Raw genomic sequence first — 256,944 nt, forward strand, 5'->3', positions numbered from 1 at the left:
CCATGGAGAGTTTGCTACATTCATCTTCACGATATGTTGATGAAAAAAGGAGCAGAATGTCACAAAAATCTTGAATATGCCCGATCCCGTTTATGAAAACATTGGTTGCATGAATTTCTCTTGCAAAACTCGCCAATTATTTCTAACAATATCGAAAATGCAGAATAAGACGACTTCACAGATCCTCCAGATTTTCTGACGTAATTTTGTACTGGTCCGAAGAAGCAGCTCACTTTTATCCATGTTTAATCATCATAAACAAGGAAAATATCGTTTAGCAACACACACACTGCGCCCAGCGGCATTTGGATACAGAAAATTATTTGTACAAATCTCCCAAAGAAAAAAGTAAGGAGGAGGAACCCTATCTGATTTCTGCACTCTTGAAACTACTTCATGTTTAATGCGGAACATATCTGGGCATGCCTATTCATACATCTATTTTTCTGAATACATTTCGCGGATCTGATTAATGTAATATGAAGTTTGGCAAAATTATTGTTGCGAAAATTCTTTTGTCTATCAAATCAAAACCGCTAAGAACAAAGTAGCCGCAGCATAAAGCAGTAAGAAGCAAACATGAACCACACTAAATCTCAAATATGGATTGTAAATAAAAATGTAAGAATAGATAGCACAGCAAAATACTAAAACACTCATAAGAACGCAAACCATTCTGGAATCCATTTACGAACGGACGTCTTTCCTTGAGGCCATGTTCAGTCGTAAAGTCATTTGTTTAAAATTCCTTAAATTACCAACTTCTCTAAACATAGCGGCTACAAGAGGAGAATCGCCGTTTTCCAATTCGCTGAGCACATTTCTAAATTCATCCTATTATAAAACAGTAAAAAGGACATAAATGCACTATTCTCACCTGGTTTCGAGAGAAAATTCTTTTGCAAAAAAGAATAAAACCTCTGCCAAAGATTCAACTGTGGCACGAATAAGTTCGATTTGTATACGAGCAAATGTGGTCTGAATATACTGTTTCACAAATATATAAAGAGATACAGTATGTAACTTAAGGAAGTACTCACTACCTTGATTAGCTCGGGTCCATGTCTTGCAAGAATAAGCCTTGGTGCTTCGTCCCCGTAAGAAATGCACTGACTTGCAATTACAGCTAATACCTGCGATGCTAGTCGGACGACACATGGTTCTCGTGAATCCGCCAAAGTCTTAGAAATCATTGTCACACATAAACAAATAAACCGGATGTAACGTTGCATGACCTTTATCTCGACATTTCCACAGGCTCGAAGTTGACACAGGTCACGTGTCGAAGAGCCTTATGGGAATGTTGTTAAGGACAACTTCAAGATATTAAAAGCTGCATACCACGAAATTGACAATGTTGAAACCCTACAGAAGAAAACAGTATTCGTGGTGGACGAATATGTGCGTCATTACGCACAATCCCGCTGAATCGTCTTGAAAACTTTTTTTTACAAGACACGTAAGGAGGCTACCTTTGTATACCCGTCTGCCCTCAGCAACCAATTCACTGGTTTCTTGAACAGACCACTGAAGGAACCTCAATGATTCATTGATTGATTTTCCATTCGCTTGGGGCGCGCTTCAATATGCCTCGTAGGAGAACACGGTCGTTGCCCACGTCGTTTATCAGACGGATCAGGGGATTGAGCGTGATCACGCTGATAATCGTTATCTGCACTCCGAACCCTATCTTCTAGAGAAATCCCAACACGAAAGGTTTGCGGTATGCTGTCTTTAATAATGAAAACTTGCGTAGAACTCGTTTAAGTGCACTGGTCACGAAAGTGATAGGCTGAATTCTCTATGCAATGAATCTATTTTCGATCTTTTTCGACCTCTGCACGAAAATTCGGATAAAAAGATGATATCGATAACTCTCATGCAGAATACTGTCTTTAGGAAAAGAGCCAAGCTAAAAGCTCAAAAAAGCTCATACAAGCTATCAATTTCGAAGTATACTTAAAAAGCTAATTGTTCTTTCACTCAGTTGCTCGCTTTTTATGATTGGTTAGTTATTAAGGCTAGTGGCAGGCTATGCCCGAGCATAATCAATCGTCATGAAATTATCAATCTTCTACGTTTCTACTACGTAACGTTTGAAAAAGACAGGCAGAGCTTCCTGCGTCTTGCGAGGCTTACAAGACAGAAATGTTTTGCCCAAACTGATTATCGTATCCACAAATGGAATAGGAGAAAACCGTCAGAAAACTTTGGTGGATATAATAATCAACAAATCGACTAAATCCACAGCTTCGGAGAAAATCAACATCATATGCGTGGTTAACATATATCACAAGCTCAGCTGGGGAGACCAGGAGCACTACGAAACTGCGTTCAGAGTAAATCTAATTTAATGAAATCGACATATAGGACGAGAACTTTATTGATGCGCTCATAGTAGTTACAAAAAAAAAGCAAAAAAAAAAACAATCAGGAGCACTACGAAACTACAAGGACTAGCAAGCTGTTTAAGCTAAGAATACAAGACAATAAAAAAAAATCCTCCATTCCTTTCCCCCGCTCCCCTAATGAAAAGTGAGAATTAAAAATTGCGACGACGCTGCCTGCTCTTCTTTCCACTCATTCATGACCAACAATGGTTGTGCAGCTGTTGCCCGGTAGGCGTGTCTAGAGGCGGAGCCCAATCTACTTTCTCGCTTTCGGTCAAACGGTTGGGGAAAATGATGTAATAAGAGAAAAGTAGCCAGACTTGAGAAGAGAAATAATTCATTTACGAAGATTTGCAAAAGAAGGTTTGTAAGATGGATGAGAACGAAAAGTCGATTGATAATATTCAAATATTTTATAAATCAACTCTGTATGTTCCTTTTTACAACATCTACGAGGCTGGAGGATACAAAACAGAATTCCAGAAGAGTATTTCGATATTTCTATAAGTACTTTGTTGTGTACTGTTTGTTTACTAATAGAATCTGTTTCTATTCGATTCTAGCTGTTTTTCTCTTATTCTACCAGTCTGAGCGTTCAGCTAAAAAAGGACCTCATACCTTCTGTGGTCTTCTCTCGCTTCGTTCGCAATCAGTGATCAATGAAAATTGATAGTAGTGGCGTTTTCGATAAAATTAGAATTGTGTTTTCTAACAACGCCCTCTTCTTTTTTAAATGAATTCAGGCGAAAAATTTCATAGTATCCTTTCTAAAAGAGTCAGTTCTACATTTAGAGATCATTCGAACTTGAGCTTCAAACACTCCTTCGGTACCAATATAATATAGACACAATTCGAAGGCATTTCTGAAAGTATGGGCTTTCCTCCTAACTTCCCCCAACAGTTATCATGGCATATAATGAGCTTAGTCTGCGTGTATGTGTATGTGTTTTTGTGTGTCTGTGTGTCACGAAATTCGAAAAAGGGGTGCAACGGGGTCCACCTTGCGTCGGATTGGTGCGCAGGCGCCGGACAGCTATAAAATGGGGTGCGACGGGTCCCGAGACGTCGAAATGGTGCGCAACAACTTCATGTGCATGTCGCTAAAAGTAAATGGGACGTTGCAGCCGTTTCATACCCGTGGCCACTGGGCCCGTTGCTTTTCACCTTTGTGACCCCTCCTCGTCTCTATTTCCTTCTCCGTTCGCCTCAACTTGGTAGCATGATTTCCTCAGAAAATGGAAACATGCATGCAAACGGCTGCTTAAATAGTATCGAACAGTTTACATGGTCTGACGTAGAACGTTATCTTTATCAGTACGATGATGTTCACGTCATTTTATGCCAAAACATCACTCTCTGACATTTGTTGGGGAAAACAGGAGGAAAACTCATATTTCGAGTAATGCTGTTAAATTTTGTTTATAATATATTGATAAGGAGTGTTTGAAGCTGAAGTTTGAATGTTCTCCAAATGTAGAGCTGACCCGTTTAGAAAGAAGACTACGAAATCTTTCGCCTTCAATTATAATAAAAAATGAAGAAAGATTGTTAGAGATATACAAGTCTAATTTCACAGAAAATGGCACTCATATTAATTTTTGCTGATCAATGAAGACGAGCGAAGCAAACACACCAGAAAGTCTGAAGTCCGGTTTTAGCCGGACGATCAGACTGGTTACAGAATGATGTTTTAAGGTAAAACGACGTGAACGATCATCGTACTGATAAAGATAACGTTCCACTTCAGATCATGTAAACTGTTGGCTACCATTTAAACAGCCGTTTGCATACGTGTTTCCACTTCATGAAGAAGAAATGTTACCGACCTGAGGCGAACGTGCTAAGAAATAGACACGCGAAGGAGTCATAGAGTTATAACGCAACACGGGCCTAAGCCTAAAGCCACAGCTATGAAAATGTGGCAACGTCTCGTTTACCTTTTGCGACATGCACGCGAAGCTACTACACAATACTACAGCACTCGATGCCGTGGCCAAGTACCAACCCTTTTATATCTATTAGACGCGGCGCACCATTTCGACGTCATGGGACCCATCTTACTCCATTTTTGGAATTTCGTGACATACACACACGTGACAGAGTAAGCTCGTTATTATACAGCATGATCATGATTATCATGAATAATGATCATGATTTTACCAGAAGCTGTTTCCCAAAAACGGGCAGCAGTATGCGCGAAAGCCCACCAGTTTGTCCGAAAGCGTAGGGATCAGACTCCAACCACGCCCACCGGGAAAAAGGCTCACCATACAAACACTCATCCACCCCCTAGGAATAAAGGAATAGAGGGACCGAGGAATAGCAGTACTGATTTACAGAATTGTCGATTCTTCATCTTTTAATTTTCTTTTCAAATAGTGTATCAAATACCTGGCCAGCAATCAGTATAGCATTGGAGATGGAAGGTAGAGACTCTTCGCCATTAGCTCGCAACATCTTGTAATTTTTCTTCATGATCTAAAAATATGAGTAGATCCGACTTAAAAAAAAGAGATCACGAAAAGTGTTTCGTGCAGCAAACAAAAACAAGCAACACATCGACAAGCAGCAAATAAAAAACTACTAAACATCAGCAACACCTTAGTACTAACTTAAGTAATGGGTCAACAATCATTAAAGTCACTTTCAACAGTACAGGTGCAAAAATTGACAGTGAAGACTTTAAAGGTTCTTTATAACGCATCTCTCACGAAACTGTTAAAGGTTTAGCGGTCATGGATGTTATTCCACTGACATTTATTCGAAAATAAGAATAAAATCTTTGGATCCATGCCTGATAAATCAGTGACAACCATTCTTCGATCCACTGCGACGGCAAGCTTCGAGCAAAAGAGTCAAACCACTGTTGAATATATGCACATAATTGTGGTGTCGTTGAGGGATTGTGCCCAAATACCGAAAAAAAAAGAATCTGACTGTAAAAATGTTTTTGCAACTTTATGTCAGAACTTGTGGAATTCATAAATAAAACAGTTTACTTTATTTACGGGATAGGAGATTATAGAGGGGTGTGATTCCGTCCATTTCTTCTTAATTGCTATTTCCATTTCTTCCTAATTGTAAAAAACGGCCCGAAAGATGCGCGCGTGCACAAGGTTGGCGCGCTCCAATCGAACTCCTTGTGGAAAATAGTGCGCCGAAACGCTCGAAGCCGTATCTTCCGGCCCGTTTTCTACGGCAATTAGGAAGAAATGGACAGAATCACCTTTGTATCAATAATCTACGATCCCGTATACGAATAAAATACAATACGAAAATGGGGTGATGCCTTTAAACTATTTAGGTATTTATAGGAATATTTATGTGCAAACTGAAACGAACCAATACAGTAGTCTTCGCCAAGGCACATCCTGCTACAGGATTTGTAAAAAGTGCGGTCGAGAGGAGACGACAAACCAGAGGAAGCATTTCAGATAAACGTTCAGCAGGGAAGTTGGAGACTGCGCTGCGGACAGCATCACAAACCTGCGTAAAACACAGTCTCTCACGTATTCAAATGAAGAAAATCTGTAGGCGTCGTTGAGAACAAAGGAGGCTTGAAACTATTTGGATGGTTTTTCAAAGATTCCGAAAGACTAGAATTCCCGAATTTCCTGGTGATTTTAAATCGAAAAAATCAACCTTGAAAAAATCCGAAAAAAATGTATCACACAACTAATGATTAATCTGATAGCTTCAACAGTTCCTGATTAACAACATGACATACCTTGTCGCCAACTGCAGAGGGTAGCTGACCAACTTCCAGAAAATGTTGAAATACTGGGAAAACCTGTCGGAAAATTATGACAATCGGAGGCTCTTGAGAGCGCGAAGATTCTAAAAAAATAGAAAAAATCGCACCAACATCATTAGACTCCCCAAAAATTGGGATAATACAAGCTCTGGATAAACGCATGCTCACCTTTGCAAGTTAGACTACAAAAAAGGCACGTAAATATACTTATTTGGAATTTAATTTCTTCAATTTTCTGTTGAAGGAGCATGGCGTCCACGCTTTGCATGTCACGTAAATGATAAGCAACGACATTATTCAAAATATTCTAAAATTACGAAATTTGGACAAAAACAAGCCAAAAACAAAAAAAAAACTGCGCATACCATAACTTCATGGCTGGATTTTGTCGACAAAACGTAACCAATACATTTCAATGCTTCCAGCCTCAAAGCCTGAGTGTTTCCTTCATCCATGAAGAATGAGTAACAGCAATTCGATATCTCATCGCCAACAAGCTAAAACTCATTCTGTTTAGTATATAGGGGGAACGAAGGATCAATCGTGTCGTGAGTTCAAGACCAATACCTCTACTAGGAGTAACAATTTCTACAAAAAAAGGGTGCATTGAGGTGCTAGCATTTCTCGAAATGGGCGTCGAGCTTGTTATCTACCCCTACAAATTTGTTACTGCAACGGTGTGTTGTTAATAATTAATAATTATTAATAATTCCTAGATTTATGTTACAGAACATTCGGTGAGTGACCAGCCTTGGCGAGTAATAAAAAATTCAAAGCTTCCAGAACTGTCGCTGTGCAAATTGTCAGGGCAAAAATACCCCTATAACTAGTTCTGCAAAATTTTGATAATCACAATAAGCTCACAGTTCCCAACTGTTATATTTGGGTGGTCATGATGGCTTCGTCACAACGTATAGTAGGGTGAAAACGACATGAAGCACGAACAGTTGCGTAAGTGGCTGCGCTAAAGCGGTTCGGCGGAGCGTAGCTGTTAGAACACTTGCTGACACCATTCCTTACTGTAGTTCGCGATGGTCCCATCTCTATACCGAGCGCTATCTCTACTGCGCTGCTTTGAGCAGCATTTACACAAGTGTCGTTGTGACCGAACTATAAGCACTTCTGCTTTACACACTCCCTCTTCTATTTGTCTTATCACAATGTTGAGAATGGCTTAGAGGCCATCCTCAACAAGAAATCTACTACAACAAATATACTCTAACAATTGGAGTTTCACAACTTGCAATCAAGCTCCACATCTTTGCAGAAACTTCTATTTCGGACGGAAAATGAAGGATATAGTAGCATTTATCAATCGGTTAGCAAAGATTTTGAATCATTGATGGTCTACCATTCCGCTGCGCACAATTTCTTGTTATGGTTCTCGCATTAACGGTTCTAACCACAATGGAGAAGTGAAGTCATGTGCTGTTATTCTGGGGTTTCTGAGGCAGAAAGGGAGGATTCAAGAAATTACAACGAGCCGAAAAAACTGTCTAACCATTATTCCATTCGAACGTTCAGAAACAAATTTCTCAAGTGTGCGAAGAGCTTCCGTACTAACTCCTTTCCGTTGAACAAGTGGGAGAACCATTCGCACCACGTCACCTTCCAGCTCGGCAGCCTACAAACATGTCCCAATTAGTTTGAGAAGTAAAGAATTTGTGTGAACACAAGTCTGCTTCTACTTAAAGGCACCACAAATCTGGGGTGGTGCGGGCTCCAGGTGTGTTATGTCTATACGGGATTATAGATTATGGGGAGGAGGGTCATTCTGTCTATTGCTTCCTAATTGCCGTAAAAAACGACCGGAAGATACGGCTTCGAGCGTTCCGGCGCACTGTTTTCCACAAGGAGTTCGACTGTAGCGCTTACGGCCCGAAAGATGCGCGCGCGCACAAGGCTGGAACGCTCCAATCGAATTCGTTGTAGAAAATAGCGCTCCGGAACACTCGAAGCCACATCTTCCTGTTCGCTTTTTACGGCAATTAAGATGAAACGGACGAAATCACCCTCCTCCCCATAATCTCGACGGACATAACCTACTGAAACCCGCACCACCCCAGATTCGTGGGGTGATGCCTTCAACACTGGTACAAGAGCTACAACAGCTGACAATTAGAACTTTATGAAAACAAAGCCTACTGTTCTACTGTGCAATATATCTTATACTGTTTTTATAGTGGATAAGATAAGGATCAACTTATCAGCAATCCCTTTTATGAATACTTTAGTACGACCCAACGTTACAAGAGAGAAGACATGAGGGTGAAATCGTAATCGCTATGACAATAGCAAAAGTAATGATGACAAAAGAAATAGAATTGCTACTTTTGCAGAAAGAATAGGATAAAACAACATCAGCTGCAGCTCGTCCGATCCCTCTTTCAGTTGATGAACGTCATCCCCACTGACCATCAGTTGCTTGTAACAGGGCGCAAGTTCAAGCTACCCATCTTACCGGTGGTAAGGAGTGTTCATCACTAGTGATTTAATAAGGCTCCGATACTTGAAAAAAAAAAACAGACTGCATAAAGACAGCAAGGAGTTCTGAAGGACACCTTTGCCTAACTTTCAATTAAATTTCATGGAATGGACGTACACTTCCTATCTGCATGTTGCAAGCCTCTCAAGGTTATATATGAGAGCTAAAATTAGAAATTAAATTAAACTGATTTGAAGTAATTGATTTAGTCCCAAACCTGGAGGAGGAGGTCTGTGTCTAGGAACTTGGAACGGAGATTTGTGCCGCTTCATCAGCTTTGCTCAAATTGTTCGAGTGACATGTAATAAAATTACATGCCACTTAGATGGTTACATGCAAATTTGAAGAACTTCTGAAACGCTGTTTGCCTCATAGATTCTTAAGCATCCCGAACATCACATCTACCAGTTTTTTTTTTCTGTCCTTTCGTTTATTTTTAATGCATACGAGTCATCGTATTTTTTTCCTCGCTTTGTTCGACTAATCATGTCTCCTCAGAGTAGACAACAACAGATCTACAAAAGAGAAAGCCCTGATTTTTCAGGATTCTCGCCTTATCTATCCCAACTCATGGCACTAATTTGTGAAAAAGCAAAGGACCCAAAAGATTACGCACATTGTCCAGAAGCGCAATGTAATGCAGGGTATCGCGAAATTGATTATTTCTATTTCTATTGATTCTTGATTCTATTGATTCTAAACGAATAGAAAAAAAATGTAGCTGTAGTTCACGAATTTGTATGTGATCACCCTCCCCTGAAATCTCCATAACAATCTAGAAATGAGCGTGTGAAACAGCGGTTGGCTGCACCCGTGTATTCAACTACGCAGCTTATTACGCTGACCACCAACACCTGCATTATCAGCGCCCGCATTCGACAAAATTTAACTAGTTGAGCATAAATGCTCTGTACGAAAACACTTTTGTCTCCTTCTAATTACTCAATCCATTGGACTAGAGAGCAGCAGTCTCTCTAGCATTTATGAATAGAGAGCATAGAGCCTAGAGAGCAGGCATAAATGCTGTAAGTGTGAAACACTGATGCAAGCTCAGGAACCAGAGGATTGGGTTTACACAACGGAATTGAAGAAACGAAACCACGTAAAGCAGATTTCTTTACACAAAGGAATCAGTCGCGCTTTCGTTGTCACTCTTGAGAGCAACGATTTAATACAGATTTCGTTCTATCATTCACTCGAACATCACTTACTGATGCAGAAAACGCAGCCTCGAAAAGATCCAAAAGATTCAAATGCTCTCTTTAACGAAATTTATCTGGATTCAGTAAACAATGTTTCTCCAAATTTTAGGTTTACTTACTCCTTAAATTTAGTGCCATCCTGCATATATCAATAATTTTTTCTGTTAAAAGAGTCACTCACATTGTCGTGTTCGTGTATGAGATGTGAAAGGGCATAGAGATGACGCAAAACGGTGTTTGCTAGTCTATCGGAGTCCGCCCCTCTTTCGACCACAGATAAGCGAGTGCATAATTCCAAATTGTGACAAATTTCCGAGTAATCCGCTTCTGTGAGGTAATCTGCTACGTTCTCCCAAAGGAACATGATACATTCAATTCTAGAAGAAGAAAATCCGACAAAAAGCTTACGAAAATGGAGGGATAAGGAGCCAACATAAACCTGCGCGCATCTCCTTTCACTATGGCTCCTTCTAGTTCTTGATTTAAAAACTTAAGCGTATCTCTACCCATCATAAAGTACGCGTCCACCGACACCTCACTTCTAGCGAGACGATACCTGAAACTTAAGAAAATGAGAGAAAAAGATAATGAAGAAGAATTTGTCCATCATACACTGAATTGCCTTCCACATACAATAGCAGCACTCAGCGGTTAACACATGTTTGATGTTTTCTTAAACCATAACTACATGAAAAATAAATTATACAAATATTTTTGGTCGAAACAAACGAGCGAAGGTAGCGAAGTCTCAAAGATTTTGTAAAAGAGCTTCAACGATATTTCTGATGTTCCATACATAGTATAGTTGCATCAAAGCACCTTGCAGTTCTGTGTGGTTGCGTAAGCGGCTTTGCTCGACGCGGTGGATCGCAGCTGTTGGAGTCGGACCTTGCTAGCACCAATAAACGCTGAAGCTAGCGACAATCAACAACGACACTGATGACAGCCTAATGGAAATGTCGAGGTAAAGGTCGTGCAACGTTGCGTCATCTTTATTTGTTGATGTGTAACAATCACTTCTTAGCGGCGCGTGTAGAGGAGTCGGTAAGAGGTCAGCTCCGACCTCACGAGCGATATTTCGAAACCGCCCTGGGGCCAACTTAGCTTTTCATTCGTTCGGTGTCGATAAATTGGTACCAGATTATTCTGGGAGAATAGAAACACTTAGCCTTCTGCACATCGGCTGGCCTCCGCAAGTAATTGTATAGGCCAACACGCTTTCCAAAAAACATTAACGGTCACAAATTGCAATGAAAACGCGATGCCGCATCCCAAGTGGAGTGATATCAAAAAGATCACTTTATCCTTTCTTCAAATCAGATATGAAACCTATATAACATATAACAGAGATATAGTTAGCGAATCAACAATAAATTGACCTGCAGAACTGCTCCTTCTGCACTTTGTCATACTTTTTAAAACAGCTATCCGAGGGAAAAGACATCTTAGTGATCGCAGTCCGGCATATGTCCGCGTAGTAGGCGCTTACAGCAGTTGCAACCTCAAATGAACAATTGTCAGCATACTAACATCCAAAAATTGTAGTAAGAACTTACGCTGAAAGTATTGTCGCTTTTGCTACAGGAAGCTATTGATCCGATGTGTTCCCGAAGAGAAGTGAAGAAGGGAGCTGGTAAATCAGATATCATTTCATCTACAGGGTACAAGCCGTCGCAAGAACATATACTTGCAAGAAGTGAACAGAGATCGCTGAAAGCAATCCACCAGTAAATAAAACTCGATGGGAGTACGGTATTCACTACGGAATTGCAGAATGGAAATAAGGTAGAATTCCCTTGAAATATTCTGAAAAAAAAACAAGATGTGTTCAAATGTGTTGGTCAAGTAATCAAAGATCAAAAGTTTCAAAATTTCCTTCTACTGCTTAATAGACTGTTTAGACTATGTACCGTTGTATGAGAATGGGTGTCAAAAAAAAAACTTGGATATTTCGTTTAGAAAAGAAAGAAATGCAAGTGTTATATGTCAGCGACGAGCATTTTTGTTGGTTCTTCTAGCAGGTATTCACTGCTTCGACACTCATAGTGATATCGTATACTCGAAAAATATTCTGAGGTTTCTGAAGGTGACCATCTACTAATATAGACCATCGGAGTCTTACCACAGCAATCCAGGACCACTTTTTTTCGCGTTCCTGAGCAGTGTAGGGATCGCCGTAACTGCTACAGTACAAATGGCCGAAACAAGAGATACGACTTCGTCAGAATCAACGTTTTCCGTAAGATCTCTTAGAAGTTTCTGCAAAATATTTATACGAAGAAGTTCAATCTTTTAAAATGAAGAAAATCAAAAAACATTACCTGTGCGATGAGTGTAGTAATGTAATGGCACAAATCATGAACAAGTTGATCAGTTGATGCTAATTCATCATTCGCTGCGAGGATATTAAGGAGATTGGTAAGTGCAGCGCTAGAGAAACTCTTTGCGCCACGCTATAAATATAAAAAAAATAATTAAAAGCACTACCTGTCTTCGGCGACTGCTCCGAAAACCACAGAAAGAACTGGAGTCCACTGTTGTAATCCAACCCCAGGCAATTTCACCCATTGTTCGACACAATCGACAGCAGCTTGTCTTGTTGACGGGGAAGCATCTTCGGCACCCATTACTGTGAAGATTATTCGGATTATGTCCTGTAAGTTGTTATTCACTTGCAAGTTTATTTATATTGCAATATCTCATTTCGACTCAATTCGTTTACCGAACAAGTTGAATCGCTCAACTAATGAAATTTGGAATGGAAGATTTAAACATTTTTCTTTTGATGATAATCCATCATCTAGAAAGGAATTTCAAACCGAGATGAAGAAATCACGCACATGACATAACAAACGAGATCATACATTAATTTTAAGAGATTTGAATTTTCATTTATCAGCTGACAAATAACATACCTCAGACGTTCTGTGGAGTTCAGTTTTAAGCTTACTTCGCTGAGTAAGTGGCATTTTGATATTCGAGAACTCAGCAGCGATCTCAGCGAGAACTCTAGGGAAAAAAGAATAGATTAAAAGGAAAAATTATTCACGGAATGACGTGATAAGAAAAGAGAACCTTAGAAGAAGTTCTGGCTGAGCTGCCCAGATATTGGTTAGTGTTGCTACAGGATCAGGCCACACGTCAGGCATACAGTAGAGTGAAAGAATAGCAAGCGCGGAAGAAAGTTTGTTCGTGATGGATTGCAGCTGGACGTGGGCACTCGATGTTAGGTTCTCGATCAGGAACGATTTCAACACCTCCATCTGCCACAGTTTCTCTAGCAGGATATATCCGAGAAATGTAGATAAAATAAAATAAGCCGCACTGACCAGGGTAACATTAGCAACACATTCTTCATAACGCTGTCTGATGGTCTCGTACAATGAGATCGCTCCAAAGTATTGTACACTGGCAGGATACCGTGAGCCCATTAGAAGAATACATGCTGCTACAGTATCATCACAAGGGAATCCTGAACTTACCAGTAGCAATTACGAAGAGGAAGCGATTCAGCAGAAGAAAGCAAACGAACTACTCTTGAACTGGCACAAGTCTTCGTCAAGTTCTTTTCGACGTTCTGCGTTATTCGTGTAGTAAAACTCCTGCACACTGGCTGCAATCGCTGCCACGTCCACTTTAGACATTAACCGAGGTCTTCAATCTGAGGAATGATAATAGAAGAGAAAGACAAAAGTGTGACTTCCAGAAATAATTAATGGTGGCTATCCATCACAAACAAGTGTACTACACAAACAAAGCCAAACGTTATTTTTTTTTTTCAGATTTATTTGTACCAGTAAGGCAGAACAAGAATGTACATCACAATGTATTAACATCGAATACTTGTGGTTTCTTCTAAAACAGTACATTTTATGGCAGCTTTTAGTTCGTCCAAAGCTAGCTCTGCATGTAATCGCACCACGTGATCAGCATCAAAACGCCATAAGTGGACGAGCTTTCTGTGCAGATCTCGTAGACGGGGACCAACAATCTGAGTAGTTGCTTTCATGCATTTCAACACAAATTGAAGAAGTTGAATATAATAACACCTCTAATATTTTTGTGTCACAGGACTTGATGATTTGACGGAGAAGATTCACAACCGACCGCCTCAACAAAGCACTGAGATCGGAATTGAGAGTGTTTTCGACAATGAAAAAGATCTGCAATGACCTCACATTAATTTGACTTATGCCCCACATAATTCTGTAAATGTCTGACTTTACCTCATTCAAGTATTTCTCCACGTTTCGTCCGTGACAAGCTAAAATGATTTCAGCCAGACATTGCGAAGCACTAGCCCTTAAGATCTCATCCTCTTCCGAGAAGCAGCTTAAGAAAACGCCAGCACATTTATCGATCCAGACAGGACTCATATCTCCTAGAATGCCGCGCAGAGTTGACGCAACAAATAAAATGAAAATAATAGGAGGAAGCACCAACAAAAGGTAATTACAGAAATAAAATGAACATCATACAGACCAATAATTTATGGAAAATTGGAGAAAGAGGAAGTTGGGGGCCACCCCAAAAAGGTGGTTGTAATCTCCACCCAACCAGATTGCTAGAGGTCTGAGCCATTAAACAGTGTTGGTTGATTTAGTATTTGGTAGTAACGTTAACTAGCAAAATTACACCAATTGAGTAACTTTTCTGACAAAATTCGATGTAATGGCTTCCTAAGCATTTGGATGCTGCCAACTTCCTGAATCTTCACAACTTCACTTTGATTACTACTGGCTGGTGCCTGCATCGATGTCCAACGAATAATTTAACGAATGGATTACTGATAGTGGATTGCTAGCGACCGTGCCCCAACTACCGAAATCCCCGTAAAGTCACGAGGTAGGCGAACGATGAAGATGCGCGCTGCAAATACGAGCCCCAACGTAAACTAATTATATTATACTAATTAACGTAACTGCTGAATCAACTAGTCCCATTTAGTGGCTCAGACCTCGAGAAATCTACTTAGCTAGCCACTACAACTTTTTAGGTGGTCCCAAACTTCGTTTCTCCCGAGAGGTATATAAGCAACTTAAAGGCATTACCCAACGAATCTGAGGTGGTACGGATTTCAGGTGGAGTATTCGTATACGGGATAGTAGATTATGGAGAGGGGTGATTCCGTCCATTTCTTCCTAAATGCCGTAAAAACGGTCCGGAAGATACGGCTTCGAGCGTCCTGGCGCGCTATTTTCTACAATGAGTTCGATTGGAGCGCGCCAGTCTTGCGCACATCTTCCGGGCCGTTTTTTTACGGCAGCTAGGAAGAAATGGACGGAATCACCCTCCTCCTCATAATCTACAATCCCATATAGGCATAACCCACCTGGAATCCGCACCACCCCAGATTCGTGGTGATGCCTTTAAATCACCTTTTATTTTTAAGATCTGAACCTTATTAACAGCACATCGGAGGAATAAATTAACGCAAAACAGACCTAACTCACGGAAAACCTTCCCAATTACTTCACAGAGTCGAGAACGAACAGCAACATCAATGTGAACTGAGTCTCCTTTTTCTGGTTCATTTGCCACTGTTTCTTCAATTTCACTCTAGGGAATATCCAGTGAATAGATTGTGCAGAGGTTAGTTCTTCAGGTTATGTCATACCTTGGATTCTGATGAAGTGGAGATTTCAGCGAAGTTCTTAAATAATGAAATCATTTCGCTCAAATATTTCGTATTGTAACAAGCCGTCTCCGCTAGAGCGTTGATAGCAGCAAGATACACATACGAATCACTGTCAAAAAGAGCGCCTGAATATTGCAGAATGAAGCTATGTACCAAGGAATCTGAGTATATTATATTTTCGTTCGGTTGGTTTTTCAAATAACTCTTATTAGATGCCACGTGAAAACGTCGTTGAGCACACAAATGAAATTTCGAGACAATTTTACGGGAGAATAAGATCACTTTTTCAAGTCTGATACAATAAGCACTCGTTCTAGAAGTAAAAACCTTCGCAAAAGGTACTGTTTTGAGAAGATTTGCAGAGTAATTTTTTATTGGGGCTGCGTGAAAATCATTGAGTAGCCCAGCCATTTATTATCACGCCTGATAAGTTTCATTCATTTTTTGAAATGCAAAGAAGGAGAGAAGAAAAAATAGTAGTTTCAAAGTTAAAAATACACTAAAAGTGTGCGTCCACTGTTCCAACTTTTCATTGGATTTTTGATGGTTCAAAAGCCTTAAACAAACACTAGCATTGTTCTTTAACGCCGATGTGTTAAACATACAACAAGTTGCAATTGTAATTGTCACTTCAAAAATGTCACGACTTCCAAAATTAGGTAAGTGTGAAACACAGCACGTGTTGATCTGATGTTAGCACTTAGTAACAGAAAACGCAGATTAAAAATGCATGATTTCTATAGAATATAAATTTTCACTTACTTTCTAATAAATAATGCAACTGCCTAGGGCTGAACTCACAAATACTGCCAACATCCTAGGCATCTAAACTACTGAATAATCTATGCCGTATATTACATTACACAGGCTCTCGAATAGCCACTTTCAATTCTCTCTTTCAGATACTTCGGGTATAATCATATTTGAGTGCTAGCATACTCCATCAGTAAAGAAACCACAAAAAAAAAACCACAAGTTCTGAACAACCTTTCATCTCTTCAAAAAGCCACTCTTCAAGCTGCAATAAGACTGTAGCATTCCGAAGTCGTATGAGGCGCCCCACATCAAGAAGTGCTCCACCACGGTCAACAGGAGAGGCTTCAGCAAGGCGGTGACGGATAGAGTCGAGGACACTGATGGAATTCTCCCCAAAATAGTACAATCTTGAATCTCATACGGAAGCAATAAAAAACTTATATTAAAACAATTTTCACTTTTGAGGGAGTACTCCAGATTTCTGTAAGTGAATACCATAATTTCTTGAGAGAAATATCTACGTTATTTGCTATTGAAAATATGACTACTCACTTTTTTGGAGGAAGTGAATAGGTATTGAGAATTAAGCTAGGGGCAGAGTTGTCAAGAAGCAGCAAGCGCAGAACTAAATTTGAATTGAAAACAGCTCACGGTTGGTTCGTAGAGGGAGAGAGCACAATTATTGATTCACGATCCTTTTCGAATAAAGAGGCTAGCTTATGAGCATCTGCTGCCAACACCAGTAGATCATCATCTTTATGTTTCAGACCAGATACAAGATCGAAAAACGACAAAAGAACAATACACGTCTCCGAAAATGCCGAAGAGATCTAAACCCGTCACAAGGCTCTTTGTGTAGGACTGGCACACAAAATCAAACCTGTTTATCAGCCTGCGCTGCCATAACAACAGCTCCTGTAAGCCCAATTGCCATTTTCGCATTCTGTAATATGGTAGCATGTAAACGACAATCAGCTTCACTTTCTGCGGCGACAATATCCAAACAATCAAATGCTTTCTGGCGCTGCTCGAGATAGTGTATAACTGATCGCAAAATTTCCTGCAACATAATACATGAGCATAGATGGCACAAAAAAGATAGTTGCTGAGTAAACGGTAGTGTACCTGAATCAACTTCAGTAGTGATAATATCGTGTTTTTATCGTTACAATCAACGTCGCTATCTTGCAGTTGCTCAAAAATCACGCCAGCCACGAAGTGCCACGATGATTTAGGCAACACTGCAAAGCTTTATGACAAATTTTACTGGAGCTAAGAGTGATCCAGCGTTCCAAATAATGAACAACTACCGTTAGTTTCATCCACGCTAATAAAGCGGGGAGCGCTTCGTAAAGCATCATCGTTCCACTTCTCGACACTTTTACATGCTAATTCCAGTAGCAGTTTGCTGGAGAATGGTTTACCCAATTTCTAAAAAAGTAAATGTTTCAAGAACTACGACTCATAGAAAAACGCACATCAAAAGAAACCAGTAGAAAAAAAGATACTGAAAAAGAGTTTTAATAAACCTACCTTCAGAAATGTGATTAAAGAATCAATCCGCCTCCCAAGTAATTCATCTCTACTCAGAAATATCCGGGATAATGTCACTTTTCCATACATTGCTGCAGAAGGACTATGAAATTATTTCTGACAACAATATTCTGCTTTCTCCTGTCGCCCTACTCACAAGCTCTTCCACCAACTTCTTGAACAAGACTGCGTTGCTGCACAAGTTCAAAACAGGGAGAAGTATCGCATATGAAGGCAAGAAGGAAATCAGACTGAAAAATTCTAGGTATGAAAAGTCGACGCTCTATATGCTCAGAAAAAGTAGCTAGAACAGACCAAATTCTCAACGTCCTCTAACGCACATTTTAAAGTAGCGAAAATGTCGTCGAAAACACTAATGTTTGAGCATCCTTTACCAAAATCAGAAACTGAGAGCAGTGACAAAAGTGCAGACGCACACTGCAAGAAAAAGTGTAGCGGAACTGAAAATCAAAGGATACATGCACTTACAGGTAGGAAACGTGGATTCGCTTTCAAGAGACGAGAGCTAGATTTTCCATCGCTCCATAGTCTCAGCAAACAAAGAGAAATATCATGCTCATCTGACCACGAAGGATTTGTGGAAAAGGATAATGCCTGAGGTATTATAGAAAATAGAAAAACAACAGTTACGAATAATAATTGCAAAGCAAAGTTAAATGCTTTACTAGATGTCCCAACTAACTTCCCAGGGTTTGAATAACACATCATCAACAAAAATATCTGCAGCAACAGAATTTCTTCCACGCATTTCCTCGGTGAACATAGAAAAAAAGGTAGAAACTCTACTGCGAGAGAATGCTCCAATCTAAACTTGCGATATATCACTTGTCAAATTGACCATCTTGCAAACAAAAATCACAAATGAGGCACAAGATTGATATGATTCCGACCGAAAATATAGCTAAAGCAAAAGCATGATGCAGTCATTTTTACGTTATCCTCTGAAAGCATTATGAAAACAGCCCATTAAATAATATATTGAGAACTAAAACTTGCAGTAATGATGTGGGTGAACTGAGAAACGATGTTTCTGTAATACGACATCTTCATGCTGTTTCTCGGTGGTAGAGCGAGTTGTTTCGCCAATGCGGATAGAAGCGGGGTATTGTCCCAGAACTGCTCACCATCTTAAACAATGCGTTTAAGAAAATGTAACACCCTCCCTTCACTCACCGCAACGGCTCGATAATACTAACTAATCTCTTCATAAGATGATAGGGTGACGCTCAGTCCATTTTTACTTACGAGTATGGCAGACAACTGCGATCCAATTGATATCTTAAACAAACAGAGACTTCTCAACACACTAAAGATTATGATTTTCCGAAGAGAACATAAAGGATAATTGAACATTGGAATTACTGCAAACTGTTTTGGAGGATTCACTCCAGATCTCGGCTTCAACAGGCCTACAAATGTGCAGACCAATAGTTTGGGATCGGTTTTGCTTAAAATGTCCTTATAAGCTGGAATCAAGTTGTTGCACGGATCCAATAACATCAGCTGCAAATTGTATGAACAAAATATTAGTTGTCATTTGTTTAGTAGATTTTAGTAGATCGTATGCATGATCTTCACTACCATCGAGACCACCACTGCTAGAACGAGATTGAGCAGACATACCTGTTCAAAAATGCACACAATATCCGAGCAGTATTTGCTCATTAAGTTCACCCGGATAACGTCATTGCTGTCAAAGAGTGCAGAAATACATTCTCCAGCAAAAGAAAGCTTAAAGGGCGCAAATACGTAAATAAATTTGATGTTAATGAAGACAGAATAGTACTTCTTAGTGAAGAATGAAGGAGAAACCTGCGTTTTTCTGAAATCCCAATTATTAGTGCACCTCTCCCATGATTTAATAACACGAGATCGCAACTTCAAAGGGATACCAACTCCTATATACAGATAACTAGACAACCAAAAATAAAAGAAAGCGATATAATAAACAAATACTATACATAAGAACAGAAGAGCCAAACCTTGATCCAAATATGGAGAAACACATGCTAGGACAAAAAATTGGAATGCGGACGACACTGTGGCCAAATTCTTCAAAGAAATAAGGGAAGGCTCTGTGGATATTCTATTCTTGACAGCGCTTAGCTCGGCTGCAATCTAAAAATTGTCACTCATCATAAGAAGATTGAACTATACAAGGATCATATTGTCGACATGAAAATGCAAAACTTGTACCTCATGCATCACCGACGTAATCAGGTGACCATATCGAACCCTAGTGTCCGGACACTCGCTACTTGAGTTACTGAAATACATGGAAAAGTCTCATAAGTGCAAACAATGTCAGTAACAGAGCAAAAAGGACACCTGAGAATAAAAACATACGATTGAAACAGGGAACACACTTTTTCTTGATCTTCTAAACAGGAAAGAATGGAACCGAAAGGGTCACAATTCGGCGATGTCCACGGGAGATCTGTAATAACATACAGCTGAACGAAAACCATATCCACTAAATCCGCCTCCAACAACATCACCTTTATCAATGGACGTGAGTTTTCCCAAAAGATCAAACATCGATTCCAACTTTGATAGCGTCATGCTTACTTCACAGCGTTTAACAAACCAACAACACCATACTAGCGTGGGCTCAGCATTTTTTTTTCTGTAATAGCACGTAAGTGAAGTGATTACGGGATTTTACACCATGAAATTTGCAGGCACTGGGGTCAGAAGCAGGGAGATGTGGTAATTGCTTCTGATTACGTCGAACTTAGCTTGTAGATGTCGGTTATATGACTTTTGCAGTTAGAAAGTCCACTTCAAATGTTTCTTTTCTGTGTATAGATGAGCAAGACGCGCTTACACTTGTTCCTCCTTTAGCTCCAGATATCCAAACTGGGAATTATTGCGGCGGTCTCGATGTTTGTGCATGTGTCTTGTATTACAGCACTGTTCTTTTGGTTTCGCGGTTCGGTTGAAATTCAGTTCGATATTTCACTCACTATAATGCAAACGGATACGATTAATAACTCTTGACACGAGACATTTCCCTCCAGAAAAAGTGACAACGCTGGGCGGCGTTGTTTCTTGTCTCATTTTTTTCCATAGAATCTGGTGAGTCTTAGAACATGGGGTTGCTAATAACATGTTAGACCTTGTTGTAATCGTGCATTGGTGCCCCCATTGTACTCGACCTCTCGGTCTTTCAACAGCTTCTAGTAACTATGCGTTTCTTTTGCTGAATCTATTTTCATTCGCACCTTGGATCTCCGGATTCTCCGCATTTGAAATTATCAAGGATCTAACACTATTACTTCGCTAATTTAGACAACACTATACTCGTTTCGTCAGACGTCAGTCCAAACCATCAGCAGGTGTATTTGCGCCATTCAGGCTTCAAGCGTTCCACAGATGAATTGAAACAGCTATGTTTGCTGCACGTTAACCCCTAGTTTTCGCCCATAAAACAACATCTTCCGTCAGCCGTTTCGACCAGAAATGAAAAAATTGGAAGTATAAAGTTGAATTTCGGCAGAAATATGCAACATCTCGGTCGCGTGCTTGCGGGTTTACGAATTTGGTGAGCATCAAACGCGGAAATCTCCAGTAGTCACCAATTCGTAGGGTCGCAACATGATGCCTTTGCGGTTTAAAGACAGTGCATAACGATTATGACGTGATGTGGAAACCACAGCGAGAGCGTAGAGTGGCGGAACCCAATGTGGTTCCGCCCTTTTTTCCATAATCGTCGTAAAAGAAACGGCATGAAAACGGCTTTATTTCCTATGAGGTATGTTAAAATGCGCATCTACGTACACGTTCCTCCGCCTTCAGCAGCCTTTTCGTTGGTTTCACTTGAATAGGCCTGTATAACTAATCTTCGACGCCCGCAATTGGATGCGGCGCGCGCACAAGTGTGGCGTATTGCAGCTGAGATCGTCGTAAAAAAAACCGCACTTTCCACGTCAAAATCGAGATATAGTGTCTTTGAACTGCGCTGGCAACCTGAGACGTAGTAGCAGCGATGGGGCAATCTGATCGATAGGACGATGACGTTTACAAGCTCCTCGGAGCTTTTTTCTTACCTTATTTCTGTTTTTCACTACAGTTAAGACTTTTTCATTTTCCTCAGTTGGCATGATTCGAATCGCTTGACAGTCGTAGTAGCAGCAACCTTTCTCATGCGCTATTACACGGAAAAGATAGATTGAAATTCAGTCCCTAAATATTAAATTCACATATAATACCTAATGACAAAACAAAGGCTCTAAAAGCTCTACGCTCCAAAATAGCGGATTTCTGTCACGATTACATCTGCGAAGTAGTCCTACTAATGTAGAAATACACAAAAATAATATAACGGAGAACCACAAAGGCTGCCGCGCGCCTGCGCACCTCTGAACTCTGCGGGCAGCCTGAGGAGTAGTTGAAGAGGTTCTTAGAAGCCTACAAGCGGCGCCTACCTATCGATCAGATTATCCAATTCATTTGCTAATGCAGAGGAGCGGAGTAAGGGTTTCGGTGGACACCTACTCAGAGACAGAGTGTTATGTTAGGCGCGTTCGCGACTATGTATAATGAAGAATGAGGCTGAAGAATGAAGGATTTGGCTGTTTTCCACTCCTCTTGGGATGTGCTATCGCGTTCGACTTCGACTTAATCGGGAGGTTGGTGAATGCGAGTGGTGCCTGTGCAGTGAGCTATGGAGGCCAGTAGATCTGTCAAGCACGCTTCAGGGAAGTCATGTGAAGTACAAATTCTTTGTCTCCGGAGGTGACTTGCTATCTTGGGATGGTGTTGGACTAACTACAGGGTTACGGATTACTACATCTGTCCTATACATCTTTTTCTATATAAAGATTGACAAGTCCGTAGTGCGGAGAGGGAACAATAGGTTCAATCAGCCGCTTCCAAACACGTAGAAATTGAAAGCAGTGGTGTTTTGTGCGAAGCGATCTATTCCTCATGATATCCGAGTATAATAGCTACCAATTAGGAAATAATATGATTTTTCGGGCGTATACTCGGGTAAGAACGACATGAAGCAGTTAAGCGGTTGCGCTCAAACAGTCGCGGTGGAGATAGCGGTTGGAATCGAGGTGGGACCATCGCGAACAACAGCAATGAGCGGTGGTAGAAGAGGTCCCCACTCGATCCTAACCACTACGCTCCACAGCACCGTTTCGAGCGCAGCCACTTATGCAACTGCACTGGGCTTTACGTCGTTTTGACTATGCCTCTCCTATCATTACCATTGCAGCAAAGACGTGATTTCCTATGTCATTGATTCTGTTTTATTTCCTTTTAAATTCCACATCTGCAGATCCAGCAAAGCGTCCTATAAGTATTGGCAACTCTTATGTATCCGCACTGCTCGTGATGGTCGGAAGCACAAACTTCTACGCACAGCAAGAGTACGTCCCTCCGTAAGCGGATTTTCGCCTTCCTCTTTATATCTTTGTTTTCCTACAGCGTTCACCGCTTGTTGATGACACCGCCTGGTTTGTTATGCGCCCGATAGAAGATATAGCAGCTCCGAAGCTTTAGCTCTGGTGCAGTTGCTCAAGCGGTTGCAATTGAGGTGAGACCCATGCACACTGTCATCGGACTGCAGAGATGAGCAAAAGTACCACCTCATTCGCAGTCATTAGCTCAACCACACCTCTTCAAATGCAGCCGCTTGCGCAGCTACGCCAAGCTTCAAGTTGTTTCAACCCGATTATAAGTTAATATGCTTCCGAATCGCTGCTGTCATGCTAAGTGTGACATATTATAGTCGGGTCAAAACAACATAAATCACGAAAGTTGTTGCGGTACATTTGCGTACACGTTCGAAACGGCGCGGCGGATGCAGCAGTTGGGACCGGTGCAAACTGCAGCGATGGGCGGTGCCAACAAGGGTTTCACAACGCTCCTAGCCACTACGCCGTACCCAAGCGCTTCGAAAGAAGCCGCGTACGCAATTGCGTATGTGCTTCATCTCGTTTTGACCCTACTATAGGTAAGCGCGGTTCATTGACAATCACTCCATATTTGCCAAGAACAGTGACATCGTGTACAACAAATTTTCATCATGAATAAAATCGCCAATGATTATTGTTTGTCCTACATTACGACATCAACCTTCTTGAAAGTTTTTACGTATAGAATCTCCGGCATTCTCCGGCTTTCTGTCCCATGGATATATGCAAACACTTCTGATTAATCATTTTAACGTTTGTAGATCTCTGTACATGGAAATACGAGTAAAACATGTTTCTACTTTGTTTTTCGGTTTTTCTCCGGCGCTGCCGACCTGATTCCTCGTACCTCCTAGGTGTGTTCTTATCTTCGTGTCGTTTCGTTCAACGACGCTGTCTGTCACAGCCCTAAGGGCGTTTTCCCCCGTTTTTCCCGTAAGGTCTGAGATTGGATGTCAGTCTTTTAAACTCAGCGTAATTATACTTCGGTCACATTAACTTGAGCAATTGTACATATGGTATGTCTGGGTAACGCAGAACATTCACACTGATACTATAGGTTCACATCGCTTACCTTACCTGTTAAACAATGATATAAAATATGAAGCCAATTTCATAAATTTCTGCCACAGAACCAAAACTATTACTGATAAAGGAACGCTTCATTTATTGTTCAGAAATGCTCGCAGTTATTAATTATTTATCAGCTTATTCTCTAGAAATGTGAGTATTATAATTTACAAAGGTTATCCAGTTCTAACTCTGCATTTGTTTTGTACCAAAAGAAGTTCAGAACATAATTCGAAGTAAAGGATGAAGTCTTTCTTTTTCCAAATCATGCAAATACAGGATTATGTGGAGAGGTTTGTCGACAAACCCTTAGCGGTGCTGTTTGAGCATGTTTACGTAGCAGCAAATATTTAGCAGTGTCTGGTGGCATAGGATTGCAACGTATTAGCAGGAAAATGTGGGAATTGCTCAGTTCTTTCAATTATTCCTGTTTGTAAGTCTGCGAAGTATCCCTAAATTCCTTTCTTCTACGTTTCGATTTCCGATTTATTGATGATTTCGGCTATCCAATTTAGAATATAAGCGTAACCTCTCTTGAAAAGTATTTCGATGCACTTTACTAGTAAGAGGCCGAACAAGAGAAAATCAGCCATCTAAACAGGCAAACAAGAATTGGAGATGAGTTTAAACAAAATATAAGTCCAGATAATATTCATACAATAACGAATCAAAATGAGAACACAAAGTTTCTGCCAGAAATCCTCGAGAACTTTTTCAAGTAATTAATGGTAGGTAAAAACTGCAACTGTAGCTTTTGAATGTTGGAGTTATGAAAAAATATGCAAAAAATTGCAGCATGGACTTCAGTGACACCATGTCGTTGGTTCTGTACGATAGTACTTCTTCTATAAATGTCTGAGCATGATTTACTTATTATTAGTGCCTTTTTATGGGATACCTAGGCTGCGTTAAAGGCATCACCCCACGAATCTGAGGTGGTGCAAATTTCAGGCGGAGTATTCGTATACGGGAACTGTGACTATGGAGAGGGGGATGATTCCGTCCATTTCTTCCTAATTGCCGTAAAAAACAGCCCGGAATATGCGGCGCCGCACAAGGCTGGCGCGCTCCAGTCGAACTCGTTGTAGAAAATAGCGCTTCGGAACGCTCGAAGCCGTATATTCCGGGCCGCTTTCTACGGCAATTAGGAAAAAATGAACGGAATCACCCCCCCCCCCTCCTCCTCCTCCTCCTCCTCCTCCTCCTCCTCCTCCTCCTCCTTCTCCTCCTCCTCCTCCTCCATAGTCTCCCATCCCGTATACGAATACTCCACTTGAAATCCGTACCACCTCAGATTCGTGGAGTGATGCCTTTAACCTAGGCTGCGTATAAACCTCCAACGCCGCATCCCAAAGGGTTTGATCTATGTCAGTATTTTATCCTCTCAATCGCAATATTCTCAATTATGGCGCACATTTTTTAGACAATTAAAAAAATTACATACAAACATTCAATGAGAAGCAGTCTAAATTATTTGAACAGTGACATCTTGGAGACATGATGACATATACCTCATGAGTTCAAACTACTGTAGCAGATTCAAAACAACATGAAGCACGGCGCACTTGCGTAAGCGGCTGCGTTCGAAGCGGCGCGTTGGGAAAGCGGTTTGGATAGAGATGGGACCATCGCAAACTGTAAAGAAGAATGGTGTTAGCAAGGATCCTCCTTCTATCCTACACTCCACCGCACCGCTTCGACCGCTTAGGCCAGTACACTGTGCTTTATGTCGTTTTGACCCTACTATACCATGCGAGAATAACGAATGAATTTTACTGCGCTTCTAAGCTAGTGCATTCGTATTATCACTGAGAAGCTCAGCGCAGTGAAGCGCTGTCACAGTCTCTTTGGAATTAGAAAAAAAATGAGTGCAAATAGGCCAGATTTTCTGTTAAAGGGGCAACCACGTTCTTTCAAAGCAGCCGTTTCAGGCAGGTGCGTCTGTATCTTGATATTGAAGAGCTGTTAGCCATGGTGACACGCGAACTATCTGTGTCGAAAATGCAGTGATGAAAATGTGCGATCGGCGTTTTACAAGTTTCTGTTGGTTGCTCCACGACAAGACCAAGAATAACATCTGGCTTCCATTAGTTCAAACACTCCGAGTATTCTCAAACAAGTTGTCGTGAAGATAGTTCTTCCTGACTCATATCATGCTTTGTCAGCGTTGTACCAGGTCTGGACCTGACACAGATTCTCACATCAGCAAAGTTAAAAGCGGAAATCCACATATTGCAGAAAGAACATTTGAGAAAGTGTACCACACATAATAAAACAATTTTCTCATTCTTCATTTCAAAGCTGAAATAAATATTCCTAAGTTTCATTTTACTATCACAAAAGTGGTTTTTGGTTCGGCATCAACTTTCAAAGACTGTATACTGTTTGGAGAAACTTTACTCTGTTTTTTTAGCAGTTGCTACTATCAACGGAACAAAAAATTGATTCTAAAGACTATTAGTTTCTTATTCTTTTCAGACTTCATACCCCGATGACGCTTGTGAACCGACCTAGTGCCGTAGAAAGCGGAGCGACTGACTCCCACAAACAATTCACTTCCCATAATGCTCATGAGCTTCTCGGAAAGAGACATGGAGAGGTAGTCTGTTTGAAATGCTGCATTATTCATAATCCGTATGTTCCAATCTTATCGATATTCATTGCCTGGGTGACCGCATTCGAGGACCAAAATGTGTAATTTTTGAACGCTATACCGTCTTTAGTCGCTCACCCAATCCAGTCTACAGGAATTTTCGGGACTCATCTTAGATCTAACATCTAACAAACCCGATTATGGAGTAGAAAAGAAAAGTGTAGTTGGGCACTCAACACTGCTCTAATTGAATTGTACTTTTGAGCGCAAAAACGTCCATTGAACACAAAAACTGTTCTTAGGTGACAAGTGGCGTTCTCATTTGGGAAACATTCAAAAGAGCGACTGTTCATGAAACGACAGGTCATCACTGAAAGTGAGTAGTTGAGTCAGTTGAGACCCTGAAACCTAGGATTTAGCTTTCGAGGCTCCATGACCTCTGGGTTAAAGTTATTAAAGACAGCATACCACGAATCTGACATGGTGAGGAATCCGCATAAAAAGCTAGAGATGGTGTTATAGATTGCAGGATCCGAGGTATTCATAATCTCTCTCTCTAATCGTAAAAAATGAGGTGGGAACCGCTTTAGTTCCTACAAGGTGCTAAAAACGCTCCTCTGTGTACACGTCCTGGTCCCCTGGCAAGCCTATTCACTGATTTCACTTGGTTAGGCTGGAGTGAAAACATTACTGATCTTCGACCGCTTGCACTTGCGTGCAACACGCGCTCAAGGACGGCGTGTTGCAACTGAAATCTGACTAAGAGAGATGAGCGGAACAACACCGGATTCCACAATCCAATCCAAGCTCATTTCAAACTTTTCACCTTAGCACACTATTCCTAGGTTTCACTTGCAACTGGATGCGGCGTCTGTACAGTGGAGCGTTGCAACTGAAATCGTCGTGAAAAACGGAATCTATTAAGCCGTTTTTTTTTACAACGATTAGGGAGAGATGAGCGGAAACACCCCTGATCCCGCAATCTACGACCCCCCATAGAGTTTGTCCATCGGAAATCCATACCACGTCAGATTCGTGGGGTAATGCATTTAGGTCTACTTAGGAGCACATTGCATCATATGTGACTCAAGTGGATGAGTGGTTAGAACATCTTGGACATCTCACCTTAACGAGAATTTCCAAAGCTATTGTAAGAACACTCATAGTAAACATCTGTAACCGAACGCCTAAAGCTATTCTTCATTTTTCGTTACTCAACTTATTTCTTTCATTTCATTTCTCTTTTTCTCTGCATAACGCTGTAAAAATTCGAATATCTGTCAAAATTAACTCACTTCGTAAACAGTTTTGATATTTCGATACATACATATAGTCGGGTCAAAACGACATAAAGCACGGTGCAGTTGCGCAAGCGGTTGCGCTCTCGGAGCGGTGGAAATCGGGTGGAATCGAGGTGGAACTACAGCAAGGAACTGCGGGCGGTAGAAGAGGTCTTCTCTTGATCCCAACCTCTGCGCTCACCGCACTGTTTCGAGTGCACCCAGTTACGCAATTGCACCGGGCTTCATGTCCTTTTGACTCTACTATATGTCACAGTGAAATGAATAAAATGTCGTGAGAAAAAATCTGGTTGTTTGTTCATAGAAAATTATTGATTGCAGTAAGACTTACTAATCGGTTTTTCCTTCGGACAGCATTGGCTTTTTTCTAGCTCCTGGGGTTGCTACTAGCAGGATTTCTGAGGATAACAAGAAGTGAAATAGAGGCATATTTTTACAGGTTTATTGCAGTGAATTTTTAATAGCCGGTTCTGGGGAATCGGACTAAATGACGTTATTCTGTAGTTGTTGTTCAGGATGACACAGAGGCTCCCCGTGCAAAACGTAGATTCGAAAGGGTCAGCGCTCAGTTTGAAAGATTCAGCATCTCTGAACGAAACGGATCCAATGGAAGAGTGAGCATGTACGTGTGTTTGTCCATTAATGTGTTTACGCTACTTCGTCGCTTGATCATTATATTTTATTCCAATGTTATGACTTGCAAACTGAGCGCGGTTTCGAACACTTGTATTAACGCTCCTGTGAGTTGGTTTGTTCATAACAGCCTTCTGAAACGGGGAACGGTCAAGAGGTACCCGTATGATGTGCCGCCGCGTATCCAGGAGGCTGATGAGCGTCGTTAATTGCACCGCGCGTCTCCTGATACCGTCATGATCGCTACAGTAGCCTGGTTGCTCCTCTTGTGCTACGTCTTCAAGACGCCCCGCCCACGCCACCCTCCCCACCCATTTCGCCGCGTCTGCCACTCTTACGGCGATTTTTTTTCCGCCGCGCTTACAGCTCTTATGATGCGCTTTTAAAATCGAACGGAAAGGAAAGTACCTGGTGTTAGATGTTGTTCGAAGGTCTACATAAAATGTGCTTGTTAGTTAATATAAAAGAAGGAAAGAATGAAATAGGTTTGTACAAGTGACATGCCATTTAGAAATGCGAGTGAAAATGAAATTACCCAGTTTCGAGTTGTTAGATGGAAAGCACTCATTCATCTCTGGGAATGCAAGAGATGTTTCAAAAAATGTCCCACTGATCGGCGTTTTGCTATCTTCTTTACTTTTTTCGCCTTCTAAGGATTTCTTTTTGCTTATCTAGCTGGGTAAAACTGGCATCCAACGATTAAGGAGGCTCGAATAATGCCTCGCAGACATACACTGTACCTAAAGGTATATCTCGAAGATACAAAGGTCTCTGTTCGCCACTAATACACCTAACCTTTCATATTGATGTAATGCAGAAAACAGATAGAAATGAAGTGATGAAACGCTGTTGAAAGAAGTTTGAAGAACCATACAAAGTTTTATTATATAAAACTGTATAAAACGTACAAGCATGTATTGAAATATGTCAAATATTGGCATATTTCAATACTTGCTTTACATAAACATTATATCTATGTAAAATTTTGAAAAGGTAAAATGTAGAAAGGAGTTAAAGAATGTATACAAAGTAATAAGCGCATAATGTTGCTGTTATTATAACTGCCGCAGTTGAAAGTTGAACACGAATTCATTGAATGGCATCGTGACAAACACATACTTATGCACTGCTAGTTTATATAGAAAACTTAGGGCATGAAATGTGTTAAATTATGAGACGTTTGAAAATATATGCGTGTTATTCTTTTCTCTGGAGCATCTTTTTGAAATAATTTTTACTTATTCTTCTCCTTTATTCCCAATAATATGCGCTTAGTTTACTATATCCGTACATCAAAATTCGCCTCGGCAATTCGTTCTTCACTCCCTCCTTCAAAATTCGCACTATCCACCGCTTCGTCGCGGCACGAAAGTCGCGCACGGCGTTGATTAGAGAGCAATAGGGAGGCGGGGTGTAGGTGATCTCAGGCGGTCGTGGAGGATATCTAGCTGGTGGAGCGGCAGCCGCAATTACGCGGAGGCGCGCGGTGCCGAAGGGAGGACAGGAGCGGTCAGCCGGTTTTCACGGGTACCTCTTGTCCCGCACCCTTCTGAAACTAATGTTTCATGGATTCATCATTCTGGATAAGCCTGCTCGCAGAGTTCAGACCCGTTCAGCGCTTCGATGGTTATTGTGCGTTCACCGTTCACTCAATAACCATCAAACCGCAGAGCCGCTACCTACTGTTGACTTCTACATCATTCACGTTTGCGCACGATGCTGTACATACAGTAAAGTCAAATCGACATGAAGCACGGTGCAGTTACGTAAGCGGATTCGCTCGAAATGGTGCGTTGGAGCGTTAGGGTCGAGTGAGGACCCCTGCTGCCATTGTTCATTACTGTAGTTCGTGATGGTCCCACCTCGATTCGAACCGCTCTCTCCACCGCGCTGCTTTGAGCGCACCGCTTACACAACTGTACTGTGCTTTATGTCGTTTTGACGTACTATAGTTTTTTTTTACCATTGCTAATGAGCGTTGAATGTGTTCTATATGGACTTTGCTCGAGTTTTACGGTGGTTTTCAGGCCACGGAAAACTGCGACTGATTTTCTTACATTTAGAGGCATCACTCCACGAATCTGAGGTGGTACGGATTTCAGGTGGAGTAGAAATGAAATGTAAAGAAATGGACGGAATCACCTTCCTCTCCATAATCTACTATCCCTTATAAGAATACTCGACCTAAAATCTGCACCACCTCAGAGTCGTAGGGTGACGCCTTTAAGCATGGCATTTATATTCTCACCTACAAACTTCCTGAACGTGTAAATCTAGAAGCTAAGAATCCACCTTACAAACGGGAAAACCTCATTATGAAATGAAACCAAACTTTTTCGTATCTATTCTAGGAACGATGTGTGAGAAAGTCCGAACATAACTTCTGATTTCAAGACTTACTTTTTACTACAGCCATAGATCTAAGGTTAATGATCTAAGGTTCTTTGAGCTTACGTGCCTCGCCCTGCTCTACGCAATTTCGGATTGAAATAGGGAATCAGTGCCTTAGAGTCAGTGATTTGAAACGTTTCGAACACATTTACACTTTCGTTCTAACATAATAATAAGGAGCAATGGATACAGCAATTACAAACTTTACTATGTAAAGGTTTAGCTAACAAATAGAAATAGCCTTGCTGATTTAGAAAATGGGTTCAAACTTGCATACTTGTGAAATGTACTCACAGATTATTGTGAAAAACGAGAACTTTTTGCAATCATTCTTAACTGCGTTTATATTCGAAGAGAGACTTGCACACATCCATAGCATTCTAATGTAAACTCTTCAAGACATTCTAGTCGAACTTCTGAATAATTTAGCGCGAACTTGTCGGAAATGTAAAACTACTCGAATGTCAAAATTTCAGATACAGCATAATCTGCCGTACTAACTTATTTCACAAGCATACAGTTTTGAACTCACTCCGCAGGTAACTTATAAAGGCCAGATCAATTTAATACTGTTCTTGGTAGTGCAAACCCTGTTGCATCTAAGATAATTGGTTTCCTCCTTGTTGTACTCCAGAAAGCAGAGTGAGGCCAAAAAACAACTTTACAAAATGAAGACGCGACTTATCTTTTCACGTGTCTGAACGTGCGGCTAAAGCCGGACTTAAGACTTTCTGTGGTGTTCGCTTCGCTCTCCTTCACTGATCAATGAAAATTAATAGTACTGTATTATTCTCTGAAGTTAAATTTGTTTTGATCTGACAACACTTTCTTCCTCTTTTTTTATTATAAATAAGGGCGAAAGATTTCATAGTTTTCCTTCTAAACGCGTTAGTACTACACTTGGAGAATATTCAATTTCTAGCTTCATTCGATGCCAATATAATGTAGACAGAATTTGAAGGTATTACTCGAGATTTGGGTTTTCCTCCTGTTTCCTACAAGAGTTATCAATGAGTGATGTTTTAGCAGAAAATGACGTGAAAGACTTTATCCTACTGATAAGGATAACGTCCTATGTTAGACCATGTAAACTGATGGCTACTATTTAAGCGGCCGCTTGCATGCGTGTTTCCACTTTCTGAAGAAGTGATGTTGCCATCCCTATTGAAACGTGCAAAGAAGTACATCTGCGGAGATGTCGTGGAGGTGAAACGCAACACGGCTAGTGGCCACAGATATGAAACGGTTGCAACGTCACATTTACTTTTTGCAACATCCAAACGAAGTTATTGTTTGACACTACTGCACCAAGGAACACCAGTTCCCACCACTGGACCCGCTGGACCCGTCACACGCCTTTTTGTAGCTATCTGCCGTCGGCGCACCAATTCGACGTGGTTGCTCCGTCGCACCCCCCATTTCGAATTTCGTGACACGAAAATCGAAAAGAGGAGTGCGACGGGTCCCATGGTGTCGGGTTGGCGCGCCAGCGCCAGATACCTATAGAAGGGGTTGCGACGGCTCCACCGGCGTCGGATAGGTGCCCCGGCGCCAGATACCTATAGAAGTGGGTGCGACGGGTTCACCGGCGTCGGATTGGCGTGCCGGCGCCACATAGCTATAATATGGGGTGCGACGGGTCCCGCGGCATCGAAATGCTGCGCAATAACTTCGTGTGCATGTCGCAAAAGGTAAGTGGGATGTTTCATAGCCCTGGCTACTGTGCGCGTTGCTTTTCACTTTTATGACTCTTTCGCGTGTTTTTTCCTTCTCCGATCGCCTCAAGTTGGTAGCATGCCTTCCTCAGAAAGTTAGAACATGCACACAAACGGCTGCTTAAATAGTAGCGAACAGTTTATATGGTCTAACGTAGAACGTTATCTTTATCAGTAGGATAAAGTCTTTCATTTTCTGCTAAATCATCATTCATTGATAACTCTTGGAGGGAAACAGAAGGAAAACCCAAATTTCGAGTAATACCTTCAAATGGTGCCTACATTATATTGGTATCGACGGAGTGTTTGAAGCTGAAGTTTGAGTATTCTCCAAATGTAGAATTGGCGCGGTTAGAAAGAAAACTATGAAATCATTTTCCTTTATTTATAATTTAAAAAATATGAAGAAAGATTGCTAGAGATACACAAGTCTAACTTCACAGAAAAGGGCATTAATTTTGATTTTTGTTGATCAGTGAAGGGGAGCGAAGCGAATACCACAGAAAGTCTGGAGTCCGGCTAAAGCCGGACGATCAGACTTTCTGCGGCGTTTGCTTCGGTCTTGTTCACTGATCAATGAAAATTAATAGTTGCGGCATTTGCTGTGAAACTAGATTGGTGCCTTTCTAACAATACTTTCTGCTTTTTTGTACAAAATTAAATTAATTTTTTGTACAAAATTAGGGGAAAGATTTCTTAGATTTAGTTCTAAATGTTCTCCATTTGGAGATCATTCAAACGTCGTTTAAATACTCCTTCGATACCAACATATCAATATACAGACCCAATTTGAAAATATCACTCGAAGTATGGGTTTTCTTCCTATTTTCCCCTACAGTTATCACAGAATGTTTTATTTAAGCGGCGGGTTTCTTTCATGTTTCCACTTTCTGAAGAAGGCATGTTACCAAGTTGAGGCAAAGGTCAACGTCTCATTCACCTTTTGTGATATGCAGATCCAGTCGCACCGCCCGCCCCTTTTCGAATTTCGTGGCGCACACACACAAACACACACACACACACACACACACACACACACACACACACACACACACACACACACACACACACACACACACACACACACACACACACACACGTGACCGACTAAAGCCCATTATTACATAGCATGATCATGATTATTATGGGTAAATAAAAAGGGGTAGTCGAAGTGTTTTCGAAGCGCTTCACATCACTTTCTTCAACTGTTTTATTCAATATTAAACCCTTTGGGTGACGTCGTGCGTGAGCTGGCCAACTAGTCATACTTGCCGACCCGATCTGAACGACAAAATTGCGGTGCTTCCGAGAACGTCCATACCTCTCAACATAGTTGATGACACAAAAAAAAACATTTGTAAATGCTCTCGCAATTGTTGTTCGGTTGTTTCGACAATTACAGTTGTCTAGATGCAACTCTGTCAAATATTCGCAATTTTTATACTCTGAACCATCCTTACTTGAATCTACAAAAGTGTAGCGGACAATTCAATTCCGTTCTATTTTTTCAATGTTGAACCTCAACTATGATACACACGCATTCGAGAATCAAATAAAACTAGAAACCGATCCTGGTCGCTTTAATCAGACAAAAGTTGCGAATACGCATGCATTGATGCGATTCCTTTTTGTAGGTGATCTCTTAAACTACTACTACTACTCTACTTTAAACCATGAATTTAACTCTTTTGCCGAACTTTAACTGACGAATGGAACGAGTGGAAATAATTCCAACAAAACTCTAGTATTATTTCACCCATATTGTTACAATAATCCGTAAAAGAACAAGCTCAGGGATACTTCGGATTCTGAAGATGAAGCTGCCGGTTGTGGAAGTACAACCGATGAACAGATGGTGCAAGGAATTGTAGAAGAACCCGACGAATGTGGTTCTAATGGTCTTATGCTCGGTGAATACCTTAAAGGCTATCTTGAACGCATGAAGCACAATAACCTTACATTTCTTGTGAGGTGAGTGGTTTGTATTTCTCATTTTGTTATAGATGAATGTGATGATATGAGATAGAGCGCGATGCCTTAGGATACAACCTCGCTTTAACAAGTTGTGCATATTTTCCCGTATCCTGTTGTTACTTGGTGGGAAATCAGTGGTATAAGCAATGACTAAAGTGCACCATTTTAAACGGATAAATGATTGCGTTTGATAGCTCTAGATTTTACACCCCATTCACGGTGGACGTCAATGGTAGACGAACTGTTAATTTGGGGAGGGTTACACTAAAATTACTGCAAAAGCGCGCTTTGTAATATCGTAACGTTGGTGGTACAGTCGACTCAAAATGTTTCTTATTGGGGTAAAGCGTTGCGTCCTCAGTGACGACTTGCTGTGGTCTCCCTCTATTGAGCACGGGAAGTTTCAAGAAGTTTCTTTTCATCTTGCTTTCTATGGTTTTCGTTTTTTTTTTGTATATTACATGGACAAGGCTACATAGTCCTAGCAAAGTCTTTTCATTGGTGTTGCCTCCTGTTCTGCTGTGTGATCGTTTGCAATCTTCGAGTTTGTAGGAATTAAGTTTCTCTTCATTCCTCTGGGTAAGTGTAATGATTGACTTTTTTTGTAAACGCAGACGGAATAAAATCCGTCTTATCAAGGAGGTTTAAGGTCAGTATCTGATCCAGAGATGAGTCCGTAAGCACGTCAAAGCATATTTGCAAGGTACATGCAAAGCTAAGATTCACCACCGTCTTGGCAAAATGTCGCAAGGAGGCTCCCTGATCCTTATAGGTTGGGCGACGACCTGTGGTGAAAGCTAAGCTCGCCGTGGCATGGCTGCTTAGTTTGGGGAAAAGTCTCTTTGCCACTCCAGTATATTCACTACCTCAGTACCCTGCACACTGGGCCCTGCCGTTTCAGACGTCGGACGGTATGGCGACCGTGAGAGGCAACCAAATCTCAGGTTGCTCAGGATGTCATTGATTCTGGACCAAGGGGAACGGTAAAGAGGGTCCCGGCGGATTCTCCGCGAATGCCTCCGAGACATAAGGTGCCCAGTGGATATGCCGGCGGATACGCGAACATATCTCGACGAGGTCACGCTCCAGTCGTTCATGAAGACGCAGACAACCGTCATAGATGTCCTTCCTGCCACAGGGACGCAGAGAACTGAGCAGTTACAAGGAAATATGTAAAGAAGAGTGGTGTGAGCTGTCGAAATGACCGAATAAGTCAAAGAGTAATAGTGTTAGATAGAAGTACATGGGATTTCGTATGGTGTTCTAATAAAGAAAGGCAGTGAGTTTGTCTTTATATCACCTTCAGAAAGTCTAGAAATCTTACCAAATTTGAACTCTTTTTCGTCCTGTAAGTTCCCGGAAGTCAGAGATACAGAAGGCTCCTCTGTCCAGAAATAAGTTAGGTTACAAAAAAGCTTGGGAGTTACAGGATAACGTTAATTCTCATTACTTTTGAGAGCTGGAATGTTCCGTTTTAACGAAAATTTTTATGCACGTAATTTAAAGCTATTAGATACATCCTTAACTTAAACTTCACGTGAGGATTTCTCTTGCTTCTGGTGCGACTACTAAATTGAGATCACCTCACGTCAAAAAATTACAGTGAATCTGTCTGATTCTCCAGAACAATTTGGTAGATAGTGAAATATATCCTAGCCGTTGATGCGGCGTATGATTAGCGGTAGGTAAGCAGAGTCAGTTACTTAGGCGCCAACGAAAGTGAATCTCTTTAGGACACGCACCATCGCTATTTGCCCTGACGAGGCATGACCGGGGCATGCTGGAAATTCCGCCGGGACCCTCTTTACACGCACCCCTGGACCAAGGCGACGCAAGCACGACTCGTCATGGAGACTGTCTCAGACTGTGTACTTACAACGCGAGAACAGTTTCCACAGACGCTGACCTGCATGCCCTTCTCGGAGCTGCAGAGCGTATCAAATTTCACGTGATTGCTCTGCAGGAGACCAAGTGCAGAAGGAGCGACGTACGACAGATGAATTACAGTACACTCGTCATTCGTGGAGAGAAGTTTCCGTCGCGAAATGTAGGCGGTGTTGGTTTTGTTGTGCACCCATCTGTCGTCCATCTCGTCGATTCTCACGAGATCCTGTCACTTCGTCTGGCCATTCTTCGCCTCCGCCCTCTGCGCCAAAAATCCATCAGTATCATCAACTGCTACTCACCAACATCAGCAGCTGATGAATCCGAACTAGACGCGTTTTCAGAGGAGCCGGAGGAAGTAGTCCGCAACGAGAAGTCCTTCTACAAATTCCTTGTCGGAGACTTCAACACAAAACTAGGAAAGGCCACAGAAGAGGAATACAGGATTGGAAGATTTGGACTAGGGGACCGGAATGAAAATGGCAATCGTCTCACCGGGCTGTTGTCCGCCGCTCGCCTCTTTCATGGGAACTCTCTTTTCATGAAAAAAGATCATCGTCGGTGGACATGGAAGTCGCCCAATGGCGCGACTCGTGCGAAGATCGACCACATACTCACCAACCAGAGGTGGTGTCTACTTGACGTCTCAGTAGTACCATCCTTTTGTAGTGGTTCTGATCACCGTCTCCTTCGTGCGAAAATCGTCTTAGCCACACGATGGAAAAGAACATCTGCTATCGGCAACGAAGAAGAAAAGAAGTCGTATACGACGACTGCGTACTCGAGGACTCCTTGTCCCAAGCTGACTGACACATCGAGGAGGACGTGACGTGCCCAAACGTGGACTACGAGATGCTGCTCAGAGGATTACGAGCCTGTGTTGAACGTGCCTCGAAGCCGCGCACGACAAACTTGGATCGAATTTCGAAAGCCACCAGGGAATTGTTGGAAAGAAGAAGGGCTTTGAGGGATTATCCGAATGCATCGCACATTGAGCGGTTAGTAGCAGACACTAGCTGCAGAAAAGCGTTGCAGGAGGATCTTATGAAGTACAGGCAGAAGAAGATTCTGGAAGCAGCACAAAGAAGAACAAGTCTGAAGAAGTGCCGCAGGGATCTCCGCGAATATAATATTCCGCTAGCAACCTTGCTGAGCGAAGACGAGACTCGCACGTCTTCTCGTCGTGAGATGGAAATCATAACGGAGAGGTTCTACTCGAACCTTTTCCGTTCATCAACTCCTATGTCAAGCTCGATCATCCCCACTGGCGAAGCTCCCCCACGGATTCTCCCTTCGGAAGTACGAGTCGCTATCAAGAGCATGAAACCTGACACAGCCCCCGGACCTGATTTTATATCAGCAGACTTTCTTCGGGCTGGTGGCCATCCGCTTCATGTAATCTTAGCAGCGCACATGACATCCTACCTTCAGAAAGAAAGGATCCCAGACCAGTGGAAGACCTCGCGAACCGTTCTTATCCATAAGAAAGGTGACCGAGAGGACCTTCGGAACTACCGTCCGATATGCTTGCTGAGCGTGTTATACAAAGTATTCACCAAGCTCATCCTCACGCGCATATCTAGGACGCTGGATGAAGCCCAGCCTCAAGAACAAGCTGGATTCCGCCAGGGGTTCAGCTGCTTGGGCCACATCCAGACCGTGTCGAGGGTCATAGAGGTTTGTCGGGAATACCGCCTGCCCCTTGTTCTAACCTTCGTCGACTATGAGAAAGCCTTTGACAGCGTAGAAACGAATGCAGTACTGTCAGCGCTGGTCGATCAAGGTGTGGACTCGTCGTATGTGAGGACATTAGCCAATTGCTACGATCAATGCACGACTAGGATACAGCTTTTCCACCGCCTTCTCACCTACCCAGTGGAAAGGGGTGTGACAAGTTGATACTATATCGCCGAAGCTGTTCACAGCTGCATTGCAATGGATAATGAAATCACTTTCCTGGGAAGAAAGGGGCATACGTGTTGATGGAAGTTTTCTTTCGAACCTTCGTTTCACGGACGACATCGTTCTCTTTTCGAGCAGTACCAATGAAGCAGAAACGATGCTCAACGAATTGAACGAAGCAGGGAAGAGAATAGGACTACGAATAAACAGAAAGAAGACACAGTTCATGAAGAGCGCCTACTGCGAGGACGGTGGAGTACAATTTGAAGGCTCCTAAATCGTGGAAACTCCGTCATACGAGAGAGTCCGTTTTCCATGTTCTATGAACATGGAAAAAATGACTTGAAGGAAGAACTGAATAGAAGAATGAGAGCAGCGTGAGCAGCATTCGCAGCCGACAGGGAAGCTACGGACCAACTGACTGACCAGGATCTTCGTGCCCATCTGTTTGACTCGACAGTCCTTCCAGCGCTCTGTTACGCTGCGGTGACGTGGGCAGACACCGCGGCCACGTCTAGGAAGCTACTCACTATTCACAGAGCCCTTGAGAGATGTCTCCTGAAGTTTAACCGGCGCACACAACACCTTGCCGGTCTTCGCAGCTCCGGCTTAAGAAGCATGTCCCGTCTTCGCGACCCAGCGGAATATATATCGAAAGCAAAACATAGATGAGCCGGTCACATCATGAGAAGAATCGACGATAGATGGACTAAAGAGCGCTAGAGTGGATCCCAAGGGACGCTAAACGCCCCTGAGGGAGACCGCGAAAGAGATGAGGTGACGTGTTCGCTGCGCGGATAGACCAGCTGACGTTGACGTTGACGAGGTCCTTGAGCCGTATCCAGCTGAGAGCTCAGCTGGATACGGCTCAAGGACCTCGTCAACGTCACTCACGAAGCTTGAGAACATCTTGGATGACAATGGCGAGGGAACGAAACGAGTGGAAGAGATGCTGGAGCCCACACGTCCAGTGAAGACGGGCCATCTAAGTATCTAAGTATGCAAAACGTGTAAGCCACCTGCTCCAATGACATAACCTTCTTAATTAAGCGTGCGATCAAAAATAGTTGAAATAGCTGGTAGCATAGGGGAACCCGCTGGACTGGGGTGCAAACGTCTTGTGCTTCGGCTCCGCTGGATGCCGTTTTTCTTTCTACGTTTTTTTTTGCGCATTATGACCCGACATCGGCGTCGGATACGACATCTCACTACATCAATCCAACTTGTTGAAGATATGATCCAATCAGTGTCCAAAGATTGCGCCGTGAATCTATCGAGTGGTACTTTTCACGTAGCGAAGGAAAATAGCAAGCATCATCATACGTATGCTTTTGGATGTCCGAAAGGAGGAATAAAATGGAGCTGAAGATTTGGCTGGTGTGGATAGGGTAGAAGATGATTGGTGACTTACAAGACTTGGAAGAAAAGAAATGGAGGGGGAGGTGCAGAAGAAAATTGTCTTTTTTTTTTTTGAAGTCTGAATGACACCAAAAAAGAGGACAAGTTATTTTTATACTTAATATTTTGGATGTGTATTTTTGAAGTTTGTAAACTTTGCATCAGTGCTGCTAGTAGTGCTGCATTAACTACTTTAGTAACGTATATGTGAAGTTTACCAACAATATTTTACTCATCTTTATAAAGGGGAACTGTTTTTTCAGTCATTGTTTAAAGCTGAAGCTTCCATCAATGTTGGTTGCAACCCTAAATTGCATGTCTGGAGATTTCAAGCTTGTCGGTTTGTCTGCTGGTTTGTTTGTCGACTATAAGCATTGATTTTAGCTGAACGAGAGAATAAATGTTAGCAAATCATTAAAACCAGCACAAAAAGGGGAGCTAGAAGAAAGACAATGCAAGAGCAGAATTTACTTTCACAATCCAATATATTTGAAAGTTTGGTACATGTTTCGCAATCAATCAGTAAGAGTGCTAGTAACAAAATAAAAGCATATAAGGGTTAAGTACTGCTTACCTCAATTACTCAGTGAAAAGAGATCATTATCACATGATCACAATATACAACGTTTTGTTGTGCAACCATACAAATTTCTCTACTTAGGATATAAAAAACTTCCTGGTTCCTGTCAAAATACTTTTAGGGGAACTATTCAAGGGAATGAACTCGTTGTTTGGCGACCACTGGCTGAGTTTCGGGACCCCTTTCAAGATCCTACAATGAAAGGAAGGATCCAAGAAGTTGAAGGTTCTGAAAATACTACAGATGAAGGTAGGGTTTGATGACCCCAAGTAAATTATAGTTCTAAGCTATATTTTGAGGCTGCACCTCTCATCTTATTACCGAAGCTGGAGATAGTGAATCGGAGAACGAATCGTCACTTAATGTTAGTCCATCAACATCTAAACTTCGAATCGAAGAGCTGAACGACCAAAAAGGAAATGTCGAAGACATGGATTGCAGTTGGTGAACACGTGGTGATATCGCTCTGTTTTATGCAGAAGGATTAGCTATTCTGATCTCGCCTTTTTTTTATTCGTTAACTTCCCTGCTAGAAAGTGCCTCTTTTCGTACGTTTAGATAGTTTTATGTTTATCGTCTATACGAGTTTTATATTTATTGCAATGTACGATAATTCTCACCATTTGAAGCAAGCACTTATAATCTTCACAGTCAATGCAACATCAATGAAGAGTTTGTAAAGTGCATTTCTATCTTATTTACTTAGATACTTAGATGGCCCGTCTTCACTGGACGTGCGGGCCCCAGCATCTCTTCCACTCGTTTCGTTCCCTCGCCATTGTCATCCAAGATGTTCTCAAGCTTCGTGAGTGACGTTGACGAGGTCCTTGAGCCGTATCCAGCTGAGCTCTCAGCTGGTCCATCCGTGTAGCGAACACGTCACCCCATCTCGCTGGCGGTCTCCCTCGGGGGCGTTTAACGTCCCTTGGGATCCACTCTAGCGTTCTTTTAGTTCATCTATCGTCGATTTTTCTCATGATGTGAACGGCCCATCTATGTTTTGCTTTCGATACATATTCCGCTGGTTCGCGAAGACGGGACATTCCTCTTAAGTCGGAGCTACGAAGACCGGCTAAGTGTTGTGTGCGCCGGTTAAACTTCAGGAGACATCTCTCAAGGGCTCTGTGGGTAGTAAGTAGCTTCCTAGACGTGGCCGCGGTGTCTGCCCACGTCACCGCGGCGTAGCAGAGCGCTGGAAGGAATGTCGAGTCGAACAGATGGGCACGAAGATCTTGGTCCGTCAGTTGGTCCGTAGCTTCCCTGACGGCTGCGAATGCTGCCCATGCTGCTCTCATTCTTCTATTCAGTTCTTCCTTCAAGTCGTTTTCCATGTTCATTGAACGACCAAGGTATACGTATGACGGAGTTTCCACGATTTAGGAGCCTTCAAATTGTACTCCTCCGTCCTCGCAGTAGGCGCTCTTCATGAACTGTGTCTTCTTTCTGTTTATTCGTAGTCCTATTCTCTTCCCTGCTTCGTTCAATTCGTTGAGCATCGTTTCTGCTTCATTGGTACTGCTCGAAAAGAGAACGATGTCGTCCGTGAAACGAAGGTTCGAAAGAAAACTTCCATCAACACGTATGCCCCTTTCTTCCCAGGAAAGTGATTTCATTATCCATTGCAATGCAGCTGTGAACAGCTTCGGCGATATAGTATCGACTTGTCGCACCCCTTTCCACTGGGTAGGTGAGAAGGCGGTGGAAAAGCTGTATCCTAGTCGTGCATTGATCGTAGCAATTGGCTAATGTCCTCACATACGACGAGTCCACACCTTGGTCGACCAGCGCTGACAGTATTGCATTCGTTTCTACGCTGTCAAAAGCTTTCTCATAATCGACGAAGGTTAGAACAAGGGGCAGGCGGTATTCCCGACAAACCTCTATGACCCTCGACACGGTCTGGATGTGGTCCAAGCAGCTGAACCCCTGGCGGAATCCAGCTTGTTCTTGAGGCTGGGCTTCATCCAGCGTCCTAGATATGCGGGTGAGGATGATCTTGGTGAATACTTAGTATAACACGCTTAACAAGCATATCGGACGGTAGAAAGGTGCTCTTGGTCACCTTTCTTATAGGTAAGGACGGTTCGCGAGGTCTTCCACTGGTCTGGGATCCTTTCTTTCTGAAGGTAGGATGTCATGTGCGCTGCTGAGATTACATGAAGCGGATGGCCACCAGCCCGAAGAAAGTCTGCTGATATAAAATCAGGTCCGGGGGCTGTGTCAGGTTTCATGCTCTTGATAGCGACTCGTACTTCCGAAGGGAGAATCCGTGGGGGAGCTTCGCCAGTGGGGATGATCGAGCTTGACATAGGAGTTGATGAACGGAAAAGGTTCGAGTAGAACCTCTCCGTTATGATTTCCATCTCCATCGACGAGAAGACGTGCGAGTCTCGTCTTCGCTCAGCAAGGTTGCTAGCGGAATATTATATTCGCGGAGATCCCTGCGGCACTTCTTCAGACTTGTTCTTCTTTGTGCTGCTTCCAGAATCTTCTTCTGCCTGTACTTCATAAGATCCTCCTGCAACGCTTTTCTGCAGCTAGTGTTTGCTACTAACCGTTCAATGTGCGACACATTCGGATCAAGCCTCAAAGCCCTTCTTCTTTCCAACAATTCCCTGGTGGTCTTCGAAATCCGATCCAAGTTTGTCGTGTGCGGCTTCGAGGCACGTTCAGCACAGGCTCGTAATCCTCTGAGCAGCATCTCGTAGTCCACGTTTGGGTCCTCCTCGATGTGCCAGTCACCTTGGGACAAGGAGTCCTCGAGTACGCAATCGTCGTAGACGACTTCTTTTCTCCTTCGTTGCCGATAGCAGATGTTCTTTTCCATCGTGTGGCTAAGACGATTTTCGCACGAAGGAGACGGTGATCAGAACCACTACAAAAGGATGGTACTACTGAGACGTCAAGTAGACACCACCTCCGGTTGGTGAGTATGTGGTCGATCTCTGCACGAGTCGCGCCATTGGGCGATTCCTATGTCCACCGACGATGATCTTTTTTCATGAAAAGAGAGTTCCCATGAAAGAGGCGAGCGGCGGACAACAGCTCGGCGAGACGATTTGCGTTTTCATTCCGGTTCCCTAGTCCAAATCGTCCGATCCTATATTCTTCTTCTATATTATTTCCTAGATTTGCATCGAAGTCCCCGATAACGGATTTGTAGAAGGATTTTTTATTGCGGATCGCTTCTTCCAGCTCCTCATAAAACGCGTCCAATTCGGAATCATCAGCTGCTTATGTTGGTGAGTAGCAGTTGATACTGCTGACAGGTTTTTGGCGCAAAGGGCGGAGGCGAAGAATGGCCATACGAGGCGATAGGATCTCGTGAGAATCGACAAGATGGACGGCCGGTGGGTGCATAACAAAACCAACACCGCCCACATTTCGCGACGGAACCTTCTCTCCACGAATGGAGAGTGTACCGTCATTCATCTGTCGTACGTCGCTCCCTCTGTACTTAGTCTCCTCCAGAGTAATCACGTGAAATTTGTTACGCTCTGGAGCTCCGAGAAGGGCATGCAGGTCAGAGTCTATGGACACTAGTCTCGCGTTGTAAGTACACAGTCTGAGACAGTCTCCATGGCGAGTCGTGTGCGTGTCGCCTTGGTCCAGAATCAAATACGTCCTGAGCAACCCTAAATTTGATCCCCTCTCACCGGTCGCCATATCGTCCGACGTCCGAGACGGTAGGTCCCAGTGTGCAGGGTACTGAGGCAGTGAATATGCTGGAGTGGCATATTTCCCCAAACTAAGCAGCCATGCCACGGCGAGCTTAGCTTTCACCACAGGTCGTCGCCCAACCTATATGGTTCAGGGAACCACCTTGCGACATTTTGCCAAGACGGTGGTGAATCTTAGCAGTGGTTTACTCTTAGCTAGGCTTCCGATTCCGAGAAGTCGGAATGTCGGATGTGTCGAACCCCTTCTCAGCTTGGGAGACCCTGCCGGAGGACGAACCGCCGCTGTGCATCGCAGTTCGACGCCCAGTGTCACCTCCACGCCACTATGAGGCAGTAAACCGTTGTGGAGTCATTTCTATCTAACTATGCTAAAACGGAATGTAGTATTATAACTGCCAGTATAGGAACGCAGATCGTTTTGTACCTCACTTTATTTCTGAGTTAACAAAGATAGAAGTAGAAATCTCGCAAGTGGTCGGATTTCAAGTAAATGTCGAAGATGTGAGAAGTTTCCGTTTACGCAGTCATAATTATTGGCTGTAAAGGATTGTGCCATGTACTGTAGACTAAGCGCTGAAGCCATCGCAAGAACGCCCAGGATGACTGTTGTAAGGATCTTCGCCAGCTGAATTGTTCAATATTTTGCTATGAATCACATTGATATGTATTTTGTGGAGGCTCATATCTTAGGGATTTTGGACGAGGAAACATGAGGGTGCACGATACGCTCAAGCACGCGAATCGCCTACTTCTCTTCTAATTACTTGCTCAAAACTAATAGCTCATTTTCAGGGATATTGATACATAAAACAATAGTAGATTGTGGTGCTGGAGGGTGGAAGTGACTTAAAGGCATCAACCCACGAATCTGGGGTGGTGCGGGTTCGAGGTTGAGTATTCGTATATGGAATAAATGGATGGCCCGGACGATACGGCTCCGAGTGATCCGGCGCGCTATTTTCTACAACGAGTTCGACTGGAGCGCGCCAGCCTTGTGCACACGCTGCATCTTCGGGACCGTTTTTTTTACGGCAATTAGGAAGACGGAACCACACCTCTCTCCATAACGTACTATCCCGAATAAGAATACTCCACCTGAAATCCGTACTACCTCAAATTCGTGGGGTGATGCCTTTAACCAGTTCCATTCCAAAACGTGCGATCCCGAAAATGGCACCGGTAGCGGTCTCATCATGTTTGCAACCATTCTTTCTGATCCATGAATGGAAATTGCCTTTTAGTTTGATTCATGGCACGGTTTTGAGAATTTTGTTCTGAATGAAACATGGACTTCTGCCATATCCTGTGAATAGTATATGAAAGATTGCTAGAATTACTAACGGAGACGATGTTTTCTTTCCTCGAACATCCCATAAAAATATGCATACTTTATTACTAGTGGAAAGTTCTCAGTGTGCTAGTCCAATGAAAGGACCAAGGGCAAGGAACTCCACTAACTGATTCGATGGATACATAGATTGAACTCTTAGTTTATCTTTTGAGCTCATCAAAAAATTCTAATTTATTAGACGAAGATTTGTGGTTCACATTTAATAATGAGACTTTTTCGTAGAACCAACTGGTTCGTAACTGGAAAATGTGGACGGCGATATCGCTTCTGGAGATTTCGATGTGTAGAAAACCTCGCTGTCAATCCCGTCGAGGAATAGGAAGTAGTTTTTGCTGCCTCGCATTAGGAACGGGTTGAGGACGAGATTGTATTGCTTCTAGCGATCTTATGTACTCGTGGATGGAAGAGTGCAACTGGACGTGCAAGACCAATGCAACTCACTAGGCGCAATCAAGTGGGACGAGATCTTACTTGGAATGCTTCTAGGGTAAACCCACCAAATATTTAGGATATATTAGATTCTAACCATAAATCTGGGGTTGGAATTTGAAGTGACTCATGCACACTCACTCACCATGCTTTAAATTATACAAACAGTCCCTTCTTATATTATGTAAAAACATCGTTTCCCGAGGATGACCAACAATATCTCGATATTTCTTTCTTTCCCGAATACATAAAAGTGATCGATTTACACACTCCACTTCTCAGATTGTTAAAGGCAGTGTATCGTTCTCGCTAGTCAAAAAATATTATCGCAATCTTGGGATGCCACGGTTTTGCTTGATATCAAACAAAAATATCCATATATTTTTTATTGTAAGACCTGTGCTTCACTACTTTAATGTCTCCTTCTCTTTCTGAGGTGAAGGACTATTCCGTGTCTTATCATGGATCACTTGTCTTGTTTTTTCAAAGGCATCACCCCACGAATCTGGGGTGGTGCGGGTTTCAGGTGGGTTATGCCTATACGAAGTTGTAGATTATAGAGAAGGGTGATTCCGTCTATTCCTTCCTGATTACCGTAAAAAACGGTCCGGAAGATACGGCTTCGAGCGTTCCTGCGCGCTGTTTTCCACAACAAGTTCGATTGGAGCGCGCCAGCCTTGTGCGCATATTCCGGGCCGTTTTTACGGCAATTAGGAAGCAATGGACGGAATCACCATCCTCTCCATAATCTACGACCCCGTATAGGAACTCTCCACCTGAGATCCACGCCACCCCAGATTCGTCGAGTGATGCCTTTAAATCTTTGAGATATTTGGTGTATTAATGTATTTTGCTTATGTTAGCATGAATGGATGAATTTACGGTCACCCTTTGTATACTGATCTTTATCTATGGGGGGCTTTGTGAGAAAAAGTGAAGTGAAAAAGGATTTTATTTCATCTTACTGCTTAACAAGCACTATCGCCCAAAAAATTGCGATTCATAGAGCAATATCATCTGAAAAGTTGCGTACATGTAGTTTCACCGCTAATACGTGACACGTATCATTCTTTGAAAGTAGCAAAGTTATGAATTTTGTGATGCGGAAGGTGGAGAGCGGAAGCAGATGGGCCTTCTGTTTCAGGGACGTTTTATGTTCACAATGAGATGCGGCACTGCGACCTCAAGTTCTAGTCGGAATTTATAGTCGCGTCGAAGAAGCCTGTAATGCTAGGGTGAAAAACAAATGAACATCACTGGCCCTCACAGTACTATTCAGTTAGTGTCACCACCGTTACAAAACTTTGTGACCAATTTTCGTGAATCACTAATGAAATTATTGGGTATGTTCTAATTCTCTCGAAGATTGAATGGCTCTTCTGAGTTGCCTCTCCTCCGCTTCTTTTCGAAATGAAGTCTCTTCTTCTTTCGAGTAGCTTTTTTTGCAGTCTAATCTCCGCCCTTGCGATATGGACGCTATACAGTTAGAAGTTAAGCATATGTGATCGTATTCATCGATCGTATCGATTATCGAGTTGAGAAAATAATTCGTGTCCGCTGTTTTCGAACTTGAAAATGGAGCATAAGAAAAAAGCAACGGAAAAATCTTATACATAGGCTGATACAGAGTTTCTCATCCTATACGAGCACTCTGTTCTGATTTTTTTTTCTGCTCAGTTGATTTTTGTTTCTTTTTTCAGATAATTGAAATGAAGCATCAAGTGAGTAAAAGGGGGCATTTTTGACACTATTGGTTTTAGGAATTTAATTGATACACTGATGCCGCTGGAGCTGAGATTGGTGGTACCTATGAAGAAAGGTTACTGTTGTGCGTCCACTTTTCATCTCAAAGAATGATCACAAAACTTTCGATTAATTGTCGAAGAATTATTTTATTATTTGTCTCTTCCCGATTTTTTTTTCAAGATGAAAGAGATTAAAAAGTAGTGCAAATTAATTATTATACTCTCCACCTTGTTCCTGGTTCTCAACGTCTTGCCATTATCACGCGTTAGGTTTTTCATGCGTTTCAAGTGTCATGATGTTTCCCAATGGTGTTTTTTTACGTCCTCGTTCATGTTCTTGTTCTTCTCCAACGCTGTTCAGGCTCTTCCGATGCCATGCATATATAGTGCAAACTTCGGAATTAGCTTCTACAGTTTCAACACGTCGATTTAGATGTGAAAAGCAGAGGTCGTCGAAATTTTGTTCATTAGTTCATTTTGTCCAGTTAGCACTCGAGTTCATTGGTATGAAATAGAAAGAACTGATGAAATTCGAGAACCACTGTATCATACCAAAATAACACCTTGTCAGTACTTTTTGTTTGCAAGTGCACTTTGTTGTTGAGTGCAAGTTTGAAAAAAAAAATGGCCATCAGTTATTCCCCAACATATTGGATTGGATTTTGAACCGACTGTCTTTGCAGATTACTGTTTGATAACCCAAGCGCATTTTTACCGACATTTCAGAGAGACAGCGAATCAATAAATACTTGTTACTTGGTTTTTCCAACAATGTGGTCCTCCATTGCTTCTAGGCAAACGCACGTAAACATTCGGAAAAGACAGCCAATTTGCGTCTGGTCTGCATGCAACACAAAAGTGCTGATAAAATAGTCAGATAAGAGTAAAATATGGAACTTGTTATTAAAGAATAAAAAAGTCTCAATCCGTTTGAGATACCAAAGCGTTTGACTGCAATTCGGAATTGTTGAGCTTTATGTTGGCCTGTAGAATGTTTGTGCGGCCCAGCCGATGTGACGTTACTGCTTTTGTTCTCCCAGACAAATCTCGTGCCAATCCGTCGGCATCAGAGGAATGAAAGGGATGGTTGTCTTCAAGACCGCCCTCATCCCTCGATGTAGTCACAGCCAAACCTCTTGCTGACTGCGCTACACCTGCCCTAGCGTGTTACTGAGTAGGATTCAGAAATGCTGCAATACGTGCAATATTTTTTGTTCATGTACGTACACGTACAGAAGTCTGACTGCTACTTGCTCACGTTGGCCCTGTTTATGATAAGTGCAATTTCTTAGGGTATGGAACAGTGACGAATGAATGAATTCTGCGCGAGCTCTTCCTGTTGATCGAAAAGGTTGGACAGAACTATTTTCAAGGAACACAGGCATGAAGATGAAGATGCGGTCAACCGCGCCATGCAATAATACCAGTCCTCCAATTAGTTAATTCATTCCTTTGTTTACATTTAGGGAATGTATCATACGATGTCACGCCTTGAAAGGCAGCTTGCAACATCAATCATAGAACATGGATAAAGAAAGGACACGAATAAATTGATTGAAGTCAGATATGCAAAAACAGCACTGAGAAGCGAAACGGAAAAAAGTCTTCCACTTTCGATTTCTATCCCTATCTCATCAACACCTATGCCCACTTGCCTTCTCACCATCTAAAAAAAGACAGACGTAGCACCCCAGAACAAGCAGAAAGGAAAGGCTGTCCTTTCCAATGTTCGACATGCCATCATGTCAGTAAAGAATGGTACTTTATCTGATCCCTACAGGATCAAAAGTGAATGTCAGGGAAACCTATCGACAGACAACACTCTGCACGCGTTATTTGTCGGATCACCAATAAATTGCAAGGTTCCTTATAAATGGAAAACTAGCCAGATCGTGTTGTTGTAAAAGAAAAGTCTGCGTGATGATTGTCGGTCGAACCACTTATTACCTGTCATCTAGAAGCTCTTCACAGGAATGAAATAAAACGAGATTGATAGCAAATTCGATGAAGGACAGTCATGCGAGAAGGTGTGGTTATGAAAAGGATTTAAATTACACAACTGCTCATAACTACATAAAGTACGAACCCTCCAATGTCATAGTTTTGTCGACTACGAGGAACATTTTGGCTTAGTTGAGACGGAAATGGTCATGGAACCCTTGGGGAACCAAAATGTTTCTCAGTGCATAAAGGTACTTCGAGAGTTGTACAGTCATAGTCAAAACTTTCATTTTTCATGTCATTTGTCATTTTATAAAGATAGAATTTCACGCGAGATATCCAGTTCCACCCTAGGTTGAGAGCCTAGGTTGAGAGACATTAGATGAGGGACAGTCATGTGAGTACATCTGAAAAAATACAATGCAATGGAAATACAATGGAACAATGTGGTAGTGAAGTTGACGGCTCTCATCTCTGTTAACATCATTTTCATAAAATCTAGCGGCAGTGGAAACAAGCGTACAAAAAGGTATGCTTTGGGTACTAGGTAGCAGAACAGAAGCATCGATCGTTTTACGCAATTGCAAGAAGGGATTCGAAGTTCACTCATACGATCGACGATCAGCACATGCCTATGACAGTAGAATGAAGTCGTACTCGTGATGGGTCCAACCACAATAACTGAACTAGAACAGTGAACTACTGGAAAGTACTCAAAACGCACAGAAGAAACGCGCCAGAAGAAGAGCGCCGACGCGGTAGTCAGGTTTTTTCCCGAAGTATTTAAAGAATAATTCGATACTCGTAATAGTCCCATATGAGTTGAGAAGCCATTGGGTAACTGTATCAAGACAAGTGGAAGTTCTTAGCTCTCATACCAAACATTAAGACTGATCATCCTAATTCGACTGTTTTTTCTCGTTGACACTCGCAAGTTGCATGCGCTATCAAGAAATAATATATTATTATAACATCTGAGACTCTGATCTTGCATTCATCTTGCCCAACAGGTGTGACATATGGTTGTTTAAGCTGTCTCGTGACTGCCAATGATGAACCATACGTGCTTCGCAATATAAGTGCGAATCCGCTGCAGTTAGGTTAGAAAAGTTCTGTAGAAAACAAGCTGTGCAAAAATGTTCGTGCGGTATGAATGGTGAAAAATGGCAAGTTCATATGCATAATTGGATTAGACGGTGACTTCAAATTCTGTTCTGTTCAAATGTTCTGCAACCGAAATGATAAAATCGTTCAATCAGAAATTGCGACGGGAATAGAACTAAACAGATTCCTATCTGCGCCTTTATAAAATCCATTGAGAGTATCTATTAGTGGGAGAACACGTTCCTTTGACAAGGAGGTAAGGGTCAGTAAGGGTAAGTGGCAGAAGATTCTTCAGATGTTCAGATCTCTATCCTGTCGGGACCAGATATCGTACGATTCCTTGCCGACACATCCGTCTTTCCTCAAATGGTGGAAAGGAAAGTGAACATGGGTGTCGAAAAGATTAGAGTAGAAGTCGTGAATGATTTCCTCCATTCCCTTCTCGATGGTGTGGTTGCTCCACTTGGGACTGTTGAAGTCGCCGTAGCCATAGCGAATGCTCATTTCTACCTCTGCAATTCCAGCCAACACCGCTGCTCTTCTCTCTTTAAAGACTTCTACTAATATCGCCTCTGCAAGACCTCTTGAACTCGCATGTGAGTTTCTGTTCCCTACAGGTCGTGCGGCTCCGCGCTGGAGTGTAAGCTCAGCAGATATCGGAGACAAGCTTTTCCTGGTAATTTTGAAGCATTCAGCTTTTTCTGTACAGTCGTAAAGGATAGTAATTGTTCTATGCACTGATTGCACTCTTTTTTATGCTGTTTACTGCGGTATCTTCCTTGAAGCCGGCTGACGAAGCATGAACGATACGTATAAGCGTCGTGGTACCAGTTGAGTTTTTGATCTATTTCAGGTGCATACATCTGCACTTGCTGGATCACTCTCTTTCACAACGAAGAAGCAGACCTGAACAAAACAATGTTGACTGTTGTGAACATCGAGATTCATGTGCATAAAATACAAGTTAGGTTAATGTTCTTAGAACTCACTAAGATACTTAGATGGCCGTCTTCACTGGAAGGCGGGCTTGACGAGGTCCCTCAGCCGTATCCAGCTGAGCTCTCAACTGGTCCATGCGTGTAGCGAACACATCGCCGCATCTCGTCGGCGGTCTCCCTCGAGGCCGTTTAGCATCTCTTGGGATCCACTCTGGGGTTTTTTAGTCCATCTATGGTCGATTCTTCTCATAATGTGACCGGTCCATCCATCTTTTGCTTCCGATATATATTACATTAGGTCGCGAAGACGGGATATTGCTCGTAAGTCGGAGCTGCGGAAACCGACTAGGTGCTGTGTGTGCCAGTAATCTTCAGAAGACATCTCTCAAGGGCTCTGTGGGTAGTGAGTAGCTTCCTAGACGTGGCAGCGGTGTCTGCTCACGTCTTTGCTGCGTAACAGAGCGCTGGAAGAACTGTCAAGTCAAACAGATGGGCACGGAGATCTTGGTTCATCAGTTGGTCCATAGCTTCCGTTACCGTTGCAATGTTGGTGTCCAAGCTGCTCTCATACTTCTAACCAGTTCTTCTTTCAAGACGTTTTCCATATTCATAGAACGTCCGAGCTATACGTATGACGAAGTTCCCGCAATTTGAGAACCTTCAAATTGTACTCCTCCGTCCTCGCAGTAGGCGCTCTTCATGAACTGTGTCTTCTTTCTGTTTATTCGTAGTCCTATTCTCTTCCTTGCTTCGTTCAATTCGTTGAGCATCGTTTCTGCTTCATTGGTACTGCTCGAAAAGAGAACGATGTCATCCGCGAAACGAAGGTTCGAAAGAAATCTTCCATCAACACGTATGCCCCATTATCCATTGCAATGCAGCCGTGAACAGCTTCGGCGATATAGTATCAACTTGTCGCACCTCCTTTCCAATGGGTATGGTGAGGGAGCGATGGAAAAGTTGTATCCTAGTGGTGCATCGATCGTAGCAACTGGCTAATGTTCTCATATATGACACGTCCACACCTTGATCGACCAGCGCAGACAGTATTGCATTCGTTTCTACGCTACCGGAGGCTTTGCCATAGTCGACGAAGGTTAGGGCAAGGTGCAGGCGGTAATCTTGGCAAACCTCTATGACCCTCGACACGGTCTGGATGTGGTCCAAGCGGCTGAACCTCTTACAAAATCCAGCTTGCTTTTGAGGCTTGGCTTCATCCAGCGTCCCACATAAGCGCGTGAGGATAATCTTAGTGAATACTTTGTATAACACGCTCAGCAAGCACATCGGTCGGTAGCTCCGAAAGTCCTCTCGGTCACCTTTCTTATGGATGAGAACGATTCGCGAGGTCTTCCACTGGTATGGGATCCTCTCTTTCTGAAGGTAGGACAGGTGCGCCGCTAAGATTGTATGAAGTAGATGGCCACCAGCCCGAAGAAAGTACGCTGATATAAGATCAGGTCCAGGGACTGTGCCAGATTTCATGCTCTTGGAAGCGACTCTTCCTTCGAAGGGAGAATCCGTGGTGAAACCTCACCGGTGGAGATGATCGGGCTTGACACAGGAGTTGATGAACAGAAAAGGTTCGAGTAGAAGCTCTCCGTAATCATTTCCATCTCACGACGAGAAAGCGTGCGAGTCCCTCATTTCGCTCAGCAAGCCTGCTAGCGGAATAATACATTTGCGGAGATCCCTGCGACACTTCTTTAGACTCGTTCTTCTTTATGCTGCTTCCAGAATCTTCTTCTGTTTGTATTTCAAAAGATCCTCCTGCAACGCTTTTCTGCAGCTAGTGTTTGCTACTAACCGCTCAATGTGCGATGCATTCGGATGAAACCTCAAAATCCTCTCTCTTTTCAACAACTCCTTGGTGGTCTTCGAAATTCGATACAAGTTTGTTGTGCGCGGCTTCGAGGTACACTCAGCACAGGCTCGTAATCCTCTGAGCAGCATCTCGCAGTCCACCTTTCGGTCCTCGATTTGCCAGTTACCTTGGCGAGCGGCGGACAACAGCTCGGCGAGACGGTTTCCATTTTCATTCCGGTTCCCTAGTCCAAATCGTCCGATCCTATATTCTTCTTCTATATTATTTCCTAGATTTGCATCGAAGTCCCCGATAACGGATTTGTAGAAGGATTTTTTATTGCGGATCGCTTCTTCCAGCTCCTCATAAAACGCGTCCAATTCGGAATCATCAGCTGCTTATGTTGGTGAGTAGCAGTTGATACTGCTGACAGGTTTTTGGCGCAAAGGGCGGAGGCGAAGAATGGCCATACGAGGCGATAGGATCTCGTGAGAATCGACAAGATGGACGGCCGGGGAGTGCATAACAAAACCAACACCGCCCACATTTCGCGACGGAACCTTCTCTCCACGAATGGAGAGTGTACCGTCATTCATCTGTAGTACGTCGCTCCCTCTGTACTTGGTCTCCTCCAGAGTAATCACGTGAAATTTGTTACGCTCTGGAGCTCCGAGAAGGGCATGCAGGTCAGAGTCTATGGACACTAGTCTCGCGTTGTAAGAACACAGTCTGAGACTCTCTTCATGACGATTCGTGCATGAGTCGCCTTGGTCCAGAATCAAATACGTCCTGAGCAACCCTAAATTTGATCCCCTCTCACCGGTCGCCATATCGTCCGACGTCCGAGACGGTAGGTCCCAGTGTGCAGGGTACTGAGGCAGTGAGTCGTCTTTGCTGGCAAAAAGACTTTTTACCAAACTGAGCAGCCTAGCTCTCACCACGGATCATCGCCTAACCTATATGGATAAGAGAGCCACCTTGCGACATTTTGCTAAGACGGTAGTGAATCTTAGCAGTGGTTTACTCTTAGCTAGCCTTCCGATTCCATGAAGTCGGATGTGTCGAACTTCTTGTCACCTTGGGAGACCCTGCCGGAAAGCGAACCTCCGCTGTGCATCGCAGTTCGACGCCCAGAGTCACCTCCACGTCGCTATGAGGTGATAAACCGTTGTAGAAGGTTTTTAGAACACAGGAAATACAGTTCCAATCTCCAGTCTTAGGTATGCTCACCAGTACATCAACTTGACGAGAAAGCCGGCTTTCATCCTGCTCGATCGACGATTGACCAGTGGTTTATTGTGAGGAGAGTGATCGAAGTGTGGCTGTGGTATTTGAAGTTTTTGCAATTAGCTTTTCTGGATTCGGAAGCTTCCGACTCTCCTCATCGAGGCCGTATTTTCAACGAGCTCCGTGCCAATGGTGTTCCAGGAAAGTTCATACGTCTGATCGAAGACATAAATAGAAGAACACCAGCTGGGTTTAGTTCACAGACGAAAAGAGGTTCGAGGAGTACACTGGAGTAAGACAATGGGGTGTACCGGGACATTTTTTCTTCAATTTCCATTTTTGAATTTTTCGACGATATCACTTGAAAAACAGCTAAGCAATGAATGTCCTGCCGATGTTGTTTTAGCCCCAATTGCACGTCCCCTGGTTGATCTCGAGTACACCGACGATGTAGTAACATTCGCTTCTAAAAGCGCGACTTTGCAACATGTTGTTAACTATGCATCGAAATTAGATCCAGTCCAGACTGCCCTAACAAATGCAAGCAGATGTGGGTCTCCTAGAGATCCTCAATTGGAATCAGTGTGGACGGGCAACCTAACATCCTACTGACCAATGAGTTCTGTTATTTGGGCAGTGTGCTGAGAAACAGTGGCAGTTACATTAGTTAGTTAAGTGCCTGGAATCGACCACCATCGCGCAGCTAAGTTTTCAAGCTGCGAGTCTACTTATCCATAGTTCGCGCTGTCATGAACTGCGGATCGAAAACTTCGGACAGCGCCATCGACGATGATAAAGAAGCCCGACTACATGGAGAGGTGTGCCATAACAAAGAACTTTACTAAGAAGTGGATATGGATATGTACCGGCGGATGACAGGTGGAAAACATCATAATTTTGTCCGGCGTTCTGAAATAGTCACAGAAAACCATTTTCGCTTCTTTGGTCACGTTATGAGAAGATTTGAGTTGTCGTGAGGATGCTACCGAACTCAAACTGGAAAAGGCCTGGGAAGGAGGTTGTGAAGAAGATCTGAAGATAACTGGCGTTAAATAGGCAGTTCAGTCGAGGCATAAGGTTTCGTAGACTATGGAATAGCGACCGATGGATAGATTATATGCAACCTCTAACCGAAGATCGCACAGAATGGGTTCGGATATGTTTAAGGACGAGCCACCCCGGCGAAGATGCGGATAATCGCGGTAGCCTGCCGACATCCTCCCACCATTTACGTCAAGTAAGTTGGCGTTTTCTCCTCTTTCCTCGTCTGTTTTACTCGTAACGTCATCAATTTCAGCTCAGGAAATTAGCACCTTGATCTGTTTCAGTTCTGCTTTTGCGATACTTTAAGGCGAAGCACAGAACCCAAATATTCGACCCCACCTGGTTCTCATGGCTTTCAGATCCATGACGATCATCCATTTGGCATAGTTGTCTCGATGTTGCCATTTTAATCCTGAATCGTACTTGACTGGAAATGTTTGCCAAAACTCCAAAACATGCGTGCGATAGTCGGAGCCAGTGCTCCAACCCGCTTCGCTTCTGGACGGTTGGCATAGGGACCCTTTCACTTTTGAACTGCTGACTCCCTTTACTTTTGGACGGTTAGCGAAGGGATCCTCATCACTTGCGCCTATTAATCTAATGCTAATGATTTTCTATCTGGTCAGATGCTCTAACCTGCTTCTTGTTGAGCGGTAATTTGAATTATGATAAGTGATTTGAGAGGATAGAAAGCAGATGCCTCTTCCTCAGAAACGATGAAGCCGAAACGCCGCAGTAAGGCATCCTTAGAAGCCAGTGACGTAGTGGAAACCGTGTAACGTGCAAAAACCTGAAGGACAACATAGAGTTCGGGTTTATATTACGAATATGAGAACTGAATTTTCTCTAAACATCCTTTAAAAAAAACGGAGTTCGCTAATATGATTCCTATGACGTAAGTTGGAACGTGTCGCCCTTGCGCATGTGTCGTATTCACAAGCGAGCGACCATGAGGTCTCCTCATCAGTTTGTTCAAGAAAAACAAATGAATAGGCTGCTGACGTGCCTTGTAGCAACGAGTCAATTTCGTGATACGCTGCCTCTAACAACATTGACTCTGGACTTCTAACTTTCATCAAACCATTGGTATGTCAAAGCTCAAACAAACTCGAACTTTTCACACTTCGGAGGGACACAGAACAGCCAGAAAATCAGACTCAGTTGGAATTATGGGGTAGTTGGAACTTGAAAAGTCTCGCAACGAAGCAACAATTGTTTGGCATACTGCCTGGAAGATGTAGGGATACAGATGAGCAAAGGTAAGATCGTACGATTCCTAGATTTACTTGTACTTCATTGTTAAATTCTCATCGTCAAAAAGATTGCCTCCTTATTCCTCACTAGTATTTTCTCCGCTTTAATGCATTTTATGTGAAAAAGTGTAGATGGTGGGGTAAAAAAAGGTAACATACCATGAATACCACGAATCTGATATGGTGAAGGAGTCCGTGGGAAAAGCTAGATATAGGGTTGTAGATGGTTTCGTTCATCTCTCCCTAGGCTGCTGGTAGATACATGGGTTCTGTACATAGAGGAGCGTTTTAATTTACGTCGTAGAAACTAAAGCGGTTTCCACGCCGTTTTTTACGACGGTAATGGAGAAATGAGCGAGACCACACCGGGCCCCGCAATCTACAACCATACCTCTAGCTTCTCCCGCGGGTTCCCTCGTCACGTCGGATTCGTGGTATGCTGCCTTCAACTGTCAAATATCTTTCCCATTCATTCGTTGAAACATTTGAGAAGGTGATAGTTCATCAATTCACAAACCATCGCTGAAGGTGGATAGTTAACTCATTCGAGGCTCGGAAGCCAGGGGCGGAACGCGAGCACCTCGAGAGAGCCCGTAGTTAATGAAGAGCAGACAACGTCTTGTTTTTTAGCACAGAGACGCAGAAACGCGGAGTTACAGAAAATGCAAAGAAGAGTGGTATGAGCTGTCGAAATCGAAACCGAATAAGTCAAAGATAGTAGAAGTATGGATGAAGGTGTTCTAATAAAGAAAGGGGCTAAAAGAAGAAGAAAATTTCGAGGCTCTAAAACCTAAGCTAGATGATATATGATTAGAGGACGTATAACATGAAGGTTAAAGATGAAAGTGAATGTTTTATCATGTAGAACCTTTAACGAAACCAAAAAAAGCTGAGATATGGCTTCTCCGCATTCTGCGTTTGGCAGTTAAAGGCATCACCGCATAAATCTGAAGTGGTACGGATTTCTGGTGAAGTATTCGTATACGGGGTCGTAGATTATGGGGAGGAAGGTGATTCCGTCCATTTCTTCCTAATTGCCGTAGAAAACGGCCCGGAAGATACGGCTTCGAGCGTTCCGGCGCACTATTTTCTACAAGGAGTTCGATTGGAGTGCGCCAGCCCTGTGCGGCACCGCATCTTCGGGCCGTTTTTTTTACGGCAATTAGGAAGAAATGGACGGAACCACACCCCTCTCCGCAATCTACTATCCCGTATACGAATACTCCACCTGAAATCCGCACCACCTCAGATGCTATGGATGCTCAGGTATGCTTCTTTACGAAGGGTCTTTTCGGTCTAGTAAAGTCTTTTCGAGCGCCAAAGTGGAAATAGATTAGAGCGGTGTTGAATATCTTCCCCTTTCCCCCAAACTACTGTCGGGTCAAAACGATATAAATCACGAGTGTAGTTGCGGTGCATTTGCGCATGCGCTGGAAACGGCGCGGTTTAGGCAGTAGTTGGAACGGGAGGTGGGATCGTCGCAAACTGCAGTGATGTACGGTGCCAGCAAGGGTTTCACCACGCTCCACCGAAGCGTCTCGAGAGAAGCCGCGTACGCAACTGCGTACGTGTTTCATGTCGTGTTGACCCAACTATATAGGCGGGTCAGAACGACGTGAAGCACGGTGCACTTGCATAAGAGGTTGCGCTCGAAGCGACGTGTTGGAGATAGTGGCTGGAATTGACGTGGGACCATTGGGAACTCCAGCGATGGATTGTGATAGCAAGAACCCTCCGCGATCGTAACCACTACGCTTCACCGCGCCGCTTCGACCGCAGCCGCAACTGCGCTCTGCTTCATGCAGTTTTGACCCTATTGTACAATTCACCCCGTCTTACAAGAATGCTGAAGTAGCGGTGACTTACGAGTGAGCCAACAAATCTCCACCTGGAAAACGTCGATAATTCTTGTATCCATTCTTGCGCACCGTATCATTCTAAGTGGGTGGAACTAATTCCCTGTTACTGATAACTTACAATGGCTGCTACTTGCTTTCGTAGAAAGAACAAGCAGTGATCTCGCCACATCCTCATTAAGGAGCTACAACTGAGAGAAGACCTCTACCATAGAGGGGAAAACATCTAGCAAACGTATGAATTACACTCTAGAGGAAAAACCTAGGAAGTACGACGGTACGCCTTGACGATGCCACGAATCAAACACCGGCCCCCCGATGTGACTCCCAACCACGATTTGATTTTGGCGCGAGGCAGTGCTCGCTCTACACGCGTCGCGTACGCCCGCACCTACGTGATCGCCATCTGTGGTCTCACCTGCTTATGTCCCTGCTTCTTTTTCCGTTCTTGAGTGCGGCTTGCTTATGCATGTACCTTTCGCTAGTTCGGTTGTTGAGAGCTCAACACCCTGTTCGAATCGACCTGTTTTGTGTTTGGATTTGAGTGTAGTCTTAATCAATAGGACAGAGTTTCGTGTACTAAAGAAGATTCGCAATGGATTTGTTTGCGTCTTGATTACTACTTATCTCTTTTTTCTCATGACATTTTCTCGCTGTCACTAATCCTTTCTCTGTTTTTTTTTTGATTTGTGTTCTTTTGAAATGAATTTCACCATTTAAGGGCGTTCTGTTGCTGAGCACCGGTTCCATTCAAAGTGCGAGTCACTTTTATTTGGAGTTGGAACTTTTGCGTCGGCAGGTGTGTAAGTTTTCTAGCTTGTTAACATTACCATCATTCGAATCAGAAGTAGAAAACAAGGGAGAGGTGATTTCACTTTGCAAGCCTATCTTCAGAAATCTGGTCGTTTTTTCTTTGTCTTGAGCAGTAAAGTTGGTGAATTTCAATTCAATTCTTCTGTATATCGGTATGGTGGACTTTTTTCAGGTAGTGCCCTTAGACGAAGGCACTTAGCGTGATGGCTAACGTAATCACAAATAAGGATTTCATAGTTGCAACAAAGTACAAGCTCATTCGGAAGATCGGGTCAGGTTCTTTTGGAGACATTTATGTTTCTATCAATGTCACGAATGGAGAGGAAGTTGCCATAAAATTAGAAAGCAACAGGGTATGATTTGCACTGCTTGGTCCTTTTTTCCTTGCTTCGTTCCATGAGCAAGACACGTGCCAGTGGATCCAATTATGTTCCAGGCTCGCCATCCGCAACTACTTTATGAATCTAAAGTGTATCGCATCCTTCAAGGTGGTGTCGGAATTCCCCATATCCGTTGGTGAGAAACCACTTTTCATATTTGCTAACATGGTGCTACTCTATCATTATACCATTAGTAAGCATTGCAAATTAACCATATGCTTCATAAATAGTTCCCCAATGCATAACGTTGAGTTATTGTAATGCATATTTTCCCGGGACTTTCATTCTTTTCTTTGAGTGATCGGTGTGGAGACGGTTGTGGGTCGCTACCAGTTGATAAAGTGGTCACTAATAACATCTTGGATTTTTTCGTAATAGTCTCATACTAATACTACTACTTACTAATACTAGGAATTTCAATTATACGTACTATATGAAGTTTTATATATATATATATATATATATATATATATATAACTTGAACATATGAAAAAATGTATTCAGAGATCTGGAAATGGACATTGATGCCTTGAAAATGCTATTATTCCTTCGTACTCTTCCAAAGTATGCTTCAAATTCGCGGTTTTTTTTACGGCTTAGCTTCATTGACTTTTGATTTCACGTTATTTAAGTCTTACGTCATTTTAAGAAGAACTTTTATTGTTAGATTTGCCTGAACCAGCTTTTTCTGCTTGGAGCAAGATGATAAGTCGAAGATTAACACTTGACTAACACCATATTTAAATCGTGAAGGAAATACATGCATGGATTTAAAGGGGATAGGGGAAAAGTTTTGTAGAGTACTCCGCAGCGATCACACTGTATGGCATCTCCAACGGCGGTGGAGTTTAGCGTCATCTCTATTCTTTTACATCATTAACTTTTTTGCAGAATATTGAATCAGTCCCATGATTTCTCTGTTTTTTTGTTTGGCAAATTGCTTAAACCGTCATATGAGAACTTTGCGATAATAAAGAACCGAGATGTTCAATACACTCTGTGGCTTCAACGCGAATTTTTCATTCAGAGCTAAATTTTCGTAATAGTACATAAGTCTCGGTCCGGTATTGTACTGTTGCTCGGTTTGCATTAAAAAACTAGATAAGACGGAACTAATTGTACTAACATTATTTCATACAATTCTACTCTTCTGCATGGTACTTCGCATCTCGCAACGGTGTTCTCATGCATTCTGCAGGGTGTACTCCAAATAGGCACAGCTAACTTAATTTCAAACTTATGACGAGTTGCTATCATCGCAATTCACCAAGTTATTGGTATTTTGTTGTCCAACTTTTTTTCACTTATAAATGTTAAATGGTTGGCATCATATGGATTTGCGTATTTCGTATTATTACATATTTCGAATCACTAGTTCATAAATGTTTCTGTATTCAAATCACTACTGTGTAGATAGTTTGGAAGTATGTAACTTATTTTTGGTGATGAACGGACAATGTTTTACTAGTTCACCTCTTCATAGGAAATCCTTGACTTAAACTTTTCATTTCTTTTTCTCTTTCGGTTCCTTTCATTCAAGGTTTTTTTTTTGAAGAAAGTAGTAAGGCTTTAAAAAACTTAGCTATCCCACTATTTCAAATTACAATCCGTTAGGATCAATTTAACATTAGGACCCAAAGACTAGAAACGGATTCACTTACGGTTTTTATCTTTGGGTTTTATACGAAGTAAATATTTACATCATTGATTCTTCTCGCAGTGCTTAAGAAGGCCTTATGGCGGCGTTTCTCTTTTTCTTTCTACATGTCGAGTCAAACTTTGTATGGTTTTTAATAAATGACTACTTCTAAGTTCTGAAAAAAAAACTTCTTTTAGTGAAACAGAAAGTGCAGTATAAAAGTCACTAGAGATTAGCTTCTTTCTTCATATGTTTCTCCCTATGTACTTGTACTTCTCTTTATTTTCTTAATTCACTTCCAACTTTCTTTGAAATGCTTCATTTCATTTATGCGCGAAATGCCTTCGCAGTTAGTTGATACCATCAATCGTTAGTGATTTTTTTCGAAGCATTAATGTCTGCAACAGATCTCTTCCATGTAGCAAGTTTTATTCTATTCTCAGTTCCTTGTGAACTTTTACTTGTTGCATCATATGTTTCGCGGTCTCTCGTTCCATCCTTGAAGCTTTCTGAACCTTTCCTGATTCAACTTCTGTCGATTATGTTTTGAAATAATGCATAATTTTCACTCCGAATCTCTTTGGAACGTATCCAAGAAAAGAAGAAGATATTGTTATTTTTCCCGTCGTATAAAGTCAAATAAAATTCATTTTGACTTCAGTTTCTGCACAAAGCAATAGTTTTGTGTTGCAAGTAAAATAGACTGTGTGCTTTGTCTTATTCATTTAATGTCCAGCTTTTCTTTTTAGGTATGGTACTGAACGCGAATACAACGTCCTGGTTATGGATTTGCTCGGGCCTTCTCTTGAAGATCTATTCAATTTCTGCTCGCGAAGATTCACAATGAAGGTGCTTGTTTCATATACCTTGTGTACATATTCAGAATCTCGAGTATGCGGAATTTTCGTTTTGCAATTTCACGTTCTTCGGGGGTTTGAGGTGTAACGTGAAGTGTTGAGTCAAACCTCATGTGTGATACTTTTTATCAAAAAACAAAAACAAAATATACCAACTCCTAAGTTTTTTTAGGTTTTTCTATTCATGTCTTTTTTTTTTGTTTTTGATTTTAAATGACGATTACGATCATCCCTTAGACTTATGTTCGTGTATCGGTTATAGATTGGAAAAACTGCGAATAAGTTAGATTTATAGGTATTGGTAAAGATTCGCAAGTTTACACGAAATGGTTTTTTTTGGTAGCTTGCAGTGAGTGGAAGCGTTACTTCTCTCCTTAGACAAATTCATATATGCTTTCTGTCTTACACTCATTTCTGTTTCAAACTTGTGTTGCTTGAATATTAACTTTCGATTAACCTACGCATTTCTGGACTCCACTTTTATAAGTTACAGTCGTGCGCAGAAGTAGTGGTGGCTTGCAACTATTGATATAAAGTGATAATTGTAAAATGTAGTGTGACTGCGGAAATTCCGTGCTCGTCACATGAGAAGTCATGTACTTTGTGAGATTATTCCGTTTGAAGCTAGATGGGCTTTTCCGAAAGAAAACAAACTGTGTCTCTTTTCCACTCTGTATTTTCTACGCTCCTATTTATTTGAAAACAACCTTAACTGTGTCATAAAGAAGACCAAGAAAGACCGGAGCTCACTAGAATTTCGTCAAAACTTTGTAAAGCAAAGTAGCCTTTTCTGAAGATTTGGCGGGTTGACAGGTCATTCTGCTACAGAAGGTGAGAAAATCTCCTTTTCCATGTCCAGAACTCCGCAGTAGATCAACGGTTATGAGTGTTTGGGTGAAGAACTTAACCAAAAACGAACGACTTTTGCTACCAACGTTTGCTGTCATTGAATCATTGTATCACCCTACGAATCTGAGGTGGTGGGTAATATCATACGAGGTCGTAGATTATGGGGTGGAGGGTGATTCCGTCCATTACTTCCTAATTGCTGTAAAAAACAGCCCGGAAGATGCGACGCATGCACAAGGCTGGCGCACTCCAATCCAACTAGTTGTGGAAAATAGCGCCCCGTAACGTTCGAAACCGCATCTTTCGGGCCGTTTCTTACGGCAATTAGGAAGAAATGGGCGGTGATCCCGTATAGGCATAACCGGCATAACCCATCTGAAACCCACACTTCCCCAAATTCGTGGAGTGATACCTTTGAACGGCTAACCATCTCTAGGAGAGAATAAAGAGCAATCATAGGGAGAAAAAGTTGATGAAAGCGTATGCAAATGGAATGTGTCAGTAGAATTTGGCCTGTGTTAGTTTTGTTGGTTAAGTGTTCTGATTTGTCTCCTTCATTCAAATCCCACTTTGTTTTTGGCTCTTCTTTTTTTTCTCTGAAAACAAGGAAAGTCATGCTTCAGAAGTATTGTGAGACCTGAACAAATTCTGTATTGGGTTTTGTTTTTTTTTTTTCAGTGTTAGGTCACACGAATTGTTTGGATTGTCTAGAAAAAAATGTTTCAAAGAAGTCACAAAGTATTCTGCAAAGAAAGCTATTCTACATTGCTCTTAGGCTGTGAAGAAGTACTTCTCCCTGGATAAATGTGGCAACTGTGAAGTGCTGTTTATCTTCATTGATAAAAGCATCCGTTTTATCTTTTCTTGTGGAGCGATGAAGCTCGTACGCACTTTAACTTGTTGTCAGAGTAGCTGCTTCTTTTTTGTTAAATAAACTGCAACGAACTTTCTCTCTTTTCTAGTTTCTCACTAGCGTCTTTGATGATATGTTAAGCTTTCTTTCATCCACATCGTTCAAATAATTTTTTTCTAAGATTTTGAGCTAACTTACAGTTCTGTTTTTAGGGTTGGCGAGAAAGTACTTTCTCTTCTTAACCTCTAATGAAACTTATTTTTCAGTTATATGATTTTCATTTTGATCTCTAGCCATATTTCTTGTAATTTGATGAACTTGATGATATTGCGCTCACAGAACGTCTGATCCTCATCGACAGAAACCAAACCATTTGCGATTTCGAATCGTTATCTACAGCGAGAGTTCTACAATTCGGATAGTTTTGAACCCTCTCGAACAGTTTTCTTATTCCACACAACATCCGTGGCTTTTTCGCTGCGGAATATTAGTTCTTTTTATCTCTGACACTAATTTGGCATTCGCTTTGATTTACCAATTGTCTTTATTTCTAGACCGTATTGATGCTTGCTGATCAGATGATTGGACGTATCGAATATGTGCACGTTAAGAACTTCATTCATCGTGATATCAAACCTGATAATTTCTTGATGGGGATCGGGCGACACTGCAACAAATTGTTCCTCATCGACTTTGGACTTGCAAAAAAGTAAGTGTACTTCTTGCTAAGAGAATGCATAAGATTTTTCTTTTTCTTTCTATGAACCGTCTTGTTCATCAGTTTTGAAGTAGTATATCCTGGTTCAGTGAAAGAAAGACGTTACACTCTTTTTGTGAGGATATTTCTTTCTCTGTGGGTGCTCTTTAACTTAAAATGACTGATCTTGGGGAATATTTAAGGTAAAAATGCCCGATTAGTTATAGCCGTACCATATACTATAGTGGAAAGTTGTCCCTGTGAGCTCACACGGTAGAGATCGTTGCGCAGTAGAGTAAGACAACGAAATAACAAGAAGATGCGAGATGAAGAAGAATTGTTCTCTTGTAATCGAGGTTGAGTAGGGGTAAGAATGAAAAGGGTTGTCTCTCACGCTACCAAACTAAACTTCGAAATTTCGGCGGCAAAGATAAGAATGAAAACAGTCAGTTTTAAACACATAAGGAGTTGTAAACATGCTTCTCCTGTGGAAAGTACCCAAAATCCATACTTGATACTACCTACTTTATTTTAACACCGGAACCTAATATTAAAGTCGCATAAATATATAGTTGCAAAAAATTAAACATTAAAATACGTGCTCAGATAAATATGTAGATCTTTAAATAATGTAACACTATAAGATCGTTTCGTCTTCGGTTGAAGGCATCACCCCACGAATCTGAGGTGGTACAGATTTCAGGTGGAATATTCGTCTGAAAACGTTTATTCGTAAAAACGGCCCGGAATATACGGCTTCGAGCGTTCCGAAGCGCTATTTTCTACAACGAGTTCGATTGGAGCGCGCCAGCCTTGTGCACGCGCCGCATCTTACGGGCCGTTTTTTACGACAATTAGGAAGAAATGGACGGAATCACCCTTCTCTCTACAATCTACGATCCCGTAAACGAATACTCCACCTGAAATTTGTGCCACCTCAGATTTGTGAACTGATGTCTTTAAGTTATATTCAGTGTTTTGAAAGGGAAAAGGTACTTCTTGTTTTAATATTACACAAGTTCAGGGAACAAAACCTATTTTGATGATTTCCTCTTCCCCAATTAATTTCTACATATTATCTATGTAAATTTACACTAGGAATCTATTCTAAGCTTTTGATAAGCTTGCTACATAAAATTGAGAGACATATACACTAACATTGCGAGAAGCATAAAAGTAAGGCGAAGAAGTGGGTGCAGAGCGTACATTCACATGTAAATAACTGTTAAATGTGGGAAAGAGTCAAAAGAAGAAGGATCAGGGCCGTTCTTGTAGTGCAGAGGACACCTCTAGATGATGATTCTTCTGGTTCTCGTCCAAGTGATGCGTCACCATTTGCGTTCTCTCCAGTGATCAAAGCATATATTGATTACTCTGTTCTTCTGCAAGCTATTATACCACACTGCGATGTATGGATCTATTTCGACTAACGTCTTCATCTGGTCCTTGTTGTCTACATATCATAGTCATCCACGCTACTGCCATTTCTTCAGTTCCAAACTCTTCGAACCGACATCGCTCTGTTTGTTCTTTTTCGCTTATTATTAAAAAGCGGTGATATTCATATTTCGGTTTGCTTCAGTACTTTGGTTCCCCAGTTTGTATTATTAGAAGAGTATGGCTTTAAAAAAAAACTGTGTTTGTTCATGCTGAATTGCATGACGTTAATATTAGCCAAAAATCATCTAAAAAATCAAAACATAGAGATAATTCAAGCTGATATACTGAACTTCAGTGAAAAAGTCACTTATTACTTATTTTAAAGAACATGTCACCGCAAGTGTAGGATAAGAAATCGGCAACTTCATTCAGCGCCGCCTAGTAGAGGCGAATTTGAGTGTTTCTCTTGAAACTGTAATAACATGACATTCTTTTAATGGGAAACACTGGAACTTGTCACACTCTGGACCTGCACGTGCTCACTAATACAGAATGGAACGGGTCGTGTCATGAGTTCCGCATCATATGTACTTTACTATTGGGAAAAAGTGAGGGCAATTGCGCATTCGACACATTCACACTATGGTCTAATTAAAATGGCACATTTAAATCCTACAGGATAACACTTTATCTTGATATCTCTGCGTTGGAATGTTGCACATGGTGAAGTGTTTGTGCGATATACTGTCTTAGTTCTTGCATAGTTCTTATTTGCGTCCACATTTAGCTTTTCATGATCAACTTGTTTGCTCTTGACTTTTAATAAAAGTTGTTTAATAATAATAATAATAATTTAATAAAATGTTATAGTTTCAAGCATAATAGAATGTGATAATATGTTATAATAGAGATAGAAGTTGTGAGAACGTTAGACATTATCCATTCGTTCTCCGTTCTCAAGTGATTTGTTTTTGAATAATTAGTGTTCTTGGAACAGCGTAGTGCTAGGAAACTTCACTGTTTGTGCGATTGAGTTCGACACCGTCCAGTACTTTATATCCCTGAGGTTGACAGTTTGTTTCTGGTTTGTTCCTGAGGACAACGGCATTTACTTCATTGGTTTGCGACGCAAATCATTGTATGTATATGCCGCATATGCCTTCGTAAACTTCAAAGGCTTCTGGATTAAAATCGCTTGCATTGGTGTGTAGTAAGTGGATTGATGAACGTTAAACAGATTATAATTTTACTTTTATCCGAACAACTTTTGTGCCATCTGAAGGAGCCATCGAATTTATGTTGGTATGTTGTCGATACCTTGTATTGTAGCAATGTTGGCTGTTTCCACGATAATGGAATAGGTAATGAAGATGTTACAGTCAGAGCTCTGCCATTCCATTATTTCAAAACACATTAATTGGTAAAGAAAGGGCCACATGAATTTCCGTTATTGGAGCTGCCACTGTGATCTCCAAGATTAGACCTCATTGCTAGTGAAGAAGATTTGCTAATGAAAAATCGACCGGGATGACTCGCGCAACCGGTAATTGTCCACTGTCGTTTGACAATGTGTGTATATCGTGCTTCAACTGGAAAAAGTTTCTCAGATCAACAAGAGACGTGAAATGTTCTCGTCTGAATTGCCCCTTGAGCGGTCAAATCGTCGGGTTTAAGTGTGATGTCAGTTGTGAAGCAATTAAACTTTGAGAGATGCTATGTGTCTAAAGGAGTTTGACATTGTACATTTTGAAATGTGGAATTGGAACTCATTACTCTCCAGACCTTACTTGCCGATGTTTTATGTATCTTTTTCAATCCTCAACGGCAAATTTCGCAGAGAATCAAAATTGAAACCGAGAGAGAGACGACCCTTATCGGTAAATGAAGGATGTTTTTGCAGCAGAGCAACGTCCCGCAGCATGTTGTACCAGAAACCCAGAACAAACTGAGCGGTCCACGTGGACTCGAATTATTATCTCATCCTGCATACTCCACAGATCTCGCTTTTTCCAACCAACACCTCTTCCGACCGATCTTGCGCTATTTCTTGGGAGAATCTCTAGTAACTTTGATGAGTCGAATCGTAGTTAGGGAATTCTTTGAGTGAAAACCTCAAATGGCACACAAAACAAAGATCCAAGTTTCCCTTTTTTTAAATCTTTCATGGAAAAATTTTAACTACTTTTGATTAACCTTACTATTTTTCATCAGTATCCAGTTTATCCTGTTCAAAGCTATCATTTTGGAGAATTATTTAGCAATTTGGCAGTTTCGGCAGCATTTAGCAAGTTGAGTTTCGTTTGCTTAGGTTTCGAGACTCACGCACCAGAACACACATTCCCTACCGAGAGGATAAAAATCTAACGGGTACAGCACGATATGCCTCCATCAATGCTCACCTTGGAATAGAACAGAGCAGAAGGTATTATATCTTTTTTTCGTTTTCGTTTATAAATTGGGACGCCATTGTTTCAGGGACGATATGGAGTCACTGGGCTATGTGTTAATGTATTTCAATCGCGGAACTCTACCTTGGCAAGGTCTTAAAGCGGCAACCAAGAAACAGAAATATGAAAAAATTAGTGAAAAAGTGAGTTTGTTGTGTTAGTTGTGTGTACAGTTTGCGTCACAGCTTTATTTCGTTGATCTTCACGTAGTTGTGGCTGGAGGCTACTGCTTTGTGACTATCACTTTTCGTGATGAAAAGAGCACAAAAAGTGTGTCGGGAACACGAAATGACTCCGACAACAGTGCTGCACTGAATCTACAGTAGTAATCTCCCTCTTGCTATCTGAGAGACAGTTCTTGGCGTGTCGAGTGATCAAAAATGAATGATGGAAAATTCAACGTTGAGAGTTGACTTCAGCCTTCTTTCAGTCCATCAACACGAATTTTCAAATAAAGAACATCAATAACTTGATGTATTCTTCAATGTTTTCTGTTCTTTCAATCGTTCGACCACCTTGTAGATGTCTCTTCGATCAGTTCCCACCACTGTACGAATGGGAAGGAAACCTTGCAACATCTCATTCTCGCTCACTGACCACCGATCTTACTACAATTTGAAGGATTTTCTTTACCGAGTAATCTTTGAGCGCATGGAAAATAAAGAATCGCTCTTTCTTCATCGCGATTCCACGCACATACACAGTGGATATCAATTTTCTCTATCACTTGTATTTTCACTTAGTCCCGTTTTGCTGTATTAGCCTTACCCTTGATTAGGTCTAATTATCTTGCGTGAACAGCCTGGGATTGCTACTTACCTCCAACGTAGGTGGTAAGCGATATAGCAAGAGAGAGAAGAGGTGGCAGAGCTTTTGTCGAAATGTACTCGTTCGAAGTTCAAAGATTATACACTACAGAGTCAGCCTCTTTTCTTATTTCCGAACACTGCACTGCGCTTCTTTCGACAAATCGTTTGTGACTTTAGACAAAATCTCTCTATATATAATATATATGCATATATATATATTATAATTATGATTGTAAGTATGAACGTGGTCACCCTCACGTCTCTCTAATCGTCTTGGAAAACGACATGAGAAACTTCTACGGCATTTTATAACGCGCCACCATCGTATACGCTACCACCATCCGCGAGCCGTTTCCCACGTTTTTTTTTCTTGGATGATTAGGGGAAATTGAGCGTGGCTACTCTTATACTCGTAATTTACACCTTGAACTTTATATTGCCCGTGAGAAATCTCAAAAATCGTCAGTTTCGTGAGATGCTGCTTTTAGGTTTAATTTTAATGATGTATACATACATCAGTAGTCCGAAAGTGATTAGAACATTAGACATCTCCGTCTTATTTTTGTTTTCACAAAACATTTTTCTGTCTCTGGAGCTGTGAAGTTGTCAGCGTTTTCCTGGCCTAAGTTTTGTCATATGTAAAGGGTAATATCTGAATATTCTCCGTGTCATCTGAAGGATTTGTTGCATATTTTTATGCTATTCTATTGTAATGAGCATTGGACATTCTTGCGCTGTTAGGATGTCCTAGAATGCTTGAGATTTTCTCAGCAATTTTTGGCATCTTATTCTTTATTTGCGCTAATGTCAGTTCGTGAAATACCACTTCGCGTCTCTGGCTAATCTCCCCAAGCCTGAATGATATGGCAGATTGTGATGGATCAAGTCCGCTTGATAATGTGTTACTATCAGTTTTCGAAAATCACCGAGACGGCCTTACGAAAAGCCTCAAAATCCAGAGTAAGACGTAGATTCGCTTTTACTTTTTTATCGCGCCAAGCGAGAAGAAACGACTTATTTCTTCTAGCCATTCCCATCGTTGGTCAGTAATGGTGTAAGATTAGAGCTGTGTAGTGTCAATTAATTTATAGTGCGAATGAATTTCGCTTGCACACTGTAAAGACACTGGTCGAACAGTGAATAAACTCATGTCTGGTTTCTGTTTTTAGTACCGAGGAGGAAAGATAAAATTTTATTGGACATGTGAAAATTTGCACAGAACAACAGTTATATCTTCTTCTGTACATCTTCTGTAAAATAGCAGCTTCAGATTGTGTTAGATCATCATGCAACAAAATATGTCAAACATTACATGAGCAGTAGTGGTACTGCTGAGAGCTAGATGAGAAGAGAAGTGTGTAGAGTTATCTGAGACAGTGAATTCTGAAAAAGTCGGAAGTAAAGTCGTATGCCGAGTTTCAGTGGTTTTCTGAGTACAGCTCGTAATCGCATACGCTTATTTTAGTTCTTCTTCTCGCTGATTTGCCATTGCCACGTCTCCTTAGCTTTCAAGAAAGGCTGATGAGACGAAATTGACATCTTTGTTTTTCAGAAAATGTCGACGTCTGTGGAGATGTTATGCAAAGGTTTTCCCGCGGAATTCCCCATGTACTTGAACTACACCCGGGGACTTCGTTTTGACGAGGCGCCTGACTACATGTACCTTCGTCAACTTTTCAGAATTCTTTTCCGCACACTGAACCATCAGGTATTTTTTTGGACACTCTCATTTCTGAACCTCCCAAATATTTACACATGCACAGATAAGTATATTCTTTACTATTCCATATCCTGCGAAATCCGATGTAAGCCTACACTGCTTATCCACGCCGAGCGTTTTTAAACCTTCTTTCACCATATCAGTGGAGAAATTCCGTTTTCGGAAGTCTTTGGTTCTTGGAAAATTCTTGGTGTCCTTTTAATAGACTCCCTGGAACACGTTGAAAATACGGTCTGTTAGTATTATCACAATGTGACCGATGAAAAAAGCGATTTTCTGTGGCCAATTCCGACGGCAGTGCTAGGTGGTGAATTTTTTCTTCGTGTCATTCGCACTATGTCCACTTCCACTTAAGGATCTTCAGCTTCAGTTCGTGGGCAATGAGAATGCAGCGAATCTTGCTTCTCGTAGCTCCTGTTTTTCTTTAGCCAGCATTCTAGATAATAGAAGTCATCTATGAGCTCGATGGCCTGCTTACCTGTCCTGATAAACGTTGTAATTCCCGGCTATACGTATGCTTCCACTTATCAGGGCTAAGGCATAGTCCATATGCTGCAGTTAGCTTCGATACAGGGTTGATGACGTATTGAAATTCGAAACTGCTTTCAGCGAGTATAGCAACGTCGTTGACATATGTAAGATCTGTCCTAATGCTGCTAAGATGATATCGATAGGACACTGATCGATTGTTCTTCTCGTGGTAGCAGAATTGACCAAGAGGTGTCCTGCCACTGCCCCCAATTGGTCTTTAAACCACGCCAGTTGTTCTTCGATTTCTTCGATTCATATCGTCAATTAATCGAGCAACCTTTTCTTGTATCCCATCGGTCCGTTGAGAAATTTTCCATGAGAAGAGTCGGAAGCAGCTTCGAAGTCCGGAGGTGCTAACTGCTTTGGCTTCGGATATCGCGTCACGTTACGATCATTCACGATGAACACTTAACGGTTCGTACCCCAGTACGTGACACACTGCAATGTGATTCTTGTTTTTTTTATGACGGAGTTATGAGTTTTTTTTGTGGGAGGAGCTGTGATGGCGTGTCTCCGTGCTAATTATTCTTTTGACTCATATTGAACGGATAATCTTCGTTGTTTTCCAATTCCCTGATCGAAGAAGAGATTTTTTCGTTAATTGCACCATCTTCATTGGATTTTCTGTTATTTATCTCTTGTATAGATGAGAACCTCCGACTCTGCTGGTGGTGGTTCCTCGCTGAATGCATATGTCGGTCGTTGGACGAACTCTACTTGATGAACTGACGGCGCGTTGCCTTACCGACGGCGTCTGGCAGAGTTGAGATTTGTTTGTTCCTGTCCCCTTATGCCTTTCCAAACCCCTTCGCTCTCGATGTCCTGTGGTTTTTGCATTCTTATTGCAATAGATGCAATTGAATTGACTTCCTTCCCAGACGCTTCTCCTGATTGAAATCTCCAGTGCTACAGGCGGCACACACATGTCACATGTGTACGTTGATCTTGTCTTCGGGCATGCAAAAGCGAACTTCTTTTTGGCAGTAGAACCATAAGCATATCTTTTACAGTGCCTTGGATGCGCCTTGTAACAAAGCTTCATCTGCACAGCAAATCTTCTTGGTTTGCACACAAACATAAATAGATACACGGCCTAATTTTTTTCTGCACTGTTTATCATTCAGAACTACTGTGTCGATTTTCGGTTGAGAAGGAACTCCGTGTTTCCTGAAGGATCGTATGTTCAAGATGAGAAGAACTGGACGGAGTTAAGTGCAGTGGCTGAACGTCTAGGAGCCAGCACGCACGTCGTCTATCGTTATCCAGGACCCAGCTTCTGGTTCTCGTGACGATATCTCCGGAAACTCCGATTGGCGCGGGCGACGCAGCTACGACTGACAGATGCTCACGCGGCATGAACGTTGACAGATGCTCACGCATCGTGAACGTTGGTCTCAGTCTCGACTGAATTTTCCGATGGTCCAAAGCGTGTAGGTGAACCTCGATGGTGCGTTTACTAACGCCGAGTTGGGCGACCATTGTGGCATTCGTGAACTGCTCTAACAGACTACGCAAAATTTCCCGTGAGTGACAAGTCGGCGAAAGCGAAGTTCTCGTCGAAGCGGCGGAACCAATTGTTGACGTTTTCCTCTCTCAAGGCCTAGCTGATTTTGGTAGCCGCCTAACGTGGTGGACTGCGTGGTTCCCACTCGTGGAGGAAGGCTTTTAGACGACGTCGATCTATTCGCGTTACGACGGTGGCGCAACAGCGACGCGATGTTCTTGTAAACTTTGGGTAGGAAACTTCTAGAATCACCTAGCTTTTACTTTAGCCTCCTGGAAAAAAAAGTTGTCTCAGCTATCAAACGTCAATTTTTTTTGTGTAAAGTGTACAATAACTATGTATCCAACGTAATACCGTTCTTCGCATCCGTGAAGTTCCGCCAGCAAGCATCTACTGTTTTTGGTAGATATCATTGCATCGCTCCTCTGTTTCGACGACGTCCTTCTGTTTTCTTTAATGATTTCCGTCGATGCACGTACTCTTACTATTAGTGCGAATGCTCTGTCGTTCTCTACTTTTCTATGTTTTTGCCACCTGGAACATAGGTGGGGAGGGGACGGTGAACTATGAAGTTCTACAAAATCAAAACAGATGAAAATGAATGCTAATGAAAATTCACTTCGAGTATTTATTGTGAGAAGATCACCCTTTGTGATAACAGTTGTTGCTCATTGTTGTTTTTTTTATTTGCAATATCGTTATTGTTATTGAGAAATTTGTGACTTTTGCTGAGATTTTATAGTGATTTCCTAACCGCCGGGTTACTGCGGATACAGTGTGTAGGGTTTCGAGAGTTGGTAGCTCGCCGACTGTGGCTATACTTCATTGCGTTTAGGAATATTGATTTCAGCCGTTGGTAACTATTGAATATGAGTGGGTCTTTTGTTGTTTTCGCTGCGATGGAAGCGAATTGCTGAAACGCTTACACCTTTTGAGAAAATGCATAGTCGATCACGCATCAGTTATGCATTTTAATTTATTTTAAATCGAACATTCCATCTTGAGCAGAGCTACACGCAGCTGTAACGGATAATGTCTTCTAGGAAAAGAGGCTGGGCTGGAGAGACTTCACTCTCGAATCCCTTCTGTTTTGGAGTATATCGTAACCTAACTGGGAACACTGTAAGAATGATTTACTGTGAATAATGAAATTAGCTGAATCTGTGGTAAGTAACAAGTAGAAAACGAATAAGCAATAACTTTGGTTTCTTGCTTTTTGCTATTTGGAAACTGGATATATAGTATGCCTTGCTTTCTTTTATAAAGCCTTGCTAGTTTAATTTTAGATTTATTCAAATGTTATCTTTACTTTGCTTCATAATGAAATATTTATACTCCCATTTTTCAAACGAAATCCATTTCATTTCTTTGGTTTTCAGTACGACTACACTTTTGACTGGACGATGTTGAAGCAAAAAGCATCACAGTCGCAAAATACCATGCTCCAACCAGGAGCCAGTGGTTCTCAGCAGCCGATGCCGATCGTTTCACCTGCTCCTCCACAGCAGTAAATGTTCCTCTTGCAAATTGTAAGTCTGAGGACGTCAATTAACTCACACTCCTTCCTCGTTGTGTGGATTAGCTCCCGCACAGTTCCTCTCTTCCGCGGATTTGGGACATCACCATGAAATGTTCTATTAGGTTTTCTCATTTGTCGTCGTTCCACATCCTCTTCAATATGTCTTACTACTTGTGTTGATTGTTGCTACCTGTCGGCCTCGTATGTTTCCGTTTGTTCGCGTGGTGCGAACTAGTGATGTTTGTATAAACTTCTAATGCTCTTCTTCTGCAATTAAGTGATTTGTGGAGAAGAAATATGTTCAATGCTGCATTGAATCTGAATGCGCCGGCAGTTGGTATTTTCCAATCACAGATTAGTCAATTTGGCGTCTCCACTATTATTTCCTTTTATGTTTGATGTCAATTGGGTTTATTCCTGATAAAGACGTGTTTATTTCTCCTATCTTTATGTTCATCTAGTATGCTAGTGGATGATGCTAACTGCAATCGGATCGAGGACATGTGGTGGCTGGTGACTCCACCGTTCGGTCTTGTGGACTTCGTTATGAGGCATTCACCTGACGTTTCAGCTTTGCTGCTTCGCTGAAGCGTCAGCTGGGCGCTTTGGAACGTAGCATAGAGATGAGGTATTTTTTGATGCGATTGCATATGTAGCGTTTTTTTTCACATTTTAGCTTAAATCGGTTGGTGTTGAAGGGCACAACTCAAGTTTAGGTGTTTTTATAAGGAAAACGTCTATAATGAACTATTTTTCGCAATGACGATGCAATCGAGATTGGAAGTCTACTGTTTTTTATTTGTTTTGTTTTCTTAATGAACATCATTAATGGAATGAATGAAGCCTTTACTTTCTCGACTTCTCTATTATATGGAGAGCTATTACCTACGCGGAGTAATAGAACTACAGTGGATAACGAAAGGATAGGTTCACCCCATAAGTTCAGTAGCGCAAGATTTTGCAGTCTGAGGGCTGTTAATTCATGTGTCGCCCAGATGTTTTGTGGCTTTCGCTAAGAATAATTTGTAAAATAAAATAAAAAAAAAACATGACAAGAGAAAGCAACTTCAAAGATTCTATTTGACAGAGTCAAAGCAGTCATTATTGTGAATAATTTATCTATTGTGAATAATTTATCTGTCTTCGTAAAACGCTCACAAAGCCTGCAATGCGCAAAATTGCGAACTAGTTGCTTCTTCAAGTTTGTATGTCAACAACTTTGACTGAGTCTTGGGGACCCGCCTGATAATCGTGCAAGCGAAATTTGAAAACAATGAAATTTGAAAACCCTTCTGTCTTTCTTTTATTTTAGATAATGTGAGCAAAGAGGTGCGAGCAAGCTAGCATCGGGCGGCTCTGCAGGACTCGGTCAGAGTGGTAAACATACCTCCTGCGAACCTTAAGAAGCAGCTAGTGCGCCTGTGACAGACACCAAATTGTGTCATTTGTCCGAATGGAATGCAAGATAGTTGCGCAGTATCTGAACAAATTAGAGTCATGTGGGGCCGAGTACACTGGCGAAACAGGAGCGCTATGTAGCCGAGTCAATTATCACCTAGGGCTCGTAAAGGCAAAACTATCACGGTCGAAGCTTAGACTACAATTCGCTCTGGGGAAAAAGCTGAAGGTTGAAAAAGGTTGAAGCTTAGACTTCAGTTGTTTCAGCCTCTAGCATGACAACACTTGGAAGCTGACCGCGATGTGTACTTAAGACATGGTTGCTGTGGATGTAATTGAAACATCAGAACGACTCCAACATTGACGGCTTTTCATCATTCATCGGCGGCTTAGTGGAAGAACCAAATCAACTAGTGATAACATTTGGAAAAGGACAAAATCTTTGTGGTATCATCCATCGAATGTCCGCCAAGTCTCCGAAAGGTGAAAAGAATGCTTTCGACAGACGACACTAACGAAGCTTCAAATGGCCAAAACATCCATCATATTATCTAGCGAAGATGGTCAATTATCGTGACCTCACTGCAACTCCAGTAGTATATGGGCGTGGCCCGCTTATGCTAGCTGTCACTTGCTCGCTTAAATATACTTCGCCTTCGTTGCTCACGAGTGGACGCCTAGTTGTGGCAATAAACATTCACTGAACCAGCTATTTGTTCATCGGAACGATTCGGGCAAAGATCCCAAGAGTCTCAGTGCCCCATACACATCACCACTTCTGGAGACGGGACAGGAATCAGCGGATGCGGTGCAGAATACTCATGAAGGCGAAAAAGCCACCGAAAATGAGGCTGAAAAAGTTAAAGTTATTGAAAGAAAGATACCACTGTGTGAAAGACAGCAGCACTCACTCCAATTCAGAAGGAAGCGGCAGTCCTAAATCTCAGGATCTACAGTGAATCATTGGCTGGGTAAAGGGAGGTGATGGAACTTCTCCGTTACTAGCTATTCAGTGTATAAGGATTTTTGGGTGTTCCATAACCGTTGCTTCAAGAATTCGCAGAGGAATAAAAAAGGCAAAAAAGGAATTCGGTGGGTAATAGAAGCAAGAAAACACTAAGTGGGAGAGGAACCAAAATTGCAGTAAAGGCTGTTGAAATATTAGTTTTGAAATATTCCGTTCTAAAACCTTTGAAAAATCTTCGAACACTGTCTAAGGCATAGTACACTAAGACACTAAGACACTAAGACACTAAGACACTAAGAGAGAGAGAGAGAGAGAGAGAGAGAGAGAGAGAGAGAGAGAGAGAGAGAGAGAGAGAGAGAGATGAGCCAGTTATATAGGTCGAACTCCATAGCAGCGACGGAAAAGAAAAAGGAAAAATCACGTTTTTTTCTGACAATGTGATAATCCTCCACAACGGTTTACAGTCTCATAGTGGCGTGGAGGTGACCCTAGGCGTCGAACTGCGATGCACAGCGGAGGTTCGTCCTCCGGCAGGGTCTCCCAAGCTGAGAAGGAGTTCGACACATCCGATATTCCGACTTTTCGGAATCGGAAGCCTAGCTAAGAATAAACCACTGCTAAGATTCACCACCGTCTTGGCAAAATGTCGCAAGGAGGCTCCCTGATCCTTATAGGTTGGGCGACAACTTGTGGTGAAAGCTAAGCTCGCCGTGGAATGGCTGCTTAGTTTGGGAAAAAATCTTTTTGCCACTCCAGCATGTGCACTGCCTCAGTACCCTGCACACTGGGCTCTGCCGTCTCAGACTTGGGACGGTATTTCGACCGCTGAGAGGCGATCAAATCTCAGGTTACTCAGGACGTCATTGATTCTGGACCAAGGCGACACACGTACGACTCGCCATGGAGACTGTCTCAGACTGTGTACTTACAACGCGAGAACAGTTTCCACAGACGCTGACCTGCATGCCCTTCTCGGAGCTGCAGAGCGTATCAAATTTCATGTGATTGCTCTGCAGGAGACCAAGTGCAGAAGAAGCGACGTACGACAGATGAATGACGGTACACTCGTCATTCGTGGAGAGAAGTTTCCGTCGCGAAATGTAGGCGGTGTTGGTTTTGTTGTGCACCCATCTGTCGTCCATCTCGTCGATACTCACGAGATCCTGTCACCTCGTCTGGTCATTCTTCGCCTCCGCCCTCTGCGCCAAAAATCCATCAGTATCATCAACTGCTACTCACCAACATCAGCAGCTGATGAATCCGAATTGGACGCGTTTTATGAGGAGCTGAAGGAACTAGTCCGCAACGAGAAGTCCTTCTACAAATTCCTCGTCGGAGACTTCAACGCAAAAGCCACAGAAGAGGAATACAGGATTGGAAGATTTGAACTAGGAGACCGGAATGAAAATGGCAATCGTCTCGCCGGGCTGTTGTCCGCCGCTCGCCTTTTTCATGGGAACTCTCTTTTCATGAAAAAGATCATCGTCGGTGGACATGGAAGTCGCCCAATGGCGCAACTCGTGCGGAGATCGACCACATACTCATCAACCGGAGGTGGTGTCTACTTGACGTCTCAGTAGTACCATCCTTTTGTAGTGGTTCTGATCACCGTCTCCTTCGTGCGAAAATCGTCTTAGCCACACGATGGAAAAGAACATCTGCTATCGGCAACGAAGGAGAAAAGAAGTCGTCTACGATGATTGCGTACTCCTTGTCCCAAAGTGACTGGCACATCGAGCAGGACCCAAACGTGGACTACGAGATGCTGCTCAGAGGATTACGAGCCTGTGCTGAACGTGCCTCGAAGCCGCACACGACAAACTTGGATCGAATTTTGAAGGCCACCAAGGAATTGTTGGAAAGAAGAAGGGCTTTGAGGGATGATCCGAATGCATCGCACATTGAGCGGTTAGTAGCAGACACTAGCTGCAGAAAAGCGTTGCAGGAGGATCTTATGAAGTACGGGCAGAAGAAGATTCTGGAAGCAGCGCAAAGAAGAACGAGTCTAAAGAAGTGTCGCAGGGATCTCCGCGAATATAATATTCCGCTAGCAGCCTTGCTGAGCGAAGACGGGACTCGCATGCCCTTTCATCGTGAGATGGAAATAATTACGGAGAGCTTCTACTCGAACCTTTTCCGTTCATCAGCTATCAAGAGCATGAAACCTGTCACAGCCCCGGACCTGATTTTATATTAGCAGACTTTCTTCGGGTTGGTGGCCATCCACTCCATGTAATCTTAGCAGCGCACATGACATCCTACCTTCAGAAAGAAAGGATCCCAGACCAGTGGAAGACCTCGCGAACCGTCCTTACCTATAAGAAAGGTGACCAAGAGCACCTTTCTACCGTCCGATATGCTTGTTGAGCATGTTATACTAAGTATTTACCAAGATCATCCTCACGCGCATATCAAGGACGTTGGATGAAGCCGACCCTCAAGAGCAAGCTGGATTCCGCCAGGGGTTCAGCTGCTTGGACCACATCCAGACCATGAGGGTCATAGAGTTTTGTCGGGAATACCGCCTGCCCCTTGTTCTAATCTTCGTCGACTATGAGAAAACCTTCGATAGCGTGGAAACGAATGCAATACTGTCAGCGCTGGTCGATCAAGGTGTGGACGCTTCGTATGTGAGGACATTAGCCAATTGCTACGATCGATGCGCCACGAAAATACAGCTTTTCCACCGCTCCCTCACCATACCCATTGGAAAGGGGGTGCGACAAGTCGATACTATATCGCCGAAGCTGTTCACGGCTGCATTGCAATGGATAATAAAATCACTTTCCTGAGAAGAAAGGGGCATACGTGTTGATGGAAGTTTTCTCTCGAACCTTCGTTTCGCGGACGACATCGTTCTCTTTTCGAGCAGTACCAATGAATCAGAAACGATGCTCAAGGAATTGAACGAAGCAGGGAAGAGAATAGGACTGCGAATAAACAGAAAGAAGACACAGTTCATGAAGAATGCCTACTGCGAGGACGAAGGAGTACAACTTGAAGGCTTCCAAATCGTGGAAACTTCGTCATACGTATACCTCGGACGTTCTATGAACATGGAAAACGACTTGAAGGAAGAACTGAATAGAAGAATGAGAGCAGCATGGGCAGCATTCGCAGCCATCAGGGAAGCTACAGACCTACTGACGGACCAAGATCTTCGTGCCCATCTGTTCGACTCGACAGTTCTTCCAGCGCTCTGTTACGCAGCGGAGACGTGGGCAGACACCGCGGCCACGTCTAGGAAGCTACTTACTACCCACAGAGCCCTTGAGAGGCCTTCTGAAGTTTAACCGGCGCACGCAACACCTAGCAGGTCTTCGCTGCTCCGACTGAAGAGGAATGTCAGCGGAATATATATGGAAAGCAAAACATAGATGGGCCAGTCACATCATGAGAAGAATCGACGATAGATGGACTAAAAGAACGCTAGAGTGGATCCCAAGGGACGCTAAACGCCTTCGAGGAGACCGCCAATGAGATGGGGTGACGTGTTCGCTACACGGATGGACCAGCTAAGAGTTCAGCTGGATACGGCTCAAGGACCTCGTCAACGTCACTCACGAAACTTGAGAACATCTTGGATGACAATGGCTAGGGAACAAAGCAAGTGGAAGAGATGCTGGGGCCCGCACGTCCAGTGAAGACGGGCCATCTAAGTATCTAAGTAAGTAATGTGATAATGGGACCGTGCAGGGTCGAGACCCCACTGAGGTTACTCTGCAAAAGAGGAAGGAACTTGAAGCAACCTAAACGATGAAGACACCAACGTTTTCAACTGTTTAAACGCAGATTTAATATAGTTTAGTGGCCTGAAGATTTCAGATTCCGTGCATCTTGCTAGGTCTGGAAGATCGTAAATAACTTCTTATAAAAGGTACCTCTAGGAGTACTTTTAGTAGTATTTCAGAAAAGAAGGTTTGCACTACAAAGTCGTCATTTTACGGTCTCATGTTTCATCTCATTTTTTAGAACCTAAATAATACAGAATGCTTTGGATAAAACTGGGACTGGATAGAACTGGGATAAAGGTAAGGGAGTTTGATGAAAATGGTTAGGGATGCTACTAATGTATTTTGTTCCAACCTAAATACTCTTCACAAATGTCTTTTGTGCAGGTGATGTGGATTCTTTGGTTGCTTCACACGATAACATATGACATATATTATGCATGGGCTGAGCCATCGTCACCATACTGACTGCATTAAAGCGCGCTTAGAGCAACCAGAAATTGCAAAATGTCAATTTTAGTGTGGTGTGGGTTCAAGGTGCAATAAATCGTTTCTAAGTGACTATCTTACCATCGCTCTATCCTCACCTCCTCTAGTAATTACGACACAAGCTCAACATTTTCCACAACCATGGTATATAATAAGGTGTGTGTGTGTGTGTGTGTGTGTGTGTGTGTGTGTGTGTGTGTGTGTGTGTGTGTGTGTGTGTGTGTGTGTGTGTGTGTGTGTGTGTGTGTGTGTGTGTGTGTGTGTGTGTGTGTGTGTGTGTGTGTGTGTGTGTGTGTGTGTGTGTGTGTGTGTGTGTGTGTGTGTGTGTGTGTGTGTGTGTGTGTGTGTGTGTGTGTGTGTGTGTGTGTGTGTGTGTGTGTGTGTGTGTGTGTGTGTGTGTGTGTGTGTGTGTGTGTGTGTGTGTGTGTGTGTGTGTGTGTGTGTGTGTGTGTGTGTGTGTGTGTGTGTGTGTGTGTGTGTGTGTGTGTGTGTGTGTGTGTGTGTGTGTGTGTGTGTGTGTGTGTGTGTGTGTGTGTGTGTGTGTGTGTGTGTGTGTGTGTGTGTGTGTGTGTGTGTGTGTGTGTGTGTGTGTGTGTGTGTGTGTGTGTGTGTGTGTGTGTGTGTGTGTGTGTGTGTGTGTGTGTGTGTGTGTGTGTGTGTGTGTGTGTGTGTGTGTGTGTGTGTGTGTGTGTGTGTGTGTGTGTGTGTGTGTGTGTGTGATTTTGGAGCAGAGCAGTACAGCAGTAATAGAACGCTATGCTGTCAGCTTATCGGGACATCGAAGCCGCTTTCGACTCTTATCATCGATGCCGCCTTCTCAACTCTCTCGCCGATGGGATCCAAGGGAAGTTCGCTAGATTAATTGACTGAATCGAAGAACAACTGCTACGGCTTAAACACCAATCTGACCTACTTCACCGTTCGAAGTGCAAACTGGAGTAAGATGCCCCTTCAACTCTGTGTGCTGATAACATGCTGCGAAGAATAGTTGAACAGTTTTCCATTAACGTCGTTCTATTCCCATCAGGTCGCTTAGTCAATTCCGAGTACGTCGACGATACAGTAGTATTTCCTTCGAGCAGCATGCAGCATTCTCCCTGATAAATGCAAGCAGATATAGGAATCATGAATACCCACCGCAGGAATTAGGGTGTATGCATGCTGAGAAACGACGGCAGCTGTGAGAGCAATATTCAGCGAAGGTGCGCTAGATTCAGTCTAGGATCCAACTCCCTAAAGACAGCATACCCGAAATCTGACGTGGTGAATAAATCCATTGGAAGAGCTAGCGATGGGATTGTAGATTGCAGGATCCGGCGTGATTCCCCTCATCACTCTCTAATCGTCCGTCAAAATAAACGGTGCTGAAGACGTCGTTTTTACAACGATTTCACTTGCAATGCGCCACCACTGAGCACGCCCCACGTCCAATTGCGTGCGGTCGAAGATCAGTGATGTCCTCTCACCACCCCGTTCAAGTGAGACCAATGAATAGGCTGCTGGTAGGTACATAGGTTACATAGGCCATGTACAGCGTTCTAACGTACCTCGTACAAATTAAAGCCGTTTTTTACGCGCTGTCTTTTTACGACGATTAGGATTAGATGAGTGGAACCATCTCCGATCCGACAAGGCAATCTTTCAATCCTATCTCTAGCTTCTCCGCGGATTCTCTCACCATACCAGATTTGTAGTATTTGTCGTCGGTCCTCCGACCTGAAATCAAGCTGCGAGTTCTCCTTTTTGCTATTCTCTTTTCCATTACGTAAGCATAGGAGATTTGGGTAGCACAGTCTACGCAACAACCCTATAAATTAGTCTCAGAAGATCTTCGGGTAAAGTGTAGTTAGGCGTTTACTCAACTGCACTCTTACTTCTGAAGTGAATAACTAAGGCAGTCGAGGCCTCAAACTTAAGCATTATTTCCAGAGGATCTGTGACATGTGGAGCTGTATAAAAAGTCCAATAGAAAAAGGAAGATATAAGGTTGGCCCAAAAATAATGCGCGTTTTTCGTTGCCTTCTCTTCACGACAAATGTTTTTCCCCTTCACATTCATCTTTAATATTAGAAGCCGTATAGCTTTTTGTAGCGCATTTCGTTGTGAATATTAGTGCTGAAGTGATTTTGGACGAAAAACAGTATTTGGTCAGCACCAATACTTAGAAGACTATATGTTCGGGCAAGATTTTCATCGAATATTCTTCTACTAGTTCAACCTAGGCCTGTAGCGGAGACAGGATTATCAACGCTGTTTCGGGTGAGAGAAATCACCACCGAATCCACTGTGCGGCGTTGGTTCCAAAGGTTTCGTTGTGGCAACATGAGCCTCGAAGATAAGAAAAGTCGCGGCCGCCCTTCTGAGGTTGAAGACACATGTTGAAGCCAGTCATCGAAGATGATCTGCTTAAAACAACACGAGAGGTTGTCCAAGAACTGGCACTGACATTCAACAGTCATCCGCCATTTCGAAAAAAAAATTGGGAAACTGAAAAGTTGAACATGTGGGTGTCGCATAAACTGAGTGAGAAAGAAACCGCCGTTTTGAGATGTGCTCAACGCTTCTGTTACGCAACAGTAACGATTCATTTCTCTACCGTACTGTTACATGCGATGAGGAATGGGTCCCTTAAGACAACACGAACCGTCCTTTTCAATAAATGGACAAGGATGAAGCTCCCAAGCACTTTTCAAAACCCAAAATGCACCCGAAGATGACTATGGTGACAGTGTGCTGATGTGCGACAGGTGTAATCTACCGCAGCTTCGTGAAAATTGAAAACACATTTCAAAGATGACGGTACTGAAGTTGGACGAGTTAGGCTCCGAGACTCTTCCTCACCCACCATATTTGTCAGACCTTTCGCCAACCGGCTATCACTTTTTCAAAGATTTAGACAAGTGGCTGAGAGCAAGCATCTTCCAGAACTAAGGTGCCGAAAACGACTTCCGGAAGTTCGTAGACTTCAAAAGCTTGGACTTTTATGCAGCGAGAATATGCAAACTCGTTGGCGAAGATGCGTGGACTGTAATGGTTCCTATTTCGGCTGATAAAGTTGATTTTGAGGAGAGTTATAGCGTCTCGGAGTGAATGTTTGAGAACGAACGCATTATTTTCGCACCAACCTAGTAGAACTTACGGGAGTAAGAACGTGCTTGTTCCACCCCCAAAACACTTAATCCAAGTTTTCTTCGCTTCTTTAGTCACATAATTAGGAGACTATCAGATCTCCTAGTCCTAATTGCCTTGAGGACATCCCCACACTGGAAAATGCCTAAGCGGAAAAGGAAGCTCTGGACGTGGATGGCAAAGGAAGATTTAAGGGCACTTGGTTCATACTGAGTTCAGGCAAGATGTAATGTTTCATAGGTAACGGAATAGCGACAAATGAACAGATTGTATGGGAGTTCTAGCTGAAGATCGAACATGATACTTCCAGATTTGTTCAAAGAAGACACACCTGGGCGAAGATACAGATAACAGCGTTATGTTATAACATCGTCCCTTCGTTCAAGTCAAGTAAGTCAAGTTATATCCAACCCAACATCCCTCTCAAACATCGCCCGTACAGTCGGATATGGGGTGCGGGACAAGAGGTACCCGTGAAAACCGGCTGACCACTCCTGACCTCCCTTCAGCGCCGCGTAATCACGGCTGCCACTCCACCAGCTGGACATCCTCCACAACCGCCTGAGATCATCTAGACCACGCCCCCTTATTGCTATCCAGTCAACGCTGCGCGCGACATTCGCGCCGCGATGAAGCAGCGGATACTGCGAATTTAGAAGGGAGAGGAGTGTAGAACGAATTGACCCACCAAGTTCTGGTGTACGAAAATAGTAAATTGAGCGCATATGATCGGGATTTAAGAAGAAAAACTATATCCTTTCATCCAATTAAAAGATATATTATCAGAGACATATCATAGAGTGTCAAAGAGTCAAAGATATGATAATTGATAAGAGTGATATGCGTGTTCTACATTGACCTCACTTGAGCAACTTCAAACAAATAAAGATTATCTCAAAAAGATGCTGCAGGCAAAAGAATAAAAAAAATAAAGGAAAAGAAATGAATATATTTTCATGGCACTTCATAGTTTCACACATTTCACGCCCGAACTGTTCTATATAAACTTGTAGTGCATAAGTATATGTTTGTCACGATGTTATTTAACGAATTCAGTTTAGTTATAGTTTATATGGAGCGCAACTTAAATATTTCAGTACTTCCTTGTACGTTTTATAGAATAAAACTTTATATCGTTCTTCAAACTTCTTTCAACAGCGTTTTATCGCTTCACTTCTATCTATCCTCTACATAAAATCAAGATGACGGTTAGGTGTATTAGTGGCGAACAGAGACCTTTGTATCTTCGAGATATACCTTTAGGTACAATATATGTCTGCGAGGCATTATTCGCGCCTCGCTAGTCTTTGGGTGCCACTTTTGCTCAACTAGATAGGTAAAAAGAATGTTCTAGAAGGCGAAAAAAAAAGTTAAAAAATAACATAACACCGATGAGGGGAAATTCTCTGGAGCATCATTTGCATTCCAAGAGATTAATGATTAATTTCCATTTAACAAGTCAAAACAGGATATTTTCATTTTCACTCGCATTTTTAAATGGCATTTATACAAACCTCTTTCATTTATATTAACTTACAAGTATACTTTATATAGAGTCTCAAAAAACATCTAATATCAGGCACTTTCATTTTCCTTCGATTCTAGAAAAGCTTCGTAAGAGTTGCGGGCGCGGCGAAGAAAACTCCTCGTAAGAGCAGCAGACGCGGCGAAATGGACAGGGAGGGTAGTGTGGGAGGGACGTCAGCGAGACTTAGCACAAGAGGAGCAACCAGGCTACTGTAGCGATCACGACGCTGTCAGGAGACGTGCCGTGCAATTAACGACGCTCATTAGCCTCCTGGATATGTGGCGGCACATCATACGGGTACTTCTTCACCGTTCCCCTCAGATATGAGAAGAGAAGTGAAAAGTTCTGAGCGTTTTTTTCGCTTTTCTTCGACGATGAAATTAACATAGTTAGGGCCAACTTAGATCAAATATGCGCCGTTTTGTTCGATAACTTTTGTCCATTTTGTTTTTTTCCAACTTCATAATTTCGCGATTGAAGAAGTCCTTACTGACAAAAAACCTTCCTTCACTTTCACAAGTCCCACTTGAGGCCAGTTTTGTACTATAAAGAAAACTTTACAAATGCTTGAAAAGGTGATAGTCGCTTGGTAACAGGTGTGGACTATACAGCGGTTGCGGTAGAACTACCCATCCAAGCTCTCGGAGCTTCTGACGCGTCGTTAAAAATGTGTGCAGCCTGGGTAACCTTGATGGAACACAACAGCTTTCTTAAGGCCAACTCTGGCCGCTTCCGGTCGATCGCCTGCTTCAGTCTGATCATTTGCTGACGGTAGAGGTCTGAATTGACTGCTTGGCCCGATGGGAGGAGCTCATAATGGATGATTTCCTTGTAATCCCACAAAACACATAGCAAAACCCTCTTGGCCGTAAATCCGGCCTTGGCGATTTTGGACGGCTCATCGCCATTGGAAGGGAATCGTCCACTACGATCTTTTCCCCCAGCTTTTTTCTCGTAATTCCACATTGGAATCACCGTATAGTATGACCCGATGTGATGTTTACAACGTGAGATATGGCTCACTAAGGACATCTAGCGAAAGCGCTCAGAACTTTTTGCTTCACTTAATGTTTCACGTAGACCCAGCATGTGTTCTTGCACGTACACAACATAATTGACGCCTAATCGCCTTTAGATGGAGTCCTTTTGTGATTTTGATTTTCTGCCTCATTTATGTGTGGCTTCTTCATTAAGTTCTACTGCTAGTTGTGATATCATGTGCCGCAGCTGTCGAATGTCATACTTGTCAATTTTACTGTCACTTTTACTGTGTTATATGGATTTCTTTCTCGGTCAAGTTTTTGCTATTTGTTTCGTTGTTCGATCAATGTTTCTAGGTGTTTCAACCAGTTCATGTGATGACTAGCGTTTTTTCTTTGTTCTGGCGGAACTTAGTTGTGGAACTTTTTTAGAATAGCACAAAATTCTGCATTTTTCGCGAAGTTCGATTGCATGCTGTTTGTTTCAAACATTCTTGCAGAAAAGTACAAGTCCTCAAAAAGCCCATTTAAAAATTGTGGAAAATTATCCTCATATCTTTGTATTTGTGAGACATTAGCTGTAGAATAAACAATGTAAACCTTTTTGAAGAGCTGGGTCTAAGTCACTAGACGACCTTCAAAATGCTAAAGGTAAAAATAGAGCAAGAGGTTATCCTCAATCCCATAACACTACATCAACATGATTGAGCATGAAACCACAATCATGGAATCGCATGTTTCCGTATGCTGCCACCTGTCCGCTCGGATCAGTCTCCGACGACGTACACGTACACGCTTAGGTGAAACATGAGTGCATGAGGTCGAATGAGCTGCTCTGAACCGAGAATATTTCCTTGCACCACGAACTACTGCCAAGTTAACAGTCTGATGGTTGTAACATCTGCTTCGTTGTACCGAAGATCTTTCTGTAAACCTATTGAGTTCCATTGTATTGATTCCACTTTTTCAGTGATGACTACCTGAAATTACACTCTGCCTGGCCATGGATTCGGCACTTTTGGAGAGTACTTCTTCGTTTGGAGATGCAGTATCGGAGCGATTAACTGTTAGCTGTCCTCCTGAATGTTATACAGCTTCGCATGCAGAAAATTTTATTGATTTTGCTGCTTTGATTCCCAAAGAGGTCGATGAGCGCAAGCATCAAAACAATATTAGAGCTGCAGAATTACTCCCATTCAAAAAGGAGCGACCGGAAAGACCAGGAGAGGTGCGTTTACTGCAGGAATGTATGCGAATTTGTAGTAGGTTCAAAACGACATACGAAGCAGCACGGAGGAGCGTATCGGTTAGAATCTACAGCGCGCCCGCGCTGCTCTGAACTCTGCGGGCAGCCTTACGTAACTCTACCGTGCTTCATCTCGTTTTGACCCTACTATATGTCTTTGTGACGATGTGCTGATAAGATAAAACGAAACTATGCTTCCGAATACATGATTGCACGCTTTGTATATATATATATATATATATATATATATATATATATATATATATATATATATATAATATATATATATATATATATATATATATATATATATATATATTGTACGTGTCATATATACAATTTTCGGCAAAGGATAACAACCAGTATTTGTATTTGTATTCGTTTGTACAGTGTATATGAATACTGCATATTGTATTCATACATATAGTTGAAAGTTCCGTTATATATCTCTCATGCAGACTGAATCAGCTTACGAGAGCGCTACTATAAGTCGTGCATGTAGCACTCTCCTGGAGGAAGGAGCAGGGGATGATGGAGAAGCAACACCTGAAACTGATCGCTTCGGCTTCTTCCTGCCACAGGAAGGGGAGTCCTCAAGGTTTCTTCTGCTTTTAGTGTTATTCTATAAGTTATGTTATCAAACCCCACTCCTTGCTAGCACTTCTGGACCTATCATTAACTTAGTAAAACTGAGGAGTCGTGAAATGAAGTGGATACACATGTTGGACAATTGGCGATATTTTATGGATGAAAGGTATGGTTTTCTCTCTTATTTTTAGTGTAACTGTTAGTAGCGCAAAGTCGGGACCAGTTCAGATCCACACTGCGCTTGTTCGCACAAGTTTCCAGTTGAACCTTATTTAAAACAATTGAAAAAGAGTTTTTTTTTTAAATTATGCATTGCATGGAGATTGGACGTGGTGGAAAGAGAGAAAAGCGTGTTATCCGTTAAACTAACTGCCAAATAGGCTGCCGCAATCATTTTTCGTTAGCAACTATGACATGGATTGGGAGTCACATTTCATTATCGTAGTTATTGACTGTTGAGAATACAGCTTCAACGATCATTTTAAAAAGTTCAGATCACAATTCCGGACTTCGTAAAATGTCGACGTTGGTGGAGTACAGTTGCAATTCAAGCAGTATGCTAATGATCACCATCTTAAACGTACCACTCCACTCTGTCTGGAAAATGTAGAATCCTCGAATAACTAAACGCCTTTTGCTTGCACATGTTGAGTTCAGCACACCACTGCACACCGTTATTCTTTGGCGCATTTTGGACTTTCAGAAAGCTTCACAAACAAAGTGCTTCAACTCTTCCTATGTTTGGCTCTATTATAACCATGTCCTAAAATACGACTAAAGAAGCAACCAACTGGCTTTAAATTTAATTATTATTTAATTTTAAATTGACTGATAAGAAGACACTGCTAGGAGTGACCCTATGAAGGTTTTATCTCTCCAAGAACATTTCCAAGCAGCTGTAAAGTTACCTTTTTCTTGTTAGGAGAATGGAGGTTGAGATTCAGCACATTTAGGACCGAAGTTTTTTTGCTTTTCTCTCGCGGCGAGCGTTCGTGGAAAAGCTTATTTTTCGCTAGGATGACTTTAAAAAAGACGCTATTCTATGCACAAGTAGCTACACAGGAATTACTCTCTGTACAACCATTTTTTTAAGAGAGGGACATGAATAAACTCCACCTTTCTGATGTTGTAAAATGACGTAAAAAATGAAGCAGTAACAATGGGACTATGAAGTCGTCGTCGTGTGCACAGTGTCGTCATGTTGTACAGATCTTTTTTCTTTAAAAAAATGTTGAGTATAGTTGGGTCAAAACGACATGAAGCAAGGACAGTTGCGAGAGCGGTTGCGCTCGAAGCGGCGCGGTGGAGCATAGCTTTTGGGATCGCGTGAGGATCCTCGCTACCGCCACCCATCTCTGCAGATCACCATTGTCTCATCTCGATTCCAACCGCTGTCTCCACCCCACCGCTTCGAGCGCAGTCGCTTGCGGAACCGTCCGACTTGCTTCTATAGTCGAGCCAAAACAACATGAAGCACGGACTATACGCGATTAGACTTTTGTGACTTCGCTTGCGAACTTCAGACCACTCGCTATAAGTGGATAAAAACGATCTCAACCTCGGCGCAGTTGTGTAAGCGGCACGGCTGAGCGTGCGGTCAGAATCGAAGGGAGCCGTCGTGAACGGCAGCGACGAGTAGTGCTAGCAAGAATGGCTTCATTAATCCTATTTCACGTTTTAAAATTTGTAAAACAGTTATGCCGAAAAGAGGGAATGAGGGTTGGGTTTCAATGTATAACATTAATATTATACATTAGCAATGGTTAGTATACAGTGCGTCTCAAAAGTATGTATCCACCCTCAATTTGACGATTTTACGTTTCTCGCTCATTCCTGCTAAGCAGTCTCATTAGATTCCTCGTGGCCGAAAATAGTTGGCTACTTGTTTTTGGAAAAAGTTTTCGTTTCAAACGAGAACGAAACTTTTCTGGAAAGAATTTGTTTGTTTCCAACTGTATTCACCTCGAGATTTTCATCAAGTTGAAGTCTCTCTCTGGAAGGTGTGCATCTTTTGGTGGGAAATTCCTGTCACATATAACCAGCTTGATCTGTTCTTCACTGAAACCTTTATGCGGATTTGCGGAACTGTGCTCTCAAGCTCAAATCGGCACCCTTAATGTTACTGGGTTGACAAACCGACCCATTGCTCGTCAGATCGGTCGTTCGCACGGATGCATCAATCGTTACTTACAGAATTCTCATGGCTGCCGATCTGCACCTGTTTCTGGTCGTCCTGGTGTGCTTTCAAGTCAGCATCACCGAATGATTTCGCGCATCGAACTCTACGTAGACCGTCAACCAAATTCGCTTCAAAACTGGCCTTTCTGTCTCAAGAGCAACAATTTGGCGGTCCATCCGGTCATACCAGAACATCAGCAAAAATGCTATGCAAACCCCTCTACCAACTTGTGCTGCAGTCAAGCCTTTTGCCATTTTTGAAAGGTAGAAGACGGGCGGCACACGTGCTGCAGCAAGACAACGCTGCAGTTCATGTGTCTAGATCAATCAAAGATTGGCTCCAGCGACATCACATTCAAGTTATAGACTGGCTAGCGTCCTCTCCACGCTGTAACCCTATGGAGAACATCTGGGGGATAGTTGTTCGATATGTCTACTCGATCAACAGGCCGTTCAGTACCGTTGAAGGGCTGAACGCAACGATATCAAATGCATGGGAGAGCATCGACGATAACATGACCCAAAACCTTCTCACCAGTATGCATCATAGGCTGCTTGATGTGATGAGAGAAAATGGTGGCACAATTGACTACTGAAGTTCAATAAAGATTCATTTTCTTCCTAGAGGGTACATACTTTTGGCAGTACTACTTTAGAAGCAACTTTTTTTTTCAAAAAAAAAGTCCCATTCTCGTTTGAGACGAAAACGCTTTCCAAAAACAGGTAGCCAAATATTTTCGATCACGAGGAATTTAATGAGACTATCTCAGTTCAACAGGAATGAGCGAGCAATCGTCAGGTTCAAGATGGATACATGCTTTTGAAACGCACTCTATGTGTTTAATTTCAGCGGAAATTCGCTCACCATCTACACATAACTTGACACTAGGTACATGAAGTCTTGTTAGTTGCTTGGTTTTGAGTGGTTCTCGCTTACCATGAACAAATGTTCAATAAGTTAGTTATTATAATAGTTGATTATTCATTAATCCAGGAAAACTATTCTGATTACACTTTGTATCTTTAATTCCACTCATCTCTTGTCCTGGAAGAACTAAGAAAGAGCAGTTTATAGCTTACGTAGTTTTCGTATGAGAATCGTTTGCGTCTTCGTCTTTTAACCTTTTGCACTCCGTTTTCACCGTGCGTGTGATATTGAAAATATGTAATTTTAACCTGTTAATGCCGTAGCGCCGACACGTTTGTTTAGCTCATTTCAGCACTTCCAGATTAAAAAAAAAAAAACAAAATCTGTTCGTTTTTGCGGTTATCTACTGTGCATTGTATCTTTTTTTTTTACTTCTTTCTTTCCAACTCACTTCTTTTCAATTCACATATTTTTTTGAAAGGAAAGAAAAGAGAATGTGTCATACACTCAAACAGGCAGAAAAAGAAGAAGGAAGAAAGAAAAAAACGTCGCGAGACTACCGAGTTATGTGATTCTTGTCTTGGGAACCCTCGAATGCATATGGGTGACGGACTTCAAAAATGATGGTGACTTCAAAAATAAGATAAAGGATAAAGTCACTCGCCTTTAAATCCACTTCCAATGTGTTTTGCTGCAATTAGTAAACGTTAAGGTTTTTTTTTTTTTGGAACGCATGTTGGCCTATACAATGACTCAAAAATACCAATTTGAGATATTTAAGAATATAAATATATATTTATATTCTGAAATATCTCATAGTATTATAAATGTATTTGTTACTAAGTAATGAAGCCTATTTGTCTCTCTCCATATCGCGGGAGGCTTGGCATCTCGCACGAACTGCCTATCGACACCGAGTGACCTTAGCTCCTCAGGTGGACAGTGCCCAGCAGTTCAGGTTAAGGAAACGGAGAGTGGTTCTCAAAGATTCCATAGTCTTTCTAGGTATTTCACTTATTTGGGTTGGGCCTTGGCAGTGTGGTTTGTAACAACTTTTTGCAATATCTTGTAACTTTGACCATTTAAGTGTGCAAATTATCTAGCTAGTACGTGCTCAGAGCGTGTATCCTTCGAATGCCCGATTATATTTAGATCTAATAATGTAATAATGTCCAAATCTCCACTATTTGCTCGTGCAACACTTTTTCCATTGCATAGTAGGGTTCTAGACCAGCGATAAGATATGTGCGACAATGTAGTTATTGAGTAAGTCCCAAGTTCGACCTTCTTTGAATCTTGGCATCGTAAGATCCCCCCTCAGACTGTCGACAAGGGAAAGAAAACGGATTTTCGACCTGACTATAGGAGTTCTATATGCACGTAACATATCCACATTTTCTATCGTCTTAATTCACTCGTTTAATTAACAATAACTACAATACTAATTGTGTACTACTTTTTGAGCAGAGCAAAGATTGTTATTGACCTTTATTCTGGCTAACGTTTCGTCGCCTTCAGACCCTGGAAAAGAGGCGCAACTCTAACAATTGGTGGTTCGCTAACATCACGATTATGTGGCTATCAAGGTGAGCGCCCACGGATCTCCCTCACTAGAGGGATCACAGCCGGTTAGTCGCGAGGCTACGTGGCGCGTCCCCGGGTGGCGAATAGGGGGCTAATCGCGGACCAAAAGCGACCTTGTGCTTGCCCAGAGACGCAGGTGGATTCAGGAGATGGGCTCGCTGTTTCTGCTGAGCCAAGACTGACACATGACATCCTTGTATCCCGCACGTCGGTCCGGCCAAAAGCCTGCAATCAAGTGACTGGGAGGTGCAAGGGAGGCGGTTTGGAGTCGCCTCCAACAAATAAGCTCCACATGTCCACTCCGGGAGAACGGAAGTTCTCCCAGAAATTCATGGTACTAGAGGCTTGCAACCTGCTCGTGGGTTTTAAAATTTTCACGCAAAACAGTAATAGAAAAGAGTCTTCTGATTCCGGAGGAAAGCTTGGTACGGTAGCGCCAGGTAGGACGGGGTTGCAGGAGTCATGTAGGCTACCAAAACGGAAAAGGACTAGGATGGCGATCTGTACTTACAACGCACGTACGCTTGCATCGGAAGCGGCCATCGAAGATCTGATGATGCAAGTCAAGAAGATCAAGTACGACGTCATCGGACTGACGGAGACGAGACGACGTCTCAACGCCGTATATGAAACTGGAGAAGAATTGTTCTTAGGAACATGCGACAGTAGAGGTGTTGGTGGAGCTGGCGTCCTCGTCAACACGAGTATGGCAAAGAACATCGACTCTTTTGAACAACTTACCATCCGAATCGGACGTCTGCGGATGAGAAGATGTGGCTCAACACCAGCTTTGACTATCTTCATCGCTTACGCTCCAACATCAAGCTACGAAGAAGAAGAAGTCGAAGCTTTCTATATGGACCTGGAAAAGTTCTACCGAGAAGACCATGCCTTCTACAAGGTCATAATTGGCGATTTCAACGCCAAGGTTGGCCCAAGAAGAACGCCGGAGGAACTTCACATCGGGACCCACGGCCTACAATGGAATGACCAGGGAGAGAGGCTCTCCGAGTTCATCATGACGACTAAGACCGTCCATGGGAACTCGCAATTCCAGAAGCCCTCCTCTCTACGCTGGACGTGGGAGTCCCCCGGTGGAGGGTACCGTAATGAAATAGATCACATCATCGTCAATAAAAGGTTCTGCCTGACGGACGTCGGTGTTGTACCAAAGTCCTATACGGGATCGGACCATCGCCTCCTCCGAGGAAGATTTTCCTCCACAAGGAGAGCAGAGAAAGCCGCCAAGTTCAGAGAGAAAAATCGCAGGACTACCATCAACTGGGATCTCTTCGCTACGCTAGCCGGCTTTTGGGAAGATTCCGCAATGGACAACATCGACGAGGAATATGACCGGCTTGTTGAACACCTTCACGACTGCGCGAAGAAGGCTGAGAGTTTTAAAACCACCAAGAGGCGTCTGTCTCTTGAAACTCTTGAGCTGATACGCCAACGTGGAGCAGCACGAGCCGCAGGGAACCAAGAACTCACGTCCGAGCTCGCAAGACTTTGCAGAGAGGAGATAAAGGAAGACCTTAAAGAGAGAAGAGCAGAAGTGCTGGCTGAAGCTGCAGAGGCGGGGAAAAGCATCCGCTATGCCCGTCGAGACCTCGCCAGTCGCAAGACGAGGATGACTGCTCTCCAGAACCCAAACGGAACAGCCATTGCATCGAGAAGGGGGATGGAGAAAATCATCTACGACTTCTACTCTGATCTCTTCGACAGCCATGTGCCTCCTCACCATCTGAGGGAAGATGGACAAGTCATTCCAGGGGTTCTCTCGTCCGAAATACAACATGCTATCATGTCGGTAAGAAATCGTACGGCACCCGATTCCGACAGAATAAGACCAGAACACCTGAAGAGCCTTCCGCCAGTACTCATCAACACCCTGGCGAGGCTCTTTACACGTTATCTGTCGGAATGCAAGGTTCCTAAACAGTGGAAGACCAGCAAGATCGTGTTGTTGTATAAAAAGGGAGATCCACATGACATCGGCAACTATCGCCCAATCTGCCTACTGTCCGTCATCTACAAGCTCTTTGCAAGAGTAATCCTTAATAGGATTGAAAAAGTCTTGGATGAAGGACAGCCATGCGAGCAAACAGGGCTTCGAAAAGGATTCAGCACGATTGACCACATTCACACTGTTTCGAAACTCATCGAGGTATCACGAGAGTACAAGATGCCGCTCTGTCTCACCTTCATTGACTTAAAGAAGGCCTTCGACTCAGTTGAGACGGAAGCGGTCGTGGAAGCCTTGGACAACCAAGGCGTCGCTACTCAGTGCATAAAGGTACTTCGAGAGTTGTACAGTAACTTCACGACCGGAATTTCGCCATTCTACAAGAACATCTTCATTGACGTGAAGAGGGGGGTCCGACAGGGTGATACAATTTCACCCAAAATATTCACAGCCACCCTAGAGAACGCAATGCGAAAGTTGGAATAGGACTACATGGGAGTGAAGATTGATGGTCAGCAGCTACACCGTTTGCGCTTTGCTGATGATGTACTTATAACACCTAGCATCAGCCAAGCGAAACGAATGCTGACCGAATTCGACGAAACATGTAGATGCATGGTCTTCAGCTGAATCTACAAAAGACGATGTTCATGCGGAGCGGATGGGTCTCCGATGCCTCATTCACGCTCAACGGAACGAACATATCCAAATGCACCAGCTACGTTTATCTGGGTCGTGAACTGAACATGATGAACGACCTGACCCCCGAGCTGGGCAGAAGGAGACGGCTTGGGGAGCGTACAAGAGCATCGAGGATGTAGTGAAGAAGACCAGGAATACCCGGCTCCGTGCTCACCTCTTCAACACCGCCGTACTTCCTGCTTTGACCTATGCTTCGAAACCTGGGCATTTCGCAAGCAGGAAGAAAACGCAGTGAGCGTCATTGAACGCGCAATTGAGAGAGTGATGCTAGGAGTATCCCGTTTCACGCAAGTGAGGGACGGGATTCGAAGTTCTCTCCTACGTCAACGATCGAAGATTAGAGACGCCGCCGCGTTTGCCAAGGAAAGTAAAATAAGGTGGACCGGACACGTGATGCGCTTTAATGACAACCGTTGGACCAGAGCCGTGAGCGACTGGGTTCCCCGCGATATTAAGCGCACTACAGGAAGACCGCCGATCCGATGGTCAGATTTCTTCACGAAGTCCTTCAAAGAAAAATATGATGCTCTTCGTGTCCCACGCGAAAGGAAGAACCACTGGGCTACTTTGGCACGCGATCGGAACAAATGGAAGAATTATTGGCGCCCGCTCGAGCAAAATCTTCCTACCCTCAGTAATTTCTGGGATCGCTAACATTAATCAATTACTTGCCGAAATTAGAAAAAAAAAGACATGTGACTGTTCACCTTCTACCACATTGCAGAAATTTGTAGAAGATTGGCCGGAAGCGTATACTATTGCAGGAAGGCGATTCTTTCAAGCATTTATAGATCTATTCTTCTACAGAAGTTTGACCCTACTTTCTCTTGCCATTCTTTCATTTATTCGTGCAGCTGTTGAAAACAGTGCTGTTGAGAGGGAAAGAATCGATGCATCAAGCCACGTCTGCGTGCGGGGACTTTGCGAGCATTCGCATCTGCTAATATATAGTAGTGTCAACGCGACATGAATTACGGTGCAGTTGCGTAACCTGCTGCTCTCTAAGCGGTGCGGTTAGGATCGAGGAAGGAGTTTTGCTAGCACCATTCCTCGCTGCAGTTCGCGATGGTCCCATCTCGATTCCAGCTTTCCCTACCGCGTCATTTCGAGCCTAGCTGCCTACGCAATGTCGTTTTGACCGTACTATAGATCCATACTGGAAAATGCATTCCGTGGAATTTATGCTGGTATCTCGTTAAGATATTCAACAGTGCGAAGTAGATGCAGGAAAGGAATTCCTCCTTCAATCCGAGGAAAGGCTTGGAAGTACCTTTGCGGAGCCACTTACCAAATGGAGGTTTCTGCTAATAGAACCGTATTTGATGTGAGTACTGCCTCCTGTCTTTTTATATAAGGGTCAATTTTGGTAGTTCACATACATGAACTATTGTTATTATGAACTATCTGTATAGGTGCGAATCTAGTCTAAATTGGATTTCAGAGATGCTTAGATCAGGCTGGGGACCCTAAGTGGATAGACGACATCGAGAAGGACCTCAGCCGCCAGTTTCCTAATCATGAAATGTTTTCTCGTTATGGAAAATACGGTGATGGAGGGTAGGTGCTGAATCATACGTTTATTTCACTTTTCCATTTCAAGCGCTTTAATGTTGTTTCTAAGGAAGGATGATCTATTCCAACTTCTCAAAGCTTGGACAGTTCTTCACCCTGAGGAGGGATACTGTCAAGGACAAGCGCCTGTAGCATCCGTTCTCTTGATGCATATGCCACTCAGGTCCTCACTTGGTGTAGGCCGTACATCTTATTACAAGATTGTTTTTCAGAGATGCCTTTTACTGTTTTGTACAGGTTTGCCATAGATATCTTCCGGATTACTACAGCCCTGGCCTAGTGAGTGGTAGTATAGTAATGAAACATTTTCGTATGCACAAACTCGATTATTTAGGAGGCTGTACAGGTTGATGGTGACATTCTCGCTCAGCTTTTGAAAGAGAAGTCTCGGATCAGCTACCAACATTTGGTGAGCTTCACAAATTGTTCGTTATTTCTAAAGAATTTCCTCCTTTGAATTCTGCTGTTGCAATTTTGTTCGTTGTTGATTGTAGATGCTAGACCAGCAAAGCAAAAAAAGAAGTTTTGAAGCTTAATTTGAAAGGGCAATGACGTATATAAACTGAACTGGAGCAAAGAGTAGTTGGAGAGACCATCCAAAAGGCGGTCATAGTTCTATTTAAGGAGTTTTCTTGCGGTCTGAGCCACTAAACAAGATTTATTTGTTGATTAACTAGTCTGTTCATTTAGCAGTTACGTTAATTAGCAAAATTACCTTGGTTGATCAGTTATCTTTTTTTATTGCGAAATATTTTCGGAAGCCCATATAAAAGGCCGAATTAACGGGAAAACGTCATTCATTCCAACGCCAAAACAGCAAGAATGGCTGCTGCCAACTTGCTGCCTCTTCGTTATTTCACTCTGATTACAATGTGGCCAGAGCTCGCATCGAAGTTCGAACAAGAATTTTACGAATTCTTTGATTTGACTTGCTGATCATGGGGCTATGGAAAGAACGACCGTTCCCTTAAAGGTATTGCAGGCGAGGCGGGGCGCAAAGGTGGCAAATTGCAATAGAGGACTTCGTAAGGAACCGCATTCCGAAGCGGTCTTTTTGCAGTGATGCAGGGAGGGATCAGCGGAAGCACCCCTGTATTCATAATGTACGGCCCGATATATACGATATACTCCAACAAAAATCCATACCACGCCAGATTCGTGGGATGATGCGTTTAAGTACCCATTACGACCACTTTTTGGGTGCCCGCTTCCTTTTCCCTCGAGCTTAGAAGCAGTTGTTGGTCACATCCTTGGTAGAGTCCGATCGAAAATTTAGAATGCTTTGTTTTATGACACAATAACGAGTGATCGTTTACGCGCATGGTAGCAGCAGTTTACGAATTAGCGGATGAGACATTCAACGAAGAAGTTTGGAAGACCTTCGAGAATATTAAACTAATGGTTAATATTCTAAACTCCGAAACTATTCGACGGAATATCAATATGATGAGTTGGAGGCGGAACTCAGCAGAAGGAAAGGAACAGTTTGGAAAAGACAACATCATCAAAGCGAAGAAGACTAGAGATACGCAGTCATTTCACCTCAGCTGTTCTTCCTGTGAAAATCCAGTAACGCATAGAAGTCTTTGTTGAGAGAGCGATGTATGAACACACCATTTAACCCATATAAAAGAAACTAGCATCCATATGCATTCAATGAAGGATTCAAAGACATTGATACATTCAAAAAAAGAAAACAAGGTAAACTGGAAATGTGAAGTGTTTTAATGACAACTGTAGAACATAAGTAGTGTCACTAGATTCTTCGAGGTATAAAATGCTCGTCACAAAGCTCGTTGCCAATGCGATTGTTTTTCTTCGTGAAGTCCTTCAAAGAATGCAGCGCATTGTTGCGAGCAGACGCGTTTTACAGGTTTTTTTTACTTATATTCGGTTCATTCCACCGTACAGAGAGGTGTCGTTCCTATAATTATGGGTATACCAGCCTGAAAGTCCGGCTAAAGCCGTACTTCAGGCTTATTTTGGTGTTCGCTTCGCTCGCATTCACCGATTCAAGAAATGACAGTAGCGACATTTTTTGGAAAATTAGAATTGCTTTTTCTACCAACGTTTTCTTCAATTTTTTTGCCCGAAAATTTATGCATAGATGAAAGATTTTATGATTTTTTCTTAAACGCTCAGTTCAATATTTGGAGAACAATCCAGCTTAATTTTACCTTTATGTTTCTCCCAAACCTCCAGAATTTGGAAACATTACTCGAAGTATGAGTTTCCTCCGCTCTCAACTATTAGCACAGCATGATGTGCTAACATGGAATGACGTGAATATTACTACCGTAGTGACAAAAATAACGTTCTACGTCAGATCGCGTAAACTATTGGCTATTATGTATTACATCTAAGCTGACGTTCGCACGTGCGTTTCCTCTTTTTGAAGAAAAGATGTTCGCAGCATCAGGAGACATGCTGGAAATAGATATGCGAAGGAACCACAGAAACTGATTCTACTGCGCTGGCTCCCGGGCACCATTCCAACCCCGCTGGACCCGTCTCACCCCATTTTACAGCTATCTGGCTCCGGGGCACGAATTCGACGCCATAGTACTCGTCTCACACAATTTTACTGCCTTGAGACCCCAGCGCACGTAACCGACACCATAGTGTTCCCTCTCTTTTTGGAATTTCTTGACTGAGACACACACATACACAGACGCACACACGTGACAGAATAAGCCCGTTATTATATAGCATGGTAGTTTGCGAATTTGGAAGTATGCATTCTCATAAAAGTCTATTTACCCTCTCTACCATATGAGAGAAACTAACTTGCCTCATCAAAGAAAACATACATAGCTATATAGCTTTCGACAATGGTGAAAAAGTAGTGCTCGCCTCTCAGGTGCATGGCAATGGTTCGGAGCAGAATTTTGCATCATTATGGAGTATTTTCTTAACACACAGACAGACAAACAAACAAACAAACAAACAAACACACACACACACACACACACACACACACACACACACACACACACACACACACACACACACACACACACACACACACACACACACACACACACACACACACACACACACACACACACACACACACACACACACACACACACACGGACTAAGCGCGTTATTACATAGCGTGATGATTGATTTGGGAAAAGCTTGCTTCGTCCTCTACACCGCAGATAAGTGGGTGAAAAGGTAATATACTGGCAATAGTTGAAACGGAACCGAAAGGAATCGGTTTTCAAGTAACAAGAATAATAACAACATCCTTTATCAGTGAAGTGTTGTTAGTTGTCAGACATGTCTATTGGCTTTATCTCACGAGTTCTCAGCTTCACAGAGTTAAAGATAGGCCCGAAATCACTGCTCAGACACACCGCAGATTCTATTACTCGACGGTATCACCCGGCTTTACGGATAACGTTGTCGACTAATAGAACTTTTTATAGGACTATATCTAAAGTCAGGTAAGATCAGTTCTTAGTGATGCCGGCTCTAGGTCTTTTCATAATTTTCTTTAGACGTGGCACTGGGCGGAAAACGAACGTTAGGAGAAAACACCAAGCATTTGATCTGCCATGCGTCAAATACGGAATTGTTAGCACTCGTTGCCGACCAAGGCTACAAAACTATGAAAACGTCTCAACTGATACCATGTGTAAAAACAGTCTAGCTTTTACTAAAATTTTAATTGAAGAAATCGAGGTATTTGCTACGTAGACTGAAGCTGAAGTGTTGCAAACCAAACACAACAGCGGTGAATCTGGGATTGAGACGGTGTAGGGTGAGTTGGAGCGTGTGTAATTGACGTTAATCCAGTGTTATTAACCTATATTCTTTAAGAAAAGACTTTAAACTAAACACGAAGTTGATATCAGTTCTGTGTCGTATCTGATGGCAGCAGAATAGATAGCAGAATGTATGAGTCGTCACTTTATAAGAATAATCAGACTGAAACATTTTTGTTGAAGGCAATTCCAAACTGTTTTCCATCCTTATCGCGGGCACCTGATTGCAGGCTTTGGCAGTAGCAACGTGCCATGATAGAATTTACGTACACCTAAACAAATTTAAACGAGGGTTTTGTAGATATTTAGCTTCTTATCCGCCTACAACCTGGGGTCGAGCCACTCAGTTTCTTAACTGGCTCCTCTCTAACGTAGGAGTTCCGTTGTCGTTACAGTATGGTAGACTAATTGCAGCAAGGGTAGTTGCAGTGCAACATTAGTATAACCATAAAGTGCACGGCGTTGATCATCCTCTATGGGTATGTGCCTGTGCGTTCGACTGCGTTCGAATCGATTTTAACTCAGTATGAATCAGGATTTTTGTGGTGCAACATCGATGTTATATTTGGCCGAAAGGATGAAATAACTCTCCTCTATGAATATTGTAGGAATTTTCAGTAGCAGTGTGAAGAATACAGTACTTCCAGTCTTGGCCTTGGTACTGCATAGAAATGCAGTTTTTGTTCCTAGAGTTGGGACATAACCAGGTTCTTTTCTTGCAGTCGGAAATGCCACTATGCGGATTTTCTCCAGAATCATTAAGACGATGAGAATTCAAATCCATTTTCTATTTTATCGATGTTGAAGTTGAATGCAGAATCAGTCTTAATGTTACAACAACTGCAGCAACAAACCAATCAGTTTTGTATTCTCTGTCGTAATTCCTCTAGTCTCTCCATTGAGTTGTAGATAATGTTTCGCCAAAATTTGGCGAACCTGGACTCAAAATTTTCGGATTTTGCATACCAATTCCGAGAAGCAGATCCACACATTATCCGATGAATTTTGCCACCTGAAATGCCATCTTACATTACGTAAGGTTTTTGAAGAAAACCATTAAAACAAGCATGTAGAGCAGAAAAAGTTCTTCAAATGGTGCGTACACTTTTGTCAAATAATTGGCAAATTGTTTCGGGCAAAATCAATCAAGAAAACACTGTTAACTTGTGATACAACTTAATAAGTTCTTTTTGTTTAAAGAAAAAGCATAATGTGGAGCCTGTCTTGTATATGGTAGAATGGTTTATGTGTGTCTTTTGTCGGACACTTCCATGGCCCACGGTTCTTCGTGTGTGGGATATGTTTTTCTGCGAAGGTACGAATAATTCAATATTTGTCAATGAACCGCGTGAACTGAAACTCATTCAATTTCCAGGTGCGAAAGTCTTGTTTAAAGTTGCTCTCGTGCTTTTTAAATATGGACTAGGGACGAAGGAGCAATGCAAGCAATATCCAGACCTACATTCCATAGTGACTAGACTCAGGAACTTGCCTCAGCAAATAACATCAGAGGAATTCTTGATGAGAAAGGTAGTGAAATTGTTGCCGTTTAGTTAATTACTTTGTTGAAAAATCTCGTTAGAAAAACTTCTTTTCAGATTTGTGAATTGAACCTGAACGACGCTGATCTCGAGAAAATACATTTTAGAGCGCTCAAATTACGACAGATTAAGATTTCACAAAAATAAATGTTTCTGATGTTGTTCCCTTGTTACGAAGCTGCTTGTATCATGAGTAATGTGAGCAGTTTTCAACTCAACAACTTCCTCAAAAATGAAAAAGATTGAATAAAGGAATCGTCCTGGATAATTCTCAATGTTGGGTTATTTTCACTAATGATAGGATTCGATACGTACTTTCTAAGAGTGCCAAGGGAAACGCGAAACGCTGGTTGCTCCACCGTCAGTTGCGCGCTCTATGCTTCAACAATGAAGGCGATATTTTATGCGTGCGCAGTCAGTTTTCCATAAGCGATGTCTATACCGGTAATTCCTAACTTTTTATTATCAACCGTAAATCAGAGCCGTTAAAACCGCCTAGAAATCGCACATGGTAATTGGTCAACTCAAGCGATCATTCTCGATCATATTACCACCGTAGTTTTATCCATTATGCTCACTTATTTAAGTGATCGCAAGGACATCGCATTCTTTTGGCAACACTGCGACTTTTTCGCCTCTCGAAGTGTTGGATCAGTGCTTATTATTGCGTCTTTTTTCACCACTTCTTTTCCTTAAAAATTGTCGCCTCGTTTAACATTTTTTTATGTGAAAGTAATCTCTTCTCCTACAGTTAGTGAAAAAGCTATCGAAAATTTTTTTCATTCGCCATATTATGCTCTACTACAAGAAAGGTGACTGGCACATCGAGGAGGACCTAAACGTGGACTACGAGATGCTGCTCAGAGGATTACGAGCCTGTGCTGAACGTGCCTCGAAGCCCCGCACGACAAACTTGGATCGAATTTCGAAGACCACCAAGGAATTGTTGGAAAGAAGAAGGGCTTTGAGGCTTGATCCGAATGCATCGCACATTGAGCGGTTAGTAGCACCTGCAGAAAAGCGTTGCAGGAGGATCTTTTGAAATACAGGCAGAAGAAGATTCTGGAAGCAGCATAAAGAAGAACGAGTCTAAAGAAGTGTCGCAGGGATCTCCGCGAATATAATATTCCGCTAGCAGCCTTGCTGAGCGAAGACGGGATTCGCATGCCTTCTCGTCGTGAGATGGAAATCATTACGGAGAACTTCTACTCGAACCTTTTCCGTTCATCAACTCCTGTGTCAAGCCCAACCATCCCCACTGGCGAAGCTCCACCACGGATTCCCCCTTCGGAAGTGCGAGTCGCTATCAAGGGCATGAAACCTGGCACAACCCCCGGACCTGATTTTATATCAGCAGACTTTCTTCGGGCTGGTGGCCATCCGCTTCATGTAATCTTAGCAGCGCACATGACATCCTACCTTCAGAAAGAAAGGATCTCAGACCAGTGGAAGACCTCGCGAACCGTTCTCATCCATAAGAAAGGTGGGTGACCGAGACCTTCGGAACTACCGTCCGATATGCTTGCTGAGCGTGTTATACAAAGTATTCACCAAGATCATCCTCACGCGCATATCTAGGACGCTGGATGAAGCCCAGCCTCAATAACAAGCTGGATTCCGCCAGGGGTTCAGCTGCTTGGACCACATCCAGACCGTGTCGAGGGTCATAGAGGTTTGTCGGGAATACCGCCTGCCCCTTGTTCTAACCTTCGTCGACTATGAGAAAACCTTCGATAGCGTAGAAACGAATGCAATACTGTCAGCGCTGGTCGATCAAGGTGTGGACGCTTCGTATGTGAGGACATTAGCCAATTGCTACGATCGATGCACGACTAGGATACAGCTTTTCCACCGCTCCCTCACCATACCCATTGGAAAGAGGGTGCGACAAGTCGATACTATATCGCCGAAGCTGTTCACGGCTGCATTGCAATGGATAATAAAATCACTTTCCTGAGAAGAAAGGGGCATACGTGTTGATGGAAGTTTTCTCTCGAACCTTCGTTTCGCGGACGACATCGTTCTCTTTTCGAGCAGTACCAATGAATCAGAAACGATGCTCAAGGAATTGAACGAAGCAGGGAAGAGAATAGGACTGCGAATAAACAGAAAGAAGACACAGTTCATGAAGAATGCCTACTGCGAGGACGAAGGAGTACAACTTGAAGGCTCCCAAATCGTGGGAACTTCGTCATACGTATACCTCGGACGTTCTATGAACATGGAAAACGACTTGAAGGAAGAACTGAATAGAAGAATGAGAGCAGCATGAGCAACATTCGCAGCCATCAGGGAAGCTACGGACCAACTGACGGACCAAGATCTTCGTGCCCATCTGTTCGACTCGACAGTTCTTCCAGCGCTCTGTTACGCAGCGAAGCAGACACCGCTGCCACGTCTAGGAAGCTATTTACTACCCACAGAGCCCTTGAGAGATGTCTCCTGAAGTTTAACCGGCGCACACAACACCTTGGTCACATCATGAGAAGAATCGACGATAGATGGGCTAAAAGAACGCTAGAGTGGATCCCAAGGGACGCTAAACGCCCCCGAGGGAGACCGCCAACGAGATGGGGTGACGTATTCGCTGCACGGATGGACCAGCTGAGAGCTCAGCTGGATACGGCTCAAGGACCTCGTCAACGTCACTCACGAAGCTTGAGGACATCTTGGATGACAATGGCGAGGGAACGAAACGAGTGGAAGAGATGCTGGGGCCCGCACGTCCAGTGAAGACGGGCCATCTAAGTATCTAAGTAAGTATGAGAAAGGTTGGAATGCAGGACAGTCATTTCGAGAAACATCTAAATCAGCTAAAAGTTCGATTCTCCCCTATATCACGTATCCCACATTACTTTTTTTTTTTACAGCGGAGATCTTTTGGCATTCCTCTGTGTGAAACAGCATTCGAAACGCAAACCTACTTTATTTTGGCGTTTTTGAAAGGAAGCCACAATTCGTCGCCAGCGACGAGATTGTTCAGCAGCGGAATTTGCTTCTCTGGGTGCAGCAATTCGGCGTTAAAATTCGGACACTTTCGTTTTTTTTTGTCGCAGATTTTCTATAGGACCCATCCAGCCAGTATCCATACTTTCCTTATCTTATGAAGATGATCAAATGGTCCACAATGGAGAAAAGAGAGAAGAGAGAAGAAAAGAAAAGAAAGAAAAGTGGTCAGTCATAAAATTTCGACGAATTTTCTCCGAAGAGGAAATTGCCCAGTCGTCGAAATTTGATGGTCGACCCTTTCCTTCTTCATCCGCGAGGTTTGTATACCCGAACTACTTGTGCTACCTTCCAATTGTGCTTTTGTGGATCGGTCCTTTGCCAAAAAGTTTGCTGAGATCGCGAACTGACTGTGCTGCATTGCAACCTTTCTCGAAGTGGTAGAGTATAATATGAGTAATGCGGAAATGATTTTAGCATTTCAACAAATGAAAAGAGAAGACTTACTTCTACACAAAAAAGTAGATGAAACGCCAGTTTTTAAACAGGAACAATGTGAGCAATAATTATGCGCCCAGTAGTTTTCATTGGGCGCTGTGACTACAACACATTGTAATTTGAAAAACTGTGTGGGTGTGGAGACTCTTGGGATCTTGACCCGTATCGCTCCGATGACTAGTAGGTGGTTCACTGAATGTTTATTACCGCAGACGACCGCACAGTATCAACGAAGGCGAAGTTACGCTAATACATATCAAGGAAGAGCTACTACAAGCGGATCACACCCATAACTACTTGAGTTGTAGTGAGTAAGTAACCATCATCGATGTTATGATAAGAATGGTTTCAAGTGGTTTCTTTGCGGTTATGTTAAGTACTTCATAATTCAGAGATTCCAAATGTTTCATTTTTCTTAGAGCTAATTGCACTTGCGAGACAATCCAATGTTGTTCTGTTTCGTGCAGAAGTCTGAGCAAAATGGTGATTTCGCGCAATAAAATCCTAACCAAACTCATTTTTCGTGTAAAGGACTTTTAAAGCGAATTTGCTTCCTCTAATTCGAATTGCTCGCTTCCACTAGCCCTGCTAATGCCACGCGGTGGTTATACCTCAAACTTGGGTAACTAAACCTCTCATTGGAAATAAATGAAAGCAAGAGAATAAATGTAACATCCGCTCACGCTCTCTTCCTTAGCATTTCTGTTCTTTGTTTAGATTCCTTTCTATGCATTTCTTGATGTGCTCATGCTCGAGAGCACCGTTGAGGTGATGTAGAATGTCAAGCTGCGATGCACAGTGGATGATCATAGTCTGGCCGGAGTTTCAGGCTTAGAAGAAATACTCTTTACTATTTAAACTACTTTGACTTTCCCAACATATAATTATCACCATTGATACATCCATGTTAACGTCTAATTGTGGTGTAATCTTCACAGTTACAGCGCGAGAACAATATGTTTAGGTGTCAACCAGCATGGACTTCTCGAAGCTACAAAACGTATCAGACTCCACGCGAATGCTTTGCAGGAGATGAAAAGCAGAAAGAGAGACGTACAGTGGTTGAGCGACCGGTCATCCATCCACGAACAAAAGTTTCTTGATGTGGAAAGTGGGAGAGGGGGGGGGGGGACGATCGTTAGACACCCGCAGCCGAATAAGTGCTTGTAGAAGAGGCTGTCGGCAAGCCAGAGCACGCATATCTTCAGCTAGCTGTGATCTAAGTCACGCCCATTCATCACCACATCACTAAAGTCATTTGCCGTGTTTGTATTGCAATTACTTGGTAGAGTTGTCTTCTAGGAGGATTCAAAGGACAAAAAGATAATAACGTAGCAGCGTATAAATTGAAAAAAACATGGAAAATGAAAATGCTAAAAATGAAACAACAACATAGGAGAACGTTTGTACAAAAAAAAACAACATCAGAAAACAAAAATGAAGCTGAAAACGTTCCAAAATAAAGGTTAGAAAGTGTAAGAAGGAGAACCTGGTCCTTGGAAGACCTAGATTTATCTTTGAAAAAAACTATATAGAACATATAGATATATATTTAATAGCATTTAATCAACGTAAGATACTGCAATAGCTTGTAAAAGTTTAGATTTGTTTGTCTCACACAAATAAAACGCTATTATTTTCTATTTCAGGCATTTTGTATGCTATCGTTCGATGTATCTCTATACGTAAGCGGTCGATACTCCGTACAGAAAAAATACCAGAGATAGCATGCTCCTGCGAGGCATGTTTCGCACCTCAGACGATGAGGGTCAAAAGTGGACGATGTAATGGGTGGGGCATGAGGTAAACGCAGCACAATACTCTGCTGACGCTATTAACTGCTGCGCAGCGCAGTTAACAATAGCCGTTGCCAGTAGTTTCCCCTAAGCATAGGTTTTCGCGGAGGCTGCGCGTACCTAACGATACGCACTCTGTGGGAAGCGTTGTGCGTTGCTACACACTAACATTTCATCCATCTCAGCGATAATCGCGAGGTCCTGTAAGAATTCCTAGCCGTTCTTTGCCTCATTGCAGGGTCCTATCGGCACTATAGTTTACTGCTTACCAAGTTCACTAATAGATGAAACCACATTGGACGTATTCTACGATGGGGTGAAGGAAGTTTCAAGCGTGAGAAGTCCTTCACACGTTGTAAAACAGAATACAAACAACAAAGCAATTTGTTTGGCATCGAAGTTTTCTGCGAAACACTTTGCAGGGAACTTCGATGGTAAATTAGAAAGGCTTACAGGAGAGGAATGCAGATATAGATTGGGGAATTGAAACGAAAACGGCAATTCGTTTCAATTCAATGGTATTTTCTCGAATAAGGGTTTAGTTTGCGAGTTTGAGCGCCAATTCAGTCTAATCATCCAGAAAAACGAAGTTGGAAGCGGACTTCTCGCACCGAATCTCCCCTCTCCTTTACGAGGTACGCACCTACTAGCTTGCGACGTCTGAGTGAGCACACGGACGCGCCGCAAGCAGTCGAAAAGTCAATGAGCTGCCGATATCGTCTCCTTTATTCACCGGCAAAGGCGGTGCGTACGGCTGCGCTCGCTGGGGTGACACGTCATTGGGTGGTTCGTAGGCGGATTCGATGCGGTAGGGGCGTTTTTCTGGATAATTAATGGAGATTGAGCGCGCCCATATTCGTGAGTTACACCCCGAACCGAATTTGTTGATGGAGAAGCTCCAAGACCATCGTGGTATGCTGGCTGTAAAGAGGTTTGCCTTGCCTGAAATGAGCTCTGAACTCAAAGATTCTTGCTTACTCGAATGCGAACTTTTCATGCTCAATAGGTTGTGAGAATGACAGAGAAGATGTAGAGTTAGAGCGGTCCCATAAATTATCAGATTTGGGGTCGAAAAAAGCTGCGTTTATGGTTTGACATTATTTGCACTTCTTGAGACTATGCGCACTCAGGTTTTGATAGCTGGCGAGGGAGTGTGATCATGGAGATTTGCATTTGCTAAAGGTGTTGGTGAAAGCATTCACTGAGCTGCTTGTGATCGACGAGTGCCGCGGTCACATGTTGCACGGTCGACAACGAGACCAGAGAAATTAGGTAAGTTTGTATGTCAAAGTCGCGGCTCTCTACTCTGCAGTAGGGATTTCCTCAACATTCCACCCTTTCTTCTACTCTCTTCTTGTGGAAGTAACATGCAGCACCGCCTACGCAGACACATGCAGCACTTCGCAATTTGGAATAGCTTCCTGTAGATCTCTTCATGACACTGGAACTCCTGGTCAATCAACACTGAAAACCAAAACTTCTTAATGAACAGCGAGGTCACCATAGGATAGATGATGAAATGACTCTGCGAGATATAGAGATCAATTTGTCAATGTTACCAACGCACGACAAGGTAGCGTCCCACCTCCAAGCGACAGAGAGCACGCTCCAATGAGAATGAGCTTCACATAGTTCCTTTAATGTGGTGGTCAATATTTTAATGAACCCGTCTCGAATTTGGTTACTGGTGTAGTTGATTTCATTTCGCAGTAAATCGATTAGTTTGAGGAAGTGTTTGACGTTATTGGTCAGGATTTGTAATTTTTGATATCCTTTTAGATAGTCGCAATTAGCTGTGCTTAGGCAGCGAAGCAACTTCAGGATGCCCTTGTTTGTTGTTTGTTTGTTCATTTGTAATGTATTTCCAGTGGAGAAATTACCTCTCATCGCGCACTACTTGTATTTTGTTTTCCTAGAGTCAGCCACGATGTGTTAAGGTTCTAGGGATGACTCCCCCGGGTCAGTCAAGTAGTCAGCCTTTGCCATCAAAAGAGTTGGGCTTGTTCAAAAAGATAATCGTAAGTGCCATTTTATCATTGAAGTTACAAGATTATTTCTTCTGGTGTGGTATTATTGCAAGAAGAATTTGTGTTGTATGACAATCAGATATGTTTGCTGACATCGCTTGAATTTTTGTTTCTTCAGAAATCGTATGAACAAAAGAAATATCGTTTTGGTTTGAAATATGCGAAGACTATTCTCAGCAATCCCAACTTTGCGGAACACGGAGGTATGCGTTAGTTTTTTTAAAATGATTTCTGTGTTATGCATTTTGCATTTTATACTGGATTTTTTTGGATAATCAGACCATGCTCAGAGACCCTCGCCATGAAAGGACTCATTCTCAACTGCATGGGTAAACAGCAAGAAGCCCAAGAATGTGTGAAAAGGGGCCTCATGGTTAGTAATCTCACTGTTCTATCTTTGTTTCTCGCAAACATGTGACTAGTTCTATTCTACTTTTGTACGATTCTATTTGTGTATGTTTTGTGCATATTTTGTCGTTTTTTTTTCAAAAATTGCGCTTTTTGCCTTTCCTCTAATTCTTACAGATCGGATAGTTGATATATCTTTGCCTCAGCTTACAATAAGAGCTTATGAATTACTGTGAGCCAACTTTTTGAGTCGAACTGCAAACAACTTCACTCACTCAGTATATTATTCATGTCAGCACAAGTCTGAAAAAGAATCATCGACTGGGAAACATTGAGAATGATTATGTTCAGGCGGATCTGAAGTCTTATGTTTGTTGGCATGTCTACGGCCTTGTACAACGATCGGACAAGAAATACGATGAAGCTATCAAGGTGCTCTGCTGTGTTTTGAGGCATTACTTAATCAGAATACTGCCATGTGCAATAATTTGTGTGCTTCGCAGGCGTACAAGAGGGCTTTGCTGCTTGACAAGGATAACATGCAGATTTTGCGTGATCTGTCTTTGCTTCAGATTCAGATGAGAGATTATGAAGGGTACAAGGTATATCCTCGCAACAACGTACATATAAATGTGAGTGGTTCATAAGTCATCTAATTGTTTTTCAACACAGGAATCTCGGTATCACTTATTGCGACTTCGCCCTACACAAAAAGTCTCATGGATAGCGTACGCCACTGCGTATCATCTACTGAAAGACTACGAGAAAGCTCTCAATATTCTTGCTGAATTTATTCAAAACAACAAGGTATGCTTCGGTTGTTTCCTATACTTTCATTATTTTTGTCTAGTCCTTTTTTGGCGGCTCTTGTCTTTTTTCACACTGGCAACTTGGTTAAATTACTAACATTTCTTCTATTGTCTTGTGCATTTGCTAAGGACCATCAATGAAATATTTTCTTCTAGCAAATGCTGTTGTAAGAACGTTTGTCTTTTCGAAGTTTGTTGCTTTTATAACTGCCGTGTTTTTTTTACGTTCTCTCCTAAAAAGTAATTTATTAATCAATTTCGGGATTATTGGCGATGAAAAATAGAAACAACAGCCTTACTTAATACAGGAAACATAAATTCATCTTGAAAAGACCTCTAATGAGTTTTGTGACTAGTATCGGCACAGTCTTCTGCTTTATCATGTGAGCGAGCAGTGCGTTCTTGCATCTGCACGGTCATTAACTCTTCAAGTCTCCGGGTATTTCAGTTCGTTTCTCCCTTTGCAATCAGCATTCGTGAAACCAGTGGTCATAGGTGCGATACGAAGGAGCCGGACCCTCCTCAGGTGAGGAGTCTAACTCATGGGGAGCAGCTCAAGTGATGAGGATCCGTTCGTCAACCGTCTAAAGGTGGAGAGGAATGGGGCACCGGGTGTGACTATCGCATGTATGCTGATGGTAGACTTCGCGATTGATTGTGTTGACAAGATGCAGATCCGTAAGTCATCCGCTTGTGAGCTTACTGTGCTCGGCTCCCTGATATGATGCGATAGATCACGAAGGCAAGACGTTATCCTTAAGTGTGCACTGCGAAATGTAAGCTGATTTTGAATGCACCAGTAAAAACTTTACAAGACATCGTTTGGGCATTCTGATATGAGCAATATCGGCACAACCCATTGTGCCACGAAACGGTAGAAAACTGGCACGTAAAACAGGTGGGCGTGAAAGTGCTAATACGACACCTTGTCCATACCCTCTACGGCAAGCGTTTGCGAAGAACATGTTTTCCTTTTCTAGTTATTCTGATGAACTATTCAAAACATGTACATATTTTCTGACGAACCGTGGCTTCTTCCCATTTATTCGTTCTGCTATTGGGTTTTTATCGTCTCTGCTAAGAAAAGGATGTCTTCTGCAGAACCAAGGGTTGACAGGAATTCTCTATGAATAAGCATGCCGTTTTCCGACTAATTGCAGTGCAACTGCGAAGAGCTTTGGTGATATAGAATGGTTTCATAGCACGTTACTAATGGTGTTGATGAGAAGGTGGAGGAGTGTATTGTCCCGCTGCATCGATGATAGCAGTTGGTTAACGTCCCCGCATATAATGAGTGACTCCTTGGTAGACTACAGCTGGAATTTTACCCTTCGTTTCTACAATGTAAAATTCTTTCTTGTAGTCGACGGATTTTAGAAGTAGAAGTAAACGGTTTTGTTGGCCGATCTCTGTTACTTTCGACACGGCCTGTGTGATGCAACCAAGCAGTTGAAAACATTACGGAAGCCATGTAATTTTCGAGATTGAACCTTATGGGGATGTTCTTGATGTTAAAATAGGAACGATCCTTGTAAAAAAATTTGTGGTAAATGCTCAGTTTTGAAAATTTGAAAGTCATGAAGAATACCCCACAAAAGGTCGGACTTTATAAAAGATGAAGAACAGAACACATATGCGGCTGTATATGTGTTCATGTTGTTGATGACGACTGATGCTTACACAGGTAGGATCCGGACCTGAATTACACCTGGCGAGATGTTTTTATCGTTATGGGGATTGAACTAAAAAAAAGGAATGCTTTGTGGCCGTTGGGAGATCATGACAGGGGAAAGGTGACTCTTTTCTTCATTGAACAGAGTTGTGAGTGGATTACATGCGTTATCTCTGGCACTTCTTTTACCACAAATTTCTTCTTTTAAAAGGGAAACAGTGATTTTGTTGTCACATTTTCATATATTTCAGCGAGTTAATATTACTTTCACTTCCCGCTGTCATGGCAAACAACAATTTGAGCGTTTTATTTTCCTATTTTCAATTATCTAATTTCAACACTTTGGAAATTCTTGCTCAATAGTTACGAACATTTTCGTCTATAGTAGGGTCAGCACCATACATGCGATAGTCGAAGACGGTGCTCCGGTCCCTTTACTTTTGGACGCTTCTCGAAGGAATCCTCATCATTTGAGCTACATCTCATGATCCAGATCCCTTTGACCTGAGGAGGGTCCGGCTCCTTCCTATCGCACATAGTGTGAATACGACATGAAACACGGTGCAGTTACGTAAGTGGTTGCACTCGAAGCGATGCTGGGGAGCGTAGCGGCTAGAATCCTAGAGGGATCCTTACTGACTATATCTATTCCACGCTGTAGTTCGCGATGGCCTCACCTCGATTCCAACCGCTTTCTCCACCGCGTCGCTTTGAATGGAGGTGCTAACGCAACTGCACTGTGTTTCATGTCGTTTGGACGCTACTATATGTACTTGGTGATATGGATCCACTTACAAGTCATCTTGCTACGCATTTGTTATACATTGCAATGAACTAATTTCTCTGCAAAGAAACGGTGAAAAGAACTGAAAACTCCGGCTCGTACGCGTAATACATAATTTCAGCCTTCTTCATATGATTTCGAATATTCGGAACTTGTCCTCTATCAGAATATGATTCTCTGCGAGGCTGGACAGTTGGAGGAGGCCCTAGCAAAATTGGAGGAAAATAGCAGTGTTATAGTTGATAAAGTATCTTATATGGAAAAAAGAGGTGCTTCCTGATTAAAATCCTCTAAAAAGTTTTTATACATCTTTCGCTTCGCTATTAAAATTTATGTATGGTTAGGTTAATTTAGGTTCTATACTGATGGAACTGGGTAGGATGGAGGATGCCGAAAAAGTCTATCGTCAACTCGTGGATCGAAATCCTGAAAACATTGACTATTATAACAAACTCGAAAAATGTCTTGGACTCGGTGAAGGTGCACAGGATATTACTCTTCATTTCATATGTTCTATAAGACAGACATCGTCTTATATAGGTGCTCCGATTGCCGACCGCATATCTATGTATGATTATTTTGCTGAGCGGCACAAACGTGCTGCGGCTCCTCGACGACAACCATTGTATTTATTAGATGGTCCAGAACTAGCCCATCGCCTGGATGAGTGGATTGTACGGGGGTTGAGGAAGGGTGTTCCTAGCCTTTTCAAGAATTTGGTTCCATTATACAGCAATCCTGCCAAAGTCTGATTTCATTTATGCTTTGTTATTAACTTTCCCTAACAATTAATCGTGCTTAGGTTACCATAATCGAGCAGCTGCTGGTTGACTATGTCAAACAAGTCGAAACGAATGGATATCGTGGAGGATCCCTTCACGGTGATTTTTTAAAACTTCTTAGTTGTTTATTTTTTTATTCTTGGCCTAGCCCGCTATTTGCTTATTCGTCCCTCCTATTTCGTAAAGCGAAGAACATATTTTTAAAGTGAGGCCATCAAAAAGTGTCGTTGTCAGCCCTCATGTTTTGAGCAAATGTGCGTGTGTAGCACAATATCGTTATGGAACGGCGCGGGAAAACTTTATCAACGCCAAAGCCATCGTTGCGAAAGAGAGCGTCTACGTTTTTGCAGTAACGCTGTCAAAATTATTTGAACAAAGTTCGTGTTCTTTTGAACCAAAGTGTTCTCTATTCAGTTTAGACTTGTTATATATTATGTATTATATCTACATTATATCTATCTATATGTATCTGTATTATATCTATATTATCTCTATATGTCACCTAGATTCATATTAAAATCTAGATATGAACATGCGGCACTGAACAGTCATGAGTGATATTTTGCCTCTCACTTTGTTATGTAAGCTGTAGAGTCTTCAACCATCCAACTGAATCACCACCTAAATTGCGGGGTGACACTTATACGTATGTAGTGGGTGTCGTGTCGAAAGTTGGGAATGTCTGTTCTATTCTGTTGTTCAGCAGCACTTTCAAGCCTCTTAAGAATGACTAGTCCTTTAAGCGAAACAGAAGTTTGACCTAGCAGTCTGAAAACATAAGATATGACAAACCTGAACTGAACACTTTCTGAATTTCAAGCGCGGTTTCCTCACGAGTTCCACTTCATCATCGTTGTTCTCAAGCATTTTCTTACTCTTCGCTAGATGCTGTGATACACATTTGGTAACAGGTAAAGAAAATCAATGAAAAACACTTGGTAACGTTGAAACATTCGAGTTATCATGAGATTTAGAAGTTGCACTCACAGGTGATAGTGATGAAATGGAATCTCCCACTTCGGCATTATGGTTGTACTTGCTTGTCGCCCAACATTTCGATCGAGTTGGTAATATCCCGGTCGCGTTGAAGTATGTGGAGTGCGCTTTCGCACATACACCAACCCTTATAGAAACGTTAATGGTCAAGGCAAAAATCTATAAGGTGAGATTTGAAGTATTTTGGAAAATTGTTATCATTTGAACTGAGAGGTTGGATGAAGCATGTGGGCAATAATCTTTGAACTTCTACGAAAATATTTCGAAACGGTAAAGAACGAAAACAATTTTTTGCATGTTGATTCCTTGTCACTTTTTGTAAAAGGCAGTGAATAGTTCTTCGGACAAAAATCTAGTATTTCCTTCATATTAATTTGGGATATGATTGTTCAAGAACTATTGCATCGCTATAGATACATCTTCCCATGTGTATTGTCTGATCAAAACGAAATGAACCTCGGTGCAGCTAGGTCAGCGGCCGCGCTCGTAGCAGCGGGAGGTGGGACCATCGTGAACTGCAGCCGCTTATTTAGCTGCATCTGCATCGAGCTTAATATCGTTTTGAGCCGACTATAGCACTCGTCAAAACTCGACGCATTTTTACAAATGTTGCGAACCGAAGGCTGCAATGTTTTTTTTTTCTGAGAAACTTTAGCGGTTATTATCTTTATAATTCATGTCAAAACTTTTTTAACAGATTGTGGCGAATCGTTTTGCATCTTAGTTTTTACGAAGATCCTTTTTTTTTTGAAAAAATTATTCTGTCGAAATTTGCGGCTACATTCACCGTAGAATACTTGTGAAGAAATAAAAACCAAACTTGAAAATAGTGGCATTGGCCGCTGCTAAGGAAGCAAGGACTTCTAACTTTTAACTTCTAACATTCATTGCTGATCAGTCCCTAGATCTATTCTCTCTTTCGCCCTCGCTTTTCACCGACTGATTGAAGCCGAATCTAAAATTTTCAATTCGACAACTTCGCAATTAGAACATTGCTACCGTTTTCACAGGTTACCTACCTAACAGTCTCCTAGAGTAGAGGAGGAAGCTGGCAGTCTATGAAAGCTAGACACACACATTTTTCCCTATGGGCTTCAAACTTTATTGTGTTGCTCAAACTATTCGACTACTATTGTCGTTGTCAACCTTTTCATCTGGAGTGGTTATGGAATGAACTCTTGTACAGATATTGAATCCTCCAATCAACCTTATTATCAACACGTTTACTGGATTTCATGTATGTCACTGTGACTGAAACTATTTACCGAGAAAATGCCCTTTTTAAAGGCATCACGAATCTGGGGTGGTGCAGGTTTCAGGTGGGTTATGCCTACACAGAGTCGTAGATTATAGAGAGAAGGGTGATCCCTTTTCTATTCTATTTATCTATTTCTTTCTTGCCGTAAAAAACGGCCCGGAAGATACGACTTCGAGCGTTCCGGCGCGCTATTTTCTACAACGAGTTCGATTGGAGCGCTCCAGCCCGGTACATGCCCCGCATCTACTCGGCCGTTTTTTGCGGCAATTAGGAAGAGATGGACGGAATCACCCTCCTCCCCATATTTACGACCACGTATAGGAACCCTCCACCTGAAATCCCCCCCCCCCTCCCAGATTCATGGGGTGATGCCGATAAATCATCCCTTAGTACAACGTCCAATTTTGTTTAGTGAAACAACGTTAGATTGTATACTGTTCTTTCTAAACAAGATGCTTATCGTTATGGATGAATTTCACCAGCATGCGGGTGATTACTGCGAAGCTGCCAGATTGATGGATGAAGCTCAGTCCTTGGATACGGCCGACCGTTATATTAATAGCAAATGTGCCAAGTATCTTCTCCGCTCAGGGCAGATGGAGCGAGCAGAAAAAATGTGCGGCAAATTCACAAGGGTTAGTTGGTTTATATTGTTGTCTATGTTTCCTTTCCCTGCCTGATTATACCTTTTGTATTGCTTTTTTTGCAGTTTTCACGATGGCTTTTTTCTTGATGATCTTTACTTTCCTCGAAGAACCTGAACCTACATTCTCTCTGCATTAATCACCATTCATGAATACGTTTAATGAAGAAATAAGAACTTTGGTCTAGCTTAATATGGCTGATTTATATTTTTCGCAATACTAGATTCGGAATCACTAAATAGAGAATCACTTCACTACCTCTTATGCTAAGAGAATTGCGCACTTCAAACATGTGATTAGGAGAATTTTGCGAGGATCACTCAGTCAGAGCTGCTGTGTCATATTCATTTTTGCTGGAAAGCTCTCTTGTTGAACTTCTGTTTTCATTTAGTCTTCCTATATAGATATACCCCCAGTTGTTCTCACGGCTTGCAGAACAAAGTAACTTTGAATTTAGCGTTTCAAGCTGAGTCTCAAAACGACGTGGCAACTGGTGAGATTGTGCAAGTGGATGCGTCCGCGATGGGACTCTCGCTGGCTCCAGTCAGATCCAATAGAGATGAACAAGGGTCCCGCTACGCCAAACCACTTGCGCAATCACACTAAGTTTCAGGTCGCTTTGACACAACTGTAGCGCTGCTTGAAGCAGAAAACGAGGTATTGTGGGAATAATTTGGGTAAAATATAAACAAACAGAAGGAATCAGATGGAAAATAAACATATACATCTCATTCTTTACTTTTCTAGAGCTTAAGGCCTTTCTTCGTTGATAGTTTTCTGGCCTTTTTGTAGCTATAAGTGATTCGTATTATCGTGTCGGAATAGTTCTCTAATAATGGGAACTCTTATTTCAAGGAAGGTGATAGGGCTTCGACAACTCTTAATGAAATGCAATGCATGTGGTATGAGTTAGAGTGTGCTCGATGTCACTTTGGTGAAGGTCGTTACGGTGAAGCCTTGAAGAAGGTTCATCAAATTGAGCAGGTGTGCTTTTTGTATATAGTGGCAGTGGTTCATTTCGTTTACGGTTTTTTTTAGCACTTCGTAGGAATGATTGAAGATCAGTTTGATTTTCACACTTATTGCCTAAGGAAAACTACACTGTGTTCGTATATTCAATTACTTCGTCTGGAAGATGTGCTCCGTATTCATGATTTTTATTACCATGCGGCAGTAATTGCTGCTAGGGTGGGTTGAAATGATTACATTTTGCATCGCTCAAAATCGATTAAATTATTTCGTTTGCTTTCTAATCCAACACTTAGCTACGTGGAGGTCTGTTTCTCAAGAGGACAGCTCGCATAAAGAAGGACAACCAAGCGAAATGTCTGGCTGTCACTAAAGTCACTACTACCACAATTAATCTCCGGTAACACTAACCCGCAAGAAGTAATGTGGTCTTCCTCAAATTGATATAGTATAGCTTATTATGACAGAACAAGGAAAAACTGAAAGTGCGGGGCGTAACAAGGATTGAAGCCTTTAAATGAAGCTTCAAAGTCTGCCCAAAAATAAATACCAAAAAAGTAAACATAGATCGTGTAGATTATAACTTACAACTATCTTTTTTGTAGAACGATTTCACTATCAATTTGTTGGGAATTTTGAGTCTTTTTTTGTCTCGTTGGAACTCTCTAGCTAAGCTTTTATCTTCCGCTTTGCGTACGTTCTGCTTCGCGTAAAACTCGAATGGATTCGGTGATCAATCTTTCATCATTATTGAATCGCATACTCAAAGTCCGTGACGCGGCTATGTTAAATATTGCGTTGGGCTGCCAGTGATTAAAATAGAGGATAAAGGGTATTTCTGGATATTGAAACCAAGCGGTGTTCACGTGCGAAACATCAATTCTCGCACTTTTCGTGAGCAGTCATCAAGGCAAAAACTTTTGATATGCGAGTGAAATATCGTCACCTCAAGAGACAGCTCTCAGCACGAGACTGAATCAACCGCGTTTTTTTTTTCTCCTTTTCTTTCGGTTCTTTTTCAAGAAGAGAGATAGCTGTCTTTGTTTTTTTTCAGTCAATATAAACTGAGATAGATTATTCCTTGTTACTGGACGAAGTTTCTGTCCGTATTTAGATAAGGGGATATTTTATTTTCTTCACTCCTAATATTCAATTTAAAGGCATCACCCCACGAATCTGAGGTGGTACGGATTTCAGGTGGAGTATTCTTTTACGGAATAGTAGATTATGGAGGAGGAGGGGGGGGGGGGGGATTCCGTCCATTTCTTCCTAATTATCGTAAAAAACGGCCCGGAAGATGCGGCGCGTGCACAAGGCTGGTGCGCTTCAGTCCAACTCCTTGTAGAAAATAGTACGCTAGTAAGCCGTATCTTCTTGGCCGTTTTTTACGGCAATTAGGAAGAAATGGACGGAATCACCCTTCTCTCCATAATCTACGATCCCGTATATGAATACTCCACTTGAAATCTGTACCACTTTAGATTCGTGGAGTGATGCCTTTAAACGGTTAGGATGTGAAAAGAGCGGGAAGAAGTATTATTTTCAATTTTTCTGAATCCGCTAACTTCCTCCGTTGGCATTGCATTGTGGCGCTGCGAAAGGTGTCGACTGTCCTTCTTTCAGATCGTTGTCGAGTGGGAAGCACAATGGTCCCACTCACTTCGATTCGCACTGCATTTTCTTCATTTTTGAGCCTGTAGTCGCTGAATGTGATTATTTAATGCGATTCAGATTTATCTTCGAATGGTTGATCGTCCTCAGGACTTTTCTGGCGAACCTGAAGCAGTCGATGGTCTTTCAGCGGCGGCTCTGAAGAAGTTTAAAAGACAACAGAAGAAGCAGCAGGAAAAGGAACAAGAGCAGAAGAAGAATGTAAATAAGGTACTTTTGTCTGTCTTCTATTTTCCCAATATGTCATGCTTTTCTCTAAAGTGTGCATTATAAGTCATTTTTCTTTTGTAGAAAGAAGAGTACACGAATCCTTCTATGCAGTTTGATGCAGAAGCACTGTTGAAGACTGAGAAGCCCTTGGATGAAGCTGCCAAATTTGTGCAGCATTTGCACATGTTAGGTAGCAGCCACATCACAGCGTACAACGTTGCATTCGAAGTGTACTTAAGAAAGGTACTATTATTTTACCTTTCTCACTCGTAACATGAATTTGCATTGAATTTTTTTTTGACTTAACCGTTATGCTCCGCTTCCCTGCAGCTGAAAAAATTTTGCCTTTGGTACTTACATATTCAATTCGTGAGGGAAGTAACAAAACTAAAGTACGAAATGTTCCGCAGAAGTGTAGTTCATACTTGTATTTATCCACCAAGATGTTTCTTGCAGAGGATGTTCTGAAGACCAAGAATAATTTACTGTACCATTCTCTTATGGCAGATACTTTTATGCTATCGTGCTCATGCACGTTAATGTTAAATTTCTTCCACTGTAATCAAACCTAAGACATTTTCACCTTTTAGTACGCATTCTGTAACTAGAGTTGAATTTGTTCTTTCTCTTTTGGGGTGAAGATATTCCGCTTCTTCTGTCCACTATCCTTAGGTGATTGGGATTGCGTGCCAACTGTGTTTCTTTTAAAGACGGAGATGTATGGTCAAAAGTTCTCGCCTTTATTTTGTCCTCTTGTTACAGTGTTACATGGATCGCCGTGATGAAGGCTGATTCCTCATCTCAAAAATTGTTTAGAACAAGCCGTTACTCATGCTCAAATGTCTTAAGAAAGCGGCTTTGCTTGATGATTCTGACCCTCGCCTTCACGTTTGTCGTGTGAAATTTCTAAAATATAGTAAGTTTTGTTAAAGATTTGACTGCTTCATTCATTAATGATACCGTCAATTTCAGAGGCAAATTCCGCTACTTCTGGAGTGATCGGTTCTCTTGTCCAAGAAATTTCTGCCCAGCTTTTTACTGTAATGGATCCTGTAACGCTAAATGAAAACTTCAAGCATCAATATTTGAATAGCCTTCGCCACCGTATTGCAGGTGAAGCACTTTTAATGGTTTGGTCTCTGTTTAAAATGTTATGGAAAAGCTTTTGAGCTGGTAGGAATGGAAGATAACGCTTATGCTAGACTGATCGGTTTGCATTTTTATAACCACTCCGCGCGATGTAGAAACTTTCTCAATTTGATTGATTTGCAGTGCTGTTTACAATCAAACATTAGCTTGAGTAGAAGCTCCTAGACTGAATCACAAGCATTTTTTTATTTCGTTGGGCTTTTTAAAAAATAGTCATCACTAGTCTGTGAAGTAATTACTATCACTATCGGTGACCCTCGCCTGTCTGGTATTCAAATCTTCGATGCTTTCATCCAGAATTCGTGGGGATGCTCTATTTCGAAGTGCCAGAAACTACATTTGTCCAGAAATAAATATGCCAACCTTTTTTGCTGCCGACTTCTCTGAACAATTATTTTCATAGTTGTATTAATTAATTGTCTGGCAGCCTTCTTCGACTAGTACTCGTCGTGTTCAGATGTCTACTACAGACTTTGTACTAAGGTATACGTATATGTCTTACAAAAGAAAATCGAAAAATTTGGTGGCTTCAACCTAAATTACGTATAAATATAAAATAGAACATTTGCCTTTATTTTCCTTCGGGAGAGTTTTTGAATTTCGTCTATGTCAACCTATCACCTGTATCACCCGTGCTCCCATTGTTCATCCATTTGCTCGAGCGGGTGCCAGTAATCCTTCCATTTCTTCCGATTGCGCGCAAGTGTTGCTCAGTGAACATCGTATTTTTCCTTGAAGGACTTCGTAAAGAGGTTTGACCATTGGATCGGCGGTCTTCCTGCGGTGCGTTTGATGTCGCGTGGTGTCACGGGCCTTATCCAATTGTGTTGTGTCGTTGAAACGCATCACGAGTCCAGGCCACCTAATTTTACTTTCTTGACGTATGCGGCAGCGTCTCTGATCTTTGGTCGATGAGGTAAGGTTAGACATCGAATTCCCTCTTCTACTTGCGTTAAACAGGACACTACTAGCATCACCTTTCAATGGAGCGTTCTAAGATGCTGATAGCATTTCCTCCTGCTTGGAAAAAGCTCAGGTTTTTAGGTCAAAGCTGGAAGAATGGTAGTGTTGAATAGGTGGGTAGGGAGCCGGATGTTCTTAGTCTTCTTCACTACATCCCAGATACTCTTCTATGCTCCCCAAGCCGCTTGTTTCCTCCTGCCCAGTTCGGAGTTCAGATAGTTCATCATGTTAATTTCCCGACCTAGATATACATAGCTGGAGCATTCAGAAATATTCATGCCTTTGAGAGTGAATGGAGCATCAGAAACCCATCCGTTTCTTATGAACATCGTCTTGTCCAAGACCCATGTTTTTACGCGTTTCATCAAGTTCGATCAAAAATGTTATCAGAAGGATGTCGTCAGCGAAGCGAAGATCGAGAGCGACTTTCACTCCCTTCGTCGACCTATACTACATTGTATTGTTACCACGAAAATGTTTTCCACAAAAGCATTATTGATCAATTTTTTTTTGTCAGTTTCTTTTTGGTTTTTGTTCGTTCGCATACTGGAACATGTTGTTGCTAATTTTCTTTACGTTACATTATTTGTTGGACAGACCGCTTTGGTCAATATATTTGTTGACTAAGTCGTGAAGTGCATTCTAGTCGAAAAGAGAGTGTGTTTTTCAACTCTATGAGATCTGTGAGCAGCGAGAATTCGAAATTATTTGCCAGTAGCGTTCCGACAGTTTTTGTCAGTTAAAAAAAGTTAAAAAAATCTTTTCCTTTTTATTCTGTCGTGCTGGTCAGTTTCTGAAGTTGCTGCGTACAAGTGAGAGTTATAGTTATGCTGCTAGACGGTAGTCTATTTATTTGAGTTATTCACTTTGAAGTTATTTTTCGCATTCACTCTTCCTGGATGCCTATGCCTGTGCCATGAATTTTTTAAAGTAAAAAAAGTTACGTTTTTGTGTTCTGAGACATTAAAGTGATCAGAATGCTCTTTCTTAAAATGCAACATAATATCTCAACAGCAATATGGATTACGACAGCTCTAATATTTTCAGTTGCCGAATGCAATTTGATTCTCGATTCTGGTAGCTGTTCAACTACAAAGAATTGGCTCATTAAATCGCTGGAGGACGAGAAACTCGCCGGTAGGACTCTGAAAACTGTTGTGGAACTTTATGATGCAATCAAATATGGACGACATGGATCCTGGAGCAAAGAAGAAGTAAGTGACACCAATACGACCACCACTGGGTAATATTGTCCCCAGTGGCGGTTTTTCAAAGATTATCTTCCTCCTTGTTTTTGGTAGTTTTTCATCTTTTTTAAATGCTATAACACTTGAATAGGATTGTACATTGTCCCATACGGCTAAATGATGCATACGTCACACGCATGGACGTCTTTTCGTTAATAGATCAAGAATATTTGAAGTGTTTCCGTATTGAACAGTTTTTTAGTGAGTGTTTTGAAAGAGTTTATGTAGGGCTGTGCCGTGGTTTTCAATCGCATACTTGTCGCGATTTTTGGAGCTAGTAGTGTAAGTTAATCGCGTATGGATTCGTCTGAGTCATTTTGTTGAAAACTTGTTATTTTTGCGAGGTGACGTTCAGCTGTTACTTAGAACCCTGGGCTGTTCTTACTTTACTGTTGCGAAACGCCACAGCACATGAGAATAGGAGAGCGGAGCGATGAATGCAAACTCGTCGCGGTGAATGATAAGTAGGGGCATTAACACTGAGTGGATGACATGGGTCAGAAGTACTACGTGACATTTTTTGTCTCATAATGCATTTTATTGACAATAATTTGAGAATCAGAAATAGAAGGGATTCCTCTAGGCGGTGACTTACATGACCTGAACGGAGGGCGGATAATATGGCTTAACACAGTTTCTCCACATCTGAGGTGAGTAATCCATTAAGATATTTGAACCTAACATGTTCAGTATTCTGCTAGAGCTCGCAGACAATCTGTCCACCCAGATTGCTGGTTAATTTTCTGTGAAACGATACGTCCCGTCTGAACTGCCCTTCCATGCAAAGTTTCTTCAGATCTTTCTTCGCCGCTTCCGTCCAGAACTTTCTTCTACGTCAAGATTGCCTTCTCCAGCTTATGTCTAGAAGAGTCCTCAAGGCGGCCTGGACAAAGCGAACCTCTCCTATAAAACTTATAACAGTCATACTCTTACGATGGCTGCCAGCGTAACTCGGCGTTATGAGTAAACAGATACCAGATCCTTTGGCAAAATATCACATTTCCTTAGTCAGATGACAATGAGCAGAATAATACGATCCGGCGAGCACCTTGTTGCTCTACGATGGAAATTAGTTTTGGTCTTATGGAAATTTGTATCATTGGATGTATATACACGCGATGTCGCTAGTCTATGCTTATGCTGAACGACACTCTTGGCCACTCACAACTTTGGTTTTCATGTTTCTTGAATCTGGTGAGAGTTGTGATGATTTTTGTATCATTGTCGTCTGCGATGCTGTTGCTAAGAAGGATAGTAAAATTGTTTTCTCGTCAGCAGCACTTCGAGATCACCGTAGGAAGTGAGCAGTCGTGACGACGACAAAACTTTCGTTCTCATAGGTCTGGAATCCCCCGAGAGTAGACGATTGTGGTGTGGGCTACCCGCTCTCGGTGATCGTATTGCGGATCCTAGACGTCAATTAGTTTAGAAAGCAAGGAAAATATTGCAATACTTATCCCCTAATCATATAACCATGGAATGGCAAAAAAAATCCCGAAAGCTCTGGAAGGAATGGTTGCATATGAATACTTTCCTCATCTTACTGTCGTTCAAACGCTGACGTCTGCGGCAGCGGCGATCCATCGCTGATCATACATCCATGTATCATAACGTCGATGCACCATCGAATTGTTGGCAAAAATTGCAGTAGCAAGATGGTATCTAAAAATGCCCTTTTTTCTTCCATATGAAACATTTAAACCAAACATTTGCGTATTATATCTATCTGCTCGGACCTGCTTGTGGTATGCTAGAAATATGAAAAAAGAGGAGCATGATTAGTTGATATCGAAAGTAATTACAAGTAATTATCATTCGTGCTCTGAAATTTGTGCGCAAGCTTGTCACTCCAGTAATTCACTGGCACTTACCAAAGGTTAACGTTTCACTCCCTTTCAGGAGGGTTGTGGTAGAATTACGCCGTTGTAGGGAAAAGCACCAGTTAGTCTCTCAAACTGTTCTCATTTCATGTCGCGAACAAAGGTAAACAAACAGAAAGACTAAAACTTTACAAACAGAACAAATAAAACAATCGATCATGCATGTCATTCTTGCTTTAGTTGCTTCAAGTTGTAGCAGGAGAAAGATAGATACGTTTGGAATGACGGAGAGAGAACAAATTGAAGAGATGTTTTGTGAATTTGCTTGATTAAAGGACGCGTACAGCTCTGTTGGTAAGAGGTTCGACTGCGACTGCGTGGTCGGTGGTTCAATACCATTCTGGAGTTGTCTTCGATGTCAATAAATTTCAGCTAAGCTTGTCTGACAGGATAGTAACACGATCCGATTCATCGGGCGACATCATCATCAAAGTCATTGCGCAGCCTATATGCATTCATAAACCTCAAACGATTCTGAATTGAAGGTTAACGCGTTAAATAGAGTGACAAGGGCAGTGGAGTTTATCCACCTTTAAAAACACAAATTAAGAAGGGACATTTAAGGGTACATCAGTGTGTATAGATTCCTAAAGAAATTTGTGTAGAAACCTTATACTCCTATATATACTATACTGTATACTACAATAAGTAGTTCGCTCAAAAAGGCGAGTTATGGAATTTGTTTATTGTCTATTCATCCTTCAGACTTAAGGGTTCTCTGTTCATGCCACTCTATCTCATATCGCTTATAGTGGACGAATTCATAGCAGTTTACCAAACAAGTAGCTGATACGGTTGCTAGCCTTGTCAATATAATTAGAGGCTCATGCACATCGATGCTTGTGCAAAGGATGTGGGCATCTGGTCAAGCGTCAAACAAACAGTCGTAAATCCAAGTCCTTGCTTCCCAACCATCGTAAAAGACGACCTCAAAGCTCAAGCTTAAAAAGAGTGTAGAAGCTCCTCATCTGCGTCTTGAGTCGCACATTTCGCTTGCTACTCCATCGTTGTAGAGTGTGGCGAAATCATGAAAAGGGCCTAACATGTCTTTTTATATGCGATCGATATGATGACAATGGATTTCACAGAAACGGCAGGACGGCTGCATTATTGTTTTCTCACAAATACTTAGAAATCAGTGTGTTATATTTTTCTCTAGAAAATGTAAAGTTTATCTATTTAACCGTCGTCTTCAACTGCTCTTCGAACTAATTTTGTTTTTTTTTACATTTTTTGCCTTGGTTAGTTAAGTTTGATACTCGAATTTTCAGTTGGACACGTTCGTAAAGCAAGCACATTCATTGTTTCCACAAGCACAAATCTTTGGAGGAGGTTCTTCTCAGGTGCTAGTTCCAGCAGAAAACGAATAGTCCTCTGTGCCTAAATTTATGCTCATTTGCTATCACCTCTAGTATATACAGATTAGTATAAGATCAGATCCCAACCACTTTCACGATGGCATAGAGCTTTCTTTTTGTGGTTTTGACGCTTGCAATGTTTTCTTCCTCTTTTGTGCACTAGGCTCATGACCGCCGTGCCTTCAGTGCCCGTGTGGTCTGGCCATTTGTTGACGGTTTTCGTTTTCCATACAATGTTCTCGTTTGTTTTCTACTGATTGTTTTTTTTTTCTTGTTATTCGCCTTGATTAATCGGTCATTCATTTGGTCTGGCTGATAAGGGTGAAGATGGCTGTGTTTGTTTGAAATTGTAACATTTCACTAGGAACTTTATAGAATTCTATTCGATGTTTATTTTTAATTTGTCTGCGCTATACTGCCTGCTTTAAATGAGCGGGTGGATATTCCGTAGAAGAACGCTCAAGTGTTTTCTGAAAATAGTGTTTTGGTGTCGCTATCGCTCATCTTCATAGCAAATTTGCTTCAGTCTTAATTTTTGAGCGGCTTTTTAGGGTGACTTCATAAACACCTCTCGAAATAGTCGTATAGAGCATCCTCACCAACGGTGTATCGCACCTTTTGTGAGTTGATTAGTGATAAACCAATTAATTTTTGTGTATTCGTGATTTATATGTCCATAAATGGCAGTTGGTCCTGAAATCCACATCTGTACTTGCGTCATATCATGCATGTTTCATTGTATAGTCATATTGAACCACCATTATCACCTTAGGATTCGATTTCTTCATGTCATTAGGGATTGACTCCGACTATGAAGATCACGGTGAGACGACTCTACGTTTTGCATTCATTTTTTTAGCACATTTATTCCACGAGTTTGGGTACTTTGATGTATCTCATCGTTACTGGACGAGGCTTTAAACATTCCGAACCGATTTTGCACTCCATCGATCCATATGAATGCAGCCGTTCCTGAGGATGACTGCGTGGACAGTATCTCCGTACATTTTGTCTCTTTGTGGCCATTCACAGCCAAGACCTTCACTCACTGTTATCTATCGACTAGGTGCAAGCTTGATTACTGTACAACTATAGTCGTGTCGAAATGACACGAAGCACGCAGCCGATGGGTAAGCGGGTGTGCTGTACCGTATCGTTAGTTACCCACAACTCCTGTCTTATCCTTGGGGAAAATGACTGACAACGGTGATCGTTAATTGCGCTGCATCATCAGCAGACCATTCCGCTGTGTTCGCCTCATGATCCGCCCATCAGATCGCCCATCAGCGCCCCTCATCAACTAATAAGCAGCCGAACATGCTCAGCAAGGGGGTGTTATCTCTACTATTGCGTCTTTACGGAGTATTCATGTTTACGTATAAAGATACTTCAAATGCCGAAATACTCGAAATAGAAAGCAGTCGTACGTTATTTGTGTAAAACAAACAAATTAAAACTTGAGTTTCAACCCTCAAGAAGAGAGAGTAAAAAGGTATGTAGATTGATAAAAAAGTAAAGTCACTGGCGTATAAATCCATTTTGGATGCGATTCACTGCAGTTCGTAATCGTTGAGGTTTTGGAACGTACACAGGGACAAGAAAAAAAAAAGATAAGTAATTGTACTATGACGAAATGCGAGAAGAATGACCAAAAAATAGGCGTATAAGTGGTGTATTGAAAGAAACATAGTACAAGTTAATTAGAAAATGTTATATTTTATCCTTTGTTTCGAAGCAGCAAGTAAATTCTTGATGGTGTTTTGTTGTAGAAATTCCCTACGTTTTGGCTTCATTTTCAGTTTTTTACGTTTTTTTTTTCACTTTCTACGTTGTTACGTTGCTACCTTTTTGTTCTTTGAGCCCTCCTAGATGCCAGTTTTATCACATAACTTCAATACCAATAATACAGCGCATGATCTCAGTAGCATGATGATGGATGGGATGGATGGGCGTGGCTTAGTGATCGCAGCTAGATTAAGATGGCCCTGTTCTGGTCTTCCGAAAGCTTCTTCTGCAGGCACTTATTCGGCTGCACATAATCACGTGTATGTAACGACCACCTCCCCTCCCTTCCCCTCGTCTTGGAATCTAGATCGGGCCATCGTGAACTGCAGCGAAGAATGGTGTTAGCAAAAGCCCTCTCTAGCTCAACCGCTGTGCTGCACCGCAACGCTTCGAGCGCAGCCACTTACGCAACTGCACCGTGCTTAATGTCGTTTTGACACTACTATATGTTTGGTTAAGCGATCCCGATAATGCGCAAAAAAGATTTCGAAGAATTCACTTTGGTTTTTTGCATGCCGACCGCAAACTGTAGCTTTAGTTCGGATGAACTTCGAGTAGAGCAGGAAAAAAGTCATGTTTCCTGCTAGAAGAACAAAATGCTTATCTGTCAGCAGTTTGCTTAAAAGGGTTCTTGGTAATATTCCTTTCTCTTTTTTTTTTTGTGAGTGTGCGTAATTCACTGTTCTCTACGCTTTCTTGTTTTTGGAGCGCGAAATTATGGCTCTGAGTGGTGATGTGTCGAATTTCTCGATTTTTTTAGGAGAGTTGAGTCTTTTTACAGACGCTTGTAACGCACGTACCGCAGCCTCCTCCTTAATGGGGCATTCTGATAGCGAGAATTCCCCCAAACGCTGCCTCTCAGAACCTCTATTTTTGTGGCTTCCTTTGTACTGTTGAGTGCCATTCCGAAGTGCTTCAGTTGATAATTTTTCTTACTTTCTAAGAGCTGCAACTCTTGTTACCGGTAAAATTTTCCTAGTCAAAGCAGTGGGTTAGAGGTCTACCTCAGTTATCGCTCTAGAAATCTTATAAGCATGAGATCTTGGTGACCATCAGTGCAGTTCTATAAACTTAGAAAAACAGAAACCTGTTCCTAAGCTTTGAAAAATTCTTGAACTCCGCCCTCCAACGTGATTTATCTCATACAATGATAAGGCAGCAGTGTCTCTGTGATCGAGTTTCTGGAGATTTTCATTTCGTACGCTCAATTTTCAATATCAATCTTGATTTCGACTTCGATCAATTTTGGTCTAATGACATCACTTGCTCGCTTTCATGCGTATTAGGGTGTAATGCAAGGCCTTCGCACGTGGATTTCTTATTGTTGATAAGCGCTAGGGTTCATTTCTGGGAGAATAGATGGATGTTCCACTTTAATAATGCTCTAAATAAAGGCTCTTACAATAAGAGTGCATGCTTGAGTCCAACACGCATTACGAATTTCATTTTTGAAATCACTAAAACACTGAATAAACGCAAGTGTTTTTTTTTTCGTTTTGAATGTTTCATCGCAGACACGAAGAGCCGCTTCTGACTTCCGTTTGTCAGACTGTCATAGCTCCCTGAGTATCGTCCAACGATATATTCCTACTTCGTTTATCAGCCCGCAGAACTGGGCAACAAAATTTCGAAAGAAATCATTTACGCAATTTCGTCATATCTCAGGTCGTTTTGTTCTAATTGTAATTTCAGCGCTTATTGAAAAATTAATCAAATGATCAAAAATGGTCATAGAGATGCGTTCGCTGTTGTGATGATAAAAGCTTATGATATGCGAAAATCTCACATACGAAAGTAGTTTACTTCTTTGGATAGAGCAAATCTCTAATAGGTAATAGAAGTTAAAGCGTTGTTTTACACAGTGTATTGAATATTTTTCTTCTAGACGAGCACGAAGGAGGTCATGAAACGCCTCCACTGCCGGAAGATCGTAGTTTCTACGCCGTCTACGAATCTAAAGAGGTCTGTTTTTGCAAGCAAACTTTGAATAAAATGCGACGCAAAACTAAATGAAGACATCTTCATTTCGCTTGTAGTGAGGGATTACGATGATTATTATTATTATTACTATTATTATTATTATTATTATTATTATTATTATTATTATTATTATTATTATTATTATTATTATTATTATTATTATTATTATTATTATTATTATTGTTATTATTAAAAAACTATTACTATTAATTATTTATTACTATAATTTTTGTTATTTATTAATATTGTTATCATAGTTATTATTATCGTTATTAAACCGAACACTTCTAAGTCTGAATGAAAGTGTTGCTTGATGCCGCTAGATATGACATGACTGAAAAGCTGAACTCACATATTTCTCTAAAAAAATATTGCATTTGAATGTTTTCATGTCTACTCGTAGAGTTAAACACCGATCTAAACTTTGCCATATCAACAGGTATTGGGAAGAGGCCTGGCTTCTACTGTGCGGAAGTGTGTTGAGAAATCCACAGGACAGTCGTTTGCTGTTAAGATAGTGGATGTATCTACAGAGAAGCAGTCGGAGGTCAACTCAATTACTTTCTTAGCCTGCAGTTGTTCCCTGTTTTATTCTGATTGATTTAGCACGAAGCGTGTCGCTTGAGGGATGAGACTATATCAGAGGTTGAGATTCTACGGCAATTATCTCATCATCCGTCGATCAGTGAGTTTACTATGTCATTTCGATACCTTCTGTGTGGTTATAAGTTTTTTGATATTATAATCGATGCACGAATTAATTATCAAAACATGCTTGTACTGAGTTGAAGAGTAGGTTGTGAGGGGCTTCTTTCCAAGTCTAAAAATGCTCAGAAAAACATAGCTGGGTCAAAACGACATGATGGTCGGCGCAGCTGCGTGAGCGGCTTTAATTTCATAAATCCTCTCCGACCACGAATCCTACACTCTTCTTATGCTAAGCCACCTCTTGCAGAGAGACCTTGGGTTTGCCGTTACACCTATTTCTTTATAGGGATGGAGGCAAGGTAGGCTCAAACTCATCTTATATTCTCCTCCAGACTAGGATAGAAACAGTCGGATCAAAATGATCTAAAGTCTGGTGGGATTGCGTAAAACAATGAGATTGAAACGGCGCGATGGAACTTTCACTCAACTCTGCAGCTCGATTGGAAGTGTATGTTATGGTCTGAAAATCGTTGCAGTTGCGGCGGCTGCGCTCGAGGCAGCGCGTTGGAGTTAGGAATTCCGATCGACGGAGGGATCTTCCTCGTTCCACTCATCTCCGCAGTTCGACTCGCTCGGACTGTATCGCGGTGTAACCACTGCTATGTTCACTCGAATTGCAGCGAGGAGCAGTGTTAGTATTGGTATAAATATCTTCACTCGGACTGGAGAGATGAGTAGTGCTAACATGGTTAACCCCTCACCTCAACCGCTGCGCTCCACCGCACCAATTCGAGTGCAGTCGCCTACGCTACCGCACCGAGCTTCAGGCCATTTAACTCGATTATAGCGGATACCTTGGGCGCAACTTCTTACGCAATTGCATCAGACTTCATTTAATTTTCACCAGACTGTACTTTGTGTCTTTTCAAGATAGCCTTGAGAAGCTCCAAAAAAGTAAATATCTATGACTTTTTCTTTACATATCATACTTGAGGGTCTACCAATCTGAGGAGCTCTCACTATTTTCAGGGGGTGCGTATCCATAGGCAGCCTCCTTGACAACTTATTCTTAGGGGAAACGACTGGCAATGGCGATCGTTAAAGGCAGTACCCCACGAATCTGGTGTGGTACGCATTTCAGGTGGAGAGTTCCTGTACGGGGTGGTAGGTTATGGATTAGGGTGATTCCGTCCATTTCTTCCTAATTGCCGTAAAAGAAACGGCCCGGAAATGTGGCGCATGCTGAAGGCTGGCGCGCTCTAATCGATCTCCTTGTAGAAAATAGTGCGCCGGAACGCTCGAAGCCGTATCTTCCGGGCCGTTTTTTACGGCAATTAGGAAGAAATGGACGGAATCACCCTTCTCTCCATAATCTACGATCCCGTATATGAATACTCCACCTGAAACCCGCACAAACCCAGATTCCTGGAGTGATGCCTTTGACTGCGCTGCGCAGCAGTTAATAGCGTCAGCAGAGCACTGCGCTGCGTTTGCCTTATGCCCCGCTCATCACTTTGTCCATCTACGGTACTCTTCGTCTAATGAGGTATTAAACGTGACTCGCAGGAGCACGCTATCACTGGTATTGTTTCTGGCGGTATCGATCGCTTACGTACAGAGAGATACTTCAAACGATTGCACACGAAATGCTAGAAATGGAAAATAATCGTACGTTGTTTGTGTTTGTGTGTTGTGTTGTGTTAAACAAGCAAATCGAAACTTTACAAACTGTTGTAGTACCTTAAATGCATTAAATACTCTGTATAAATACAAATATACCTCTATCTTCTATTTAATTTTTTTCGATCACAAATCTACGTCTTCCAACTACCAGGTTCTCGTTTTACACTTTTAACTTTAGTTTTGGAACGTTTTCAGCTTCATTTATGTTTTGTGATGTTGTTTTGTTCTTGAACAAATCTTCTATACTTCTGCTTAATTTTTAGCACTTTCATTTTCTACGTTTTTTTCATTTTTTACGTTGCTACGATGTTGCCTTTCTGTTCTATGAACCTTCCTAGAAGTCAACTCTATCACGTTACTGCAATACAAACACAGCACATGACCTCAGTGACGTGGTGATGGGTGGCCGTGGCTTAGTGATCACAGCTAGCCTAAGGTATGCCTGTTCTGGCCCACCGACAGCCTCTTCTGCAGGTATTTATTCGGCTGCACACACTCGGGTATAGGTATCTAACGACCGCTCCCCTCCCATTCCCCATTTTCTGAACGTATGAGAAGATATCCAATTTAGTAAAAAAAAATTGGTGATTATATTTTGCTACTTAATAAATTTTAACTAGTATAAGGAACTCATAATACAGATTTGTTCAATTGTGCTAACACCTCACGAATGGATCTCGCGAAATATTCGAGTGGATTTTCGTCTCTCTTACGAAATTCACAAACTTTAACATGGAACTTATTAATTTGAAGAAGTGTTTCTTCTCTAATTGCTTATCATGCTGCATCTCAATAATGCCTGCAGTAATAACACTTCAGTGTTCATACAATGTACTGTACTATGTTTTACTTCGTAATTAATTGCCATTTATTCCTTGTTGGATAAATTCTATACTAGTTGTTCAGTATTTGTTAAGTTCCGTGTGCTATTACAACTAAGATGAAGAGCAGCTGAAGAAATTGGCATTCTTGCTCACCATCCTTCTTCAAAGTGAGGATTCTGGGTGAAGCATGGGAATATGAACAAAGTGCATGACAACCACTCTTTAATAGTAATAGTTTACTAAAAATTAATGCCTCATATAGAATTTCAGCTTTCAAGTTTCTCTAACTCAGATATTTATTGAAGAAATGACGAGCGCTGTTGCAGTTACTATACATGATTTCTACTCTACTCCTTCTTTTCTATTCGCTGTTTTTGAAATGGCACCGAAAGGAGAGCTATTCGACCAACTGAACAGCACTGTTACGGTTTCGGAAAAAAAGGTTGAGTTCCTAAGTGATTTTGAAAGTCATAGTTATTGCTTGTTTCTCGGTGTTGTTCAGGCACGCCGTCTGATGCGGCAACTGTTTGATGGCGTAGCCTATATGCATAGCCGAGACATTGTGCATCGTGACTTGAAACTCGAAAACATTTTGTGTATTGATGATGAAAGGATCGTTATATCAGACTTCGGCTTTGCAACACGACTTAGGAAGAACGAAACACTTAGAGGTATTCTGGTTAGGCGGTTTGTAAATAGACACATTTTCCTTTATGAAGCGTTTTTAATATAATCTGACGCATTCTAGAATTATGTGGGACACCTGGCTATTTGTCGCCAGAGATATTGAGATGTCAGATGTATGAAGACGCTCCTGGATACTCTCATCCTGTTGATGAATGGGCCCTTGGAGTGATAATGTACACCCTGTTGGCAGGCTATGCCCCATTTTATCATCGAAGGTGAGTACCATTTGCTAAAATAAAGTAAAGGATAAAGTGCCTGGCGTTGATCAATCCGCTTGGATGTGCCATAGCGTTCACTTCAATTCGGAATCGTTTGAGGCTAACGAACGTGTAACTGAGCTGTACAAAGCTTGCGAGAGCTAGCTGAAGTATAAAGTCAGTATTTTTATCCTCCTAGACAGTCTGGCATCAATTCATCGACCCTGGGGCGAGAAAGGCTTGGTTGGTGCTAGGGCGAAATCGAACCTGCGATCGATCATGCTGCAGTCACAGCGGAACCTCTTAGCGACTGCGCTACACCGCCCGAACATTTGTTATCTCGGATGATTTTGTACACTAGATTTTTTTGTGTTTTTATTTGTTGTATGATCAGGATTAGCTTAGTTTTCTTATACCTTTTTTGAATTGCTAATACTAAGGGAAGTAACCACATTTGCTTGTATAAAAAGGGAAAACAAGGCTGCGGCCTGAGATCATAATCACTGGGAAAGTTTACTTGGTTTGGACTGCTAAAGTCAAATCAGTGTTCGAGAACCATAGAACGCAACCGATTCTTCTGAACTCGAAGACAGTGCGTGCACATAAGTGCGTAACTACTTCGAACTCCAATTAGCTAATTCAACTCTATTTCTTCTACAGATCTAGTTGCTGAAACGATTTGTTCCACCTTGAAGCATCTATGTGAGGTTTCAGATGAGCTTCAAAATGAGATTTAAAAAAGTCCCTACTAGTTAAAAGTATCCATCTGCTTGGGGTACGCCATCGCGTTTTACTGTGATTACGAATCGAAGTTTATGTTCACCAGACAATTTATCGGAGGGATGAAAGGCTTGCTTTGCACTACTGCGGTTTCGAACGTGAATCTTACAGTTACAGGCTGACCTCTTACCGACTGCGCTACGCCACCCTAAAACGAGATAAACGTGCTGTGAATTGAGATAAAGGAGCCCTACGTAATTTGTCTACTTTTCTTTCTGAACAAAGTATAATTTTGTATATTATTGAACGGCTCTCTATCTAAGGAAATAGAAATCGGTATTTTATTTCCACTGTTCTCTAATACGCTGCAAAGTTCCTCTAATTTCCTGTAGGTGCAATCGGTGAACAGACGAAGCAGCAGTGCAGACTTTAGCCACAGATGGGTGTGGTTGGCGCTGTGATCCTTCAGGGGCCTTGGCAACCGAACCAAGAATTTAAGATATCTCGAACATTTGGAGGATTCGTTTCTTAGTCAGTAATTTCTTTATAAGATGTGAGAGGTTTCGATTCAACTTTATACACACCCTCGAAATTTTTGCCCTGGTTATCGCGACCTTCACCTAACACACGACCTTTCTTTCTTCCTTATATTCTGCCCCAAGCTAACGAGCATTCTGCTATAAGAACTGAAAATGTCTCCGCTTCCTGAAGCTAAAAGGTCCAGTTATGGGACGCAGCCTCTGGGATTCTTTGCGAATTAGCGGGTGATTTATTTTAGGCAGCTTATAATGATGCGAATGATTCAAGAAGGGCGATACGAGTTTCGAGCAGAGCAGTGGTCTACAATCACGCAAGAAGCAAAAGACGTGGTTAGCATTCTTGTTCTGTGTAAGAACTCAAAGAAAGTACACTATTCTGTCAAAATCAAAGCTAAGTTATAAAATAGTAATGCAGTAATAATGATGAAAATAGTGGTACAGATATTTGTTATATAGTGAATGTAAAGAAAAACAAGCAATAATAAGTATCATTTAGTCTAAGTATTTCAGTTTAAGTATCACGATAACTCAAGCGCAGGGAAGATGTAAAAAAGTATGTAAATTTGTAATGAAATTATGCAATTGTTGGAAATCCTAAATATTAACTGTGTAACAATATCAATCTGAGTAGAACTCCTGTTTCGGTGGGTATGCTTTCTAATTTTCGTTTCTGTCGTCAAAAAGTTAAACATTTAGCGTTTTGTGGAGAGAAGAAGAAATGACGCACTAGTCCTAAAGTGCACGGTACCCTATTTTTCAGATATCCGGTTTATTAACAGTTCCTGTTAAACAACGGTTAACTTCGCAACAATGTTTGGCAATGCCTTGGATGAATCCCGCTGCTGAAGTCTATAACAAACAAGACATGAGGAAACTATTCAAACAGGTTAGTTTCATCTTCTACATTGCACATTTTTAGCATTTCACAATCATTGCAGCTGAGTACTGAACGCCGTCGAATCATGCTTGAATTTATCCACTTCTTAACTTTTGATCTTAGGCAATCGTGCTGGTGCGCTTCTTCTGTCGCCTTCAAAAGTACAAATACTTGAAAACAGTTGTTGACCGTGAATCCCTCCGGAAGCGTCCGTTTCGTGATCGTGATGTAAGCTTACACTCAGCTCTTTATATCACTTCAATGATATTCAAAACTCCCTTATTTGGATAGTGGAATGGGGATTTATTTATTTATTTTTTCCTTCTCTTTAGTTAGTGTATTTCCCGCGTGTCGTTCTGGACGGGTGCAGCGTTCCTACTTATCTCAGAGATGCACTTTAGAGCGTAGCAATAGCTAACAGATACTTCGCATTTTTTGTAAAGCAATTCCTCGCAATTTTGGTTTTGCAGATACGACACGAGGCTGAATCAGCAATGTTTTCGGTGTACGGTCACTGGGTCAATCGCGGTTTCTACTATTCTCGAGATATGCTGTTTGCCAATCGCCCTCGTCCGAAATACAAGAAAGTTGAGCCATAGTACTCCGCTGTGAACCCACTAGTTTTACGTTCCTCTTTCCTCACGATTTCCATCTTGTAGCATTGCGCGATTTGTCTTGAGTTTTATAAGCTCCTTTCCGCATGGGATTGTGCTCTTTTGTTAGGTGCTCCCTTTTTAAATTATCCATAGAGTAGCTTTTTCTCATGTTTTCTGGGTAATTAGTCTAGTTCTATTCGTTTCTATTATTTTTCTATTAGTTCTAGTTTATTGTCGTAACGTAACATAGTTTATTATCATAATATATCTTCTTCAGCATCTTACAGTAACTCTTATAGACCAACTCTCAGTACGAGAGAAGATTGCTAACAAAGGTGACAATGTACATAGATATTAGGACAAACCTTTGTACGTTTTTGTTTGGAAGATGCTTAAAGCAATTTACTTTTCTTCTTATTTTGTCCTTTCTACCAAGATGTTCAGAAACACTTCGCTATCGAATCAACATGATTTAACCACCACAAATTCATCTTTGTAACGCCCTTTTTGTAGTTTGCAGGTAATTTATCGAACGAACTTACCAAGTTCCTCCATAATCAAGTTTGAAAGTCTTTACTTCGAAGTCATCTATCAACATCAAGTCTGCAATGAAGTTAGTTAATTTGAAAATTAATCTCTTATGAGTGAGAGTAAGTCTTTCTGTGTTTCTGAAAGGTGCTGGCATGGGCCCCTTCTCTATCCTAACCGCTGCGCTCCACCGCAGCGTTTTGAACGCAACCGCTTACGCAACTACACCGTGCTTCATTATTCATGATTGTAGTATATGTTGGACGTCACGGCTTTAGATCAAAAGGTATGGATGAAGTGTTGTAGAGATGTAGATGTAGAGAATTTTGTCAACGAAATCTCGTTAAAAACTTTAATACGTCGGTTTCACGGGAGCATATGCCTGTGTAATAAATAAGTGAAAAATCATGGAAATTCTGGGTCGACCGGTCGTTCAAACCGTCATTCTACCGCTAATGTATATACAATCAATACAGAATGTGTTGATATTCTGGGTAGAGGGCTGGTAGGGTCTGCCTGATATAAAAATGGTGTTGAGAAGCTCTACGGAGCTCTTTTTTACTTTATTTATTCACACACCAATTTTGCACCATTTTTTGTAGTTTTTTTTTGTTTTTTTCTGTTTTCTTTTTCTTTAATCTTGGATGGTTACGATCGCATGGTTTCACCAAGTTCTTTTCTCGTTAGTTCTACCGCTTCTCCTACAATTATGCCAGCTCTAAGATTTTAGTTCGTGTTTTCTGTCCACTTTTTCGTTTAGTTGTGCTCGGCTAGGATTAGTCCATAGTTGTAACAAATTCGTATTCGTAATAAAATAAATAGTTAAGTTATAGAACAGTAGTCGTCACAACAACATAAAAGATTATCGTAACTAGAACAAATATTTCTATTTGCAAAATAACCCGTTCGACACCGAGTACACGTAGGAAGATCCCTCGTTAGACAACGATCAGCAGTGTGCTAGTGTTCTGTATTTGTTTCGAAGCATGGATTCTTTCCCTATCCTCTTCCAACTACAGCATCACTGCACAAATTTCTAGAGGAGTAGTCGTTTCAAAAAGACTTGTAACCGCAGTTGCGTGAACGGCTGCGCTCGAAACGGAGCAATGAAGCGCAGCGGTTAGGATCGAGAGGGACCCTTGCTTGCACCACTCATAGTTGCAGTTCGCAAGATTTTCATACTCCCATCTCGATCCCAACATCTACCTTCATTGCGCCGCTTCATGCGCAATAGCTTATGCAGCTTCATCGAGATTCATGTCGTTTTGGCCCGACTATATTTCTCCCAACTGCTGTAGTTGAGATAGAAAGGAAAAAGTGTCTGGCGTTAATCAATCCGCTTGGGGTGCGCAGCCACGTTCATTTCAATTCAGAATCGTTCGAGGTTCACGAAAGTATAACTGGCCTATTCAATGACTTGTGGGAGTTAGCCGATGTGCCGAGTCAGTGTTTTTATGTTCCCAGACAAGTCTGTTACCAATTTATCGCTTCGCTAGACCCGCTCCATAGTTGAGATATTGTTGAAGTTCTTGACTCTCCCAAATCCCCTATTTATAGTCTGATCAGAACGACGTGAAGAACTGTGCAATTCCGTAAGCACCTGCGCTCAAGCTGATGCGGGGAAGCTAGCAGTTGTGATCGAAGCGAGACCCTCGTTTGCTGCAATCGGACTGTAGAGGGCAATGGTCACCTTGAGCTCCATCGCGCTTCTTCAAGGGCAGCCGCCTCAACTGCAAAAGGTTTCGGAAGGTATCTGGTGTAATCGGGCCAAAACCTACTGATACCTACTGCAGTTGTGTAAGCGGCTGCACTCGAAGTTGATGCGGTGAAGTGTGGCGGTAATGATCGACGTGGACCCCTGCACCACCCATCACTATAAATTCAAACTGATTTTACTGCCAATGGAGTTGATGTGCTGGTAATTATTCTTGTGATCCGCTACCAACTTTCGTGACCTTGCAAAAAAGTTCTATATTATTAGATCAATTCCGGCATTCTTGCAAATTTTGGCCCACAGCAGTGCTCTCGGTAACCACTGCACTTCATCTTTTAACAACGGATTCGGTTTAGCTGAAGTGCTTACGTAGACGTACACAAAGGCGATGTTTACTTCCTACACATTTGGGCACTTTGAAGAACAAAGAAAAAAGACGTTTTCAAAATCGTACTTAAAGGCAGCATACCACGAATCTGACCTGGTGAGGTATCCGCGAGAAAAGCTAGAGAGGGGTTTATAGATTGCAAGATCGAGGAAGGTTCTGCTTATCTCTCCTTATTGTCGTAAGAAACGGCGTGGAAACCACTTTGGTTATTACTAGGTACGCCAGAACACTCCTCTATATCCACGTTTCGGTCCCTTTAGCAGCCTATTTATTGGTTTAACTTGAATAGGTGAGAAAACATCATCAATCTTCGACCAAGTGCACTTGGATGCAGCGCGTGCACAAGGGTAGCGCGTTGTAACTGAAATCTTAAAAAAAAAAAACATCGTCTTCCATGACGTTTCTATCGACGATCAAGGGGAGATGAGCGGACCACCTTTGATCCCGCAACCTACAACCTTAACTCCAGATTTTCCCGCGAGTTCCTTCACCGCGTCAGATTCGTGGTATGTAAAAGCACATTAATGTCTTCGTCAGTATCCTATCATCTCGATGTTTCAAACTGTACGTTTAAACCATTTGCTCCTTTACATTTTGCTAGAAAGAGTGCTGAACTTATTTACTCTTAAATAGATAGATAATACTTTGAATGGATTTTTAAATGGAAGAATTTGAATGAATGTTGCACTCGGCCCTTGCGCTGTCTACTGAGAAGTCTTTTTCATGTTCCTTGTGAAGGGAACGTAAGTAATACAGCATGGACAGAACAAGTGAGCAGATGGTGCCCAGTCCATTTGAGATGGAAATGAGGTGGAGAGAAATGAGAAAATGCTTCTAATCAAATCTACGCAAATTTTAATAATTAGGCGCTTTGCGAAATGTTGTTAACAATAACTTAACTTGTTGTTTAAATGCAAAGAACCTGGTAGTTGAGAAGTGCATTTTTTTGCGGGAATGGTTGAATGCCTTAGGGCGGTATTCTGCACTATTCGGAGTACAACTATGAGGAGTAAATACCCTTCCTACCCCATAACTTCCAGAGCCAAGAAAGGAACGAATACATCCACAGAAATACACTTGTATCTGCTCAGTTTGTTTCCTAATTTCTTCATGAATTTAGAGTTTTGAATCCAATGTTCGAAACTAGTAGTATTTGCAGAATAGACGTCGATGGACTGGAAGTTTACTTTCCTTATGATTATGTATATCCAGAGCAAGTCCTTTATATGCAGGAACTAAAGAAGGCCCTTGATGCCCAGGTAGGAAGTGTTCTTTTCATAAAATTCCGAAATATATTTTTTTTGTTAAGGGGCACTGCCTTCTGGAGATGCCTTCTGGCACAGGAAAAACTGTGTCCTTGCTTTCTTTGGTCGTAGCATACATGCGAAAATATTCAGATCGTCTTGGTACTTTTGATATGTTGTCGAAATTCGCAACAGTTTTTAGGAAATATTGTGCTCCTTTCAGATAAGTTAGTCTACTGTTCACGCACTATACCCGAGATTGAGAAATGTGTTGAGGAGTTACGGGAGCTGTACAAGTTTTACGAACGACAGTCCTCTGTAAGACGTTTATTCACTCTTGACTCCTTTTAGTTTGTTAAGAGCACAATTTTGCGAACAAGCTTTGTCAACCTTTTGCTAAATATGGGTAAAAGGTTTTGAACTTTTCATAAACGCATATTTGCGGTAATTTGAAATCGGTGCAGGTGCTGCGTCAGATTTTACTCTGGTTGGTTATCCACAGCATCATTATGTATAATAACGAGCTTAGTCCGTGTGTGTGTGTGTGTGTGTGTGTGTGTGTGTGTGTGTGTGTGTGTGTGTGTGTGTGTGTGTGTGTGTGTGTGTGTGTGTGTGTGTGTGTGTGTGTGTGTGTGTGTGTGTGTGTGTGTGTGTGTGTGTGTGTGTGTGTGTGTGTGTGTGTGTGTGTGTGTGTGTGTGTGTGTGTGTGTGTGTGTGTGTGTGTGTGTGTGTGTGTGTGTGTGTGTGTGTGTGTGTGTGTGTGTGTGTGTGTGTGTGTGTGTGTGTGTGTGTGTGTGTGTGTGTGTGTGTGTGTGTGTGTGTGTGTGTGTGTGTGTGTGTGTGTGTGTGTGTGTGTGTGTGTGTGTGTGTGTGTATGTGTGTGTGTGTGTGTATGTGTGTGTGTGTGTGTATGTGTGTGTGTGTGTGTGTGTGTGTGTGTGTGTGTGTGTGTGTGTGTGTATGTGTGTGTGTGTGTGTGTGTGTGTGTGTGTGTGTGTGTGTGTGTATGTGTGTGTGTGTGTGTGTGTGTGTGTGTGTGTGTGTGTGTGTGTGTGTGTGTGTGTGTGTGTGTGTGTGTGTGTGTGTGTGTGTGTGTGTGTGTGTGTGTGTGTGTGTGTGTGTGTGTGTGTGTGTGTATGTGTGTGTGTGTGTATGTGTGTGTGTGTGTGTGTGTGTGTGTATGTGTGTGTGTGTGTGTGTGTGTATGTGTGTTGTGTATGTGTATGTGTGTGTGTGTATGTGTATTGTGTATGTGTATGTGTGTGTGTGTGTGTATGTGTATGTGGTGTGTGTATGTGTATGTGTATGTGTATGTGTATGTGTTGTGTTGTGTTGTGTATGTGTGTGTGTGTGTGTGTGTGTGTGTGTGTGTGTGTGTGTGTGTGTGTGTGTGTGTGTGTGTGTGTGTGTGTGTGTGTGTGTGTGTGTGTGTGTGTGTGCGCGCCACGAAATTCGAAAAAGGAGGTGCGACAGGTCCACCGGCGTCGAAATAGTGCGCAATAACTTCGTGTGCATGACGCAAAATATAGATGGTTGCAGCCATTTCATAGCCGTGGCCACTGTATCGCTTTGCTTTACACCCTATATGACTCCTCCGTGTGTTCATTTCCTTCTTCGTTCGCCTCAAGTTGGTAGCATGCCGCTCTCAGAAAGTGGAAACACGCATGCAAACGGGTGCTTAAATAGCAGCAAGATGTTTATGTGATTTGACATGGAACGTTATCTTTATCAGTAGGATGATGTGTTTCAAGTCGTTTTATGCCAAAACACCATTTTTTGATAACTGTTTGGTGAAAACAGGAGGAATACCCATATTTCGCGTGATACTTTTAAATTTTGTCTTTAATATATTGATAAGGAGTGTTTGAAGCTGGACTTCGAATGTACTCCAAATGTAGAACTGACGCGTTTAGAAAGAAGACTATGAAATATTTCGCTTATAGTTATAATATAAAAAAAGAAAGATTTTTGGAGTCCAATTTCATGGAACTAATAACACTAATATTAATTTTCGTTGGTTATTAGTGAAGGCGAGCGAAGCAAACAACACAGAAAATCTGAAGTCCGGCTTTAGCCGGACGCTCAGACTGGTATATAATAACGGGTTTATTCTGTCACGTGTGCGTGTGTCAGTCACGAAATTCAAAAAGGGGGGTGCGACTGGTCCACGGGCGTCAGATACCTATAGAAGTGGGTGCGACGGGTCCACGGGCGTCAGATACCCATAGAAGGGGTGCGGCGTGTCCAACGGCGTCAGATATCCATAACATGGGGTGCGACGGATCCATCGGCGTCGGATTGGTGCGCCGGCGCCAGATACCTATGGAAGGGGGTGTGACGCGTCCACGGGCGTCAGATACCTATAGAAACGGGTGCGACGGGTCCACGGGCGTCAGATACCCATAGAAAGGGGTGCGATGGGTCCAACGGCGTCAGATTTGTGCGCCGGCGCCAGATTTCTATAATATGGGGTGCGACGGATCCACCGGCGTCGCTGGACCCGGTCATTGGTGCGCAATACCTTAGTGTGCATGACGTCAAAGATAAATGGTTGCAGCAGTTTCATAGCCGTGAACACTGGGCGCTTTGCTCTTCACCTTTATGACTCCTCTGCGTGCCTATTTCCTTCTTCGCTCGCCTCAACTTTGTAACATGCCGTTCTCAGAAAGTGGAAACAGGCATGCATCATTCTGTGATAACTATTGGGGGAAATCAAGAGGAATTCCCATACTTCGAGTAATGCTTTCAAATAGTATCTTTATTATTCTGTCATCGAAGGAGTGTTTGCAGCTGATGGTCGAATATTCTCCATATGTAAAATTGACGCGTTTAGAAGGAAAACTCCGTAATCTTTCGCCTTAATTTATAGTATAAAGAAGAGAAGGAGAGCGTTGTTAAAAAAACACAAATTTAATTTTACAGAAAACACCACTACTATTAACTTTGATCAGTGAAGGGGAGCGAAGCTAAAATCACCGAAAGTCTGAAGTCCGGCTTTAGCCGGACATTCAGACTGGTCTTTTCTATAACAGTGTTCTGTCGCTTGAAACGGCCTTCTTACATTTTCGATTTCTTGGATGGACCGTTGATTTCTTTAAAATCCAGATTTCTAACTCTAAAAAGTCATACTTACACTCAGCCAAATACATTTCTTCATTTCTGTCTTTCTTTTTAGTTGAATTCGATGCTGACGATCTTAATTACTGAGTTCTCATCACATTTTCTTAAAGGGTGCCCCACCAATGCTCGCTGTTGCAATGTCAGCGAGGAAGAATCTGTGCATCAACGACTCAGTATGGCAGCTTAGACAAGGTTGGTTATTTTGGGCTACTTGAATATTTGTCATAATCGTCTATTAAAAGTGTGTTTTACCCGATTTTCTTTGTCACCGCAGTCATATGTTGGGATACGGTAGCTGACAGTTCGTCTTTGAATTCTGCCGTAAATCCAAAGTCAGCGTTCGTGGAAGTTTTAAATGTTGGCTCTGTCCAGTAATATTATGTGGTTTCGAATGTAGTTTGCAGGTACCACTGGAAACCTTGAGGAACACACCACGTTTCAAGCAATGTGAATTAGGGATCATATTATCCGAAACGACCGAGTAATGAAATCTGTTTTACGTGTTCCACTGCCTCACATCCATGTGTTTAAGGAGTTGCCCTTGTCCCGTAAGCCTCATCATGTCGTTTTGCCGTAAAATCTGCAATTGCTGGTATCACAGAGAACCCTGCAATGAATTTTTCGAACATTGCCGTTAAAGACAACCTAATAAGCGAAAACTTGTGCATAGCATTCAGGGGAGGGATCTTCGTGCATCAAAGACATCCATGCATCCAAATTCAATGGCCCAACTTGATACGGAAGGCTTGGATCGCAATTTGCACCCAATACTTTTTCCTTTCTTTGTAGAACCAATGGCAGTTCAGACTTCGAAGAATGGTTTCTGTGCATGTCACTACGTTGACTCGTTGATACTTATCTTGGCCAAGAGATCATAGTGCGTCCATAACAATCGCACTTTTTGCTTGACACCTTCTTCAGTCAAAAACGCATTGCTCTTGTTTGGATAAAAGTAAGTAGCGACCTTTAGACATTTTGGATGCGTATAAATAGAGTTGCGGTTGCGATTTTCGAGCATGCTCCGATCATGCCTCGGCAGAGTAGTAGCGATGGTGCGTATCGTAGAGGTTCACTTTTGTTGCTACCCAAAAACCTGACTCTGATTACCTACCGCTTATCATTCGTTGCATCGCCGGCTAGGATACAATTCACGAGCTATAAAATTGTTTTGGAGAATCAGACACATCCACTGGAATTTTGTGATGTGAGGTGGACTTGTAACCGTACAAGAAGCAAGAGAAATCCTCACGTGAAATTTGAGGTAAGTCCAAATTACGTATATAAAGATTCTCATTGGAGACAGAGAACACTACAGCTTTCGAAAGTAATGGAAATGAAGATTATCGTTAGCCTATAAGTCCCAAGCTTTTTTGCAGGCTAATTTACTTCCGAACAGAGGGACCTTCTGTATTTTTAGTCTCTTGGATGAAAAAGAGTTTATTTGATAAGACTTTCTGAATATGAGATCTAGACAAAACTCGTTACCGTTCTCTTATAAGAACACTACACAAAATGACATGCACTCTTAACTACTATGTTCTTCAGTTTATTCGGTAGTTTCTTCAACTTACATCATTCTTCTTTACATATTCTCTTATAAGTGTGTAGCTCTTTGCGTCTCTATGGCCAGAAAAGCATCTTAGCTGTCTGCCTCTCCATGGACGACTCGAGCGTGGCTTCGCTTCTTATGTTCCTGTATCTCCCGGGATATCCACTGGACACGTAATTTCTTGGAAGCATTCGCGAAAACTCCACCTGGACCCTCTTTACCGTTCCCCAAGCATTTTGCAGGCCCCCAAAATTGCGTTTTATTCGTTTTTATGTCCTAGCAGTCTTTTTTCAGCTCGACTATTTAGCTGTCTTATGCTTGTGTTGGGCCATTTTTCATCCGCTACTAAAGACATCTAGGTGTTTTCTATAATTAAAGGTCGAGCTGTAAGTTTCTATGCCATGTCAGATTGGTTTATTCTTCTGAACAGTGTAATTCTGTTGCACTTACCAGTAAAATTAAGGGCAGTATTCTGCATTAAATCTTGCATTATGAAATGAATCGTTTCTGGACAAAAGGAACTATCTTCAATGCCTTTCCTCGATAAAGAATTTGGCTGAGTCCTGACCTAGAAACGACTAAGAGTTACTAGGGTCAAAGAAACGAACGGCAGTTTTGATAATGTCATGTGGAAATGCACTTGTACAATGCATGAAGAACTGTGTGTGAAAACTTCTAGTTCGATTTGAAAGTAAAATTCAGAAAGAAACTTCATGGAATACGTTTAGTACTAACTAGTCAATAGTGGTTCATAACAATTTGATGTGCCCTCTGCTCCACTCTACATGCGACCACTTTTGGGTTCCAACAGTTGCTTTGTGATACATATTTTGAAAAAACTTCAATCTTTTAGGTTCGGCGGTGGATGGTGCATGTCAGCGGCTCACAGCAAGTTTTGTGCGTGCTAAGCGTCAAGTTGATCCCTCTATTCCATCTTGTTCATTTTTCGAAAACTTCACTGCACAGCAGCATTTCTCTCTTCCGAGCGGAGTTTGGAATCTTGTTAGTTTTTAAATTAAAAAAAATCCTTTGACTCTGTTCTACAGTTGATGAAATGTGCACGCGTTTCTAGACTGATCTTAAACAACTTGGGCGCGAGCGCGGCCTATGCCCATATTTTGTAGCACGGGAAGCTATTAGAAGTGCGTCTATTGTGGTTTATTCCTACCACTATATCCTGGATCCAAAAATCGCCGAATTGGTCTCGAAAGATTTCAGTCGAAGGTGTTATTCCATGGCTCTTATTTTTATTTTTGATTGATTCCTTATAGAAGAGCTGTTCGTGCTCTCATTCTCCATCTTCCCTGCAAACTTGCTAGAAGACAAATTCTTAATCAGAGATGTGAGGTAGTGATGTACATCACTCTGAAATTCTTTGCTGCAGAGATACCTATCATCAGTATCAGCCATCTTCTCGTTGCTCGTCGAATTGCCCGAGAGGATGCCAGTGATTCTTTTTTCCAGTCGTGTGCGAGAGCTGTTCGGCGTTTTTTTTCTCTTTTAACAATCGCATGGAGTATTTCTTCGAAGGTTTTTGCAAAGAAATCTATAGGTTGGTGGTCTCCATGTTGTGTTTTATACTTCGCGTATCATATTTGCAGACGGGCGCCCATCGAGGATTTTCGTTCAAACGCATCAGCTACTGCTCATCTTATTTTACTTTTCTTGGCTAATGCGACAACCTTCTTGTTCTTTCACCGGTGAGGTGGGATAGAAGTCCGAGTCTTATCTTTCATTTGCATGTAACGAAACACTTTTAACTTCACTCTCTCGATGAAACGTTCATCAACGGAAGATTACTGAGGGGTAGTTGATTTTACAGAGGTAAGCTCTGTAAAATCGTATCGGGTGCTCTTATATGTTCCCTAAACTGCTCGTTCCCATCTCTTTAGCTCTGTCGAGTTGTCCGTCATATTTTTTCGACAACCTTGATAAAGTTGGTCAAATCATTGGCACACATTTCTGAACCTTAGAACGTATGGTCCAATTTGTGTTTCATAAACATAGTTTTTTCTGTCTTCAGTTACGTGCCGAGCTTTGCACACATTTCGTCGAAATCGCCCCGTTTTCTTTCTTCTCGGCTGATACTTGTTGTTGTGAAAGCGATATCAATAGCAGAACGAATAATGTAATTGATATTTAGCCATCAACTTCGTCATAATCTCTTCCGTTCCAGCAGTCGAAATGGGTTCAGCGAAATCGCGCTTTCTAGCTCTGGTGTACCAGGAGCTCTAGAGCAAGTATACTCGTTCTTGTTACTGTTTATGCACCACCACCTTATACGAAATTTTACAATTCGTGTTGCTAGTGTTTATGAATCCTGCTCTTGTTTATTCCTTGATTGCACTATTTTGGAGCCATATATCACTATACTGTCTGTTAATCCTGCAGGAAGAAAGGAGCATGAGAGCTTGTCTTGTATCTTTGCTGATGAAGTGCGTCCGTTTTATTTTAGGTCCTGTGTTGTTTTCGACGAAGCGCATAACATAGATAATGTTTGTATTGAATCTATGTCGATAACTATCTCGCAAAAGCAAACCGAAAAAGCTGTGCAGGAACTCGCTACGTACGTTTATGCTCAAATAAAGTCCGTAGTTTTTTCTTTGTTGTCTTTATTTTTACATGGTCGGCCCATGAGGAAGCATGGAAGCATCGACTTTTGCCATCTTTGCTCTCCCTTCTAGGTTAGACTCCGCAGTGCAACGAATGAACTCTGGAAATTCGGAGAGGCTGCGAAATGAGTATGAGAAGCTGGTAGAAGGATTGAGAAGGTCATATTTTCTAACTACACCTTTTACAAATATTTGAACGAAGATAGGAGGATTCCTTCCGAGTGTGTTATTGTTTCCTTTAAATAATTCATAATTTCTCTCTATCGCAGATCAGAACAAGAGAGAGCAAACGACGAGCGGTTGGCGAATCCTGTTTTACCAGATGCAATCCTACGTGAGGCAGTTCCAGGATCAATCCGTACTGCTCAACATTTTATGTTGTTCATGAAAAGGATTGTTGAATACGTGCGTCATCGGATGCGTACTTCTCAAGTTGGCACGTTGTTTTTTCATACAAATTCTTTGAAATCTAATTTCGACCTGTTTATGTTGTTCTCGAAAGTCCTGCAGCGTTCGTAAAGGATATTCAAGATAGGATGTACGTCGATCGGAAGCCTTTACGGTAATTTATAGACTACTCTTTCAATAATGTGCAGTGACGACAAATTTGTTATTTTTCAAAGATTCTGTGCGGAACGACTGGACAATCTAACACGAACCCTTGAGTTAGCAGATGTGTCAGATTTTCGTTGTTTGACTCAGATAGCAATTCTTGCTACTCTTGTCAGCACATATTCCAAGGTCTTTACCAATTTCTCTTCCGAATGAATGTTGGTCATTTTTGCTTCACTTCTATCGCGGCTATAACTATTAGTTGAGGGATTTTCTATAATAATTGAACCGAGCGAACCCAGTCAACCTGCACAACTTACTCTCTCGTGTATGGATGCCTCGATTGCAATCCGGCCAGTTATGGAACGCTTCCAAACGGTACCGCGTACAATTATACTCTCTAAATTGTATACGTAAGAAGGAGTATCTAATTAGTATAATTTACGATAATACTGCTTCAGATGAGAGCTTCATACTCATTTCTTTAGGTGGTGATCACGTCGGGAACCTTGTCACCATTGGAGATGTACCCAAAGATTTTGGACTTTGATCCTTCAGTCATGGCGAGTCTCACGATGACTCTAGCACGTCCTTGCCTAAGCCCACTAGTTGTAGCGAGGGGTAATGATCAGGTTAGAGTTCCTTTTGTGTACTTTATCGCTATCAAGCAGGTATTTTTCAATAAATCATAGTGCAAGAAACCAAGAAGGAAGGAGCGCGTTCTTCTCCACCGAGAACAAGTTTGAAAACTAGAGCAAACTTGTTAGATATTTGTATTTGTCATTTTTGGTCTTTTTTCTTTTAAAATTTGCTTACGACAGTTGGCCCGTTTGTAGTTCTTTTTCCGATTCTTCAAGTGCCACATTTTTTTTTTAGCTTGCGCCGTTCTTTTTTTGTCGTTTCTAGTTTCCAGGTTTATTTACTTGGAAACACGTATGGTGCTTTTTTTTTCGGTAATTCCTCACAGGTGTTAAGTTCTTTTTTCTAGGTCGCAATGACTTCTCGCTTTGAGCAAAGAAGCGACGTTGCCGTCATCAGAAATTACGGCAATCTTGTTTTGGAAATGGCCTCAGTGGTTCCTGACGGAATGGTTGTTTTTTTCACCAGCTATGTCTATATGGAGTCTGTCATTGCTGTCTGGTACGAGCAGGTATGCAAAAGATGCACCGAATCACCACACTCTATTGACATTATGTTCTGTTTTGATAACTTGTCATTCCGCCTTCATATCCATGATTCATTAATCCATAGTTTTTAGCACGTGATTGATGAGCTGATGAAGTCGAAACTCCTATTCATTGAGACGAACGATGCGCTCGAGACGTCTGTGGCCCTGGAAAAGTAAGATCACTTGGAGAAGATCACCTTCGACACAATGTTAATACATTGTATCACAGTTGTGCAACATTCAACAACGACATTTCATTTTGATAAGGAGATGTTCATCCAGACCTTGATTTTTCTGCTTTAATCATAATCGGTTGACTATGAAAATCTGGGAACCAGTTACCGTCGGAAATCACTTTGTGGACGTCTACTCCATTTTTAAGAGTTTGGATGAGTCTTTTGTTTCGTAATCCTACATCTCTTTTGGAAAATTTATGAAGAATATTCATCATGAGCGAACCTAAAAGGATAAAAGATAAAGTGCGCGGCGGCAATCAATCCCTATAGGTATGCACCTACGCATTCGACTTCAAATCAGACCTCGTTTTAGGTTTACGAACACGCGAGCAGCTTTACAATTACTTGCGGGGAAGAGTCGATGTGCCAAGTCAGTGTTTTTTTTCTCAGGGAAGTCCGCCATCAATTTATCGACTGGTGAGGGAAGATCTTGGTTGCCACTAAGGGGGTTTCAAACCATCGAATCGTGCTGTCGCAATTCAAGCTTTTATTGACTGCGCCGTGATTGCATCAGTGACGATGGCTTTAATTTCATTTTTTTTTCGAGTGAATGATTGTCATTTTTGTGGATCGGTACTGATCTGAGCTTTTCCAAGCTGAGATAGTTCTTTTTGTTGCTTTCAAATCAATTCTCTCCAACTTGCATGTTTTACTTGCTTGGAATGAAAACGAGCCAGAACACTTCAAATTCTGGATACTTGGAACTGAGGCTTGGAAAGTCCTTCGAAAAGCAAGACAGTTTTCTTCTCCAGAATGGAGATACGGTCTTGTAAATAGACATTTGACTTTTTAGATATATTTGAAACTATAAAGGATAAAGTCATCAGTTTTACTGCAATGCGTAATCGTTGAAGTTTTGGAACGCGAGTTGGCTTATACAATGACTTGCGAGGGCCATCATCAAGTCAGTGTTTTCATCCTCCCAGCCAGGTCTGGAACCAATTTATCGACCCTGGAGGAATGAAAGGCTTGATTTGGACTATTTTTACTACTACTAAGACGGTTTCGAACCATCGACCGGGCGGCCTCTAACCGACTGCCACGCCCGCCTATTAGATATATTTAGTTTCAACTAATTCTCCTACTGAACTTCACACTTCATTCCTCATTTTCCCCTTTTGGACGTAGTGTCTTCCCTAGTTGGGACATGAAATTAGTCTGCTATCGCACTCTAATACAGTTGAATCTATTTGTTTCCTGACAATATTACGATGTGCAGTAGCAGCAGTTATGAGAATATTAAACAGATTCTCAGGATTTTGTTGGGGATTTGATTTCTCGCTATATACGGACATGTGCAGTCGGTAAGCTCGCTGTTACTGTTTGATGTACCAAGCTTTTCGTCCTCGTGGAGTCGACAAACTGGTGCCAGACTTGTCTGGGAGGACAAAAAACACTTTGACACATCGGCGCGCCCCACAAATCATTGCAAGGCTGCACACGCGTTCGCAAACTTCAAACGATTCTGAATTAAAGTCGAACGCGTAGGCGCCTCCGCATAGTGGTTGATCAGCAACGCGCTTTCACTTACACTTTCACTTACCTCAAATCCACTGTTGACTAGTTCTTTGAGTCTCAGCCCCCAAATCCTGTTCACGGGAAACTAACTCTAACTCTGTAACTCTCCCAGAAAGGCGGACCACTTTGATAGACAGTTATGGTGCATTTATCAATGGATGATCATCAGTGTATGACTGAGAAACTACTAAGTTGTAAAGGGTATGTCCTGTAAAAAAATGGGGGAGTTCTTTATCCAGGCACAACGGATAGAAGGATTTCCGTCTTCATTTGGTTTGTGAAGATTACAACATTTTTATTTTCTCAAAAGGACTTTAAAAAAATGAGTGGAAAAAGTGAAACGAGAGTGAGTTTCCGTTCTACACATTTTTAATATGAGTCTTTAGTCGACATTGTTCATTCAGGTATGTTGACGCATGTGACAGTGGTCGAGGTGCGTGTCTTTTCTCCGTTGCTCGAGGAAAAGTGTCAGAAGGAATCGATTTTAGTCATCATCTAGGTAGTGAGAACAGCTTTTCTCGACGATTTTTCGTTTGTTTGTTGTTTATCTTCCACCCTAGGTCGTTGTGTCATAATGCTGGGGATTCCCTATGTGTACACGGAGAGCCGTATCCTACGAGCAAGGCTTGAGTATCTTCGAGACCAGTTTGGCATTAAGTATGTCCAGCTTCCTTAGTTCATCTTTTTTGTTCCTCCTGATAATATTTAGCGTAGTTCTAACAATCAGCTGAGCTCAGAACTGTCACAATTTCAAATTCGTCGTTTTCCTGGAAATAGTTAACTTAATATCTCAATTCTACTTCATAGATGTGACCTCTTCAAGCAAATTAAGTATGCGAGTGGGGGGAAGGGTTTTCCTGCATGGCTTTCCATATAATATGGTGTTTGTGTTAACTACATATATACATAACAGACCGAAGAAGAACAGAATCCCTATCTTTTTTATCTGAATCATTTAAAGAAGAGCTGTAGTCCACATGTCTTTTTTTTTGCTGGGAAACGGGTATCTTCCTTGTACTTTTCTATTGAATAGTGTTGATCGATGTAAAAATATGAGGTGCCTTACCGTAGCTACTCGCTATGAACCAACACTGGTTCTGTCTTGTCTGTCTCTGTCTTGTTCTTGTCGACCAAAGTTAGACTGCTAGAGTATTTTTTCCATATGGCTGGTGACATTCCGTGTGCTGACCCAGTAACATATTTTCTTATTTTGTTGCTTTGTAGAGAAAAGTTGAATGGACACTAATTAAGACGTGTTAGGGAAAATGACTTCCTCACTTTCGACGCAATGCGGCATACGGCTCAATGTATGGGGCGAGCTCTGCGTGGAAAAACAGACTATGGACTTATGATTTTTGCAGATAAGGTATGATGATTTCTACGATGCATTTCATTATCGAGGCAGGCCCTAGTTCCAACAGATTAGTTTGAAATATAACTTGTAAAATATTGTTTCTGCATTGACTTGGTCAAAAGTGGCAGTGATCGCTGTATTGATCGTCCCATCCCGTCTTTAGTAGCAAGAAAAGTCATACTGTTCGTCGTTTCAGAGGTTTTCACGGCAGGATAAACGCGGCAAACTACCACGCTGGATGCAAGAATACCTTGAGCCTGCGTCCACCAACCTGAGCATAGACGAAGCTGTGCAGCTGGCGCGAAGGTGGGTGCTTTTCCGGAGACATTTGAATTATAAGCTAGAGATTTTCTTCTGCAGATGGTTGACACTGATGGCTCAGCCGTTCACCAAATCCGACCAGTTGGGAATATCTTTGCTCACATCGGACATGCTTTCTGCGAAGGCGATGAAAAAGTTCGAGCGCGTTGTGGAACATGTTGATTAATGACATGTGTACTGATCCTGGCATTCGTACTTTACTTGAGTTTGGATTTTTATGTGTTAAACGTTTCATGGCGATTTTTTTCGCTTGATTGATAGTTGGTGCGAGACATTAATATTGTATGCCCAAATAAGTTTTGTTGCGGTAGCTTAATCAAGAAGCTGCAGCAGAAGCTAAGTGTAGTATAAAACGAGAGTTTCATAGCTATGCTTAGCTCCGTCTTCTAGCGTCTGGCTCATACCTCGTCCATCTGACAGAAAACCAAGGTTGAATGTTGGATAACATGTTTTCTCAAATAGGTTATAAAGTGCAAATCCCAGTTGTGTCTTTGTGTGAACTGATGGATTGATTTCAGCCCTCAATGGGTTTTATTTCTTATTCTCTTGTTTATAATCGAGTTAAATGTCGCACGGCTGTCTTATTTTCTCGCGGATAGTGGCATCACATCACCCTCAATGCTTTCTCGTATGACAAACTGAGAACGAGGAAGGAGGGATATAAGATACGAGGCAGCGTTGTAGTAGTGAAAGTGATGGCAATCCCCTGGATAAGGAACCTGGCTAGAGCAATGGCGGTATAGTTGTTGCCGTGAAATCATGCAAATTGCTAAGATTATGACGACTGCAACGCTGCGAAGGATGTCTATTACGTTTGTTTACCATTGAATTCCTCTTACCAAATTTTTTACTTTACTCAGATGCTACACACATACTTTTCAATGGTTAGGAGAGAATTTTCCCTATCAAATGGATTGCTCAAAGGCCACTCAAAATGGCAGAACATCAAAGCAACGAAAGGCAAAAATGATATGCTGAAATCTCAGGCGATGAATGTGTTGCTGAAAAAGGTAGGTTTACACGTAACAAAATAGTGGTGGTGAATAATGGAAATGTGTAGACCAAAGCTGCTGCGTTGCGAGGAGGGTTTGACGTGAAGCTGAATCGTGAGCTCAGCGCTCTCGAACAGGATTGCAGGGCCCAGGGACTTTCCCTCGACACCTTCAGAAATTTCCTAACCAAGTTGAAAGTAGGTATTTGCTTCTAACTTCGTTTTGTTTTCTTTTTTTTTGGAGACGTGCCATGTTTTTAGGACAAGCCGGAGATCGAGTGCACTTACAATGTAATAGGTCCCTCCGGTTCATTTTTCATCATAGAAGCGGAAACAGACAATAGGAAGGTTTTCGAAAACACGTTAAGAAAGTACTTCAACAAGGTTATGTACGGTGATTTTTTTTTTAATTTGTACACAGTCGTGATTATCTCAATCCGTCTGTGCTTTTTTCTTCGGTACAGTGTTGATGTATTCGAGCGGCATACGGGATCATCTTCTTTCAACCGCAGCACAGATCCCCACTTGCCGCATGATATGACTGTCGGTACTATATATTGATTAGTAGGAAGTGGAAAGTGGAAGGGAATCACAGTAAAATTGAGACAAGCATACCTACATATCCATCGTTCAACCGATCTCCTGCGTCAAGTTCTCAGCGAAGAAAATCACTGTTAATCCGCTTTTCTACTTCCTGACGGCCCGCCGCGCTGAGAAGCTCTCAAACTTTGTAGAACCGAGAATACAGTCATTGAAAATATGTTATGTAGAGCCGCAACGGTTTCATTAAGTGTGCGAGGATGCATTATTAGCTCCGTAAATATGGTTAAGCAATGCAAGCAGCAATGCTCTATTTTTGTTTGTTTGCTCCGTTTTGGTACGCAGCAAAAGTTTGCTACTCAAAATGGAGCCATGTAATACTGATGCCACCTTGTAAAACAGACGGCGGAGATCCACTTGTGCCTTTCTTTTATTTCGGTTGATATGAGCAATGCAGCGCTAGCAAGCTTTTGGCAGGCTGCTCTACAGGACAAAGTCAGAGTAGCAAACACACCACCTGCGAACTTGAAGAAGTAGTTAGTGCGCAATCGTGCCTTCGACTGGGTTTGTGAGACGCGTTGACTGTTTCATTTGTCCGATTGGAAGGCAACGTTATTGCGGGAGTTTTCTACCTAATCACATTGATGAAACAGGAAGAACAATATGCACGGGTCAAAGAGCAGCTACATGGGCTCGTAAAATCAAAATAATTAACTTCTTTAGCTTGCTCATCGCAGACAGTGTCATGACATTACCTCTTCAAATAGCAGTCACGATTTTGTCTTGCGAATCCCAATTCTGACGGCAAAAACAGCCTTTGGTTTGTACAACAAACAGAAGTCCGATTATAAATCGGCAGGAGGAATGCATTGCTGTGGCCAACGAGCTGACGCCGTATGAAAACGTACAAAAGAAATAAAGACCTACAAGGTCAGATGCAAAGGGATCGTCGTTAGTTACTACTAGCAGCGCAACTTCAACAAACTGTGGTCCGCTAGCATCACAGCTTTATGGCTATCATGGTGAGTGCCATTGTGGTTTGCTTCCCTGACGTTGTCTTTAAGCAATCTTTTCGAGAAGTCACATGTTTTGGGGTGAGGAAGAGTTTGAGGGGATGGACTTGATTCACCAGGCTCTGAAGAAGGCGATATTACCGAAACGTGAGCCAGAATAAAGATCGATGGCAGTCTCTGTCGTTGGACGTAGGATTTCAGTTAGCAAGAATTGAATCCCTCCTTTTCATGTGATTGTGTATAATTAACGGTTTTTTAGCTGTGACTATACCAAAATCCCGAAATTCGACGGAGAAGAGCACTAGTCATTCTCATTTACCCAAAAAAGTGGTGTAAAAATCCGATTTCTGCGAATTATAGTTCACTACAACTGAAGAAATGATTAAACTAGCGAGTAATGGTTGTCCTAGGATCGCATTTTAAGAGGGATGCTAATGACGCAAAATAACGGGATGAAATAGTGCAGAAATCAAATCCTTACAAACTGAAATCGTTGACGATTTTTAGGAGGAAAACAAACTAATAGGGACGAACTTTGATAGGACTGCACCTAAATATGAGTGCTTTACTGTAGACTTACTTAGTAGATCACTCTCACCGAGGACGTAACGCATTACCTCGGTACTCGTTGGACGCTGACTTAATTGTTGAAACGAAATCGACGGAGTGTCGCAGACTCAGAGTTTTCTTTAGATTGAGGTTATTCTACGAGGAAAAAGTGACGCGGTCCTTTCTTCAATAAGAGTTAGCACAGCCTTGCTTTCCATAGTTCCATGCTATGGTCGTACCGTCACAGAGTTCGGAAACAAAGTTCTGATATAAAAACAGCTATTTTTGTTATTTTCTGAGTTATTAAATGTATGGGGCAGTGTAGCGCAGTCGATACAAGGTTCCGCTATAGCTGCAGCATGGTCGGAGGTTCGATTTCGCTCTAGCACCAACGAAGCCTTTCTCTCCGGGGTCAGTAAATCGGTACCAGGCTTGTTCGGAAGGATAAAAGCACTGACTCGCTAAAATTCTGATTTATGCTCGAGCGTAAAAAAGTCTGTGTCGTTAGCTACCCATAGCTTCCGGGTCAGCTTATCGTTAAAGGCATCACCCCACGAATCTGAGGTGGTGCAGATTTCAGGTGGAGTATTCGTATATGAGATGGGAGACTACGGAGAGGGAGGTGATTCCGTCCATTTCTTGCTAATTGCCGTAAAAAACGGCCCGGAAGATGCGGCGCCGCACAAGACTGGCGCGCTCCAATCGAACCTCTTGTACAAAATGGTGCGCCAAAACGAATCTTCCGGGCCGTTTTTTACGGCAATTAGGAAGAAATGGACGGAATCACCCCCCTCTCCGCAGTCTCCCATCCTGTAAACGAATACTCCACCTGAAATCTGCACCACCTCAGATTCGTGGGGGGATGCCTTTAAGGGAAACGACTGGCAATGACGATCGCTAATTGCTCTGCGCAGTAGTTAGCAGCATCAGCAGACCGTAGCGCTGCGTTCGATTTTGCTCCGCTCATACGTCGTCTATCAGCGCCCCTCGTCGTCTATTAAAGGCAGCATACCACGAATCTGTGGTGGTACGGATTTCAGGTGGAGTATGCGTGTACGGGGTCGTAGATTATGGAGACCGGGGTGGTTCGGCACATCTCTCCCTGAATTACTGCAAGCAGCAGGGCCCTGAATGCTGTTTTGTACTATTGCAGCGCGCCACCCTTGCACGCGTAGCGTCCCTTACTGCTAATCGGGGTAGTCCGAATTGATTTTCGACGAATCGCAGGGCGGAGGCGGCGCAAGGGGTGGAGCGTTGCAATAGATGGCGTAGTGCAAAACAGCATTCTGGAAGCGGCTGTTCGCAATGATGCAGGAAGAGATGAGCGGAACTAGCCCCGTCTCCATAATCTACGATATTCCGTATACGGATACTCCACCTGAAATCCGCACCGCCTCAGATTCGTGGTATGCTGCCTTTAAGGTGTGAAGCATGCGTCGCAGGGCCATGCTATCTCTGCTATTTTCTCTGTACGAAGTATCGATCGTTCACCTGTGGAGATGTGTCAAATGATTGCACAAAAAACGAAATGCCAAAATGCCAGAAATAGAAAATAATTGTTCTTTTTTATTTGTGTAAAAAAAGCGAATCGGAACTTTTAAGTCTCGGAGCTCTAGAAGATAAAGTGAAAAAAACGTATCAACTAATGCCAACATATTTTGTAAGACTTTATTTTGTTTGATCTGAGAGAATCGGATGAATAGTAAATAATCGGATAGAGATATAAATGCTGTCAAAATTCGAACAGTTATTGCTTAATGAATTCGAGTTTGCCCACGATGCATACACAGATACAGTTCAAAACTTGATTAAAGCGTGAAATGATGAAAATGTTTTCGAATGTACCGCTGTGCAGTGTTGGTTCAAGAAGTTCTTGACTGAATGTGTCGCATTTTGATACCAAGTTAGATTCCGTCGCAGAAGTTAGAGAAAAAAAAACGAAGTTTCGGCTTTTTGCATGAGAAAAGGAAATTTTTGGAAATTAGTTCTTTAGACAATTCATCCGAAAACAAGGAGTGTTTGAAGCATTGATGAATTTTATATGGATGTTCTATTTTATACAGATGCAGGCAATCTAGGCAATCATCGGCATTTTCACATTTTTAGTTTTTTTTCACTTCCTACGTTGCTATGTTGTGGCCTCTTGTACATTGAACTCTCCTAGAAGCCCACTCTATCACGTGATTGCGATAACAACAGCGCACCATCTCACTGATGTGCTGATGAGTAGGCGTGGCTTGATGACGACAGGTAGACTAAGATAAGCCGGCTCTGGACTACCGACGCGTGCTCTGTAGGCACTTATTCGGCTGCGGGTACTTAACGACCCCCAACTTTGCGATCTCAAATAATGGTTGAATCGCTTGGATCATTCTGAATATGATCGATTCAGTCCTCAATTTTTTATAGGCAAGGCTTTCACTATCAAGGTGCAGATTTCACACATCCCAGGGTTTTTCCAATACTTAGATGCGAACCGGATGGGAAAATGCAGACTTTTCTATGTGCCCCCGTCTAAATTTCAAAGAAAAAAAGCTGAAATATCTTAGAAATACTATTTTAGGGGCTTTGTTGAGCAAAATCTCTTTTACGAAAACATCCCCAAGTATTTTTCAAAGTACTCTTCTCATGATATTGTTAACTGTCTTCCGAATTTAACAATATTTACACAATTCGCGCAGATTGGTGCAACTAATCGGCATCAGCATTCACATGTGTAGATGGCGTTGTAAACATCGTCATCATCGTTACACTGCTTAATTAATTAAACGAAGTTCAAACAATGGATATATTCCTTTTTTTCTGAATGGAGGAATAAAAGCTGTCGGGAACAGGAAAACGACACATTTTGATTGCGATTACATCCCGTTGCGGTAAAGACTTAACATCTAATAATTCTCTTTTGATAGCGGTTCGAAGTGTGCATGATAACAAATTTTTTATTCAGTGACAGTTTCTTCTTTTACCTATACGTACCAGGTATCATGTTCTTGGAGAAGAAAACGTTAGCACTTACTGCTTGTCCTTTCTTTCTTTACCTCTTAACACTTGAGCGTGACTAGAAATTATAGCAACGTTGGTTCTCTGCTCTACTTTTGCTAATACGACCTCTTTTTGGTTTCAGAAAGCTGACGGATTACTAAATACAATAACTACTGCTCAGCGAAATCAGCATTTCGAAGGAAACGGTAACATGACCATGATTATAACCATATGCTTCCAAATTTCGCCTGCCCTTATTTTCGAGCAAAAGTAATCCAAATTTTTTTCTAGCAGCTATAAATGTGTACAAATGTGTTCTCAATAGTCTGGTTACTTTCTACTTCCCTAATATTTTTGCTAGAATCGAAACTATTGGTTGAAGACCTAAAATACAGTGGTGCTAACCAAACTAAGTGGAAACATGAGAAGATGAACAAATGTCAAAACATTCGTTGGTCCTTTCCACATTTATTGAACGAATGCTCGATGTTGCTATGATATGCTAGCAACATCGAGCAACATTGGTTCAATAAATGTGGAAAGGACCAACGAATATAGGTTTGTTAGCTTCCAAATAGAAAGAAAGATTGCAGGAGAGAGTAAAATAAGCAGTCACTGTTCTAATTTGTAATTTCTAAGTGAAGGAAAGAGGTGTTTTGAAAGTGTTTTTTTTTCTTTACAACGGTGAGTGTGATTGCTAACATCGACATGGACCTGATACTTGGCGCAGGAGTCATACCACCAGAAGGAATTGTCACTAGTTAGAACGTAAGCTACTAAAAGCACTTCAAGCTGTTTGAAGCAAATACTTACGGAGAATTATTTCCTGTTCCTCATAAAAAAAGTCACAGTCAAACGTTGTTGCTTTTTCTTCTTGACAGCTCTATGGGCTCCTCCAATTCACTCAGACTCACGAAACCAGCATGTTAGCCCGTTTTTCTTGTATGATACATCTAGACGGAAGACAAGGAAGACTCGGAAAATGTGTCTTCGTTGATTTTTGGGGACGGCAGGAGCCTAATATGTCCAGCGAGGAACTAACGACGTCTTAACATACTGTTAGTGAGAGAAAAAAGATAGGTCAAGCATCAGCGGAACTTAGCTTTAAAATTTCGGAAGTAGGAAGTTTAGAAGCTGAAAAACAGCGAGGCATCGAGGGTAGCTTGAAGTGAAGTGCAATGCCTGATTTCTGCGGGAAAGAAAGTGAAGCCAAAACTGGTTTTTTGGATGTTTGATAATGTTTTCATTACATAAACACGAAATAAGGGATTATGGAACCGAAAGTTCCGAAAAAAAGAATCAAAGGAAGTGGACCAAATCGAAGACAATCCTTTTGCTGTGTAGGAGTGCAATAAAAAGTTCAGGAAAACAAAGTTGTTGTTTGCGTATACAACCGAAGAAAGCGCAACTGGAAGCAACTGTGACCGAGTACGAAAAAAAAAGTGTATGGAATGAAATGGAGAGGTAGAGGAACTTTCAGAATGCATAGAAGCAGTTGAAAAGGGCAGAGAATATAGGGGATCTAAAAATTCAAAAGCTTCAAATGATGGTCAACACGAAATGTGCTGGAGCCAAGAAGGAAACAAGACGAGCACCTATTTTGTGTAACTTTTTCGGAAGTAGGAAGTTCCAAGACGCCACAACTTTTGAAATTTTGGTACCGGAAGTTAGAATTCTGTTTATCGTTAGTGGGTATGGATAAGCAGCAGTGCTTCAGGTGATTTATAAGGTATATATGTTCATTGCGGTTCTGTATGCGGATGGCCACCTCACTTCAGAGGTCTTTTTGCATGATGCAAACATCCACAGCGGATAAATGAAACAGGTCTCAACTATTTTTGTATAGGTGGGCGGATTTCGACTTGCAGCTGAAACTTCGGCGGTGCAGAGTTGGTTTCAGCGAAAAGGAGTGGTGACTGTGAAAGCAGAGTTGAAAGGAAAAGAAGTGCATTTAGATCAGGTATGCAAAAGCAATCTTTTTCGTATCGCTGTCGCTGTCTTTTCTCCCTCCTCAGCACTGATTACTCTCAGATGGAGGAGATTGGCATAGAGTTGGATTGTGAGGATGTTACCCTTGTTGAGGACAAAAATCCTTTGTTCGAGTTACTCTGTGAGCCTGGGAAGTTATCAGATGTGGAGAGCACACTTTCTAGTAAAGGGTAGGTTTTCTCGTATTCTGAGGCTATCTTATTTTGACGAAAAAGCAATCAGCTGGAATGAAAAATTAAGATATAGAGGGCACTTATTCCGAAGCGACACAGCCGCAGATCGGTTACACGGTTATTTGATCGCTCATATTGAGTTCCTAAACTTGGATAAATCCTTCATGAAGAGACTATTCGAGGTTACTCTATCCCAGATTCTCCGTTTGAAAATTACCGGCAGTTTTCGGATTGTGACTAGCAGCAGGAGCAGCGGCACGAGATTGGCAGCAGAAGTTGTAGGAGTTTCTTCACCGGCACTGACAAAATCCCTGTGCTTGGATCTGAGCTGGAAGCAATGTCAACACGATCAGATCGATTCTTAAATTCGGGGCTGGAGCTAGTCCTTGGGCTACATTTCGGTCGAAAGTTAGTGATCTTCGTGCTACTATCTTGTTGCGGAGAGGCCAACACGACGCAGTGGGACTGCTGCTTAACTTCGACTGGATTAGAGGCCAAATGCCAGGAGCCTGTAATGATTGTTTTTTGCGGACAGTCGGGAACCGCGCCGCTTCGGTCGCAATTGCTTTCGCTCTTGTGCGCCAAAAGTTGGGTCATTTTGCGGACAACATTGACAGCTGCTAACCATTTGAATGCAAAGACGATAAATGGCTGTCTCAGCGACTGAAGTTCAATTTAAATGTTCTTAGTAAGAAGTAGGCGATTTTCTACTAAAGAATTGGAAACGTATAACCAGCTCGTCCATGATTAACATATCTGCTTTTAAATATCTCTTATTCAAATGCGCCAAATTTTAGCTTCATTGTTGAATCAGCAGAGATACAATTTCGGCCTCGTCACCCAATACATATAGCAGCGGAGGATGCATCCAAAGTTGGGAAACTCTACGAATTATTACAGGTACGTTTCCTTAATCCTATATGTCAGAGGTCACAATAGGCAGGATTGGGCACTACCTGCCAGTATCATACGAGTCCTCTTTTTGAGCGATAGTTTTGCCTTGCCACCTTTCTAGCGGTTGCGACCCTATCAGTAGTAGAGCATCAATGAGGAATGAAGAGGTCAGCTGTTCGAGGTTCACTGCCAAACTTGTGTTAACACTAGCAACCGTTGTTTTCCTATGTCATATACAGCGTTTCATGGTCGACGAACTTAAGACTTATTCTTCGTTGATCCGATGAGGATGATGACTTTCTTGGGTTTGCCCGGCACGAAGGGCAGGTGTCGGTAAGAGGTTTGACTGTGCGATTGATCGATAGTTTGGATCTCTCCTTGTGCAGTCAAGTCTTTCAGCCCTCAATGGTCGATAAATTGGTACCAGAGATACCAGACTTGTGTGGGAGAATAGAAGCAATGACTTGACACCGACTCGTGTTCGCAAGTCCTTGCAAAGCTGCACACGTTCATAAATCTCGAACAGTTCTGAAGTCGAACGCGTAGTTGCATCCACATACAGATTGATCAACAGTGTGCACCGTATTGATTATCTGATACCAGGCGGGATATCATCACTGTGACCAGAATAAGGACATCCTAAAATTTTCAGGAAGCAGAGATTTTCCACGAGTTTCACACCCCTTCATCTCACTCAATGTATACTCTTTCACGAGACACTCTTCAGATCTTCGCGGTACTTCAAGCTTTGGTTTTTTCTTCAGGCAGGAATGCTGAGGTGATGAAGCATTGTGCGCTTTAAAACATTTAACTGCTAAATGAGAGAATTCCATTGGTAGTTAGCTGTAGAGTTTGCATGGAAACAGGTTGCAGCCTGTGGGTTACGCCTGCACCCTGATAAGTGTGAGTAAATGTATAGTTTGGTCAAAACGGCATGAAGCCCGGACAGTTGCGTAAGCGGCGCGGTGGAGCGTAGTAGTTGGGCTCGTGTAAGCGTCCTTGCTACCGCCTCTCATTTCTGCAGTTCGCCGCGGTCCCACCTCGATTTCAACCGCTGTCTCCACAGCACCGCTTTTAGCGCAGCCGCTTACGCAACTGTCCGTGCTTCACGTCGTCTTGACGTAACTATAAGTGTTCTCGAGAGCTCCAACGTGAGTCAGAGTGCTTGGGCAATAGATCGAGTTTGTGGATGAGTTCTTATACATGAGCTGTATGCAGAAGAACGGAGACTACGATAGTGATATACAACAGAGGTGTGCTAAGGCTTGTTTCTCGATCAACTCCTTGATCAAGTGTTTGCAGTCTACTCCCATCGATCATCAAGTCGAGCTGCGAGTCCACCTATCCGATATTTGCCCTATCATTGCGTACGGATAAGAGACTAAGGCTGCACAATCCACACAGATAGCGAAGATAGGAAATACAACAAAGATCGACGTGGAAGCGAATACCATTGGTGTACCGAATGATGACACGCGGAAATCATCAACATCTGACGCTGCAGAAATGTCCACAGAAAACAGTTGTTGCTTCTTCTATCAGATTATGGGGACACCACAATCTACCTTATTCAACGTGTACTAAAGAGCCTGTCGATTTCAATCTGGAGAAGGAGATCTGGCCGGAAGCGAAAGTTTTGCACTGAGGTGATAAGAGAGGACGCGGGGGCACTAGGCAGTTTACGCGACACGTGAGGTCTCGCAGAATATGGAATAGCAAAAAATGGACCAATTATGTGAAGGCTTTGCTGAAGTTTGAGAAGGCTGAGGGCAGACCTATGCTCAAAGATGGCACAAGATCTCTTCGAATATCAACGCACCGCTTGAGTCGCATAATTAAAGTAGACTTATGTCCCTTACTTAATATGATTTTCACGTAGAAAGCTCTGACCTACGTTGTTGTTGCATTTAGGAAGAGAGACGAGAACCACGTAAGTACTTTTAAAAATGTTGTCCGGGCATCAACTGAATTGAAAAGTGGGGTGGAAATAAGGGGCACGACGTGGCCGTGTGACAAGTGCAATGTGGATTCATCTTGTTGTGTAACATCTTTGATGACAATCGTAGTTTGTCTTTATAGGAGGACGATTCGATACGGCAGATTTTTGACAATATCCAACCGAGCACTTAATTTTATGTGTGGTGACATGAATTGGTATTGATTGCTAGAAATTAATAAATTTTATGACCGTTAAATCCTCCTTTCTATCGCTCCCCGAAAGTACATATTTGCACACGCAACTACGGTTCTGTGGGGAGCAGAGAGCTCTCCTCATTGTTGCAGTTCTTCTCCTTGAGCATGGAAAAATAAACTTTATTGAGTTTGCTCAAAGTCAGATATTATTGTGATATTCCCTGTTCCATATCAGGCTAATCTCCGAACTCGTAGAATTGATGTGTAGAAGAAAAGTGTCCGTTGACAGAGAAAATATTCAGAACAACGAGAAAGACAGTATACTAAGAAAACAGCGGAACAACTCAACGGATATCACAGTGAAAGTATGGATATGTTTAGTAGATATCGTCACCGAAGCTGTTGCACCAAGTTCTGGAGACATTTGACATGAGTGCGGGCGGCTGCCAAGAGCCGAGCGCAATCATGACGTTCTGCCATTTCTGCAAGAGAAAAGAACGGTATGATCAGATTCAAAACTTCAAACACTGAGAGGGAGTAGAGAAGCTCACCATTGAAAAATTTGATCATATCGGTGAAGTCCATGTTATTGGCAATGATAACATCGCGGTAGTTGGTTACCATCGCAAGAGCGAAAAACAACGGGAAATGAGGACTGAATGTTCTCGTCGCCGCCCATATCGTTTCCCAAACGCGGAAAATGCTATCGTAGGAAAGTTCTGGAAAGAAAGGCTAATATCGTATAGACGCAATAACAAAACACGTAACACGAACAACGTTTTGAGTCATGATAAGATTGCAAGTGGTGGTGACATTAGTAAGACATGCATTAGTAGTTCTAATGCGATTATAAAATGTACGTCAGTCTTATGCGATGTAGTAGTGTAATCAGCTTCTCTGAAATGGTAGATCAATTGTGGAAACAGAAAAAAGGGAGAGGTCTAGATCGGTCACTGTGTTTTCTTTCTTTTTTTTTGCCCATCTTCTAAAGACCAATCTCATCTCCCATTTGAGAGCAGCAAAAATTGTTTAGTTTCGAATGCTATGATAGTAACGACCATCAGCTACGATGTAACAAAACAGCAAATACTCTATTTATTTATCAGATATTAGTGGAGCCTGGTTGCGTAACAAGTAACAAACAAGGAAAGTGAAGTTTTATATACGTATGTATGTGTGAAGATGACATGCCTCTCTTAAAGTCCAGTAGGAACCATCGGTAGCTGAAGTAGAGATGAGTAAAGTCGGAGGTGGATGTGAGCATTGAGAAGATTTGCGGATCGACGACCTGTGGCTACATGAGTTCACCAATCAGTCTTAGTCCTACTAATGTGGTAGGTAACCTGTATTAGAGAACGGAAGTTCATCAAACAGAGATCCATACCACTTCTCTGAGGAAAATTCTCACGAAGGCGACTCATAAGCATAGTAAAACACTCAAGTGTAAGCGCTTCTGTGAAGTGGAAGTAGTGATGAGGCGGACTGTAGGTGACCAGTGTTTAGCAAACTCACCATCTTCGAACACTACTAGTAGAGGAGCAAGAATGTCGCACATCCCTTGTATGTACCCATCATCAAGATTTCTGCTCACGTACGTGATCATAACCCTCCTGGAAGTTCAAATAGGTGTATTCGAAAATAAGATGAATTTCGTGTTCGGAAAGGTTAGCTGTCCAGGTGGAGGTGAGAAAAAATTTGCAGAGAACAGAGAGCTTAGAAAGGCATCATAACAATGGCAAAGCTTTGAGAATAGCCACCTACCGAAGACTCTCGAGGTTCTCCTTATTCGAAAAGAAAATGAGATTCCTGTCGCATCTTTCGACATCCTTATCGATGCGGTGCAGATTATTCGAAAACTGCCGAAAAATATCGTCTTCGGGATTTGAAAGGTTCTTTTCCTGCAACTATCTTTCAGTTAACGGAGCAGTTGTGCTAAAGTAAGTACTTGGGCATTTGAAGTTCGAACGATACCAAGGTGTTTAGGTTGTATTTGTAGTTCCGGAGGTCCGATCGCGCGGCGCTGTAGTGGTGCGAAGTGACGGGATCAAGCGACATTTGCGAGCTCAGTCGACTTGAGAGGGATGCTCGCATTCGCTTTTCGCCGCGGTGCAATCAACCAGTTCACATTGCGGGCTCGCGCGGCGTTTGAAACGAAACTACAGAAATACAGGAACGTCGTCTTGAACCGGGTATATAATTTCAACGTCAATTACCTGTGTCTGCAACGGTAACTACTCCTGGGCTGATGTAAATCAATGAGGAGATTCAAGTAAATTACGTGAGCAACGTTGTAATTTTGAGGACTCTAGAATTCAGGGTAAAATGGCAAATTGTTTTTGTAAAACAGAAGTAGAGGTCTGGATGTAGGCATGTGTGAAGTCCCATTTCCAGATGAACCAGGAAGGCATTTTGTTTAGATCAGTGGTTCTCAGAGTTGAACTTGATCTTTGTGACCATCTGTTGAGGATGATGTGAGTAATGAGTAAATTAATTGAATTAATTAATCAAATTGAGGTAGTGGTATTTTAAGTTTATCTACATATTTCTAATTCTCTGAGCTTTAACTGGTTCGTTACTGCGCTCATGTCCATGCGGCTCTTCCAATTTTTTCCACCTTCACTCTCCACTGCTATGTCGAATGAGTAATATGAAAGTGAATGCACCGAACATTTATACTTTCATTAGCCATAAAAAGGAAAACGTACCAATCCATTTACCGCAAAGTCCTCTTCGAAGACGTCACTTGCAATGGAACTTTCACGCTCCGGAAGTGAAGGTTTACGATGTCGTGCTGAAATTACGTACCTCAAAGATTCGATCTCCTCTAATAAGTAAAAATTTTGAAGCTCATTGGAATCTATGTGGATTGATAAATAGGTTGCAAATCTATCGCGAGAAACTTATCGAGGTCTGAGGTACCTGCAATGAAGTCCTCTTCGTCTTGACGACGCACTTGTCCTTCGAGCGACCTCCATCGTTCGACATCTTCCCTAAACAAACTTCGCTTCCCACGACTCGTCAATGTAGAAAATCAATGTAGTTTTATGAGAACGTAGGTCAAACGAAAGGCCTTAAAATATTGATTTCATTGGGGTTTGATTTGTTTGTTGATTGTTATTGCTAAAATTGATTATTGTGCAAATACCCTCTATATGTTTTGATCAAATAAGCTGAAGATCTCCTTGCTAAGACGCATATCAATCTGCGATTGCACTTGGGAAGTGGACGGCGAAATCTAAATGTCACAGGACATGGAAACTACTCGGACGAACAAGTACCGCATAAAAGAGCAGCGTGTGTTAGATTGCAAAACAATGGTCCTTTTTTAGAAGATATTTAACATGGTATATGTCACGGTGCATACATTTGTATTATTTGTTTTAGATATTTTCAATTTTTTAGTGGCATGCTTTGCGCCCTAGTCTCGAGATAAACAGAATACTCTTCAACGTTGATTGTCAGACAATTTTAGCCCCTTTCGAACTCTATCCTATATAACTCTGTGAGGGAGAAGGAAGCAGAAACCGAAATTCCAGTAAGAGAAGGATTTGGGCTGAAAAAGAGGAAAGCGCTATCTGTCAGAAGCACAAAGAATATTCGTGGGATTCCACACAGATGTCACGTGGTTTCACATAGATGTCTGGAGCTTGTTCAGAAATGTGATGGTCGGACTATCTATGAAAATAAATCGTGCAAGAGTGCAATGCAATAAATATTTTTGTACTTGAGAACTAGTTTAAAAAGTCTAACTCCCATGTTTGGAACAACATCGGTGACAGACTGTCAATAGGCAACACAAGCACCTGTACTTCTCAGTGAATTCGGTCATTTTTGGCTCTGGATCCTCGTTCCATTGGAAAAGCTGGAGAAGGTATGGCCAAGCCTGAACCGTTAAAATAAATGGGAGATTTTCTCCAACTTCTAGAAAACCTGCCTGGCGCCTGAGTCTTTTTGGGTTCGAACCTTCTATACCTTTCCAGTAGATTCTTAACAAAAACTCCTCCTCAAGCTCATCCTGAAAATAACGTATTTCGGGCGAATTCTAGAATCGTGCCCATATTAGCAGACGTCACACCGTCTTCGAGGTCCGACATTTTCCCCAGAACTCTTCATCAACCGGTTCTGTATCTTCTTCGCCCGCCATTTTCCGCGTATCCACCAGGTACAGTAAATGCTTTCTTACTGTTCGAAGATGCCGACAATAGGAGAGCCCTTAACGATCTAATTTTAGAGGAAGAACACCATTATCGGTCATATTAGCAGAATATTGAATTAAATAGGATAGGCAGCTGTCCTCCACGACAACACAAGGAAATCAACTAAATGCTGTCGGACTCACATCCGAAAAAAGCCCGTGCTAATATCTGCTGGCGCATCGACTGGCATGCTCGGTCGATCTGTAGACTGCAACATTATGTATATGAAGTATGTACTAAGAGGTACGGAGGAAGACTACAGTATGCGATTCTGATCACAGTATTGTTGTAGTTGTACGGTACCGAGGAGCAAATAATAATGTAAGATCTTCCACACCATAGAAATTCACTTCGGCAGGTTAAGGCTCATAATGCTTACCTTTATTTTCGAATTCTCTGAGACGAGGTTCTGCCCATGACCGATTTGCATGAACTTCTCAACAGTTCGTAAGACACATGATGTGGAAATATGGGACACAAATTAACAAAATTTCTGCCTCCCGGATATTAGGATAATAAAGACAGGTGACGTGTCAGTCACTGTTGATTGAACTAGCTACTTTCTTGAAAAAAACAAATAAATGCGATTATGCGGTCAACTTCTGTGCGTCAGAATGGTTGCACCACTAGATTTTTGCGTTCTCAACTTACTCAACTGCAGTTGAAATAGTAGTTTCGAAGATTCACAAAACCTCAACATATCTCATTTTTTGCCCTCATTTGGATTTTGTTTCATTGAATTTAATTTGAATAGAGACATTAAGAGAATCTTCTATAAGGTGTCGAGACGAATTGACTCAGCACCAATGATGTCAAATGATCTTCTGTTAATGATGCAAAAGTCCCTAATAGTGCCAGAACTCTTTCTGTCCCCTCTTCGAGCCCTTTCACCAACCACCTCACCCTTATCAGCATCGATCGTTGTTTTATGCGGACCTATGCATTTAGAACCAGCGTGACCGATTAACTCACAGTTTAACGTGCAACGAAATTGATGATGTTGGAGTAATTCCATGAAAAGATAGGGTTGGGAGCACAAGTCGGGGGTATTGAAGCGACGACGCCCACTTCCGCCTAACTGTCCTGGAAAACGGCGCTGGGAACGGCCTTAGCTATCGAAGTTTCCTACGAGACAACTGGTAACGCACGCCATCAACGGGCGCGCGTGTCTCTCAGTTACCGGTTGGGGCAGCATCCGTCACCCTCGGTCGTCCGCTCGTCCGCACACTCGGCACGTACACGTGCGCTCGCAGATATGACACGTCACTAGGCGTCTCGTGGGGAAATTCGACCGCCAAAGCAGTTTTCCCTGCCGCTTTTTGTACAATCAGGGGGATTTGAGCGTGATGGCACTCATACTCACGATCCACACCCGTAACTTATCTCTTCGTGGACGGATGCCAATATCGTAAGTTTGCATCGTGTTGCGTTTAAGGCACTATGCAAAATCGATTGTATGATACTTCCAGGCGATACGGAAAGCCGCGAAACCTTGTAGATTCCTGAGGGGAACATTGGAAACATGGGAGCAGATATGATATGATATTACGATATGTATTAAACTTTGCTAAAAATTGAATAACAACTCCTCAATCAAAAAGAGCTCAACCATTTTGTTTGCTTCGCTGTTTTTGTGGTTCTTCTTGATTCCTTTGACGACAGGAGATTTGGAAGGAACCTCCTCCAAAAAGTGCTTCCACGGTCCTAACAGGAAACATAATAAGTGCTGAGTGATTAGTGAACTCACCTAACAAGACTATCCACTTCGCTTTCGACGTTCACATAAGGAGAAGCGGGAAGAGATTTGCTAAAGAACGGTTCATTTGTTAATTTTTTTCTTGGAGTGAAGAATGTAGGTACGGTAAGGGCACAATGTTCAATTCATTACGACATTTGGAATTAATTTAGTACCTAAACAAATAATAAAAGCGTAGTGCTGGGTTATCATGAAATTCTACTCTGCACATACCTACATCTCTGAAAATATATGGATTATTTGCTAATTTCGTTTCGCATACATCGATTGTTCTGCGCTGAAGAGATCTCCACTGCTCCGTTGTTAACTTTGTGTCACTTTAGAAGACTTGTATCAAATATCGTTATTATAAAATTATTACTAGTTTAAGTCATCCGAATTCGCTCCTAAAAATAATGCAGGTGCAGTCAGAAACCAGTTAGTAGCCTTCTTAGCATGAAAAAAGTATTTTTGTTTTACTCACGGAAAGATTTTTTTTTCATAGGAAAAAGTCTGCTGAATGAAAATTCCGGAGGAGGCGAAGATTAAAACAAGGATGTTCATGTATTTCTTATTTATTCGATAACTTCTTGCAATCTCACAGATTACTTTATATTTGCGGTCGAGAAAAGTCCTATGCGTTCGCGCAAAAAAAGCGAATGACTTGATATACTCAGTCGACGTGCAAGGTTTAAAATTTAAGGCATGCTACAAAGGAAGAAGCAAACGGAATGTCTGGCAATTCGCAACAATTCTACAGCCAAGTATCGTTACTTCCCAAGAGTTGCGACTTGGATGAGAAGCATTCGAATGTAACGAGTAAAGCCGTATTCGCAGGATTCGGCGTAATTGGGCAATTATTTATTTCATTTTGGCGCAAATCTCTCAAATTTTGAAATTTCTGCTGCTGACTAACTATTAGGTGGTTCTCGGACAAGTTTATACAGAAAAAGATGCTTTTCCTAAACGCGAAACTATGAAATTACCTGAAATGCTGCACCAACTCACCAAACAAAATACGCAGCTCACTGGTTATGCCTAGTAAAATGTTTTCACGAAAAACGTGCGACTTCCTGGCCGACCCAGCAGTAATGTGCTGCACAACTAAGGAGAGATGATGATGTAGATCATAGAACACCAAACCTCTGAGTTGGCGACGGGGTACTGTCATGTTGCAGGTGAGAGTCTTGGATGAATCGGCTCCCGGCTACGCGTACAATGCGGAACACGTAGTCAAGCATCGCTCCTCCTCCCACCGCGCATGATGTACGTTTCCGAAGTCGAGGCAGCGATTTCTCTGGAATGAAGACGCTCACCAGTGTTGGGTTTCCGTGAGAGGAAGAATCCCCTACACCATCGGTGGGAAATCCCTCCCCGTCAACATTTAGTGCTTTTGCGAATGTCAGATAACGTGCCGGAGAATCTACGAACATCGAAAATACGAATGTGGATTCAGTGAAGGAACATTTGCAAAACCGCAGCAAATCCTACCTTCTCTCTAGTTCACTCCACCTAGTTTTTGAGTCCCTCAAATCCGATCCCTCAAAGATCAAGGTTGTTTCGAGGGTCAGAGACGAGAGGGAAGATAATACAGGGGTAAGTAAAAAGAAACAGAGAAAGTAGTACGAAAACAGTTTTTTTTTCCAGTTCAAACTCCAGTTTTTTGAGGATTCCGTCTTAACGCTCAGTATAATCATTGGAACAGGTACATATTTTGCGAATGCACCTCTACTAGAAGATGCGAAATTCTAAATATCGAAGATGTTCGAATTCTTGTGCAGTTCGCTGCGCACATTCAGTACATTTAGTAAGAAATAAGTGAATAAAGAAAAGCGCGAACGTTATCAGCCGCTCATTCAGAGGATTTCTTTGTGCTATCGCGGTCAATATGTTATTGTTGGGATTTCCCCGAGGCTCCTTTCCTGATTACATCACTTTTATGGCTGTGTTACTACGCTGTTGATAGTTCATACGTAATAGAGTCTCATGTTGGACAGGGAGAGTTGGCACAAACCGAAAGTTCCGATAGAGGCAGATATTGAAGGACACAATGCGGCAGTTTGCCTCATCACAGCATCTAAAAGTCGTCAAACTACTCCACAATCTGCATAATCGCTTCGATTGAAGAATCAACTCCCAGGAGAAATAACGAAGGACAGGTAGTGGTGCTATGCGTTCGTTACTTTCATTCTCTTTCGAGTTATTTTCTTTTTCTGTCTATTGTCTATTCTGAAAAATAGATGGCGTGAAGTATTTTCTGGAGATTTTGCAACTACAATTTCACACCTTTTGGTTCGGGACTAGTTTGGGAAAATACTCTAAATATATGAAGGACATTCGGATTAGGATAAATGCGAGGCGTGAAGAGTTCGAAGGCAAGAAAAGAACGTAAACTATACAATGCGTTCTGAACGAAGCCTTGCGGCCTTGCTTTTGAGTGAGTTGTTTTGAATAAAAATTTCACCAAGAAAATGGAAAATATTGAGTATGAGAGAAGGAATCAGAGTGAGTATCCAGTACGCACTGTCGGCTGAAGCTGATAGAGTTCAGCAATTGTGATTCCCGATGGCAGAAAGTGATGTCTCGCCGTCTTCATCGCGACTGTCAGGGATCAATCCCTGACAAAAGTCGGATTTTTGATCTAGTGCACGGGAGTTAGGATAGTACAATTCACGTCCGACAGTAATGAATTTATTATTACTGGAGAGCAATTTCGATGCTGTTACATACTGAGCGAAAAAAAGACATCAACAGGCGCAACTAAGAACACAAAGTAGTCTAAAGGAGGCTCCACGAATTTCTGGATATAGGCGCTGAAAGTGAATTTCATGCAACAGAGCCGGCTGCCGTTTGTAGAGAGAGATTTCTTCTATATTTCCATAAAGTTTGGTGCTTCTAGCTTCACTATTTGTTTTGAAACCTAGTTGAGAAAAATTCTTAATTTCGACTTTTTCTCAACTAGCTTTTGAGGGAACCAGAATATGGAATCGAATGTTTCAGCGGCGCAACCGGCGTAATTTCGCTACGGGGAAAAGTGCGAAATCTCAGACTTCGGCAACGCGCCGAAATCTGTGTGACTTCAAAAATCGAACAACTCAGCTCGTATTCTATAGAGAAGAATTCGGTTTGAAGTATGTTGTAGAGGAAGACTTTTGCTATCGCAATTCATTTTTACTTTCCTTCAGATAGTTTTCGTTCTCTCAAAGTTAGTTGAAAAAAAGTTGAGAAAGTGCTAAATTTCTCAACTTTTTCGTAACTAGCTTACAAAAAAAAACAACCAGAGAGTCTCTGAAAAAGATATCTTAACATTTTATAGAGCAAATCCTTCTTTAAAGAAAGTGGCCACCTCTATTTTCCTCCGTCTCTTTTGGATTTCGGCAGGAAGTGGAAAATAGCGAGAAAATGCTTTTGGAATGCGTTCTGCCTCGGTATTAGTTGTTTTTCCATTTTGCAAAAATGGAAAAATTCCCGCGAAAAACTCTTAACCTTTCGTTCCCTTTGTCGATGAATAAAATAGTTTGTAAACAGTAGAAAACTCTGTGAAAATGGTTTTAAAACATGTTCTCCGCCGCTCCCAACAGTTTTTTCTATTTTGCAAAAATGGTTCGTGCGGGGATCAAACTCCCTACCGTTCGTTATCCCTGTCCAAAGAAGAATCTGCGCACATGCACTGACTTACTTCTCACCCTTGAGCAATAAAGCTATATGTTATAATATACGATTTTATTCTACTTGCGGCACTTTGATTGATGTTCATTGCACTGTTTAATACCTGCTATATTATATTATTTGATTTATTTATTGAGCGTCCATTTTGTTTCTTTAATTCTGTTTATTATAACTAAATTTTAATTGCTGTATGAGCGGCTATAATATAAAGGATGAGATGAGGGGGTCGGTTTCTGGAAGGTCTTCTGAGGAAGGGGTCGACATCAGGAGGTTTTTTCCCCAATGACACGCTTGACCCTGGCGACATGTGTCCTGCTAACTCCCGCTACCGCGCCTTTCGAGCACAGCCACATGAGCAGCTGCACCGAGCTTCATTTCGCCCCAACTATAACTGCCCATCAATTTTAGTAACAGCACACGATACCTTTGCCCGGCCCTCCCCAGAGAGGAGGATCGAGGCGGTGAGTGGGTGAAAGCCCCGCTTCAAGCGTGGTTAGGAAGACGAGCGAGTGTTGACCGGTCGTCATCTGCAGCGGAGGACATTGCACGCCATCACAGTTTACGAGCGTCAACGTCGACGGAGTTGAGTCATCTGAAGTAGACGAGGTTAGAAGCAGAATAGACGAGGTTTTTTTTGTCATCTGCCGCACCGAGGGGCCGTTGATTTGCTCGATGAACTATTGAAAACGTACCTCTTTGATGCAGATGAATGTAGATAATGTCTTCCATGTCTATACTTAGAGCTTGTTTCCACAGCCATTGTTGTTCAGCGTCTTTTGCAGTGGCAGAAGAAGGTTGAGAGCTGAAAACGTCAACAGAGTAAGTGGTTTTTTCCAAGCGGTTTACCGCGTTCGGTACCTTGCATGCATCAATTGGTTGGGTGTCCACCTTAGCGAAAGAACTCCTTCGTAACTTTTATGAAGGGACAAATATCCTGAAAAGAGTACTTTGGAGGTGAGCAGAGGTCTCTCTACTACACATTCACTGGAACGCTGGAAAGGTGAACTGCATTCAAGGTTTCATGAAAAAGTGCTGGATAATGCCAGACCACGCCAGTGGGGCTTTGAAAGACTGCCTAGTAACAGAAGCAATAGGTCGGCATTTTTTTCTTTCGTTCTTAAAGGCATCACCCCACGAATCTGAGGTGGGGCAGATTTCAGGTGGAGTATTCGTTTACAGGATGGGAGACTGCGGAGAGGGGGGTGATTCCGTCCATTTCTTCCTAATTGCCGTAAAAAACGGCCCGGAAAATGCGGCGCCGCACAAGACTGGCGCGCTCCGATCGAACCTCTTGTACAAAATGGTGCGCCAAAACGAATCTTCCGGGCCGTTTTTTACGGCAATTAGGAAGAAATGGACGGAATCACCCCCCTCTCCGCAGTCTCCCATCCTGTAAACGAATACTCCACCTGAAATCTGCACCACCTCAGATTCGTGGGGTGATGCCTTTAAGGGTGTCCTATGTGAAAGGGTACCTTTTACGGCTGCTTGATCTCCATTCGCAACACCGACGTTGTTCTTGCCGTATAGTAGGCTGGACTTGAAATTGTGATGCAACGAGTAGACGAAATCCCTGCTGAGCGGCGTGTGCTCACCGCTGTTCACAATGCTGCTGCCGCGTCGGGTGATCTGAAATTCCCTCGATATTTCTAGCCGCTGTGTCAGTTGTTGTGTGATTTGTGGTCCTCTCTGCAACCTTTGAGAGTAAGTGAAAATTAAAGTTTGATCACAACGTCAGCTACAAATCATCGAGGACGTCAAGCGACCATTCATCATGCCAAAAATTCATTAACAGATGCTTATCAACCGGATGCTGATGGCTTAAATTCTTGCGCTCATTTATCTTTTTCCAGGACATTAGCAAAACAAGAAAACCTGGAACAATGTGCTGTCAACAATACTATAAAACCTTGCAAAACTCCCAGAATCTCTTGAAAACATGCACATGATTTGCGTTGTTTTTGGAAACCACCGTTGTGAAAAATTCAGCTGTTGGTTCAGCGCAGAAAAATTCTGAAATTCCACAGAAACTAAAACATTTTCACCTAAGTTTCACGAAAAAAATATGGGAGCATTCTCGTGAAATTCCTGCTTAGGACGTACTAGTCTAAGTTAAGTGCCTATCACAGTTCTATATAATAGCAGGGCACATGTACGGAAGTCCTTGCGTCGGTTCTTTTCTGCTTTGCCGCTATGATGTTTAAACGAATGAATTGGTTCAGAGCAAATGTTGTAGGCAGCCAAATTTTCTGCGACAAATAAAAATACTCGAGTGAAAACATTGGTCACGTTGATTTCATTGACTTCTATCATTTTGTAATGCGCCAAAAATGATCCCGAAAAACCAATACCAATGCAATACAAGTGCATTTTGTCGAATGAGTTCTTTGACACTGATCAACAAGATCAATAATCGATCGAAACCGACGAAATCTTTCTAGGAAGAGGGGGATGATTGAAAGTGGTGATATGGAGCACAGATGTACAATCAAGGATGTTCTCCACGGAAATGAAGTTTTCATTCATCATTGACTTCAATTCCCGAGGGATTGGAGAGAAAATCGTTACAGAAATTGTTGTAGGTGATGTTTCCGATTACAATAATGCATGAAAAGAGTCATAGAGTGAGGAAAAAACTCTGTGGTCCTTCAAGAGCAGCGAAAACTGAAAGAAAGAAATTGTCTGCAGGTAGGTACTCTAATTCCGTAAGTCCAGTTTATTAATAAAAATGATTTCGCATGAAATTTCTGGCTGGCTTGCAGTGATCTGAATTTTCAAGTGATTTGTTGGCGCAAATAACACGATACGCCCGGAATAATTACTGTATCCACTTCCTTGAACGAATTTGGTGCATTTGGTCGAATGAGCTCCTTGATACTGCAGTCTTGCTTTAAAAAGGGTGGCTGGAGTCAGTGGAGGAGAATTTTGACACCTCTCCATGAATCCGTGTAATTTCTTGAAAGAGCGATTGGAAGGAATACGTAAAAAAGAACCTTTTGCTTGAACGTGGAGGTAAAAATACTAAATTTAAATGTTTTCTAGGTAAAATTTCAGTGAATTTTAGTTTCCTTGAGAGTCTATAAGAGTTACTCACGGATAGCGGCGGGCGCGTTGAGCTGGCCGGACGACAACTGCGGATTAATTCCTCGGCAGTTCTCTCTCGCTGGTCACACATTCGGCGGTATGTGGCTGCACATGGACCCACTGAAAAGTCTCATGCATTTTTCATAGCATTTTTGTATTTGTTGTGAAGTGGACTCCAGTAGCGAAAAAGAAAGAAAATTCGAGTTGTAGCGACATGAAAAAGTTAACCTTACTATTTCATAAGGGTAGTATTGTTTTCATCAACAACCGAATTCAGAGCATGAGTAGATCGGAAGAAAAGATGCCTGGACGTCTGTTTTCACCACCACCAGGTGACACTGGACGCAAGAAACATTCTAGATAAAAGCGCGCTAGTAGTGAACATATAGATTCTTTCGCTCATCTTTCCGACCGACTAAACACCGACCCGATATGTGGCTCCGTATCCGCTCAATTGAATGGACAGCCAAAATTGCACAAGACAAGGAATTCAATTTTACACTCAAGTTATCATCTTTGTTTGCTGTCTACACAAAATAATTTGTGTAGACATTGTGGGCATGGAAGCCAGTAACATACGTTTATAGAAACTGCTGCAATAAAGGGATTGCAAGAGCACACGATTTTTCACAGAAACACCTCAAAATACATGGTTGAATCATTGCAAGAAAAACAATCCGTTAATCGCAGAGAAACCCGCTCTGATCAGAGCTATGTATGCATTGTGTGTGTCCGTGTATCATAGTTCCTCCCAGCCCACAGCTCAATTGAGAGAATTCAGCAGAAGGTCTCTCCGATGATTTTGGCAGGGTCGCTAGTTGTACAAATCAACGTAACCCTTATAGCGTTCGTCAGCCTATTAAATACAAGGAAATGCAATCGTGCGCCTCATTGACGTAACAGTGTAGAAATGCAATAAAAAACAAAGAAATCGCAAAACAACGAAGGAACGCGGGGGTCCCCTCGCCTCGAGTCTGCTTAGCTACTCGTGTGATTATCTTTAGCCGTGCACAAACGAGGGACAGCCTTTGAAAATTGCATAGCAAACGACAAGGAGGAAAAAGAACGATGACGAGGTGGCGAACGATTTTAGACGCCATTAATTTCTGATGTTGATGAGAAAATGACGTTATGTGCTACGTAGGTTTGCTACAGAAATCACACAACGCTATTAAATTCAACCTCGAACTGGATTACCGGATCACGTTATTTTCTTCCTTTCCGGCTACGTTGCCACCAATTCTTTTCAAAAATCAACAAATTACTCAATAATATATTCTCACCCAAAACATTCCGGCAAGTTCATCAGCCCCTAATATTTCGCAGATGGTGCTCCTTGTAGAACTTTCTTAACAATTTCTTTAGTGAAAGGAATAAAATAAATAATAGTAATAATAAATTTTATGCACATAACACTTGTAACTCTGTAGTTTAAACTAAGAGAAGAACGTTGCTAGAAATGTCTGCTTTTATCCATTACTTTCTGAACTGCCGTGTAGTCGGCGCCAAATGTGCTCAACTGAGTGGACGCTTCCTCACAGATCGAAAGAAACACATAAACGTACGCACACAAACACAGATACCCCTTCCCCTTCCCTTCGTACCTGGCCACAATTAAAAGTGCATTGTGCCCGACCGGTCGGACACATCGAGCTCGGTAATGGTCCTGGTCTCCACTCGGGTATAAATGGAGCGCTGCGTCGGAAGCGCAATTCTCGGTTGCCAAAGAAATTCACAAAAGGTGGTCTCTTCCGAAAACTATTCCTCAGATAATCATGAGAAGTACTTGCATAATGGAGTTGCATGATTTTTTCTTGTTCTTCTTATAATTCTTCTTCTTCTCAGAAAGTGTTGAGAATGAATCAAATTCCAAGACAGATTGTAGAAGAAGCGCAACGCAGATGTAGAAGGATCACGCAGCACTACGACACAAATATTTCTTGAATAATCTGGGTCACAGTTCAGAAAAGCCTTGAAGACGAGTTTATGTGACAGACGGATATTATTTCGTTTTCGGAATGGCAATAGCTAATTCCCGTAAGCTATAATATTCCGCGTAGAAATAAAAAGATCTTCAAGCACTCTCAAGCACCCTCCCAGAGGTTCTATCTATAGCACATCCGTTCATCCGTTTTGTTCACAAAAGCACGAAAGTGAATTTTCCCGAAAAAGAGAAGTGGGCGCTTTGCGTAGCCACACAAATTCTCCCCACCCACCATGCTTGAAAATAAGGAAATGACTAATTCCCATGGAACGAACGAAACTATGTGTTTGAATGCATAGAAGGCTAACCATTAATGCAAATTTGGGCGAACAAGAAACGAGCGAGCGAGGAGCCCTCGGGCACAGACAGACATCGATCGACTACACGAGACGTGACGCAGTGTCAGAAGATTGGAGAGCTGCAGCTGCCAATGAGCCTAATGGGAATGTTCCAAAGAGAAACCCAGATGCAGCCGTTGCACCACAGTACAGATTCCTGAAAAGACATATCCCAGCAGCTTGCGGTCGATTCTGAAAAGTCCTCAAATCATAGCAGGTGAACCTACCTCTTCTTCCCTTAGAACTCAATGGCCATTGCGATTTGAATCCATTAAGTTGCGGTGGAGAGAGGGAATGCGTGTCTGTCACCCACACATTTGTCCTTCCAGGCTTTGACGATGGCGATTACGCCGAGGTGTTGACCGTTAGTAAAGAGAAGCGAAAATCAGCCTTTTAGCCCGAGCAACCTACGCAATTGAGGCTCAATATCCACTAGGACAAGACTAATGCTTAGTCGAGTAATGATAGCGTCCAGAAATAAAACCACAAAATAAATTCCCTGGGCCCGTAACCTCGTTCTCGTAAGAAAACGCAATGTTTGCACATATAGTACCACATAAAAGTAATTAGCTAGATTGAATTCTCTGCATTTTTCAAAAAAATGATTTGATTAACAAAAAAACCCTCCTAGAGCTAAAACATGCTCTCATTCTCTACAACTCTCTTCCATCTTCATCTCACTTTCAGCGAGAAATTCGCGTTACTTTACTACACGAGCTCGCACTTGGGAATAACGGTTTGAACAATTTGGCTACGGTTTTCGGTGAGTTAGTTAAAAGATTAGTGAGGTTGCCGCGGCTTTCGGGAACTTGCCGGCGACCAACTGGGACCGCCAGTAATTGAAGGTGAAACAGGCGAGACCACGCGAGAAGTTGCTGAGGAGCTGCAGACCACGAAGAATGAAACGCGTTGAGGTATTTGAAAGTTGCTGAGTGAAGAGGGACATCGAGTTTGTGCCAACCCAATACTCTGACAACGTAATTGAAGAAAACACATCTTCACGAGATGACCCGATGCGTGAGTCACTCGGGAGATTCGCAGTGCCGCGTAGTCCATGCTGCATTCGCCCAACACATCAATTCAGTTCTTCACCTACGAACCCGAAAAGATGGGCGGATGCAGATTTTGCTCAGCTTCTTCCTTTGAGCCTAAACTGATGGAAGGGCAAATGGGAACGATAAGAAACTTCCACGAGTAGCGAAGCACATCGAGTGCGAACGAGTGCAATTTATACCGCCACTCACGGAAATTTCTTGCTCATTGCTTTAAAAACAAACAGTGAAGGTCGCCCAAAACACGCACTTCAACGTTCGAATAAGCTTTGCTGGAATGTAAACAGGAATTATTGCTAAAAATTGGGACAGGAAGCCCCGCAACTGATCACTGCGACCCCCTGAATCAGTGCATGATTTTTAATCGCAAACACAAACGCCTGCAGCTATAATTGAATTGCATCTACTCGATGAAGGTGGAAACCACAAGAATTTAACGTTTTTAAGGTGTCTTTCATTAACAGAGCTTCGGCATCTTAAACTACGCAACTTATTTCCATTTTAATGAACTCTCCCTTCAAAGAGCTGGATGAAATTCCATTAGGTGAGGTGACAAGACTGGCACAAGGAGAAACTCAGGGGATGAATTCTTCGGCTCTACGTACTAAAATTTTATGGTGTTCATAACAAAACATGTGGCCAAATGTTGTAAGATTCCATGAAAAATAGGCGAAAACTGCAGCAGCCGCGATAGGAATCCCATGTTTTGCAACGTGACACCTTAACAAAAAATAGGTGTAGTGGCAAAAGTGGTAAAAGCTTTGGCTGCGATTGTGCAGTCGATGGTTCGAAGTTATTCTGGGTTAACCAATTCTTTCATCCCCACGGGACAAATGAGTTGGTACCAGATTTGTCTCTTAGGATATTGGGATTTGTTTCATCAACTATCGATTTCATCGGTTGACCCCGTAGGTCACCGTTTGAGCTACACTCGTTCACAAACCTCAAACGATTCTGAATTGAGGTCGATGGTCGCCCCAAAGGGAATACCGCCAAGCGCCAGTTCCTCTCGATATTCTTTTGAGAGAGATCACCACAAACTGCTACTAAACCGTCTTCAAATCCTTCAAAGCGTACAAAACTTCAAATTTACAAGATCATTGCATTTTGTGTCCAAAAAAGAACACTCTAAGAAATAAAGCTGCTACCTTTTGCGAATTGAGATATATATTTATAGACACAAAGTTAACCGCTCTAATGGCAGAATACGGTAAATATAGCCAGGAGCAGAATCACGGTGGAACTATGTATTAGGCAGAGTCATAGGGAACTTCCGGCTAGCTACATGGTACCTATTGTTATTGTTGAATAGAACAGTTTACCCAGACGAGGGATTTTCGTTGTCGCTGCGCAGGCGGAACTTCGGATAGCGTCCAGGCACCAGTCCGGTATTGTGCAGGTTGCGTTTAATTCCGTGTTCATTGTGAAAATGGAGCATCAAAAAGTACACTTACGCCATGTGATGCCTTGGGAATTCAAACAAGGTGAGAGTGCTGCTGGCACGGTTCAAAATTATGCAGTGGGTATGGTGAAGGAGTGACCACCGGCCGGTCGGTTAGAAGTTGTTCTGTCAAGTTCCGTTCTGGAAATGTGACCTTGAAAGACGAGCCGAGGGGGCGTCCTTCAGACTTCGATGGCTGGTATTTTGAGGTGAGAATTGGAATAAAATTCATGCCAAGCAGCGAGAGAGTTGGCAGCGAAACCCACGTCTTCGCAGTCGCTACGAATCGTCTTCACAGTAGGTGCATGGGAAACAAAAAGGAACTTGTTTGTGACTGTACCCAGCACGTGTTACGGTGCATACAGGCAGAAGCGAGGATGAGAAGCAAGTGGGAGCGAATAAACGCATAGAACTAGGTATGCATGAAAATATCCCACCAAACACTCGGGGACTAGAAACCCCGCACGGTTAGACTTTGATAGCGCTTTTTCGCTGCGCTCGCTTTTTTTTCGTTGCTCGGCATAACTGACAGCCTGCTCACTGAGCTGCCGAGCACTGTGGGCGTTTAATTAGAGGTGAAGCGAATTGTAAAGAGCAAAGCGTGGAAAGTATCCCAGAAAAAGCGAACGCAAACGATATCCTCTTATTTGTCAGACTTTTGGTAGAAGGAAAGTAGTCAGGAACGCACGCGTAGTCCTGTCGTTCATTTATCCACTTTTTTTGTCGCAGCGAGAACAACGTCGATGCACAACGTTGCGCTGAGGCCGGTCCATCGAGAAGAAAGTTGCTCGTGCCAAATTCCCTGATATTCCTGCTTCTTTCACGTCAAAAGAAACAAACTGCGTATTTCGAATTCAATTTATTTCTTCAATTTTTGAGGAAAGTCAGAACCACTTGTAGAATTCAAATGAATTCTATGAGAGTTTCTATTGGATATCCGATTTTTTGAGGAGAATAAAGAATCGTATGATCGGTCAGAACTGCAAGCAACATTTTTAGGCTTTTGAAAAAGAGGAGATCGTATTAATTAATACCGTGGTTCCTTCAGAAAGTTTCAAAAAAAATATTTGAAGAAAAAAATTCGACTTGTTAAATTTAACAACACATTTTCAACCGGAAGTAGGAAAAGGGTATCACACAGGATCAGTTTATCGATGCTACAAACGAGATCAGTGGCTGAGCACTTGTTCTTCAGCATGTGATCTCTCCGAAAAAACTTTGGCAAGTCGACTTTTTCGTGGAACTCTTCGAAGGTATACGACACTCTCGTCCTTTTCAAACATCTATCTATATCCCATCTTCAGTCTTAAGATTTATATGACACGATGTGCCTGCTTGCCATAATCAAACGTTACAGTATTAACCTTAATTCGTTATCATCGTGTTACCGGTGTACCTTCTTCGCACGTCATTTTACGCAGATGTACGTAGATGCTCCGCTGAACCGTTAGTACTCAAGGATTATGTGTACAGATCGCGAAGTGCAGACGCGACTCCTTCGGATTGCGCATACGCATCAATTCTGCGCAATCGCAATGATCCACGTAATGAAATGCTCGCTGTCAGAGGCTACCGCGCGTCCAAAAGAGCCGTCCATAGTCGCTTCGCATGGATTCCAACATCTAAGTTATCATCTCCATTGTTTTAGTTTGAGGCCCGCCTAAAAACCGTTGCAGTCTTTGCGTTAAGTTTCTCTTTTTATAAAGAAAGACTTTTTTTTTATAAAGCGAGCTGGAGTGTTTAAAGGGTCTGGAGTCATTCAACCCATTTTTGATCCGTCAACGCGTTTTACTTAAATTCGAAATCGTTCGAGGTTTACGAATGCGTGTTGGTCGATGACTCAATGACTTGCAGGGGCTGGACGGTGCATCAGTGTCTTTACTCTCCCAGACGAGAGTGGTAGAAATTTATCGACGCGAAGTCATGACAGGCTTGCCGGGCATTGGGGTGGTCTCGAACAAACGATCGATTGCGCAGACACGGTGGAACCTCTTACCCACTGCGCTACTTCACAAGCCTCATAAGCCTCCAGTAAACGAGCTATTGTCTTTTTGATGAACTAATCACAATGTAGTCTCAGAAACGAAGAGAGAAGTTGATAGAAACGAGGCATGACCTAAAACTGTTACTGGGAGTTCTTTTTCAGCGCTTAATAGCGCCTCGCACGCTTGGGAGGCATTTTAAGGTGTATTCCCCGGGTGCAAGGCTATATATTCATATGGACACTTTATTGTTACCAACAGCAGACTGGTGTCATATGGATTTTAACGACTGAGCTGAAACACAGTAGTTCCTCGTCAGAAAAGAAGGGCCTGTGTTCCATGTTTCCTTCGTTTTCCCTCAATACCCGCTCTATTTTGCCCTCTTATTGGACCTTCATCCCACGAATGATGCGGTTTTTTCAACGGTACTGGAAAAGTGTTTCCCGTAAGGGGTAAGGAAATCTTGGATGTCGGACGTTGAAAGTCTATTCAGAAGATAGAAGACGATTGCAGAAAATGAAGACAAGTCTTTATTTGGTTCTCAAAAAATCTTTCAAGTTGATACAAATAAAAATAAAAATAAATAATTAGGTGCAGGATGCTGCATTATTTATTAGATCACCCTGTATAATAACTTAGATCTGTCCGGTTCTCCATCGAGTTTTGAAGGGAAAAAGCGGACTTGTGGTTTTTTCGTTTTAGATTGAACTGAACAACTACCACGAGTGTTGCTGCTTTGCCTCAAGAACCTCTGCTCCAGAACTGGAGCTGCTATAGGTTGTGATAGTGCTTTGCTCGAGTCAAAAATGCATAGGCGATCGCGCGATTTTCGCGTGAACAGAAATTGTAGCACGGTTTGATTTTCTGACGTATCCAATAGTAACGTGCAGCAGAACAACGCGGCCATGATTGCCTCTTCCCCCGCTACTTCTCGGGCATCGACGCTTCTCGATATACTCAAACAGCTTAGTTTTAAACACCCGAACTACGAGAATATTGAGAATGTGGTCACAAATATCCCGAACTATTCTGATATTTCTTCAGAATTTTCCACTCTAACACCACCATCACTAATTGCAACAGAAAATTGTAAAAATCTGTCTTCAATTCGGTTCCAAATAAACACTTGGTAGCCTTCAAGCGAGTTCACCTGAGGCCAGCACGTCCATGAAATGGCTTGCGACACTATCATGAGACAGTGAGACGACGAAACCTTCCAAATATTCACCAAATAAGTTTGTCTCGAGTTTTTTTCTCAACGGTGACTGTTTCTTAGGTTCACTAATAGTCTGGTAAGAAACAACAGGAAGTAATTTACGATGTGGCACTTGGTCTCAACAGGAAAAGAAAACTTACGTAGCAGAGCTGCTACCATTCCGCCTTTGGCACGATCCAGCATCAATGCGTGGTTTTCGTACAGTCGTCGCAAGCTAAAGATAAATATGCTCCTGGTGGATGCGAGGTCACTCGTTTGAATCATGTAAACAATGGAAAAACAACAATAGAATGCTTTCCTTTTGTGATGCGCGTTTTGGGTGAGGAACGAAACTTTCAGAAATTACAATAAGCAGCTAATCTGGGTGACAAGGTGCTCTAAGTTCCGTTTCGAAAGTGCTGTGCTCTGGAGAGTGCAGAACAACCGACAGGTCTGATTCCATTTTCTTCTGCTCAAATAAAAGGTGAGGTAAACTGTTGTAAGTGGTCGTCACGAACGGTTCCGGCAAACCCGAATGGAAATTAGAAAGAAGTGCTTTTCAGAAGGTGTTGTGAGGCACTTTTGTGACGTATTTACCTTTTTGTACGCGACGAGGCCCGTAATGTTGATATAGATTTCATGGATCGGTTGAAGAAGTTCCATTTCTTTTTTCTTACATGAAACATTTGAAATCTTAATTCTCGCCTCCACCTCCGAATAGCTCATTCTTTTTCGGCGTGCTCCCCGGCCACTCATCAATACAAATTTCCCCACTACGGATGACTAGGAATGTTATTTACGGGAAGTAGCTGGAAGGGAAAACCTCTTTCCTGTCCTGTTCGTGATGAACCGCGTCACAGCCGTTGAAAGACGACTCATCGCAATGAGGGTAGAAATGAGGAAGCAACAAAAAAGCCGCCAAATCACACGGCAAACCCACCTTGTGCAGATCGTTATGTGATGTACGAGTTGTGACAGAACGCGCATGTGAAGAGCCTCCCGAATCCACGTCAACGGATGTGTGGAGCCAGTCCTGAAAATTACAATTCAAATCCGCTCGTTCACTTTGCGTGCGTAGTAGGAATTGTGTGTTTGAGTCTGCCATCAGCCAAAACAGGCTCTAAAATTAAATAAAAATTCTAGGGGATCTTTTATTGTTTTGCTTTGTTTGTTGCTTCTTTCCCATGGCTTCACGATTGCAGCAGCAAACTCTCCTGGCCAAGACATAGACATGAGGACCAGCGACACTTTCGTATGCATAGGAACACGCTGTTATTCACGGATGGAGTCCCACATGTCTCCGTTAAAAATCGTTGAGAAAGAATGAAAAAAAGTAAGAGGACTGAAAGTGCTCGTAAAAGCTTTTTATCTCCGTTAATCGCAAATGCTTCCTGGACAAAATGGGACCCGAATCCAAAACAGAATTAACATGGAGAAATTATTTAAGGAAAAGAAAACAAAGTAAAGTTGGAGAGTCATCTTCTGGATATGGTCTTCCCATAAATAACGTGGCTTTTGCACCGGGTAATTTGAGAATTTAAAATAATTTTCTCTCATACACTAGTAAATTCCGGAAAGGACGAATTAGTAATCTATTGGAAAGATAGTAAGAAATCTGGAAAGTGAAGGAGGTTATGTTTCAAATTGTCTCCTTCGTCTTAGCTTTGAAGAAGTGAAAGAAAAATAGAACATCACATTATTTACGGGATGAATGAATATATGTACAATTCCAGCAAAAATCACTTGATCTGTGGTACAATAAGGCGTAAACGGGTGCATACGAAAGTGTCAGTGAAAGCATCGTGACAGCGCAGGAACTGCTCCCTTTTAGCCCGAGGAACTTATTTTACTATTTTATTTTACAGCTCAGGAAAACTCTTGGGAAACATCGAGTGGATAAGAAAAATGTGTTGTGAATGTGAAAAAATGTTAATGGATGCCTATGCATGTATGCTACCCAAATAGAGCGGTAATTTTTGAGATTTCAGATAAGAATGCCCACGTCGCCCTACCTCATTTCACTTCTCGGAGTTCATCCCTGAGTCTTTTACGGCCGAAATTCCGAAAAAAAAACATGCTTTTGGGTGCGGACAGCAATAGCAATTTAAATTCTAATTTGAAGGCGAAAATGCACATAGGATATAAAAATGATGTCATCATCTTTGCGTTAAGCAAATATACAGCTGAACGAGAGGTGCAGAGAACTACGCTCTGACACGTTACTCTTCTTTTGCACAGAGTATCTGTTTCCGAAAAAGTTCGACTTATAGAGAATATACATATAGAGAAGGAAGATTTCGTTTTCGTTTCTATACTTTTCTCTGGAAGACAGCTCGTGAAATTAGAGGGTGTTGGATTCTTCATGAGTGGATAGGGTTAGGGATTTATTTCGCGAATATGAGCACGATCATGCTCAATCCGGAAATACGGCGTGGGAAACCGTCCTTTCACGTCACTTCCTGCTACGAGACACCTTACAACGGTCCACTTTCACTCGCTGGTAGACATGCCTGATGTCGAAGACGTGGAGCGTCATAAAATACCTCGTAGTTAGAAAACGTGCAACAAAATAGTTACATACGCCATTTTCTGCACAGGCAGGGAGAATCGAGCGTGACAGCACTCCTATCCGCGGATTACTATACGTACCCAACAGTAAGCATTTGTGGATCGTCCCGATAGTAAACCTTCGAGGTATATCCAACGCAGAATAGTAGCAACTGTACGTTTACAAAACGGGTGGACACAAAAAGACTTACTCCGAGTTGGTTTCGAGCGTCTTTGCCAAAACTTGCTCTGCCACAACGTTTGTCTTCGCAATAGTGTGTAGAAGAGCAAGTGACGAACGGTTCCCGAAAAGACCAAGCAGGCGTCGACGTAATCCGTCCATCAGGCAGTTCTCAACAGCCACTAAAACGCTCCCCTTATTTCGGTAATCCACGTTCCACGGTAAGGTGAGACTCATTTCTTCCCAATTTCTTCCTACAAATAATAAACTCCCAAAAAAAAATTCAGACTCAGTCGACCCCCCGCAGTCAACAAAATACCATTGTTATTTGTTTTTCACTTTTACTCAGATCTCCTTCAGCAAAGCAACCAATACAAGCCTATGAAAAACACGAAAATTGGCCAGTCATAATGGTCGGAGGCAGGAAGAGACGAAATCTCAACGTAATACGAGACAGCAGAGCTGGCCTTACCACAAAGGGAAGTTACGTACGGCGAGTCTAGGTCTATCTGACGCTTGGTAACGGCCTCCTCCATTATCACCTTGACCTGAAGCTGTTGGTTAGTTAGCTTGCAAAGAAATATGGCAACTGATCGCTAGTTACCTCTTTTTTGAGTTCTGCAAGCAGATGCTGTCGATGTAACGTTGCTTCGTCTGGCGCTGTCTCACCGATCGAGACTACACTTCCATGGCGAGTCAATCGGGGCGAGGAGCACACTCTGAACAGGTAGTTCTTGGCAGCAGCTGCTCACAGTTCTCTGCTAATGTTCTTTAAAGGCAGCATACAACGAATCGGACGTGCTGAGGGAAGAAAAGCTAGAGATGGGGCTGCGGATTGCAGGATCAGGGTGGTTTCGCTCATCTCTCCCTAAGCGTCGTGGAAAACGGCGTGAAAGACGTCATTTTCCACTATGGTTTTAGTTGCAACGCGCCGCGTCTTCGAGCGAGCGGTCGAAGATCAGTTATGCCCTCTCATCACCCTATTCAAGTGAAACCAATGAATAGGCTGCTGACAGAATCGGAACGTCTACACATAGCGCCGTTCTAGCATACCTCGCAGGAAATAAAGCGGTTCCCCCGCTGTTTCTTAGGGCGATTACGGAGAGATGAGCAGAACCACGACGATACATTCCTATCTAAAATGGAGATGAAATCACTGATGGCGGCCTTAAACATCTGACGTTTTCCTGGTTTTACAAAGTGTTCTAACACTCACATCCGCATCCCTCAATCAACAGACCCCTCACAATTTCAATTTTACAAAGCTAATGCAAGCTGAAATACGATTATGGATTTCAGTTGGGATCACCAACTGAAATCTTGTTATATTGCATCCGTCTATTTTCAACGGCTGCCATCGAGAACGACATCTTTAATTAGCGTGGGAAATAATGGAAAATAATATACGCGCATGTCCAAACACACAGAAATCTGCAAGCAGAAGCGACGAAAAAAATCAATATTAATAAGCTTTGAAAGTGACGGCCACATGCTGGAAATTGCGGAAGAGAAGCAGATCCACTAATCTCATCAAATTTTCTCTATAATCCACGACTTTTTATATAAAATAGTGCAAGCCAAAAAGGTTAGATGTGTGCCCAGTAAGCTCCAACTATGTAAGCAAATACCACAAGTAATTGGGGAAAGTCATTGCTCTTGTTTTTGTTTTGAAAATAACAATAAAATGTTAGTACTATGAGCTGTGTAGATTGATACCAAAATTTACTTCAACATGAGGTAGGTATCCGGCGAATGAGGAAAAACTGAAAAACAGCACACTATCCAGAGAGGAATTTTATTTGTTTCCCCATTTACTGTGCGAATTTTAGCGAAGAAACTTCAAGGAAAAAGGAGAAAGGAAAATCTTATCGCTCATAGTAGGAATTAAGCTGTCATTCAACTTTCCCACAAAAGAGGATTTTCCATAACAAAAAATGCTCTCGTACTTTTGAGTGGCGCTTCTGCAAACGAATTCTCTTCGCTTTTTCCTCATTTCCACGAAAGTTTCCGGAGTTGTTCTTAGTTTGACCCTTGAAACGTTATTCGAAGCTGCAGCGCAGACTTGACCAACTAATTGTTCAAGATGATGGAACTACTGGGGCAGGATCCACCGAAACAAAAACTGGAGCAAAGCTCGGATGCAGCCGTGTAGTATTAGACCTTCGTGGATAAGTACATCGCTTTTTATTCGATAAATACGCTCTTTTTTTCTTTCTAAACTTATTCGTATTGAACTTTTCCAGCATGATTAGGTTTTTCCTTCGAAAAAAAAATCTGCTCTCTCATTCCACAGGCCTCTATAAATGCATAAAACTATTCGTACAAGAGCACGACATCCTTTTTGCTTCCAGTGCCTAATGTTTAATGCTCTTCTCTGCTCCTCTTTTTACCAGGCAAATGTTTTGATTAATTTTTTTACGATTCTCGTGATGGAATGATCCCACAAATATTCCTTTCATATTCGTATTGCGATTACTATTTCAAACGCAGCCTTCCCAAATTTCCGATTTTTTTTCGAGGTTAGGATTTCTCCACCATCAGGTTGGGTCTCAAAATGAAAGCGAGCCACTCCCCCTCCAGAAAGAAAAGTGTAATCAGCCTTTCGGTCCTAATATGTCAGCAAAAACGCTTCCGACAAAACTACCTACGCGCCCGCATCTTCTAGCGCCTGCCCCCGAAAATTCCCACAAGCGCTGCCTTTAAAGTGATTGTTGGACTGAACACACTTCATTCATTGAAGGAGAAACTTTTGTTTTGGTGAAGAAGAATGCGGATATTGTTAGCTGTGCTGGATTTCCAATCAAAATCTCATTGTATTTGTGGATGGAGTGGATCCCACCACAACTGGATTAAATTTGCCCGCAACAACAAGTGAGTTCCTAGTGGAGATCTCTTAGAAGTGCTTGAGAATGAGGCTAAGCAAGAGCTGAACAGTCCTCAGAAATTACATCAAAACATAAAAGAAAGTATCTGTGATGCACAACAAATCTACTTTTATAACATCCAACAACTACAATTCGTCTCACAATTCTCGCTGGATTTGGAGTACTTCTACGAAACCATCTGCTCATAATTTCAACAGCGATGTAAGAGAAAAATTGTCGGAAGTGTTTGTTCTGCCTCTTAGGAGACACATAACGATCGGAGCTTTTTTTATGCTGTGTTAGTTACTGGATATTCATTTCGGGAACAAGCGCTCCCTGTCATTAGAAGCTACTTGCTCCTCATTGTGCGAAAGGCTCCGGAAACAAGAAAAATGAAAGAAGAAGCTGATGCCTCAAGAGCAGGCTCTGGAGGCATCAGCTTCTTCCCTTATTTTTCACTTTTTAAAACCTGTTCTCTAATGAGAGTCAGAATAAAAACAGCTGCTACACATTAAAAAGCTTTTTTAGAAGAAATATTAAACCATAGTTATATGTTTGAGTCAATTTGAAGCACTGAATAGTGTGGAACAGGACCTGCCATTGGAGGTGATGGTTTCATGTGATTTGAAAAAACACATCTTGCCTTTCCCATTCTTTGTCTTTGGTGTTGTTATCCGATAGGCCGTTAATCCAGTCCACGACGGAACCTCTCCTCGGTTTTGTGTGTCTGCTCTTCCTGCTCTTCTGCTGGTCGACACTTCTCGCACTACTGAGCATTCGACAAACGAATCTGAATGGAGAACACTACTGCGACATAAAATGACAGAAATAATGAGTTGGACGCGAAGGAGGAGGAAGCGGAAGCGAAAGTATTATCGAAGGCACAGACGAAAACAATTATTAGCGAAACGTCTGAAGCAGAACGAGCTGCTCTGGCAGAACTGCACTGTGGGAACACCTCGCGTGACAGGGCGCAAATCTGAAAAATCTCAAGAACGATGGAAATGAGAATGGAAATCGGGAGAGACAGCATGCTGCGGACACCGTCGCCAACGGGGAAGCCTGTCATGAATGGAACGGCAATTTGAGAGAAGCGAAGCATGTCAGCACTCGATGAAGCCAACTTTTGACGGGGTTCGATCGGCTTCTCTCCCACTGCATAAATTCACGCCAATAATCCTCGATACCTCTTGAACGCAGAGGAAAAAGACCTGGAAAAGGATATGTGAAGAAGGATTTGAATTGAGCAGCACCTGGAAAGGAATGAAGATTTCCCGACTGTGTCATCCTCTGACTCAACTGCTGTGTAGGGCCGCAGAGAGAGATTGTCTAATAACCCGGCATGCATCAGAAAGTTGTCGGTCGTCATTGTCTGCACTCTCGCAAACATCACTCAGAGGTCAAAGTTACCTGAACTAACCTCACACTTTCCAATCATTTTTAGCACTGGAGTTGGACGAAAAGATTTCATTATTATTGTATGACATTATTGTATTATTGTATCCAGAAGGCAGTGGAGTAGCACCCAAAAACTAGAAACATGGTGGAATGGAGGAACAGCTATCGTTTTCCGTCTGGTCTCGGGCAAAAGTTTGTCGAACAAAGCCCTGTCTGGATGGATTTGAGGAGCAACTACTAGAACATACCAAATTTGAAGGTGTCAGAATGGAAATATCAGCGAATGAAAGACCCTTAACTTCACATTGACGCCTTTTCCTCCAAAATTTCAAATCAACGACAGAGAAGCCACCTTGCATACCGATACCACACCGCCGATTTGAAGATTTTTATTCGCAAACCATCTCGAACATATTTTCCAGAACTTTCGGTCCATTGATCGACACACTACGATTATCCCGTGGCCAGCAACAGCCCGAGCGCGTCGGCCGCATTGCATAGTCGACTAGGCAGGTGATGATGGCAATTAGGCAACCAGAGAGATCAAAGATTTCTGCGAAGACTGCGCTCCGTCTGTTAGTGCACCATGAACCCTTGTCCCAAAGACTGTCCCAAAAACCACACTTTGCCGATTTTTTCAAGGTTCAGAATGGTGAGATCGTATCAAACTCCTTCTCCTTATAAGGAAACGCCAGTTCCTCGGCCACTCCAGGAAAGAACATATTACTGAGTCCGTCTACTGGCGAAGCTTTCTTGAGGTCGCACCAAAAACTGCAGGTTTCCTTGTTCAAGATGCTTGAAAAGCTGCACGCCTCGGGCAGAGCATGCACACAAAAAAACTGGCTTTACATTTCTGAACTAGGATCCCGGTGGCTGCTAACAGCACTGTGATCCGAGCAGAACCAGCTTACAATGGAATTTCTTGCGCAGCTCAAGCAGACCGAAAGCTGCGCGTCACAAGAATGCCGAGTTGGGATCCTCCGCGAATAGAGGTAGGGCTATAGTTCACGAAAATGAGCGTGATCCGCCCAATTTCCTTTGGCACTTCGGAAGAAGGCGTGTCTTGTGCGAATCCGTCCCCACAACTACGCAAGCTATGGTGCGACGGAACGCGGACAGCCTTGTCATTGTCCTGCACTCCTGCTAACACAATTCGAATAAGCAGTAGAAGGTGCCCTCGCACATTTGTTGCAAATTGCCCCTTTTCTACTCCCCGCAATGAGGTGCACCGTCGGAGTCTCAGATGGCGTTTCATACAAATTCTCCGGATTATTAGTAGGAACTGAGCTAATAATCCTGAACTGCATCCCACCTCTATCCATGCGTGGACGTCAATGATTTCGTGGTATGCGCTTTTTAGGAAAGCTAGCACACCGGTTCTAGACCTGGCTGTGGGAAAGGTCTTTTACATAAAATTGTGAAGAAGTTCAGGAACTATGGGACTATGTTCCCGAAGGTATATAAAATTATAAGAATCTCTAAAACTTTAAAAATAGAAACCCACAAGCCGTTTTAGTGCTAGTAGTGAGGCTGAGGTTATTTGAGAAGACTCATATTATCGTCCGTAGGTTTCGGAAGGAATTTCTGTAAATTTCTAACAACCCAAACGGCGTCTACTGCCTAGAAAATAAAACGCTGACTGCTCATCAGTCAAAGTTGTGTTCTTCACTACAGGAGGATATTTCTAGTTTAATATAATGTGCAATGCTTAATGTGATCCCTTCATATGTGCATTCAAGTTACAAAATACAGTATTTAAAGCTAGAACACTGTTACTCTTCGGAAATAAACGGTATTCTTCACTCTCCTGTCACTTCCATTGTCTTCCAGAAAGCTGAGAAGTTCCAAGCAGTTTTAACGTCTTTTCGTTCTTCTTTTTCATATTTAATTACTTTTTTAAAATTGAAACGTAAAACACCACTCATAAGTGATCTACAAAAATTCTATATTGGAATTCTTCAATAGGACTCTAGAAGTTTGCAGCGAGTGAACCTTTGACGGAGCGTGGGACGTCGCATCGGCCATCCCCCACTTTCCTTCTTTGGGTTTAGCGGTGTACGGTGGCCCCTAACGGGAGTAAGTGCGGGACTAGCGCGGAGTTTGGTTCGTTGGAATGAACATTTACGACCTGGTGCTGAAGAAAACCTGGAGAGAAAAGTAAAGGTGACTTGTACAGGAAGACTGCCATTGTAGAACATCTAAATAACCATTTTTAGAGCATTTTTGACTTTTTTTAAAGAGAGTGGAGAAAAAGCTGGGAAATTTAGCAAACTTCCCGGCTTTTTTTCAACTATTGGGAGAATCGTAAGAAATGTGAAAAAATCACAACGAGATTCTGTTAGAAAAATCATCCTTTGTAGCGCTTTCCATACTAAATGAGTTTTTATAACGTATGAGCTGAGTTATTGGACTTTCACCGTTATTGGAGTTATTGGAGCACTGAATTAAAAAATCAGCCGGCAACGTTCGACTGAGCATCAAGGAGAAAATTAAGTGCTAATTTTCATCTCTGGAAGTGTTCTGTTTCTCTCTAAAGCTATGCAGACGGGAGAAATCCAAAATCAGGAGGAAATTTACCATACTGCTCGACTGGGTTCCAAAACAGCGTTGTCTCGCCATAGTTTCAGCGGTCCGCTTGCGACAACAACGTAGCGCAAACCCAGAAATACTCAAGGGCATTATAAAAGGAAACTTCCCGGTTTTTTTAAATCTGTTTATACTCCTACGACCTCAATTCAAAAACCAAGCGAGAAAGATTATTGAAAACCTTGAAGTATTTCTTTGAATGTAAATAAATAGTCAGATGAGTCTTAATCAAAGCCGCAAACTCCTGCAGAAAGGAAAGTGGGAAATAACAGTATGTGAACGCAAAGGGAGAATATTTCGCACTCCATTGATAGGCGCTGGTTACTTCAAAAGGAATTGCCTCGAGCAGATGATTGTAGAGGTATTAGATGCTTTCTATGGATGTGAATGCTCCGAGTAATTAGTAGTTAGTGATTCATATTTCGCGGCAATGATACTAGGTGGGATTCTGACTTAGAGGCGTTTATTCATAATCCCCCAGATGTTAGCTTCGGACCATTGACCGGTCGGTCAAGTCCATGAACCAAATGTCTGAACCTGCTGTTCCTCTCGTACTAAGCAGGATTACTATCACAACAATTAGTCAACAGTAGGGTCAAACTAACCACTAACTAATGATAATAGTAATAACAAATAGTCATGTATTCCTGCCACTGAACCCTTCATACTTGTTGTTTCTAAAACTCCATTCGTTTTCCCCGCGTGATAAATACTATCCTGCCTCAACAATCCTTCCAGTCTCCGTTTCCCCTTCTGTTAAGCACACGGGATACAAGACAAGACTACTAATTAAACACAAATTTGCCCGCGATGTTACGTTGGGCAAAAAAGGGCCGATGAATCCATTCCTGAGACGTGACCGAAATGAAACACAACAACCGACTTAAGAAAAATGTGGATAGAAAGTAGCAGAAAAGTGGCGGACGGAATTCAATGCGAGCTGCAAATGATTCGGTTTGTAATTATTATCAACTCCAAAATATGTTAGGATATATACATATATATTAATCTTACACTTAAACTTATCTACGAGGGCTTCAAATCCCAGCATTTGAATAACGTCCGCACATTTTTTCTTGCGCTGTCTCTCGTTTCCTGCTCAAACCCGCCATGTCCGTCGCGACCGACACGACGGGCCACGACGTCGGTGGGGCGGGAGTGACTGGCGAATACGATAGCCTTGGCGGCGGCGCTGGGGTTGGCGGTTGGCTCCCATTTGGTGTATGGCGGTGTCGGGGTGGGAAACGCCACTTCGACTGTTGTGTCAAAATGACGCGCACATCCTCGGAGAGCTTAGGTCCGCTCCGAAGAGCTATTCGGAGCATTTTTTTTGTGCTTCTTGGCAGTCTACCGTCTTTTTTGCGCAATAGAAATTGGATACGATTACTTAGCGCTAGCAAAATCTCTTTCACTTGTTTTATCGTTCGTTTTGCAACAAGGATGTAAGACGAGGAGCTCAGTTTTCAGGGATTGAATTTCTGCTGCTTTTTTCTTGCAATTGTGCCTAGTTGCTGTTCTTTGTAGTTGTAGCGTGTGGAAGAGAATAAAATCCGGCTACGAAGAACTTTGGTCATGCACAATCATACGAAAAAAAAGAGAGACATCCAATTCCTACAAAACTAAATTTTTTGAGCTGCTCTAAGAGCAAAACAAAAAAAAAACAAGCGGGAAAGGTAGGGGAAGAGGACTTCGAGGAGAACATCAATTCCTATTACTGTATACAACTAAGAAAAGAAAGTAAATCCTCCAAAAAAGAGTTCCGCGAAGGTTGTCGTGGTTACTGGAGACCGGAAAGTGGTCGCCTTTATGAGGAGCGCAACGAGTCTCAACACACTTTATGATTAAGGTAAAATCGGTTAAAATCTTGGGATGAAGTGGTCGAATGTTGCAAAGAAGTCAGTTTAGAGTCATCTTCAACAAATAAGCTCCAACCTCGTCCACCCCGGAAGGATGCGGCGAACCAACGGCGAGTCGCTCGCTCTCCGACACGGGACTGGAACAAACAAATCGCTCATGCATCTTGTTGCTACACACATAACAAGCAAGAGTTTCCTGATTCAGGAAAGCCGCGTCCGCAAAGGCGATGTTGCACGGGGCACTCACGCTGCCGAAACGGGAAACAATCGCCGTACACGCAATATGCGCACACTTTCACAGGAGTGAATGTCGAATGTTGAATGAATAATGGCAAACCCAGTGCAAGTCACTCTGAGATGAGAGAAGCATTGTCATTCATACTGGTTCCCCAGAAAAGTGATAGGAGAGCAGTTATTGGAGTTCCTGTCCCGGTCAACCTCGCTGATGACGTCGCTTCCTCAACACCGACAAGCTATAAAGAAAGTCGAAACTTTCTAGGTGGACTAGAAGTTGTACGCAGGAGATACCATGCTTTCAAGGTCATTTTTGGTGACTTTAAGGCGAAGACTGGCTTCGGGGGAATCACTGAGGATCCTACTATCAGAATCCACATCGTGCAGTAGAACGAGAAGGTGAAGAGTATTTCTGAGCTTGTTATGATCGGTGTTTAAAACCACCCATCAAAACTCACATTTTCGAAACCTTCCCCATCACGGTGGGCGTGGAAGTCACGTGATGGAGAGTACTGTAATGAAATCGAGCATCTCGTCTTCGATATAATATTTGCCTAAGCAGTATTGCTGAGCTGCCGGATTTCTAGGTTGGATTTCCTTCCAAAACACTACCTACAATGTCGATGAAGAATCGTAATGCAGCAGCTCCCGTAAGGATCAAATGCGTACGCTAAGAACCTTCCGCAGGGGCCTCATCACCATTTTGTCAAGGCTTTTCAGGCGCAAGAAGAAAACAAAACAGAAAACAAACAAGGAAACGATTATGGAGACTTGAGACATCTGAAGTGTACATTAGTGAATAGCACACCAACTGACCACAGGTTCGACAAATTGACGTAATCCCCTTTCTCCAAAATATTCAGCAACCTTCTTCAGCGCACAGTGAAACGACTCCAATGTAATAACATAAAAGTGAAAAATGAAAGCACACCAATTTCAAAATGATATCGTTCTTTGCAAATAAAAAACATACCAAAATCAACCAAGCAGAACAAATGCTAACGAAAGGAGAAATTCGACGGGACCATGTGGAAGGACCCGTGCCTTCGGTGGAACGTTAATACCTCATTAGCGATCAGTGAAGCGAAAATCTTCAATATGAATGCTTCAATTATGCGTAATATGACAAAGAAACGAAGGAGGAGAAAACTGGCAGCTTAATAAACATACGAAGCATTGAGGACGTGATGAAGAAGACGAAAAACACCTGCCTCCACCGATGGACGATGTTAGTAGCACTGTATTCCACGTAATACAATAGCATACCGAAGGATCGTCGTTTTGATCGTTTTGATCAGATTTGCTCACGAAATGCTTTAAAGAAAAACATTCTGTTCTTCGCTTCCTCCGATCCAACAGAAACCATCAGGTAACCATCCATGTACATATCAGGATGACCAGTACGTGCAGCGTAGATATGCGATATGCGATGATATGCGTAGATATTTTCCGCAAAGTTCCCCGGATAAACATTCAGGAGTTCAAATCAACTTCGTCAGTGACTTCTTCATAAGATCCACAACAAAGGCTTGCGGCATCTCGGATACCGTAGAATGTCAAACCATCTCAGTATAGTTAAAGCAGCATCCATAGAACCATTCAGCCGTCAAACTTGATGGAATTAGGATTTAAACGGGGTATCAATAGAAGGAAAGCGCTTTTATGCTCTATTTTCTATTTTCATAATTTCTACATTGGTGAGAATCGGACCAATTGGATTGATACGCCAGTGACTTTATCCTTTTTTTTTTTTTTTTAACCACCCCCTTTTCCTTCCAAAAACCCCCAAAAAAAAAAAAACCAGCAAATTTTAAAAATAAAGGAGGGGGGGGGGGCGTTCTTTAAAAAAAAAAACAAAAAAATCCAGATTCGAAACTTTTCCATTTTACGTTATGCCTTTGTTCTCTCGTTCCCAAATAATTCAAGGTATGTCAGTAATGTACATCAACGTTTGTGAGGTGGCATAACAGCACTTTTGGTGTTCATAACTTGCTGGAGCTCTAAAAGTGTGGTCCACGAACAAAATCGGATTTACATTCAAGAGACGCGCTCTTACTATGAAAATACATCTTAGAAATCTGATAGAACGAGAAGATCCAACGAGGAATCTACAGGATCTGACTGTCGTACAAGAAAAGTGGGAGAATCTACAACAGTTTCTCTAGGGAACAAAAAATAGAAAGAGTTGAAAGCGGTCATGAGTGGAGACGCTCTGCACACTTTGAAACAAAAAAGAAAATATTGCTTGAGTATGACGAGAGTTGCATCCAAAAAATCCCAGCGATCGAGCTCAGAACCGCATCATCTGACTGATCAATAAGAGGCTAAAATACTTCTGGAAAATTTTTCCAAACAAGCTCTGTTAAGACTGTGCAGATTGTTCCGAGGAAACGAAACTAACAAGCTACACAAGAGGCAAACAACAGAGATCATGTAGAATCATTCCACATTTCCAGGAATGCATTAAAACGAGGTGAAAAAGCACGCAAAGCCGTGTGCTCATGTCAAGAACGTAGGGAATGAGTGGAACACTGGGCGCATTGTACCTGCTAACCAGGCGAACCCTAGGAAAGGAGCTGTTGTCTAAAACTAGAAAAAAACTTCATTGAACGAGAGAAGTGCTCGTGAGTGTCGACAAATAGTGCGATAGAAAATTTATCAAATTTCTGGAAAAAAGATTCCTGCACCTCGAATATGAATGTGGACATATGCCAAAGTTACACGAATTATAATGTCACATAAGAGTAAAGACCTATCCAGTCGGGAAACAACCGATGTCTCGCGACGCATCAGGGAATGTACAGTGCGGTTGGTACCGTATGACAAGAGTAGAATTTTGTAGGTGTAATAGTGCTTGGTGGTTATGGCAATAAATGCAGACTTGTACAGTAACATTCTACTGAACGCTAAGAGGTTTACAGTAGAGTTCGTCCCTTGCTATTGCGGGACCATGTCATCATGGGACACTTGCTGGAAAAGATCACAAATCCCACAAATCAAAACCTACAGGTTCGTTCCAATTCTCCCAGTCACTCATTGATGTCTTGGCTGCTCTGCTGGCTCCATCTGCTCCAGTATAATGATATTCTTCCGAGAACGACGTTTGAATCACTCACGAATCTTCATGGCCCGTGGACACATGTAATTGGACCTTCACGTCTCGTTAATGCAGCATTCCGAACAAAAAAGGCCATTTTGCTTTTTGATTCTAATACCGAAAGAAAAGCTTCAGGGACCAGTGGCAACACAAACAGTCAGGCAAACACTTGAAAAACAACATCCTCCTCCCCTACCTGCCGTGCTGCTAATGAAAAAAGCAATTCTCGCGAGGAATGTGCTCTCGGACGCTGTCCGCACATCTCGTTCTCTCTCGCACTTAATTTCGAAGGCAATTCGCTGAGCAACCCTCAAACGGCACAATCTCCTATTATCAACGAGATATTCGAAAAATGTAGGATTGAAGGATTTTGGTGGATACCAAAGTGGTGGAAAAGGATAAGTGGGCGATTTTTGAGCACAGAGACTTTAAAAGCACGATTTTCCTTCAACATTTCATTTCGGAAATTTCTTTCTTCGCAGGCTAAAGACATAACGTCCAGATGGATAGGAAAAAGAGGTCTCTTAGACATTTTTCAACGCAATTATTTCAATCCCTAGAAATATTCGAATGATTCCCAAGTAATATTTAAAATATATTAAAAAAAGGCAGAGTAATTCTTTTTTCAGTATTCTGATAACAAAGTTATTGAAACGGTTGCAGCTGGCAGACTCTTCTTCGGAAGTAAAATTCTTCGAAAGCCTATAGAGCGACGTTGTGATGAATGGACCTAATAAAACATTAACAGCAGAAGGGGTTTTGCCTTTCTTTCGTCTGTTTCTTCCCCTTTCCCCCCTTTCTTTTTGGACATAGTAACTACTGGAATCCCTATCGACGATAGTAGATAACACGACTGGTTTGCTCGATAAGAGATCAGCAAGGTTTTCTTTTGGAACGAAATCATAAGATCCAAATGTCTGAAAATGATCTTTGTGGCGGTAATTAAAGGACTGAAGGCCGACAATCCGCGACGAATCCATTTTGTGCTCGTTAGTAGACGGTGAAGAATACTCTTCCTCTTGAGGAGGGGTCCACCTTCGCAGTGTCTTCTCCGAAATGCATGACCAATGCAGTTGTGTCACACGAACGCTGTACTTTACTTATTCGTCGCTCGTTTTCAGTTCGGAAACAATGCTGAAGACAGATGACATCGGCAGCGAGCACAAAAAAACAAAAAAACTGCTGTCATTTTGTAGGGGCTGTTTTTGTCGTGCATGCTTGATACACTCCACGTTGTTTTTGAGCAGAATCTCGGAATGCTGAAGAATTTCTGAGAACGAGCGAGGCGAGGTCTGATTCAGAGTTTGATAGCAACTTTGTCGGATAAGCAGAATCTAAGAAGGACTACGAGAGAGAACACGTGACTGTGACAGAAAGATCGGACTAACAAACAAATCCGTCGTAAGAAGCAAATCCCCTCCCTTTTTATGTTCAAAAACCAGTCGCCTTCCTTCAAATAGCACTCCACTCACTGGAACTTCTGAACAACGCTGCGACGAGTAGGCTTTGCTGGTCTGAGTGGATGCGCACTAATGTCAGCCTTCTAATTACCCGAGCACATTATTCAATTATTCAGCAGCTGCTCGCTACTCCCCCTGTATGAGCGAGCCATTCCACACTAGTTCGAGTTGTTTTTTAATATAATAATAGTGACCGTCTAAGAACGGTTGGAACAAAATATCGAAGGCAGGACAAATGAAGAGAAGAGAGAAAAACAAAGCTAGCATTCAGCAACCACGACACAGGATCGATCGCTGCAGCAAGTAGCCCTCTTCCATGTAAGCGAGTCCAGATCCCCGCCCTTGAAGCAATTACCGCAAAAGAATTGTGACAACTCCCGAAAAAAGAAGAAGACTGAGCGAGAGCTACTCAAAAACTCTCCATCGATTAGATTGGATTAGATTAGTCTGCATTGGCTTGCAAACAACCGTCCACGCCGCCAAAAAGGGTTCTCGAAAACACGTCAAGTGTTGTTGTCGGGCTTCTTGCCGTGTTTTTGTTGTGGAAGGAGCGAAGGCACAAGCAGCACGCGGCTAAGAAAGGCGCAGGCTGAGCACCCCGCCAACAAACGCAGAGGTATGCACCTTCTGCTCTTCACCAACCCGAAGGAAAAGAGGGGAAATATAGTTGTTTCAGAGCAGCTGCTTCTTGGCACTAAATAAAATCATGGAAATTCTGAACGAGAAATAAGAGAGACTAAGATGCATGAGCAGTACGTCCAGCAGTAAGCACGATAACCGATCGAAACTAGCGTAATCCACACATTTCATTCGGATGAGATGTCACTTGAGGTTTCATCCTTCTTATATGTACAGATACAGGTACGACTTCAGAAGTCTCCACTTTCACTACTACTTTTAAGAAGTTAACCTCTTCAACCCAACAAGGAAAGACATAGTGAACCTAGGAACTCTGCTGAGGGTGTTTCAATAGGTACTCTTTAAACAGCAGAACTCCAGGTGCTTCAGGAGGGCGGTGCCCTACGTGGGCATTTGCTATGACTGTGCGAGGTCAACACCCCTGCTATAATGCCACTTCCACTCAGTTCGCTGCAGACCTTGTAGTGGTCGTGGTCTGGATGCGATCGCATGGATATCGTACTGCTTACAAAGCTCCAATGAAGATTTATTTGTATCGAGTCAGCGTAGAACATCACTAAGCACTCATCATCATGCACGTGATTCCACAGAAACAATCAAATAGCAGCCCTGAAAGAGCACAGCTTCCACGGGATGAATAGCGACAACAGAGAAGATCCGTGATCAGTTTCTTCAGGAAGTCGTCGAATAAAGAAGTCGATGCTTTTCGCGTTTCTCGCGAAAAAAAAACCATTAAACAACTCTTGCGTGGAAAGGAATTGTTACCAGCACTCACGCGAACACATCGAAAAACAAGGGTCCATAAGTGATATGAATGAATAAATGCAGAAGTATGTGGTCCGCAGTTCTACATTTAGGCGAAAAACAAATTAAAGGCAGCGTACGTCTCAGGTGACTACAGACTCTCTTGCACTTGGCCATCGTTTAGAAACTAAGTACATCTGGGGAGAAGTTCTCCGATCCTGATGAACCATGGGATAAAAAGATGAAATGCGCGGTGTTGATCACTCCCTATGGGAATGCGCCTTCAATTCAGAGCCAGGTTTACAAACACCCTCGTGAAGACGGGCCAACTTATCAAATCAGCGTTTTTATCCTCCCGGACAAATCTGGTGCCGCGGAGGGATGAAAGACTTTCGTGACACTGGGGCTGTTTCGAACCAACAATCGAAACACGGTTATAACAGAATCCCTTACCGACTGCGCTACATCCGCCCAAACCACAGAATACAAGCCATTTTCCGTTGTATATGGTCTGTATCCAGCCATTTTGTTTGATCTTGCACACCAATTTCACTCAGATAAACTTTCGTCACAGAATTTTTCGCCCTTGCCTTTCGAACAACCACAACCGTTGAACCGTTGAACAGGTACAAGGTAACTATGACCAGAATGAAGCGTGAAGTTGGAGGAAACCCTCCATGAAAAAAAAGCATAAAAAGCTATGATGAGCGTTAATATATAGTGCTACGAGTAAGCTGAAAATAGGAGATATAATGTAGTGTCACTGATAGCTCACTGCAAGAATTAGCAGCACATATGTGCACATACAAGTTGAAAAGATGAGAAGTCCTTAGCGAGTATCCGACGACACAACGTTTTTGACAGTGGCAACAAACGGTCGAGGGTTCCGTCCAAGCGGAACAATTATTTTTGCGAAATGGAAAAAACAACTGAGAACGTCGGAGGACACATTTTAAAACCATTATCACATTGTTTTTTACTATTCACACGCAATCTTACTTGCTGACGGCGAAAGCGAACGGTCAAGATTTCAATCTCTTCTCTCCGGGATCCTTCCATTTTTGCAAAGTGGAGAAACTAATACCGATGCAGAACGCACTCAAGGAGCATTTTCACACTGTTTCTCACCTCCTGCACACATTTTTCTCATTGATGGTGATTACAGACGGTGAATAGTTCGATGCCCGCCGGAATCCTGATTTTTGCAAAACGGAAAACATAACTGAGGAGAACGTTTCACTGGCAGTCTTTCCGAACGTGCGTTCTCACCATTATTTGCCGCGTTCAGCTGCGATTTAGCGGTAATTTTATTGATTAGCATAGGCTCTGGTTGGAAATGAATGCTGGACTGGTCGGTCAGGTGTCAGGTTGAAGTAAACATGAATAACGGAATATAAAACGACGAAAAAGGGCGCAAAAGGTTGCGTTCCGCAGAGGAAGACTTGCGCCGCAAGAAGCCGGATTATCTTTTTCAGAGACCCCCTGGCTTCTTTTGAAGACTAGCCGAGAAGGATGAGAATTTTTGCAGATTCTTCAACTTCTTCTCAACTAACTGTCGAGAGGACGGACCTGGGAAAAAGTGAATATGAATCCTGGCATCCAAACTCCTTCTCGATAAACCGAATTGGTTCTTGTAAAGCACGAGTTGATTTTAGGACTTTGTTCGAAGTCATACAGATTTTGACGCGCAGCTGAAGATCTGAAATTTCGCTCTTTTCCTCGTTCCAAGATTATGGTGGCGCAGTCAAAAACGTTGGTGCCATATTTTGATGGAGCATCAAGGAAAACCCTTCACTGCAATGTTTGATCTCTGTAGGTGCTCTGATTCTCTCGAAAGTTGGCTGAAAATAATCCGAAAATTTGAGGAAAAATCTAATGTTTCTCAACTGTGTTTAAAAAAAATTAGAAGAGTTAGAAACACCTAGCTTTAAACAAATATAAACAAAGTTCGTCCCTAGAAAAGCACAAAACTGCACCGCAAAAAATTTACCTTGACTGCACTACTTTGCATTAATTTTATCCCTATTTCCGGTTCTAGAAGTCTTTTTTTTTCGCTTACTAACATAATCGAAATTGTTTTTGAGTGATAGCAAGGAAAATTTTTTATTGTTGGATAAAAAATGTACCGTTTAAACTCTTCAACGCTAGTTTCACTATAAAATAAAAAATCATAAATACAAAGAAAATTTCTGCCACTTGCATGAAGCAGACGCAATTATATCAAATGAAAAATTGGTGTGGAATGCCCCGTTCAACCAACGATTCGAGCTTTATGACATAAAATTGTATAATAATTTATTGTTTCGTGTGAACAGATCTACAAAATACAGAATGATACAGGCATGCACGGCCGCAAACGAAAATGCAAAAGTTTTGCGGATCTGTCAGTTATTCAGTACCAGAAAATACTCCACCACTGTAGTTCAATCCAAGCACGGCCGAATGAAAGGAGAAGCACTCGTGTACGAATTTCTCTTGGAAAATACTAGTCAGACGAGTGTCGTTGTCGCTTTCACAATGTAAGACTACAATACTGCCGAAAACATTTCCTCCAGTATTCTGCATAACAAACAAGGAAACAACTTCTTGCTTTGTTGATAGCACAGAAGCTTATGAACAGAAGCGTTTTGCAACCCTACGAGCTTAGCACGCACAAAAACTGACTTTTTCTTTTCAATCGAGAACTTCGCTTTCATCTCCTGCTCTTTCAAAACATAGAATAATGTATTTGAGAATAGACCTAAAGGCATAACTTACGGTCAGACCTTCACTGTAAAAAGCGAGGCAAACCAACATTTGCGAGAGGAGTCTGTTTGATGAGAAAAAAAGCTTCCTGAAGAAGGAAGGCCGTCAAGGCAGACTGTCCATACCACTTTTTACGGAAGTTGAACACAAAGAAGGCTCTCAGCAATATCTAAAGGATTCTTGAAAACGAAGTTTCATTCTGTCCTTTCACGCAAATGTCACCGTGGTTTTTAATGCAGTCTACACCGACTGGTAGTTGAACAATCAGCATGAAAGGGTGAATAGAGAGCTTTATTTATTACAGCATAGCATACATAATAAGATTATCTACAGTTCCTCTTCGTACTCTTCATCTTCTTCTTCGTTATGAGCACCATCCTTTGAGGATTCGCTGGCGGCAGGTGTTTGAGATTTTGTCGTAATGCTCTTCGCTGCATCGTCTCTCGCTGCTTCCGATACTGCTGCTAATATACTAAGAGGATCCATGTCCTTCTCCACAAACATCTTCTCCTGACCGAATTGTTTCTCTGACGACGATAATGGCACGGGCTCTTCAGTATGGTCCTGTTCCTTGGGGGGTTCCGGCGTGTTGCTCGTACTGTTAGAAGTCGAGTTTACTTTATTTCTCGGCGTTGGCACCGTCGGAAGTGGAAGTGTTTTGATGAGTCGATGCGGTGGCACTGGACGCGGAGCCGGAATCAACCTATGAGGCGGTAATGGACGCGAACTGGGCGGCGGCCGTGGTTGAGGTTGAGATGTTTGTTGACCAGCAGTTTGTGCTAACATGGGACGAGGAACAGGAACGGAAGTAGAAGCAGGAGAAGGATGAGACGTTGGTGGTGGCGTTGGTGGGATAGTGGCGGTGGGCATTGGCGCCTCCACTTTCCGAAGAATAGATGGAAAGCGTGCACGAATCGACGATTGTGAAAGAGCATGTTCAGAATTAGTGGGTGCCACCTCCGCATCAGATCCCGAAGAAGAGGCGGGGATATTCCTTATTGACGTGGTTGGTATAATGATTGGACCCGTTCTACCCCCAAGGGTTACCTGCAAAGCAACAACTTATAATCAGATGCTCATTAAATTGTTTCGATACTCGCTACTTACAACTTCTCTGTGATTTGCATTCGAAACTCCTGCCGAGTTACCGGTGTCTCGAACACTTGCAAAGGCGGGACGTTCAGAACTGAAATTAGTGTCTCTGAAACGCAATAGCGGCAGCAGTAAGAGATTTTTGAAGCAAATATTGCGTACATTCGAGAGAGAGGGATGATGGGGGGATCAGGTGGAGGAGGGAAAGCAGAGTGGCGCCTTTGCCCGTCTATTTCACGACCGCGATGACCAGTAACCGGTTGGCGTAGCCTAAAAACCATAATTCCAACAAACTCAACGAAAGAAGCCCTTTGGAAACAAATATAAAAAACCGACATAAATCGTGAAAAGCGACAGAAATAAATTTTCATTGATTGATTCATTTTCATTGATTCCCTTGATTCCCTTTTAGAGATGGTTCTGTATAAAATGTAAGCAAACCGAGCAAAAAGACTTTTCTCGGCCTCTCGCATATATTGGGTTGAAGAATAATTCATGGACTTTCACTCAAACTAAAAGCATATTAGCGGACCTGACAATGTTGGGATCTCACCACTGATAGGTAGTTGGGGTACAGCCATGAACACGGACGCGATTACGCGCAATTCTGATTAGTAATCCAGGAAAGGTGTGTGGAACGCTCACATTGGTGAACTACACCCTTACCCCTATCTATTCGTGAAGAAATTCCAGCACAATCAATTTCGTGACAGATCGTTTGACAGAGAATTTCTTGCTGTATAAGGTTTTCTTTCTGATTTCTTTTATATTTTAATGATTGTTGTTTTCTTAGACCATTAAACTTTAGTGACAATTGGACAAAAAGGAACATATTTGATACCATCCATGTATTGCATTTAATCAAGAACATAAAGTATGCTTAGTGGTGTGTACGGAGAAGTAAATTTTGAAAAAAAATGCCGCCTATCGTTTATCTTCGGTGCCCAGAAGTAGGGATTTAATGGTCCGATTAAAAATTGAAAAACCGATGGATCAATTGTTGCGAGTTGAGGGAAATCTTTTTTCTTCCAACTTCTTTTTTTTTCTAGTTTATTTTCCTCATTCGTTCCCGAGATCTCACACTCGCTGTGTAATAGTTTTTGAATGCTCTTCGCTAGTATTCTTCTTGTTTTTTTTTAATGTTCTTCTGGGTTCTCCGTTCTTCCCTGAGTTTTTCATTGCTCAATCTATGCTCTCCACACCGTATTGTACAAACCCTATTACACTCTCCACCCTCGATTAGATGCAAAAGAAGAAAACAGGTAAGAAAATGCTTCACTTTGTTCACTTGACACTCCATTTTAGTTTCTGAACAAACAAAAACCAATAAGAAAGGAACTATTTCTCGACCCAAGTTAAATAATCTGTTCCGAAACTTTACGATGTGAATAGAATAGTAAGATAGTGAAGGTTTTTTTTTGCACTTTTAAGGAGTTCCAGAGTAAATGCTAGGAACAAAATCTCCACTTCTTACGAAACTGCTTGGAGAGGAAAACTGCAAATAGGAGCTTTTTGTAGCATTTAAAAAACTGTTTTGTGCCAGGCTAAGTGTGATGACAAATTCCAAGCAAATCAGATACTCTGAAACTCTAAATGTAGAAATGAGCATGGTACGTACCCAGGATACATCTGCCTTCGATAAGACGAAATCGGCGGACGCGTGAAAACCGTACCAGGCGTTTTTTCGTTATTGGGAGGTGGCGTGCGCCGATCTTCTACCAACACCTCCTGAATTATCACAGTAATTTAGAGAATGCTCCGTATTATTAGGACGGAAAAGGTAACCAACGTGTCCAGCCTCGCCAATACTTGCAAATGATGTAGACGATGAGATGACGGACCGGTTTGCATCACTGGGGTGAGAGGTTGTGGAAATAAGAGAGTACTGCGCTGTTGGTCTACTCTCCTAGAAATAATGTTACCATAATAGTCTTACATATTGCAAATGATGTTGACAACTAAAAAACTACAACTTGACACAAAGTGTCAGCCATTTCGGAACGCTCACAGTGAAGGAAGAATGTAAAAACGCAGAAGCAAGCCTGTGTATCATGTTAACAAAAACAGTAAGGTGTCGTTCATCAAGAAAAATTAAAATGTACGTGAAAATTTCATTAAAGTTTACCGAACAGAGGATTGTATGGAATGACTACGTACACGAAAATGCACGTCTGAACAAAGTTCAGCAATACACCCCCGTTGGTTTGAATTTTACTGTCTGTAATCTAGCCAACCCTTAAAAACACCATAGAGTGAGGAGTGTCTGAATAAAAGAGAACCCTAACCTTAGTAAAAACGCGATGAGGTGGCTGAGACCTCCGCTGAGGAATTTGTACGATTTGGCGATAGTCACTCGCAGACGGAACACGTGCAGACGTTTGTCCAGCATGTGCAACAAGCAGGGATGACGACTGCAACCGGTTTACGTTTTTCAACCAAGTTAACTGAGTTAGTGGAAAAGACTACAGGGTAAATCCATGTGAAAACAAAGAAGATACCTGGTGAAGGGGGGCACCATCTATGACAGTGGGTCGACGTATCTGTACAGGAGCGCGCACAACAGAGTTAGCCACGCGACGAGGAAGGGATTGCTTTGGTGGAAACTGAGCGCGCTCAAATGGACGAATTCTGAAATGTTCTTGCAACATAATCATGCTGATGTGTCGGACCAGAAAGTGCAGCCAGTTGAATTAGAGGCGCTGGTAGCGCTACTGAACAAAGTTGGCGACGCAAGCTTCTACGCTCCCACATGCATCCTTTTGCCAAAACTTCTTTCGGTATGGAAACATATATATGCGTAACTTCTTGAATAGTAGCGATGGTGATTTTTACCCTATTCAACGTAAGCAGTAGTCAGAAAAGTGACCGAGGGCTTTATCCAATACTTCAAAAAGCATTTTCTTCCAAAGTTTGCACAAGTGGTGTCTAGGGATTCCACATACATATGCGCGAGACTGAGCAGTAGTCAGAAAAAAGCAGTAGTCTCGCGTATATGTATGTGCAATCTTAAAAGTTTTTTAAGGTTATAATGCCGGCACCCTGATCAAAAAAAAAAAGAACAAACTGTTCACCAATCCAAACACTTCTAAAGGATATATAAAGCTTTCTTTAAAACAGCAACAGCTTTAGTTCCACGGCAGGAACATACAGGAGAGCTCTAGGAGAAATGTGAATGCCATCGATCGAGTCGGCAAATATTTTTTTACGAATAATATAGCTAATGTGGTCAGGATAAAACCAACCTTGCGCAAGTACATGCTTCATCTTCCCTATTCCTACGAAGTTCTGCACGCCTAAGAGCTTCAATCACAGCAGGAGAATGTCCTTGCTTGAGAGCTTCAGCGACAGTCAGTTCCGCAGGAACCTGTTAGCAGCATTAGAAGCAAGACTATCAAAAACTTGCATCATTCGAAAAGACATTCGAAGTCTCGATAGAATTTAACTCACCTCAGCTTTAAACCTCTTAGCAAGGAGTTCTACCTCCTCTTTAGTGTGAACATCGACGGAAAGACGCTGAAAACCATGTGATAAGGGTAACAGATATTGAGAGGTTAGAACTCAAAAAAAAAAAGAACCGGACCTTTGCAACTCGTCTTTCTGACAACGATCCCAATAGAAAGGGGGCTGAGTTAGAGTTTGGTGGCAACCCAAACAAAGGTTTTGATGGATCATTGAAGCCTAAAGGTTCACAGTGTTCGCAAACATGTACAGGAAGACAATAGAACCTGCGGTCGGAATCACAGGTATTTATTACGGTTGGGTGTGCGTTCTTTCACTGTCTGACAAACACTTCCTCTTCCCGTTTTTCAACCTCAGCCGAAAACGCATTGTGCTTAACTCGTTGAAGATGGTACCGACCAAATATATTTGAGAACAACAAACTTTTTAGTTTTGGCGCAGGAGGCATAGACAGCACACCAGGGGCAATGTTAACAGCAGGAGAGATGAGAGTCTTCACATCTTTTGGAAGAATCCGATTACCGAAACTCAACTCTTCTAAACATATCAATTTAACAAAATGTTTTGAATGAAAATGCCAAGCAAACAATAAGAACCAACTCATATGTTTACAGCACAGAGGCGGAGTGTGGATATCCGTACACATTAGATGACATATGCTGCAGGGGACAAACAAGAGCTGACGTTCGTCCAACATTTGATCTAAACAAGAAAAGCAAAGGAAATGCATTGTAGAAAGAAACGAATCTCCTTATTGATGTAGCAAAGAAAAATGGAAAGGAGAAAGCTAACAGTCACAAAATTTTGATCTTTTTTTTTGAACAGACTATAAGAAAATAAAGTTTTATGAAGTAAGAGGAGACATTAATAGATTAACAAATATATGTTAAAGTTTCCTCTTGCTTCAAACACCGTTATATGTAGTACTATATATTTATATTTGTTTATAATTACTAGCAATTGTAGTAGTATTAATAATACCACTATTATTATGAGAGGATATACATGCTGTCCGTTCAATAAGTTGGGAAAGAAAGAGCCTTAAACTGTCCTAGCATTACAGAGAGGCAGGATAGACTCTTCTGACCCAATCACGGCAATATTCATCTGAAGCTATGAGCAATTAAACACACGGAACATGTTCCAAGCTTAAAATATGCTTTAAAATAAATATGTCCCATCCTTCTAGAAAGAAAAAAAAACACCAACAACGTAACACAACTCCGAAATGTTCCGTATTTCATCTAAAATCTAACGGTAACGCTCAACATATCATTCTGCGCATGACTGCCCATATGACTGATAAAATACAAATGCCCACAGAAAAGTAACTACTGGGAATCATTTATTCCATAACTAAATTTTTTAATGGAACTTCAGATTACCTCTGACTTAGAGTTGTTCCTTATGCAGTTTCTGCCGGGTACAGATCCCACAAAATATTATTAATTCGAAAACAGTTATGATTCTGCATGTGTAAAAAGTAAACAAAAACGCACTAAAAAACACGTGTAATGCCGATTAGTCGCTCTACTTGAATTCTGCTGGCCTCCAAGTCGCGAATTTACGTCAACAAGACGAGAAAACGCACAACAATCCAGGCACTGATGCGATAGATTCGTCCCCCAAAATGGCATTGCCACTTTCTCTACAGGAATTTTTCAATGCCTTGTGGCTCATATGTGTCGCATTAGGCGTTAAAAGGGTTGAAGCAATCTGACGGAATTTCAAGGTTGAAACGGCGGTTGAAAGCAAGGAAGTAAGCGGAAGTATTTTCAGTGAAGACCTGTCCTCAGGTACAGTGCGGGACACGTTTTGCAAAGATCACGCAAGAGCGGGAAGAATTCTGCTCAACCTATACACCGAAAACCGTTTCTTCATTCAGAGAACCCTTCGTATTGTTAGGACGCTCCTAGGATTTCAATTTGTAGAATGGATTCCTACATGATGTGATTAATGTAATTATCCATAAAATTCTTCATAATTTTAATAACACAAAAAAATCTTACCTGCAAATGGTTAAAACAACAACAAAAGCAGAACTTACCAAAGAAAAAAAAAGACTGCTACGACTATGTAATCCTACTCATACATTGTTGCAAAAAAAGAGTAACTATCAAAACAAGAAACATGGCTCTAAATAATAGCTTTTCAGGGCTTTCGTGATTTCGCAAAAACAAAAACGCGAGTCTTTTTAGAATCAAACTACACGACTCTAACATTTTCCTTAAAGGCATCACCCCACGAATCTGAGGTGGTGCAGATTTCAGGTGGAGTATTCGCATACGGGATGGGAGACTATGGAGAGGGGGGTGTGATGCCGTCCATTTCCTCCTAATTGCCGTAAAAAACGGCCCAGAAGATGCGGCGTCGCACAAGGCTGGCGCGCTCCAGTCGAACTCCTTGTAGAAAATAGCGCGCCGGAACGCTCGAAGCCGTATCTTCCGGGCCGTTTTTTATGGCAATTAGGAAGAAATGGACGAAGTCACTCCCCTCTCCATAGTCTCCCATCCCGTATACGAATACTCCACCTGAAATCAGTACCACTTCAGATTCGTGGAGTGATGCCTTTAATATGCGCAAAACATGTTCAGAGACCCATAACTCATTAGATATGTTTCAATAGAAACCACTGTTGACAAATCACGTGTTACATAAATTACAATCTCCATTGTAATACCGAGCCGTTTTACGTAAATATCCAAAAATAAAAAAACCTTGAAGAAGAAGAGCAGAAGTCGTAAACAAACTAAAATGAGTGTATTGGCATATAGTTGCAAATGCAGGCGCTAACTATAAGGTGTACCTTTCTTTTTGGTGTCCATATCGTAATTACTTCCCTTACATTATTAAGGCTAACTTTTCGAAAACCAACCCAACATAGAAATCAACTAACGTGAAATACAATAAGTGGAGAGTGGCACCGCCAATGATGAACAAGACTGCAGCTTTTCGTTACTGGCGCCCGTCTTGGGGGATGTGATTTCTGGAAAAATTAAAATATGTAGTCGGGTTGAAGCGACATAAAGCACGGACAGTTGCGTAAGCGGTGCGGAGGAGAGTGGTTGGAATCAAGGTGGGACCGTGGCGAACTGCAGAGGCGGTATCGAAGATCCTTACATGATCCCAAACGCTTCGAGTGCAGTCGCTTACGCAACTGTTCGTGCTTCACGTCGTTTCGACCAACTATACATTTACACCTGCAACGACTAAAGCAACCATCAATGAATTCGAAACGCATCAGCAGTAGCAACCTTTGGATGCTGTGACCTCCAAGTAGCTGGAAAAGCCTGTCTTGCCATTTACAACACATTCCACCATCGCTCCAACAACTGAGCTCAAGTCATCACTATCTGTGGCATCAATTCTCGACTGCTTTCCAAAACTGCAGAGTTTCGTCAATTTCTGGACCCATTCTCCCTGTAACTGAGCAGTCTTTTTTGCTACAGTAAAAGAGTTACTGTGGATTTCCTTAACATGTGAAAGAAAAACTACGAACACTTGCGAATTTCTTGGTAGATTTAATCCTTTTTGAAATTATACCATAGTCGTCAATTGAAGAACAGGCAGCAGTTATGGCGGACTGAGATCCTCCAAGGGTAGTTACTGAAACGAATTCTATGAAAAATTACGGAGTGTGGACTAACAAGCGCGCTCAAAGGTGCAACGTTGCAATATTAAACAAGAAAACACTTTACATCTTTAAAACAACGGCGTACAATGAAATAAATTTCGAAGAATTACACTTTCTGTTCTTGCTAAGGAGATCATTTGCCTGGCGCCGAGCCCTTTCAGTCACCATTTCTGCGTGAAGCTTCAAGGAATCAATCCGTTTTTCCAATAAAGCTTTTCGAATACGTACGATGTCTTTGTCAGTGTAAACACCAGCGTTTCTAAAACAGAACACATAGCATTGCTGAGATTGCCAGAATTGTTGTCGAGTTAGAAAAAAAAAACCTTAAAGATGCAATAGCATCGTCGTCCGGAGCATCATCAAATACGGAACGAATCAATGGGGACTCCCAGCGATGACTTGGCATGAGCCAAGGAAATTCATCACTAAGCAGAGAGAAATCATAATAAGACAGAAAACTTGGAAAAGAAGTTGCCACCATATAACACCATCTTGATTTAACACTGGAGTATATTTGGGTTTGACTTGGCCGGAATCCTGCGCTAAGCGACGCTCCTCACAACCGAATCTATTCCGAATGGATTCATGGAAGCGCTTGTGCTGCAAACGACTAATTATTTTGCAAAAGGAAAAAGTTACAAAAGAAAAAGAAACAAGGAAGATTCGTGGGAAAGGTTGTGATGTAAATTATTATCTGCTTCGTTGAACAGCAACAAGTCACATAAAAAAGTCGAAGAAATACAAGTGAGCTGCAACTAACCAGTTCACATACTCCACCGTTTTCTTTCAGATCAGACTTCTTACGAACAGCTTTACACTTGATCAAAGTCCTGCTGCCAATATAGCCGCACTCCTCGTAAATGTCGTGGTCATAGTCCTGTTCAACCAAGCAGTGATTCGTACCAAAAGCTAGTACATATCGACTCGGAGGTTCGGAAGTGTCCCAGTCAATCACTTCTCCCATGGCTTAAAAGAAAACAAGCAAAGAAATGGTTCACAGCATCCGGCCCAGGCCACGTCTCAAAGCAAGAAGAACACAGGAACATTCTGAGCATTTATGTTGTTGGAAACGTGCTTTAATCTACAATGTCGACCTTGGAGTTCAACACGAAACGATGACAATGAAAGCAAGCATAGAAGCAATGCAATGGCCAGCACTGCAGTTAACTTCAGCGACGGTCGAATGAACAAGTCCGGAAGAGGAACGTACCACACTGCGAAAACTAAGATTTGAGAAAGAAAGGGAGCAGAAAAACTCCGTTGAAGCATAGTTCGTCACACCTGCGCCCAGAACGCGGCGCTATCGAGAGGCACAGGAAACCAACACTACACGTAAAATACTTTGTTGCCCGTGCATTGACACGCACTACAAAGACTCCCGACATCACCCATCCTTATTGCTGAGAAGTGGGGGCTGGTTTTGTTCCGCTAATGATGCGCAGACAGAGCGCTTAGCAAGCGAAGCTTTACTGAGGTTTGTCAACGTCTTGTGTGTGATTTGAGAAAGAAATGCTTAAGTCGGTGCACGATGTGTAGAAAGTCCCAATGATTCCCTCGGGTTGACGTGCCTGGGATCCTGAAGGTTGCTGAGACGACCTGCGCATGTCATCATGTAGAGTCAGTTCACTGTGTTCGCCATATACCCACCCGTTGTTCATTTTTGGACCAGCAGTAGCGGCCGAACTACTGAATCAGAGAGATCCCTTCTGAATAAGTTTAGAATCTTTTGGGATTCTAGCATTAAAATATTAAACTATGTTTCTAGTATTACCATCTGGAACTTGAGTCTTAACCTTTTTACGACCGCGCGAAAGTGAGAGAGGATCACAGGGCCATCTATATTGGAAATATTAAGGTGAGTCATAAATGGCTTCCGTTTTGTTTTTCATTCATTTATTGTGATTGTGACGTACTGAGCTTCTCTGAGACTCTCTCTCTTTTTCTCTCTCTCTCTGTCGAAGTCTGAAGAGAGATTCCTTCGCCCTTCCCTCTCTTGACACATTTCCAACGGAAATTGAGAAAACGGTAGGTTATCACTCTTCACCACAAGGTTTATATTTAACATTTCCCGTTTAGAGTAGAAACTGAGGTGACTCTATCAAATATATCAAAGAAAGCCCTTTTTTTTGAAGATTTAAAAAAAAGTAGTTCCTAGATCCTACAAAAAATTAGTTGGACAAGTAAAACTGGTTCCGAAATCATTTATCTAGGCATGCTATAATTTGTTTAACTCTTGCCTGATTTTAAGAAGCGATCTTATTTCATAGTGAATCTCTCGCTCTAGAAGACGATAGTACTTTGATTTTTTAAAAGGCATCACTCCACGAATCTGAGGTGGTACGGATTTCAGGTGGAGTACTCTTATAAGAAATAGTAAATTATGGAGAGGAGGGTGATTCCGTCCATTTCTTCCTAATTGCCGTAAAAAACGGCCCGGAAGATACGGCTTCAGGCATTTTCTACAGGGAGCTCGACTGGAGCGCGCCAGCCTTGTGCGGGGCCGCATCTTCCGGGCCGTTTTTTACGGCATTTAGGAAGAAATGGACGGAATCACCCTTCTCTCTACAATCTACGATCCCGTAAACGAATACTCCACCTGAAATCTGCACCACCTCAGATTCGTGGGGTGATGCCTTTAAATTTCATTGATTATTTTAGAATGTCATATGGACAGCATTTTCGACACCTCTTGCATTTCCATTCGAAGGCAGCATAACACGAAATTCATGATGCGGGGGATCTCTCCAGGAGCAGACCGGGACGATCACGATATGAGTGTGAACACGCTAAATTCCTTCTAATCATCCTGAAAAATAAAGTGGGAACGGCCTTATTAACCTTCCAACGAGGCACGCAAAAGCGTTGACTTTTGCATAGTTAGGTCAAAACGACATGAATCACGAGTGTAGTTGCGGTGCATCTGCGTACGCGCTCGAAACGGCGCGATGGAGGCAGCAGTTGGGACCGGGGTGGGACCGTCGCAGCTGTAGCGATGGATGGTGCCAGCAAGGGTTTCACTACGCTCCCAGCCGTCCACCGAAGCGCCGCGCATGCAATTCATGTGCACCATGACGTTTTGACCCTACTATACATGTGCTGAGTCCGGCGGATTCTTCAGCAGCACATTCATTGCTTTTACTTGAATATACTGTTGACGGAACCTCAGTGATTTCCGCCAATTAGCTCGCAGGGACGGAGCGCGCGTACGAGGATGGCACGTTCTTACGTTCCCGTTCAAACTTCTAATCTACCCAAACTCTATTTTTTTCTTAAGAGATTCCAATATCGTCAATTTCGTGGTATTTAATCGAGGTCCCAAAACCATCGAGGATACTCATGGTATTTGGGCTGTAATGGAGAGCATCGAATGATCCGTGAAGGACTGAAAAGCAAAAAGTGGAGAGGAAAACATGAAGAGAAACAATGTGAGGTAGCGGAAATAGCGGAAGATGAACGTAAACACATCGCAAACTGTTTTATTACTTTTATTGTTATATCCATCAATAACTGATTCATGATTGGTTAGATGATTCATTCTAATCGAACCAAACTTTCGTGTTCAAGAACGTTCATGCAGGACAAGAACTGTTTTTAAGTCACAAATGACTTCGCCATTTGTCACTAAAGTACGGTGTCACTTTCCCATTTGAGAAAGGGATAGCTTATTAACCGACAGGTCATCACTGGAAGTGAATAGCTGAGTCGGTCGAGAGCCTAGAACCTAAGCATTGGTTAGAGAATCCATGTCATGTAGGGTAAAGAGAAGAATAGGTGGTAGAACCTCGAAATATCCAATTTCTTGAGATTTCTTCCCAATTTCCAATTTCTTGAGTAAAACAACAGCCTTCATAAAGGCTACATTACTTAATCCAGAAGGTCTCCTCAGGGTTATAACCTTGCGAAGATAGAGTCAATGTGTGAATAAAAGTTTGTTGCATGTGAAAACATTTCAGTTTTTCCTTTAGAAATACTACGCGATATGAGTTAGCTATTCACTTCTGGTAAGCTTGTTTGGAAGGTTCAATAAAGTTGAAGCAGTAGCAGTTCCAGCTCTGTCTTCCTTTTTTCTTTATATGTCATACGTTTAAGGCTAACGCTTAGATCTTAGGGTCCCTACTGTACCAGCTATCTACTTCCAATAATGATCTATCGATTGAGGAACTATCACCTCCTGAAATGCTTTTCTGCTCTTCAAATTTGAAAGCCATTTGTATAAGGCTACTGATCGTAGTCCCGTGTATGCAGGAGGAATGCTTGAAAATACCGCCCGACGTCTGCCTTCGCGGTTCAAAGTTAGGGGTTTTGATCTTGAACACGGACCACATACCGGTCGGTTATTTGGAATGGATTGAGAGAAGATGGACTTTTTTTCGGGTAAAATGTCGTCAGAGGGCATCCTAACGCACCCAAATCGAACTGTGACCATATAAAGGGAATCGTGATGGGAACTTCGACTGCCAGTGCTGCATCTGCACTCGGAGCGCGGAGGTCACGGAGCACAATTGAATAGCTGAGTCAGTCGGGGCCCTAAGACCTAAGAAACAGTCTTAGAGGATCCACGACATGTAGGTTGGAGCTACTAAGTAAAAAGGAAGGCAGAGCTGGAACTACTACTATTTTAACTTTACCAATTCTTCTAAACAAGGGAAAATGTAGTTGTGGGGGCCACTCAGTGGCGCCCTTACTACTGGACGTTCTGTCTTACTTTTTCCTCTTAGCAACTTTAGCTTACACGTCATAGATCCTCCAAGACGCTGCTTAGGTCTTAGGGCTCCGACTGATTTAGTTATTTTCTTCCAGAAACAAGGGCGCCACTGAGGGGCCATCCCCAACTACGTTTTACTCCGAGCAAGTTTGCGAGAAATAAACAACTAAGTCAAATCATGTGTTACTTCCAAAGAAAAAAAGAACCGAAAATGAATCAAATAACAGTCCATGAGCACTAAGCACGCGTGCAATAACCTTATCCACACATTTTCGATTTGTATTCGCAAGTTGGTGGCCCTAAAAAGGGCCGTTAGGTTAGTCTTCATGAAGGCTGTGCACATTCGCTCACTTGGCGGATTTAACTGGACTTCTACAATTGGGCCAAAGTACCTCCTACCACAACAATCCCCGATCAGCGAGCCATTCGCCGAATTCCTCCTTCGACTTCGATGGAAGCCCCGGCCAAGTGGCAATCAGTAATCTGAGTGACTCGCGAAGAGTCAGGAAGTTGACGGCAACCATTATGCAAATGGAACGATGTAACGCCGAGAACGATTAACGTGTTCTATGGATGTCTTTGCCCCTGCTGTGCTCCGTGATCTCTTTCGCGCTCCGGGTGCAGTACTGGCAGTCGATGTTCCCGTCACGATTCCCTTTATACGGTCACAGTTCTATTTGGGTGCGTTAGAATAGCCCCCGACGACATCTTACCCGGAAAAAGTTTGTCTTCTCTCAATCCATTCCAAATAGCCGACCGGTATGTGGTCCGTGTTCAAGATCAAAACCTCTAACTTTGAACCGCGAAGGCAGACGTCGAGCGGTATTTTCAAGCATTCCTCCTTCTGCATATACAGGACTACGATCGGTAGCCTTGTCGATTCAATACAGGAAAAAGGAAAACGCTCTTTTTTAAGATCTAAATATATAAATAATGAAATCAAGAAGTCACAATACTACTATCGTGAAGAGCTAGGCAGAGGAAATTTCTGTCGGGTGTTATACATAGGGCGTCCTGCAAATACTTTTTTTAATTTCTACCTTCATTTCTAGCTTTGGAAAAAGACCTCTCGTGACATGCTCCTGAACCTAATACTTCCGGGTTGTTCCAAGAATCCCGAATCGTTCCGAAAACTTCTAAAACAGTTGGTGCAGTTGCGTAAAGCAGTTGAGCTCAAAGCGGTGCGGTGAAGCGCAGCGGTTGTGATCGAGGGCGACCCTTGCCAGCACCCGTCATCGCTACAGGTTCGGATTGTCCCAATTCGATCCTATCTGCTACGCTTCATCGTACCCCTTCGAGCGCAGCTGCTTGCGAAACTGCACCGAGCTTCAGGTCTTTTTGACCCCACCATATCTGACGAGCGCCTGTTGTCAGGATTTACTCTAAATGTTTCTCAGCATTCCTTCTGCCAAAATTAAGTTCCAAGAACTAGGTCTAGTGTTTCCAAAAGAAAAAAAAACGGGCAGAAGCTATTCCTTCTAACTTCTATCGTTTGAGGTGTAAAACTCTGTGATTGAGTGAAGAAGATAAAAGTACGAAAAAAAAGAATAAATAAGAAAGAAGAGTCACCTCAAATGGATTCAACTTTGAGTGAAAAGGGAAATAAAACATAGGTAATGTGCAACTGTCTCTTGCCAACTGTTCTAACCTATATGCGTGCGTAGGTGAGAGAAGTCAGTTGGAAAAACAATCTTATCTCGGAATTCGCAGCAGCACTAGGCTTAAAGGCATCACCCCACGAATCTGAGGTAGTACGGATTTTAGGTGGAGTATTCGTATACAGCATAGTAAATTATGGAGGGAGGTGATTCCGTCCATTTCTTCCTAATTGCCGTAAAAAACGGCCCGGAAGAAACGGCTTCGAGCGTTCCGGCGCGCTATTTTCTACAACGAGTTCGATTGGAGCGCGCCACACACACAAGATCTCGCTCGTATTAATACAGTACTAGAAATACATCAATTGGGGAGTGGAGTGAAGTATGAACTTTTGTTGCTTTTTCTGTTTTTTTTTTCATAATCCAACATTTTTCGATTAGAATTTGTCAGAAAAAAAACCTACTCGCATGTATAGCATTATCACTCTGGTTTCAGCTCTTGAATCAGCAGGTTTTCTTTAGAAAATTTTTAAGCTACCTCATTCATAAAGGAAGAAGTGGGAGAAATAAACTATCAGTGGAAAAAAAAGACGAGGAGAAGAATTTGACCATTTATTTGGAGTGGCCAGCTGCCTGAAATTCCATTGCTTCTGATCATTCAGGTCTAATATTCCATGCACTTTGCACATTCTGGGCAGTAAGGTTCTTGATGTTAAGAATTATCATTTCTTGGTTTTGCAGTGAGAGTACCTAACCTGGACATCTGCTACCATTGAGTCATTGCTACAGTCGATGTTGCGAAGAATACTGACATTTCTACAAAAAACCTACACAGAAAGAATCCTACCCGAAGTCACACACACGTTCATTCGTGAGCAGAGAAGTGTACGTCGATGCAACGGGTCACCAGGACTGGACGCAGTGCGGAGGACGGTGTGCAATCTGTTTGGCTTTCTTAATTCTTGACTTTCTCAACTATACCTTAAAGATTTGGTATCGGCTGAATCCACGACTCCCTACCACTCAAAAATGGCAATAGAATGATGATTCTGCCAGCGGACGGGAGAAAGAGTGAAAGCGCTGTCTTTGTTTTTCTGATTGTCCGTTCGCACACCACAGCTTGTCATGCCTGCTCTCATAGACGTGAGTGTTAATGGTTGCCCCGCAGGGGTATTCGGTGCTACAAGACCGTTTCCCACGAAATTTTTCTGGATAACTAGGGAGAATTGGGTGTGATCGCGCTCCTAATCGTGAACAACCCTGCACGTTCTGGAGAGATACCAACACCCTTAATTTCGCGGCAGGTCACCCTTGAGCAGTATTTGCTAAAATTGGTCACGGAGATGCTTTTTCTCCGCTACAACATGGGTGAATACGCCCCTAGTGCCAATTTGTAGGACTTGAACCATTTCACGTCCCGGTACCACGTAATATGCCAGTTTTTTTTCCCAAGCAAATCTGATGGAGTTCTGATATTTTGTGAATAAATTTGGTTGAAGCAGGTTTCTTCCCTTACTTTATGTTTCACTTACACAACCATGGAACAAAAAACAATTTATTGAAACTCATAAACAGAAAATCTAGGAACGGGAAGATAACGACAAGGTACGCAGTAACATACGGGATTGTAATAGGTTCCGCCAGCGCCCACGTATCTAATCGAAATCACTTACTGGCCGGCAGTTGCGCACTAACAATATAACCAAAACAGAGAGAAGAGCAACAATCGGGGGACGCTCAACGCCCGCCGCGCCTAAGCACCCAAGCGCGCCTATCTTACAATTATTACAAAACAACATTCAAATAAATAAAAGTATGTATATGTGCATTTTACAAGTGCTTAACAGAGAGAGCAGGGGTGAGGCCCCCGCCGATAACAAAAGGATAAAACGTATATCGACAATTAAAACCGGACGGTAGAAGTGTTCGGGAAGGAAAAGCTCTTGGTGGAGACTTATGCACAATTCGTGGGAACACACAAACTCGTCTATGGTTGCTGATCGAGTCCTTATTTTAAATGGTGCACTTTCATGTTGAAACACATTCCACAATAAGCACTTTCTCTTCGTCTATTCGGTACGCGACCTAGGCTGTCCTACCACGCACTCACTCTCGAAACACTTTTAAACACAATGAATTACAAAAAGCTAAGAACCAACCAGAAAACTTATAACAAAATGACAAACAACGGGTCATCGGGAAGTCGAAATTAGGTAGGGATGAGGGGACTCAACAAGGTGCAGCCTAACGTATAGTCATGAAGACGTCCACGCTTGGGCCGTAACAGCAACAGACATTCCCTTTCAGGGAATGATTAGTCAACGATACAACTTTGAACCCTCAAAGAAGTACGTGACAAGATGTAGCCAGCGCCTTGCACCATCTGTTGTTTCGATACATGGCGCCGATAGGAAAACGCCTCTACTGCTGACCACCACCGGCACTACGCTGGAAACGATAAAGATAGAGACGATAGTCCTTCGAAGCCAGAACCACGCTGGTTTCGTCCACTAGAGCCACGTCGAAGCACTGCGCATGCTTCACTTTAGACTCCAGAGCACCAATCATCGCACCGTCCTGAAAAAAGAGAATGTATGAAACTATTACGAAACCCTTAAGAAAGCAAAATTTTGAACGGTAAGGTCCAATACTACTGTCCAAATTTTGCTTTCTTGTTGCAATAATCGCAGATATCGCTACATTCAAAATACTCTCAATGTCCTACTCGCGAAACGAGCACTCAGAGGAAACATGAGCATAGACAAATTTTTAAAAAGTAAAGGTCAAGTAATTACCTGCGAGAACACAGTAAGATTAAAGTTGTTGTGGTTGTCCGCAACAACGACGTCACCCATAGCATTAATAGCCACTCCAATAGGATAGTTGGTGATCCCTTCACCACCAACCTGACGGAGAAATTGTCCTTCGTAGGAGAAAACCTAAAATGGAATGTAGACGTTCACACTGAGAACAAATTGATGGTAACAAAAAGCGAACCTTAATGCAATGAGCGCGATTATCCGATATCAGGATCTCATTTTTGTCATTCGTACACACTCCATTAGGAAACTCTAGATAACGGGAACAACTGAACTTCTGGAGTATATTCCCAAACATGTCGAAAATGATGACCCTCATCACCTAAAAATCGCCTTTTTAGAGATTGTGAACTTGTGAAGAAAAGTAAGCAATAAAGTTATACAAATTGTAGAATTACTGTTAGTAATCCACGACTGAAATAAATTTTAACTGAAGTTATTCAGTTAAAATTCATTTCAGTCGTTCAGTTATTTTAGTTATTTACTACCAATGAGATGAAGTACTGGCAAAAGAATCGGAATATGAAACTAGGACATACCTTACATTCCACCACAATAATGCGACCTTTACTGTCAACGCAGACTCCTCGAGGATGTTGAAGGATATTAGCGCCAAATTTCCGTAAGAACTGTCCATACTGATTGTACACCTGGATCTGGTGAGTGGGAGATCGTTCGGTAACCACAAAATCACCGGTCATTTTGTTCACAGCCACTCTATAGATAAACATTTGACATTATGCCACATGATGAACTCTAAAAAAAAGACGTCACCTGTTGGGATAAAGCAGCTGGCCATCACGTTTTCCACACTCGCCAAATTGGAATTTGAAACGTCCTTCCTTATCGAATACCTAAAAATGTGGAAGAACTGATCTCTAAAATAACCCATAGACCAAAAATATAGGAAATCTACTTGAATGCGGTGATTGTTCGTATCGGCAACCACAATATCGCCTTGAGCATTAACAGCGACACCAGACGGCTCAGTGAATTGACCCTCCATAACGCCAAATTCGCCGAATTTGCAGTGGTAAATCATCTTCTGACGACTTATTTGCGAACGGCTGGAAGATAGTTAATATTGAACTAAATCAATCAATAAGAAATTCATAATTAATAATAACAGTCTATGTAAAACAGAATGTAATGCTGTGAAGCTCACGTCCTCGGTGAAGGAGGTCTCCACCGACCACCTTCAAGCTGACAAGAGAGTTACGTAGATTTCTCTTCCGTTTTTGATACTGTTTCATTTTTCTTTTGTATAATAATGCATAAGTAGAGCAAAGTGTTCTTGTTGAAGTCTTTTCCTTCCACTTTCTCGTGAAATGTAATCTCTCAATATCAAATTAATGGCTCGCCCCATGTCATTAATAATACCGAAAAATATCCACCCTCAACGAATGAACTCCTCAAACGTACTAAAAAAAATTAAAACTAAAAGAGGGATTCGAGGGACTCGTCCAAATTCGTGCTGAGTTACTGTAAAAAGGCAAGGCAGTACTTTATGAATGTTATCATTGTACCGTAAAGTCCAATGCATACATAAAAATGACGTACGAGAAGTGTAACAAAGAAGAAATGAATGCGCAAAAACCAAATGGCGTAAATTAGAATTTGAAGAGGAAAAGTGCCCCCTGGCTCTCTACTCAGACTGATTTCTTACCTACCCAAAACCGTAGTTGAGACCGTCCAATTATTCTACAATCATGGCAACAATTAATAGGAATAGGAAGTTAAACTATAGGATCCAGCTATACAATTATAAAGAGAGGAACGAAATAATACATAATAACAAAGCCTATGCCTAAGACGAAGGAATCAATACTAAGGAAATCATGGAAACTATCTGAGTCTTACCCTTTACACAAAGTAGTCAAGTTTATCATAGAGTTTTGAGTATGTTTCGTGTACAGATTGCACCCTGAACGCTCTGGCCAAAAGCCTATTATTCCTTTGGAGATGCATTATAGGCGGTTTGGAGTTTAAACCGACAAATACAGTCCGATCTGTCCAATTTGTAATAAAATGACGAACCACTTAATGTAAACTAAGAACATTAAATGCGACATCATCAGACTGATGAAAACGAGACGTATCACCCATTGAACGCTACGATATAGGAGAAAATTGTTCCCTAGCATGCTGCAGCAAAAAAAGATGTGAATTTAGCAATCTTCGTCGTTTACGAAACAGCACCAAAGCACGAAAAAATAGGTTTTCTACATAGTCTAGTAGATCTACAGAAAGACTACACGCGCTACAAGGTCGTCTGGTGTTGGTCTTTCAGAGTTTGTTATGATGACTAAGACTATCCATTGAAACCCATTACTCAAACTTTATTCTCTTTTTTTTTCTTAGAGTGTGCCATAATAAATGACATCAATCCGTCACTAAGTTTTTCTTTTCAACCAATGTCGTTGTTTTCCTGAAGCTTCACTTGGGATCGGACCATCACTACCGTTTGAAATTTTCCTAGACAATCATCCAATCATTCACATCCTTTCAGTGGGCTCTTCGCAATTATTTTCTAACTCTGTGAACTCTAGAGAAACAAAAACTTGCTCACAGAATTATCCCCTCAGGAGCGCTGGGGCTAAGCTCATGCACCTTCATGCTACGAGACAAACTAGGCAGAGACAGAAACTTCACACCAAATATTTTACTATCATTGTCTGCCTCTGCATATAAAAAAGCATGGTATAAAATGCTCAAGCAAGAATAAAACATATGGAAAGGAATTACCTTGGTGGATACAATGCTCCTATCTTTTCGTCTTCAACATTTCCTGGTTCAAGCATGCCAATGCTGGGCTCCACTCCGATAGACCATTTGTCATAGTTGTACACAGGAACTCCACACGTGTCCTTAAACACTAAGAAATACTGCATGAAGAATTTATGAGTACTACAGTTGAAATTGTGAAACGAGGGCTCAATACTGTCAAATGTTTATCCGACTTTTCATTTTTAAACTTGATTTGAACAAGGAAAAAAAAACAGAAGTTATAAAGTAGCACTTACGCATAGCTGTAAAAAAGGAGAACATTCCATAAATAGCAGTTATTTTATGTATTTCATAAGAATGCAAAGCGGTGGTCTACTATAGTCCCTCTGATGATAACTGTTCATTGCCAACTTTCATCTAGCTTCATCTCACACGATAAGCACGAAAGATGAATACCAGGAAAAGGAATGCACTTTTGTGTACTGTGCTCTTGCATTGAGAACTAGAGAAATTGAAGTAAAAACAAAAGAATCCTGCAGAATTAGTTGAACTACACGCCCTAACAGGAGAAGAAAGGAATGGTCATATATCGATGAATAGCTTGGATTTCACTCAATCCATCGCAATGCGTCCAAGACCTACTTAGAACGTCACTTAACTCAACAAATATTTGATTAGCAAGATTTTAGGAATTGAAAATACAATAACACGCTCATGACAGAGTTTCGGTTTTGCAAAATAAAAAAACTGAAGTAGTTTGTAAATAGCAATCAAAAGAAAAATTTAAGTAATCCTCTGAACGTTTGGGTAGATGCAAAATTTGCATTTTCTATTCACGTATTTTTCTTCTTCTCGTACCTTTTTCACAAAAAAAAATGAGTGGGTGGGAAATTCGCAACATTAAGAGATTTAGATCTCTACGAATTAGCGATGAAAGTGAACAGAAGAAGATTGACGAGCGAATATTTATACATCCTGGTCTCTCAGCAGAAAATGGATTTGCCACGTTTATTATCTTGGGCTTGAGAATTAGCAAATAAGCAAATAAGCTTTCCATGTTTCATTTTACGCTAGAGACTAGCTGCTTTTTTCAAAAAGTACTAGGTTTACTTTTCGAAATTCTATTTTACTTTTCGAAATATTCCCACAAAATGATACCTCTGATAGACAAAAAAAAAATTGACTAAATCTGGCTCATTTAACTTGGAAAACTGATTGGAGCTATCCTGCTGAATTCTAAACGAAGATGATATACGTATGTTCTGATGTTCAACTGCAGTCTTTGCTCTCTATTCTTAAATTGGTCTTTGTTTTCCCCCTCTGTTTTTGAAGAACTTTAAGGCTGTAATCTACAGAATGACGGGATCACGATTCTTGTGCTCATCACACCGCTGAATTCCTTTCGCGATGCGGACAAAGCGAATTTTTTTAAAATACAGTGGATAAAATGAAAAACCAGGAAATGTCTTACGCTAAGTACAATAGGCACAAATCCCTTAGCATATTACATGATAACAGAAAAAAGGATATAAAATGATGGAGCCGCTGATTTGCATCTCGCCGTAAAAAGTATTATCCACCCTGCTACAGGAATTAGATATATTAGCCTCTATCTGTGCTGTCTTGGTGAAACAGTAGGAATAAAGAGCATAGGACAGTTCTATTGTTTTCTGCATATTCACATAATCCTTGGTTTTTTTTTTGAGATCGTAAATAGGAGATTATCTGCCTAAGCATGGTGCTTCAAACTGGCGTCGTTATTGTTAGGTAGTCTAGAACACTTTCAAACAAAATCTCAGTACAAAGCTTATTTCTTTCATTGCAAAAAAGGTCATTTATTTAAAATAACTGCTTACACCACCTAAAAATGCAAAAGAAAGAAAAGTGAGGGAACCTACAAGTGAGGATGACACGTCGCTGGTGAAATTCCCGAGAGATTGGCTAGAGCCACCAAATTCGTTTCTCGGACGAAGAAAGCTGTTAGGCTCAGAGAACACGTTTGGTGCAAGGGGAACACTGTGGGCCTGAGGCGGGGAGCGCACAAGCTTAAATCAAAAAAAGAGGATTAGTTCAGAGGTTAATTTCAAAGTTGTGTTCCGATGTTTTCGAGGAGAAGGCCTGCATCTAAAATAGAAGACAAACCTGTCTGCTTGGAGGTCTTCCAATAGGGGTGGGAGGCATTCCTGTTTGTGAGCTACCCTGTCCATTCCAATCCGCAGCGCCGCCGCGAACTTGTCCAAGAAGTCCTTGAATGGCTTGCCGAGCACTAGCAAAGTTAAGCGGAGATAGCTCTAACTCGCAAGAAGATCCCAGAGCATTTGAAGCCTGAAGACGATAAAAAAATAAATGAAAACGTTGATAATTCAACCAGTAAATAGCATCACGACTGCGTATTGTTTCGACACAATGTGGTTGTAAAAAAAGGTTAGCGACAGCACTAACTGTGAACAGTGGTTTGTACAAAAATGCTGACTTTTTGTGGAATTGTACCAGATTACTGAATCATGCTTTGTTTAGTATGAAATTAAGATCACAATATTGATATCCATTCAGACGTTTCAAAGAAAAATCTTCGATATATTTTTCTGATTCTACGCTTACATCATTTGATCTACATTAATTAATATACAATTAATTCAAAACAGTAACGTTCAAACTAGATGTCCAGATACGGCGCTCAACATAATTAAAAACATGTTTCACGAACAATGAAAATGAAACCTACGTCAGGGTTGAATGCCAAAAAGAGTTGAAGTCGTGTATCTAAAAGCTGCTTGAACACCATTACTTCAGTAGGCGATGCATATTTAACCAATCTCGTTGTGAAATCGATTGTTTGGCTAAGCTTTTCCGTCATCTGCTGAATTCGCTTATCCACCATAGTGAGTTGGATCTGAAAGTAGGATAGCAAAGTTACGCTTAGTCACGAACCCAGCTATCAACAACAAACTTGAAACAATCAAATCAAATCAAAAAGAACAGTAGTTCTGAAAACTTCTCAGAATAACACTTACATTTAGAAGATAAAAACCCGACTTCTTTAAAGTCACCTATTTAATTTGAACAATTGCAGGCCTTTTTTATATGCATATCCAAATAAACTAGAAACCATTGAACTTTTCCACAGAACAGCACTTAAATTGACAAACTACACTAAATTATATATAATTGTAGGACCCTATCCGTTCACTTCTACACACATTAAAGCGCAAGCAAGGGAACGCGCGCGCATTTCAGAAAAATGAGGATAAGTTTTAAAAATGAAGGAAATGGAAATCCTTCATGTATTTATAATTCATACATTCATCATTGATAACAAGAGAAATGAGAGTGCAAATCTGAACGTTATTGTTGGAACTGCAGTGGCAGGACAATGCAGCGTGCGAATGCGTCTTACACGCACTGATTGTACATGCATGTCGTCCAACGCTGTAGGCGTTCTTCAGATATTTTAACAGATATAAGCAAGGTTAAAAACAAAAAACAACAGAAAGAAACGAATTAAAACTAATAACACCCCAAAAGATCCCTTAAGCGGCTCGTCTAAAAGTTTGTCTAATGGATAATGATGATTTTATCTGCACAATTCACATCAGTTGCCACCTCACAGTGACGTGTGATGAGTCCTTGAGTATGATACTGCAAGTGCTCTGGTACCTTCCTGTGATACACAGCTGAGTAAATGTTCAATCATTGAAATTCGGAGAACCAGTAAAGAGAAACCCGCTGGCAAGTAGAACGTCCACCGCCCACCGATTCATGCCATTTGGCTGCTTTCGGTCACCACTAAGGACGTCATGGCGAATTTGAACACGCTGTTCAGCACGGATCTTGTTTCAGGTACAAGCACAAACATTGTTGGTATTCCGGGAAAAGCCAAACAAAAGCGCGAAATGAGAAATGGCGATCCGAACTTTATGACATTTTCAAACGAATAAACACATTGTTCAGCCTATTATAGTAGGCCCAAGCTCCAGTTAGCTTGATATGGATTTACCTTGATGATTAAAACGTCTTCGGCGCAACACGATATTGTATGTACAGACAACCAGAGTAATTTTTAATTTTAATGTTATAGGAATCAACTGCTATGTTCACATTGAATGACAAATAGATAAGAAGGTAATACCTGTTTCGCAGAAAAAGCAGTATCGATCTCTTTCGCAGCAGCTTTGCGCGCCTCATCGATGATGCGCACGAGGGCGTTAACGTTATCGTCAAGCTGTGAGTGAGCACGGCTCAGACTGGCACTCAGTCGTTGCTGAGAGGCATCCACCTGAAAGGATAAGTACGTGAAGAAAGGAAGTCGCGAAATAAAGTAGGAACGAGTTAACTTTATAACTTATTTCTGTACAAACGTATATTCTGTAATAACGCGCGCGTTGCATGAATAGCATGGCAACTGTTTGCTCATTTCATTACATCATTAAGGTGTAGGCATGTTGCTTTGTACAGTCGAAAGTTATAAGCACCTCCCTGTGTTGCGAGAATAAACCGAGAGTTATCAGAAACATGATGATGCCAGCAGTTATCAGTCAATTCCCATCGATTTTGAGCTGTCTTTCACCAGTTACACAGCCGGCTTTTTATTTCTATTTGTGAATAAAAAATGAAAAATTGAAATACCATAACAATAAGAGGAACAAACTGCTGTTATCTAATTCAGGCAATAAAACTAGTTAACTTTTTAGATTGAGAGTTGCCTTTGAAAAGTTGTGGGCAGCGTGCAACGAAACTGGTGATGTTAGGATTTCTAAGCGAATAGATTAGTAGAGGTGTAGTTCGCAAATATGAGCGTGATCACGTTCAATTTAACCAGTAATCCAAAAAAAAGAACGTGTTAAGCAGTCTTTCTTGTTTTCAAAGCACAATTTATAATCGATACTAGAACGATGGCAAGCAGAGACGCGTTTACGATTGTGAAGGAGGGCACCTTCTGTTGTTTATTCGAGTTATATTAGTTGGATTGTAGATGTTGAACGATGACGAAATTGTCCGTGTTTTATTGCATAAGAACTGCATATTAGGGTGCACTGGTCCAAAGCTGTTCACGCCTCTCTTTTGGATTACCACACAGAATTCAGTGTGAATATGCTCATAATCGTGAATTGCAATATAATATCTAGCTGTTCTGGAAAGTTCCCAACATTGTTAATTTTATGATACGAAGCCTTTGACAAGTAGCTTCAAAAACGCACCCCTTTTGGTACAAGTATAATTATTTTTTGAAAAAATTGCCACATTTTAATATATTTATTAGATATTATATATTAGATATTTAAAAACTTGTGCTGCTCAAGTACAACACTTATGACTAGTCTAATTTGCAGAAAACACTTCGTTTCTTTGAGAAGAAATCCTGCAATTAGATTTCCCAAGGGTTCGAAGTTCTGACATGTTCTAGCAGTCCGACCCCGTCAATGTTTATTTGATAAGTCCAAAATTCAAAAAAGACTTCTCAGATTCATTCAGCTATTAGAAAATTCGCCATCTTTCTAGAACCTAGTAAACAAGGCAGGTTCCGAGAGCCGTAAACATACCAGAATAATCATGCCGAAGGTGCATATGGACCAAGTTATGTAGTAATGAGTGGAGCTTTCTATTTCATCCAAAAAATATGAACAATTACCTGTTTGAACATTTCCAACAGTTCGATGTGCTTGTTACGTGCTTCGTTAACCAGCATTTCCATGGTACTCAACTGTTTGTCGGCAACCTGAGAAGATAAAAAGCGTTGTAATCGACAAATTATCTCTGAACCAATAATATCTAATCACATATCCCAGAATTAAACTGATAGAAAAGTTAAAATAATTCAATCCAACCCTATAAAATCATGGGAATCAACTTATGTTTCAACTGACTGTAGAAGGATGTAATTTGAAATTTGAAGTTGATCCACGAAAATGGAGGATATAAGTAAACCCTACTAGAAGGTACGAATATACTCGCACAGGACTACACAAGCCTCAAATAAGAAACTCCAACATATCAAAAATGTCAAAAAAAAAAGTGAAGAGAAGCGTCCTAACCTCACTGATGGGCTCATACTGATGTGAGGGCTGCGCGTGTTCTACAAGCGTACACTCTCGACAAATAGCCAAGTTGCATGTAAGGCAGAAGAAGCGCAGCGGCTGAGCGCGATGTTGCAAGCATTTGCAGGCACGTTCATGGGCAGAAGCAGCGCTCGACGGTTGAACGGGAGCCTTAAGAAAGGTTCATTTGATGGCAAACACAGAAACAGACAATTATTGTTATATATTATAAGAATCATTATAATTATTACTGTTATTATAAGAAAGTGATACTCTACCTGGATCTGTGAGATAGGTTCAACCCGATGTCCTTCAAAGCAATGCATATACTGATGAGCCATTGTGCAATTGGTGCAGAGATAGTGAGTACACTCCTGGCAGTAGTGCGATGCACGTTCTCCAGACTTGCATCCAGTACACGCCGAGCGGTTTGTGGTGTTAGAATTCTGCAGCGGATGAAGGCAATAAGATGCTTGAGAAGAAAAGTAACAAATATAGCGTGAGGCATCACCTGATCGCAAGGTGAGTCTGAAAGAGGAGGGGATGAAGAAGTAGAACTGGGAGATCCAAAGAGCAATCCCTTATCTTCAATCATGTTAGGTCGAGAAAGAACAGCCTCGAGACCGTAGTCAGAGAGGAGGGAGTCGAGACCAAGCTGGACACTGAATATGTCTTGCTCAATAGACCAAACGTAGAGGAAGTACGGAAACCATTGACTACCTGAGATGGGACTCACCTGAGTTGCGTTTCCATGTGACACTGCGGACAAACAATCTTCTCTGCAGAGTCAATTTGTCGTTCGAGGCAAGCTTTGCAGAATGAGTGAAAGCACGCTAGAACCTTCGGCTCACGGAAAGGCTCCTGACAAAGCGGGCACTTCACCACCTAAAAAAGAGCAAACAAGTAAGATACATATTCGCCACAGAAAGCCATGCACGGCATTAATTGATGCAACGAACGTAACTATTTTCATTCCACAATGCGTTTCAAATGTGTGGCCACATTTCAACACTTAATCTTCTGAGAAGTCGTTAACACGTTATCTGGATTGCCACTAATTTCAGTGGTCGGTTACTTATAATATTATCATGAACTGATTTCAATTCACGTCTTTACACTATTTTTTCACTACTTCATCGATCCCTTACGCTTCCTACAGAGCACCACCGAAGTGGGCACGCACTTGCACAGACCTAATCGATAACCATCGATCGGCCAAGTGGTCGACAGTCATCAGTTGCATGTGTTCTACCGCGCTATGTGGAGCTCTGCAGGCAGCCTTACAAACTAAATCAATTTTTTAAAACCAAATCTGTGTTCATCACAGCATGTAGTTTACTAAAGTGAGTGCTAGAGACAATTAAGGACTTATAATTATCGGAAGAAACGTTGCCGAAGATATAAATAGTAGTGCAGGCAAGTGATGGTGAATATAATTTTTATATTGGAAGAAAAAGAGCAACAGAAATGAAGATCAATTAAAACAATTGTAGAAGGAAAAAACTTCGTTTTGAGTACTTGTTGTCGGCAAAGTTTGTTTTGTGAATACTCCTTCTGAAAAGATGCGAAATAAAACATGTATATATGAGAGAGCTCTCCTTCCCATTTCTAGAGCATTGAAGCTAATGCACATGTCAGAAAGCATACTTTCATGCGACGGAAGAACACCGCAAAGGATCACTGCTAATGTCGCAAACAAAGAAAAATCAAAGTCTGCAGAAACAGATAGATCAGTAGCATGGGGTTGGTCAGTTTATTCGACGAGTCAACTCCTCATATCCGTACGAACGATGAAATGAAAGCACGAGATGTAGAGTTCATCCTTGATGTGAACTTATCCACGTCACCTTCATACTGTCAGGACTCGCTTCACAACTTTTAGTTCGAATTGTTCCGAAGGTTGGAACAATTTGTCTGATTGCCTCAGACAATCTGTCACGAAGATGCAACTTGGCATTCGTTTGAAAATCCTTTCAGAAATCAATGACGAAGGACGATAGCCCCTTCAAAGTCCCCAAATTGGTTTCAATCGTGGTGGATGGAAGAGAAAATAGCATATATGCGTATGCATAAGCGTATAGCATGTGATTGCAGGGGCTGCCATTTAAAACTAGGCTTTCATTTCATACAGTAAGAGTTACCAAAGCAAAATGAGAAAATGAGACAAACGGCAAACTATTGCGGTGTCTCATTCACACAAGTTTTTAGAAACTACCCTTCTTAGCGGAGTAGGTCGCTCAAGAACATTCCCAACAAGAAGAGTAAATTTCTCGGAATTTTGTGCTACGAATGAGGAATTGCTGACATCCAATGTTTTGACAAGATCTTTGAAAGAGTGGCTTTTGTTATTGCTTGAGTTATGCTATTCATGGTTACTTGAAAACTGAATAAATTAATTCCGACTCATCTCTACTCCGCAAATTGATATACAGAGGGTTAAATTCCGCTGGAAAAAAAAATCTTCTTTATTTCTTTGTTTGAAGCACCGAAATCACTCATCAAATAAGTCTTAAGAATGTCTTGAAGGCATCACCCCACGAATGTGAGGTAGTACGGATTTAAGGTGGAGTATTTGTATACGGGATCGTAGATTAAGGAGAGGGGGTGATTCCGTCTATTGCTTAATAAGTGCCGTAAAAAACGGCCCGGAAGATACGACTTCGGGCGTTCCGGTGCGCTATTTTCAACAAGGAGTTCGATTGGAGCGCACCAGCCTTGTGCACGCACCACATCTTCTGGGCCATTTTTTACAGCAATTAGGAAGAAATGGATAGAATCACCCTTCTCTCCATAATCTACGATCCCGTATACGAATACTCCACCTGAAGTCCGTACCACCTCAGATTCGTGGGGATGATGCCTTTAAGAAAAGGAAGTTGCTATGGTTAAACTTGAGGGATGTGTTTCACCCACTCAAAATTTTCTAATCTGTAGATTCTAACTAACATCATCGAGTTTGCGGGAAGAGAGGAGAAGCTTAGAGAAGGGAAGTAGCATTAATGTGTGAAGAATGGATTAGACAAAGCCTGACTTCCTACATAATAGATCTGACATAGAAACGAAGTGTTTTACTACATCGAAACTATAAGAGTAAAACAGCGTTTTCTGAAAAAAATGAACTCGCAGTTATCTTTAAAAAAGGTCAATTTCAGAGAAGTTTCAGAACGCTTGATGAGCTGAGAGAACTTACAGACCAGACAATGTGGTATTGAACTATCTTGTAATTAGTGTCACAACGAAACATGAAAGGAAAACGTAGCGATTTCGGTTACCCCTGTTAGAACATAGCTACAACAAAAGAAGTAGGAGCGTGTACATAAACGTTAGCCCCTGTTAGCATCAAACCTGCCATACACTTCTGTCATTGGCGCCAAGAATTTTGCGTATTAAATGAGCATAGGTGGCGCCACGCTGGCGAACTTGAACTAAACACAGAGCAGAGAACGACAGATGAAAAACGACAGTGTGGTTCTACGTACCTCTAACATATCTGCATTCTTCTCGAGTTCAATACGCAAAATTTTTGAAGCTGACAACACGAAGACGTCTAGTGAGCGACAGAATTGCAGCATCCATGCATACGGTTGGATACAAGGAAAATGCAATCCACTAATCTGATCAGGAATTCATGTCATGTGGAGACGGTGGCAACAAAAACGGTCCCAGTCGGAAAGAATTGCACCGGCTCTTATGCGTTGCTTCCAGAAAGAAGATGTAATGATTGAGTGATCGGAGGGGAATAAAGCGATGACTACCCGGTGGTTGGCGAGAAAGTTCCAACTCAGCGCAGCCGACGATAGGATCGCGATGGACCGACGATTGGAGGTCCACGCGAATGTTTGTCGCGGGCGCGCGCCTGGCACGGACGCGAACCGCGGCGAACGCGCGCCCTGTCGCGCATCACAGGGTCACCGTGGTCGCCATTGTGTTGATAACCGCCGTCCATCACGCACAGGCACACGCCGTTCGGGCTGTGACTGATAAGACCTCTCGCGTCGACTCTTCTCCGCTATCGGTCCGCTCGGTTCGTATTCCGTTGAGTCAGAGAAGCAACTTACCGAAAGAACAGTCCTTCCCAGGCGTGCACGGGAGGTAGCCCGTCTGAACTGGAGATGGGTTGGAGTTGTGGCACTGTAGGGAGAAGAGATTGATAACTAGACAACATGGAGAGAAAAACTGCGGATCAAGGGCTATAGGTGGAGCAGCCTCGATGACTGTTGACCTTGGACGAGGCTGCGTGTGCTATTTCCTCGTAATGACCATTCCGCATAACACATGCAAATAGACACGGTTTCTACTGTTTACAAAACAATGACTCTGCGGAGAAAAAGCGCAACATTCTGTAAGCATGAGCGGCACTTTGGAGGTGGAGACTTCGCTGCAATAAGCGGAGTGAAATGGCTTCGGACATCTTTCTTAACACATCCAAGTTTACACATTTCGATAAGAATAAGATTTTAACGGGTCGAGCTATCACTGCAATCACGTTCGGCAGCATCTCCTGGGAGTAATGTTCGAAAAATCAAGACAATAAGGAGGGATGACGCCATTCGCGTCAGTCAATAGAGAAAGGACAGAGACATGGAAGGAGGAGGAAGAGAGAGAAGATTGCCCCACCTGGTCATTGATGGGCGGAGGGGTCGGTGCCAGTCCGAATGAACCGCCCAGCATGGGCTGCGAAACAGCTGAAATACAACACTATCTTTATTACATGTCACGTACAATACGAGAAATGTTAGTCTTGCGTTCTTATCGCTATCTCACTCGATCCTCACTCCGTTCCATGTGGAACACAATTTAATTCCAAGTTCTAAAAGTTTTTAAAGCGACCGTCAGCAGACAGTTGTCCAAGTTCTGCTTGATCGCATAACACACACTTGTCAGAGACGCAGTGCACCCGCGTATTTTGAAGATCTATCGCCCGAAAAGTAGCCCGCAAAGGTGGCCTCCACATCTGGCATCGACCGCTGAGAAATAAGTGCTCGGCTGCCAACTGATGACAAAGTATTCAGTGGCGATGAGTTCTCACTCGCTCTCTCTTCCTCTTCTCCCCTCTGTTCGGGCGAATGTGGGAGCAGAAGCATGTTCAGGGGATGTATAGGATTGAGTTAGCATAACCTAGAACTTGCTCTTTTCCTCTTTTTCAGCCACGTGCGAAAACCGTTGCGTGGTCCGAAGAAATGCGGCGACATTTCAACTAATGCGGTAGTGGTCTTTCTTTCACTGCGGTGATGTGTTTAAATCATGTTCGGGTGGCACATGCATGCGATATGAAAATTGTTCGGCGAAAACGTGCTAGCAGTTCAGGATTGAGAATCAATATGAGTTGTCCACATAGTCGTCGCAACTCTCAGGGGAAGGCACAACGTAAAATGCTATTATCACAGCTGTATACTTCTTCAGTCAAACTGGTATCGTAGAGGTGTACGAGTAAATAGGATGGGAGTAAGATCTGCTGTTGTTTTAGGAGAGTAGCGGCAATCTGCCGACGAAGAAAACTCCCAACTCATTTGTGATCCTGGGTTTTCAAAACATAACGGATTATTATAAAATAAAATGCGCAGACATTTACAAACATGTCATATTAGTATTTTTAGTTGGATTTTGGAGTAACGATAGCATTGCACCCCTCTTCCCGAATTTCTCGTCTTTGCTAAGCATGCTTTGCGACGCCTTTTTCTTCTGGGACATCAATGAAAGATGATGACTTGACAATGGAAAGACTCAATTGATGCGCTCAATTATTATCAACTTCTTTATGAGTTCTGTCTTGACTCTCAGTAAGAATAGAACATTGGTTTTAAACTTATTTTCTATCTTGATCGTCCCTTCTGAAGAGAAGTGTTCTAGTGCGAAACAAATATGCTGATAATTAACTAAGATCTGATGCTACCTTTAGAAAGACAAAAAATAAATAATGGTATGGATTAAGGGAGGATGGTATTTTGAGAAGAATTCCACCACATCTGTGCTATAGAAATTGTAACAACAAGAAGAATCGTGCTGATTCAGTAGTGAGGATGAGTCTTGGTCTAGCTAACAGACTTGAGATTCATAAGTACACACAATCGTTGCTAGGTTGAGCCAATATGATTCCATCGAACCTTTCTGAAATGGTGGATTCCTTTGTCAACAACTAAGAAATAGAGATCTTGGGTCTACTGGAACCAACCCTTTGAATTATTCGAATTTTCTAAAAATCTTTTCATCTCAACATTTTAGAGAGAAGTACTTGTGGGCGTCGGCGTATGATACAGCATTTCGTTCTTAGCGAGCTCTTAGTGAGACTTACTACCGACTCTCACTCTGGTGCTCGACAGACTGGAAAACAACTGGAAAACAAAGGGAAAACAGCTTGGGACTACCTGGGAGAAAATATGCGTGCAATATCAAAAACGAATAAGAGAACAGCGCGGGAAGGTCTACTTATGTTGGCGTTGCGTACGAACATGAATGACCTGCGGCGAACTTCCCAAGTTACTTTCCCGGAGGAAGAGAAATTTCTATGTGCTAATTGTACTCGAGAATACTTTCTCTTGTCCTAACTATCCGTATCTTCTGTCCGTAATCATTAAGTCGTTCTTTCATAAGGTAATAGTGTAGCAACTTCATATCTATACGTTAACCTCGTAGATGTATGTACTATGGGGTTGCTCCATATTTCCTTCAATCATCTTCAAAGACAGCATACCACGAAATTGATAATGTTGGGACCTCTCACCGAAAAGATAGGGCTAGAGAGGCAGATCACGAGAACGAGCGCAATCGCCCTTATTTCCCCCTAATAGCCCTGAGAAACGAAGTGGGAAGCGACCTAGTCGGTCGAATTTTCCCACCTAACAGCGCGTATTCCGGCGCGCGCGTCTGCCAGCGAGCGGACAAATGGGCTGTTGTGGCAATGCTGCCTTCAGATCTGTAGCAATATTCCCCTTCATCAATCCTCTCTCAGGTTTTTGATGGCTTTCGGTGCTCCTCTTTCAAGACTCCGTCACTTGTACGTGACGAAGAATACTACTCCACAAATCCCACTCTTTATAGGACAACACATGATACTAGGATATAAAATGCCTGAGTCCAGAGGAGTTCACATTTATGAGGTGGGGTGGTATCCTGCGCGCATGACGCCTATCAGTGACATCCTCCCACACTTTGTATGCTGACTGCGCTCAGTCTGACTGCAGTTTGAGTGCGTTCTCAGCAGCAAAGAAAAGAAAAACAAACAAACAGTGCACTATTGTAAGTGTGAATTCGTGTCGAACAAAAAGATGCTACTGAAGCGCAGCGGGTGTTCTATCGATGCCCATTGAGGCTAAGATCACGTTGAAGCAGGGAACAAAGAAAAGAAATAAACCCAGACCGTTACAGTATCGTCTTTATCAGTGTATGTGCCATTTGTTAGCTAACGGAAGCGTTACATTGGCCTGGAAATCAGGTCTCGGAGATGAAGAAGATTCATTCTCCACAAGGAGTGGAGTAAAGATGTGGAACGGGGAGGGTGTGAACGAGCGATTGCGTGCACACTGTTTTCTGTGCTACAGGCACGATAAGGATCGAGCACGGACAACGCAAAAGAAGTGACATTCTATAGGCGCGTGAAAATAGCGAAACAGCCAGAATTAGTGTTACAAAGTGCCTATTCGTAATGTCAGAGTTTGACTTCTTTTGCAGGTGAAAATTTGACAACTGATTTCCAAAGCTTTGTTCTCTCCTTAGCTCAACCTCTGGCGATTTTTAGTATCACAGCAATTAGTGGTTTTTAGCAGTAAATTATTAGCAAAATTTTCTGAACTGGGCAGGAGTACTGTTTTGGGCTTTTTTTATGTTGCTGTTTAATCAGCGTTTTCCGGCCGTTTGACGGCGAATAAATAAGTAAACAATTTTAGCAGGGTCCACGAAAATAATTCAGGTTTGATTTGAACGAGTGGATCGGCGTCGACACAAAGCATAATAACTAAAGGATGGCCTACTGGAGTTAATTCGTTAAAATGATTTGAGTGATCGCATGGAAAACGGGCGGAGTCGGTTTGTTCAGCAGTTTTTCACGTTGTAAAATGATTGTTCCAAAAATAAAACCCTTCTATTGCTTGTCAACACCTAGACAGATTCTTTTCAAGTAATTGTTAATTTTGCACAATTACGAGAGTCATCTTATTTCACTCCACCGATTAAGGCAACAAAATATTGGTGACCGACCAAAACATGCGTACTAGTACCCATGCATTAGTGGACTTTTAGCGATTTATTATAGTTTTGATATGTTACAAGTTAAAGGCAGCATATCGGGAAATTAACGATATTAAGGTCCCGGGGGGTTCTATGAGGGATTGAGAGTTCGGCTTCTAGATTACGAATATGAATCTGGTCACGTTTTATTCCCCCTTATCATGGCGAGAAAATGCGTGGGGAAAGACCTTAGTTCCGACGAAATACGTTAGAACGCGGTTCGTCCACCAACGAACGGTCGACAATCAGAGAGGCTCAGTCAGCAGCCTATTCAAGCAAAAGCAACGAACAGACTGTTGATAGGACCGAAGCGTGTGCAAAGGTACGGCGTTCTAAAGTGCCTCGTAGGAACTAAGAGTTCCCACGCCGTTTTTCAGGACGATTAGGGGAGATTGAGCGGAGCTACGCTCATACTCGGAATCTACAACCCAAATTCCGTATTGTCGCATAGAGCTCTAACCAACTTCTTTTGTGATGAGATGACTTTAAGGTGATGTTTGCATCCTTCAGGCTTAAAACAGAACAGAAACCCCGGAAGCGCTTTTGAAATCCGCAAAAATAATGTTATTCCATGTTTTACCAATCAATTAGTATCTAAATGGAAATGTGAGCTTTTCGATTAGCAGGAAATACATGGCTTATGCCGCAGATGTGACAGTCATTTTTTTATAAGAAAAGTGTTGCCAATTATCAGAGCGATGTCGTTTGCTTCCGTGAGAGAGGAGAATTGTTCGCAAGAACCTGTTGTGGAAATACATCTATATCCAAACATTTTCCTATGTTCAGTTTTAGAATATAGTTATAGAATTATACAGTTATAGAACGTAACTCCGCTAGCATCACGGGAGATCTCTTTTTTCTTCATTGGAACGTCATACTCTTAGAAACAGCCCTTCTTGGACCTGGTGAAAGCGAAATTGGTCCAGGACTAACAAAAGCGTAGTAGCCAATCTGACCGCTAAACCCTATACAACGACCCCATCCTGATAGAGAACGAATTGAGGTTTACCGCATCTTAATGGTTTCTTACGCTTCACCAGTACCATATTCCGCCCAATTGAAAGAAGTCCGCGGATCCAGTGTTCCCGTAAATGAATGAGTGTGAATATACCATATGCTGAACCAAAAAAAAACGCACCAAAACACATATTGAAAGATCAAATGCATAGGTGATATAAACTAAAGAGTTTAGATCAAAAAGATGCTTAGAAAGAGAGCAAGTGGGATGCTTGAAGAGAAACGCCTAGGAAGATTTTCTCGGAATAAAATAAGTAAGTGTTTTTTTGAACCTACGATCTAAATCCCCTCATATATTTTCTTTTACAATTTTCCACCTTTCTCGTACGTAAATTTTCAATCCCTCTCTTCGAAAATCCACTCTTTTGTGACCAAAAATACATACCAAAAATCCTTCGCTGCCAAACAGTTAGAAGTAGAAATACGTTGGACTAACGAATCGAATATAAAGATGGCGATTTTCTAGTTGTGACTCCATGACTTCATGGACAAAAGCATGAGGAAAATTAATTACTTCAGTTTCCTTCTTTTTGTTCACAGTCACCTTGTGATTCCTTTGACTGTTTAGATGGACCAGAATAGAAAATCTGGATCGTTATGGACAACTTTTAAAATGAAAAGTTCGAACGGACCACATCTAACATCGTAAGTCTCTTAGGAATTATCCGCTGGAGTGAAATGGGAGAAAAATAACCAGCAAATGCTGAACTGCATTTTGGCTTGCTTCTGGCTCAAGTTCTTTCCTATTTTTCGCCAAACATTAGCAACTTGTGGCATTAAGGGAGGAGTCCTAAGAGAAATCCCATCACTCCGCTCCGAAGTGTTGTTTATATGAAACCACTGAAAAGCTCTATACCACATACGTTTCCGAAATGTTCAAAAATAATCCATCTGTTTAAAGCGTCCAGAAATCGGCAAAGAGGGTCAGAACTGATTCAAAGAGGACAATGCGGTCGTTCTCGAAGAATGACCAGCACGACACATGTGATCCGCAAAAACGACAATTTAAAGTGGCGGACTGGCTTTGGCTTTTTGGAGCTTTCTGTGTATAGATCGGGGAAAAGTGTGGAGGTCATACGAAAAGACTTCTTGTGAGGTTTTCGAGCAACTGATAGCTGTAACGAAAAGATGTGTTCGTCAAAACAACTTCGCACATCTTGTTTCTTGGTTGAGCAGATCGGACGCGACGTGCTGTCTTCCACAACTGACAGCAGAGCTGTTGGTCTGCCAGCAACCAGTTCGTCGGCATGCTGCCCCAGCGACCATAGTGCGCTGTGAAGATTGTGAATAGGATACTTCTGCATGGTTTTGGAGGTACACACTACCAGACAATTTTGTTCGATGCTAATTCCGTCTTTTCGCTCTTTTTAAGGAGCTTTTGCTAATTGTCTCGAAAAAAAGAAGATTGCAAAGGAAAAAAGATCAAAGGGAGTGCATGCAGGAGAGGTTAAAACCATCTGACTTTTGCTGCAATTGCGTGAGTGGCTGCTCTCGAAGCGGCGCGTTGGGACCCTCACTCAGTGCTCGGGGACACATACAATTTGCATAACTTTTGTCTTTTGCAGGATAAACGCATCCACCTTTATCGCCGCAATTCTAACAATCACACAACACTGACCGCCACACACTGACTGCTAATCGAAGGAGGCGCAAGTTTACCTGATCCCCACGGCGAGGAGACGAACGGCTGAGGAATCGGACGTGCGACAGAAGCAAGTAGTTGCGAGAACGCGATCTCGTCCGAGCCGCTGCTACTCCCCAGCGACTCCGGCTCGCTCATGTCGGTTTCTCTGGAAACATGAAAACAACACTACACGTTACCTTAAAACGGACCACACTGTGTTACTCCTCATGTTGGAGCTTTGATGATTTTGCGGTGATTATATGATGTCAAGGACAGAGAACGTTAGAAAAAGAACGATGAAGAAAGTATCAACAACGAGTCCTTATTAGCAAATAAAAAAAGGAACTTCACAGCAGGTAATGACAATTGGTGATATGAACACAAAGATTGCAGAGAGGATGTCTCACTGCATTATTCAATGACAAATTTTCTTTCCAAGTCTCCGCCATTGAAAAGCGACATAAATGCCATTGATTGCGCAAAGGAATGCATGAATCAATCAGTTTCTCCAACTCATAATTAGGTCGGCATGCTTTATTTTTTTTTATCTTCCGGTGCTGTGTAATCCAGGAAAACACAGTAGCGGCCCAATCAAAGAGAAGCCCTGTTGGTGGAAGGAAGTTCAGCTCAGTCATTCAAGATATTCAAAACAGTGTATCCGCTTTGTTTTTACTGACACTGCTCACACCAAGAAGTGGGAAATGATGCACATTCACTCATACGACGATAAGAGCTTTTGTCTACCACAGCAGCAAGTACGAAATGAAAGGAAATGAGTAGTATGTTTGAGAAAGTAGAAACAAAACACAGTATTGGAGGAATCTGCAGTCGGCTGCCGCACGTTCACCTCGACGGACGAACGAGGGGAGAGAGCGAGGGTAGGATAGAAGCGGCCGTAGGGTGGCCATATTCACGTGATGGCCGCTTGCGCAACGATTCACACCGGATTTGTTCTGGAGCCCTTATCAGGTGAGCCATGTGCGGACAAGGGGCCGTGGCAGGGGCTTGGAGGCACACCACAGCCGTTCATGAGCCCACATCGATTGTGGAACGACTGCTGTGCAGAAAGTAAACAACTCCTGACAGAATAACACCAATGCTGGCTGCTGCGACGAAAGAGCGCGCAGAGCGAGGAGGTTCGTAAAAAGGCGCCAGATGACGAGGAGAAGTGCTAGAGAGTGCGGCGCCGTAGAGGAGCGGAGACAGTCCCGTGACGGGCGACGCGAGGAAGTGAGCAAGCGGTGGAGGGAGGCCAGAGTAGCAGATTGCACGTCGCGCCGCCTTCTGAACGATTTCGTTCACCGACGAGAGACCGGCGAGAGAAAGAAAGCGTTCGACGGGAAGGGTTGGGGAACGACACAACAGATGACAAGGAGACGGCGAAGGCTGTTTCGCCTGGAGGAGGGTACGGACGAAGAAGTGTTTCTTTGCCGTCAGCACGGCAAAGGAGAAGCAGCGCCGGCGGTGGAGAGCAGCGAGGCATGGAAAAGCAGCTGAACGCCTTCGCATAAACAGAGAAACGAACGTGAACACTCCAGCACCAGCTTCCCGAGCGAATCAGCTTCCAGCACCATGAACGACATCGGTCTATTCTCACCATCGCTCAGGTGTAAGCAAACAAATCAAGTCCTCGACTAGCTTTCAAAAGAGACCAAGTGGCCGAGAAAAAGCCATTAAAGAAAGTGGGCGGTTTAGCTTATCTGAGGATACATTGTAGCATGGTTACATAAGCGCGCTAAACGAACACAGATCCTAAATCCATACACTATCCGTCGAAATAACTATATATATAAAAATATATATATATATATATCATCAGCAGCATGTCATACACACATACATGTCAGCAAAAGCTAGTTAACCATTCAAAAGAGGCTGTACAAGCATGAAGAAACACGAATACGAGTCGTTCGTACCATCTACTTGCTAGTAGTCGTGAAAGAAGACTGCGCGTCTAAGCGAAACCAACACATTACTTCGAAGTACTAATCGTTCCTCCGAAACCAGCTTTCAGCAGATCACGGGACGTTGAGAAGCAATCAGAAATGCAAATCTTTTCAAGTGCGCGTCATATAAATGTGCTAGAAATATTCGGCTTCTTCTAAGAGCTAAACTGATATCCAAAAGCAGATATGTTGAAGCAGTTCATTACATTGTACAACATCTATTTGCAGTCACAACACTTTGAAGTAAGGAGGTGCATCAAAAAAGTTGAGTTCAACAAAAACTAGTCGAGAGTTAGTAACTCATTACTATCCTGAAGAGTTTTTTTTTTTCGTAATGACTTTGGACTGTTAAAAACATCTATTTTTTGGTCTACTAAAGTTCTCCTCAGTGCGACAATTCAGAAGGAAGGCGTTTCTCGGCCCTCATTCCTTTGCAAAAAAGCGCGGTAGTAAGCGACTGGAACGGGGGGATCGAATGAGGACAATGACGTGGACCAGTGGCATCGAGCTGGGCGTTCAGTGGCTCTGGCTGTCGTCACGTGGATTCGACACACTCAGAATCGTTGGGCGAGCTGTGTTCCCTGACAACAGAGGGAAAGAAGCATTGGCATAGGAACTTGTTTTGCTGCCTCGTCGCTCGACTCATCGACAGCCTCTCGCCGGATTCCAGTAACACACTCAAACAACAACTAGAAAACAGACGCAATACTAATGCCATCCCTTATCATCACACCACTGCACGCCGCGACTTGTTGCTGTTTACGCTGACTCGTAAAACAGTGTACCTGACGCTAAGAGAAGGAACTTCTGGACAAAACTGGTTTCGCAGGCTCAGTTGTTGGGCAGGCAACAGATGTGCCGCTCGCATGATACAACGCACACACTCCGGAGAATCGGTGGCAGTTACTTATCGCACGCGTGAGCGGAACATCCTAAAGGCTTTTTTGCGTACCGTTGCAGGTCCTTTCTCAAGCCCTCCCAGACTACACGACTAAGACTGGGCCCTGAAGCGAAACCACTCCCTGAAGAGAGACTCGTGAGCCCCGGCGGATCGGCAGAGTACGGACAGCTCTCGAGTAGGCGTCGTCATCCAGTGTGCTTCTCTCGGCTCTCTCCGCTCGCGCTCGAGTAGAGACCGCCCGATGACGTCACCTCAAGCCCTGCTCTCACGCCGTTTCGCCGGAATCTCCCACACGTACGCAGCGTATTCGATCTAACGAGGACCCGTAACCGTGCTATCACCTACCTTACCGTTGTACTTGTTACGAACAGAGCAGAACAATCGATGTTGCCCAACATCTTGTGTTCGAAAAAATGAGAGAGGATTTCAAAGAAATTCAGTTAATTTCATGTCTGATTGCGCAACAGAAAGACATTTCATGTTCGAAAATTCACTTCCGTTTCTGAGAAATCTACAAAATTACAAAACTTCAATAAAAATACGGTACTCAGCGGCAACCGCTCCTTGGACCCCGACTAAGCAATCCGATTTTATGGAAAGTTTGTTTGAAAGCACCTCATTGTTGTTTTTTTGTGCATTTTCTAGAAGAACATCGCTGTGGCAAATCAGATGCAGCCCAGCAAAAGAAAGAGATCAACAGAGAAACAACAAGAGCGCTTCAAGTACTCAACCGGTTGGTAGCATTTTCAGGGGCTTCGAAGCCAGCGCAGTCACACGCCACCTCCATTGCCTTGTTCTAGCAAAACGCAGACAAAGAAGTTGAGGATGCGATAAAAAGGAAATAGTTGACAGTGTGGATATTCGTTCTGAAATGAAGAAGTGCTAACTGAGGAAGTTGCATACGTTGAGTTCAATTGGACAAACCGGATATCACAAGTATCACAAAAAAAGCTGCTGCTCTACGGTTGGAGATAACTGGTTGAAGAGGCGGTCACTGTCGGCTAAAGCTTGTTCTGGCAAAATTTTAAAGTAGCAGTTTTCGACTACTGTTGGAGGATGATTAGGAGAGACGTAACGGACGGGCTACACAGAGAACACAAAAATTAAAATGTCCGATTTCTCGTCGTGAGGATGAATGCATTAACGGCGCAAGTTCAGGTTCACGAACATGCGAAACTGGTCGATCAGGAACACAGACTTTCAAGCTGATGAGCGAGCGATCGTCGAACGCCGCATTCGGAACTGGCCGCTGCTGGCTGGATACAAGTGGAAAACATGACTATGTCAAGTGATGTGGGGCTCCTACATTGTTTTGACACGGACGCAGCTGGAATTACGAGGGAACTGGTGAGTCGTGAGACGTTAACAACGACAATTCAGGACAGAAATTAGAATTTGGGGACTGAGGTTGTGCGGAAGCTGATGCAAATCCGAACAAGGACCTTTCACAGGTAGGGGCCCAAACGTTTTTCTGTGGCTAAAACACACAGACGAAATGCAAAGTTGACGTGAAGTGATCCAATTCGATATCAACTAATGTGATTAGAGTATCATTCGAATTATCGCATGCGACTTTAAACATAATAGGAACGAAGCAAGGATCACATCCCAGAAGTGCTGTAACGTTCTCTTCCCAACCATAAAAAAGATTCATTCGTGAACGATTGACTCACGGTGACTCCTACATATTTTCAGAGAAACGAAAAGAAAAATGTTGGGCAGATAATGAATGTGGGCAGCTCTAGCGCTCATCAGAATGGTCGAGCGAACCGCTTCGGCGAAACGTGTCCACTGCGGTCCAGGTGATCAACGAGCACCTCAGAGGAGGAAAAAAGCAAAGGAAGACGTTCAAATCCACGGAGAAGTATTTTACTGACCTCTTCGAACGGGATTCGATCTCCAGGTAAGGTAGCATGTCTTCGGATCGATTTATTGACAGCCAGCAGCTAGCGACGTTTCAGGTGGTGAGTGAAGGGAAGGGCGAGGTACTCGGCCACAGCACGCTATCTCACCGCTCGCTCTCCGCTCTCCGTCCCGGCTGCACTTCCTCTACGCATATGATCGGCCGATCGAAAACACGTAGGAAACAACTGAAGAACCGCCACACAACCAGCAGCGTTGCCTTTTTTGCAGCGCTTCTGGGACATAGTGGACGATTAAGCGAAGGAGCGAGGTGAGACGAGCTCGTCCGACTAGACGAGGCTGCAACGAAGGTTTCTACGAAAATCGTTTCGTCCGCCAATTCGTGTAGCTTGCTAGAAGTAGTTTTGGAAACCTGTATTGCTAGCGGCGAACTGACCTCAATCCTCAACTCGGTAGCAGAATAATTCACGAAAACATTTGGAGAATTTGGAGTGTTTCATCCAGCGTTTTTCACAATAAAATGGCCCGGAACGATAAATCGAAGATCTAGTTCCTCAAAAACAAATTAGAAGGTAGCAAAGACCATGCTCTCACGTCACGCTCATGCTCGTAATCTGCACCCGAACTCTATGTTTTCCATCAGGTTTCCAGGCTTCGTCAATTTCTTGATACGCTGCCTTTAAGTTAACAGTAATTTCCATTGCAAAAGTCGACCAATACCACTCACTCGACGAAAATTGCTGCGAAGATATGCAGCGCAAGCACAGTTTTGCGACTTATTCAGCCGATTTAGTATCTTCACGGGCGGGTGTAGCGCAGTCGGTAAGAAGCTCGGCTGTGACTGCGTGATCGATCTTTGGATCGAAACCGCCCTCGTGCCAGGCAAGCCTTTCATGACAAATTTGTGCCAGACTTGTCTGAGCGGATAAAAACAGTGATTTTACACATGGCGTGTGTGGCCTGACCACAAGCCATCGTCAGGCCACACACGCGTTCATAAACCTCACACGATTCTGAATTGAAGTCGAATGGGTAGACACATAGAGATCGCTCAACGCTGTGCACGTCATCTTTTTTGTGCTCAGTACTCACTGGACACGTGATGTGGTTACCGGAAATGTGCGCGAATACAAAAAATAGAGGGCAGCATTATATGGGCTTTCAAAGCTTCACTGGAATAAAATCTTGTCAATGATGTTCAACTTTTCGCCGTAGGCTAGACAGGAATGGGCGTACAGCAGTAGAACACCCGGAAATCAGCAGCTTGGATTTCTCGAAAGGAATGCTTGCTAATCCGAAGTAGGTGTTATTCGAAGGTCCAGCAGACTGTTGAATTGTGACCGAAGAGACAGAGAATGTAACATAAATCTTTGAATTGACAGAGATACTAATGCATTTTCATTCCGATACGAGCAGATAGGCGAAACTCACTGTTCTGCCTTGGTTTCAGCAACGTTATCAACACAGATGTGGAAGACGGCTTGGACTTGAACAGGAGAACCAAGAGAGGAAGACATCTCGGTGGTTAGTAGGAGGTGAGAAATGAAGCACTCCTAATCGGTCAGCTATATCGTGATTACGTATATGGGATCAGCAGTGATCTGGAATTCTGCCCATTTTCGCGAGTTCTCGGTTCTCCAAAAAGGGATAAAGTGTAGTTGAGGGGTGGGGTACTCGACCGAGCTCTTATTTCTGGAAGTGAATAACTAAGTCAGTCGGGGCTCTAAACCTAAGAATTAGCCTTGACAGGATCATCATCTTAAAGGATGACATGTAGGGCAAAGCTACTAGGAGAAAAGGAAGATGAGCTGCCGGAGATAAGAGCGCGGTTGAGTGCCCCTCATCAACTCAATTTACCCCTCCAAAAGTCCATGACGTGGGTGCAGAAACCGGCCTTTACAATACAAACCAAAGAGTTGCGATAAATTAGTATTTTATCGAAGTACCCGATTTACAGGACACAATAAACTGCTTGAATGCAGATATTTGATAAACCCCGCTTAATGAATGCACGCAAAAAGATCCATTTTGGATGCTGCGATCTCTACCCTGGGACCCACTATACTTCAGACGGATATACAGTAGACGACCATAGCTTAAAGGCATCACCCCACGAATCTGAGGTGGTGCAGATTTCAGGTGGAGTATTCGTACACGGGATGGGAGACTATGGAGAGGGGGGTGTGATGCCGCCCATTTCCTCCTAATTGCCGTAAAAAACGGCCCGGCGGCGCCGCACAAGGCTGTCGCGCTCCAGTCGAACTCCTTGTCGAAAATAGTGCGCCAGAACGCTCGAAGCCGTATCTTCCGGGCCGTTTTAACGGCAATTAGGAAGAAATGGACGGAATCACCCCCCTCTCCATAGTCTCCCATCCCGTATACGAATACTTCAGCTGAAATCCGTACCACCTCAGATTCGTGCAGTGATGCCTTTAAAGGCCCCACGAATCTGGGATGGTACGGGATTCAGGCGGGTAAAGCCTATAGGGGGTGGTAGATTGTGAGGAAGAGGGTGATTTTGTTAACCTCTCCCCGCATCAGTGTGAACTGACGACACCGGAACACTGTTTTTTTCTACGACGGCTTCTGCGTAACCCTTGCGCCCCGCTCCAGCCTGTGATTCGTCGGAAATTCACTCGAACACCCCGATGGGCAATTCACTTCATTCGACAAATCGCAGGGGAGGGGAGAAGGTGGAGGGGGGGGGGGCGAAGTGGTTGCGCATTGCAACAGAAGCCGTCGTATTAAAAACAGTTCCGGGGTCGTCCGTTTACACTGATACAGGGAGAGATGAACGGAATCACCTTCTTCCCCACAATCTACGACACCGTGTGGGCTTTACCCGCCTGAAACCCCTACCACCCCAGATTCGTGGGGTGATGCCTTCAAAGACACCAAACATCTGAAAGCCAGCAACCTGCGGACGATTGAAAACTGATCCGCTTTGTATGTATTATAGCCGGCTAATGCGGTTTTGTGCTAGAAACCAAAATGTTTCTACCTAACTGTAACCAGCGCATAATGTTCTAACTCTTTTGTAGTAGTGTACGAAACCACCAGACGATACCTCTAGAGTGGTGCCTGCAGAGACACGCATCCAAATGGTCCAGCTCCTAGGATTATGCGAACACAAAGCCGACTTTCATGTGAGGCAGACGGCTACAATGTGTGCTTTCTCCAACTTTTTATTCATATTTCTCTGGATTCCAAAACCTTGATTAGTCACTAAGGAGATGAGAGCTGAGTCCGTCTCAGATTGCGTGAGCGCTGTCAAGAAAAAAAAAACCCAGCAAGACAAACTACATACATGTTTTCTTGTTTTGCCAACAAGATTTTTCCGAAACGTCATTTGTGGCCTGAATTTCCGACAACGTAGCCTTCTTACCAAAGGGCTGAGAAGGTTCGAGGTTCTTCGAAGCTGTGCATATCCCGTCGAACTCCTCTCCTTTCTTTCTTTCCATGTCCAAGAGGTTCTTTCCAAGCCTTACTATCGTTCCAAGTGTAGAAGGTAAGAATTGCGAACAAGAAAAAAAAAACTGACCAGTCTCACCGGTTTGCGAGGATGGTGAACCAACACGTTAGTACTGATTGTCTCCCAAGACGAATGAGGCAAATGATATTTCGAGAAAATCTTTCTTGTAAGATGACTTGAGCACGCAGAATTTTGTTGCATATGTTTCAGTACAACCGTGTAATCGTTTGTAAATATTGCTGTAGATATCCGTAAGAAACTATACTCCGGTCAAAAATTCGAAATTTCTATGCTGATTTCTGTGGTCATATTCCCTTATATTCGTTCTTTGGGCCGAAACTCAACAGCCACAGTGATACAAAGTGATAAAGGCGGTTCTGGAAAGGAATGGTCGAGGAGAATCACGTACGATCAAGAAGTAACCGTTTACGCGCAAATCAGGACCTTTTGACTAGACTGTACAGCATCTGACATGGACTCTCCCGGAGCGGCCTCACATTTCTTCAGCAGTTATGGTGAAATCTGCTTCTAACTGTGGTTCAAATACGAATTGAGGTCGAAGGAAAAGAGCGAAGAGAGGGATGTACGCAAGCTCGTATACCATAGTGGAAAATGTCTGGGAAATCCAATGAAAAAAGAAAAGGTGCAGATCTCCTCCAAATTGGTTTAAATTCTCTCATTCTTGATTTCGGAAACCTAGCATGTACAAATGCGAGATGGAGGAAACGACCTGAAGAATGGTGCAGTTGCGTACGCGGCTGCGCCCAATTGGAACGGTGAAGTTTGGGTTTGGTCACTTTCTGCGATCGGACTGCAGAAATGATCAAGACTGACCCTTGATCGTCTCTGCAGTTCGATCGCAGCAAGCGAGGATCTCACCTCGATCGCTACCACTGGCTCCTCGACTCCTTCGAGAGCAGCTATTCAGCGATTACAAGTTTTGCGAGATGAATTGCTGAAGACTTTCAAGCTAAAGCACTTCTAAAGCTATTGTTTAGGATAAGTCGTCCATTCCATTTTATTCAGGATAGGGTTTACAGCAGTTAGTGGCGCAGGGCCAAGCGTACGTTAGGATTAAGGGGGAAAAGAGGAAACAAGAACCGACCTATATCAAGCAAACAAAATTAGATGTACGGTGAACAAGGGTCAGCAAGAAGAATCTAAGAAGATTTTGCAGTGTTCGTTTGCGAGCGTGCAGCGATGTGTTGCCAAATTCTTATTAGAAAGGTCCGAGATCAATCCGTGGCAGGAGTGAGATTTCGCATCCAAGGTGAAAAAGTTGAAGGAGTATATTTCTCATCCAAAAATAATGATTTTTATGCTGTTACTCAAAGAAAGAAGAATTTCGACGTCATTACCGTACGAAAAAAGACATTTACAACAGGAATTAAGGGCAAAATTAGTGCAGGGCAGGCTGCACTAGTCAATAGCGACGCTCACGTGAACACCAACCACAGTTCTGCAAGAAGAGACAGATTGTCCCCATATTTATTCAAAATTTGGTGTTTCTATCTTCTTAGTTTTTTGGAATCTAGTCGAAGAAAATAGTAAAATTCTCCTTCTATTTTTGGATTTCTCCCAACTAGCTTTAGAGAGATATGAAGCACTGGTAGTTGCGGTTATAGTTACAGTTATATGCTATAGTTATAGTTATGGGCGGCCTCGCTCGAAGCGGTGCGGCGGAGACAGCGGTTGGAATAGAGATGGGTCCGTGGCGAACTGCAGAGATGGGTGGCGGTAGCGAGGATCCTTGCTCGATCCTAACCGCTACGCTCCACCTCGCCGCGTCGAGCGGAGCTGCTGGCGCAGCCGTCCGTGCTTCATGTCGTTCTGACCCAACTACACGTAGATAAAAATTTGCAGGTGAGGATCTTGGAGCAATAGGACCCTCATCTTCGCAGCCTGAATGGAGGTCTCACCACGACAGCGACCGCTTGCGTAACTACACCACATGCCAAGATGTTCAAATACGACTGTACATAGTGAGTTTTCAGCAGTTGTGCACTAAGCATTCCACATAATCGGTTAGTTTAAACTTTCAGGAAACAAAATAAAATCAAAGGATTCTAATTCAATGGAGTTTCATACGAATATTCGAATGAGTATTATGTTGGAATAACACGACAATGAAGTTATGCACATGAATTTTTTTTTTAACAAAAGGTCCAATCGCAGAGGTGGGGTGACCAAATGAACGGGGGTTGGTTGAAGTGGGGCGTTCCTTGATAGCGTACATTGGTGTTGTGTCTGTTCGTGAAGGCACACTAAATCAGAAACGAGCATAAAACGTGTGATAAGCGACTCGTTTCCATGCTGTCTGATTCAGCAAAACAAGCACCAAACAAAAAGTGTCGCTGTGGATGGCGTCGGCGGAACAATCAAAACAGTATGGGCGATGAAACGTTCATTTAGTGATAACACCTTCAGAAACAGTGGATTGAACAAGAAACGGCTTTCCGAAGGGATGCTCACATTCACTGTCGCTGTCACTCTCTTTTCCCTCTCTCTGAAGAACCTAATCATACATGCGCTTTCTCGACGTCAAGTTGAACACTTCTGTCAGCTTGAAGTGATTTCGAGTGATTCGGGACATACATAGACACAAAACAATTGAAGGACTTGCGAATTTTTCGCAGTTAATAAGCGATATGGGGCGGGTGTGGTGTAGCGGTTAGAGGTTCCGTTTCCTGCACGATCGATCGGAGGTTCGTATCAGCCCTAGTGCTCACCAAACCTTTCATCCCTCCGGCGTCGATAAATTGGTAGCAGACTTCTCTGGGAGGATAAAAACACTGACTTGACACATTGGCTAGCCATCGCAAGTTATTGTATAGGGCGGTTACACGTTCGTAAACCTCAAACGATTCTGAATTGAAGTGAACGTGGGGGCGCATCCCAAGCGTTTGATTAACGCCAGAAACTTTATCCTTTAACCTTTTATGGGGCGGGTGTAGTGTAGCGGCCAAAGGTTCCGCTGCCTGGACGGTCGATCGGAGGTTCGTGTCCGCCCTATTGCTCACCAAGCCTTTCATCCCTCCGGGGTTGGTAGTAGACTTGAGATAAAAACACTGACACATCGGCTAGCCACCGCAAGTCATTGCATAGGACGTAGGCCAGTTACACATTCGTGAACCTCAAACGACTCTGATTCTGATTGAAGTAAACGTGGTGGAGCATACGAAGCGGATTGATTAACATTTCACACACACTTTAATAAGCGATATTAGCCATTGGTACCCGTGTGATCAGTACAGGCAACGAAGCACCTCATTACATCCTTAACAGTGATGGAAAGGAAGCGCGTAAAGAACCCCTTCTCATGAATCGTAGTCGTTTAACAAAATTGTCTGAGATTCATCGATCCGCTAAACAATTCTAATAGAAATTATCTGAAAACATGCGAACATGTAAGCATTCGGAAGAAGTTTCGAATGAACAGACGAAACACTGGTATAGTAAGGTCAAAACGACATGAAACACGTACGCAATTGCGTACGCGGCTTCCCCCGAGGCGCTTCGGTGGAGCGTAGCAATTAGGAGCGTGGTGAAGCCCTTGCTGGCGTCATCCCTCGCTGCAGTTTGCAACGGTCCCACCTCGGCTTCAACTGCTGCCTCCACCGCGCCATTTCGAGCGCGTACGCAGATGCACCGCAACTACACGAAAATTCAACTTGTATATCAGTGTACAGTCGGGTCAAAACGACATGAATTCACGAAAACGTGAATTCATGTCGTTTTGACCCGACTGTACACTGATATACAAGTACGCACTTAAACTTACTAAACTCAACACAACAATTAGAAATAATTTGGAATGTTTTGATCCGAGCAACATGTAAGAGTTGGAATGTAACAACTCTTGTGTAGTCGGGTCAAAGCGCCATGGAGCTCAGTGCGCTTGCGTAAGTGCCTGCACTCGAAGTGGCGAGGAAGAAAGCGGCTGGAATCGACGTGGCACCACCGCCAACTGCTGCGAAGAATGGTGGAGGCGAAGGTCCCTGAGCTACGCTTCACGGCACCGCTTCGAGCGCTCACGCAAGTGCACTGTATGGTTTGAACTGACTATTTGTAGGTGCGGAATAGAAGTGTTTTGAACATGCAAGTTTATTTCAGGTGACTGGTGATCAGTTCATATCCTCCTTACGCTGCCAACAATAGAAAGGTGACAGACACTCGAGAGAGATTGATTTGGGCAGAATTTTCCTACGCTCTGGTCAATTTTTAGTCCTTATACACAGCATTATTGTGAATTACTGTTTTTATGCATTAATAGCATTGCTTATTTGCTATGTATGAACAAACTCAAAACACAGGCCCAGGATTCGATGGCATCATGATCTTTCGGGATGATGTATCGGCTAGAAAAGAAATGCTTCTTGTGCAGCGAACATTCTTTGCTGAAATAACCTGACGCCTTCCTGGACAATTTATCTCCAAAACGATGGTCCAAAGAGAGTGCTTTGCAGCAACTCCTCTTTGCTAATTTTCGTCAGGCATCGGTTGGAAGTAAACACACCACGAGTTGGTCTCCCGATGAAGCTGTATTCGATCGGGGATGGTACTGATGCTAGGAGAGAAAGATTTCGCCACGGTCACAACTATGAACCAATATCACGTACAAATTGACGAGGAAATCACGAGGAGCTGTTAGACGCACAAGAAAGAGGAGGCTCCGAACTTGTCGGTCCTACCGATTATCGCCACATCGATCGGAGACGCGGAGGGAGTCCGAACCACTCGTGAGTGTGCAATTGACTGAGGGTTTCTTGCAATTTCGCTCTTCTCCTGGATTAACGCTTGCACGGTAAGGAGCTCTAATGAACACGCAGTGAAACGAAGTGTAATGATGAAAGATTCCGCCGCGCAGGGTACACCCCAGACCGTTTCTTATTATGCAGGCGTATTCAGATCAAAACCACCTGAGCATGTATCCAATAAAAGTTTTCAGTTGTAACGCGCTGCAGCGAAAACACGTGGTTTGGTAGAAAACATTGCTATCCAATGAAACTTTGTCCACGGCTTAACAGATTACGCAGTTGGAATGTACCTGTACCCTTGTATACTTGTAACGAAGGCTCGGTCTTGCAGCGAAGTCCCGTCGCACCGAATTTGCGTAAGGAAAATAACCAAGCTATATCTCTGGATGCACTTGGGAGGTGGAGCTAGCGGTTGCAATCGCGGACGGGCCCTCGCTTGCTGCAACTCAGCTGCAGAGAAGAGTAAGATCCCACCTCGAGCAACGAACTGAAACCCTCTTGAGGTGGGATCAGCGCAGCCAACTAATTAAGAACAGCACCAAGCTTCAGAACGTTTTGACCCGAATATAAACATTTTGTGGAATGAGATGAGGACATCCTGCTTGTCAACGCATTGATTAATATTTTCCTTTCGTCTCGTTACATTCTAGTCTAGAAACTTTGGTCTAGAGGGTAGAGAAATC

General features: G+C 42.3%; 31 protein-coding genes across 54 annotated transcripts; 18 read left to right on the forward strand and 13 right to left on the reverse strand.

Moving 5' to 3' along the window:
- Positions 1 to 687: 687 nt before the first annotated feature.
- RB195_010010 (uncharacterized protein) lies at positions 688 to 13,475 on the reverse strand (the record flags this gene model as incomplete). Of its 3 annotated transcripts, none has more annotated exons than XM_064190813.1 (21): positions 688 to 823; positions 878 to 978; positions 1,044 to 1,181; positions 4,782 to 4,868; positions 5,185 to 5,322; positions 5,733 to 5,876; positions 6,118 to 6,227; positions 6,313 to 6,451; positions 6,510 to 6,641; positions 7,646 to 7,768; positions 10,013 to 10,208; positions 10,271 to 10,387; positions 11,211 to 11,332; positions 11,388 to 11,541; positions 11,954 to 12,090; positions 12,153 to 12,261; positions 12,319 to 12,485; positions 12,747 to 12,840; positions 12,907 to 13,094; positions 13,161 to 13,303; positions 13,367 to 13,475. In XM_064190813.1, 21 exons carry the CDS (start codon positions 13,473 to 13,475, stop codon positions 688 to 690), a joined length of 2,784 nt encoding a protein of 927 aa, XP_064048396.1. The 3 variants fall into 3 exon arrangements, with proteins under 3 accessions (XP_064048396.1, XP_064048397.1, XP_013298571.2); XM_064190814.1 differs by having other exon boundaries at positions 13,364 to 13,475; XM_013443117.2 differs by lacking the exon at positions 5,185 to 5,322 and having other exon boundaries at positions 13,364 to 13,475.
- A 185-nt stretch (positions 13,476 to 13,660) lies between these two features.
- Positions 13,661 to 20,674, reverse strand: RB195_010011 (uncharacterized protein; the record flags this gene model as incomplete). Of its 2 annotated transcripts, XM_013443115.2 has the most annotated exons (26): positions 13,661 to 13,822; positions 13,881 to 13,994; positions 14,058 to 14,212; positions 15,276 to 15,390; positions 15,449 to 15,594; positions 16,457 to 16,632; positions 16,877 to 17,055; positions 17,106 to 17,140; positions 17,207 to 17,285; positions 17,351 to 17,466; positions 17,536 to 17,656; positions 17,759 to 17,850; positions 17,916 to 18,009; positions 18,074 to 18,196; positions 18,248 to 18,373; positions 18,462 to 18,584; positions 18,776 to 18,906; positions 18,976 to 19,057; positions 19,142 to 19,282; positions 19,403 to 19,510; positions 19,592 to 19,677; positions 19,762 to 19,897; positions 19,976 to 20,045; positions 20,126 to 20,216; positions 20,278 to 20,405; positions 20,607 to 20,674. In XM_013443115.2, the coding sequence occupies 26 exons, from the start codon at positions 20,672 to 20,674 to the stop codon at positions 13,661 to 13,663; spliced, it is 2,997 nt and encodes a 998-aa protein (XP_013298569.2). The 2 variants fall into 2 exon arrangements, with proteins under 2 accessions (XP_013298569.2, XP_064048398.1); XM_064190815.1 differs by lacking the exon at positions 20,607 to 20,674 and having other exon boundaries at positions 17,106 to 17,285; positions 20,278 to 20,341.
- Positions 20,675 to 20,871: 197 nt separating this feature from the next.
- On the forward strand, positions 20,872 to 41,092 carry RB195_010012 (uncharacterized protein; the record flags this gene model as incomplete). 5 transcript variants are annotated; one of them, XM_064190816.1, is made up of 11 exons in its annotated part: positions 22,375 to 22,516; positions 23,067 to 23,169; positions 26,752 to 26,872; positions 28,683 to 28,789; positions 34,701 to 34,877; positions 35,547 to 35,583; positions 35,653 to 35,791; positions 36,614 to 37,526; positions 37,628 to 38,560; positions 40,766 to 40,893; positions 40,944 to 41,092. In XM_064190816.1, 11 exons carry the CDS (start codon positions 22,375 to 22,377, stop codon positions 41,090 to 41,092), a joined length of 2,949 nt encoding a protein of 982 aa, XP_064048401.1. The 5 variants fall into 5 exon arrangements, with proteins under 5 accessions (XP_064048399.1, XP_064048400.1, XP_064048401.1 ...); XM_064190818.1 differs by lacking the exons at positions 22,375 to 22,516; positions 37,628 to 38,560; positions 40,766 to 40,893; positions 40,944 to 41,092 and adding exons at positions 20,872 to 20,876; positions 21,071 to 21,117 and having other exon boundaries at positions 36,614 to 37,593; XM_064190817.1 differs by lacking the exons at positions 22,375 to 22,516; positions 37,628 to 38,560; positions 40,766 to 40,893; positions 40,944 to 41,092 and adding exons at positions 20,872 to 20,876; positions 21,071 to 21,117 and having other exon boundaries at positions 23,067 to 23,157; positions 36,614 to 37,593.
- Positions 41,093 to 41,597: 505 nt separating this feature from the next.
- On the reverse strand, positions 41,598 to 41,981 carry RB195_010013 (uncharacterized protein; the record flags this gene model as incomplete). The annotated part of the gene is made up of 1 exon (XM_064190820.1): positions 41,598 to 41,981. The coding sequence occupies one exon, from the start codon at positions 41,979 to 41,981 to the stop codon at positions 41,598 to 41,600; it is 384 nt and encodes a 127-aa protein (XP_064048403.1).
- A 235-nt stretch (positions 41,982 to 42,216) lies between these two features.
- On the reverse strand, positions 42,217 to 42,953 carry RB195_010014 (uncharacterized protein; the record flags this gene model as incomplete). Of its 2 annotated transcripts, XM_064190822.1 has the most annotated exons (2): positions 42,217 to 42,650; positions 42,707 to 42,953. In XM_064190822.1, 2 exons carry the CDS (start codon positions 42,951 to 42,953, stop codon positions 42,217 to 42,219), a joined length of 681 nt encoding a protein of 226 aa, XP_064048404.1. The 2 variants fall into 2 exon arrangements, with proteins under 2 accessions (XP_064048404.1, XP_064048405.1); XM_064190821.1 differs by lacking the exon at positions 42,217 to 42,650 and having other exon boundaries at positions 42,666 to 42,953.
- A 41-nt stretch (positions 42,954 to 42,994) lies between these two features.
- On the reverse strand, positions 42,995 to 43,471 carry RB195_010015 (uncharacterized protein; the record flags this gene model as incomplete). The annotated part of the gene is made up of 1 exon (XM_064190823.1): positions 42,995 to 43,471. The coding sequence occupies one exon, from the start codon at positions 43,469 to 43,471 to the stop codon at positions 42,995 to 42,997; it is 477 nt and encodes a 158-aa protein (XP_064048406.1).
- A 407-nt stretch (positions 43,472 to 43,878) lies between these two features.
- On the reverse strand, positions 43,879 to 44,310 carry RB195_010016 (uncharacterized protein; the record flags this gene model as incomplete). The annotated part of the gene is made up of 1 exon (XM_064190824.1): positions 43,879 to 44,310. The coding sequence occupies one exon, from the start codon at positions 44,308 to 44,310 to the stop codon at positions 43,879 to 43,881; it is 432 nt and encodes a 143-aa protein (XP_064048407.1).
- An 8,368-nt stretch (positions 44,311 to 52,678) lies between these two features.
- Positions 52,679 to 53,317, reverse strand: RB195_010017 (uncharacterized protein; the record flags this gene model as incomplete). Its single annotated transcript, XM_064190825.1, has 1 exon — positions 52,679 to 53,317. The coding sequence occupies one exon, from the start codon at positions 53,315 to 53,317 to the stop codon at positions 52,679 to 52,681; it is 639 nt and encodes a 212-aa protein (XP_064048408.1).
- Positions 53,318 to 54,034: 717 nt separating this feature from the next.
- On the reverse strand, positions 54,035 to 54,466 carry RB195_010018 (uncharacterized protein; the record flags this gene model as incomplete). The annotated part of the gene is made up of 1 exon (XM_064190826.1): positions 54,035 to 54,466. One exon carries the CDS (start codon positions 54,464 to 54,466, stop codon positions 54,035 to 54,037), a length of 432 nt encoding a protein of 143 aa, XP_064048409.1.
- A 216-nt stretch (positions 54,467 to 54,682) lies between these two features.
- Positions 54,683 to 58,906, forward strand: RB195_010019 (uncharacterized protein; the record flags this gene model as incomplete). Of its 2 annotated transcripts, XM_064190827.1 has the most annotated exons (4): positions 54,683 to 54,793; positions 54,857 to 55,136; positions 55,270 to 55,413; positions 58,761 to 58,906. In XM_064190827.1, the coding sequence occupies 4 exons, from the start codon at positions 54,683 to 54,685 to the stop codon at positions 58,904 to 58,906; spliced, it is 681 nt and encodes a 226-aa protein (XP_064048410.1). The 2 variants fall into 2 exon arrangements, with proteins under 2 accessions (XP_064048410.1, XP_064048411.1); XM_064190828.1 differs by lacking the exons at positions 55,270 to 55,413; positions 58,761 to 58,906 and having other exon boundaries at positions 54,857 to 55,159.
- Positions 56,210 to 59,078, reverse strand: RB195_010020 (uncharacterized protein; the record flags this gene model as incomplete). Its single annotated transcript, XM_064190829.1, has 3 exons — positions 56,210 to 56,319; positions 56,544 to 56,697; positions 59,049 to 59,078. 3 exons carry the CDS (start codon positions 59,076 to 59,078, stop codon positions 56,210 to 56,212), a joined length of 294 nt encoding a protein of 97 aa, XP_064048412.1.
- Positions 59,079 to 59,253: 175 nt separating this feature from the next.
- Positions 59,254 to 78,959, forward strand: RB195_010021 (uncharacterized protein; the record flags this gene model as incomplete). Of its 2 annotated transcripts, XM_064190831.1 has the most annotated exons (14): positions 59,254 to 59,293; positions 59,738 to 59,815; positions 60,002 to 60,004; positions 60,067 to 60,182; positions 60,266 to 60,345; positions 62,598 to 62,697; positions 64,962 to 65,116; positions 68,793 to 68,906; positions 68,960 to 69,074; positions 71,293 to 71,448; positions 74,875 to 75,002; positions 75,586 to 75,642; positions 77,169 to 77,271; positions 78,054 to 78,959. In XM_064190831.1, the coding sequence occupies 14 exons, from the start codon at positions 59,254 to 59,256 to the stop codon at positions 78,957 to 78,959; spliced, it is 2,151 nt and encodes a 716-aa protein (XP_064048413.1). The 2 variants fall into 2 exon arrangements, with proteins under 2 accessions (XP_064048413.1, XP_064048414.1); XM_064190830.1 differs by lacking the exons at positions 59,254 to 59,293; positions 59,738 to 59,815; positions 60,002 to 60,004; ... (1 more) ...; positions 77,169 to 77,271; positions 78,054 to 78,959 and having other exon boundaries at positions 60,033 to 60,182; positions 74,875 to 75,006.
- On the forward strand, positions 78,023 to 78,959 carry RB195_010022 (uncharacterized protein; the record flags this gene model as incomplete). The annotated part of the gene is made up of 2 exons (XM_064190832.1): positions 78,023 to 78,053; positions 78,136 to 78,959. The coding sequence occupies 2 exons, from the start codon at positions 78,023 to 78,025 to the stop codon at positions 78,957 to 78,959; spliced, it is 855 nt and encodes a 284-aa protein (XP_064048415.1).
- A 116-nt stretch (positions 78,960 to 79,075) lies between these two features.
- Positions 79,076 to 79,576, forward strand: RB195_010023 (uncharacterized protein; the record flags this gene model as incomplete). Its single annotated transcript, XM_064190833.1, has 1 exon — positions 79,076 to 79,576. One exon carries the CDS (start codon positions 79,076 to 79,078, stop codon positions 79,574 to 79,576), a length of 501 nt encoding a protein of 166 aa, XP_064048416.1.
- A 694-nt stretch (positions 79,577 to 80,270) lies between these two features.
- On the forward strand, positions 80,271 to 80,672 carry RB195_010024 (uncharacterized protein; the record flags this gene model as incomplete). The annotated part of the gene is made up of 1 exon (XM_064190834.1): positions 80,271 to 80,672. The coding sequence occupies one exon, from the start codon at positions 80,271 to 80,273 to the stop codon at positions 80,670 to 80,672; it is 402 nt and encodes a 133-aa protein (XP_064048417.1).
- A 6,187-nt stretch (positions 80,673 to 86,859) lies between these two features.
- On the reverse strand, positions 86,860 to 87,288 carry RB195_010025 (uncharacterized protein; the record flags this gene model as incomplete). Its single annotated transcript, XM_064190835.1, has 1 exon — positions 86,860 to 87,288. The coding sequence occupies one exon, from the start codon at positions 87,286 to 87,288 to the stop codon at positions 86,860 to 86,862; it is 429 nt and encodes a 142-aa protein (XP_064048418.1).
- A 951-nt stretch (positions 87,289 to 88,239) lies between these two features.
- RB195_010026 (uncharacterized protein) lies at positions 88,240 to 103,401 on the forward strand (the record flags this gene model as incomplete). Of its 3 annotated transcripts, XM_064190836.1 has the most annotated exons (13): positions 88,240 to 88,464; positions 88,941 to 89,080; positions 89,141 to 89,236; positions 93,635 to 93,702; positions 93,847 to 96,142; positions 97,569 to 97,692; positions 97,810 to 97,925; positions 97,990 to 98,103; positions 98,153 to 98,219; positions 98,275 to 98,349; positions 102,914 to 103,028; positions 103,089 to 103,243; positions 103,312 to 103,401. In XM_064190836.1, the coding sequence occupies 13 exons, from the start codon at positions 88,240 to 88,242 to the stop codon at positions 103,399 to 103,401; spliced, it is 3,681 nt and encodes a 1,226-aa protein (XP_064048419.1). The 3 variants fall into 3 exon arrangements, with proteins under 3 accessions (XP_064048419.1, XP_064048420.1, XP_064048423.1); XM_064190838.1 differs by lacking the exons at positions 88,240 to 88,464; positions 88,941 to 89,080; positions 89,141 to 89,236; positions 93,635 to 93,702; positions 93,847 to 96,142 and having other exon boundaries at positions 97,660 to 97,692; XM_064190837.1 differs by lacking the exons at positions 93,635 to 93,702; positions 93,847 to 96,142; positions 97,569 to 97,692; ... (5 more) ...; positions 103,089 to 103,243; positions 103,312 to 103,401 and adding an exon at positions 89,299 to 89,335.
- RB195_010027 (uncharacterized protein) lies at positions 91,242 to 91,844 on the forward strand (the record flags this gene model as incomplete). Its single annotated transcript, XM_013443110.2, has 1 exon — positions 91,242 to 91,844. The coding sequence occupies one exon, from the start codon at positions 91,242 to 91,244 to the stop codon at positions 91,842 to 91,844; it is 603 nt and encodes a 200-aa protein (XP_013298564.2).
- RB195_010028 (uncharacterized protein) lies at positions 93,993 to 96,152 on the forward strand (the record flags this gene model as incomplete). Its single annotated transcript, XM_064190839.1, has 1 exon — positions 93,993 to 96,152. The coding sequence occupies one exon, from the start codon at positions 93,993 to 93,995 to the stop codon at positions 96,150 to 96,152; it is 2,160 nt and encodes a 719-aa protein (XP_064048421.1).
- Positions 96,633 to 97,022, forward strand: RB195_010029 (uncharacterized protein; the record flags this gene model as incomplete). Its single annotated transcript, XM_064190840.1, has 1 exon — positions 96,633 to 97,022. The coding sequence occupies one exon, from the start codon at positions 96,633 to 96,635 to the stop codon at positions 97,020 to 97,022; it is 390 nt and encodes a 129-aa protein (XP_064048422.1).
- Positions 103,402 to 104,047: 646 nt separating the features above from the next.
- On the forward strand, positions 104,048 to 107,801 carry RB195_010030 (uncharacterized protein; the record flags this gene model as incomplete). Of its 2 annotated transcripts, XM_064190841.1 has the most annotated exons (4): positions 104,048 to 104,253; positions 104,361 to 104,737; positions 106,322 to 106,427; positions 107,663 to 107,801. In XM_064190841.1, the coding sequence occupies 4 exons, from the start codon at positions 104,048 to 104,050 to the stop codon at positions 107,799 to 107,801; spliced, it is 828 nt and encodes a 275-aa protein (XP_064048424.1). The 2 variants fall into 2 exon arrangements, with proteins under 2 accessions (XP_064048424.1, XP_064048425.1); XM_064190842.1 differs by lacking the exons at positions 106,322 to 106,427; positions 107,663 to 107,801 and having other exon boundaries at positions 104,361 to 104,745.
- On the forward strand, positions 105,523 to 105,987 carry RB195_010031 (uncharacterized protein; the record flags this gene model as incomplete). The annotated part of the gene is made up of 1 exon (XM_064190843.1): positions 105,523 to 105,987. The coding sequence occupies one exon, from the start codon at positions 105,523 to 105,525 to the stop codon at positions 105,985 to 105,987; it is 465 nt and encodes a 154-aa protein (XP_064048426.1).
- A 2,639-nt stretch (positions 107,802 to 110,440) lies between the features above and the next one.
- Positions 110,441 to 127,273, forward strand: RB195_010032 (uncharacterized protein; the record flags this gene model as incomplete). The annotated part of the gene is made up of 20 exons (XM_064190844.1): positions 110,441 to 110,512; positions 110,640 to 110,724; positions 110,812 to 110,894; positions 111,221 to 111,301; positions 111,373 to 111,471; positions 111,542 to 111,676; positions 114,256 to 114,403; positions 114,489 to 114,614; positions 114,675 to 114,880; positions 114,937 to 115,015; positions 115,906 to 116,078; positions 117,653 to 117,805; positions 118,670 to 118,798; positions 118,853 to 119,002; positions 120,515 to 120,664; positions 120,746 to 120,907; positions 121,481 to 121,580; positions 121,637 to 121,777; positions 123,824 to 123,990; positions 127,175 to 127,273. 20 exons carry the CDS (start codon positions 110,441 to 110,443, stop codon positions 127,271 to 127,273), a joined length of 2,538 nt encoding a protein of 845 aa, XP_064048427.1.
- A 774-nt stretch (positions 127,274 to 128,047) lies between these two features.
- On the forward strand, positions 128,048 to 137,800 carry RB195_010033 (uncharacterized protein; the record flags this gene model as incomplete). Its single annotated transcript, XM_013443107.2, has 11 exons — positions 128,048 to 128,084; positions 130,932 to 131,008; positions 131,466 to 131,573; positions 131,633 to 131,711; positions 134,508 to 134,623; positions 134,684 to 134,852; positions 134,930 to 135,083; positions 136,564 to 136,654; positions 137,085 to 137,210; positions 137,325 to 137,429; positions 137,672 to 137,800. 11 exons carry the CDS (start codon positions 128,048 to 128,050, stop codon positions 137,798 to 137,800), a joined length of 1,191 nt encoding a protein of 396 aa, XP_013298561.2.
- Positions 137,801 to 138,405: 605 nt separating this feature from the next.
- On the forward strand, positions 138,406 to 154,267 carry RB195_010034 (uncharacterized protein; the record flags this gene model as incomplete). 3 transcript variants are annotated; one of them, XM_064190847.1, is made up of 21 exons in its annotated part: positions 138,406 to 138,410; positions 141,587 to 141,686; positions 141,737 to 141,833; positions 141,895 to 141,989; positions 144,902 to 144,983; positions 147,194 to 147,342; positions 147,413 to 147,564; positions 148,796 to 148,906; positions 149,025 to 149,111; positions 149,222 to 149,373; positions 149,463 to 149,514; positions 149,576 to 149,693; positions 149,772 to 149,882; positions 149,993 to 150,136; positions 150,493 to 150,654; positions 150,763 to 150,845; positions 152,831 to 152,925; positions 152,987 to 153,083; positions 153,687 to 153,792; positions 153,977 to 154,086; positions 154,141 to 154,267. In XM_064190847.1, 21 exons carry the CDS (start codon positions 138,406 to 138,408, stop codon positions 154,265 to 154,267), a joined length of 2,235 nt encoding a protein of 744 aa, XP_064048428.1. The 3 variants fall into 3 exon arrangements, with proteins under 3 accessions (XP_064048428.1, XP_064048429.1, XP_064048430.1); XM_064190845.1 differs by lacking the exons at positions 149,463 to 149,514; positions 149,576 to 149,693; positions 149,772 to 149,882; ... (6 more) ...; positions 153,977 to 154,086; positions 154,141 to 154,267 and having other exon boundaries at positions 149,222 to 149,286; positions 149,345 to 149,418; XM_064190846.1 differs by lacking the exons at positions 138,406 to 138,410; positions 141,587 to 141,686; positions 141,737 to 141,833; ... (5 more) ...; positions 149,025 to 149,111; positions 149,222 to 149,373 and having other exon boundaries at positions 149,489 to 149,514.
- A 268-nt stretch (positions 154,268 to 154,535) lies between these two features.
- RB195_010035 (uncharacterized protein) lies at positions 154,536 to 165,362 on the forward strand (the record flags this gene model as incomplete). Of its 2 annotated transcripts, XM_064190848.1 has the most annotated exons (8): positions 154,536 to 154,583; positions 154,962 to 155,111; positions 155,162 to 155,290; positions 155,354 to 155,476; positions 162,023 to 162,136; positions 162,208 to 162,335; positions 163,136 to 163,238; positions 165,312 to 165,362. In XM_064190848.1, 8 exons carry the CDS (start codon positions 154,536 to 154,538, stop codon positions 165,360 to 165,362), a joined length of 846 nt encoding a protein of 281 aa, XP_064048431.1. The 2 variants fall into 2 exon arrangements, with proteins under 2 accessions (XP_064048431.1, XP_064048432.1); XM_064190849.1 differs by lacking the exon at positions 154,536 to 154,583 and having other exon boundaries at positions 154,983 to 155,111.
- Positions 165,363 to 165,755: 393 nt separating this feature from the next.
- On the reverse strand, positions 165,756 to 192,410 carry RB195_010036 (uncharacterized protein; the record flags this gene model as incomplete). Of its 3 annotated transcripts, none has more annotated exons than XM_013443099.2 (25): positions 165,756 to 165,847; positions 165,917 to 166,084; positions 166,557 to 166,653; positions 166,709 to 166,818; positions 166,878 to 166,975; positions 167,127 to 167,263; positions 168,071 to 168,156; positions 168,285 to 168,355; positions 169,169 to 169,248; positions 169,300 to 169,380; positions 169,441 to 169,577; positions 169,705 to 169,769; positions 171,309 to 171,368; positions 172,440 to 172,593; positions 175,390 to 175,557; positions 175,658 to 175,767; positions 175,824 to 175,899; positions 176,441 to 176,594; positions 178,060 to 178,169; positions 186,203 to 186,276; positions 186,982 to 187,074; positions 188,801 to 188,951; positions 189,242 to 189,317; positions 189,374 to 189,488; positions 192,277 to 192,410. In XM_013443099.2, 25 exons carry the CDS (start codon positions 192,408 to 192,410, stop codon positions 165,756 to 165,758), a joined length of 2,697 nt encoding a protein of 898 aa, XP_013298553.2. The 3 variants fall into 3 exon arrangements, with proteins under 3 accessions (XP_013298553.2, XP_064048433.1, XP_064048434.1); XM_064190850.1 differs by lacking the exon at positions 192,277 to 192,410 and adding an exon at positions 189,823 to 189,899; XM_064190851.1 differs by lacking the exons at positions 165,756 to 165,847; positions 165,917 to 166,084; positions 166,557 to 166,653; ... (14 more) ...; positions 176,441 to 176,594; positions 178,060 to 178,169 and adding exons at positions 180,414 to 180,528; positions 180,599 to 180,608.
- A 5,384-nt stretch (positions 192,411 to 197,794) lies between these two features.
- RB195_010037 (uncharacterized protein) lies at positions 197,795 to 198,097 on the forward strand (the record flags this gene model as incomplete). Its single annotated transcript, XM_064190852.1, has 1 exon — positions 197,795 to 198,097. The coding sequence occupies one exon, from the start codon at positions 197,795 to 197,797 to the stop codon at positions 198,095 to 198,097; it is 303 nt and encodes a 100-aa protein (XP_064048435.1).
- Positions 198,098 to 206,719: 8,622 nt separating this feature from the next.
- Positions 206,720 to 222,446, reverse strand: RB195_010038 (uncharacterized protein; the record flags this gene model as incomplete). 2 transcript variants are annotated; one of them, XM_064190853.1, is made up of 20 exons in its annotated part: positions 206,720 to 207,439; positions 207,500 to 207,578; positions 207,647 to 207,754; positions 209,103 to 209,212; positions 209,274 to 209,390; positions 209,770 to 209,895; positions 209,983 to 210,112; positions 210,727 to 210,848; positions 210,932 to 210,997; positions 211,065 to 211,162; positions 211,367 to 211,480; positions 211,544 to 211,645; positions 213,840 to 213,929; positions 214,198 to 214,363; positions 214,443 to 214,549; positions 214,688 to 214,836; positions 214,901 to 215,002; positions 215,056 to 215,177; positions 215,338 to 215,543; positions 222,410 to 222,446. In XM_064190853.1, 20 exons carry the CDS (start codon positions 222,444 to 222,446, stop codon positions 206,720 to 206,722), a joined length of 2,871 nt encoding a protein of 956 aa, XP_064048436.1. The 2 variants fall into 2 exon arrangements, with proteins under 2 accessions (XP_064048436.1, XP_013298549.2); XM_013443095.2 differs by lacking the exon at positions 222,410 to 222,446 and having other exon boundaries at positions 215,338 to 215,541.
- An 852-nt stretch (positions 222,447 to 223,298) lies between these two features.
- RB195_010039 (uncharacterized protein) lies at positions 223,299 to 249,549 on the reverse strand (the record flags this gene model as incomplete). Of its 4 annotated transcripts, XM_064190854.1 has the most annotated exons (21): positions 223,299 to 223,454; positions 223,673 to 223,816; positions 223,875 to 224,018; positions 224,236 to 224,413; positions 224,471 to 224,550; positions 224,613 to 224,763; positions 226,442 to 226,563; positions 228,322 to 228,468; positions 228,566 to 228,748; positions 229,149 to 229,316; positions 230,553 to 230,699; positions 232,053 to 232,139; positions 232,456 to 232,629; positions 232,737 to 232,904; positions 232,970 to 233,120; positions 233,195 to 233,343; positions 233,977 to 234,012; positions 237,076 to 237,143; positions 243,358 to 243,488; positions 248,047 to 248,115; positions 249,464 to 249,549. In XM_064190854.1, the coding sequence occupies 21 exons, from the start codon at positions 249,547 to 249,549 to the stop codon at positions 223,299 to 223,301; spliced, it is 2,739 nt and encodes a 912-aa protein (XP_064048439.1). The 4 variants fall into 4 exon arrangements, with proteins under 4 accessions (XP_064048439.1, XP_064048438.1, XP_064048440.1 ...); XM_064190856.1 differs by lacking the exons at positions 233,977 to 234,012; positions 248,047 to 248,115; XM_064190855.1 differs by lacking the exons at positions 233,977 to 234,012; positions 249,464 to 249,549 and having other exon boundaries at positions 248,047 to 248,084.
- A 1,942-nt stretch (positions 249,550 to 251,491) lies between these two features.
- Positions 251,492 to 253,558, forward strand: RB195_010040 (uncharacterized protein; the record flags this gene model as incomplete). Of its 2 annotated transcripts, XM_064190859.1 has the most annotated exons (4): positions 251,492 to 251,540; positions 252,682 to 252,774; positions 253,368 to 253,486; positions 253,547 to 253,558. In XM_064190859.1, the coding sequence occupies 4 exons, from the start codon at positions 251,492 to 251,494 to the stop codon at positions 253,556 to 253,558; spliced, it is 273 nt and encodes a 90-aa protein (XP_064048441.1). The 2 variants fall into 2 exon arrangements, with proteins under 2 accessions (XP_064048441.1, XP_064048442.1); XM_064190858.1 differs by lacking the exons at positions 251,492 to 251,540; positions 252,682 to 252,774 and adding an exon at positions 253,157 to 253,241.
- Between the last annotated feature and the right edge of the window lie 3,386 nt (positions 253,559 to 256,944).

The sequence above is a fragment of the Necator americanus genome, chromosome III (assembly GCF_031761385.1).
Source record: "Necator americanus strain Aroian chromosome III, whole genome shotgun sequence".
NCBI lineage: Eukaryota > Metazoa > Nematoda > Chromadorea > Rhabditida > Ancylostomatidae > Necator > Necator americanus.